The sequence below is a fragment of the Lynx rufus genome, unplaced genomic scaffold (genome assembly GCF_022079265.1).
Source record: "Lynx rufus isolate CCGP_SWC_20201006 ecotype Redwood Valley unplaced genomic scaffold, mLynRuf1.p SCAF_2, whole genome shotgun sequence".
Taxonomy (NCBI): Eukaryota; Metazoa; Chordata; class Mammalia; order Carnivora; family Felidae; genus Lynx; species Lynx rufus.
In genome coordinates this window covers 15,279,990-15,511,264 of record NW_025814834.1, presented here as the reverse complement: position 1 = coordinate 15,511,264, position 231,275 = coordinate 15,279,990, and the positions used below count along the sequence as shown (strand labels likewise).

The 231,275-nt window shown below is 43.2% G+C and overlaps 2 protein-coding genes and 1 pseudogene across 20 annotated transcripts; 2 read left to right on the top strand and 1 right to left on the bottom strand.

Moving 5' to 3' along the window:
* Nucleotides 1-6,668: 6,668 nt before the first annotated feature.
* FARSB (phenylalanyl-tRNA synthetase subunit beta) lies at nucleotides 6,669-89,545 on the bottom strand. 7 transcript variants are annotated; one of them, XM_047082321.1, is made up of 20 exons: nucleotides 88,552-88,784; nucleotides 87,560-87,701; nucleotides 79,515-79,592; nucleotides 78,468-78,733; nucleotides 72,186-72,241; nucleotides 69,126-69,280; nucleotides 67,050-67,119; nucleotides 66,324-66,439; nucleotides 61,600-61,750; nucleotides 60,713-60,821; nucleotides 58,846-58,916; nucleotides 57,089-57,150; nucleotides 56,118-56,169; nucleotides 52,638-52,699; nucleotides 51,959-52,166; nucleotides 51,391-51,471; nucleotides 47,930-48,022; nucleotides 44,156-44,273; nucleotides 32,020-32,175; nucleotides 6,669-7,434 (listed from the first exon to the last, which is right to left on the bottom strand). In XM_047082321.1, exons 4-20 carry the CDS (start codon nucleotides 78,523-78,525, stop codon nucleotides 7,283-7,285), a joined length of 1,770 nt encoding a protein of 589 aa, XP_046938277.1. In that variant the 5' UTR covers nucleotides 78,526-78,733; nucleotides 79,515-79,592; nucleotides 87,560-87,701; nucleotides 88,552-88,784; the 3' UTR covers nucleotides 6,669-7,282. The 7 variants fall into 7 exon arrangements, 5 of the variants coding, with proteins under 5 accessions (XP_046938277.1, XP_046938279.1, XP_046938278.1 ...); XM_047082323.1 differs by lacking the exons at nucleotides 87,560-87,701; nucleotides 88,552-88,784 and adding an exon at nucleotides 89,497-89,545; XM_047082322.1 differs by lacking the exon at nucleotides 87,560-87,701.
* LOC124514717 (V-type proton ATPase 21 kDa proteolipid subunit c''-like) lies at nucleotides 12,503-13,567 on the top strand (annotated as a pseudogene).
* On the top strand, nucleotides 88,905-159,896 carry MOGAT1 (monoacylglycerol O-acyltransferase 1). 13 transcript variants are annotated; one of them, XR_006962607.1, is made up of 8 exons: nucleotides 88,909-89,155; nucleotides 99,912-100,048; nucleotides 102,457-102,630; nucleotides 102,970-103,174; nucleotides 108,366-108,540; nucleotides 109,345-109,544; nucleotides 124,281-124,365; nucleotides 125,347-125,434. XR_006962607.1 is itself a non-coding variant. In XM_047082326.1 (7 exons), exons 1-7 carry the CDS (start codon nucleotides 89,062-89,064, stop codon nucleotides 120,935-120,937), a joined length of 1,080 nt encoding a protein of 359 aa, XP_046938282.1. In that variant the 5' UTR covers nucleotides 88,905-89,061; the 3' UTR covers nucleotides 120,938-121,397. The 13 variants fall into 13 exon arrangements, 10 of the variants coding, with proteins under 10 accessions (XP_046938282.1, XP_046938288.1, XP_046938286.1 ...); XR_006962606.1 differs by lacking the exon at nucleotides 124,281-124,365 and adding an exon at nucleotides 129,806-130,450 and having other exon boundaries at nucleotides 88,935-89,155; nucleotides 125,347-125,636; XR_006962605.1 differs by lacking the exon at nucleotides 124,281-124,365 and adding an exon at nucleotides 126,266-126,676 and having other exon boundaries at nucleotides 88,935-89,155; nucleotides 125,347-125,636.
* Nucleotides 159,897-231,275: the final 71,379 nt, after the last annotated feature.

Genomic DNA, 231,275 nt, shown 5'->3' with positions numbered 1-231,275 from the left:
CGGATTCTGGGTCTCCCTCTCTCTCTCTGCCCCTCCCCCGCTCATGCTGTCTCTGTCTCTCAAAAATAAATAAACATTAAAAAAAATTTTTTTTTGGAAAAGAATCTTACCATATTTGGAGACCAATGCCACTGTGAGTTGAAAGGTAAATGCTATCGGTGCTGCTAGTTAAGGTAACTACATACGGTTTTCACGAATAAGTACCCTGCAGAGCCAAATGAATATGACCCTGTTTCATATCCACATCGTTACGATGATAGGCTGTGTCTTCACGCATCCCAAATACGCTATTTGAAATGGTGCAGAAAACTGCCACTCCTATTGGCAAGCCCAAGGCTAGGCCCCCGTTTGTACTTTCAGTACCTAATACGCCGGGCACCACTGGCCTACGGAGCCGGATGGACGTAATCCTGCCCTGTGGAGCTCTGGCAGGAGACAGGAGCCTCTGGCTCAGGGAATTGGAGGGTAGGGGCGTAGGAGCCCGAGAGGAGGGGGAGACGAGTTCCTGCTTGGGGGCTGCAGCAAGTCGAGGGGGGCTCCCGGGAGACGCAGCACACGAGCCAGGCTTACAGAACAGATGACGTGATGGGAAGCAGATACGAGATGATACTCCATGGCGAGCGCGGAGCTTGCCAGAGACGCGTCCCCCAAACGCCTGCGGCTCTCCCGAGGCGAAGCCACACCAAAGCCGGGGTTGACGACCGTGTGCAGGAAGAGAGCGGTGGTGGCCGTGGCGGAGCAAAGGACGAGCAGAACCAAATCACGAGAACGGGAAGGAAGGGTGAGGGAGCCCCTTAGTCCATCTCCTTACACCCATGTGGGGCCATTCCAGAGAAGATGACATCCGAGGTGGCTTCCCAGTCTCCCCCATCGTTCCTCCTTTGAACATTTGACAGGCCGCAGTGGGCACCTTCCCCTTCCGCCGTCTTGGACCTGACCTCGCCTGCACAGTTTCATGCCCATTCTCGTTCAGCTTTCAGCAGAGGTGACAGTTGCGAGGGCCTCCGTCCGTTTCCCTCTTTTCTCTGTTCCGTTCCCTGAACTAGGCCCGTGGAACTTGATGTAAAAGTATTTTACCTTGATCTGGCTCTTTGAGAGACCTGTAAATGTGCTCGCTCACCCTCCCTCCCTCCCTCCCTGAATCCCTGGTTGTCTAGTAAGAGGCTAACAAGAACCAAGTGGTGTAGATGTATCCAGTTTTAGAGAATAGATGTTTTCCTGAAGGCTGTCTTGATTTTTTTTAACTTGAATTTTAAGTGCACCAAGGGGTTCGCTGTTTATAAATGGCATTTTTAATCATATGGCAGTTCTTCATTTCTGTAAACATAAGGCTCTTTAATGGATTACTTTGGATACACCATGTGTCCACTGTTTTCTTAAAGTGGGGCACACCTGTAGTACAGACTTGCCAATTTACAGGACGCATATGAAAAAGAAGAGTTGAATGTGGACCATGAATAGAATGTTAAATTCCTAAAACTATAGCCACATGAGACAACGGAGCTATATGAAGCCAAAAATCCTTTTTCCTTTTCCACGCCTGTCTATATGGCATGCAAAAACAAACAAGAAAAGCCAGGGCGCAGCTAGTTCCGGCTGTGACGCTTCTTTAATGCACACCCTCCACACATCTGCTGGCCTTGCTCTTTCCTGCTACGACAGCAGGGTCCCCTTGCTGGGAGCACAAGCCAGATTCTTCCCCAGTGGAGGTGTTCGGAGAATGTCAATGCCTCTGGACAAAGCTAGCCTCGAACTGCTGAGGACAGGACAGGGTGCCGGCTGGTGCCGCCTCCACGCCCTGTACCTGCGTCTGTGAGCCTAGAGACCGTGAGGCCTCCCGGGCTTCCAGGCTGCAGCGTGGGTCATGTGGGAGCCAGGTGGGCGGTGCTGTGGGAGGGGCAAAGTATGCACAGGCCACGTTAGCCATCTTAATTAGGTGCTGGTAAGAATACTTGGCTGGGAGGCTATTTTTGTGAAACTTTCATGAAGTCCGTCAGTTCTGCTGTTATTCCACAGGTATTGGTATTATTATCAGCTTATTCCTTTATCTCATAGTTTTCTTCTCTAGAAATTGAAAATCTGTACCTTCTGTGTTTCCACTTGTTCAGTCTTTCCTCTAGCATCTTAAACATATGGAGGACAGTTACAATAATATCCTATTAATTTTATCACCTATGGCACATTTGTCAGTTTCTGATTTTTTTTTCCCCTTCCTCATTATTGGTTAGGTTTCCCAGCTTCTTGGCTTGCCTGGTAATTTTTGATTGGATGCCAGACACTGTGAGTTTTACATTGTTGGGTGCTGGATATTTTGTATTACTATAAATATCCTTAAGCTCTGTTCTAGGATGCAGTTCATTTCTTGCAAATAGTTTCTTTTGGCCTTGTTTTTAAGCTTTATTAGGCACAACTGGAGTGGCGTTTAGAGTTGGTTTTCCCCAACTACTGAGGCAAAATCCATCTAGCCCTTCTCCGCATAACCTTTTGATTCCTGGGGTTTTCTAGCTCTGACCTGCCCTCTGTGAGCTCCAGGAATGAATGGTTCAGTTCTCCGTGGATGGTTAGAGGTAGTCTCTGTAATGGGTGCTGCCCCCATGTGCACGGGCTGATCGATACTCAGCTAGAGACTCAGGGGCCTTTGCAGACAGGTTTATGTCTGGTGTCTTCCCGAAGGCATCTCACCTACAGGGTCCCTCTCTTCCCTACAGTGCAGTTTGCTCACAGGGTGCCCTTCCCTCTGGCTTACCTTGTGTCGTCCCCCCAAACGCTGTTTGGATGTTCTACCTAACACAGCTGAGAAAGGTCTACTCCCAGCCATCTCTGATTGGTCTTTTACTCTGTACGATTCCAGCGCCAGTGGGGGGGGGGGGGGGTTACCAGGTTTGTATCCTTTACAACTGGTTTCTTGCTGGCCCTAAGCAGGTGTTTCTTTTAGAGAAATATTTTCATTCCTCAGGACAAAAAGTTGTGACTTGTGGAGTGCAGGAACTTTATTTCGCTACCAGGTTTCCTCAACATCCTCACTTTTCTGTCTTAAAGGTCAGATCTGCTTTGCATGGCTGATAAGATCTGCAACTTGGAACACCTAGCAGTTATCTCTTACAAGTGCCTCCTAAAACAGGGAGAGGGGGGCTTTTCAAAATGTTTTCTATGCAGAATCACGTCATGCTCCTTAAATAGAGACAGTCAAAGCCAAACCTTAGGGATGACTCAAAGACTTGAATGGAGGCCTTGAGCGTATTCTTACCACACTGCATCGGTCCCATGAGGGAGAAGAAACATACTGGGCTTTAGCCATAGACATAAGTCAATCAAACCCTTTGCTGGAGATATTTCTTCAACGCACAGCTGAGTTACAATGTCTGTCGTCATCCTGTTTACTAGGAAGTCAGAGGAGGGTGGGAGACTGGACAAGAAAGCAGGCAGTAGTAGAAACTAAAATCGCTCTGGGTCGGCTTGGCCTTGCTTGTGGCCCAGCTGACTTCTCAAGGATTGGCTACTTGGTTCCTGTGCCTTTACCCAAGGAGGCGGATCTCCTCGCGCTGAGCTGGGTCAGGGAGCTGCTCGTAGATTGTCCCAGGGCTGTACTGGTGCCTTGAGTTCCGTTATGTATGCCAGCCTCTACCTTTTTAAAAATAATATATCCAAGCTCCTTATAATAAGCCACAGCCTGGAAGATATCAGACGTGTCAAATGCTTCTGCTGTTTAAAGGGCATATTTTACTGAAGGCAGTTGTGTCCCTTTAAGGCCACCTGTCTGCTTTTGGATAAAATGGACCAAAAAAGCCAACTCAATACCCAAGCATTGGGGTTAGTGGTATTTACAGAAAGCTTCAAGCACAAATAGCAGCTAAGACTGAGACACAGGATTGTAAGCAGTGCTCTTTTCCCAACGTGACGAGCCCCTTGTTGCTGAGGGCAAGAGTGCCAGCTGGGCCCTAGTTGGGCTACTCCTGTTTAAAAGGTAAGAATTTGGGGCGCCTGGGTGGCTCAGTCGGTTAAGCGTCCGACTTCGGCTCAGGTCACGATCTCACGGTCTGTGAGTTAGAGCCCCGCGTCGGGCTCTGTGCTGACCGCTCAGAGCCTGGAGCCTGTTTCAGATTCTGTGTCTCCCTCTCTCTCTGACCCTCCCCCGTTCATGCTCTGTCTCTGTCTCAAAAATAAACATTAAAATAAAATAAAAGGTAATAATTTAACATTCTTTACACCTGGGAATGTAACCTACTGGGATAAGATACTGTTTGGGTGTAAAAGGCACACGTAAGAACTAAGTAGCCCCTCGCCTCTCCGAATGCGTCTATCAAATAGCAAATGTGGATGTTTGTACAGCCATTAGGCCTGGGTTTTCATGGCCTCTAAGCTAATACTGTTTTGGGGGCTGGCATATGGAGGTCCACTGATCACTGTACTTGCAGATTGGGAAACAAAGGTGAGCAGAGGAATAGAATGATGTGGGTCTACAGGTCCTGACCTAGAAAAATAAGACATGGTGAGTGAAGTGTCATGATGTAAAATACTATGTAAAATAGAAATCGAAGGTTGTTGCGAATCAGTGAGTAGAATCTGGCCCCAAAACTGTGAGCCTACGTGTGGCTGACTGTCCAAACTAAGGAAAATGTCAGGAACAGCACAAGCCAAATTATTAACAGTGGTTAGTTACTTCAGCAGGAGACTGGGGCAGAAAGGGTAGATTAGCCTGGGAAGGTCTAGCTTTGTACGATTTTCTATAGTTGAGATTTTTGTTTTTCCGTGTTTTTTATAAAACTCAAAAACTCCAACATTTTGGATAAGTAGGTAAGTGACACAAAACACCAAGTGATCTAGGGAATCCAAGTCGCTCATTGTCCCAAACCCATTTGTTAAGCATGCGACTTTTGGGCATATCATTCATCTCTCTGAAGGTTGAATGTTCCCATAAGGCAGGGAGAATGCCTACTTTATCTCCTATGATTATCATAAAAACGTAAACGTTGCAACAAGATCACGGGTGAAAATACAAAACTCGAGAGTAATACAGGAGTGTCGGGCTCTAGCATTCTTCTGCAAGCTAGAACAAGAAATCGATTATATCTAACTTCCCTCTTCGTACTAGGGCTCCCAGTTTTCACTAAGAAGGTGTGTTTTCTCCAACATAGGTTTTGGTAGTACCCACGACTGGCCCGGCCCCAGTTCAAATGCCTCAGCTGGGACAAGTGTAAGATGATCTGGCCGTGGAGCCTCAGTTCCTAAACTGGTGGTTCATTTCTCCTAACGTAGCTGATATCGGTTTTCTTCCTACAGTTTCCCCGCTTCAGAGGGCAGAAACATCCCCGTGATGGATGGAGTTGATCTTTCCCCTTTCATGCCGGGATATACAATCAGATGTCAGTGGGTTTTTCATTACAAGTAGTTTCTGACCAAAAAACATCCAGGTGGCTGCCTAACAGGGTATCTCAGGATATCCACTCACTTCAACCATGGCTATCACATGGCCCACGAACCTGGACTTTATAGACAACCTGGGGGGACAGTATCTCCTGAAGAGCGGACCAGTAAACCACTTTAAACAGACACACCAATTCCACAGTTCATGCTTTTACCCTAGGCATAGATGTGGGGTGCAAGATTAACTACGTTAACGTGTTTCTCCCATCTTTGCTGAGGTAATAAGCTACATCCTAACCACCATGCCAGTTAGGATAGATCCATCCCATCGTCCCCAACAGCTTAGCCCTCTACCCTTTGCAGTCCTTTCCCCTGTGCAAGCTCTAGCCAGCCAGTGTACCACTGACTCTTTTAGAATTTCATTTATGTGCAATCACATGTAGTCTTGGGTCTGTTTTTTCTTTTTTTTCCCTGAGCATGCTTAGGGATTCATTCATGTTCTTCTTCAGTAGCTCATCCCCTTTTATTGCCGAGAACTACTCCATGATATGGATGTACTTATAAGTTAGCTATTCAGCTGCTGATGAACATTTGGGCTGAAGCTACTATAAATAACACTGTTCCCTCTGTTTCCACCAGCAGGACACAGAGGTCCCACGGCACGGGTCTCACCAATGCTCGGTATGAGCCAGTCTTTCAAATTTCGGCCATTTCAATTCGTACTGTGGTTTTTATTTGCATCTCCCTGATGACTAATGAGAATTTTTCCCGATGCTGATTTCATTTATCTGCAGGAAATATCTGTTCAAATCTTTTGTCCATTTAAAAAACACTGGGTTGTCTTAACTTGTAAGAAATCTTTAGGTATGCATGCTGGACACAAAACCTGTTGATGTACATTCTTTTTTGTGAGCTTTCTCTTCATTTAAATGCCCCAAACAGAACGGGGGAGGAGTGGTGAAAGTCTGTATGTTCACAAATCTTACTAGGCTGCACACCGCTGCCCTGATTCAGAGCAGTAAGAGGGTTGGGTTCCTCTGTAGTAGGCTCAGCACAAGCTCCAAGAACCTAATTCTTACTTTGTTATTTCTACTGGACTTAAAGTTTTGCATTTTATTGTTTCATCATCTTAACGGGAATTGAGAACTTATCTCAAACATTCGACCTTTTTTCAGTACCTATTGGAGGAGTCTAGATCAAAGAAATAAAAGTAAATTAGGAGGTGAGACAAGGCAGACGGACACAGCGTCAGAGGAGAGACCTAATACTTCCCTGCAAAATAAGACAGAACCTAGTTGCTCAACTAAGTATTTAAAGCCATGATTTTATAGTATTGATTACAGCAGAACGTATAGCCTGGGGCAAAAATATTCTTTCATGGTTTCCGAATGTTCATACCGCACTGCTATCAACACGTTTGTTTTAACTCGTCTAGCAGAACAGATGTGTGTTGTGTGAACTCCGTCTCAGGATATCAGAGTGGAAACACCCACACACCTTCAAGCCCTTCAAATACTCGAGTCTTCTTTCACTTTCAAAGGACTTCGAAGGCTGTAACTGCCAGACGGCCGCTGCTCCCTAATCGTTTCCCAAAGCTACTGCTGGCTGCACGTCAGATGGAGAAGGAACAAATTCTTCCATTCTCCCGCATCAGCGCTGGTTTCATCAGCAAGGCTCCGGCCTGCGGTCCTCTGGGCTTCTCCTCGTAACGCGGCTTCACAGACAGCGTGTTCGCACAAGCTGGCCTAATGCAGGGAGCGGGCGGCCTCTACACACGGAGCCAGACACGACTTTCTACTTTATTAAACATTAAAGCGCAAGCGAATGGTCCCGGCGGGGGGAAGGGCGGAGACGACTCAAGGACACCAGGGAAGGAGTAGAATGCTCCCAGAGAGAGTCACACGGCAGAGACCCATCTTCACAGAAAGGGTTCGATGTTGATTTCCAGGGAGGAGCAGGGCATGGTCAGCTCAAATTTAGTGATGACATCAGGATGAAGGACCCCGAACTTCCCGATGCTTTGACCCCTGGCCAAGATCTCGGCGCATCTCCCGGGGAAGAAAGCAGCACCTGAAAGAGAGAAATCAATGTTTCTCCCGGCCAGAGAGTCAACAGACATTTAACACTGCAGGCTCACTAGTCTGCTTGAAAAATAACTTCTTTAAGCCACTGGCTAGTAAATGAAAGTGCTTCCTCACACTTTCTAGTCTTGAAATTATTTTTGGTATTATAGCTAGCAACTCTTACAAGGAAAAGGTTAAGCAGTAAATATCAAAGTCAGGGTCCTGTATGGTTTGTCTTTTTTCTTTTCTTCCTTCCTTCCTTTTTTTTTTTTTTTTTAATCCCAGAGCTCCAGGCAGGAAGGATCAAGAAAAGGAGGCTGACAAGCACAGCTGGAGAAGTCCTAGGGGAACCTGGCAGGGAGGAAGGACAAAGGGGAAAAGTGAACCGTAACACTGATGACCTTACATGGGAAGAACCTGTTTTGAAACAGGTTTTTCCATAGTCATCCTTGCTGGATAAAAATTCATTTACTATTCCACCCTCACTCTTTTCTACCTTCTTGCACAGAGAAGCACAAGCTTGCGCTGTCATCGGCAGGCTTAGGCCTTGTTAGCAGAATGCAACCCCCATTCCTGCCGGAGAAAGCACTTTCTCAGCAGTTCTGGAGCCTCTCCCGTAAAACCACAGCAAAGGCCAGCACCAAACAAGTCTGGGTTGACCCCCGATTTACTTCAAGATAGGCAGGAAGTGCTCTCTTCATCTGGTGTCAGTGCAGAGACATGGCTCACCAAACCAGGAACTGGTACTGAGGCTCAAACAACCAAACACAAGCAAACCTACAAGCCCCTCCAGATTCGCCAGCTGGCCAGGGCCACAGAGTTCAGCAGTGCTCATTCCCTCCTCAAGGTTGTGGTGGGGGGTGGGGGGCGGGAGCTGACTCACTTCTCTAGCCACCAACTTGAAAAGAGATCAGGCCCACAGCTCCTGACCGATTCAACCGAAACATTTACTGGCATGAACTATAAATACCCAGCAGGTCTGGGCCACATGCCTGCAGCCTGCCGTTTCGGAGCGAGTGCATTATTTATGAAAGGATAAACTGCTGAGTCTGTACTAATGGCTCCAAGGTCAGCATGATGAAGAGGGGTGGAGGGGGACCACGAACACGTCAGTACCAGCTGCACCACGAAGACACAGGACGATTTCACACCGTTCCCAGTCAGCCCAGAAGGATGTATGTTTATGTTCCTGAAAAACAGTGTTTTGTTTATTTTTGAGAAAGAACGAGCGTGCAAGAACACGCGAGCTAGGGAGGGGCAGAGAGAGGGAGACAGGATGGAAAGCAGGCTCCACATGGTGAGTGCAGGGCCCGACGCGGGGCTCGACCTCACAAACTGAGATCATGCCCTGGGCCAAAGTCGGACGCTTAACTGACTTAGCCATCCAGGTGCCCCCACCTAAGAAACATTTTTAATTGTCACTCTTAACTCTCAGAGCACCCTGGGCTGAAATACAAAATGGTCTGCTCCTCACCTCCCCCTAAACAATTTTGTTCCAATGTCTTATTAGAAAATTTCACTGGACTGCATCTGGAGTTTGTATTTGGCTGTGCACATGAATCCACGCTTGGACAGAGGGGGGACGCAACACAGAAAGCAAACTGAACGGATGAAGTGAGAGAGATATCACTAAATCTGATAAAGACGGCACACTTGAACCCCATTTACAAAACTAACCCCACCCCCACCCTAATAAAAGAAATCTTCAGACGACAAAGCGTGGAGCTTGTCTAAGTGTTGACGGTAAGCGGTGTAACCAAGAGTCGGACACTGGAAGGGCCTCTGAGGAGGCCACTCGCTCCACCGTCCGTCACCCCTTTACACACACACACAACTACGGCTGAATGCCCTACACTAACTGAAACCACCAGCGGCCTTTTTCCAAAGGCCATCCAGAAAGAAAGGAGGCTTAAGACCTTCCCTGCTAACCCTGCTCTGTTTAAGAATCCTCCCTGTGTATCAAAATTCTTTTTATCTATCTTCAAATTCCAATTTGATTGGATTCATTTTAACTGAAGCATAAAACCAGACTATTTTAGAATCTAAGCCAGATGTACTAGTTCTAACAATGTTAGCAAAATAAAGCTGAAGAGATAAGAACTCAGAATTTTTACTTCATAAAAGAACCTTTGGAATCAGCACTTTTTAGCAAAATTCAGTTACATTCTTCTTCAGTGAGCAAGCGTGCTCATGCCATCTGCCCCTTTCTCCAGAAGTTCCGACCACATTTGGCTTTAGCTTGTTAACCAGTCAGGTACTCGGTCAAACAAAAATGTTCCTATCACGAAATACAATTTCCCTCTTTCCAAATGAAACTGAAATTCGCTATGATGCATTATTTAAGATCTATTCGAGTAGGAGAGCGCTCTAAATAACGTAAATGCCAAAAGCTCTCAGGCCAGCACACGGGTCCGTCCGAGTCATCACCACACGCTAACCTGGCCGGGGTCAGAGGACCCCGCTGTAGAGCAGCCGCCGCACCAAGGGGGCCTCGGACGCCTGGACCAGGGGGAGCCCTCCTCTACCCACCGCACGGAAGAGGGAAGTTCGGTAACGGAGTTCTTCAGAAACTTCACTTTGCTGAAAACTGCACCCTTTAACCCGTGACACCACGATTGTTTTTTTGCAATTTCTCTTTCCTGACAAGGTCAGATGATGATAAGTACTTCTTTTTTTTTTTTTTTTTTAAATGTTTACTTATTTCTGAGAGAGAGAGAGAGAGAGAGAGAGAGAGAGAGAGAGAATCCAAAGCAGGCTCCAGGCTCTGAGCTGGCTGCACAGAGCCCGACGCAGGGCTTGAACTCATGAGCTATGACATCATGACCTGAGCCAAAGTCGGACGCTTAACTGACTGAGCCACCCAGGGGCCCCAGTACTTCTGATTTTATTGACTCTTCTGTTCAGTTAGAGCAAGGAGGAAGTTTTGGTCTTCCCACACACAGGTTGAGAGGCACACAAAGGGACTTCAAAGGGTATGGAGAGGACCTAAAAAATGGACCTCCTGACTGATGATGGGTGTAGACTAGAAATACTGAAAGAAAATTTAAAATTATTGGAACACAAGCATTTCTTAGTGCTTTTTAAAACGTTATGGCTCAAACCAAACTTTGCAGGCAGAAATAAATCACTCCAAGGAAGAGAGACAAGAAATAAGAGAATTACTTCACTATGGAAACAAAGGGAACAGACTGGAGTAAAGGAGCCATTAGGCCTGAGTTCAAAGATGACAACGTCTCCCATCGATAGCAGGATGGTTGAGCTCAGGAACACAGGCAGATCGATGCATTGTAACGCACCGCCTGGGACTGGATGCAACTTAAATCAGTCCTTCTGGGAGAAGTCACATCTGAATGCAGCCTCACCACGGGTCTGGGCTTGTGAACAACCAGGCCTGGATGACAGAGGCTACTCTAACCTCTTCAACACAAAACAAACACATGTTTCTGGAGAAAGAGCGGCCTGCTGGGTCTAGAGACATAAAGCTGCCAATCCAAGGAAAGTCACGGTGCCCTGTGAATGGGAATTCTAAAATTCAAATTCTACAAAATACATCTGCTTATTACCCTTCTTCACGTGTCTAAGCCCAAAGAGAGGTCCTGGTTTCCGGGGGGTACTAAGGTGTGTCTAAACACGACAATTTTCAACCTGTGCCCAAAACGTTCCCTGGCAGAAAGCTCCTCGGCTCACTTTTCCACCCGGTTCCCTGCAAGGATTAAACTCTCGGCTTTGCCATCACAGTGAAGCGGCTTCCAACGGAAAGGAGACCCAGGGGAAAACAGTGCTCTCTGCTGAAATCCACGTGGAAGCCCAGACAAAAGAAACATCAGTTAAGCACAAGCAAGAATTTAATTTCCAAAACCTAGTGGGGTGTAAGTAAGTCCCTTAATTAAAGCTTTTGTAGCATCTCCTCCAGGTCTGTAATTGTCTCTCTGGCTCGGGCGGCAGGACCACTTTGAGGACCTTGGGGGTAATTCTCGGCCAGTAACGCGGCACCGCACCCAGTCTTTAGCACATTTTCTGGCTAATTGACCTTCAAAGCGTTGGTGAGCTCCCACTCTTGCTCGCTGCCAAACACCTTTCACAGTTTCTTTTTGCCCCTGTCTTTCTTTTAGGGTTATATTATAGGCCCAAAGTTTGGATAAGCTTCACACACAGAGCCATTCCTATAATTTTATGAAGCATCGGAAGTAAAGGTTTAAGGCGGTAACTGAGCAGACCTCTAATCCGAACGTGGCGCAGCGTTATCAAGCACGAGGCTCTTAATTCCTTAACCTTAAACCCCTGCCAGTGGCTATATTCATCTGGCACTCTATTTTGACCATCGCTAACAATCTCTACTCACAATTTTACTTTTCCCTTCACATCACTGAGACATGCCTCAGGATTCAAATCCCCATAGTTAACCGCCTGCAATCTGGTACTTACTTCATCACCCAGATATTTCTCTAATAAAAAGGCAAGAACAAAATAAAAAGGGGGCAAGGAGCTCTGGAAAAGGACTGAGTGTATCTCACATGTGTCACAGCAAATAACAGAAAACACCACTATCGGCTTAAATACAAATAACCACACAGAGCTCTCCATAAATTCAGGGACAAAATACAAAATGCAGAATCATACAGATACCGTAAGCCACTGAGCTGACTGTATTTTAAATCTGTTCTAAATGGCTGATGATGTGATATGGGGTGGGGATAGGAATCATCATTTAACAGGCTGATTCTAGGGCTGGCACCTACCAAGCCTACCCCTTCCTCTCCGAAGTCCTAATTCTAAATACCATTCCACGGTGCGACAGTCCATCCTAGGAAAACACGAAGGACAAGGACATTCCCAGCCTTCCATCCTGGTGTGACGTGGGCAGAGTGGAACGGGGCTGAAACCACAACCCAGTATGCAGGGCTCCCCTCCTGGTTTCCCACCAGCTTCCTGAGAGTGTAGTGACCAGAACCGTCTAACTCTGCCGCGGGCACGTCAACCTCACTTTCCCTTTCTAAGCAGTGTTAGCTTAAAGGAAGAGAAAGAACAAAATATAGGGCCTCTTTTAAAAAACTGAACACACACTTAAACCGAACATGGGTGCACAGCAGTTGGTTCTTGAAGTGTCAGAGGCAGTTCTTGGTGTAGCAGCGTAGTGAGGAGACCCCATCGGGCAGGGAGGAAGCACGACAGAGACAGCATGTTAACTTATAAACACAAAGAAAAAGGTTTTAGAAGGAAAAAAAAAAATCGGTATAATTACTGAGCTATAAACCTGCACATTTTTCCCCCCAATCTCAGTCCACTACAGGTTGGGAGAAAAGTATCTCTACAAAGCTCATTCAATTTGTAAGTGGAGACTGAATAATTTCCAACTGGTAATATAAAACACCCGTTTCCCCCTAGATGTATATAATTCTTTGCCTTACATCTGAAGTGAAATATTTATGGTACCTAAAGTCTTTAAAGAGAGGGGACCTAATCCCTTGAGTTTAATGGCTATCTTTCATCCCTTTCAGAAGATCAAAAGAAAGAAAAAGCCCTGACACAACTTTACAGTGCTAATCCCAACACACCTGCAGACATCATTAACTCTTAAAGCAAAGGCCACCGGACGTGAGCGGAGAGGGTGCCTACTTAACCCCACAGCACGGGACCGAGGAGGAAACCTGCACTCACGGCAACAGCCTACGGAGACTGGGCAGGGCAAAACCCCTACTGCAGGTAAGGACTGGATCCTGTAGACTTTATCCTTAAAAAGGAATCAGCCGAGCCCAGACTATCTAGTCTTCCAACAAAAGGAAAACGTCTTCAATAAAAAATCTTTTAAAACAGTGAGGCTGTGGCCATCTATGGCGTCATCGTGGCAACTGTGATTAGCAACCTGGCTGAGCCTTTCAGTGCCACTGACCCCCAGGCCACTGCACATCGAAACTCCCATGCAGGCTACTGCACGTGTGGGGCTGGCCTCACGGTGGGCCTGTCTAACCTCTTCTGTGGAGTCTGCGTGGGCATCGTGGGCAGTGGAGCTGCCCTGGCTGATGCACAGAACCCCAGCCTCTTTGTAAAGATTCTCATCGTGGAGATCTGGCAGCGCCAGTGGCCTCTTTGGGGTCACTGTTGCAATCCTGCAGACCTCCAGAGTGAAGACGGGTGGCTAGATGATCTGTATGGTGGGGCCATGTCCCACTCTTATTTGTGGTTTTCCTGGGACAGCTGGCCTTGCAGGGGGCTTGGTGTTCAGGGGCCCTCCCTGCACTCACTCGTTTGTCAACTTGGAGGCGCGGCCTGGCTGGAGCCTCAGTGGGGGAAGCGGGTCACTGATGACCGTGCGCAGCTGTGCACCTGTGTCCCAACTCCACCCCAACCCATTTTCCCGGTGTTTGTGAAATAAACGTGGTATTTGTCTGGGTCAAAAAAAAAAAAAACCAAACCTTTTAAAATGAATCACCACAGGGCACCTGGGTGGCTGTCATTAAGCATCTGACTTTGGCTCAGGTCATGATCACACTGTGAGTTCAAACCCCATTTCTCTCTCTCTCCTTCCCCACCCCACCTCTCATGGGATTCTCTCTCTCTGCCCCTCACTCACTTGTGCCCTCTCTCAAAGTAAATAAATAAATCAATCAATCACCATAATCACTTTATGACAAAACTCCAAAATTTCCCAGTTTACTTTGTATCAACAAATTTGTAACTTCGTGGCTATCACTTTTTAAGATCTACTTTAAAGTCTAGTCTGTGTCTATGTCTCTCTCATACCCACCTACTCATATTTAAAAAGCTGAAGAAGGTCAGCAATGTTAGAATTTAAATGTGATCCATCCAGGGGTGCGTGGGTGGCTCAGTAGGTTAAGTGTCTGCCTCCGGCTCAGGTCATGATCTCATGGTTCCTGAGTTTGAGCCCTGCATCAGCCCTGCTGATAGCACAGAGCCTGCTTGGGATTCTCTCTCTGTCTGCCCCTCCCCAGCTCATGCATGTGCACTCTCAAACATGAACTTTAAAAAAAAAAAAAAAAGTGACCCATCCAGCTGCGATTTTAAATCAGTCTCAAATTTACTTGTATAAAACCAAAGGATTTTTAACTCCTGGTTAACAAGTGTCCTCGTGGACTACTGATTTTGACAACTCCTATTCTAAATAATGCCATTGTCCTACATTTGTCTGATGCTTCCATCATTTCCCCTAACCTGTGACATTTCTTAAACACATTAAGACAGTTTTAGAATATCAACTTCAGAAATAAAAGGTAGGACCATCCTGCTTTCCTAGACTAATAAAATGGTTCTTTTCTAGTTTTTCACCTAATAAAACCCTTTAAGGAGGCAGTTTCTCAAGGCAAGTATGAACAACTTTACACTTTCTCCACAATTATAGTGAAATAATAATAATCATAAGGAGACCATCGTAGGGTTAACTGGGGAAAGAATGGGAATGTTAAGTATATAAGACTGTATCTATAATTTCACAATTAGTTAACTTATTTCAGACCTTTGACAAACATGGAGTAAAGGGAACTTCAAGCGTGCAGTTATGGCAGATGGGCCGTAGTTTCAGAACGAGATTTCTGCTGACACGTAGGGAGTGTGTGCAAAAAAGGAAAGAACCCGAGACTGTTAAACTCTGCCTTCTATCCCTCTCCTTCCGTGCGTAGGAAGGGCCGGGCCGCAGCCCCACTCAGCCCTGGCCCGGCCCCCTAGGACGGGCAAGTTACAGATGGGAGAAAGCAAAGCACAAGGAGATTAGGGGACTCGCCCAAGGCAAGCCACAGGATCGGACGGTGCCGACGGCCACTGAAACGGGGCGCCTGTGTGTGTGTGGCCCAGAGCACAGATGGCCCACGGGATGATGTTTTCAACCTTTTGGTCAAGCTGTCCGTTCCATGTTTGCAAACTTCTTCTGGTTTAAAATAAAATAAACAGAACTTAAGAGGGGGAAAGAAACCTGACAACCTCTAACCTCAGGACAGACCCAAGCAGGCTCTGCAGAATTATCAATACAACATAATACTGACAAAACCTAGAGCATTCCAGGGAAAACAACTATGTTTTTTCAGAAATCTCACACATCATAGGCACACTAAGAATAAATTCCAGATTCTTCAGACAAGGCTAGAGTAACACAAGCAGATAAAGCAGCACCACAGTGACACCACGTAAAAGGCGAGGAGAACGGCGCATCCGTTAGAACCTGTGGCAGGGCCTGCTTTTGAAGCTCTGAAACTCCTGCATGATCTGAACCCCGGAAACGACTTCGGAGATCTTCTCTGTGCCTTTACTTCAGAGACGAGAAAATGGCCACCAGAGAGGATAAGGAAACCATACGGCTAGGTAACAGCAGAGCTGAGATCACAAGCCCAGTCTGTGCTGCTTTTACCCACTGCCACTTTCCTCAAGGGCAGAGCTGAAATCTACCCGGAGTTTACTCTGCAGAGTATCCATCCCAAATGCTTTCCCAAACTCACCTGCCTCTCCACAACTGTGTGGTGCAGACGGACAGATAACAGCATCCCCCTTAGAGACGAAGAAGCCCGCACGAGGGGATGAAGTCCTAGGTCACACGGGCTCCAGCGACACAAGGACTGGAAGCAACATCCGGTGTTTTTACTGCACCGCAGCTGACGCGTGTCCCCGGGTCCGACGAAACATACCCTTTCCTATCGTTTTCGCTGCTGTCTATACCATCTTGGGATCTGCATTTCAACTTAGTTTATATCCACACGTCTAAAGACATTTTTAACATTTCCATTACATTTATGTCCTAGTTTGCCAGACTGTTCTTAAAGTATCTTATGTTGGAGTTGTTCCCAATTATTCATTGTTATATACAGGGCTTCTAGAGTATATACTGCTTTTTGCTTTCTTGGTTTCTTCCCCTTTGCCAAGAGTAATAGCACACAGTAAAAAAAAAAAAAAATAGGAATCCTTGTCTAGCTCATTATATACCAAAGTGTTAACACAACAGATTTCTAGATTTCTAGCAATGGTAAACCACAAACTTACATTCATGGGGGTCACGCTGATCCCATCTCGTACAACACCAATTAAACGATGCTTTCCCTTGCGTGGTACCAAGTCCTACCTTTCTTAGTTCTACTGAGGGGGAAAATGCATCAAAGCCACCTAGGAAAGTAATTCCAAGAGGAAATCTCTGTTCAGAGAATGTAATTCAAACAAGCTAGCAGCCCTTAGGAATTAAGAGAACTGATCGGAAACTTTCCCCTCCTGGAAGGGGAGTGCCACAGTATAGCGGCTGAGACGACAGCAGTGACAGAATGCCTACCAGCTACTGATGGTATTATACACCGAAATAGGAAGTTCTGGAGGCATTTAGAGCAAGGCATTTTGTTGTTTTTTTTTTTTAATGTTTACTTATTATCGAGAGACAGAGGAAGACAGAGCATGAGCAGGGGAGGGGCAGAGAGAGGGGGAGACACAGACTCAGAAGCAGGCTCCAGGTTCTCAGCTGTCAGCACAGAGCCCGAACGGGGGCTGGAACTCACAAACTGCAAGATCATGACCTGAGCCAAAGTTGGATGCTTAACCGACTGAGCCACCCAGGTGCCCCCTTATCTGGTATTTTTGCTCCAGGGTTTACTCTTTATGGCCTTCAACATCACTCAGAAGAAATAAAAATACTGTAACTACAGTCACATGGTTTATGTTTACAATAAGGCAAGTAAATAAAGAGCTGCCTGTATTTGCTATTATACTGGGCGGTGCTGCTGTTCCCCCACATTTCTGCTTCTATGTCTCCCTAGATATGCTCTTTTCACATAGGAGTGTGGCTGTCACCACGGCGTGCTTTCAGGGGGCAGGTAGATTTTCTATTCCACTGAATTAGCCCCCATTCTTTTTGAAATTTTTATAATGGGGCCAAACTGTCCTCCCTTCACAATCAGAAAGGTGACTAAAAATCAAAGCATCTCTTTAAGTTCACACTGATATGTATCAATGGAACGGAAGTCAGATCCCTTCCTGAAAATAAAGTATTTTTAAAGGATTAGAAGGGGACAAATAAGAACCCGGGTCCTAGGGGCAGAGGGTGGGTAGGAAGAACACTAGAGACACAGAAGGATGGCGAGGGCCAGGGGTTCTCAATGCAAGCTGTCGATTTCACATTTGGCCCGTCTTGCCCAGAATAACCATCAGCAGGAAGAGTGTGTTCCTGACCCCCAACCCGCCTGAATCTACAGGTTCTCAGGGGTAGTTCCAAGTGCCCAAGTCGCCATATGACTATCTGCATGGATTTCTCAAACAGGTCAAGATTAGACCAGAGCTATTCAACACCAACATAAAGCAAAATAACTCACCAGGATCTAAGCTCCCAACTGAATGAAGTTAAACTGTCCTATCGTGTATATAAAAACATTGGGAGCACTTTATTTTTTTTTTTCAAATTTTTAATGTTTATTTTTGAGAGAGAAAGAGAACATGAGCACAAGTAGGGGGATGGGCAGAGAGAGAGGGAGACACAGAATCCGAAGCAGGCTCCAGGCTCTGAGCTGTCAGCACAGGGCCTGACATGGGGCTCAAACTCACAAACTATGAGACCATGATCTGAGCCATTAACTGACTGAGCCACCCAGAGGCCCCAAATGTTTATCTATTTCTGAGAGAGAGGGAGAAAATTAGAGACAGAGAGACAAAGTACAGAAAGCATGCGTGGAGTTGGGGACAGGCAGAGAGAGAGGGAGACACAGGATCGGAAGCAGACTCCAGGCTCTGAGCTGTCAGCACAGAGCCAGATGTGGGGCTTCAACTTGGGAACGGTGAGATCATGACCTTAGCCGAGGTCAGACAACCGACTGAGCCACCCAGGTGCCCCGGGAGCACTTTAAATGAATGTCAATCTATGGGATTCCTGCAATGATGTAGAGAGAAGACTAAGCTAAAAGGCAGAAAGGAGTCTAAGTAAAGGATAATATGGGAAGCAGAGAGAAAAGGTGCCGGCAGATGAAAGAACCTCTGGAGAAGACAGACATCTAATGAACGTCTGGCTAACTTTCCACTTCCCCAATGCCCCATAGTCCACAGTAAAATACGTGGTTTTCATTTTTTAACAAAGCAGATTATGGCTTAACATATTTTTATTAACCTTCAGTTATTTTTGAGGGATTGAGAGAGAGAGAGACAGAGACAGAGAATGAGTGGGGGAGGGGCAGAGAGGGAGACACAGGATCCGAAGCAGGCTCCAGGCTCTGAGCTGTCAGCACAGAGCCTGATGTGGGGTTTGAACCCACTAACCATGAGATCATGACCTGAGCTGAAGTCAGGTGCCCCTGGGTGTAAATATTTTTTTTAAATCAGGGGCGCCTGGGTGGCTCAGTCAGTTAAGCACCCGACTTCAGCTCAGGTCATGATCTCGTCATTAAGGAGTTCAAGCCCCGCGCCGCGCTCTGTGCTGACAGCTCAGAGCCTGGAGCTTGTTTTGTTTCCAGGTCTCCCTCTCTCCGCCCCTCCTCTGCTCATTCTCTCTCCCTCCCTCCCTCCCTCAAAAATAAATTTAAAAAGATATATTTTTTTAAATCTGCAAGCATTAGTTATTAAGGCTCTCGGAGTATTGCTTGTTAAAAAAAGGGGGGGGAGGGGAGATGTTGGTCAGTGATTTTTTTAACGACATTTTAATTTCCTAAACCATAATAATAGATGGTAAGCTATTAGCTACTAAGCAGTGAGAGTTACTATATCAAACTATACCTCTGGCTCAACTATACACAAGGAGGGAGCAAAACAGAGACTGAAAAAGGTGTTGGAATACAGAGGAATGACTTCATTATTAGTCTAAGAGGATAATACAAGTAAAAAACTCCAAAAAAAACCCACCAAAAAACAAAAAGCCCACAACCCCACAAATACATCACTGTAAACAAAGTCCTTGGATGGGAAACCTGGTTATTAAGTTGCAAAGCGCTCTGGAAGGATGATGGGTATCAACATTTGCTCCAGCTCCTGTGTAAACAGGATCATACACAGAGTCCTCTGCTCTGATACATAATGCATTCTTGAAACAATTACAAAATAAACCCAACATATAAATACACCATCAGCTAAAAGGTTTTTTTATCAATTCCCTAGTTATGGCATAAATATTTACTTTTGGAATCTGAATCTTTTCGATACTACCTGATTAAGGTCTCAGTCACCTCAATTTCTAATTACCCACCTCTACATATAAATACGACATTTATTTTAATGTTGGGAAAGACTGCTAATAGACTACAAGGGCTGGGCTGATTAAGGACACTATCATGCCAAACTTTGCTTGCAAATTTCTTGAAACTGTTCTCCAGAGTTGAACAACACAGGTTTACTTTTCTTGAAAGGGTCCCACCCATTCATATACCTGCGTGTTTTCTCCTGTACCTGGTTCAATGTAACTAATGGACTTCCAAAAGTCATTTCATCTTTTAAAGATATCAGAGATAAAAGTTTGGATCTTTTGTATTCCTTCATGGATTCCAAAAAGCATTTACCATAAATTTAGGAAATTAAATAGTACCATTTAAAAAAAGAGCAATAATTGGAAAACAGCATGTATCAAAATCTACAAAGCAAATGGAAAAAGAAAAAGACTGGATCTATTCCTCAAATGTACTCAGGATAAATTACAGAGAGGTTTAAATGTAAAATGATGAAACACTTAAGCACTAAAGGAAGCATGGAGAATTCCTCCCTCATCACAGAATGGAAGAAACTTTATGACTCAAAATCCAGAAGCAGTAAGGGAAAAGACTGGGAAGTTTTATTACATAAAAATCTACATGGCAAAAAAAAAAAAAAAAAAAAAAAAGATAATTTAAAAACTTATAAAAAATAGTTGGATGTACATCACAAAGGGTTAGTATCCCTAAATGCGTAAGTTTCTAAAAAGAGGGAAGAGCAACATACCTAAAGAAAAAATAAGCAAGACCTGTGAACAGAAGTTCACAAAAGTAGGCAAAAATGTCCTGAATCATGAAAATATGTTTACTCGCTCACAAGAATAAGCCAGCTACAACTACGGTAGACACCCTTTTCCTCCTGAAAGACTGCCCCTCAATGGAGAAGTCTGACAAGCCTGTGAACAAGGTTCAGGAAAAAAGGTCTTCTCATCTGCTGCTGGGTTTGTATGATGTTAGAGGACACAAGTCCTCCAGAGGGGTGTTTGCCACCATCTAATAAAAGTATGAATTTATCCTTTGTCCCAGTAATCCCAAACTTCTAGGAATCTTTCCCAAAGAAACACTAGCAAAAACACCAAATAACATATGCAGAGACATTCTGCAGAAGCAAAAGACTGGAAACAGCCTAACTATGTCCACTGACAGGGAATTAGTTGAGTAAACTGTGGCACTCCAGTACAGCACTCTGCAAACGTCATAAAGAGAGAGAGAGAGAGAGAGAGAGAGAGAGATCTCCCCATATATGGCTGCAGGGTGATCTCCAATGTAGATTAAGTTAAAAAAAAAAAAAAAAGTACAGAACAGTATGTAAAGAAAGTATCAACTCCCCAGTTGAGAACATGGAGAACACAGACACACATTTAAAAAAAACTACAGAAAGATAACTGAAACTAATCATAACCTATACAGGCAGTGAGGGAACAGTGTGATCGGAACAGAAACGAAAGCTGGAATTCTTGAAACATACTTCATTTTGTAAGTTATATCCTAAGTACAAAGAAAACTGCAGATAACATTTAAATTGTTTTAATAATCATACTGATGTCATTTTGAAAAAACAGAGCGAGCAAATAACTTCATCAGGAACCAATATTTTCAATGTAAAGGAAAGAGCTATAAATATAAAGTCAAGTATAATAAGTAAAAATCCTCTAAGTTGGAAATATCCATATGACTCAATGTTTTCTTGTTTAAAAGAAAAAAAAACAAAAACAAATGAACGGTTTCCCCAGCCCTGCACACCAAAGTCCCAGAAGCAACAACTTCTTCGGTAGCAGTAAGCAACCTCGGCACCCAGACTGCAATCTAAATTTGATTTCTCACTAAAAGGAACCAGGGCCACTTGGCTATATACCTGCTTCCAGGTCTGACACAGAACATATATATGAGCCCAGAAATGTTTTCTACATTATTACCAGCTTTAGAAAAAGCTCCATTGTATACAACCATTTTCCCTCCCCGCCCACCTTCATTTTAATAAGAACCTCCTGACAAAGGTTTCTTAAGACTTAAAAGTCTTTCCGCCTACTTTTCCAGGACAATTCAGCCCTAAAGAGGCTAAAGAAGGCAGAAATCCCCACCCTAGGGACTGTGTGTCCCCCAGATCAAGAAAGAGAGAGTCAGCATGGAGTGTCAGAGCCTAAGGGGGTGGAGAGGACATCCACAGCTGAGCAGAGGACAGCCCTGAGGAGGCACAGCAAACATGCAGGGGAAAAGACGGAGTCTGGTTACAAACAAGGGCACTGATCCAGTAAGTAAATAAGTTAGGAATAATGCGAGCCAGGTTGAAGAGACACACAAACACGAACAACAGAAAACTGGAATGAACCCTGAATGTCTGGGCTGGAATGGGAGCACTGCTATGGGCTTATGGTCTTAGAAAATACACACACGTATACACACACACAAAGAAAATGTATGTGTGTGCACACACATACACATGCAAATAACTCTCACCTCCAACAGCAATAAACACACCCTAAATCTTGGCTTTTACACGCCATTCCCTAATAAATAGAACCAGGATGGAGAAATGGGGCAATGGAAAGTTCCAGATAAGACTGGGAATATTTTTTTGTGCCCAAAGCAAGCGAATGCTAATAAAGAATAGGAACATGTTAAAGGGACACAGAAGCCAGCTTGAAGGAACCCTCACTGGCCAAATTGGGGACAATGTAAGCAACTCAATTATTATAATGGATTAAAATACTGAATAAGAAATAGTCCATACTGATAGAAATAGGAAGATACATTAGGAGCAGGACATTTAAATAATTTCAAAGTTCTTCCCACAAAATGTTTATTATAATAGAGAAAGGAATAACTTTATATTAGTAAAACCTAGTACATACACATCCTGTAATGGTTAAAGTGAACACGATCAATCATGAAATAAATGGAAACTGGGCCACTTGAGAAGACAGCATTATTTCTGTTACATTCCGCCAAATCCGAATGTAACGGTAAGGAAACCTCAGACAACCCAAAATTGAGGGATGCACTACAGAATAACTGGCCTGTAATCTTCAAAAGTGAGACAGTCATAAACGTCAAGTAAAGACTATTCTAGAACTCTCCAGAAAGAGACTAGAGAATCATGGCAGCTAAAGACAACACATGAGTCTCGCATGTAAAAGATAATAAAACTTGCATAGGGTCTCAGGATTAGATGGTGGTTAGCATTAAGATGAATGGGATTTTCCTGATTTTGATGATTACATTGTCGTCATACAGGACAATGTCCTTGTTTGAAGGAAATACACACTGAAGTACTCTGGAGTATTGGGTCATTAGGTTAGTAACTTATGCTCCAACAGTTCAGGAAAGGTTCTTTGTACTGTACTTGCATTTTTTTCTTTTTTGAGAGAGAGAGAGGAGAGATAAAGAGAGAGAAAGAGAGAAAGAGAAAGGGCACGCGCGAGCAGCAAGGGAGGAGCAGAGACAGAGGGAGAAAGAGAATCCCAAGGAGGCTCTTTGCTGTCAGGAGCCTCCTCCTTGGGAAGGCTCCTCCTGGGGGAGGCTCCTCCTGGGGGAGGCTCCTCCTGGGGGTGGCTCCTCCTTGGGGAGCCGATATGGGGCTTGATTGTGGGATCATGACCTGAGCGGTAATCAAGAGTCAGATGCTTAACCGACTGAGCCACCCAGGCATCCCTGTACTTACATTTTTAAAATAGCTTGTGACTACTTCAAAATTTTAAAAACAAAATGGGGTTTAAGTTATAGGAGTGTCCTGAAGGGAGCTTTCATCAAATTCTCAGAAACAAAACAAACAAACAACAACAAAAATTACCACCCCAGTTCTATACTTTGAAACAAAAGGAAATACTAAATATAAATACATCAAAAGGAAATGAACATTTTGAAGACAGGTAAATTCAATACACTTATATGCTTAAACACATCTACTTCAAAAGAAGTAAGAGCTGTTAGTGGTTTTAAATAACTCAATTATTCCCTTAACTAACGCCTTTCAAAGCTGCTCCAACGGACAGGTGGTTTCCTTAAGATCTGTCCATCTATTTATCTAAATACATGCATCCATGTTTTGTTCTCTATCACAGTATTTCCTACTGTTTTGGGAAATGCAAAACCTTATTTCATTTTGTTCCCTTACCCTGACAAAATATTAGAGCTCATCCATTATTTTAAGTGACTAATGGTGTTGAAGGATTTATCAGACTAAAACAAAAGTCACTGCCAATCTATATTAACTCCTATCATTAACTTTTCAACTTACCGAAGAAACCTTAAGAAATACGAGCTGAATCGATGTTTTGGCGGATTTGCCTTTCAAGTCAGTGTTGGTGAAAAAGACTTAACGTAGCGGTCCCCACAAGCGTAAGACACCATTAGGTACCTGGTCTTCCTGAGCAAGTAGAACTGGATGACACCCAAAGCCTGACATCTAATCGCTGATTTAGGAGAAGCTGGATCCACAGCTACTCATTTCTTACACCCACAAAGTAGCTCTCCATGTGACAGGAAGACTTCTGTTACTAAAACCTTAACTTTAGCTATTCCTGGGGCGCCTGGGTGGCTCAGTTGGTTAAGCGTCTGACTCTTGGTTTCGGCTCAGGTCATGATCTCACAGTTTTGTGAGTTTGAGCCCTTCACTGGGCTCTACACTGACAGCACAGAGCCTGCTTGGGGTTCTCTCTCTCCCCCTGTCTCTCTGTCTCTTCCCCACTCACTCTGTCTGTGTATCTCTCAAAATAAATAAACTTTAAGATGAAATAAAATCTTAGCTACTCCTAACACCATGGCACCAGAAAGAACAGCATGTGAAACAACACTGTACAGAGTGAGAGTATCTACTCATAGTCACTACAGAATTCATGAACTTCCTGCTTCTCTAGAAAAATGGGTTTCAAACTTATTTTTTCAACAGGGACCCTTTGTTCAAATTTTACTTGGAAGTATACAACTACAATGGGTTTGTTGTTTTATGGGAACCCAGAAGACATTTAAAAAAAATTTTTTTAATGTTATTTTTGAGAGAGAGAGGGAGACAGCACACAAGGGGGGGAAGGGGCAGAGAGAGAAGGAGACACAGAATCCCAAGCAGGCTTCAGGCTCTGAGTTGTCAGTACAGGGCCCGAGCCCAACGTGGGGCTCGAACTTATGAGCTGTGAGATCATGACCTGAGCTGAAGTCAGACGCTTAACCGACTAAACCACCTAGGCGCCCCCCAGAAGACATTTTTAAAAGCCACTCCTCTACAACATATTCCCTGGGAAGGGGCGGGCAATTTCTTCACTAGCTATAAAAATGCCAACTGAAGATAAGTGCCGGTGGTTAGCAACAACACCTTCAAGGCAACAAGACACAAGTACATCCATGAAACGAGTATCTGTGAAGGTGGCCGGAATGAGACCACAGCCTATGCTGATAGGAGAAGGGGTCATCAAAATTGAATTCAAAAGCCAAAAGTAAAGGGATACAACAACAGAGAAAGAAAAAATGAGAAGGGTTTTACTAAGAGTTAATTTTAAAATGACTCAAGAGGTTAGCATGAAACTTGATTCTGTGATCTTACAGCTGGATAGCACTCAATTCTGCCAAGGAGTTCAGGCAAGTAGAAATTAAAATGTAACTTGTAAGTTAGAATTGATTTTATCTTTGAGAAAAGAAAATCCCAAATATCAATGGTTTAAAGAACACAGAAGTTTGTTTTATATCAAACACAGAATTATATGCTCCAGGGAAGGAGGCCTTTATTCTGAATGGCCATGTGGACAGCTGATGGCTGCACAGCAGCCCTACGTAGGGATTTATTCAATATGTTTACCTTTTTATTAGCCACCCAGCCACCCACTCTTTTGATCTTCTGGATTGGCCACTCGGAGGGTTGCAATGTAGTTTGCCAGAACACATCATTCCCTAGGAACTCACAGGACGTTGTTCTCAACCAATATGCTGCAGCACGCCCATGTGCCAAAACCAGGGTGCCACCAAAATGTAAAACTGTCTTACATGTACTGAGCAGTAAAAGTCACCGTAAAAATCCTCTAAACTTTCAGGATCTGGGCCCTTCACGCAAGCTAAAACTGAACTTCTTTCGCATCTCTTTGTATTTGGGCCACAGCGTTTTCTACAGAACAGTGGAGGCCAGGATCTAGTTAGGAAGCAGGAAAAAAAGGAGTGCAAGGTGGCAAATAAAGACAAATGGCTGAAGTGAACTCCAAAGAATGCATTCAGTTACAGTCTGCATGCTCAATAGGGGTGAAAACGAGCTCTTGGGGGCAGAAAGAGAGAGATGAAAAAAATCCTGTAAATTACAGGGGCGCCTGGGTGGCTCGGCGGGTTGAGTGTCCGACCTCGGCACAGGTGGTGATCTCCCAGTTCATGGGTTCGAGCCCATCAGGCTCACTGCTGTCAGCATGGAGCCCACTTCAGATCCTCTGTCCCCCTCTCTCTGCCCCTCCTCTGCTCGCACTCTATCAAAAATAAAACAAACATGAAAAAAAAAAAACAAAACTACAATGGTCTGTGGCCCTGCAATGCTGAACCCAAACTGACCATCTTACGCCTCAGTATTCTGTCCCTCCCACTGGGTTGTCCTGGGCGTCACGGGGCAGCACCGACATGGAAGACAAAGCAGCCGTGAGCAAAGTCAGACGGTGCTACAAAACCATGGCCACAGACGGCCGGGACTCTGCCGGCCAGACTCCCTGTCCCTCGTGGAGCCGCGCGGACGGGCGGCCTGCACGCACACGGGCTGCCATCAGCTGCCTGGAGGACGTGATTGTTCACATCCGTCGCCAGGAGCTTCCGTGCGGCTCAGGCTTCGACGATTAAATAAAAAGTGTCCATTTAGAAAGTCATTCAACACATCACTAATTACATCACATTACACACATTACACACATTACATATGTGCCAAAAAGAAAAAACAATAACGAGCCAGTTATTTTCTCCCAAGGAAAAGCTAAATTCACTGACAGTTAAGAAATTAATTGCAGTTGTTTTACTTTTGCTGGAAAAAAAATGCTTTAAATGACAAAATGTGATTGGCACATATAATTTGACACAATTTATACAAGTAAATAAACATTAAAAGTTATTCAGTAGATACAGATTTTTTAATTTAACTTTTTAGTTATTTTTAACCCTGGGTTTTAAAGAGGTTTACACTTCTTTTTATGCACGAAGCATAGCTATGCAGAGAGTACATAGTATGTGGTGTATCTGTGGTGTCCATTTTCAGAGAGGGGCAATTAGAAAAAGTCTAAAACAGGTTTCGTAGGGGAAACAGAAACACTGTTAGGACATCTGTCAGGTGGGAAATGGAATTGAGTCATTCAAGTGAGATGTGGTGGGAGCACTCCAATTTGCCGAGTCAGGTAAGAACCAACCAACACACACACACACACACACACACACGCACGCACGCACGCAAAGTGAAAGGAACGTGAGTGGAGAGAACTTGGCCTGGTACATATGAGAGAGGGAGACAGAAACACTCACTCAAAACCACAGGGCCAAGTGAACCCCCCGGTAACTGTGAAAGCTTCATACACACCGCGGCCCACGGTACGCTGCGGCTTCCGCGTGGGGATCACGGCTGCCGCAACATTGGTTTCAGTTTTTCAATCCCTTCCAAGAAGGTAACAAAAATTGTATTTGAAGGCTTTCCTCAAACACGAAAAAGCAGACGAGCAAAGGAACAAGGGCTGTTTTTACCCAGAGTGCTAAGGTCAGGAAGCTTAAAAACTTCTAAACCCTTTTCCAAAAGAGAAAACTTGATGCGTTAACAGAGTGATGCCTTTGTTGGTGGTAACTAAATGTGGACACATCATATGGATCCCCTTCTACTCTGGTCTAGGACACTTGTGTAAGTCAAACCATAAACGTACACCGCTCCTTCAAAGGTTGTCCAACAGATACGCTTCCCACGTATTTGCAAGCTCGTGTTACACTGAAAGCCAGTGTGAAGATCAAGGGAACCTCACAGCTTCACCCGTGTATTTCAGCATCTGAAATCCTTCACAGGTGTCCTGAAAGAGGAAAAGGTCACGACCTACAGGTCAAGTCAATGATCATTAGGTGTCACTGTAACAGAAGGGATCTACATAACCTCTGTAGCTACATATGGCGCAGGATTAAATGCACATATTACTTACAGTGATTTTTCATCTCACAAAATGAATTCTGAGCAGCCATGAAAACTAGAATTGTTCAAAACTATATGTTGTAAAACCTGTCTCTCAGGGATCTTGTCTCAAGTTTAAACTGAGGTCTCCTGAAGCACTGTGAATAAAACCAAACTGAACCAGGTAACAAATAAAAGGGGAAAAATACACACTAAAGTCAATGCAGCCAAATGCACACAAAGCCTGCCACCTCCTACAAGAAATAATTTTTGCCACTGATTTGCCCACTAACCACATAACTGTCCTAAACACAAAAACACTTGAGATTTTTTTTTTCTTGCCCAGAAGTGGTTTCTGAAAAAGGATAAATGCAGTTTGACATACATAATTTAGTTTGCAACCAACCACGAAGAGGAGAAGCTTGGCAGGGTGGGGGTGGGGGTGGGAGGAGGGGTAGGCATGTGTATATATATATATATATATATATATATATATATATATCCATGCTGTAACAATCTGATCAAATGCCATTAAAACAGCTGAATCCTTCTGAAACCCTCAAAAGGCTCTACAGTCTGCTGCAAAGTTAAAGGTTCTTTTTCTCCTCCTCCCACTTAGCTGACCTTACCCCATCATCACCTCACGTTCCTAAGCGCAAAGATGCTCGGCAAATGAAAACTCGGTAACACCCTGACTTCTAACTCTGGCTGCAGTCCTTCTGCAGAGACTCCTCAGGCTGCAGAGGGCTGTCGCCTTCATAATAAACAAGGTTACGCTGCAATGTCAACAGAACACTTTGGGGTCAGTGCAGCGATCCGTCAGTCAAGCTTCCAGATTTCTCTCACAGTGGACAGGGCTGCATTTCTCAGAGGGGAATCAAGTTTTGTTCCACTCATCACTACCACCAAACAGCACAGCACAGGAGGAACTCGGTGGTGCTCATTACCAAAGACAGAAGAAACCGGGTGTAACTGCCAATGGGCTGACATTAGCAGGAACCTCTGGTGAAGAGACTTAGCTCAAATATAAACACAAAGTCACTAGGGATTTTTAATTATTAAAGAGTAAACCATATGCTAGAGTAACAGAAGACAAGTCCATAATCAAGAATGGCAGGAAATGGTAGTTCTTAATCTGTTTCTATTCTTTGACACTCTGAAGACCTCTTCCTTCCAGAAAAAGTTATATGCAAACTAACAATAAATTGATAACAATGATGTAGCTAAACACACTCCAACTACCAAATTCCAGTGTTTACATAGCTACTTAGGAGATATATATGTATATCTATATGATATATATACAATATACATGTGAAGTTTTAGATGAATACCAGCTTTGCTCCGGACTTGTTTTGAAAAACCACTTACTTTAAGTGTCGATTTCTTTAACCATAAAAAAAATGTCATTAATCAAAATAGACTTAGAAATGCCTATGAGAAATGAGGAACTATTATTTATAATGACAGTAATTCTCTTTGGTTTGATGGCTCTTACAGAAAGCACTCAGAAAAAAAGATGTGGCCAATGCTGGTGATAGGGGCAGTAGAAGTAAATACCCTGCTTTGTTTTTCTTTACCCCCCAAATAGCCAGTTTAGATATAATGAAACATGTACTGGTCCAGGCCACCCATATGTATAAAGAAGTTGTACCAAAGCTTTTCAAATTTATAAATCTAGGACATTTCATAGACGTCAAAACTTTAAGACATTACAATATTCTACTATGAAAGCCTAAATAAATTTAAAAGGAAACAGAATATTGACTCTGTCCTCATCCTAAATCAAAACCATAGTAACAACTTGGTCTAAAAAAGTGAATGTCAAGACCTACAACCACATCAGAAGGTACAGCTTATGAAGGCATTTTCTAATTAAAAACAAAACACAACACAACAGACATCTTTGCATTACGGAGATTAAGTACTAAGTATTACATATTTTAGCACCAAAAATAATAAAAGGATTTAAATACTATCCTAGGTTTAGAATTATAAAAATCTGACTTTTAAAAAGATCAACACAGATTCGCTTTTTCTATAAATGGTTCCAAGCAACACATACCATGATATTTTCCAAATGCTAAATGCTGTAGCTCCTCCCTTTCAGAAGTGTCTTAAATCAGTCTTCTTGGAATGGCTATGGCCAACACTGAAGTTCAAGTTTTAAAGTCAACACCCTCACTACTGTCGTATAGTGTATACTGTGATATGGAATCCACACTATACGACCTTCCAACCATTCTCTACCCCTTACTCTATGCCACCCAATCTCCATGCTGCTGCCAGATTAATCCCTCTCAAGTACAGGTCTAAATCATATCACTTACTTGAAAAAGAGAGAGAGAGAGAGAGAGAGAGAGAGAAGAAGCTTCAGTATTTTTTCTCCTGATTAGCTAAAATCCCTAGCATTATTCTAGCATTCAGGACTCTCAAATATAGCTTCTTCCTCACCCTATAGTCAAACCAAACTGCACTAGGCCATGTTTCCCATCGTATTTTGTCTTGGCTCATGTGGCTCGTCTTGCTTCCCTATTCCTTCCTTCACAGGCCCATCCAACTTCCCAGAAGCTGAGTAATGCTTTGCTGGATGCCCTCAGGTGCACAGTTTCCCCCTGTGGAAACCTCAAGGCTCCCGTCGGACGCAGTGGCCTGGTGTGAGAGCTGGAATGTAATGCTCTTCCCCCTACAGGTTCCAGGATAGTGGGGCCTGTCCTACTTACCCTTGTCATCTTGAAACCTGCCTCATGACTGGGAACTCAGATTCCTTCGAAAAATAAATGTCTAAGGAGATTACTGAGGCCAGAGAGGCATCATATTAAAATGTCGGTTTATGGTTTATAGAAATACCATTAATATAAAAGTGTCCCATCCATAACAGATTATGTTCCAATTCACCATTTCAGTTCTTTGCAATCTTACAAGAAAAGAACATTAGGCCTCATATACATAGCATAATCTGTTTCAGAGAACTGATTTTTATCCATCCAGTTAATTTATTTTTGAAAGGAAGTTTCTGAGTCTTTAGAAGGTAAAGAAGATACCAGCTTTCAGGTTGCTATTAACTTGGTTGACCCTATCTTAAAGAACTCTAGAAGAGCAAACTGGTGAATGCATGAGTAAAGGCACTGAGAAGGTGGGAACTTGGGCCTGTGGAAGGAACACTGGGCGGCAGGAGCCCTGGGTTCTGCACGTGACGTGCAGCCCAGCTCATTCAACTTGCCTATGTCTGGTTCCTTCGCTTGTGAAACAAGGGAATTGGATTTGCTTAACTCCAAGATCCAGTTCTAACACTCCGCACTTCTAGGGACAACACATGACTTCCTGGGTAATTTCTAATGAGAAATGTGGCAGAAAACAGTAACTCCCTGCCATATTTAATCTCTCAATTTTGTGGGAAAAAAAAAAAAAAAAAGAAAACCAAAGAAGAAAAAAAACTTCACAGATCAACTTAAAAAGGCCCACGTTTCAGGGTTATTGCATTTTGAAAGAAATCTTCAAGTTAAAAAAAAAAAAATTTAAGACAAACCACCCACAAAAAAACAATCTATGAGAAGTACGAAAAATAAATCTAAGAAAAACAAAAATGTGCCCTCCAAAAGACCTCATATCACTAGTAACTGCTAAGTAACACTTTAAAAAAAAATGAATGTTCTGTTAGACATTTAAGATGCCTAACAGTTAAAAAAAACTGTCAGGCAGGCAGTAGGAAGGAGTGGTATAAAATATTTCCTTTCAAGTTGTTTCTGGGTCTCTAGTCTAACAAAATAAACTCAGGTTCCAACTACAGGGAAACGAAATGCAAAAACTTCAGCATCCCCGGCACAGTGAGAAGCCAGCACACTGGGATACGTGCTCCGTCCTGTTAGCCTAACTTAAACCCTCCAACAGATGCCCGGGCTTTCATACAGGAGGATTCGTGTTCTTCCTCAGTCAACCTCACGACTTGATTAACGTGAAGCCTCTCAGGATAACTTTCCAGGTTTTTCTTTTGCCTTAAAGGCTTCAGACAGGCGGATTTGAATGTGAATCCTCAGTTTAGGTCCTCTCAGCTTCCAGTTTGGACTTCTGAGTTCAGAAGTGCCACCACGGTGCTGGTGGCTTGACCGTGTCAGTAACTAGGGGCTATCACACTCACCTGGAACAAAAGCACTTTACTAAAAGAGCTCTGCAGGTGTTTTCCTAAGATGCTGGAGGGAAGAGGAAATGTTTTCTAGAAAATACTAACAATTAATTGAAATTGAACCTCTATTTCCCACCTCCCCACCCCAATCAAATTGAAAAAAACTATCAAAACACAGGACCTGGACTCTTCATTACATTATCGCTAACTCTGGATTCAGCTGATGAGTCTTACCTTCTGATGCCTTGATCACATATCCCCCCTTCTTCTCACCGGGAGGCACATTCAGGAGCTGCATAATTCTGTCAAGTAGCCCATGGATGATCTCAAATCCAGGATTCTTGTTGTAATAAACAGCACAGAGGTGCCTGTAGTTTCTTGCACCTACATCTGAAAAAATAAAAGAATTAGACACAAGGCCATGGTGACCATAACTTAAGAAACTCCTATGGGGCTAAAAAGCATCTTTATGAAACTTAGAGCTAAAGCAAATACTTAGAGTAAATTGGGGGGTGGGGTGGGGAGACCGTAAGTTCAAAGAGTCAAAATTATATTGTTTAAAGCATATACAGGGACACCTGGGTGGCTCAGTCAGTTGAGCATCCGACTCTTGATTTCACTCAGGTCATGATCTCATGGTTTGTGAGTTCAAGCTCCATATCAGGCTCTACACTTTCAGTGCAGAGCCTGCTTGGGGTTCTCACTCTCTCCCTCTCTCTCTCTCTGCCCCTCCTCCACTTATGCTCTCGCTCTCTCTCAAAATAAATAAATAAACTTAAAAAAGTGTTTAAAAAAGCATATACATTGGTTGGAAAACTATGAAGCGATTGCTTCTCGGCCTTTTGGCTAAGATCCAGTGGAAAACTGAAGCGAAGAAGGGAGTAACTATCACAAAAGTTAGGACAGTGGTTGTTTTAAGTAAAGAGAAATGATAAGATGGGGAAGAGCCTTACAGGACGCTTGAGATACTGGCAATAAATATTCTATTTCTTAGTTTGGATGGTTTATAATCTTTTCAAATCATATGTTACATATATTCTTCACAATTAAAACATGAAAAAAAGCAATATAGGAAGACAAGAACAACACTGATGTAAATGTAAGCCAAAAAACTCTCCACACAGGAAACAGAATGAAGAGAAATATACCTAAATGCCAACAGAGATTCTATATGGGCAGAGATCATGTTTTCCAAATTTCAGCTATTTTCCAACTGTTCCTTGATTATACATATTATTCTACTTTGAAAATCAGCATTTCCAAAATATTTTAAGGAAGAGGTGCAGCAACCCAAATAAACCCTGACGGTGAGTGGATAAACAAAGTATGGTTCATCCACATAGTGGAATACTACTCAGCAATGAAAAGGAACAAACCATTAATAGATGTGACCACCTACATGAATCTCAAGGGCATTCTACTGAATGAAAGAAGCCAGTCTCAAAGGTCTACATACAAGGCCATTTATAGAACATTCTGGAAAAGGCAAAACTATAGCAACTGAGAACAGACAGTGGTTGCCTGGGCTTAGATGTGGGGGAAAATGTAACTCCAATGGCACAACGTGGGGGGTTCTAGTGGCAACAGAGCTGTTTTGTGTCTTGTAGTCATGGTTACAAAGATATGAAACTTTATTAAAACTCCTTTTTAAAAAAGTGCATGGCATATAGAGGTAAACTCAAATTCAACAGTGAGCATTTAACTTGAACAGATACATATTCACTTGTGGCCCTTTAATTCTGAAGGAGACTGCTGCTCTAACACAAACATCGAATGCTGACTTCATTTTGCTATTCAATTTAGGGACAGAGAAAAAATAAAACAGTATCTACCTGGGGGAAACCGAAAAATAATCTACTTTATATTCTCATGGAGTGAGCCAAAGTTCTTCCACAGATTTATTCCCATAGCCACGACTGACAAAATACAAAATGTCTTCTACCTTCCAGATATCCAAATAAAACCTGGGTATTTTAAGACACTATACGACTGAAGTAATATAAAAGTGAGCACATAAATGGGGTGAAAAGGAAAACTCACGACTGATTACTATGTGCCAGGTACTTAGTACCTATCATTCTTCTATAATCTTAATTTTCAAGACAATCATGTACAGGGGGTTTTATTACCACTATAAAAGGGGACAGGAAAAGTTAGAGGGAAAAACAAAGGCTCAGACAGATTTTACCCAAAATGTCAAGCAAACTGGCTGGAGCTAACTGTAATTACATAGCTAATAAGCTATAAGCCCAGGATATGACTGGGATGGTCTGGCTCTAAAACACAGGCTCTTTCAGGATGCGTGGGTGGCTCAGTCGGTTAAGCATCCGACTTCAGCTCAGGTCATGATCTCGCAGTTTTTGAGTTCGAGCCCCACACAAGGCTCTGTGCTGACAGCTCAGAGATTGGAGCCTGCTCCGGATTCTGTGTCTCCTCCTCTCTCTGCCCCTCCCCTGCTCATGCTCTGTCTCTCAATAGTAAATGTTAAATTTTTTTTTTTTTTTTAAAACACAGGCTCTTTCTAGTAAACACTGCAAATGTTGAAGTCTCTAAAGGATTTAGAGATTTCTTAATCTCTGAAGCACTTAGATGAAAACAACATACAAGCTTAATACCGTCAAAGATGTACGTTCTTAAAATGGTTTTAAGAGGACACGTTTTAGTATTCTCATGTGTTATTTGTCAGAAGTCCTTCAACTGAAGTTTCAAGCCATCAACAATATTGTAACTCATGGAAAGAAAGCGTATTCGAAGTGACACTTCTGACTAAATACAGTGAAGAAATAACCATTCTTGCCATGTAACATTTCTTAGTGCCCACTAGGTTCAAGGCACTCTAGTCTATGTATCCCTGGAGGGAGAAGGTCAAAGCCAGCACAGGGCCTGCACAGACTAAACCCTCAACAAGTAATTTCTGAATAAATGAATAAAGCCCAGAAAGGGGACACACACACACACACACAGAACAGTTAAACGGGGCCAGGCCCAGACAGCGGGCCACATTCTAAGTCCGCAAAGGAGCCAGCTGCTGGAGGAAAGGAGTTCTTCACTGTTGTCATTCTCTATCATTTCCATTTGCGAGAATAAAGGAATTTGGTATCTAAAAGCTATAACTGAAGGTGTAAGAATAAAAACTAATATTAAGACCAGGCAGGCATAAAACCTCACTAAACCAACCACATGCATAAACTAAAATGAGGGGCTTGATTTCTCCGTCGGAACACACACACACACGCACACATACACCCGCATACTCCCTGAAGGGAAAACAATGCAATGAAACAGAACTAAATTATCCCTTTCATATTACCGACTTGCTCCTGGGTATCTCTGCCATGTGGTACCCATTTCTTAGTGTCACGTGCTTCCACTTTAACCCACAGACATGTATTCCAACTACTTTGTTGTTCCACTTTTGCTGGGAGAGAAGAGCCCGACAGTAATGCTAGCGTTCAGAGAGCTTAGCAACATAACCTGAAGCTTTGTTTTGGTAACCTCGGTGCCTTGGAATACCTCTTTCCTGATCTCCAAACCACGTAAAACTTAACTTTTCTGATAAGAGGAGCAACATCTGCTTTAAAGACTTCGAATTAAGAAAAAGCAGGTCGTGTGATTTTGATGATCAGAATGATGAGCTTACAATAAAAATTACATGCCTTAAAATTATATTCTATTCAAGAAAGGTTTCAAGATGTTTGCATAACACACGTACACATACACACACAAATAAGCTATGTATTTTTAGATTCAATTTTGCAATATTTTTAAGAAAAGCCATGGATTTTTAGGGCCTTATACTAAACCCACTGTAAGAATTAAACTGTTTAGATGGTCCCTCCAACTCCCGCCACTGACTGGCCTTTTCCTCCACATCTCCCCAGTGCTACCACTCCCTCTGGACTTGCTTCCTCACATCTTGCTAAGATATTCCCTCTACTGTAGCCAAATTGAATTAAAGGAGGAAATGACCACATATTCGGTTCCACCCATTCCTCCCTGGAGAAACCGCCAGGTAGAGTAAAATTCCGTCTCCTAGTATTTTGCACCGAGGGACCCTCTTACATCACAGGAAGTTCCCTGACTACATGCCGCAAAATAAGAACTATTTAAATTTCATGCCAAAACAAGCGTTTGTTGGAAGTGCCTCAGTTCTTCATAACTCCATTAACAGACCTCTTGTGTTAGGCCATCAAACAATTCTGCTTCTTCACTGGGCCTGCCAAGTATGTCAGCCTAAATTACCAATGCATTTTGCAGACTTCAAAGTACTGCCTGGAGAGGCTGATCTAAACCACCCGAAAGAGGGGATGGCTGGCTACAATTCTAGAAGCTGAAAGAACATGCCAAATGATTTTTTAAAAGAGGAGGAAAAAAAGTGGTACATGATGTCCCCCAGTAAAGAACTATTAGCTACAACTCAAATTATTCAAACAGGCTCCTGCTCAGTGTAGACCGTCTCCCACCACGGTACGAAAAATAAGAAGCAAATTACGGGTGTTAGGTTATTATATACGGACAGACTGTAAAAGGGCAGAGTCTTCAAGGGAACAATTCCGTCTCTATTCTCAGACTCACGTAAAGGCCCAAATACAGATGCTAGGAGAAAGCCTACTGAAAAACCAGAGGTCGACACTGAGCACTGAGATTAACAGTCTGGTCAAGGCAGAAAACAAAATGAAGCACCTTTGTTTTTTAATCCATTCCACCCAATACATTTCTTTAATACTGGTACCCAAGAGACTGTAGTTAATGTGGCAAATTTTGCATATCTCCTGAAGCATGTCGATGTAATATTAAATGATTCACAAGAGCTACAAGAATTATGTGAAGACCTACACCTTAATACCTACCTAAGAAAACAGGAACATTTACACACTGGTGTTAGGGCTGCAAGTTTATAAAAAAAAATCTTTTTTTTTTTTTTTAAACGTTTATTTATTTTTGAGACAGAGAGAGACAGAGCATGAACAGGGGAGGGGCAGAGAGAGAGGGAGACACAGAATCTGAAACAGGATCCAGGCTCTGAGCGGTCAGCACAGAGCCCGACGTGGGGCTCGAAATCACGGACCGTGAGATCATGACCTGAGCTGAAGTCGGACGTTTAACCAACCGAGCCACCCAGGCACCCCAAAAAAATCCTTTTTGGAAGACAATTTAAGACAGCAAAAATTTAAGGTGCATACCTATGGACTAATTCTATTTGTACAAATACATACTTGTATAAGGGTACAAGGATACTCATTACAACAGACATGTTAGCAAAAACCTGGTAGCAATCTAAATATTCATCTTAAGTCGGAACAAACTATAATAGAGCCACACAATGGAATATCATATAGACATTAAAAATAATGCAATGGACAGAATGTGTTCATAGGCAAAAGTACATGATAGGAAAAACATAATTCAATTTTTTAAACACTAGAAAGTATTTATATGTATCTGGCTCTACAGAGAAATGTAAAACACATGGTTGCATATGCACAGGAAATATACAATAAGAGTGTGTGTGTGTGTGTGTATATACATTGTAACACCATATACACACACACACACAAAACCGTAAGAGTAGGATTAGGAAGAAGTTGGATATGTGTTTTGTTTTTTATTAAATATGAAAAATAAAATTGCTCTTAATATGTATTTGTGAAAGTTCTTAAAGATACTACAAATTTTAAAAACAGAAACCTTAAGGGGCGCCTGGGAGGCTCAGTTGGTTGAGCATATGACTTCGGCTCAGGTCATGATTTTGTGGTTCACTAGTTCTAGCCCCTTGTCGGGCTCTGGGCTGACAGCTTGGAGCCTGGAGCCTTCTGTGGATTCTGTGTCTCCCTCTCTCTCTGCTTGTACTCTGCCTCTCTCTCTCTCTCTCTCTCTCTCAAAAATAAAAAAAAGTAAAAAAAAATAAAAACAAACAGAAACCTCAACAGCAATTTTCCTTAAAACTTCTATATTAACACACCAAAGTACGGTTTTTTTTTTCTTTTTTTAGATAATGCTGAAAGCCAAAACATAAATGTGAGGAGGAAAAAAAAATCTATGACCTTCTCAATGCATGCAGGAAAAAGTTATAACTGTGGGTTGCCTTTTAGTTAACATAAACCTGGAATAGATTTTTATCTATTAAAAAAATACAATATGCAATGCATGACAGAGCACATTATACTCACATTTGCAGATTTTAACTATGTGGAACCAAACACACTAAAATAACTTTCCATATTAAAAATGATGTTATTTACAGTTAAGATGCCATCATATAGGAGAATGATGCTACTTCAAATACTGTCAATGTCAATGTTCCTTACACCCATATTTTTTGAATTATTAATTGGAAATTCTACATGCCAAAAACATGAAGTAGTAAAATTAAATTAATCCAGACTGATGACATCAGCTTTCTTCAGAAAACCACATTCCACATGTGGATGCTAGATAATCTTCCATTATTTGATGGCTGCAGAATTAATGAACAATTTCTCAGAGCTCAAGTATTTCACAAGCTCATAATGAAAACGCCTTTATTGAGCTCTTTATCAAGCAAAGAGTTATAGAAAAAACTATAAATATCTGGCCGCCATATTCAGTAGGTTACAATATAGACACATCCACGAACGGTACAGAGGAAGCTGGAAAGAACAAACCAAATCATGGAACAGTGAATTAGTTATGTTCTACACAGCCTTGGTGGCCCAAGGAGGAAAAAAGAACAAGAATCTCATACACTGTGATTAACGCTAAAAGAGATTCTGGATTTCCACATCTAAACAAGTCAGGGTCAGAAGATCATTCTGATTTAGAAAAACTACCGGAAGAGTGCAAAATTTTAGACACCACTTGAACATTCGGGGGAGGGGGTGGGCGGGGGCAGAGAAAACACAGCTCGTACCAGGACCGTAACGACGCTCTGGAGAAAGTAGGAATGGTCTGAGCAAGAAGTGAATGAAGGCTCTGAGCGAGCATGCTTGCTCGGGCAAGCGAGGTCACCGGAGCCCTCCCAGTGTTCAAGGGCCTGTAACCTGCTCCATCTACCGTAATATTAAAACCCCAAAGTCTTCAAGTGCAGTAGCTCCAACTCAAGTGCGTGGCGACGTGATCATCAGGATTCTCCACAGATATGACTGCATCATGCTAAACCTAAGGCACCTTATACCCTTTACGAAGCCAAGCCAAGCCACCTTGCCGAGGCATGGTTTCTTTTAAACTCAGACTCAACCCAGCGATGTGTTCTCTACTGCCACTTCAGTGAGCTTCTAGGCATTTTGGCAGCTTCAGTGACCATCATGAAATAAACTGTGATGGCAGAACTCAATCTGCTTTTAATAAAAAGCCAGAATGTTGGGCTTTGCAAAATCCAATTGCTTTTCTGGGCATAAAGATTAGCCCAAGTTAATTCATAAGTAGGTCCTGGGCTCCTCTTTATAAAGTAATTTACTCTTGGGACGGCTGGGTGGCTGTCAGTTGAGCATCCAACTTTCGATTTCAGCTCCGGTCATGATGCCAGGGTTGTGGGATCGAGCTCCACGTCAGGCTCTGTGCTCAGAGTGGGGCCTGCTAGAGATTCTTGCTCTCTCACTGCTCCTCTCCCGTGCCTGCTCTCTCTCTCGCTCTAAAAAAATAAAAAATCTAAAAAAATAAATAAATTTACTACTTTGTTAATAGTTTAGTTTATATAGAGGGAACTATGAACAACTGAAATCCATAACTCACAGCAGCCTGATTTGATAGCTTCAGGGTTGCTTCTACCGACTTCTGTAATACAGCTGAAAATTCACCCCACACCAGAGTCTGCATTTAACTTCATTCCAAAGACACATGCCATTCTGCCCAAAAGGGATAAATCTGCTTAGCTGCTTGAGTCATGACTAATTTTTAACAATGGTGCAGCAACTTTGGATCCTACAGCTCAGTAAATGCAGTGGCTGGCCCAGCCTTAAAGAACCAGGATATGTTGGACTCCACACCGAAGTCTTAATATTTAAGAAGTGTGTCTGACTTAGTTGCTCAACAGGAAGCTAGCCTGATAGTCTCACAACATGGACGGTCAGTCAGTGAGTCCACACGAGCAGAAGAAAGTGTCCAATGAGGTCAAGAATGAAAATAGGCGCTGGTAGCCTTTCATTTGCTCTTACAGAAACGTAAGAGTACAATGTGTACGAGAGTACAGGCGGGCGAATAAAATTGGTGGGAGGCATATAATAATCCAGCACAGATTTCTTCTTCATTTCCATTGAGGAAGATACACCTGCCTATACAAAACTGACATGAGGCTGGGAATCGGGGTTTTACTTAATGTTACAAAACAAGTCAGTGGTGACTGTCAATCCTTCTCTGTGCTATCAGGGTCCCTTGTACATTCCTTTGGAGCACTATGTATAAAAACCTATTTACGGGGGGCACCTGGGTGGCTCAGTCAGTGAAATGTCTGACTTCAGCTCAGATCATGATCTCGCAGTTTGTGGGTTCAAGCCCAGCATGGGGCTCTGTACTGACAGCTCGGAGCCTAGAGCCTGCTTCGGATTCTGTGTCTCCCTCGCTCTCTGCCCCTCCCCTGCTCACACGCACACTCTCTCTCTTTCTCTCAAAAACAAATAAACGTTAAAAAAATAAAAACCAGTTCATCTCCCTCAAGACTGGCAACTCTTTCTCTTATATTCCAAACAGACCCTGCAAAGAAAAGGAACTCAAAGACTCTTCGGGGGCGCCTGGGTGGCTCAGTCGGTTAAGTGTCCGACTTTGGCTCAGGTCATGATCTCACAGTTCGTGGGTTCGAGCCCCACGTCGACAGCTCACAGCCTGGAGCCTGCTTCGATTCTGTGTCTCCCTCTCTCTCTGCCCCTCGCCTGCTCACACTCTGTCTCTCTCTCAAAAATAAATAAACATTAAAAAAAAAAAAAGACTCTTCTACCAGTGCAATGAATGAGATGGTCTTGTTTACTCTTGCCATACATCCCTACCTTCTGAACTTTGGGTACAGCCCCCCCCCCCACTAACGAAAATCTGGGATGTTTTTATATTACTGGAAAACTTCTCTATCATTTCACTTTTGATACTCTAGATTTTTCTTCTTCAAAACCGTGTGACTATGTAGGAGGAAACGGTTAACTCCGACAGAAAAAAAATGCTTACTGGCTTGAAAGGCAGTAAAAATGTATGTGCTCAATTCACTGAGAAGTGGCTGATGAATTACTGAAAAGAAAACAACATTCCTGTTTTTAATACCCCCCCCCCACCAGTACATTTTGGTTTTTCATGCCCTAAAATAAGAAGATAGAATACAACAGAGGAAAACCCAATTAAATCAAAGGTTAGGACAAAAACAGAGCCCCAAGTGGGGCAGCAAGGTGACATTAACCCTTTAATGGCCGGAGGCTTACAAGTCATTCTCACGGACAATCACCACAGACCAGGACGCTAGGTACCTGGCCTCAGGGACTGCTAATACCCCGCCAGTATGAGCAGACACCAAACGGTGCCTGTTACACGGCCAGAACTTTTCGAAACGCAAATTCATGTAATCCTTACAAAAATCCTGTAAGTGCAACCATCATCCCCACTGCTACAGATGAGAAAACAGGCACAGGGAGACTGAAAAAATTGTCCGAGGTTAAGCAGCTCTTAAGTGGCAGAACCAGGACTCAAACCCCCAAACGCTGGCTGTACAGTCTTGAATCCATGGAGCTGAGCTGCCGCTGCTACAGAGTCCTCTGCGTACCCCCAAATGACAAGCAGGGGGTCCACCTGCACATATGCAGAATAATCCATCAGAAAAATGACTTGCTAGGATAAAAACTCCGGGTCTCCCTCAAGAAGAAACCTACTCCAGAGGGTGAACTTACTGAGCACGCCTCCCTCCTCTCATTCCTCAAACCCCACTGGCGGAAAAGGTTAAAGACAATAAACCAGAATGGTGCGAGACAACAGGCAAATGTCTTATCAGATGAAAATGGCTCCACGGGGAGAAGAGCAGAATAATCACAAGTAAAAACCGGAATAAAAGGTCTGCTACAGAGATGAAAACTACTCTTTCTGATGACACAAAGTGTAGCAGAAATGCAAATCAGAGGTGACAAGTATACAGACTGAGTTTCTGGGGTTATCGCCAGGGTGATGTGTTACATGACGGCCCACAGCGCTAGCACTGAACAACAGCTCGCTCGCTCTCAACAGGCGGCCTTCTCTCCAAGCGTGGTCCTCGCTTGCGGAGTGGAGTCTGTGCCTGGGCCTTCCCAAAAACACATGAAAGAAAAAAACAGCAGAGACATCCCTACCAAGGGCTGCACCACAGCCAAGCGCTCTGTGCTCACAGCGAAAATGTCCTCGCGGCAATCGTGGGGACCTCAGCTTGCTCCTCACCCTCCAGACTCCGAGCCGCCTGCTTACAAGTGTGCCCAGCCCTGAAGCGCCCTGAGGGAGCCCCTGCCATTAGGGAAGAGGCCTACCGCTGAAACAGTGTTACAGAACTTTTGAGGAAACTTAGTATAACTGACCTAATCCTATACACATCTGTAAATAGGTTGGATCACCAAGGATCAAAACATACAATTCAAAGAGCTAAGACGAAAGGAAAGGAGTCAAAATTAACAGAAAAACCTGACAGTGAAATCATAACAAATTCTCAGTTATCTGTACCGATGGAGGATTTGAGGCACAAGAACCCTCAGAACTACTTACAGCCAGCACGGAAAATGTTTTGATTTCTACCACCAAAGAAAACTGATACACCACCCAAAGAAAATGCTACACAGACTGATATTAAAATACACTTTTATTCTCTAAGGATATATGCACAGAAACCAAATTCTGGCCTTAGCTCAGAGTCCAAAATTTATCCAGCCTTGGGCAAATTAACACTTTCCTGTCTTAATTTTCCTATATATTAAGCATGGACAGTGTTTTTGGTCCCATCTGCCTCAAAGAGATGGATTAACAATCAAAAGAGAAGAAGTATGTTTAAAGAGATTTTGAAAAGTATAAAGTACCATCCAAATGCAAGGTGATGCCGTTAGCCGAAGACAAGGCCGCACACTGGGAAGTGGATGGAATCCAGCTTCGGCGGAAGAGTTTGCTACAAAAGGTTCACATACCGTCAGCATGGACGTGCCTCTCTAGTGTCCATTTCCTAAGATCAGCTGATTTACAGCCAACGGTTCTCAACTACTTTGGGCGGTCAGAACAATGGCCATATGATCCGCTTCAAGAGAAACTGAGGAAAAGGCCTTTGCTGGTGTCAACAGATTCAAAAGAAAACATGGAGTTCTGCAGTCTGGGGTGAGGCTCCTGAATAGAACACAGGATTTGAACAGTTAAATCCAGGGAACCAGAGAAATACTGCCAGCAGTTCAGTCATTTGATGGCACCGCTCCCCAAGAAATGATCTCCTATGCAGCTCCAAACAGACCTCAGTCTGAAGACAAAAGTTTGAATAAGACGGACATCCTTGGCAATCAGGTTTAAGTACTAACTAAATACAGGTTTCTTCAGGAATCTCTGAGTTCCAAATGGTGGACCCAAGCAACTGGCTGTACTAAGAAGTCCAGACGACACTCGAGACAAAACCTGGTAAAACGTGTATAATAACTAGTACAAGAGTGACAGCGAACAGCCACTGCTAACTAGAATGGCAAGATATCAAGTACCTTAAAATGACATGCACATAAATCACAGGATATAAGGAAATGTTCCGTAGTACTTTCTTTAATGTTTCTTTCTTTTTGAGAGAGAAAGAGACAGAGCATGAAGAGGGGAGGGGCAGAGAGACAGGGAGACACAGAATCAGAAGCAGGCTCCAGGCTCCGAGCTGTCAGCAGAGCCTCACGCGGAGCTGGAAGCCATGAGCCGAAGTCAGATGCTTAATGGACTGAGCGACCCAGGCACCCCTCAAGTTGAGGTTTTAATAGGGTTCTTCATAAATGTTAAGTTCTTTACGATTTGCTTTCCATTTAAAGAAATAAAAGAGCAACCAAATATTTGAATAGCTTCCTTGGATGGATTCATATCAATCATGAAAACTAAATTTATGAAACAAATGGGAAAATTTAAACACGAGCTGGGTCTTCGATGATAAAAGAGTGTGGCTTATTTTTTAAAAATCAAGAGTGGCCTCTGTTATCTTTTAGAGATACATTATCTTCTAGAAATACATACTAAAGTGTTTGCTGATGACATGACAGGATGTCTGGGAACTACATCAAAAGAACATGGGGAAGCAGGCTAGAGTACAAACAGATGAAAGACTGGCCATGTGCTGATAACTGCTGAGCCGGGCGCTGGATTCACAGGGGTCATCATACTGCTTACCTTTTAATATGCAGGTGAAATTTTCATAATAAAATGCTTTCAGCGGGACTAAAAGGGAACTTGTTCTTACCTCTGCTAGAATCTTTTACTACAATGTCAGAGATTTCAAACAGTTTCAGAGGAAGGGGCATCTTCCGATTCGCAGCTATGGTCTTTAGGAGGCCAGGAAGAAGGGTAGTGCGTGCCACCTACAGGAGAACACGTGAAATTGCATTGACCAAAGGAGAACCAAACCGACCTGGTGACAAGGCCAGAACTCAATAGCTTCACAGCAAGACTCTTCTGGAAAATGCAATGCCTAAATATCCAAATCATTTTTAATTTTCAATTCCAAGACAAAAACTTAAAATATTCTGGCTTCCAAACTTAAAAAATGAAAAGTCACAAAACTTGATCCCAAAATGAGAAACAAGTATTATAAATACAATGCTTGTATCTAGGATTGGTTATTTAAGACTTCAAATATATAAATTTTCATATCCTGCTTTATTTTATAAAGAAATTGAAGGAGATTTCAAGAAACCCAAGTATTTATATAAGTTAAATCAGAATCAAATTCTTCAAAACCAAGACCAGGGAAAATGTAAATGCAATTAAAATACCATGACAACGAGAAAAAAGAACACAAATACGTAAGCACTAAAAAAAATTATGCAGTTGCTATGGGCAAGCTGTGACTATAGTTTTCAGCTTCGTAGCCAAAGAAATACAACCATACATCCTAGTTCTTAAAAACAAAACAGCTTCCCTACTTCTGTCTCAAATAAATTTCTCATTCTGAGCTCAAGGAGACAGGTGGGCTTTTGACGCATCACGTTACCAGACCAGTTTTATGAGCAGTAGTAGGAAACCATCATCAAGAACGTGGGCTCTGGAGTCAGACACGAGCACTGCCATCGTCTGCCCAGACTACTGCGTGAGCTCACGCTGGTTTCTCAGCTTCCACTCCTGCTACCTTATGGTCTGTTCTCCACAATGATCCTTTAAAGCTCAAATCAGATCAGGAACCTCCCCTGCTCAAAAATCTAATAGGTTTCCACCCAACTGTGAATAAAACCATGCCCTACATGGGGTCCTTGTATCTAAATCTGGCCCTGGCATCCTCTCCAACTTCAACACATGCTGCCCCCACTGGGCGTAATGGGCTTCAGCCACACTCCGTGAGCAGACTTCCACCTCAGGCCTCCATGCCTCCTCCCTACCTCCACTTCATACGTTCTTCCTCTGGATTCGGCGGTCTTACTTTCTTTAGGTCTCTTCTCAACAGGTCCTCTCCCACAAAGGCCTGTCTGTCCTGACCACCCTGACTAAAACAGCAGCCCCTCTGAGATCCTACAGGCGTAACAGTAATAAGCCCCTAAGACTTGCTAGTAGAATGTGTGTTGAGGAAAGAGAACAGCTTTCCTATCAATCTCACTCTACCAACTGCTGCGAGCAGCCTCAATCTCGGTGCTTTTCTAAATACTGCTCACGTTCGCGAATGGAGAGAAAGCGCCCAAACCAATCAGAAACAAAACTGCAGGGTTAAAAGAAAGCTTAACTTACTGTAATACAGACAAGCTTCCTGTGTAAATAATTTTTCTTAGGTCCCCCCCCCCCCATTTTACAGATAAGCCTTATCTGCTGGTTTAGAAACTCACGGCAATACAAAAAGTGAAAACTGAATCCAATCAAACTTCTACATCTACCTAACGACATACTAGAAATATAGGGGACCAGTGGAACGTATTGAACAAAATCTTAACTGTGGGAACTCTACAGGACAAATGACCCCGTTTCTTCAACAAATAAAGTGAAAGGGAGAGAGGAAAAGACAGAGATGGCTAGAGGAGCAATCTGTAAATTAAAAAGACTTAAGAAACACATCAACTTTGTACGAACATTTGAATGCCAAATCAAACTATTAAAAAACTTGAGACAACTAGAAAAATGTGAACAATGATTGGCTACTTAAGGATACTAAAGAATACTATTGCTGACTTGGGGGAATGTGGTAACGTTCTGTAATTTTGTTTATAATTATAATAAAAATTTACATGTTTTAACTAAATGACATTTCTTCTTACATCCATTCTCTAACATCTCTGTGCGAAAATACCCCCAAATTAAGAATTATGCAAGAGAAAGAACGGGCTTAGACAATAAACGGAGTTACAAGTCCACAAACAACTTTACATTTAACCATAAGCAAACAGAAACCTGTCAGCCCCATGAGTAGCAGTAGGATATATCTGCTAGTAAACCATGAATAAACTGCAGAATCTGTCGAATCCAAAAGATAGCCTCTCATCTAATGTATTTTATGCAGAATTATTGATTCTGAAAGTGTGCTAAACCACTACTATTTATAGTGATATTTAATGTGCTTCTGATTTGTTTTCCTTCCACTTACATAGAAAACAGAATGTAAACCTAAAGAACATTACCTCATCTTACATCTATCAAGCTTGATAAACAAAACTGGGAGAAAACGGAAAACCTGGAATAAACGCAAATAAAAACCCAGTTAAGATTTACTGAAAAATCCCTCTACCCAAATGATTTTGAGTGTCTCCTATTAAAAAGAACACCATAAGAGAGGGCGGTAGAAAAGCTAGTGGGCCTCAAAGCAAACTTATGATCACAATCCTTCCAAATTGGCGTAATTCTTCAAAGTTCTGACACCGAATACCAAGAAACCACTCATGTACTTGGTCCATGTTATTATCAATTAGTTCTTTAAACAGCCTCGCCCTAATCTACCGCATTAGTGGGTAGCCCTATAGATTAAATCTAACTTAAAAAAAAATCTAAATTTTAACATTTTTAGAACTTTAAAAATTTTTAGAATTGAGCCTTCTTTTACAGATGTGAAAACCACAGAACTATCTTAAGAGTTCACATGTTATCAACAGCATTAATTTATTTGAAAGCATTTCTTCCCAATTCTAAGATTCCCCTTGATTCCAAACCCGGGTTAAAGAAAAATCATCAAGAGGGGCACCTGGGTGGCTCAGTCGGTTATGTATCCGACTTCAGCCCAGATCACGATCTCACAGTTCGTGAGTTCGAGCTCCGCATCGGGCTCTGTGCTGACAGCTCAGAGCCTGGAACCTGCTTTGGACTGTTTCTCCCTCTCTCTCTGCCCCTCACCTGCGTGTACTCTCTCTCTCTCAAAAATAAATAAAACGTTAAAAAAATTTAAAAGAAAAAAAGAAAAATCATCAAGAATTGCACCTGTAAGCAAAACAGAATGAGAGTGAGCCAGTATGAAAGAGGGGAGATGGTTTAAAGTCATTAATAAGCAAAGGTATCATAATCTATAAAAAGAGCGCTTCAAGGTAATATCGTAGTCTATAATGTAAATCATTTAACACTTACTAAGGTAGTATCGTTCGCACTGACATATTCCTACACCCTATGTGAAACTGCCATTGAACTAAAGGATTACCATGAAAAAAAATGGAGACGGCTTAGTCAAAAACTGATGTAGCAACTAATTTCAAAGTGAAATGACTTCACAGAGGTACTGTGAACAGTTACTGACTCATTTACTACAAATGGGTAGAAAAGATGAAAACTTCAAATAGTACTTAAAAAGTCAACTGATTTGAAAGGAATGAAATGGAAAGTTCAGATAAGACTGGGCTACACAGCACAGAGCAAGCAAAGACCCACTGTAAATCAATCAAGAAAAGATTACAAAAAGGTGTTAAGAATTTGTCAACAAAGTATGCAGGAACCAACTATCCTCTATCCAAGGAGAGACTTTTAAAAAGCTCTAAGACTTTGTTATCTGAAGTAGAATAACTTATGTACCACCTCTCAGTATTTACTCAAACTCTTAACTACTTAGAATTCTCACCTGGAATTCAGCTGTCTTAGGATTACTTATGTGGACTGCCTTTGTTGCAGAGATGTCCAAACCAAGTTTATCAGCAATATCTTCTTGGGAGCACTAAGAAGTACATACAAAATAAATAAGGAAAAACAATGACTAAATTGAATATACAAAGTATTTAAGGCTATAAGTCAACTTACGGTCTTGTAGCAATGTAGATTCTCTGTATAAAGAAGTTAAAAAAAAAAGAAAAGAATACATGTATCAACTACTTCAGGGCCACAGCAGATATAATTTCACATTAACAGTTCTTTTACAAGGAGTTCTATCTATGATACAGAGGCAAAGTAAGTTTTCCACATGTTGATGGTGCTATAACTGTATTTGGGCCCTTCCTAAGCTAGCCTCTCACTTACCAGTCTAGTCTCTTACAACTAGCTACCCATTCCCTGAATCTTACACTCTTCCTTCCTTCCTTTTACCATTAGTGCCTTCCCCCAACCTACCTACTACCATCCCCCAACAGAGTTCTACCTCTTCCATAGATATATTCCTAGTGGCTCCAACTTCTCTCTCTTTCCTTGGTGTTCCTATGGCTTTGTTTTGATTACCATTATAATGTCTGCTAAATACATACTGACTTACGGTAGAACGACAGGAGTAAAAGCAGAATTCAAGTGGCCTGAATTCTGCCCAACATTCTTTCTACTTGATCATTTAACTTCTGTGCATCTGTGCTTGATAAAGCTCTGAGGAATAAACTCTTAAGCACTCACCCACCGAACAGAGAAAGAGGCTGGTCACAAAACCAGGATGATAGGCAGAAGGTATGAAAATAAAACTCACTATTAGATGCATTACATCTAACAAATGAGTTAACAAAATAATGCAAATAAAGTACCTGGCACAAACTAAGCGCTCAAAGAAATATTAACAGTGATGCTTAATAAATTACTAAGAACAAGTATCACATATTAATGCTAACTGCTGCAAAGGAGTTTAAAACTTAACATGAAAACTGATGATGTACCATCAGGGTACTGAACTATCTTCAACATTAGGTGATGTTGCCTAATTGCACTATTTTACCAAATGGTCTTCAAGGGCTAGTTAGTCTGCATTTCTCTTGGGGGGAAAAAAAAACACGGATGGGCTCAGATTTTATGTCAATGCCAGTTCTAATGATTCTTGCCATCCTCTCTTGGAAGGGATACTGAAGCCACATCCAGGCAGAGCAGAAAAAAGCTCCCTGATCTGCCATGGCTGCAGAGGTAGAGAATCATGGCAGGCATACTGGGAATAATCAAATTTTCTCTACAACACGGAGATGGTTTTATAACAAGATATAATGTGATGAATTAGGAAATGCAATTTAAATAATGCAATCTACTCTCAAAAAGAACTCGTCTGTATTAAAAAAAAAAAATCGTTCTGCACAGCAACATAGGTAGGTATGTGAGTGACCTTGTACTTTATCACAACAATGGAGGATAATGGACTGAGATTAGAAGCAGTTTAAATTTTTTCTTTTTATTTATTTATTTTTTAACCTTTTTTTTTATTTTTGAGACAGAGAGAGACACAGCATGAACGGGGGAGGGTCAGAGAGAGGGAGACACAGAATCTGAAACAGGCTCCAGGCTCTGAGCTGTCAGCACAGAGCCCGACGCGGGGCTCAAACTCATGGACCGCGAGATCATGACCTGAGCCGAAGTCGGCCACTTAACCGACTGAGCCACCCAGGCGCCCCAAATTTTTTCTTTTTAAACACTACTTCTGCAAAAAGGCAGGGCAACACACATGCCAAAGTCTAAACAGCAGTTAGTTCTGGGGAGGAAAATAGGGTTAGAATCCAGAGGGCCAACAGAAGGGAACAGTCATGGTTTACTCTACATGGTTCTGTACAGGTTTTGAATCCTTTCAAATCAATCCTATGTCACTTCATTTAAAATTTTTTTTTTAACATTTATTTATTTTTGAGAAAGAGCATGAGCAGGGGAGGGGCAGAGAGCGGGGAGGGATGCAGAATCCAAAGCAGGCTCCAGGCTCCGAGCTGTCAGCACAGAGCCCAACGTAGGGCTCTAACCCAAGAACCGTGAGATCGTGACCTGAGCCAAACTCGAATGCTTAACTGAATGAGCCACCCACCTGGGTGTTAAGTGTCCGACTTCAGCTCAGGTCATGATCTCACCGTTCGTGGGTTCGAGGCCCGTGTTGGGCTCTGTGCTGACAGCTCGGAGCCTGGAACCTGCTTTGGATTCTGCATCCCTCCCCCATCTCTGCCCCTTCTCTGCTTGCGTTGTGTCTTGCTTTCTCAAAAATAAATAAATGTTAAAAAATAATTTTTAAATAAAATAAAATGCAACACATTTCTTGGGGCACCTGGGTGGTTCACTTGGTTTAGCGTCTGACTTTGGCTCAGCTCATGATCTCAAGGTTCATGAATTCAAGCCCCATGTCAGGCCCTGCGTTGACAGCTCAGAACCCGGAGCCTGCTTTGGATTCTGTGTCTCCCTCTCTCTAGCCCCTCCCCAGTTCATGCTCTGTTTCTCTCTCAGAAAGAAATAAAACATTAAAAACAATTAAAAAAAACAAATTTAAAATCTAAATAAAGGACTAGTGAATCAGCAAAATGAAAACGTTGACCGAGAAGATCCGTGAGATCCCTTCCCATGTTAGCATCCTACAAATACAAATGCTCACTAAAAGGACCCGGAGAGGTTGCATCTCCCTCTCCCCACATACGTAGTAGCGTAGCCCCCACTCCTGCCTTCTGTAAATACAACACTGAGAAGTCTATGTCTGGAGTCGAGCTGAGGGGAGAAAACGAATTAGTTTTGTTTTCCTTTGGTTTGGGTTTTGCCCTACGTCATTAAGCAGAAGCTTGCTTGAATACTCAAGAACCACACTGTAGGCACCACATAAATGCTCAGCAAGAGAAGAAGGAACTATAAACGGCATACATATTTTATTCTTTTCAAATGGTCAATCTGCAGGGGGAAGGGGATTTCCTTCTATTTTGTAATAAAATTCATTTCCTGATTCAAGCCTTTTATGTCAGCTTTTCAACTCAAAGCAAATGTTGTGAACATGTTCAAAGACCAGTTTAATGTGTAACAGTCCACAAACCCTTAACCAGGGCGGCATCTAGTGGGCACAGACACAACCAAATTAAGACTAAATATTCTAACTTCAACAGTCTGGTTATGAAATTCATTGCGAATTCAACCCTTAACATTTCCATGCTAATAAAAAATACACAGTTATCTGTCATTTAAGACTGTTTTGTCCTTCATGATTTTCAGTGACTAAAAAGAAAACATTTCTTCACTAGAAATTGTACGTTCTCAAGTGAAAACATTTTTCTAGAACCTGGAAATGTTAGCAGTCCTGCTTTTGTAAGTTCGTGTCAGGAATCAGAGAATACAGTAATTCAGGGATTCACTGTCAACAATCAGCTGCACAGAAAAGCACACAGGACATACCAGAGCAAAGGTAAGCGCTTCGGTGAATCCGGCGGCTGCCATGTCATACCGTAGGAGCTCTGTGAGCTTATTAAGAGGAAACTGAAAAAAAGATATTTCACTTTATTTCACCTCAATAAAATTTCCTACTGACAAAAGGTTTAAACAAAACATGTCATTAAAAGGAAAACCCCCTTCCATCCTAATACCGCTAGCACCCCCGTTTTAGCCCTCCCCACCGCCCCACTACCCCACTATTCCTACACAGATGTACAAACCCCCACTTGACCTCTCCCACACCAAACTTCTGCCTTCAGGCCAGGTTGAGGAAATGAATATCCCAGTTAAAGATTCAAAAGGGCTCCAAACTCAAAACCTGTCTTTCTTCAAGTACTAGCCATCACAAGTTTTCAACTTACTCTAATCCACTGGGCATCTGTTTTGTATCCTCTCCATAGCAAATGCCTCTCATGGCACAGCATGTCCAAATGCTACTTAATTCCTATGTTCTGTTTTTCCCAAAACCTTCCTGCCATTCAATAATCAGTCTCTCACAATAAGGAATATTTATTTAAGGGTGCAATCTTACTTGATTAGCTATGGTGTATGTTTTCGGGAGAGCCATCTGAATGTTGTTATATCCGTAAGCAATAGCTGCGTCTTCCACAATATCACATGCGTGGATAACGTCAGCTCTGGTTGGAGGGATCTCAATCTCAATCTGATTCCCGTCGCCTATTACTTCGGACTTTAAATGCATCCTGGTTAGAAGCTTGGCAATATTTTCTGGAGTTTCTCTGAAACAGGAATGTACAATCCATAAACTTCACTGGATTACTTAAAACATGCTTATATTTTGGGGCGCCTGGGTGGCTCAGTGGGCTCAGTCATGATCTCACGGTTTGAGTTTGAGCCCCGCGTCGGGTCGGGCTCTGTGCTGACAGCTCGGAGCCTGGAGCCTGCTTCTGTTTCTGTGTCTCCCTCTCTCTCTGCCCCTCCCCTGCTCACACTCTGTCTCAGTCTCTCTCAAATATAAATAAACATTAAAAAATTTAAAAAAAAATGCTTATATTTTGTTTTAAAATACTCTAAGTATCACCTTTCTTTCGGAGTTCCGTTCGATACTAGATATCACAACAGAGGATTTATTATCACTTACTCTGAAAAGATATGAAAACCCTAAGCATTCTTCCAAGAAAAATTAAAGTCCTGTGGGTACTTCATTCTTTAATTCTCTCCAACAGTAAATAAATGTTTTCAAAGCGTACCTGATTCCAACTTTTTTGTTAATTAGATCAGCTCTCACTATCTCTTTTCGGTAAGCCAGTTCCTTCAAAGAGAAAAAGTTTGAGAAGCTTCAGTCATTCCCTGTCAGCTACAGTGTTAGACTCTAATTTTACGTCATCTTACTGTGCAGTTTGCCCTCCCAAAAAAACGTTGTTAGAGCGAGACACTGAAAATAAACATAATGTTTCGAAAACATTATGGGGAAATAAATCTGCTACATTACGTTCATAACTGAACATTCTACTTGCTAGACAACAGGAACTTCTCAGAAATATAAAATGTCAAACACTTTTCTCTTAGATGATCAATCACCACTCTCTACAATAAAACCCTGGTACATCATTTCTAAGATGCTTATAAATCCTAAGGATTTTGAATCTCCTCTCACGCAAGCTGGTGTATACAACCAAGAAAGAGTTCAAATACCACCTTGTACGAACTATCAAATATCAACATTAAGCTAAATCTAAGTGTTACAAAGAAACTCCTTTCTTATCATTTATTCTGGTGGGGAATGCGACCAGGTGCCCCCAGGCAGTGCTAGCGATCACCAATCTGCTCTAGAAGGTAGGGCTGGAAGCATCTCATAAATTGGTACTCACTCTCCTTCAAACAGCACATAACTGTGCCACGTTAGGTAGGAACAAGTATGTATAAAACTCAGGCTTTTCGGCACCTTTGCACACATATCTATGAATGTTTCTTATCACTAAATTACTCTCAAAAGTGTAACTACCACTAGCAAAAAAGGCTATATCTAAAAATGTTTGGATTCAAGTAAGGACAATGGGCCAGAGGCCTGCCATTCAAAATGCAGTGCTCAGGCAGAAACATCATCAGCACCCAGTGCCTCTTAGAAATGCAGACTCTTTGGCCTTGTTGCTGGGAGCAGTGACAATGGATCTACTGAATCCAGATCTGATATCAAGATCCTGAGCTGATGTGACTGCACGTTAGGGTTTAAAAAGTACAAAACCAGATGCTACTGACTGCCACAGAAACAACCTTCACTGAGTCGTTAATATGAACTAAACAGTACGAGACACTTTGATGATACTTCAAAGAGGGTTAAGAACCTTAACCCTCACAACAGATACTATTAGATTTCTTATTTGTGAAATGAGAATAGTAAATTTTAGATGAGTAACTATTCCCCGATCACAACAATGGTAAGCTGCTGAGGTTGTGATGCTATATTCCCAGTGCTTACAAACATGCTCACAAGAGAATAAGCACTTGGTATACAATTAATGAGTAAGTGTGTCCAAGCAGCAAATGAACAAACACGTGAACTGACATGTTCAGGCAGCCTAATTCCAAGGCTCCCACCATCAACCACCAGCCTCTCTCACTGCCTTCCACTTATCTTTTCAGGTCCTCTTAGTCTTTTATATGAAATAACAGAAGACTAGGAAGAACTTCCAAAGTGTTTTAAAAAACATGCTATTTCACATGAGGAACAATCAGTTCCTCAGAAGGTCATTCTCTTCTGGGAGGACAATCCGAGAAGAGCTGTTTTAATCCACATTTATAAGGAAATAAATTAACAAATGACAACACTGATACAGTACTCCTGTTCAGAAATCCCATCATTTCAAATTTATGAAACCTCTTTATAATGCAAACAAATTCAAGGAATTAGCTACATGAGAAAAGTCAACCAAATTTTAACGTATCTTTTTCTTCCTCAAAGTACATATTTCACTTTTGTTAATACTTGACGATTCTTGGGGCGCCTGGGTGGCTCAGTCGGTTGGGTGGCCGACTCCAGCTCAGGTCACGATCTCACAGTCCAGGAGTTCGAGCCCCGCGTCGGGCTCTGTGCTGACAGCTCAGAGCCCAGAGCCTGCTTTGGATTCTGTGTCTCCCTCTCTCTCTGCCCCTCCCCTGCTCATACTCTGCCTCTGTCTCTCAAAAATAAACATTAAAAAAAAAAAGTTAAACAAAAAATACTTGACAGTTCTTCACATTAAAGAGAAAAAAACTTTCTCAACTCGAGACATCACTGTAAAACAAACTAAAAAGCTATCTCTGGCTGATTCCAAGTACTACTGTGGCAAATCACATAAACGGCCAATTCTTCCCAACTCTGCTGCATCCATCGACTCACGATGTAACACTTACGGCCCCACACTGAGAAATGAGAGTCTATTTCACCCTCCTTGAATCTAGCAAAATGACTGGCTTAGGCCAACAGGACACCATGCTTAAAAATACTGAAGCACTGGACTTGCTCTCTCTCGCTGCTGGGAACCCTGCAACTGCCACCACGTAATAAAGACCAAACTACCTTGCTGGACGTGACAGACACTTGACCTGGGTACTCCAAGGCTAAGCAGACTTGAGCGAGGCCATCAAAGGTCATCTAGCTGCTAGCCTACCAACCAGCTGATGACCCGGAACAAGGCTGGCAGAGGTTAGCCAAGCCAGCTCAGACCAGAACTACCCAGCTGACCAACAGAATCATGATTCTATTGTTCATGGTCATGAACAAATCTTTGTTGTTTTAAGTCACTAAGTCTTAAGATATCAGTTAATTATATAATAAAAGCTAACAGCCACTAAAAATTTTTAACTGAAACTGCCCATAATTTCAACGTTTTCTATAGTTATACATTTATTTTGAATTATCATCAATATTCTAGAATAAAATAGGATGCTAAATTACTCATGTTTTCAGGACGGGGTGTTCTGACCTCAGCAGGTTTCATCTACTTTAAAAGCTATTTAAATAGTAGAAACTATTCCAGGCTGTGATCCACTTTTTAAGTGACGGAGGAATAGTGAAAATTCCAAAGAAAAAGAGCTTAAAGAATGGCCTCGCTGAATCATAACCACAACTAAATGACTAATACAGTCATGTGTTGGAATGGTCATCTTTATTTATAAAACCATCTTAGGGGAAGAAAAAAACCCAGTCAGTTAAGAATAATGTTGGTTTAGATTTCTTTTTCTTTTACTAAGATCCTACGTCTGGACAATAATTGTGCTTATTCCTTAGTCCTGCTAATACATTCGGAATTTTTAGTTACAGTGATGGCCTTTAGCAACTGTTAACTCAAACGTGAACAGATTAATTAGGCTTGGAGGGCTGAGTTATCTTAAAAGGGGTCAGACTATAAATTACCCAGTTAACTAGCTACTAGAAGAAATCAGAGGAATTCTGGCCACGTACTGTGGTCATATAACGGAGCTGGTGGCTGAAGCCCAACTGTCACACAGCTCTACCACTTAACAGCAAGAGGCAAGCTATTTAACATCTGAAGGTCTCTAACTCCATCTGGGAAAGGGCATAATAACAGCACCCACCTTCACAGGGTCGATGTGATTATGTCCATGTAATGCACATGGTACAGGGCCTGGCATGTGGGTGGACGGACAGACGGACATACAACGAGCACTCTAGCACCACTATTGTTACCACCTGTGTTATCTATCAAGTCCACTTCTTAAATACTTACTGGAAAGGTGTATGATTTTCCATTAGGAAAAACTACCTCAGCGGCTTCAACCCTTAGGAAAAAAAAAAAAAGAGAAAGCCAGAAATAAAACACTTAAAAAAAAGGCAGGGAGTTCTAGAAATGAACGTATGGCTCACAAGTCTCTCACTTGGCCTGTAACAGTAGCCTCAACACATTCAATCCATTCACGTTCCAACACTGCCGCCTGGATTAATCCCCCTGCACTCGCCGCCCCCCTGCTGTTGCACTCCCCGTGGCTCCCATCTCTCCTGGGGCAGCGCACGCCTGATGTTCTCTTCTCGGGGCTGCAAAGCACGCTTCCCCTGTGGGCTCCCCGCCAACACGGACGCACACACCCAGCCTTCACCAGGGTGCTGTGTTACACCACGAGAGCTGGCTACGCAACCGCTCAGGGGCGCATCAAGCAACAAAACTGGCACTGCCACGCGATTTCAGGCGTGGGCTCTGCAGTGATGCAGCTATTCTGAATTATGATGAACACTTGAATGAACAATGATGCTGATACGCAGCAAGGGCCATTTAAATGTTGTCTAAGCCAACAATAGGCTCTGGAAAAAAATACAGAGATCTTAGTGATACATAGAGGATAAATGCTTCGCTCTCCTACGTGCTTCCCTACTTGTTTAGCTGTTCCTCAGCTGCCCCTCCATGTTTACATCCTCAAATCCAACGATCCTTAAACACAGCTTAAATTTCGTTGCCTCCACGAGGTCTGCCCAGGTGCCTCAGCTGGCAACAACCTGCCCTTACAGCCAGAACGTCACTGAAATTTATTTTAAAGTACTTATCACTTTTTATTGTATACATTTATGTTCGGATCTTAGTCCCCGCAAAGAGAGGATATATTCTAATCACCAGAGCCACGTTTTTCATCTTTACGTCTAACACAAGGCCTCACTGCTTTGCCTTCAGAACAACAGGCTGTCAATAAAGATGTCAAATGAACTTACGTAAACGGATTCTCACAATATTCACTGAACATGGTGACAATAACATCGAGAACTATTTTTGCCTGCAAAAAAAAAAAAAAAGGAAAAGACAAATATTGTAATCTACAGATATATTCTCTCTTCACTCAGATGGAAGTGAAAATTTAATTTAGTCCTCAAACATCTAAAAATGAGACTTTATATATACATTCTAAAAAAGGGAGTGGAATAAGAGCTTGTGAGCTAAAGTAGGCCTAGCCGTACCTTCAGGTGGTCTGTATTTATTCAGTTCTCTGAGAGTTAACAATCCATGACTGAAACAAATCATCCACTTCCCCCGGCCCTCCCCCTTGGGTTCACCAAGTTCCAAGGGAGACAAACGGCTAAGTCTGGGGGTAAACCTCATCAGTGTCCTAGATCTCTGCAGCCAGGCGCCCGACTCCTGGCTCGACCACTCACTAGTAACTGGACTTTGGGCCAGTTCTTTACCATCTCTGTAGTTCACCATCTTCATCTGTTACATGGAGACAATAAAATTCCTACAGTCTCATCTGGTATTATGAAGATTAAATGTTTTAATGTGAGAGCAATGCCTGGCATACTGCAAGGGCCATACAGATTTCTTAAAGTTTTTAACTGGAAAAATATTCTCAGAAAAAAATACAGTAAACTTATTGGGATATAGGCTTTGCTTTTACATACCCTTCACTGTTTAAATGTAAGATTTAGGAAAGCTACCTAAAGGTCTGTTAACGTATGAATTCTTTTTAATTGGTAAATAGTGTAAGCCATCATCACTCTAGGATTTCTGACGGCAAATGTGGCCCATAAAAGTTATAAATGAAATACCTTACAGTGGTGTCCAATCCTGTTAAGATGTATTAGATGCCATTTATCTGCCCTATTTCTACAGGCCAGGCTTCTCCTGCCGTTCAAGCTTATCTTTCCCAATTTGCTTACCTGCCACCTCACCTTACGCCTTACTTAACCCGTGTAAAGAAATCGGGGGTGGGGGGTGTTTCATAGCAATCTAATATACGTATTTACTAAAAGTGACTGAACTAGTATTCTACATACTCTAGATATCATCACATGCACATGCCCTTTGTCAACTTGCTAAATAATGCTTCTTTATAGCCAGTTCATTTTTAAAAACTTATTACCAGGTACACAAGGCACCAAATTACTCAGCATTTAAATTAAGCCAACTAAAACAAACAAGTTATACAACACTTTATTCCATTTCTCAATTTTACAGTTAGGTATATGGCTAATTCTCCCACCAGAATGAGTTCCTTAAAGTCAAGAAACTTGTACCTCATTAAATTCACAGCACTGGAAAGACAGAAGTACTCATTAAAGGTTTGTTGATTAAATGAACACACCATTACCAAGTACAGAACATCTACAGTTTTCTTTTAAAAAAAATTTTTTTTTTTCCAACGTTTTTATTTATTTTTGGGACAGAGAGAGACAGAGCATGAACGGGGGAGGGGCAGAGAGAGAGGGAGACACAGAATCGGAAACAGGCTCCAGGCTCCGAGCCATCAGCCCAGAGCCTGACGCGGGGCTCGAACTCACGGACCGCGAGATCGTGACCTGGCTGAAGTCGGACGCTTAACCGACTGTGCCACCCAGGCGCCCCTACAGTTTTCTAATTTCTAAATTTCTGAAGTATGTTCCCATCTACGAAATCAACACTTTGTAGTTCAGCCATATAGTCTTGGCCAGAAATAAAATCTGTCCTACAGTATAAAAGTGGAATCTGTTTCACTTACCTTAGTAAAGTCCGTTCCTGTGCATTCAATAAATACATTTCGAGTATTTACAGTTATTTTGGAATGATTTCCTGCAACAAACACAAGGTAACAAAAACAATCAGTTTCAGAAATACAGGTGCGCTAAAAAAGCTCTCCAACACAGGAATGACATTTTCAATTAGGACACGATATAAACTGATATCTCAGAGGTAAGGTGAAAACGCAACTTTTATTTTAAGCCCCCACTGCAAGCAGGTGCATCAAGAGAAAACAGTAACCAACTGTTACTAAGTGCATTCAGCCCACCAGCTGCTCTGCCGGCACCGGAAGAAGCCGTCTCCTCACACCTTCACCACAACCCTGTGCCGGAGCTGCAGGTAGAACGAACATTCAGAGCTTGAGCTCCTTGACCCTGATCCCAATCCATGAAGCAGCAAGGCTATGATATGGTCTCAGTCCGGCTACTCTGAAGCTCAGGTTCTGAACCACTGTAACAGCTCAAGTCCAAGACCTCAAGGACAAGAAACTCTTCTCATCATGAATCAACTAAACCTTCTCCTCTCCAAAAGGGTAACATCTACGGCTCTGAGGTCATTAAATTTTGTGAATACATTCAAGTTGCCTCATCAAACAAGCCCTCAGGACTGAGAAAAAGAGGGCCGAAATTCAGCTTAAAAGTTTTAACTATAAAATAGCAGGTTACTGATGAATGGATAAAGAAATTGTGGTTTATATACACAATGGAGTACTACGTGGCAATGAGAAAGAATGAAATTTGGCCCTTTATAGCAACGTGGATGGAACTGGAGAGTGTTATGCTAAGTGAAATAAACCATACAGAGAAAGACAGGTACCATATGTTTTCACTCCTATATGGATCCTGAGAAACTTAACAGAAACCCATGGGGGAGGGGAAGGAAAAAAAAAAAAAAAAAGAGGTTAGAGTGGGAGAGAGCCAAAGCATAAGAGACTCTTAAAAACTGAGAACAAACTGAGGGTTGATGGGGGGTGGGAGGGAGGGTGATGGGTATTGAGGAGGGCACCTTTTGGGATGAGCACTGGGTGTTGTATGGAAACCAATTTGACAATAAATTTCATATATTGGGGGAAAAAAAAAGAAAAAAAACAGCAGGTTAGACAGAATTTGAGCTTAACCAAGCAAATCACAGGCTAAAACCAAAATATCAACACGCTCTGGAAGAACAGGACAGAATCCAGAGACTGGCACCAGTAAGTACCTATGTACCGATATTTACACATTTAAACATTATATACTGGGGGACCCTGGGGGGGCTCAGTCAGTTGAGTGTCTGACTTCAGCTCATGTCATGACCTCGCAGTTCCTGGGTTTGAGCCCTGAGTGGGGCTCCACACTGACAGCCTGCTGGCGATTCTCTCTCTCTCTCCCTCTCTCTCTCTGCCCCTCCCCCACTCATGCTCCATCTGTCTCTCTCTCTCTCAAAAATAAATTAACACTAAAAAAAATAAAATTAAAGGGGCGCCTGGGTGGCTCAGTCGATTGAGCATCCGACTTCTGCTCAGGTCATGGTCTCACGGTACATGAGTTTGAACCCGGCACTGGGCTCACTGCTGTCAGTGCATAGCCCACTTCAGATCCTCTGTCTGCCTGTCTCTCTGCCCTTCTCATGCTATAAAAAAATAAACGTTAAAAATTTTTTTTTGTTATATAAAAACACCAGTAAAACGTTTATTAAATAAAAACCATTACAATAAAATCTACAAATTCTGAGATTCCAGATGAAGATTTGATTTGATTCAGCCAAGTCTAAAGTTCAATTCTACAGAAATATTGAAGGATAAAACAGAAAAAAACCCAAAAAACAGAAAACAAACAAAAAACCCTGAGGCTCAAGAAACAACTCACCATTGATGATCGGAGGCATTGAAAGGACGACACCGTTGCTATCATAGATAACTGGGAACAGGGGTTTATTTTCAATGATATGTAAGTAATGTTTAAGTTGGTTGTCAGTCTGAAAAAAAGGAAGCCAAACTGTGAATTAGTTTACACACCTATCTAGCACAGAAAAATAATAAAATGGTCCCAAATGAGAGAAAGTTCTAGATTTGATTTGCTAATATAAATATCTCAATAGCCTTGTATACCTCCTCTCCAACAGAAGAAGAGACGAGAGCACAGCCTAGTCATTTTTCAAGACTGAAAACAGATTTGCAAGCCTGAATGGTCTCAAGCAAAACACAAACCATCACAAAACTACCTCAACAGGAAAGAAATCACTGGCCAATCAGGCCAAGGATAAGAGCTGCTTTTTCTGAATGATACCTACTACTTTTATTTTTCAAATGCCATTTAAAGTGACTACTAAAGGATTTTAACTGCTGGAACCTAAAATGCTAAACAGTAGGAGGTAGATACATTGTAATATTTTTTCTCACAAAAAACTAGCTTAATCTTATTCTTCGTATTCTCATGAGGTTTAATTATACCTGGACAGGAATATCACAATGTGACATATTCCGCTGCATTGGTTCTCAATTCTAGCTGTAGATTAAAATCACCAAGAGGTTAAAAAAGTAACAAAAATATGCCCAGGCCACACTCTAGATCAAAGGAATCAGTAGCTCGTGGATGGAGCTAAGACACAGTTTTTTAAAAGGACTCATTTAAAATAATTTTTTAAAATAAAAATTAAAAGTAGTCATTTACATCTCCCTATTCCAAGACCAGACATTAAAGGAATTTTCTTGATTTATGGAGCGCTATTGCATAAGATAAAAAAAACAATCTACCTTGTATATGTTCATCAATTCACAGGCTGTATACTCCTTGGTCTTATTTAGAGGCTTGAATTTGATATCTGAAGGTCGCTTTGCAGTGTAAGTAAAAGGGCCTGACAAAGTGTCCAAATCATGGGTACCAATAGCAACCAAGGCTCTTTTCCTAAATGTTGAGAGAAAAGAGGGAGAGGACAGACAAAACAAGTTCTAATAGTCCAAAGCAGATATTCAGGAGCTAACAGACGTTTTAACAAAACGATTTTTGACACTTCCCTAAAATAGCCTGTTATTACAAGGCAAGTTTAGAAGAGTATAATGAACAAATTCTCACAGCCATCCAAAGTAATGAGAAATTCTAGCTACTTAAAACACATTATTTCAGGAGCCAGAATAGATTCCTTGCTGCAGTGCTCTCCTAAGTACTGTGTTAACTAGGACATTAGTGAACACACCCTTTTTCTTTTAACTCCTCTTTGGGTCTTCAAGTGAACAAATGTTTTATTAGAATAAACTACCAACTGCTGTGTTTTTTGGTTTTTCTATATTTTCCTTAATTTTCTGTCACAAAGCTGTATGACCTCAATAAGGGAAAAAATTAAATAACTGTGAATTACATTTAAAATTTAATGTGCAAGGGAAGTTCAGAAGGTATTAATTTCATTTGTTCTACAGTTTATGTGCAAAGGATTTAAGGAAATTTTAGGAATTTATAGCAAGATTAGGAGAGAAAGAAATAGAAACAGGAATATAAAACAGAGGCAGGAACAATATTAATACTAATTTAGAATCTAAAGGCCTACAGTCTTAGCACACAGTGTCACAAATTTAGCTCTAAGCTTTCTGAAAGACAATTCAAAAAGAAACTTGGTCAAAATGTATGCCATTCTTAAGACTTCTTAAAATTAGTTTTAGAGGGAAATACAAATATATTTTAGTATTTATGTATAAGTGCATATACACACCAGATAAAATGCATTGGCAATCAAGGATTTTATGAAGGTCCACATTACATGACCTGTGAAATAGTTTTCAAAAGTTGTAAGAAATAAATCTTGGTCATCCTTCAAGACAGGTAACAAGAAATTTAAGAAATAAAACTGTTAACAAGCACAAAGAAGTGTTACTTTACTCTGAGTTATGTGCTTCCAGAAGATAGTAACTCCAGAAATATCATAGGTTGTAATACACAGTTCCATAAGTTTAGATACATTAACTCAAATCCATGTGTAAGAAGGTCCATGTGTGTGTTTTGTTTTTTTTTAATTTTTTTTTAATGTTTATTTATTTTTGAGACAGAGAGAGACAGAGCATGAACGGGGGAGGGTCAGAGAGAGGGAGACACAGAATCTGAAACAGGCTCCAGGCTCTGAGCTGTCAGCACAGAGCCCGACGTGGGGCTCGAACTCACGGACCGCGAGATCGTGACCTGAGCCGAAGTCGGCCGCCCAACGACTGAGCCACCCAGGCGCCCCGTGTGTGTTTTTTTAAGATAGTAATGATTCCTTAATCCTAAGAGTATCCCCACAAAAGGTCACTAAATTTCGATTTCAAACCCATCACAAAAAAATAAATTCCATATGAATCAAAGAGCTATGCATTTGGAAAAACGAGATAAACACACATACACTCACAGAAGGAACTACAAAAATTATTCAAAAGAAAATACAGGACAATGTGTAAAACTGGAGTAGGACACCCCTTAAGACACAAAATATATCCCAGATATATGAAAATATGCAACCTAAAAAGAAGTTAGAAATCAAGATTTCCCTATCATACTGGCAAAAATTGTAAAGTCTTGCCCTGAAAAAGCAGGGGAGAGCTGAAAGAACAGAGTGGGAAATTCAGTGGTTGCCAACTGCAGAGGTCTCGCCTAGCTAAGTGTTTTGAATCTGAGTCTAAGTATTCAAAAGTCTCTGCTGGCAAGACAAAATCACTCCTCAGAGAAAATCAAGAACCTTACCCATAACATAACATTCTATGTGCAATCAAAAGACAGGGAAATGGGACTCCTACTCTAGACAAAAAACCAGCCTGTAAAAACCAATGCTAAGATGACCCAGACTGTCAAATCACCATGCAAATTTTAAAGCTGCTACCATAAAAAATGTTCAAGAATTATGGGGAAAATATACACATAAGGAGCAGAAAAGGAAATAACAGAAAAAAATAAAAAAATAAAAAAAAAGAAAGAAACACTTAAGAAGAAGCCAAGAGGGGGCACCTGGGTGGCTCAGTGGGTTGAGCATCTGACTTCGGCTCGGATCATGATCCCATGGTCAGTGAGTCAGAGCCCCACTTAGGGTGCTGCTGTTAGCTCGGAGCCTAGGGCCTGCTTTGGATTCTGTCTCCCTCTCTCTCCGCACCTCCCCTGCGTGTATACTGTTTCTCTCTCAAAAATTAAAAAAAAATAAAAAAAAGTTTGGTTTGTTTAAGAAACCAAATGGATTCTAGAGATGAAAAAGGTAAAAATTCAGTGGACACTTCCGGCCAAGATGGAGTAACACACTAGATTTACAGTCTTGCCTGAAACCACAAAAGGGGAAAACACAGGAAACTGTTTCATGGGTGGCCCTGGACATGAGGCAGTGAAGGCAATCCCTGACAGACAGCAAATCAATGAAGGGAGCCCCACGACTGCCCGGCTTACTGCCTCGAGGGGTTTCCACGCTGTAAGGCAGGGAAGGGGGACAGGGTTGGAGATCAGCAGACTCCTGAGTATGTAACGGGGAGTCTGGGGAGACCAAGACTGCTGGAGTTCACCGGAAACAGTACTGAAGTGGACAGGGCCATCAGAATCCTGGACATCTGCAGAGGAACCCCCTCAAGGGTTCTGCTGAGTACTGACCAGCGCACACACGTGAGGAAGTTACTCGAGGACAGAGAAAGAACTATTGGAAGAACAGTGTCCGTGCAGACGGAAAACCTGTTTCCTGTGGGAAGGGATCAAGTAGACAGAAAGGTCTTGCCTCCGGATTAGCAGTTTGCCCTACACAGAACCTAATCAAAGAGGGGAAAAGGCAATAAAACCAAAAGCTGGGTTTTTTAGATCAATACGATCGGTCCTCCAGCCACAGTGATCAAGGGAACAGACAGGAATGAAAAGGTGGTATCACTACAGACATTAAGAGGGGCACCTGGGAGGTTCAGTCGGTTAAGCTACTCTGGATTTCCCCTCAGGTCATGATCTCCTTATTCGTGAGATCAGCCCCATCTCGGCTTGGTATGTTCTCTCTCCCCCATCTGCCCCTCCTCCACACACACTCTCTCTCTCTCTCTCTCTAAGAAAACATCGTGAACCACTTTATGCCAATACATTTGATAATGTAAATGAGATGAGTGTATTTCTTGAAAAAAAGTTTCCAAAGCCCATGCAGGTTAATTAAGATTTACTGACAGGTAAGGACACTGGCACACCAGAGTATCAGGATGTAGTTTATTTCTCCCGGTAGAAAAAGCTCAGGATTCCCAGAAATACCACATAAACAGAGGTTAAAGCTGAATTAAGTGAGGAAATGCCTTCCAATTTAGTTAAAAATAGATTCTTCAAATAAAGTATGTCCAGAACATATAATCGGGCTCAACCACTTACTAGCTATACCTATGCTGGTCAGAAATCTTTTGTTCATTTGAGATATTTAAATTCTTATTGTTTTGCTTAATAATGACATTAACAAGCTAACACACAGACTATTTTTACAGCAGAACTGGGAATATTGAGAAACTGAAAAAGTTTCTTTTACCACATAAACAAAGATGTTTCTGGAAATAGAGACCTACTGCTGTTTTATTTTTAAAACACTTCATCCCAGAAGAAAACATCCAGGGTCCCCTCCACCCCTTCCCCATCACTTACACAAAAGCCTCTTCTAGTCTCCAGTTTACCAAACTGCGATTACCGCAATTAATAAATTTTTCTATTTTTATTCAAGACATCTCTAACTGTTAATCATACCTTTTGATCAGCATGAGATATGCTGATATATTTCAGGACCAATACAAAAAAACCTTGCTATGTTAGCTAAAGCTTGATTTTATCCGTAAATACATCATTTACTTCCATTAGGATTTTTTAAATGCTGAAGTTAGTTCAAAGACTCCCACTGTTACCCTCCTTGACCTTTAGGAGTTCAGGAATTATACAGGTTTGAAGATCACTGCGCTAAAGGAGCATATGGGAAATGATCAGCAGTAATGTCCAATAAGTAAGAAAATTCAGTTACTTAGAAGTCTCAAGTTTCATCTGTCAAATTTATAATTATACTCAAGAAGAGACATCAAGCCAAAATTTTTTCCATTTTAAAATGACAGGTCATACTTCAAATTACCACCATTTAACATTTAGTAGTATAATGCACTACTAAGAATTTGAACCAAACGACAATAACACAAACATAAAAACCAAGGAAATCTCTAGGACTAGATATTTCTTCTCCATACAGTTTTCCCAATAGAGCTCTTGTTTCTCCATCTATGCACTGTTTATAAGCAGTAACAAATAGCTGTCTGGTAAAATCTAAACTGATTGCAATTTAGCTAAGCAGATTTAAACTTGTTACTCTCACAGATTAATTTAGAAACGCTTTGAAAAAATCTGCAGAAGAAGAAAGGAAGGAGGGAGGGAAGGGGGGGTAGAGAGAGAGAGAGAGAGAGAGAGAGAGAGAAAGGGGTAAAAAGGAAAAAGAGGAGGGAAGGGACAGAGGAAGGTAAGGAGGACAGAAGAGGCAACGACAAACCTGCAAATGTTCTGATGTAGTTTCTCCTGAAGTTCAATGAAGCTGTCGTATCGATCTTTAGTGAACTTGATATTCCGGAGAACCGCAGCCACAGCATAAGGGCGTATTCTTGCCGTCTGCAGTGCATCAGGCCGTTAGATAGAGTCCAGACTAGGGCCTTTCTTTGTAATAACGTCTTGTAAAACAAAGTTAGCTGCACTCTCGATACTATCACAAATTCGCAAACATGTATAACATGTATATTCATATATTCATTCAATCCAAGATAGAGTGGTGACAAGAGACAAAGTCGTCATTCTCATGGAATTTACATGTCAGCAAAATTTCTGAAAATTTACTAAATAACTGAGAAAAAATTAGTGTTTTTAAGTAGTTTTCTCATAGTTGATGTTTTTACCAAGGTGATGTCCCCTCAAAGTTTCTGTAAATTTTATTAATGTATCACAACTTAAACAATTATATCTCAAAGTACTTTAAATAAACACATGGGTGTTATTTTCCAAAATTATTCAGGAAAACTGATGCTTTGCTGTTACTGAGAAATGAAAGGGAACAAACTGACAGTTTTTAAGAGCTAGAGGCTAAATATACGTCCATTTTTAGCAAATGATCAAAGAAAATTATATTTGGCAGAGGGTCAGCTTTGTTTCATTTTCCTCCCCACCTTATAAATATATACACCAAGGAAATTTTTTAAGAAGGAAAATAAGAATTTATCTTTATTACCTCCTCTGTGATGATCAATTTCTGGATTTCTCCATTAGGTGTTACCCGTTTATACACTGGAGCCTTTATCCTAAAAGGCAATTAAAACAAACTTGCCCATTTTTCACCAAACCATTTCATCAGCTGTAGTCTGTGTAAAAGTATATAAAATGAATAGATCTAGGACAACTGGCTGAAGTTAAAGAAAATCAAATTTAGGCTGAATATCAAAACAAAAAGCAAACTTTCTAACATTTAAAGTGGTCCAAAAATGGTATAGGATGCCCTAGATATAGGGGAGCCCTACTAATGCAGGATCAGCAGAGGCTAGAAAACACTAAGCAACCATGGGGGGGTAGGGGGGAAGGGGGGCATTTACATCAGCTGAAGGACTAGATTCAATAACCTTTAAGCTTTATTCCAACCATGAGATTCTGAACCTCTAGGAAAAATAGGGTTTATTAAAAATACAGATTGCTGGGGCCCCTGGGTGGCTCAGTCAGTTAACCGTCTGACCTGGGCTCAGGTCATGATCTCACAGTCCGTGAGTCTGAGCCCTGTATCAGGCTGTCTGCTGTCAGGACCTCTCCCACTTTGGATCCTCTGTTTTCCTCTCTGACCCTCCTCCACACATTCTCTCTCTCAAAAATAAACAAACGTTGAAAAAAAAAATGTTAAAAAAAAAAATTGCCTGGGGAGCCTAGGTGGCTCTGTCGGTTGAGCATCCAACTCTGGGTTTCAGCTCAGGTCATGATCTCATGGTTCATGAGTTCAAGCCCCACATCAGGCTCCACACTGACAGCCGGGAGCCTGCTTGGAGTTCTCTGTCTCTCTCTCTCTCTCTCTCTGCCCCTTCCCCACTTCTGCTCACTTGCACACACTATAGCTCTGCCAAAATAAACAAACTTTAAAAAAAATACAGATTGCCTGGTTCCATCTGGATGTACTGAATCAGGATATTCAAGGAAAGGCCTGGTAAATGGTATATTTTGAAGGCACAGTCCAGGTAATTCTTATAAGAGATTGGGAACTACTGTTTTAATCAGTACTTCTCAAACCTTAACTCGCTTATAGTCAAGTGGGGAATTTGTTAAACCACAGAGTGATTCAACAGGTCTTGAGGACAAGCTGAGATTCTGCAGTTCTAACAACTCTCAGGTGAGAGAGAGTACGCTGGTCCACAGACCACACTCTGAGCAGCAAGTCACTCTCCTAATTTTGTCTGATCGTTAAGTATCACATGAGGTGCCTGCTAAGAGTAGAAAATTCTAATCAAGCAGATTTGGAAAATGCACTCTAAGGGATCATCCCTGATCCTAAAATAAGAGGATCTGTCATGCAGAGAGAATGAATGGAGTCACCCTCCAAATTTTAACCATCTAAACCAAATGCCTCATCATCACCCTTTCACCCACACCCATCAGTCATCTGAAACCTCACAGTTGTAGAATCTAGCCCACCGGCCAGAGGCTCTTATTCTTTTGCAGCTAACCAAATAATACATACGTAATCAAAACCAAAAATAATTATTTTTGATAGCTGTTACTGTTTCACCTCTTTTTCACTTTGTATATTCATTACTTTCTGTATTCATTACATGAGTAGTTGGAAGGGGACTTAAAAATATCCATCCTAAACTAGGAGACTAAAATCAGAGAGGCCAATTAACTTGCCCACGGTCAGACAGCCATCACAAGACTTTCAGTTTTCCAGTTAGGAAGCTCCACTCCTGAGTCTTCTTAGAGTTCTTAAGCAAACAGCGTATCAAGGTTTGACACCTCTACTTTCCTCCCAACGTCTCCTTCAACTGAATTACTGAGGAAATGCACATGAACCCACTAAAAATTTTAAGAAACCATAAAATCATTAGCCACTCCAGTTTTAAATATGTTCCCAAAATAAAAGGCTAGGACTCAATATGCAAATTTTCAGATGGCTATAATCTGCATGAATCTTCCTCTCCAAGCCTCTCTCTATGCAGCCCCAATGCTGTGTACCTGTCCCACAACTCTTTTTCTGAAGACTTAAACAGGGTTGCTGATAATGACAGGCAAACGAAACCTAACTTAGCAAAGTATTTACTAAACATTTTCTTACCTTTCTTTGAAGACTTGAAGTCCTCGAACCAATCCTTCCAAACAAAGAAGATCATATCTATTGGCAGGGACATCAATTTTGTAAAGAACAACATCAGAGGCTCCCTCCGCCTTTTCATTACCTTGTTCCTTACTTATGATTTCTTTCTCAGAAGTCTAAAACAAGCCCCAAAAAATAAAGTGAAATAAATGTTAACTCTTCTGAAAAAGTAGTAATCAGTGCTATAAAGTAGTAACGACATTATACATGTTCTTTTCGGCAGTAAAATGTGTTTATTATATTTGCAACAAAAATAAAAGTATTAAGTGTTACAATCACAGCACCAGAAAATACTCCAATTTTTGCTGAGTTCTGACATCTAGCATCCTCAGTCATTCCAGAACAGCACTAATTCATCTGAAGCAAGGGTCAGCAAACTATGGCCCACTGGCCATTATCATGCCTGCCACCTGTTTTTGTAAATAAAGTTTTAATGGAACATCACCAGGACCATCTGTTTATATCTCACCTATTGTGACTTACATACTGCAACAGCTGAGTTGTGACAGAGACTACACCACCTACAAGGCTACTATCTGGCCCTTTACAAAAAAAGTTTGCCCACCCTGGATTTAAAAGAAAATAACACCATCACCAAGTACGGAGGGCAACAACAACGAAAAGTGCCAAAGAGGCAAAGTCAAGATGATTCACCAAGTAAAAGAAATAGGGCTTATAATGACTCTCAAAGCTAAATCCAGTAGGCACCCATGTGAATGAGAGTAATATTAAAAAAAAAAACAAAAAAAACAAACAGGGGCACCTGGGTGGCGCAGTCGGTTGAGCGTCCGACTTCAGCCAGGTCACGATCTCGCGGTCCGTGAGTTCGAGCCCCGCGTCGGGCTCTGTGCTAATGGCTCAGAGCCTGGAGCCTCCTTCAGAATCTGTGTCTCCCTCTCTCTCTGCCCCTCCCCTGCTCACGCTCTGTCTCTCTCTGTCTCAAAAATAAATATTTTCAAAAAAATAAAATAAAAAATAAAACAAAAACAAAAAAGTATGAAGCGATGAGAAGCTGTGGTACAAATGAGAAGAGATTACAGACACAACGGGAAGCAATCTAATGACAGAAAAGGTACGGAGCAGCAAGAATAAAGCAACCAAGAGAGAGAAGAGAGAAGAAATACCACTAAAATAATTTTAATACAGTGGCCAAAAGCTTAGAATATCTCAAATGCCACATTACAGCAGATAATAACAGATTTAAATTTTTTTTAAGTTTATTTATTTTGAGAGAGCAAGTGGGAGAGGGGCAGAGAGAGAGAGATGGAGAAAGAGAGAGATGGAGAGAGAGAGAGAGAGAGAGAGAGAGAGAGAGAGAGAGAGAGAATCCTAAGCAGGCTCCTCACGGATAGCATGGAGCCTGATGTGGGGCTTGAACTCACGAACCGTGAGATCATGACCTGAGCTGAAATCAAGTCAGACGATTAACCGACTGAGCCACCCAGGTGCCCCAGTAACAGATATTCTTAAAGATAAACCACTGTCAAGAAAGATAAGAATTACTATGGTGTACACCTGAAATAAGATACTGCATGTTAATTATACTTCAATTTAAAAAATAAACAGCAATTTCATTGACCCCCTTTGATCGAGCTCTATTTAAATTCTAATTCTTCCTCCTCCCTCTGCCTCCTTTCATGTTGCGTTCTTATCTCCCCCATCATAGGAGATGTGGCATTTCAGAAAGGACCCTTATGAAAAAGGGGAGAAAATGTGGGAAGCAGAGAAATGAAGACCTCTGAATTACAGAAAAAAGGCCTACCCCCTTTGCAAAAAAGACACCAGCTTAAATCTTTCATTTCAGGATCTCAGATCATGCTACGACTGTATGTGAAGACTGGGTCTGTGAGGGCTAATAAAAATCTTACTGAAATCAAAGACCACAGAAATTTCAGAGCTGGAAGGGGTCTACATCAATCGTATAGTCCAGCCCTTATTTCACACATGAGAAGAAGGCCCAGAGAAGCGATGTAATTTAATTGTCAGTGGTTACCCAGCTAGTGAATGTGGGAGCTTAACCTATTACTCAGATTCTCTGATATCCAGTCCAATGCTTAGATATAACACAGCCTCAAACATAAGCCAAGTGTAATTATCACAGCAATTTAACAGAAAAATCTCAGTCAACTTCAAGCAAAGAGATGCTCATTAACAAAACAAAGGTTTCCTGTAACATCAGTTAAAGCAGCAGAAAAAACAAGGCAAATCAATTTACATTATGTCAGCCTAAAGATTTAGCCTCACAGTGTTGTAACACTGCAGAGATCAAGAAGATAAAAGGTGTAAGAAAAAAATAACACTAATTACAAGAGAAATATTAAATCATTTTAGTTATAAATACAATGTCTGTTACATGATCATGAGTAATATATTTTGCAAATATGTTATCTAATTTTCAATGTTTAAATATTATAGTAATATTTGATGTTTTTATTAATATTTTATTATACTAATTTAATAATTATTTAATAATTGAAAGACTAGGGATATGCTTCATAATGATTTTTACAGGCAGCCCTTCAAAAAACAGAAGATCATTTTACAAGGCCAATGTATACAGTAACGAGTGAGGAATGAATTAATATTGGTTACACAGGAAGAGAGGAAGGTACGGTAGGGCAGAGGAAGAGAAGTAGGGGGAACCACAGGCCAGTGAGACATAAACTCTGGCTAAAGTAACGTTTCCATCGCTCCCCAGGCCTCTTTCCATAATTTATAAAAAGGCACCACACTGCAAAGGAGCACAGCCTCATTCTGGGGTTACTCGAGATGGTCTATCCGTCTCCCCAGCATTAGCCCAATAACTTTAGGTGACAATGTAACATGGAAACCCTCTCTGAGATTTTAAAGAAAGCAACAGACTCTCTTAGAACTGAAGCTTAGCCCCTTAACACCAAGAACACAGCAATCACCATAGCCCACAAATATTCCATGTCAGTCTAACCGTAAGGTAACAAAATACAGTAGGCCTCTGCAAAATGCGCTTATACACAAACTATTGAAAAAATATTCAATACATACAATTTCATCAAGTTCCAGACCAAATTCAAAACACAGTTCATCAAATTCTTCGTCAGCTGGAAAAAAAAGGAGATTGCTAATTTTAATTTGTTCAGCTTAAATGGGAGTAGTATATAAACTGCATTTTCTTTTAAAACTGCCTTACACCAAGCATATGAAATATCAGGCATCAGCACCATTTTAAAACCAAAAGTGAGGGGCGCCTGGGTGGCGCAGTCGGTTAAGCGTCCGACTTCAGCCAGGTCACGATCTCGCGGTCCGTGAGTTCGAGCCCCGTGTCGGGCTCTGGGCTGATGGCTCAGAGCCTGGAGCCTGTTTCCGATTCTGTGTCTCCCTCCCTGCCCCTCCCCTGTTCATGCTCTGTCTCTCTCTGTCCCCAAAAAAATAAATAAACGTTGAAAAAAAAATAATAAAAAAACAAAAGTGACAAAAAATATTAAAAACAAATGACTATTTAAGGGCTGATTCATTTAATATCAACTAGAGAATTAGGTTACCTGCACTGGGAAGTTTGGGTAGGGATCAAATGTAAAGTGGGCTCCGAAACACAGATCCAACACAATGGGATAATGTCACGTAAGTCCTATCCTTTAAAATCCTGAGGCCTTGCGCCCGGCTAGCCGGGCCAGAGTTTGACGACTCCACTTCCTGGTTCTAAGAGCTGGCACCTTATGTAAACTTCCTGACTCCTAGACCTCATCCATAAAGTAGCATTTTACAGCCATTTATTTATAGCAGGAACTCTGGGAAAGTTTTCAACATTATTATGCAGGTAACAGACCTGCCACAGCACCCTAAAACGTACTAGGTCTGCAACAATTAACGGTTCTCTTCCTTAGTTACATTCTACATCACTCTACTACCTCATACAGCATTTTGAGGGACTTTCTTGTTATCAAAAATTGAACACAAACCGTCACTACCAGTATATTCTAGTGAAAAGCTGGTCTGAAGATTCTGATCTTGACAATGAACTTCAGTTCAACATTTACAAGAACCTACTACGTGGCAGGTGGCTATACCAGGTGCCAAGGCTACAAAAATAAAACAATTCCTACTACTTACTCCTCTATAAAGAAATCAGATGCATAAATATAGTTAAGTGCAAGGTACGGAGGTGGCACGAAGAAGGTCCTTATCCACTTAAAGTCAGCTAAGGCTTCACAGAAAGGATGAGTTCATTAGGCAGAGACCGTGAGGAGTGGGACAAGAGCATGGCAAATTTGGAAAAGTTCAATATGGATGAAGCCTAAGGTTCCGGTCAGGAAGAAATTCGACGCAACAAGTAAAAGAACTCACAACATGCCAAGGGACTTGCTCTGTCCTGCCTGTAGGCGGTGGGGGTTACACGGAAGGATTTTGCGCTGGGCAAAAGCAGGATCAGATCTGCACTTTAAAGGACGGCAGCAAGGTGGTGGGTGGATTGGAGCAGGGAGGTTTCCCTAACAGTACAAGTGAGGCACAGTGAGGGCCTGACTAAAGGAGTGGCGGTGGGTATGAGGAAGGAAGAATGTGGGAAAGGTCAAAGAAGCAGGATCTGCACGGCTCAGTGACTGGATGGGAGGCGGGAGGTGAGAGCAGGAAGAGTCTAGGACCCCCAGGTCTCCCGTGTGGGTACCGTTAACTGGGGCGAAGAACAACAGATGTCCCCAGTGATCTGTACCTCCTGGTATTCATGCCCTTGTGTAGACTGAGGTCTGAAGCAATCACATGAGTGATCCCGGGAGCATACTCTTCAGGCAGCCAAGCCTGGACGGAGACGACTGCAGGCCCAGCTGACATCTTGCCGGCAACCTGGTCAGAGACCCAGAGCTAGAACCCCCCAGCTAAGCCACTCCTCCATCCCTCTCTCAAAAAACTGTGAAATAGGGAGATGGGCTAGACCGGTGATGGGTACCAAGGAAGACACTTGTGATGAGCACTGGGTGTTGTATGTTAAGTGATGAATCACTACTGCACTGTATGTTAACTAAAATTAAACACACACACACACACACACACACACACACAACTGGGAAATAACCACCACTTGTTTTACAGTACTGCATACTGAGGTAATTCATTATGCAGGGATAGAGAATACAGACTTCAGTCCCTGGAAGTGGAGTGATGCCAGAACAAAACGGGGAAAATGTGGGAATATGGCTTTGGAACCAGGAGGTAGGCTTTGAGGCAAGTGTAAATCAAAACCTCAAGTGCCTGTAACAAGAAGCCTCATAGTCTTTAATAGGATACAGGTGAGCATATGGAGGAACCTGAGGCAGTGTTACTAGAAACTGGCAAAGGGGAATCCTTTTTACGTAAAGGCAAAAGTTTAGCAATGCTATTACCCGGTTATGCAGACTGTAGAAAATGTACCTACTCAACTAGGTGATGTAACTAAGATTCCCAACCAGTGCTGTAGGTGTCGCTTGTTTTTTTTCTTGCTGTTTATGAGAGAAGAGACAAAGTAAAGGCCATTAAAAAGGAGCCAGGACTTGACAGTTTTAAAAATTCAGTCTCCTAAGGTGTAAAATGGTACTAAACTAAAGAAATGACTTCTGAGCAAACAGTAAATCCAGAGCATTGCCAGGAAAGCGTGGTCCAAAGATGAAATCAAGGATATGACTGTAAACTCTTAAGACTCAGAAAGATCAAAGGTACTATTCATTCAGAAAAAAGGCACTATCAATTAAGGTGTGCCTCACAAGTTCAGTCACACAACTGAGCTTAATCAAGGGCCCTGTATCAGTACAAATCCAAGGTACAAAACACCTTATTTCAGAAATTTGTGAGTGCGATGGCTTCTCACTAATGAAATGGAAACTAGCAAAACTCACTGAAGACCCACAAAGTTTTTAAAAGAAATATATAGGCAGAAACATCACAAGCTTGAGCTGAAAGGGACAGAGAGAGGACAAAATGAAGTCTCTGAACCGTCAAAAGGCTACTGGCAAGTAGTAGAGAGAACTAATCGGATGTAAGACACGTGCTTTCTTTCCCCCGTAAAAATAGGATCACTCAGAGAGCGCAGCCAAGAGCCCAGAGGGTAGGGCTGAGAGCCATGGAGAAGGATCCCAGGCCTTGAAACCTCATCAAGAGAGCCGAACACGTGCCAGTTCAATTTCAGAATGTGTCTCCCATGTTCCCCTTTGACGAGGAACGTGCAGAGCGGTCCTCCTATGCCTGGATGTTAGCTGTCGGCTGGGCAGATCATCTCTTTAGTCTCTGAGACCAAGAGAAACTATATTCAAGCAGCTGTACTTAAGAAACTACACCTGAAGACCTTGTCCACACCGGGCCGTGATTTAGAGGAGATTCTGGATTTTGAGATGCTGCTGTAATGGGATAACACTTCCAGAATCCTTGGGAAGGGGTGAGTAGGTTTTGTATGGGGGAGGAGCATGAATCACCATGGGGGGAGGGGGCAGAGGGCAGACTGGCAGTCAGCCTCCAAAACTACCCGCCTCCTGGTATTCATACTCTTGTGTAGTCACCTTCCACACTGTGAAATGGTCTGTGTGACCTAAAGAATATGAGAAGGGATGGCATGTCACTTCTGACATGTGCTTCTATCACTCTGAACACTCAACTACCTGCTCTCTTGGGACCTCTCGCTCTGGGACAAACAAGCCACCATATTGCAAGCAGTCCTAGCGAGAGGCACTGAAGTCTCTGGCCAAACGTGTGCGAAGAACAGAGGCCTGCCAACAACCACTTGAGTGAACTTGGAATTAGATTCTCCAACCCCAGTTAGGCCTGGAGAGAGGACTACAGACCTGGCACCCTTAGGACAACATATGAGACATCCAGAGCCAGAACCACCCAACTGAGCCACTCCTCACTCCTGGACCCTCAGAAACCATAAAACACACGACCATCTTAAGCTGCTAATGTGGGGGGTAATTTATTATGCAGCAATAGAAAACAATTTGATCAGTAACCATTTAGTTTAGAACCGTTAAAACACTGCATCTTTCAATGCCTCATTATACAATTTGTTTTATTCCTATCCGCTGTATTTCACGTGCTTCGAAACAACAAAATTGTGATTCATAATTCTAACAAAACGACACATCTAAGTGACTACCCCTTAGAGGTTTGTAGGACATATACAGGTGGCTCTGACAGTCCCGTCAGCAGTCACACCAAGGCAGAGCAGGAGCAGAACCGAACGGTGATAATAAATCAGTTAACAAGAAAATGTTAACTGTGGCAAAAGGAACACACCTGAGCAGAAAAGTGATAAAAAGGTAGACTAAGGAGATAAAACGGCCCCAGAGAAGGAAAAGGACCAGAACAAAAGCAGCTTGAGAAATCTCCTTGGTAAGCAAAGAGATGGTGAAGGCAGTGACAGGGAGAAACAATGGAATTTAGGACAAAAAGCAAAACTTGGAAGGACTGAAAAAAAATAGAATGTGCATACAAAAGACTGAATATCTGAGAATAAAAAGTGAGGAAGACTAATAAAAAAAAAAGAGGGTAAGAAACAAGATGGACCCATTCTAACTTGCAAACTAGATGCTTTGCTAAACATGCTTTTCCAACTTTGACCTCAGCCCAATTAAGTTTCAAGAAAAAATACAGGAAATATAAACTGACTGGTATTTCTAACCTGCCTTAAGTACACCTCAGTAACATCAACCTTCATGACTGAAATTTTAAGTTCATTTATTTTTAACTTATTTTCAGAGAGAGAGAGTGTGCGAGAGCACATGCATGCACAGGGGAGGGACAGGAGATGGGGGTAGAGAGAGAATCCCAAGCAGGCTCTCCGCTGTCAGCATGGAGCCCTGATGCAAGGCTCGAACTCATGGCCTGCGAGATCATAAACTGAGCCAAAATCAAGAGTCGGACACTCAACCGAGCCACCCGGGCACCCCTCTGACTGAAATTTGAGTCATTAGCTGATGGATACTTATCAGGGGGAGTTGAAATGAAGCTTGCTTGATCACTTTCAATAAGAAAAACATGGGAGGGGTCGCTAGCGAATCTATGAAATCAGATAGACGTAAATAGATGACAAATCTCACCATTTTAAAAACCTAGAGTACTTTTTACTTTCTCAGAAAATGGATACTTGGGTGGTAACTGATCACAGATGTCTTAAACAAATATTTGCCCCATACCATCGTGTATAATTCAGGCATATACCATTAGTAAGAACATGGTTTAGAAGAATGGGTTAAGAAATATAAGCACATTGTAAAATAAAACAGTGTAGGGAATTAGAGCTGAATTCAGAAGTCAAAAAGTATTACCTCTATTTTCAGGGACTTACGGCAGAACCCGACAAAGAATAATACTTGAAGAATATGTGGTATCTAAATGTGCGACTTTAGAAACGTTTTAAAAGCTATCTTCATGGTAACATTCTAGGCAGCAGTACCTGTTACACCGACTAGGTCTCTCTTATACTGAACCTTAAAATCCGAAAATAGTTCTCACAAATCAGTTGCCACAGCCCTTATATAAGCTGATAACTATGGGGAGAGACAGCTATCATTTCAACCGCTACAACCATATGGCCGCTGATAATTTGCACTGTTTCCTCCCTTTTCTAAATGGGGATGTTTTCAGAACTAAAAAAGACACCAAGTGTAGCATGAAGACCGCCCGGTAAAGACTCCTCGTCGTCATTCAGGTCTCAGGTGTTACTATCCTATCTAACGTTGTTCTTAGCGCAGTATTTTTGTTTCCCCGATAGCCTTTAACATAATCCAGAATCAGTTCATTAGTGTGCTGGTTAATTATTGTCTGCCTCCGTCATCAGAACGTGAACGGGGGCCTTACGTGTCATGCGCACCGCTGTATTCCCAAAGCGCCAGGAACAGCGCCTGGCACCTAACAGGTGCTCAGAAAACATTAATAAAGTAAGATAGAATGCCACCACTTCCTGTTCAAGCTTCTACCCCCTAATCCCTCATAAATGGAGTTCCTACAGAGCTCTTCTTGTCGCGCTCAACTAGCTGCACTCGGGATGCAACCCAGAGCTTCATTCCTATTCTATCCCCTGACACGAAGCACGCAACAGATGCTCCATGTGAGACTACTGAACGAATGACATGGCCAGCTTGGCACGTGCGAATGATGCAACACTAGCCCTGGCAAGGCAGGCTGGGAGAGGCTATTTCAGCCCAGCCCGGCCGCTTCGACCGCCAGACATCCCCGTCTCTACCCGGACCACCCGAGGCCAAAACCTGCCGGACAGCGTGAAAGTTCCCACGAAGCCCTTTTGAAGGTGGGGGGGGGTCCCAGCCTCGGAGCAGAGGCACAAAGCCAGGCCACGACGCCAGCACTTACTGTAGGTCCGACCCAGGGCTCGGAAGAGCAAATCCCGCTTCACGCTGACAGTCGGCATGGCGAGTCGGGATCTACTGCGCCTGCGCGGTGAACCGGCCGGGACTCAGCGCGCGAGGCACGTAGGACCCGGCTCCCACTTGTGCGGGCTCCCTTCAATATTGCCAGTCGGCTCCCAACAGCTTCTGCCTCGTTTTTCATCTGGAGGCACGTAAATTGCGACAGTTAAACTCCTTAAATCCATATGCGTGGTATGAATAACGTGCAGGCTGAGAAAGGAGACAACATTGGTGACAACGTGCTACGATTTGATAGGCAGTAGAATAGGCAGATTGCAAAGGCCCTCACGCCTCCAACCCACTATGGGCGGAGGACGCCAAACTAGTGGGAGGGGCACAAGGAGAGGCACGTCGGGGGCGGGGCCTGGAGGTGGAGCATCCTCTCCCGGGGGAGGTGAGAAGATGAGCGGGAGGGGTCTCTGACAGCCTACGGAGAAAAATGTGCAAATCTTGAGCTGTGGGATCTGGAGAAACCGTCCGGCCGCAGTTTGGGCTTCAGTCTTCGCGCTTACGTACAGTCTCCCTTGTACTCTAGGTTTGAGCCTTGCAGCAGCCCTTTAAGACACAGGGTCTTAGAGACATTTTTAGAAAAGGAGACAAACTGATGGTTAGGCAGTGCTGTCTGCTGGCAGATACTGTGCTCAGTCCTCTGCCATCAGTAGCGGATTTCCTCTTTATGACAACCCTAAATGTAATAGGCTGAATAGAGGCCCCCAAAGATATCAGGTCCTAACTCTTGGCCCCTGTAAATGTCACCTCATCTGGAAAGTATTTGCAGATTAAGGATTTGGGGATGGAGAGATTATCCTGGATTATCAGAATGGGACCTAAATGCAATCACATGCATCATTTGAAGACAGAGGCACAAGGACATTTGACAGAAACAGCAGAGGGGCCGGCAGTATAACCGTGAGGGCAGAGATTGTGATGATGCAGCCACGAGTCAAGGAATGCCAGCAGCCACCAGAAACAATGATGGACTCTCCCTTACCTCTGGAGCAGGCCTGGAGGGTCTACAGACACTTTGATTTTGGCCAAGTGAAACTGATTTTGGACTTCTGGCTTCCAACTGTGAAAGAATAAATTTGTTGTTTTAACCCACCAAGTTCATGGTTACTTGTTACAGGAAACTAATATACAAACATAGGCACCGATTATTCCCATTTTACAGATGGTGAGACTGAGGCACAAATGGAGTCACTCACCTCTCAAGGCAGAGCTGAGGCGTTTTCATGAGGGAGACCTGCCTTTATCCTTTCTAGTATTTAGTGAGTGAGGCCTCCAAAGCCATTCAGGTGGGGGGCAGTAGGGAGTGGAACTTAGGCCTCTCTGACCACCATCAAGCAAGTTTTCACTATATTAGTTTCCCTCCGTGACTGCGGGCAATCCCTTCCCAGTGCCCAACATAACCGATTGGCAGAGGTCAATAGCAAACATCATGCCCAACAAAATCTTCTGCCAAATTGGTACTCAGCTCTCAATTAACAAATAAAGGACTTCATAAATTATTGCATGCTGACCTGCTCTCCTCTGGGAACCCCAAAGTGTTCTGTTGCCTCTGAGCCTCACTTTCCTTATCTACGAAACAGGGATAATATACACCTTAGAGAATTATCCTAAGGATCAGAAATGCTCACAAATGATTAACATGCTTAAGTCCTAGGCCCTAGAAGTGAGGCAGCTGTCATTATCATCTATCCTAGTCAGTTTCCTGTCTGTCTCAAACCACCAGGGAAATTCTGTTCTCATCTCCCTGTATCCCCCAATGCGTCCACCCTGCTTTTTCATCCTCTGTACCTTTGCTAGGACTGAATGTTTAGAGGATTCTAACGGAAAAGAGAAAACTAGAACACCAGTGTTCATGACAGGTGCTCAGCTGACTGATAGGAAAGACACTTGGAAAACGAGAGTGTATATCACAAATTGTAGGGAGGTGCCTCTTTTGTCTAATTTAAAATTTTTTTTCAACGTTTTTTATTTATTTTTGGGACAGAGAGAGACAGAGCATGAACGGGGGAGGGGCAGAGAGAGAGGGAGACACAGAATCGGAAACAGGCTCCAGGCTCCGAGCCATCAGCCCAGAGCCCGACGCGGGGCTCGAACTCACGGACCGTGAGATCGTGACCTGGCTGAAGTCGGACGCTTAACCGACTGCGCCACCCAGGCGCCCCTCTTTTGTCTAATTTTAAAGCCAGCTGGAGAGCAAGAATGAGATCGCAGCATTTCCTAGAAACAAAAGATGGGCTGGCCAACACACACACAAAAAGTCCTCCTTCCGTTGGAAATTAGGTAAATACAAGTTCAAATTATAATGAAATATTTTTTAATGTTTTATTTATTTTCAGAAAGTGAGCACGTGGGGGAGGGGCAGAGAGAGAGGGACACAGAATCCCAAGCAGGCTCCACAGCTGTCAGCCCAGAGCCCAACGCAAGGCGTGAACTCATATACTGTGAGATCATGACTGGGGCCGAAATCAAGAGTTGGACACTCAACCAACGGAGCCACCCAGGTGCCCCATAAGGAAATACATTTTCACCCCTACCGGACTGATAAAAATGTGAAAGTCTGACCAAACTAAATGTTGGCAAGAATTGGAAGTATAAGCTTTGGAAAATAGGGCCTTACTTAGAAGAGCAGAACCGGTGCATACCCTACTGCCATTAAACTCCCAGGAATATTTCTCTGAGAAACTCTCACCCAGGTGCCCCAGGTGAACAAATAAAAATGTACAGTGTTACATTGTTCGTTGTAAAAAAAAAAAAAGAACCCAAAAACCAAAAAACCCAAACTGGAAACAAGACATTTGATCATTATTATTTTTTCCACTTTAGTCTCAAATATAATTCTTTTTTTTTTTTAAGTTTACTTATTTTGAGAAAGAGAGAGCGCACACACAGGCACAAGTGGGGAAGAGGCAGAGAGAAATAATCCCTAGCAGGCTCCACACTCCATGCTGACCCTGATGCGGGGCTTGATCTCACAACTATGAGATCATGACCCGCGCAGAAATTCAACCAACTGAGCTACCCCCTTAATTTTTTTCTTAACAGTAGTTGTCTTTAGATGGTGAGATTATTTCCTTCGCTGTACCCTTTGTATTTAACAGAACTGTAATTAGCAAGTATATTTTTGTTATGAGGGAAAAAACTACAAGGTTCCTATAGAACACAGTCACGTGCAGTTCCTCTGCCTCCTCAGACGTGTAGACAATCCAGTTCTTCCGTTGCTACATGACAGGAGAGCCTGCGTAGATCTGGGCGAGCATGATTGTTTTTGCCTGTAAAATGTGTAACACCCAGTGAAAGTTTCTGAAATGACTGTGCCACTTTCCTGTTAGGCTTATGGGTTGAGCAGCAACTGAGAAAGAGAAGCTATGAGGTCTGCAATCCTTCCCGCACTTAAAAATGCAGTATTATGCCTATGACATTTCACACTTCAACAGCAGATAGTTTCAAGTGGTATGCCCAAAACAAACATTTGTCCACTCCCAGCCTCAGTTTCCTCACCCATAAATTGGAGACAGAACCTCAGCGGATGGCTGTGAGGACAACGTATTTGGAAACAATTTGAAACCTGCCAAGCACCCTGTGAATATTAGATGTTTATACTCAAGGTAACAGCCCAGTGATCTGAGACTATAAATTTGCCCTGGCATTAAGCTTACTAAAACTCAAGCTGATGCCTCCAGTAGGATGAGACAGCACTGTAAGCTCAGGTTGTGGATGATACAATTTACCATAAGGGGCCTTGTTTTAATTGTGGTGCATCCCAAACTGGTTCTGTTCTGGCTAAAACCTTGTATGTCTTTCCTGTAAATTTCCAGGACACTAACCCCTTTGTAGGTTACCCTGAAACTTTTAGGACAAGATCAAAGCCCATCTTTCTTCTTGGGTTTCTACCGAGGGATCTATCTAGAACCAAGAAGGCCTGCTAGACCTGCCCAGTCTAGCAGTTGATTGGCACTGACTTCCCAGTTGTCAAACCAGTGGTCATCTTAAATTGTATTCTAGAAATAAACTTGATAGACACTTTATATTATTGACCATCCCCTCATTCTAGAAATTCTCCTTTCTTAGTTTTCCTGACTCCAGATGCCTCTGTTTAGCTCCCTGGATTTTTCTACTAGCTCTCTGTGAGAGACAATACACTGTACTGGTGAGAGTTCTACAATAACAGATGCAAACCTTGCATTTACTGCTCACTGAGACCTTGAACCAAGTACTGATTATTGATGAGCCTCCGTTCCTTATAAAATGAAGGTGACAATAATATGTCCATCATTGGCATACCATAGGATGGTTATGCAAATTTTAAGAGCAGTAGTTCATGGTAGGGTTTAGCATGTGATAAATATTAACTCTCATGGCCTCCTGTACCTCACACACTCCCCTTTCCCTTTCTTCGGTATAGGATTCCCTCCAGAGTTATGTCTGGTGATCTTCTCCCCAAACAGTCTCATTTCCACTACTACCTAAACACAGATGGCCCCCATTCTAACCTCCAGCCCATCTCTCTCTTCTGTGCACGTTTCTTACCAACTTCTGAACATCTGCACCTGGGTGGCCAACAGGCTGGCATGTCAGACTCAAAAACGGAACTTTCTCCTTACCCCTAAACTCTTCCTTCGTGTGTTTCCTATCCTTTTCAAAGTCACCACCATCCACCAAGTTACCCAGACCCAAAATACTTAAATTGACCTAAACTCCTTCATTTCTCTCTTCTAACTCATTATGATTGAGGAAACTTGGGTGAAATGCCTAGGATGCCTTATTTCTCACAGAACAAGGTTAAACCTTTGTGTCACCATGTTAAAGCAACGGAACCCTGTATCTCATGCCAGTCTACCAGGGATAAGCACCTGATCCTACCTGGATCTTGGACTTGGGACCACAGGGAACCTGAGGAGGTCCATTTTATTTAATGGTGGAAGCAGCTAAGGTACGAGTCTGGAGCCATTGGTGGCCATGTTTCCCACCATTCAGAGAAAATAATCTGCAATGAGATAAAATGATACTGACACCAAGAGAACAGATAGTGGAGAGAAACCTAGAAGCATTTAAATGGTTGTTCTCAAGCCCCAGGTGTCTCCCTCCTCTTCCTGAAATTTGGTTGTTTAACTGCATGAAGTTCAGATGGCTTAAAGCATGAACGGTAGAGGGTTACACCTGAGACTCAAGAGGTCAGTAGATGCCCTATAATGCAGGGCCCAAAACTACATCAAAGAGTTTGGACTTTATCTTCAGAACAATGAGAGGAAACTCCAAGACTTTAAGCAGAGAAATAACACGATCAATGAAGTCTTCTGGAAAGACCACTTTGAGAACATTGTGTACACGGAATTAGGAGTGTTAGATCAGAGGGCAAAACTCAAGGCGGGGAGGTCAGGTAAGAGGCTGCAGTAATCCAGGGGACCAATGATAGCAGCTAAGACTGGGGCAATTGCATGTGTTTGAAGAAAAAAAGTAATAACAATAGGCCAGCATAATCAACAGGTCATATACGAGTAGCCATAAACAACTAGAAAGATACAAACGTGAGTGCAAGACCATCCATTGGATTGGCCCTTCTTGGAACTGGAAGTCGTGGGCTGTGCTGTGCCACAACTCCAAATACATTGCTTTTGGACCCTTCTGACTGCTTCTTTCAGGAGCTGACCCTGGCCCCAGGTGGGTGGCAGATCATTCCAGTCTCTTTCTCCTCATTCCTCCCTCACTTGGGTTGCTGGAACCTCATAGGTTTCCAGGCCAAGTGCAAACAGAAAGTGTGGGTGAGGGTCATGAGAAGAGAAATCATGATGGCTATAGAGCCTCACTATCTCGGGCAAGACTCCTGCATCTCTGCCCAGAGCACTGGGCAGATTGCTCAGATCAGTTGAGAGGACGATAAGAATAACAAATTTCTTTAACTTAGTTCAAAAGAGTGTTAAAAAACAGAACTTCCTGAAGAACATTCGACTGAAACTACCATAATGATGGCCTTCTATCAACTTTAACCAGATCTGGTCACTCCCAATGAATTATGGTAACCAGGATGTTTGAGTTTCATGGGTGTGTAGAGAGAGAGAGCGAGAGAGAGTGAGAGAGAGAATATTTACCTTTATGATGAATGCACCTTATGAAAACTGGAAAAGTGACCTTTCTCCTAAACTATCCCCTCTGAGAACTCTCAATCCAGGAAGAATACTATTTCCTTTTCAACTTAAAAACAGGAACATATTAACTTAGGTTACGGTAGAATGTCGTGTTATGGAAAAACATCATTCTCTTCCTGTTAGTAGAGATTAGCTGTCATGAAATGCACAGGAAAAAAAAAATAGAAGAAGGAAGTGATGTTTAAGTTATTCATTTCCACGAGTAGGCTTTTGTAACCTATGAGGCAATCGGAACTGTCATCTTCTTAACTAGAGTTGAGGACTAGAAAGGGGAACCATCCTTGGTTGGTGGAATCAGATCTCCAAGCAGGACAGTGTTGATTTCTATCCACATGATCTCATCAAGACTTGCCACAGCAGAGGGGTCTGATATATTTTTGTTGAATTTTTAAAATTTTATGTATGTTTTATTCACTCGCATATACCCAATGCCAGGCCTACAGAATGTGGTTGATAAATATTTGTTGATCGAATAACTAATCCCAACCTAAACTATGACACACTTTGTCCTCTGATTCGTCTGCTCCTTGTTCCATGACTTCTCTATTTCAATGACATTCCCTTCCTTCCTTGCAATATCATTTAAGGAACAGCTCAGGGGAGCCTGGGTCGCTCAGTTGGTTAGCGTCAGACTCTTGATGTAGGCTCAGATCATGATCCCAGGGTCAGGGGACTGAGCCCTACTTCGGGCTCCATGCTGAATGTGGAGCCTGCTTGGGATCTTCTCTCTCTCTCTATCCCTCTCCCATGTACTCTCTCTCTCTCTCTCTCTAAAATGAATAAAATTAGAAAAGAAAAAGCTCAGTATGGCAGTTATGCGCTCAGGCTCTGGAATCAGACAAACCTATTTTCTTTCTTTTCAGTGTTGTATTTATTCTTGAGAGAGAGACAGAGGGAGGGAGACACGGAATCCAAAGCAGACTCCAGGCTCTGAGCTGTCAGCACAGAGCTCGACGACGGGCTCGAACTCACGAGCTGTGAGATCATGACCTGAACCGAAGTTGGACGCTCAACGGACTGAGCCACCCAGGCGCCCCCAAACCTATTTTCAAAACACAGCAACTTGGTTCTACTACTTATTAGATGACCAATTAGTTTCAGCTGTAGTCTCAGTTGGCACAGTGGTAAAAGATAATCGTACCTAAACCGGAGCGCTATTATTATAAGGTTTAAATCACACAACACCAAAAAGTATGAACACAGTAGTTGCTAGGTGCTAACCACTCAGTAATGTTGACATTATATGGTTTTTTTAACTGCAACCCCATTCAAACTCTGTATTTTTCCAGATATTAAGATGCCCACCCCCCCCCCCACACACACACACAAATAGCCAAACGATCAGTAGTTTCCAACCTCGGTTTTGCAAACCCTCAGAGCTTCTGTAACTGTTTAATGTCAATTTCATTTTGCTAAAAATACAGCCACTTTGGGAAGGAGGGAGATGCTGAGAAGGTCACTTCTTTTCCACTTAGAGCAGATTCACTTGGATCTCTTCTAGAAGTCAGAGTTCTTTGAAGATTGAAAAAAACTCCCTTGCTAAAATACAAGTTTGAAACCATTATCTCATATCACCTTGCTTCTCCTCCTCTGTTTTAGTATGGCTATGAAGAGAGCTGGGTCTATCCCTTGTCAGTAACTGGCTGGGTTATCCTGGGCAAATCCCTTAATTTCTCTGCTCTCAGCTCCCCATTCCATGAAACATGGGGTTAAGAAAGATAATGTTTACGGTTGGTGTTTTCATGTCAACTTCAGTTCCAGAAATCAACAAAACTCATAGAGAAGCATTGTTCTGAATAGCTCGATAAATGAAAACTTTCTCACCATTTAATTCCAGTAATGATTTGGCTACAATAACCTGGGACATAATACATACACAAAGGAATGTGCTGAATACTGAATGAGTGATCTAATAGTTGCTTAAAATGGTGAGAGGCTGTTACACCAACTGAGCCCTGGTGGGGCCATGCTTTCCTGCAGTGTGTCGTGCTAGGCTATGACGGCTGTTTTCTACTAGCTGAGGGCCTGGGAAGGTGACAAAAACTCAACTCAGTACAGCTGATTAGGAGGACTTGTAGTAATCCTACTACTTGATTAGTAGGAGTCTGGAGGCCTTGCACTTCTCATTTACCAGGAAACTGTGAATTCAACTAATCAACCAATCCTACCATTTATTTTATTTTATTTAAATTTTTAATGTTTACTTATTTTTGAGAGAGAGAGAGAGCACTCGCGAGCGAGCACAAGCGGGGGAGGGGCAGAGAGACAGGGAGTCAACAGAATCCAAAGCAGGCTCCAGGCTCCGCCCTGTCAGCACAGAGCCAAACGTGGGGCTCGAACCCACAGACCGCAAGATCTAGCCGGTACTTATTTTCAACCTTGTGCCTGGCAGAAGCCTTTTCATAAATAGCCAATGACAGAATGCTCTAATGCTCAGAGACCATGTCTTCGTTTACTTTGGTCATCAACACCAGGGCAAAGCAAGCACTCAGCAATCCTTTGTTCTATGTGACATTCATTTACTGAAGGGATGGCTCTTCTCTCTAGGTTCGAGACAAAACTGTATTTGAAGCTGCTCCACTCTGCCAGCTGGGTGACATTGGGCCTGGATTTCCTTGAAATTCTTGAAAATGCTTCCCTTGAAAAGCTAATGCTTATTTCACAGGATTGCTCTAGGATGCGTGAAGGGCTCCCCACAACGTCGGAGAGTGTTCTCATAGTATACCCACTAGCACCGGGGGGAAGGCTCAGGGAAGAAGTCTAAATGAGAAGAAAGTGATTCCTCAACTAGGAAAAAAACAAAAACAAAAAACCCAAACCAGCAAGTTTTGTATTCATAAAGTCACAAACAACTCTGCACTACTTTGTAGTATTTGTTTCTTACCCAACTTTCCAGTAAAACGTTGATGGAGAAAGGGGCATGGTGGTGATGGCGAGTCAACTTTGTTGATTTGTCCTGTTGCAGATCTGTTCTAGCAATGACTGGACAGCCACTTGCCACTTGGAGTTGTCCCACTACACATTAACTAATATTTATAAAGAAAAGGGAGGGAGGGAGAGGGGGGTGGGTGATGGGCATTGAGGAGGGCACCTGTTGAGATGAGCACTGGGTGTTGTATGGAAACCAATTTGGCAATACATTTCATATTAAAAAAAAAAGGTAGCAGGTCCCCACAAGGATTAGGCAATTATTGAGAACCTATCCATTAATGCATCGAACTGAAACCCTTCAGCGGCAAGTTTTAGCGTCAAGACTTGAACCCTAAACACAGCCTTGCAAGGATCTGGCCTTTGGCTGCCATTTTTGCCTCATTCCACCCTAATCTCCCTGTTACCTGAGCTTCCACTATACTAGTTTTGAGTTTCAGCTCCAGGACCTTTGCACATGTGCTTCTTCGCCTGGACGACCCCCTCAGTTAACTAGATCTACCTTTACAGCTCCAGTCAAGGTCACTTGTTCAGTGACTTCCCTGACCTCCAGTCTAAGTCCTAGAACCTTCCTTCAGTCATTCGCAGTAGGGTTTCACTTTGCAGTGGTACACTCAATTGTGTGGTTATTTTGCTTAATGTTTGTCTCTGCCCATAATCCATGCTCTCTGAGAGCAGAATGAATGCGCGACTGGGTTACCAGGTGTATACGCAGGGACACAATGGTTCCTGGCATGTGGTAGATATTCAGTCAATATCTGTTGAATAAATGATTAAGCGAAAGGTTTCCAGGACTAGTGTAGAGATCTGAGTACCCAAGTGAGGAGACCAAATCCCTGTTCCCTTCTCCCCGTCCCCCCCTTTCCTCGGGGCTTATGGGGGTGTTGGAGGGGATACAGACCAGTAAACACAAGAGTACCCTGCGACCAGAGAAGCTACGTCCCGCACCTTCTTCCACCTGGTGGGCGATCCTTTGAACCAACACTTCCCCAGCCTCAGAGAGTTCGGAGGAAGGGGTGGGTTTAAGGGCGGATGCTGAAGGTGATCGATCAGCCGAACAATAGATCCCGGTGGAGATCCCAGGTCCTCCGCAAGGCTGCCGGAGCCCACGCTGCCGAGCTCCGACGGGCGACCAGCTGACCCCTCTGGCCACCCCTAGTGCCCAAAGCGGCGCGCTCTCCCCAGCGCCGCGGCGCGCCAGCCAATGCGCCCCGGGCGCGCCAGCTGCACTGGGGCCCGGGCGCGCGCGATTGGCAGCCCCCAGCCTCAGCCCTCGCGCCCCACCCCCGGACGAAGTTCTGCCCACGCCTGCTCCGCGGCCGCCGCCCGTCCCCCTCTTTCCGCCCCCGGGGGTGTCCGGCGCGGGGCCCGGATCCGGCCGCACGCTCCTCCCACGCGCCGCGGAGCCACCAGGTTCGAAGCGCCCGCGGTCGGCGCAGTCCCCTCCCGCGCGGGACCATGAAGGTCGAGTTTGCGCCGCTGAACATCCCGCTGGCGCGGCGGCTGCAGACGGCCGCGGTGCTGCAGTGGGTCCTGTCCTTCCTCCTGCTCGGTAAGGACCCCGCGCGCCCCCGGCCGCGCGAGACCCAGGCCAGACGCCGCAGTGCGGGGGGCTCCGTTTCCTCCCTCGCGGCCAGTCCTTGGCCAAGGACGAGCTGAGATTCCAGCCCTTCTTCCGCCTGAGCCAGAGCAAACAGGTCAAGGAGGGAGTTCGAGCTAACTTGGGACTCTCCTTTTTGGTTTCTCTCCCCGTGTGAACCTCGTAGCGAACGAACGACTATTTGCCAACTGTTTTAACCTGTGCTTTTTTGTCTTTTTGATTGAGGCGTAGCTTACCTACCATAAAAGGCAGAGATGATAGGCATACAGATGAATTTTGGCAAATGGACATACCCAAATATAACCAGGACCCAATCCAGCCATGGAACATTGCACTGTAGCCCCTCAGAAGTTGCTAAACTCTTTTCTTGAACTGTCGATTTGTAAAAGGAAAACCAGTGCCCGATTATTTACAGCCTGATTCCTTCCTCTTCCCACCCTCGTGACCAACTGCCTTGTTGACTTTTCTGTGTTTAAGGTCATCCGGCTGCAGAAAGGCACCTTTCTACTAGGTAGACTGGGTTGAGTTGGGTTGGGTGGCTTCTGTATGTAAATAACTCGACCCAAGGGGTTCTAGTGGGTTCCCAAGTTGATCCCATCTGGAAAGGGCACGTGAGGCAGTCGCTAGATAGAGCAGGGTGGCTTACCTGAGCCCCTTTTTCTCCCCTGGATATTTGTGCAGCGATTGGAGTAGATGGGGGATGGTATGAGAGGAGGGAGGAATTATGGAGAAGGTGCACTCTTCTGAAGGCTAACGTCACTTGTGTGCTGTAAGGAGCTGACAGGTTGTACGTTGAGGCCGCAGTACGATCAGTAATGATAAGCCCACTGCACTGTAGACGTCTACACTTTTGAAATGGTTTCACAGTTTTGAATGCCTAGATCAGTGGTTCTCGACCCTGGTTGCACATGAGAAACACTGGAAGAGCTTGTAAAAAAACACAGACGCCCAGGCTCTATCCCCAGAACGTCTTTTTTTTTTTTTTTTAATTTTTTTTTTCAACGTTTATTTATTTTTTGGGACAGAGAGAGACAGAGCATGAACGGGGGAGGGGCAGAGAGAGAGGGAGACACAGAATCGGAAACAGGCTCCAGGCTCCGAGCCATCAGCCCAGAGCCTGACGCGGGGCTCGAACTCCCGGACCGCGAGATCGTGACCTGGCTGAAGTCGGACGCTTAACCGACTGCGCCACCCAGGCGCCCCCCCAGAACGTCTTAATTCATTTGTTACAGAACGGAGCCCACGCGTCCGTATGTGTGTGTCTCTGTAAATATGTAACTGTGTGTGCGCATATACGCACACAGATGCTCCACGTGACTCTGCTGTACAGCTAGGGTTTCCTGAAAAAGGAACTTCAAAACATCAGCTCATGAAGTCCTCGCGGGCCAAACGGAGACAGGGGTGGTAGCATGATACTCCATTTTGCGCTGAACCATCGAGGTAACAACAAACACGTTAGGGCATAGTACGTTCCAGATCCCATTCTAAGCACCCTACACTATTAACCGTTCAGCCTTCACCACGACCCTGTGAGGTAAAGGACTGTTCATTTCTGCCCTCGTTGGACAGATGAGGAAACGAAGAGGTGAAGTAAATTGTTCAAGGTCACACACAGTGGGAGGTGGAGAAGCTGGATGGAAACCTAAGTATTCTACCCAGAGCCCCTGCCTTAACCACTCTGCTGCCCACATGTATGGCTTGAACTTGGAGACGATCTTCCCTGCTGGTCAGTCAGCTCCTCTCTGGTAGCCCGTTGTCCTTTTCTCGTGTTTGTCATTGCTCGTGTTTGTGTATGTCTGCGGTTACTCGAGAAAGGTCCGCATTGCCATCCTTGTCCACCAGCTCAGTGTGGGAGCAGTCAGCACGTGCCGAGCCCACGGAAGGTATGAAACAAATACTTGTTGAATGACCGTCTCACTCTGTCACCCAGAGGGGAAGCTATCCGCCCCATGGGTCGCTAGTTGTATTAACCCATGTCACCCTCGCAGCAGCCCTGCGAGGTAGGAGCTACCCCTGCACTCATCTTACAGAGGAGGGAGCTCAGAGGTGAAGTTGCTCAAGGTCACATGGCTCTACATAGCGGGCGGAGCCACAGGTGTTAAATGTGCGTGGACTAGTGACTCAGGCATGACCAATGATTCCTAATTTGAGTCCGACTAGACTGACTTGCAGACCATTTAAATGTCTGCATAGTGGGGCGCCTGGGTGGCGCAGTCGGTTAAGCGTCCGACTTCAGCTCAGGTCACGATCTCGCGGTCCGTGAGTTCGAGCCCCGCGTCGGGCTCTGGGCTGATGGCTCGGAGCCTGGAGCCTGTTTCCGATTCTGTGTCTCCCTCTCTCTCTGCCCCTCCCCCGTTCATGCTCTGTCTCTCTCTGTCCCAAAAATAAATAAACGTCGAAAAATAAATAAATAAATGTCTGCATAGACAGACCATAAAAAGTCATTGCATGCATTTGACTTTTGTGTTACTAGGAGCATATGACTTTGTGTTATGTATTTTGATAATTTTATTTGGAAAAATTTCAAACATACAAAAAATAGAAGTGTGTGAACTCTCATTTACCCATTACCTGGATTTATAATTATTTTGACAATTTGCTGTATTCGTTTCGTCAATTGTTTTGCAAAAACGTTTTAAGACAGAGCACGTTGTTATATTTTAATCCTAATTATTTTAGTACGGAGATATAGAATTAAGTATCTTTTTTACATAATCAGAGTACATATGTGGCATAATTGTTTAAAATCATTTAAAAATTTTTTCAGTTTATTTATTTATTTTGAGAGAGACAGAAACAGTATGAGTAGGGGAGGGGCAGAGAGAGAGGGAGAGAGAGAGAACCCTGAGCAGACTCCACACTGCCAGTGCAGAGCCCGATGAGGGGCTTGAACTCATGAACCGTGAGATCATGACCTGAGGCGAAACTGAGAGTCAGACGCTTAACCGACTGAGTCACCCAGGCAATCCTGCTTAAAATCATTTAAACTAAGTTCATATTTTCTGAACTGTGTCAAAAATACACTTTGGTGATATATCTGAACAAGAATCTCAACAAGACCTTTGTATTGCATTTGGTTTTGTTTTTTGTTTTTTTGTTTATTTTTTTTTTCTTTAATGTTTATTTATTTTTGAGAGAGAGAGAGAGTGTGAGTAGGGGAGGGTCAGACAGAGGGAGACACAGACCGCAAAGAGGGCTCCAGGCTCCCATCTATCAGCACAGAGCCTGATGCAGGGCCTGAACCCATGAACTGCAAGACCGTGACCTGAGCTGAAGTTGGATGCTTAACTGGCTGAGCCACCCAGATGCTCCTGCATTTGGTTTTTACATGTCTTTTAATTTAGAACAGTGTTCCCTATTTGTTTTCTTGTCGTGAAGCACTAAGGAAACCAGGTTATCTGTCCTGCAAGATGTAGCCCTGACTGCTTCTTTGTGGTGGTAACTTGTTCCTCAGTCTCCTATATTTCTTCGACAGTGAGAGTTAGAGCTAAAGCTTGATTAGATGTAGATGAAACCTTTGTGTCAAGGCCTCTTCCCAGGTACTGCTCTGTGTTTCACATTCTGTCAGGATGCACAGAATGTCTAGTTGTCCCATTAGTTGTGTCTAAGAGTGGTCAGTGGGTCCAAATAGGAAGTCATCTGAGGGCTGGCCGGTCATTGACGTGTGCAAATGAAAGTTCTCTGTTGATCATTGCCCTGCCACCTAGTGACATAAGTCTCCATTAATGATGCTCGCTTGAATGAACTGTTCTATGGGGGACTGCAAAATGGCGGTGTTTTTATTCTGTCATTTATTCATCATAGCTAGAATTCATGCAACGAATAATTTCCCCCCATCAGCTAGGGCTGTTTGACTACCCTACAATTCAATTCTTACTGGAAAAGGTAGGATAAGAGCTTACTTATTTCCTTCCATTTAATTGTCAATTTTGAAGTAAGAAGTTGATGTTGTAGCTACTTTCAGTGTTGGCAAGCGTTTTTTTTTTTTTAACGTTTTATTTAGTTTTGAGAGACAGAGCGTGAGTGGGGGAGGAACAGAGAGAGAGGGAGACACAGAATCTGAAGCAGACTCCAGGCTCTGAGCTGTTAGCACAAAGCCCGACGTGGGGCTTGAACCTATGGACCAGATCATGACCTGAGCCGAAGATGGATGCTTAATCGACTGAATCACCCAGGCACCCCAACAAGAGGGTTTTTATTAGGTATATCTTTTAAGATCTCTAAATCAAAGTCTTGGAAGGCATTTTTCTTTCCAGGAAATGAGTTTAAGCTATTAGCCCTTGAAATATGAAATCATGAAATCAAACATCTTTCCTTGAGATAAATGTTAAACACCTGTCATCCAATCTTACAACATTGTATTAGGTTTTGGTGTATGACATAATGATTTGATACATGTATACATTGCAAAATGATTACCATAATAAGTTTAGTTAACATCTATCACCACCCATAGTTACAAATAATTTTCCTTGTGATGAGAACCTTTAAGACTTACCCTCTTAGCAACTTTCAGATACAACACAATATTGTTGATTCTAGTCACCAGGCTGTGCATTACATCCCCCGGATTTATTTATCTTCTAACTGGAAGTTTGTATCTTTTGACCCCCTTTGCTCATTTTACCCACCCCTCCACCCTCCTGCCTCTGGCAACCGCCAATCTGTTCTCTGTACCTATGAATTAGGTGCTTTTGGTTTGTTTTCTTTTTAAGATACACACACAAGTGAGATCATATAGTATTGATCTTTCTGTCACTTAGTCCACATAGCATAATACCCTCAAGGTCCATCACAATGGCAGTATTTCCTTCTTCTTTTTTTAATTTTTAAAGTTTACTTATTTATTTTGAGAGACAGAGGGAGAGAGTGAGCAGAAGAGGGGCAGAGGAGGGACCGAGGGGGACAGTGGATCTGAAGTGGGCTCCATGACAACAGCAGAGAGAACCTGATGTGGGGCTTGAACTCATGAACTGTGAGATCATGACCTGAGCCGAAGTCGGACACTTAACTGACTGAGCTACCTAGGCGCCCCTCATTTGTCTATCTTCATGCCAGTACAATGCTGTTGTGATTACTGTGGCTTTATAATACTTTGTGGAGTCTGATCTCGTTAGCCCTGAAACCTTGGTCCTTTTTTTAAAGAGTTGTTTTGATTATCATAGATTCTTTGTGTTTCCATATGCACCTGAGAATCAGCTTGTCAGTTTCCACACACACACACACACACACACACACACACACACACACACCTTCTGGGATTTTCATTGGGATTGATTTTTGATTGAGATTAGTCTATAGGTTAATTTGGAGAGAATTGATATCTCAAAAGTATTGAGTCCTCCCCTGTGTGATTTTATTTATATCAGAAGTTTTTAAACTTTAGAGCGTATTTTTTGAATATTTATTTATTTTGAGAGGAAGAGAGAGAGAGAGTGAGAGAGCATGAGCGGAAGAGGGACAGAGAGAGAGAGAGAGAGAGAGAGAGGGAATCCCAGGCAGGCTCCTTGCTGTCAGCATGAAGCCTGACGTGGGGCTCAATCCCACAAACTGAAAGATCCTGACCTGAGCAGAAATCAAGAGTCAGACACTCAACCAACTGAGCCACCCAGGTGCTCCTAAACTTTAGAGCATATTTAAGATTCCCTTGGGCATTTTTGTTAAAATGCAGATTACTCAGAGACTTTGATTCTGTAGGTCTCAGGAAGGGCCATTAACTTTTTAAAACTTTGTATTTTGAGGTAATTCCAGAAATAATAATTCTAGAAAATAAAAATTCTAGAAAGTTACAAAAATTCCAATATTCCTTTATCCCATTCCCCAAAGTAACATTTTACCATGTTTTTTTTCTTTCTCTGTCCCTATCTCTCTTTCTCCACACACACACACAAACACACAGACACAGTTATTATTTTTTTTAACTATTTAAGGGTAAGCTACAGATATGCTTTCTCTTTATCCTTGAGTCCTTTAGTGTACATTTTCTAAAACCAAAGACATTCTTTTACATAACCGCAGTACAATTATCCAAATGAGAAGAATTAACAGTGATGCAGTTCAATGATCTAATCCATACATAGACCCTATTCACATTCCAGTAGCTGCCCCACAAATGTCCTTTATAGCAAAGGAACCCACATGTTGTATTTAGTTATGTCTCTCTTTTCTTACAGTTTTCAGTTTGTGGCTATACAAAGTAGTTCTGTTTATTTTGTCCTTTAGCTTGTAAACATTTCAGAAATATTAAGAACATGGGACTAATTGTACCTGGATCCTTGTAATTTATTTGCCTTTATTAAATGAAGAAGTAGGTCCAATAATGAATTTACTTAAATTTTTTTTTTTTAACGTTTATTCAGTTTTGAGAGGCAGAAACAGAGTGTGAGCTGGGGAGGGGCAGAGAGAGAGGGAGACACAGAATCCGAAGCAGGTTCCAGGCTCCGAGCTGTCAGCACGGGGCCCAACGCGGGGCTTGAACTCACGGACTGCGAGATCGTGACCTGAGCCAAAGTCGGCCGCTTAACCGACTGAGCCACCCAGGCGCCCCTGAATTTGCTTTTAAATAAGAAAAATGCAGTTTCCTCTCCATAAAACTTTTTAAAAGCATTGGGGAGCAGACCCACATTCGAGGAATACTGAGCTGCAAAATTCTGCAGAGGGGTCTGAGATTTGTCTTTTAGTATCACCCTAAGAAACTCTGGGGGGTAAGTGCTCTTAAAATAGGAATTTTAAAAATCAGAAGAATGTTGTGCTTTTCCATTCTTATAATCAACAGATGACTCCGATTGTGTTTTGAAATACAATGCCTCGGGAACAGGAAAAGAAAAGAATGTGCCCGCTGGACTCTGAATTCCATTTTCGTTCCCCATCCTCTGTTACATGGTTAAAATAAGTATAGAAACAATTTCCATAGGGGAAAAATGAAAACTTCTTGGATACAAATAGGAAGGCTACATATACAAATTAAATATTTTCAATTATTTCTTAATATTGGTCACTATTAAAATCCAAGTAAACAAACCTCAATAGTTTTTGTAATATTTTTCTGATGCTGTTTGCTCATGAAAATTTAATAGAATCATGTTCAAGATGGGACTATTGTTACTTAAGTAGATTTGTTCTTCAGTTTTGTGTAGTTTTTTTTTCTTTTCTTTCTAGTGGAGCCGTTTTATTTCTTTTTTTTTTTTTTAACTTTTGTTAATGTTTATTCATTTTTGAAAGAGACAGAGCACAAGCAGGGGTGGGGGGGAGAGAGAGGGCGGGACACAGAATCTGAAGCAGGCCCCAGGCTCTGAGCTGTCAGCACAGAGCCTGACGTAGGGCTCGAACTCACGGACCGCGAGATCATGACCTGAGCTGAAGTGGGATGCTCAACCGACTGAGCCACCCAGGCGCCCCTATATTTCTTTTTTTTTTTAAAAAAATAATCTTTTGGGGCGCCTGGGTGGCTCAGTTGGTTGAGGGTCCGACTCTTGATTTCAGCTCAGGTCATAATCCCAGGGTTGTGGGATCGAGTCCCATGTCGGGTTCCGTGCCGAGCACGGAGCCTGTTTGAGATTCTCTGTTAATATTTTGGCATATTTTCTCTTGCTGTTTACCTTTTTTAGATTTATTTTTACTGAAGTAATATATGCGCTGGAGAACAAATCAACTAGCATTTTGGATTGAGCCCTGTGACATTGGTGTTTCCGAAGGTCCCAAGCGGTCAGTGGTGGCTAATAGCATTTGTTGAGTGTTTCCTATACACCATCACTATTCTTTACGCTTTTCGTGGTATCTGTATGTGTCATTAACCAGTTATTTTTCCATGTTACAAATATTACTTTCTTAAATGTTGAAAAACTGATAAAGTTAAACCTAGAATGTAAAGGAATTTATGTACGTCAGGTCTTTGAAGAAGTGCCTATAGACAAAGCACGTTTTTAGGATTCACTGATTTATCAAATTCGGCTACCACTGTTGGAGCATTGGCCCTGGATGAGACATTGTACAGTGCCCTTGTTCAGCACCATTTCACTGATGGAGGCACAGGTGAGCCCACTGGAGTCAGAAATGTGGGGGGCAGGGGTAGCAGAGGAAGATCATTGCTAAATGCTGCAGAGAAGGCAGCCTTTTGTAACATTGATATTTTCTAAACAGCCCCCGGTAATTATCTTCTAGAATGTCCCAAAGTCTGGAATTGCCTAATTATGTTCTTACGATTGGAGTCAGGTTCAGCATTTTTGGCAAAAAGCCGGCAAAGGTGATGGGGTGTATTTCCCATCAAATCCCATCAAGAGGCATCATGTCATTTTGTCCCTTTATCGGTGATGCTGAATTTAATGACCACGCCACACATTTTGACTGAGTCTTATTTGTTTCTGATGTTTAGTCCTCTTGAAGCGGGTAGGACATTGCAGCCCTCTTCACAGGAGCCAAAAGGTGGAAACAACCCAGATGTTGAATGATGAATGTTTTCTTTTTCTTTTTTTTTTTCTTCTACTACAAATGAGATTTTGTTTTCATTTAGACTGCAATGTGCCATTGTATCCGGTATACCTATCTTGATTTCGTTTCTTTTCTTTCCTTTTTTTTAGGAAGTGAAATAATTTATTTACTTATTTTTTAAAAATTTACATCCAAGTTAGTTAGTGTACCGTGCAGTAATGATTTCAGGAGTAGAATCCAGTGATGTAGCCCCTACATATAACACCCAGTGTTCATCCCAACAAGTGTCTTCCTTAATGCCCCTTGCCCATTTAGCCCATCCCCCGACCCACAGCCCCTTCAGCAACCCTTAGTTTGTTCTCTAAGAGTCTCTTATGTTTTGTCCCCCTCCCTGTTTTTATATTATTTTTGCTTTCCTTCCCTTATGTTCATCTGTTTTGTCTCTTAAAGTCCTCATATGAGCGAAGCCATATGATATTTGTCTTTCTCTGACTAATTTGGCTTAGCATAATACCCTCCAGTTCCATTCATGTACTTGCACATGGCAAGATTTCATTCTTTTTGATTGCAGAGTAATATTCCATTGTATATATATATATATATATATATATATATATATATATATATACCACATGTTCTTTATCCATTCATCCATTGATGGCCATTGGGCTCTTTCCATACTTTGGTTATTGTCGATAGTGCTGCTATAATAAACGTTGGACTGCATGTGCTCCTTTGAAACAGCACACCTGTATTCCTTGGATAAATGCCTAGTAGTACAATTGCTGGGTCGTAGGGTAGTTCTATTTTTAACTTTTTGAGGAACCTCCATACTGTTTTCCATAGTGGCTGCACCAGTTTGCATTCCCACCAACAGTGCCAAAGGGTTCCTCTTTCTCTGTATCCTCGCCAACATCTGTTGTCTGAGTTGTTAATTTTAGCCCTTGAATGATGAATGTTGAACAGATGAATGGATAAACGAATTATGATATATCCCTATATATGGGAATATTATTCAGTCCTAAAAAGGAATGAAGTCCTGATACATGTTTCAGGATGGACGAGCCTCAAAAACTTGATGTTAAGTGAAAGTCTACAGAAGGTTACATATTGGATCATTCCATTTTTATGAAATATCCTGAGTAGGTAAATCCACAGAAATAGAATGTACATTGGTGGTTGCCAGGGGCAGAGGAGAAGGAAATGGGGAGTAACTGCCTAATGGGTTCAGGGTTTTATTTTCGGGTGATCTAAGTATTTTGCAACTCGGTGGAATTGGTAGTTGCACAACATCGTGAATGTGCTAAGTGTCCCTGGATTAATTTCCTTAAAGCGGTTGATTTATATTAATGTGAATTTCACCTCAGGAAAAAAAGTGAAGGGGGGGAAGCTTCTTTATGATGTAGAGGAAGTAGAATCTATGGGAATGAAATCATAAAAGAGTACGAACGACGGAGGCTGGCTTGTACAGCCTGCACCCCAGTCAAAGCAACTGAAGTTCAGGCCTCCCGTGCAACTTGGAATGTGGATCAAGGCAGTTTTAAGAGATGTCAACCTCAGTTTTGAGAAGTGCACCATGGGTTGGAGTAGACTTTTGTATCTTTTCTCTTTGACCTCCAATTCGGAAGAGTCATGTTACGTTGGATCGCTTAATGAGATAAAAATAGAAAATAGAGGTGATCCAGTCACCTAGTTTTCTTAGTGTTTTCTTCTTTCAGTCTAATTTAGGATCACGGGATTTAAAAAGCTATTTTGGTGCTGTTTGTGATACAAAATATTAAAGAATGTGTGCCATGTGTGGAGTGGGGGGTTTAAATTAGGACAGCTCCTTTGGATCGTAAACTCTCAAAGTATATCAAGTGACAAAGGCGTTTCTGCTCCGTGGTGTAGTGTTTTACTAATTGTCCTATGGAAGTAAATTAAAATGTGGGGAAATGTGATGCCGGATTATGTGTATAGAGAAAATTTGTTAGAAGCCCACATTTTCAAAAAGAGAAGAATGGTTGACGTAGTATTGACATTCAATGGAATGTTCATCAGTTCGCAAAAATACCATTTATGAAGGTTTTAAGGCCACATCGGTGTTATAAAACAGCTAACGTGAGATAATCATAAGCGATAAAATACAGAAATAAAAAAAATGTGATCAACCATGTTTGGGAAACATAACCTGTTCATAGGAACAGAAAAGGCCACAAGGAAAAATTTGAACAGTACTTGTTGTGGAGTGACAGGAACATGAGCAATATTTTATCTGCTTTTATTTTTTACGTTCTCCAAGCGTGTAATAGTGAACACAGTTACCATAACGATGGCTCCCATTGTCAAGTGCTTGCTCGGTGCCAGGCACGGTGGCCTCTCTGCGTCTCCTTCCCCACGGTCCGTGGAGGCAGGTGCTGGTATCAGCCCATCTCACAGGTAAAGGAATTGAGGCTCAAGGAGCGAAAGAACTTTGCCCCCTGTTCGGCAGCTAGTCGGTGGCAGATTCCAACATAAGCAGTCAGATTCCAGATCCGTGTCTTAACCATCGTACGTGCAGAACATCTAGTGGCTGTTAAAGACATATGCAATATGTATTCAATTAGTGCGTATGTGGTTGGGTTAGTGAAACACTGAATTCATGGCCGGGGGATTTTATTTCTGGACCTGCTCGACTCCCTCTGTGGTTCAAATTGAGTCAGTAAGCTTTTGGTCTCAGTCTCTCCGTCATTATAGTAAGGAAAACAGAACCTCCCATTTACCTGATTTTTTATGCCTATGAGCCTGCTTATCCGCTTGTAATAAGTACTTGTAAGTTTATGGTGCCATTGCCATAAGCTAAGAATAGTTTGGTTTTGTTAAAAGAGAAAAAAGTGGGTGGGTTTAAAAATTTAGGCAGATCCAGGTTCAAATTCTTTGGACCCTCAAAATCCCTGAGCCTCAGTTTCCACAACTGCAAACTGGGTACAGTAATGTGTACCTTGAGGGTTGTGAGGAGGAGAAAATGACACTGCTTGTGGGAGATGGTCACCCCTCATGAACTGTTCTGTCCCTTCCCTGTCTGTCTTAGCTCACCTGATCTACCATAGAGTACAGAGTAATGAGATCTACCTAAGTTTTCTTGTACACTTTTTTTTTTTACACATTTTAGTAAAATAAAGAGAAGATTAACCAACAGTGGTAAATTGTCAGCACTCAGACCTGGGTAGAGGCAAGCAGGTGAAGCAAGATGAAATGATCCTGGTAGGAGTGAGCAAAGGACACCCTTTTGGCTGTGCCCCCGGAGTCATGGAAACTTCACTGGCTGTTCCAAAATGCGACAAAACACCCCACGGAGGGTTAGAGGGCACATACTTCCTTAACTTTTCATGCACCTTTTCGTAAACAAACCTTACCCTGGAGAAAGCAGGTCAGTTCTCTTACTGGGGTCCATTTAGCGTAAATCTATGCTGGGATATGTATGGATTTATATATCTCCAGAAATATAAATACTTGTTCTGTTTTTAGCCAAAACAGACAAACAAACAAACAAATTGTATCTAGCAAACTGTCATAGTTCAAGGTGCTGTTAATCCGATCATGATCGTTTGGGAACAAAACTGTAGCAAAGCTGATAGAGTAGACAGGAGTTTGGGGGACTGAAGTCAGCTCTAGAACAGAGAGTATAGCACATAACAGAAAGAAAGAGGCAAGGACACTTCCTAAAGTAGTGGTAGTTGCTGGCATTTATTGTGTCGAGCTTTATGACTTTGTGCTCCTCTCTCCCTTTCTCATTAATGTATTTCTCTTTCTATAAATATTTTTTTAGTATGATAGCACGCACATAAAATGTCTGTCTTAGCTTAATGTATTACTTGAAGGCAAACGGTCTTGTCACTACTACTTAGGTCGAGTTTTGTCTGTCCTTGCTTCACATATTTTGAAGCTGTGTCATGAGGTGTGTAAACCATTTGGGTTTTGCTTTGTCGTTGTGAAATGTCACAAGTAGTGATAGGTAAAGGAAGATGTCAGGAGTTCCTCCTATACTACCTCTGACTCTCGCAACAGAGTTCCTGAAAACAGAGTTTGTCGCTGGAATGTTCTCTCTTTGTGGGCACATAAATAATGGCTGCTTAAGCAAGGTAGACATCTGTAGTAAGGAACTCTTCTGCATCCTTTCAGCCCTGATTCCTCCGTATATCGTGCCAGGGAGGTGGTGTAGACCATGGACTTTGAGAGTGGACTGTGAATTAATTAATTAATTAATTAATTAAATGTGTATTTTTTGAGCGCAAGAGAGACTGTGAGTGGGGAAGGGGCAGAGAGAGAGGGAGACACAGAATCTAAAGCAGGCTCCAGGCTCTGAGCTGTCAGCACAGAGCCTGATGTGGGGCTTGAACTCACGGACCATGAGATCATGACCAGAGCTGAATCCAGGTGCTCAATCCACTGAGCCACTCAGGTGCCCCGAGAGTGGGCTATGAATTTAGATCAACCGCTTCCATTCTGTGGGACTTGGGCAATTCATTTAACCTCATCTGCTGTCTTGTTATATTACCTCACTTGAACTGAGGCTCAGGTTTTTTTTGTTTTTTGTTTTTGTCTTTTTAGAGAGAGTGCGTGTGAGCAGGGGAAAGGGGCAGAGCCCGATGTAGGGCTCGATCCCATGATTCTGGGATCAGGACCTGAGCCGAAATCAAGGGTTGGATGCTCAACTGACTGAGCCATGTAGGCGCCCCGAAATGAGGCTCAGTTTAACACACTTTGTGTGTATTAATCCCCCTGCCATGGGCCGATGGTGATATAGTACAGTGAGCAGATGCTAACTGACCCTGACTCCTGAGGTCTTTCCCTTTCTTACAGCACAGGTGTGCATTGGGATCATTGTGATACTGATCATACACAACTATTGGTTCCTCTATGTCCCTTATATGACATGGCTTTACTTTGACTGGCGTACCCCAGAGCAGGGGGGCAGGAGATCCAACTGGGTCAGAAGCTGGACCGTGTGGAGGTATTTTAAGGACTATTTTCCAATTCATGTGAGTAGAATTGTTTTGTGTAGTACTATTTTGAGTTGGGAGAAGAATGGAAATTTGTTTTTATCACACACAGTTTAAGCTTTTCCCTTTTCAGAGGGAGAAAGCCAGCAGATCAGCCCAGACTAAACGGGATCTAGAAGGCTGTGTGTGAGGGGCCCTGGGCTTAGGAAATAGTTTAAAAATTGGGAAACATCACTAACCCAGAGAACTACATGAGTCATGTTCTCTATTTCCTTTTGACAGAGGAACTAATCATGAGGGGGTTTCTTTGTTTCTTATTGGAAACTGATCAGGGAACTTTTTTTTTTTTTTTTTTTTTAACCTCAATACATACTGTAGCTCATCAAAACTTGGGATTTGGATCCAAGTCACAACTACATATTTGGGTTTCATCCCCATGGAGTGCTCGTTGCTGGAGCCTTTGGAAATTTTTGTACGAATTATTCGGACTTCGAACAGCTGTTTCCTGGATTCACTGCATATCTCCACGTGCTCCCATTTTGGTTCCGGTGTCCTCTCTTTCGAGAATATCTGATGAGTAGTGGTAAGTGAAGGCAGATCACTATTTCTACCATGTTCTAGGGTGGCAGGACCACACAGAATGTTCCCTCCCAAACACAGGTTTACAGTTTTGTGGTAAAACCCTTTGCTTTTTTCCCTTTCTGACATTTCACATGCTGCTTGGATGATTCTTGCCACTGGACTGAAAGTCCCAGGAAGACACAGACTGTGTCTTTTTTAACACACCTAGTGTCTAGCCTCATGCCTGGGATATAGGAAAGTTCAATAGATGTTAATTCAATGAATAAATCGATGAGTGCATTTTGTGTATTGAGATGTGGAGGAAAGAATCTCGGGTCAAACAAGTGATAGACGGTGCCTTTGGAGAGGCACTTTGCATGATTTTATAAACATTAGAGATGGAAAATGTGCTCCAATATGTCTTGAAACAATGGCGGTATGTAAACTAAGCATACTTAATCTGCCTTTTTCTTCCCGGATTAAATATAATTTGGCTCAGAAATGAGTTCATTCTACTCTGCTACTCTGAACTAGCGGAAAACTCTTTGATTAATGAAACCATAATTCTACCAATTCCAAGAATAAAATTTAACTGGAATGCTGGAGACACTATATTAATGTGCACAGAGGCTAAGCTTGTGTTTACAGCTCTCACTGTAATTTGAGGGGTTCAGTTTGTTTGGTTTTCTGACTGGACCGGCTTATTGACTCCACATGAACTGCAGTAACTCACAAAGCGCTTTATATTTATGGTCGCTGTGTAGGCTAACTTTATTGTCTTGCATTTCTTAGATATAAAGAAAAGCGGATAGGGGCGCCTGGGTGGCGCAGTCGGTTAAGCGCCCGACTTCAGCCAGGTCACGATCTCGCGGTCCGTGAGTTCGAGCCCCGCGTCAGGCTCTGGACTGATGGCTCGGAGCCTGGAGCCTGTTTCCGATTCTGTGTCTCCCTCTCTCTCTGCCCCTCCCCCGTTCATGCTCTGTCTCTCTCTGTCCCAAAAATAAATAAAAAACGTTGAAAAAAAATTAAAAAAAAAAAAAAGAAAGAAAAGCGGATAGTCTCTTTGTGAACACTTATAATTTCAGGATCAATAAGTGGCATATTCAGAGACAGAATTTTCCAGGGTCTTCCAGGTTTTCATTACTTCCTATTAATTTCTCAAATCTCTGTTGTCATTATATACCTGATAGGAAATCACTAAGCACCGGAGGACAGGATCCCTGGCTGGGTTTTTGGGTTCTGTCTACGGACCTTCACCCGCAAAGCCCTGGGCTCTCTGTTCAGTCTGGGCTGCCACTGTATCTGGCCTCTAGAGGGCGCACCAAACCTCCAAACTACCATAGAGGCAAAAAAAAAAAAAAAAAAAATCCTATCTCTTCCCTGTTTTGGAGACACTGATTGGGTTCATTTTATAAAAGGAAAAAAAAATTAAAGGGAAATTTTTTGAATTGCAAAAAAAAAAAAAAGCACAGAAATGTATTTACGGTACCCAGTTGTGGTTCCAAGCCACAAGTGCGTTTGAGTGGCATAACTGAGAGCAGGTGTGGCAATTCATGGCCCGAGAGATGTAGATACACCCCTCTCCGTGGCCATGACAGATACATATAATCAACCTGAGAGTCTTTCAACAAGTAGTGCCCTCACACTCGCTGCCATTTACTCGAGCCAGCATTTGAGATTAAACTTGTCTGTTCACTCAGGCTTATGACATTATGAGATCTTTTCCTTTTTCCTATGACCTGAGATCTCCTAAAGGCTAAATAAAAATATCCACACTTGAAGCTCTAGGGTGTCCTTGTCTTAAAGTTTAGAGAGTTCTTGATTTTTCCTGGAACCGGCTTCCTAGGACAGCCCCTTCTACTCTGTGCCTGCCTTGGCAGCCGTCCGTCTGGGCATGAGAGACAGACGGACATGTGTACTGAACCCCCGGTAATAAAGAACCAGTAGGGTTTCAGAGGTCCTTTGCTGACCAGTGCCTGTTTTGCTCTTACCCAATAGATTTCTGTCGCTGTAAGTCCCTGTAGGTCCCACCTCCAAACCATTCCTCTTGGTCCATTTTCATGAGTCTGTACTCACCAGGTGTCAGGCGGGACACATTTCATGTTTCAAGACTCCTGTTCCTTCCTGTGTACCGAGTAAGGTGGGCAGGTAGCAGAGATCGGCTCACAACAGCCTTATATACTACGCAGAGGAGGTCAGTAGGAAAAGCAGCCGATAGATTCACCGAGACTTATTGATTGCTGCGGGCTCGTGAAGGTAGCAAGCAATGTATATGTCATCATATCATCAGCCTCTAGCGCAGTGTCTGCCTTGTAGCAGGTGCTCAGTACGTGTTCTGAATGAAGGAATGACTGATGTGTCGACATGATTGCTAAGAAGGGGGAATATATATGGGAGGAGCCTATACTTTTGACTTGGGTGACAGAGTAGATGATGGCCCCATTCCCCCTGAGAAGAAATGTTGCCAGAAGGACAACCTTGAGGAAGAATACAGCGCACTGGGTTTGGCAACATGGAACCCGAGGTGTCTTTGAGTTGTCAAGGTAGAAATGTCCACTGGGCCATTGGAAGTGTGGGTGAAGGGCCTCAGGAGGAAGATGTCCCAGGAGATAACGTTTGGGAGAACTCAGCAATTGTAAGTGGTAGTTGAATCCATGTATGTAGATAACGTTAAAAGGTGTTAGAAACGAGGAAGGAGCCTGTCATAGATCAACCTGCTGTAACGAAATACCATAGACTGGGTGGCTGAAATAATAGACGTTTATTGTTCACTGTTCTGGAGGCTGGATGTCCAAGATCAAGGCACTGGCAGATCCAGTGTTTGGTGAGAGCCCCATTGCTGGCCTGCACACAGCAAGCCATCTTGTTATGTCTTCACATAACATAACCCTTGTCTCTTCCTCTTTTGATAAGAACACTGATCTCATCTTGGGGCTGCATTCTCATGACCTCATTCATTTATTCTTTCCAGAGGTCCTACTTCTTAATACCATTCTATTGGGGATTAGGGTTTATAGAAATTTTAGAGGGATACAAATATTCAGGTCTTAGAGCCTTAAGACATAGCAGCATTTACAGAGATCCTGTAAAGGGAGCCTAGAAAGGGACACTGAGAAGTGCCCGGAGGAGAGTCGGTATCTGGAAATCTAAAAGGCCCGGAAGCTATGCCTCCAGTTTCCACTCAGGGCACATGGGGCACAATGGTCGTGCCTTGAACTCAGAGGAAGTTCAAACCCATTGAGGCTCGGGGTTCTTTGCCCTCTAACCCACCACTCTCTGCTTCTTCTCTCTTTGTCTCTTTTTTTAATCTTTATTGATTCATTTATTTTGAGAGAGAGAGTAAGCAAGCACAGGTGGGGGAGGGGCATAGAGGGAGAGAGAGAGTCCCAAGCAGGCTCTATGCTCAGCACAGAGCCCGGTACGGGACTCCATCTGACAACCGTGAGATCACGATCTGAGCCGAAATCAAGAGTCAGACGCTTGCTTAACTGACTGAGCCACCCAGGCTCCTGCCTCTTCTCTTGAGAAAGTGGTTGGTCACTCAGAATCCTGCATTATTCTATATTCCCCCAGTAATAGGAGCTCACAGAAAAATAAGCATATAATTTTCCTTTGAGAGATGAGGTGTGTTGTGTCTTAATAAAACATGTCCGACATATTCTTTTATGACCAAAAACAATGGATGAAGCCAAGAATGGGAGGAAACAATAAGACATTAAAAAGGAATTATCTCTGAAATACAGGTCATGAATGGCTTGTGTTTTCCTCTTTTTTCTTTTCCTGTAAGAGTTCATGATGTTTTCCTCCAAGAGGACATAGTACGTTCAAAATCTGAAAAGGAATCTTTAAAGTTATTTTTATGTGGGAAAGCCTGGTACAAAGACCGAACAATTATATCACGGTCTTAAGTAAACAGTTTACCAAAGTCAGACTAGGCATTTTGGAACCATGTAAAGATCTGGTTATTTGTTAAACGTCTGAACTTTTAAAACCATTTACAATACAAACGTAGGTTTGGGAAACAAGAATCCATGTAGAATATCTGACAACAGGCCCTTGTGTGTTCAGAAGATCTGTTGCAGCCTCTTTTTTTTTTTTTTTTAATTTTTTTTTCAACGTTTATTTATTTTTGGGACAGAGAGAGACAGAGCATGAACGGGGGAGGGGCAGAGAGAGAGGGAGACACAGAATCGGAAACAGGCTCCAGGCTCCGAGCCATCAGCCCAGAGCCTGACGCGGGGCTCAAACTCACGGACCGTGAGATCGTGACCTGGCTGAAGTCGGACACTTAACCGACTGCGCCACCCAGGCGCCCCTGTTGCAGCCTCTTGAAAAGGATATGCTTTTTGGTTCTGAGCCAGGATTCAGCAGGCTACTGATCAAGGCCACCAAATACAGCCATGCAGGTTGTGACTGAACAATTGCAGGGGGCCCTTTTACTTATAATGCAGTATGAATAGAGTCCATAGATAGAATTGAGCAGTGCACAACCTATCCAAATAAGCGGTAGATTTAACAAGTGACATCTTAAAAAAATTTTTTGGATAAAATTTTAATGTTTATTTGTTTTTGAGAGACAGTGTGAGTGGGCAAGGGGCAGAGAGAGAGGGAGACACAGAATCTGAAGCAGGCTCTGGGCTCCGAGCTGTCAGCACAGAGTCTGACACGGGGCTCGAACCCACAAATGGTGAGATCATGACCTGAGCCGAATCGGACACCTAACTGACTGAGCCACCCAGGCGTCCCAATAACAAGTGACATTTAAAATTTTTTTTTTCAACGTTTATTTATTTTTGGGACAGAGAGAGACAGAGCATGAACGGGGGAGGGGCAGAGAGAGAGGGAGACACAGAATCGGAAACAGGCTCCAGGCTCTGAGCCATCAGCCCAGAGCCCGACGCGGGGCTCGAACTCCCGGACCGCGAGATCGTGACCTGGCTGAAGTCGGACGCTTAACCGACTGCGCCACCCAGGCGCCCCACAAGTGACATTTTAAAGATGCAGCCCATCACCTGCCAAAACGTTAGATCTAATTAATGGAATACGTTACCACAGATCTGGCTGTGTCAAAATTATAAACTACAAGTTGTTCCATATGTAAGCAGTGTAGGGAATTTTGTTAAGTGTTCGCAGACGCCACAGAATATTATGATAAAAATGCTGTAATTTTTAAAACACAATAAGTACTTACCCTTTTTGTTTTATTCACTAAGGGCCAGTCTCAGTTTCTAAGAAGAGTGTGTCCCATGTGCTGAGCAAGGAGGGAGGTGGAAACATTTCAGTCATAGTTCTTGGGGGCGCAGAAGAATCGCTGGATGCCCATCCTGGAAAATTCACTCTGTTCATCCGCCAGCGGAAAGGATTTGTTAAAATTGCTTTGACCCATGGGTAAGTGGTTTCTCATTTCAGGTACCTGGGTCAGAGAAGTTAAGACATTATTTAAAAAAAAAATTTTTTTTTAACGTTTATTAATTTTGGAGAAACAGACATGGTGTGAGTGGGGGAGGGGCAGAGAGAGAGAGAGAGAGGGTGACACAGAATCCGAAGCAGGCTCCAGCTCTGATCTGTCAGCACAAAGCCCAACGTGGGGCTAGAACTCACGAACTGTGAGATCATGACCTGAGCCGAAGTCGGAAGCTCAACCGACTGAGCCACCCAGGCGCCCCTGGAAATTAAGACGTTATTAAATGAACACAGAGAAATAAAGTATTGTTTCTTGTCCTTAAAGGCAGACCTCCTCTTAGTTGACCTGACACTAAAAGTAAATGTTGGTGTTCATGGGGACTGGAATACGACCTTCCCAGTAAGGTAGTTCAGTGTCACGGCATCCAGCACCTACACTCACCTTGCAAAGCAAAGCAAACAAAAAAGGTACAAAATTTTATATTCACAGTACAGATTTCCAGTCAAATGAACAAATGAACCATGGCCCAAACTATAGGTGGAAAAGAAGTTTCCTGGAGCCTTGATTGGCTCTCGAATAAACTTCCATAAATTGCTAGGCTGCTGAAGTCCCTTCTCAAACGATTTCAAGTATAAGTTTCATGGTGTGGAACATGAAATTAGCAGGATAGGGAGGCAGAGGAACATTGAAAAATTGTCAGGAATAGGTTGCACAAGCCAGCTGGACAGAATAAAATACTTAAATCCCTTCCATTGAAAATCTGTACTCTTCCCCTTTGTTATTTGTAGCGCCTCCTTGGTCCCAGTGTTTTCTTTTGGAGAAAATGAGCTGTTTAAACAAGTTAACAACCCTGAAGGCTCATGGCTTCGAACCGTGCAAGAGAGGCTACAGAAGATCATGGGGTTTGCTTTGCCTCTTTTCCATGCCAGAGGGATTTTTCAATACAATTTTGGCCTGATGCCATACAGGAAACCGATCCACACTGTTGGTATGTACCTCAAGGACCAAACGCTTGTTAGAATAAGTAAAAGTATTACCTAACTTTGAGCCATGTTACTGTTATTGATTGTGGTGTTAGTGTGAGAGAAGTGGCTTCAAGTAAGAACTTCCTAAAATAAGAATCCTATAGATGTTATTTGAGCTTTATTTATGATACATCTTTAGCTAAGAAATGACTGTTTTTCACTTGGGAATTGAATACTTTCAAGAATACTGCTATTGAACTACAGGGAGAATCCAATTTAGACATAGAGTTTCTTCCTTTTTTCCTTTTTTTTTTTTAATTTTTATTTATTTATTTTTAAGAGGGAGAGAGTGAGCAGGCTAGGGGCAGAGAGAGGGAGAGAGAGAATCCCAAGCAGGCTTTGTATTGTCAGTGCACAGCCCGATGCGGGGCTCAAACCTATGAACTGCAAGATTGTGACCTGAGCCGAAATCAAGAGCCAGACGCTTAACTGCCTGAGCCACCCAGGCTCCCCTAGACATAAAATTTCTAGTACTGTATATGAATCCATTTCTCTGTTCGAGCAGATCGTAACGTAGCAGTCCTTTGATGAATGCGTTACAGCACAGTCTATTAATGTATGCAGATTTCTGTTTAATGAATATCTTCATCATATTCAGTTCACATAGGCATCAGTCTGTAGCAAAAACAATTTTGGGAGGCCACTCACTGTAGTTGTATGTATTCTAATATAGACTGATCTTATTTTTAAAAAGTTGTATATTGGGCAGACTTGAGATGGGGGAGGAGGGTGACAGACCATGTTGACAGAAGGACTGAGGAGCAGAGTAATTAGCTCTTCACATCGAAAGTGACCTGGACCGCCCAGCAGGAGAAAGGGCAGAGCCAGACCCTAGTAGCACAATTAACCAAACTGTATATACTTCATCTGAAACTGGAAGTAATAGTTTCACCAGAGACAGTCCATTAAATGCCATTCAAAATGTTTTTAGGTCTGTTTCCTTAGAACGGGATTTTACTGCTTTCAGTTTCTGAGAGCATTGCATTTCACGTGCAGTCACATGACACTATTTTTAACTGTGTATTTAACTCACATGGAATGTTAGCAGACTGTTGATTAGTTACTGTAATGGTAACACAGAGATAAGTTTGCCGTTGTGTTTTTCCAAGAGAAGCTGGTTACATTTCTTTGGCTATATATATAAATATATATAAATAGGTTGCAAAATATATATATATAAATATATATATATATAGGTTGCAAAATATATATATATATAAATATATATATATATAGGTTGCAATATATATATATATATTTTGCAACCTATATATATAAATATATATTTTGCAACCTATATATATATATATTTTGCAACCTATATATATATATTTAAGCAGGTAATCAACATGTTTCAGAGCATGATTTTTCTTTTTTTTTTTTTTTTTTATGAAGTTTATTGACAAATTGGTTTCCATACAACACCCAGTGCTCATCCCAAAAGGTGCCCTCCTCAATACCCATCACCCACCCGCCCCTCCCTCCCACCCCCCATCAACCCTCAGTTTGTTCTCAGTTTTTAACAGTCTCTTATGCTTTGGCTCTCTCCCACTCTAACGTCTTTTTTTTTTTCTCCTTTCCCCTCCCCCATGGGTTCCTGTTGAGTTTCTCAGGATCCACATAAGAGTGAAACCATATGGTATCTGTCTTTCTCTGTATGGCTTATTTCACTTAGCATCACACTCTCCAGTTCCATCCACGTTGCTACAAAAGGCCATATTTCATTTTTTCTCATTGCCACGTAGTATTCCATTGTGTATATAAACCACAATTTCTTTATCCATTCATCAGTTGATGGACATTTAGGCTCTTTCCATAATTTGGCTATTGTTGAGAGTGCTGCTATGAACATTGGGGTACAAGTGCCCCTATGCATCAGTACTCCTGTATCCCTTGGGTAGATTCCTAGCAGTGCTATTGCTGGGTCATAGGGTAGGTCTATTTTTAATTTTCTGAGGAACCTCCACACTGTTTTCCAGAGCGGCTGCACCAATTTGCATTCCCACCAACAGTGCAAGAGGGTTCCCGTTTCTCCACATCCTCTCCAGCATCTATAGTCTCCTGATTTGTTCATTTTGGCCACTCTGACTGGCGTGAGGTGATACCTGAGTGTGGTTTTGATTTGTATTTCCCTGATAAGGAGCGACGCTGAACATCTTTTCATGTGCCTGTTGGCCATCTGGATGTCTTCTTTAGAGAAGTGTCTATTCATGTTTTCTGCCCATTTCTTCACTGGGTTATTTGTTTTTCGGGTGTGGAGTTTGGTGAGCTCTTTATAGATTTTAGATACTAGCCCTTTGTCCGATATGTCATTTGCAAATATCTTTTCCCATTCCGTTGGTTGTCTTTTAGTTTTGTTGGTTGTTTCCTTTGCTGTGCAGAAGCTTTTTATCTTCATAAGGTCCCAGTAATTCACTTTTGCTTTTAATTCCCTTGCCTTTGGGGATGTGTCGAGTAAGAGATTGCTACGGCTGAGGTCAGAGAGGTCTTTTCCTGCTTTCTCCTCTAAGGTTCTGATGGTTTCCTGTCTCACATTTAGGTCCTTTATCCATTTTGAGTTTATTTTTGTAAATGGTGTGAGAAAGTGGTCTAGTTTCAACCTTCTGCATGTTGCTGTCCAGTTCTCCCAGCACCATTTGTTAAAGAGGCTGTCTTTTTTCCATTGGATGTTCTTTCCTGCTTTGTCAAAGATGAGTTGGCCATATGTTTGTGGGTCTAGTTCTGGGGTTTCTATTCTATTCCATTGGTCTGTGTGTCTGTTTTTGTGCCAATACCATGCTGTCTTGATGATGACAGCTTTGTAGTAGAGGCTGAAGTCTGGGATTGTGATGCCTCCTGCTTTGGTCTTCTTCTTCAAAATTCCTTTGGCTATTCGGGGCCTTTTGTGGTTCCATATGAATTTTAGGATTGCTTGTTCTAGTTTCGAGAAGAATGCTGGTGCAATTTTGATTGGGATTGCATTGAATGTGTAGATAGCTTTGGGTAGTATTGACATTTTGACAATATTTATTTTTCCAATCCATGAGCAGGGAATGTCTTTCCATTTCTTTAAATCTTCTTCAATTACCTTCATAAGCTTTCTATAATTTTCAGCATACAGATCCTTTACATCTTTGGTTAGATTTATTCCTAGGTATTTTATGCTTTTTGGTGCAATTGTGAATGGGATCAGTTTCTTTATTTGTCTTTCTGTTGCTTCATTGTTAGTGTATAAGAATGCAACTGATTTCTGTACATTGATTTTGTAAGAGCATGATTTTTCTATGTCCTGATACTGGTTTTGGTCCCTTATGTGCAAAGTACTATAGTTGGCATTTGGGGGGATATAAGGAAAATTGAAAGACATTATTTTTAGGAACTGACGTTTAAGTGTAACTCATACACGCGTGAAATAGGTTGCCAATGTTGAAAGCCAAGTGTATTTTGTTGGATTAAATGATTACAGTTATCACCCAGTGGGGTTAAACTTTAGTTTTAAGTGGTTATCACTTGACACAGCCTAGTTTTAACTCTGCTGACAAATAACTATTTGGGTCAGGGGTCAGATAGAAATGACCAGATCTGAATTCGTTGTTGAGACTAGCAAACAGAGCTCTGGTTTTTCGCTCATGCCTGTCTAATGTGCTTCTCTTTAACATTTAGAATAAGGGAAACTTGCTTCAGTCCATCCTTTCTGCTTACCTCCCAAACAATTACATCGGAAATACCACGTCTTATCTCTGGCATCTTCAGTGTCCTGCCAGTATTTGAAACCTTTTAAAAAAGCAAGCTGAGAATATGAACATTTACATAACACCTCAGCCACCACGAGATTGATTTTATCACCAGCCAGATGACTGAGGCCAGCCTGATTTGAGTGAACCAGACCCGCACAGACCATGTGCATTTAAGGACTTTTATTTGAAATAACCCAAGTAAGGATAGAATATGGACAATTCCTTAGACAAAAGCAGAGCTATGTATCAACCCAATGCAATGTGATATTGCAACAGAGACCTAAGTTGCTGTGTTCATTTCCGTTTTAAATTAATGCACTTCAAACCCAGAGTTGTTTCTTTGCTGACTCCCTGACACAGCCCAGGCAGGTCAGGTAGCATCCAGACCAGCAACTTATTTTGTGATCTCTCTGCTCCCCTTCTACTTAATTAAGGGTTTATATTTTAAAAAATAAAATTGGGGCGCCTGGGTGGCGCAGTCGGTTAAGCGTCCGACTTCAGCCAGGTCACGATCTCGCGGTCTGTGAGTTCGAGCCCCGCGTCGGGCTCTGTGCTGACGGCTCGGAGCCTGGAGCCTGTTTCCGGTTCTGTGTCTCCCTCTCTCTCTGCCCCTCCCCCGTTCATGCTCTGTCTCTCTCTGTCCCAAAATAAATAAAAAACGTTGAAAAAAAATTAAAAAAAAAATAAATAAAATAAAATAAATGGGGCACCTGGATGGCTCAGTCGGTGAAGCATTTGACTTTGGCTCAGGTCGTGATCTCACCATTCGTGGGTTCAAGCCCCGCATCAGGCTCTGTGCTGGCAGATCAGAGCCTGGAGCCTGCTTCAGATTCTGTGTCTCTGATGCTCGGATTCCGTGTCTCCCCCTCTCTCTCTGCCCCTGTCCCGCTCATGTGCGCTCTCTCCCTCTCAAAAATAAACAAACGTTTAAAAAAAAAGGATTAAAATAAAAGAGTTTGTGAACTTAACTCTACCTTGCATCATAAAGACTCAGTAAATATTAGTTCAGTTCATCCTCAATCATCACTTCATCTTTTTTTTTTTAATTTTTTTTCAACGTTTTTTATTTATTTTTGGGACAGAGAGAGACAGAGCATGAACGGGGGAGGGGCAGAGAGAGAGGGAGACACAGAATCGGAAGCAGGCTCCAGGCTCCGAGCCATCAGCCCAGAGCCCGACGCGGGGCTCGAACTCACGGACCGCGAGATCGTGACCTGGCTGAAGTCGGACGCTCAACCGACTGCGCCACCCAGGCGCCCCTCATCATTTCATCTTTAATTCTCTCACTGACAGCTGTCTGGAGATGCTCAGATTATCCATCCTACACATGTTCACGCATCTGTGGGCCTTCACTTCCCCATCGACGTTAGAGCATTCATTTCAGCGTCAACGATTCTCTAATACTAGCGAGAATTACTAACACTGCAAGGCTGTGTCTGTTAATATCCTACTAATTAAATCCTTTTAGAAGAAATATGTTCTCATTCAACCCAAAGTGCCATCATCAGGTCACAGTTACCCTCCGTGTATTTCTTACACCAAACCTTGCTAAACCACCAGGTTTCTCTGTGTCCTCCATCAAAACCCTCTTTCCTCTTTGCTGAGGGTCATTCAATGCTTACGAAAGGGAAGTTGGTGGTGGAATGAGTGAAATAGGTGATGAGGATTAAGGAGTTTACTTGCTGCGATGAGCACCGGGTGATATATTGAAGTGTTGAATCACTATATTGTACACCCGAAACTAATATTACACTGTAGGTTAACTAATATTACAGTGTAGGTTACACAGGACTAGAATTAAAATGAAAAAAGTAATATAAGAAGCTACCATAGGGGCGCCTGGGTGGCTCAGTCGGTTGAGCGTCTGACTTCGGCTCAGGTCATGATCTCACGGTCCGTGAGTTTGAGCCCCGCGTCGGGCTCTGTGCTGACAGCTCAGAGCCTGGAGCCTGTTTTGAATTCTGTGTCTCCCTCTCTCTCTGCCCCTCCTCTGTTCATGCTCTGTCTCTCTCTCTTTCAAAAATAAATAAACGTTAAAAAAAAATTAAAAAAAAAGAAGCTACCGTATATTTCCTTTATACATTTCAAAAATAGTATATAATTTACGTATTTTATGTTATTGTTGGTTTATCAAAATACAATAAAGCGTTCACAAAATCGTGATTCGTTACATAAATAATGGAGAGAAACTGATTTAACTATCACGTGCATCATAATAATCAGGAGGGATAATTGAAAGAAGTTTAGACTCTAAGAACAATGTGTAAAGGAGTGCAGTTCCTGGGAATTGTTTCTTTCCACAGTATAGAGCTCCAGGAGGCCCGCCGGGATTTTGTCTCACTGTTCCCTGCTGTATTCCCAGGGCACACAGAGTAGGAGCTCAAGACCCATTTGTAAACAAATCATTCTTCAGTTATGCCTGTCTGATGATACTTCTTAAGTTTTTAAATACCTAACACGTAGACGTTAAAAATTTTAAGGCAGGCTACTTTTAAATTCACGTTGTAGAGCCCGTGCGCGTAGTATGATGGGAAGTTGCATGTTTGGGCAAGAAAGCAAGAGACAAGGGAGGCTTGCCATTTAAAGGGGGAAATTTCATGTACCGTTGTATGTGTTGATTTTAATTTCTGTAAGTTTATGTTGAAAAATTTCAAAGGTTCAGAAAAGTTTCATGAATAGTAAAATGAACTCCTGTGTGCCTTTCTCCCACACTTGTAACATTTTGCTACAGTGTTTCTCTCTCTAGTGGTCTAATACAGCACTGAACTTTCTGATAGGAGCTGAAATCATGACATCTGCTTCTGTGTGTCTCTTAAGAGCAAGATGATTCTCTTCTCTGATGTCAGTGCAATTTAGGAAATTGAATGTTGATCAAGGACCGTTAACCAGTGTACAGCCTATATTTCAAACTTCACCAATGGCCACAATCGTTGCCTTGTTAGCTGTGCTTTTTGGGGAAGGGGGTGGGTCACGTGTCTTTTCCCCCAAACAGAATCATACGTCGCGTTGAATTTTCGCATCTCTTTAGCCTGCTTTAGGCTGGGATCATTTTTCAACTTGCCTTTGTCTTTATGACAGGAGCGATTTGGAGGAGTATAGGCCAGTGGTTTCTAGAATGTTCCTCACTGTGGGTTGGTATGGTCCGTCGTGGTTATATTCCAGTTACGCGTCTGTGGCAAGAATTCCACAGGAATGCTGGTGCGTCTTCCTCAGGACCTCGTGTATCAGGAAGCTGTTGATGTCAGTTTGTCCCACTGTTGGTGATACTCACTTTGATCACTTGAGTGGGGTGTTTGCCAGGTTTCTCTACCATAAAGATAAATTACAGAGATTTGTCTACAGAAACCTTTATATGTTTACATACGTAAATATATCATGTATCTTAGATTTATATTTACAAATATAAAGACTTTTTCCTTTTCATTAACAAGTAACCTGGGGATAGTGTTACTTAGACACTGTAATTGTTCTGTTCATCAGATTTTACTTGGTGGCTTTCCTATCCATTGATAATTCTTGCCTGAATCGATTATTGCAGTCATGATTGCAAACTGGTGGTTTTCCAGCTCTAGCATTCCTTCTATATTAATTAGTTGGCATTTACCATAAGGAAAAGTCCTCCTTCCTCCCAGTGTTAGATTATTTGAATTCTGGATACCCAGAGAGGCTTATCAGCTGTGTTTGCATGGGTCATGGGAAAGGCTCCCTTCCCATCTTGTGCAGCCCCATAACTTCCCCTGACTTTCTAGTTCTATTAATTCCTCAGCCTAAATTTTATTATGGATGTGATAGAAGTGTTTGTTTCACTTTTTTAAAATTAATTAATTTTTAAATTTGCATCCAAGTTAGTTAGTATATAGTGCAACAATGATTTCAGGAGTACATTCCTTAATGCCCCTTACCCATTTAGCCCATCCCTCCTCCCACAACCCTTTCAGCAACCCTCTGTTTGTTCTCTATATTTAAGAGTCTCTTATGTTTTGTCCCCCTCCCTGGTTTTAAATTATTTTTGCTTCCCTTCCCTTATGTTCATCTGCTTAGTATCTTCAAGTCCTCATATGAGGACTTTGAAGTCATATGATATTTGTCTCTCTCTTACTCATTTCGCTTAGCATAATACCCTCCAGTTCCATCCACATAGTTGCAAAAGGCAAGATTTCGTTCTTTTTGATTGCCGAGTAATACTCCATTGTGTGTGTGTGTGTGTGTGTGTGTGTGTGTGTGTGTGTGTGTGTATACACCACATCTTCTTTATCCATTCATCTGTCGATGGACATTTGGGCTCTTTTCATACTTTGGCTATTGTCGTTTGCACTGCTATAAACATTGGGGTGCATGTGCCCCTTTGAAACAGCACACCTGTATCCCTTGGATAAATACCTAGCAGAGTGCAATTGCTGGGTCATAGGGTAGTTCTATTTTTAATTTTTTGAGGAGCCTCCATAATGTTTTCCAGAGTGGCTGCACCAGTTTGCATTCCCACTAGCAGTGCAAGAGGGTTCCTCTTTCTCCACATCCTCGCCAACGTCTGTCGTTGCCTGAGTTGTTAATGTTAGCCGTTCTGACAGGTGTGAGGTGGTATCTCATTGTGGTTTTGATTTCTATTTCCCTGGTGATGAGTGATGTTGAGCATGTTTTCGTGTGTCTGTTCACATCTGGATGTCTTCTTTGGAGAAGTGCCTATTCGTGTCTTTTGCCCATTTCTTCACTGGATTATTTGTTTTATGGGTGTTGTGTTTGATAAGTTCTTTATAGATTTTGAATACTAACCCTTTATCTGATACGTCATTTGCAAATATCTTCTCCCATTCTGTCGGTTGCCTTTTAGTTTTGCCGATTGTTTCCTTAGCTGTGCAGAAGCTTTTTATTTTGATGAGGTCCCAGTACTTCATTTTTGCTGGCTTCCCTTGCCTCCAGAGACGTGTCGAGTGAGAAGTTGCTGTGGCTGAGGTCAAAGGGGTTTTTACCTGCTTTCTCCTCTAGGATTTTGATGGCTTCTTGTTTTACGTTTGGGTCTTTCATCCATTTTGAGTTTATTTTTGTGTATGATGTAAGAAAGTGGTCGGGTTCATTTTTCTGCATGTCACTGTCCAGTTTTCCCAGCACCACTTGCTGAAGAGAGTGTCTTTATTCCATTGGATATTCTTTCCTGCTTTGTCAAAGATTAGTTGGCCATACGTTCGTGGGTCCATTTCTGGGTTTTCTATTCTGTTCCATTGACCTGAGTGTCTGTTTTGGTACCAGTACCATACTGTCTTGATGATTATAGCTTTGTAATACAGCTTGAAGTCTGAGATTGTGATGCCTCCAGCTTCAGTTTTCTTTTTCAAAATTGCTTTGGCTATTCGGGGTCTTTCCTGGTTCCATACAAATTTTAGGATTGTTTGTTCTAGCTCTTTGGAGAATGCTGGTGCTATTTTGATAGGGATTGCTGTTTCACTTTTATATTTACGGCAAAATGAAAAAAATATGATCACTGCCATTAAGAAATTGCTTCTTTCCATTGTGGGCCCAACGTGATGGCAGGCCCCAGCCACACAAAGAAATCAAAATGGACATTAAGAAGCCATTTGTCGTGCCTCAGCCACATGTACAGAAGCAAGTGATACGGTCTTGGGGTCTGATTCAGAGGGACTTAGGTGGTTTCATTTGTCTTCCCTGAGCCTCAGATTTTACAACTCTAAAGAGGAAACTGTTACAATTGTCCTGTCTTCTCCAAGGGTTATTCTGTGGATCAGATGACATTGTACGTGAGAAAGCACTTTGCGCACCCCCAGAATAGGAGAGTACGGGCTGATGTACAGCCCGGAGGGCTTCCTGACCAGACTGTTGAGTGCTATTAAACATGTTTCCATCTCTCTTTGTAAGTGTCCTTGCTGAAGTGTTCGTCGAAATCAAATCATGAGGAAATTGACAAATTCAGATTGTGGGACATTCAGATTGTGTTAAACAACTGGCCTAGACTCTTCAAAAATATTAATTTCCTGAAAGACCAAAAAGAGAGAGTGCTCAAAGACACAGCAGCTGTCATGGATGGTTGTGGGGGATAGGGGGTGGCAATCAGCTGTAAGGATATCATGGAGACAGTTCATCAAGTTTGAATGTGAACTAAGTACAAAATAATTGTGTAGAGGTTAGATGCCTTGGGTATGAGAATGGTGTATTTAAAAAGGACAGCGTTCTTGCGGCGCCTGGGTGGCCCAGTCAGTTAAGCGTCCAACTTTGGCCCAGGTCATCGTCTCACGGTTCGTGAGTTCGAGCTCCGCGTCAGGCTCTGTGCTGACAGCTCGGAGACTGGAGTCTGCTTCGGATTCTGTGTCTCTTCTCTCTCTCTGCCCCTCCCTAGCTCACGCTTGCTCTCTGTGTCAAAAATAAATAAACTTAAAAAAAATAAGTAAATAAAATAAAATAAAATAAAATAAAATAAAATAAAATAAAAAGGACAGTGTTCTTGAGGCGCCTGGGTGGTTCAGTCTGTGAAGCGTCTGGCTCTTGATTTCAGCTCAGGTTATGATCTCATGGTTTGTGGCATCGAGCCCTGCATCAGGCTGTGTGCTGACAGCACAGAGCCTTTTTGGGATTCTCTGTCTCCCTCTTTCTTTCTGCCCCTCCCACTCACTCTCTCTCTCTCTCTCTCTCAAAAATAAATAATAAACATTAAAAAAGAAGACCAGTGTTGTTGTACTTAAGAACCACATGCCAAAATGTTTAGGGATGATAATACAATCGAACCATTGATGTCTACAACTTACTTTCAAATGGGTCTACAAAAATAAAAATAATACACACGTATATCTGCGCGCGCACACGTGGGTAGCCGCGCTTGTGCACAAAATGTTCAAAGCTGATGAGTCTAGAAGAGTACTCAGGTGCTTATTGTATCATTCTTGCTATAGATGGGGAAAGGAGTGTACTTTAATAAAATAAAACTGGTTTGAACCCATTTGACAAAAGTAGTGCATTATGTTTCATGTCATGATTATATCCTGATGAGGAAAAAAAAAAAGCAGGATAAGGGATTCTCTGAAATACAAAGAAAGGAAGGGGAGCCTAATTTAAATTTAAATGTCAAGTAGGGGTTTAAAGAGATAATGTTAAGGGGATTAGTGTGGTGCCCAGTGTAACACAGTAAGTGTTTAATGAATGTTCTTGAGTATGTGTGTGTGTGTGTGTGTGTGTGTGTGTGTGTATGGAAGCACACACACACACACACACACATACACACACACACACACGCATGCTCTTTCCTCATGTCAGGCATATTATTTGAGCCTCCACCATAAGCCAGAGTTTCAATAAACCCAGGTTTCGTGGGCACCCACATGTTGACCCTTTGCAACCCCCTCTGCCAACAGCCTAGCCTTTCTCTAGGGTCCAGCTGTGTAGCAGCCCAAGAAAGAGCAATTCCTGTGTGAGATCAGTCGAGAGATCAACTCTGTGGAATTTTCAGAATTAAAGAAAAACAGCAAAGATTTCTTGTTGCCAAAGACCTACTCTTGGTCTCAGTGAGAAGAAAATAATGCCCATTTCCAAACTCCTCTCTAGCTGCCTATGCAACGGCTCATGAAGCTGCTCATTCCCCATCTGAGGTCAATACGACACGACACCATAGAAACGAGGCAAGGCTGCTTGCTGTGTGAGGCCGTGAGCGCGTAGCTCAGCTCGAATTGCTGGATGGGACTGGGAAATGGAACACACGAGCGGCCAGCTCTAAAAAGCACCGGAACGTGAACAGGAGCTATGATTCCCGACTCTACCACCAGGAGAGATGTTGGCTGATTTTTTCCAGGGCAAGGAGTTTCATGTCTGAGAGCAGCCATTTTTTTTCCCCTTTGTGTTGTCAAAAGAGAGTAACAGGGCAGTTTGCAGCTAACATAGGCTTAGCTTTGTTTTCTTCCTCTGAGTGATAAAAATCTTTTTTGTGGAGACCAAGGATTCTGGTCTTCCGGGGCTCTGGGGACTCTTCTCAGATTTGCATGGTTTTGTTTTGTCACCTCTGTCTTTACCCCTCAAGAAGTAATTGAGAGGGGGCGCCTGGTGGCTCAATCAGTTGAGCGTCCGACTTCAGTTCAGGTCATGATCTCGCAGTCCGCAAGTTCGAGCCCCACGTTGGGCTCTGTGCTGACAGCTCAGAGCCTGGAGCCTGTTTCGGATTCTGTGTGTGTGTCTCTCTCTCTGACCCTCCCCCATTCATGCTCTGTCTCTCTCTGTCTCAAAAATAAATAAACGTTAAAAAAATTTTAAAAAGTAATTGAGAAAGATTTCTTGCTCCCCGGTCCAATTTTGGTAATGAGGGACAGGGGCACCAGCTTTATATTTTTAATTCCTGTTTTGTTGGTTTTTTTTAAATATAGTTTTGAAATTTCCAGTACCTCAGTTTCCCTACACATAAACAAGAGAAAGGCAAGGAGGAAGCTGTCCATCTCACACTTTAAAATTTTTTTTTTCAACGTTTATTTATTTTTGGGACAGAGAGAGACAGAGCATGAATGGGGGAGGGGCAGAGAGAGAGGGAGACACAGAATCGGAAACAGGCTCCAGGCTCCGAGCCATCAGCCCAGAGCCTGACGCGGGGCTCGAACTCACGGACCGCGAGATCGTGACCTGGCTGAAATTGGACGCTTAACCGACTGCGCCACCCAGGCGCCCTGCCATCTCACACTTTAAAAGGGGAAAGTCTTATGATGAAGTTAATATCTATGGGCATGTTTGAGCTTTCTGGAAGAGCCACCTGAAATATACAAACAACCATGAATAAGAAAAGAACAGGATTGAAATTATCTGTAGGAAAACTCGTAGAAAATAAGACTTGATTAATAATTCAGAATCCATGAGTCTTTTTTTTAATGTTTGTTTATTTTTGAGAGAGAGTGGGGGAGGGGCAAAAAGAGAAGGAGAGAGAGTCCCAAGCAGGCTCCATGCTGTCAGTGCGGACCCTGACACGGGGCTCGATCTTACAACCATGAGATCATGACCTGAGCCAAAATCTAGAGTCAGATGCTCAATCGACTGAGCCACCCAGGTGCCCAGAATTCATGAATTAAAAAAAAAATATTTTTAGGGGCGACTGGGTGGCGCAGTCGGTTAAGCATCCGACTTCGGCCAGGTCACGATCTCGCAGTCCGGGAGTTCGAGCCCCGCGTCAGGCTCTGGGCTGATGGCTCAGAGCCTGGAGCCTGTTTCCGATTCTGTGTCTCCCTCTCTCTCTGCCCCTCCCCCGTTCATGCTCTGTCTCTCTCTGTCCCAAAAATAAATAAACGTTGAAAAAAAAATTTTTTTTTTTAAAAAAATTTTTTTTATAAACTTTTTTTTAACATTTTTATCCATTTTTGAGAGACAGAGACAGGCTGTGAGCAGGGGAGGGGCAGAGAGAGAGGGAGGGAGACACAGAATCTGAAGCAGGCTCTGGACTCCGAGCTGTCAGCACAGAGCCTGATGCGGGGCCCGAACTCATAAACTGTGAGATCATGACTTGAGCTGAAGTCGGATGCTCAACCGACTGAGCCACCCAGGTGCCCCTAAATTTTTTTTTAATGTTTATTTATTTTTGAGAGAGAGAGAGAGAGACAGAGTGCAAGCAGGGGTGGGGCAGAGAGGGAGGGAGACACAGAATCCAAAGAAGGCTCCAGGCTCTGAGCTGTCAGCGCAGAGCCTGATGTGGGGCCTGAACTCATGAACCGTGAGATCATGACCTGAGCCGACATTGGACGCTTCACTGACTGAGCCACCTGGGTGCCCCAGAATTCATGAATTTTATTTAAAGTAATCTGGGAACAACATCTTCTTAGATCACTGTGCCTCTTTCTAAGTCCCCGGCCCCCCGACTTCCACCTCGAATAATCGTACGTACTTGACCTCTCTTGGGATTAATTTCACTTAACAGAAGCTATTTCTATAAAACTGTACATTTGCTAGTAGATTGGCAACAGCTAGTAGATTCTCAAGTCACCTGCAGATTTCTCAATTTTTTCCTGAAACAAAAAGGTCAGAGTTAGAAGGAAGTTTCAAGATCATTGAGTTCTACTTTTTTATCCTATACATGTGAAAATTACGGCCAGGGAGGAAGTTACTCGGTAGCTCGGTGCGCTTGGTATTCTAGTGTTTTCTGTGCAGCCCCAGCTCCTCTTCCACCCCACTACCACGTTAGCCTTCTCCTCAGTCGTATTTCCAACCACAACTGACAGTAAGAGAGTTCCAGTTTGTCATGTGGAATGACAAAGGACTGATGTCTACTCTATGTAAATTTGACATCCAGGCTCTCAGAACTGTATGTGAGATTCCTGAGGCTATATCTGCTTAAAAACTTAGCAATGTAAGAATATTAATACTGCAGTAAGGTGATATGATATGTATCTACTATATATGTCTCCTTATTGCACCATTAGATAGATAGATGATAGATAGATTGGTAGGTAGCTAGATAGCTAGATAGCTAGAGAGATAGATAAAGTGATAGAGGTATCTTCTTAATAATACATTTCGTCCTATGTGTGTGTGTATCACTACCTTCTCTGCACCTCCTTACCTCCCGTACTGATTTTATTACTTCCTTCTTTCTCTGTGACTTAACATTTGCTTGGTTTTCTCTTAACTCACCCACCACCTGTTACTGACGTGGGTTTGAACCTTGGATGTACCACGGAATGACTTAGGGTAGACCAAAGGAAACCTCCTGTGTCCCCTCTGAGTTCCATTCTATTACCCATGGCCCCACTTGACCTCATGCCCAAGTTGCTCCTGGGTCATAAGAACCTCTTTGCCGCGGGTCACGGAACATCCTGTAGGTTTTCAACTCTTGGCATCAGTAAGCTGCATTAGGCCAGCAGGGGGAGCAGTGAGCAGCAGGGAAAGACCCAGGAAAGCAGGTGCCAAAGGCATGTGTATCTTGTAGTTTCTAAAAATCTGAGACAACTCTAGACACCTTTTGAAATATGTAGAGAAGTTGACAGGTTAAAAAAATAATTAGTTCATTTTTAATTACAGGTAAAACAACTGCATTCTCATTGTAGAAAATTCCTACAATACAGTTAAAGTGAACACTACCCCATCTCTACCTTCTTCCCTAGAGGTAATGGTTATCAGTCTCTCTTTCTAGACTCTATTAAAGTTTATTTTTATTTATTGTGAGAGAGAGAGAGAGAATACTAGAGAGGCAGAGAGAGAGGGGGAGAGAGAGAATCCCAAGCGGTGCTTGAACCCACAAACTGAATTCATGACCTGAGCCAAAAATCAAGAGTCAGACACTTAACCAACTGAGCCACCAGGCACCCCTCAATTTTTTAATACACTAAAGCTTATAATACACCTAGAAATATAAATGTTTTTTCATAAATGGGATCATACTGTATTATTTTACAATTCTTTTCCCACTTCATACATTTTAGACCTCAGTGTGTGTGTGCACGCGTGTGTGTGTGTGTGCATACACATATAATTTCATTTTGTTTAAAGATTGCTGCCTAGGATTCTGTTGAGGGACTGTTCTGTGGCTTATTTAATAATTTTTCTACTGAGACTTCGGGTTGGTTTTGTTTTCGACTCTTAACAAACAGTGAGAGTCTTGTGATGATGTGTGTTTTCTAGTACAGATTCTTGGCTCTGAAAATATACATTCTTCAGATTTTTTAGGATGACATTAAAAAGAGAGTAAAGAGCGGATGCCTCATGACTCAAGACTTCACCATCGGTCACAATAGGGTCCTGTGGCCTGGCTGTCAGCTGTACCAGAGGGAGAATGCTAGTGACATACACACACAGCTATGTCCTCTTACTTCACAGCTGTGGTCAGCACAGTGGCTCATTTGACTCAGAGTCAAAGCCACCAGGGTACCTAACACTCCAGCAATCGCTGAGAAGGAAAGTTCTTTATTTGTCATCGAATAGGATGGTGTGACCACTGTAGGCAGCCAGTAAAATGAACAAGGGATTGGAGTGAGCACGCCTGACAGATTCTGATTGGCAGATCTTTCCAGAGCCATCCTTTAGAGGCAGCGGTTTGTGACGGAGTGGTTTTGGTTTCTCCTGTCTGATACATTCTCTGTTTTTGTAGTTGGCCGTCCAATCCCCGTTCATCAGACTCTGCACCCAACCACGGAACAGATTGAGGAGTTACATCACACCTATATGGAGGAGCTAAAGAAATTATTTGAGGCGCACAAGAGGAAGTATGGTATTCCAGAGCACGAAACTCTCATTTTTAAATAACTGTACGCTTAGAAGGCACACCAGAGGATGCGAGAACATCCCATTGGAGAATACATATTTTAAATAAGGATGTTCTTCTTTGACTATGGAGTCCAATGTGCAACTGGAAAATATTATTTATGGTGACAGATGTTGGTGAGTGTCCATGGGCAATAAAAATACAGCAGGTGACTACAGGAGAAGGGTGGAGAAGACTATAACCCTTCTAATCATCCTCCTCGTTTAGGAAGGGCCAGTCATTTTGCAGGTGAAGAAAAGGTTTAGAATTATTCATGTGCTCAAGAAAAAAAATATGACAGCTTCAAAAAATAATTAGACCCTTTTACTAAACATCACAATAATTTAAGGTAGTGTTTTCACTAAGTATGACAGCTGTTGTTTACCGCAGCTGGAGCAGTTAGGAGACCATGTGTGAAATAATTTTCCATACAGAGCTAGAGGAGATCTTTTTTTTTTTTTTTTTCTGCTTGAACAGACCATTTTTGGGTGAATAATGTTACTTTTCAGGCTTAGATAATTTGATCCCTTTAGGTCACGTCAACCAACACATTCTTATACAATAGTGCAGAATTTTTATGCGGTGGGTGAGAGCGTGTCTCTTCATTTCTATTCATGCTTGGAAACATTCATGCTTGTCATTTGCTTCGAAGCATGTGCATTTGCTATGGACAAGGAGGTCTTTTGGGACACATGCTTTACAGAACATTGAAATTCCGAAAGGTTTTCGTGGTCGTAGAAATGATTTGAATTTTCTTCCCAAATAGCCTCTTTGAGGAAGACCAGCTATGAAAGAAAGCGCCCTCTCTGGTTGTCGTGTGTCCAGTTACAACCGTCTGGTCCGGAAGAGAGGCAACCCCGTGCCTCCTGTTCACTGATACCTCCCTAGTGCCTGGGCCGGGCACAAAATAAGTACTTGTTTAGTGAATATATTTACGGATGAGCCCACAAAGGTGAAGAGTTTTTAAAGCTGCACCGTAGGATGAACCTATTTTAAGAAAAGACCCAGTTTCAGAAGGAGAGAATGTGCGGGGTCTGATTGTCTCATGCCAGTAACGGACGAGACCGCAGGCTAGTTTATAAGATGCAAGTGAAAAGGAGGTTTCTGATCATTAGGCACTAAAAGTTAAGTAAAGTATTCGGTAAATAAATGAGAAGAATGTCTAGTTTCCAAATGATCTCTGTTGCTATATGTTACTTCTTTACCCCTTGTGCTCTGGGTATTTGGGGGCAACTTCTTGGAGTTGTTCTAACTTACTAGTAATATATCTTCAGGCCTCTAATTTTTCAAACATGAAGCCTGGGCTGGAGCCTGGACTGAGTTCAGCATCAGCCAAACAAAATCATGCTGGGTAATGTCTTGACTAGGAAAGCATTTCACACAGGAAAAAATGAACATGCCTCTGGCTTCATACTGGTTGAACAATCCAGGAGTCCACTGACCCATGGCCTTGAAATTAGATCAATTTTTTGTCAAAGCAGGGAATAGGGCACAACCTATTTTTAACAGATGCACCAAACTCGACTATAAATCCTTTTTGGTATTACTCGACACCAACAAAGTATAAAAGGAGCACCATTTACAGAAAATGACACCCCAGCTGGTCATGGGTCGGTCTTTCAGAATGCCATGACGACTAGAGACCTTTATTATAAAGTCTGTGAATTTCATCCCTTTAGAGAAGTTCATTAAAGTCTCTGTGATTTCACAAAACTATGACTTTTAATCTCATACTTGGTCCTGGGAGGCCAAGCTGACCCTGACATCAGCTGGATCATCCAATAAAGCAAAGTTAAAGCCCATAGGTAGTAAAGCAAAGGCACTGAAAAATGAGCAAAGTTCCCCTCTGACGAATTTGCTAGAATTTTGCCATTTCAAAACCCTAGGCACCAGCAAACTTCCATTCTGGCGTCCATAAAATCTTATTTTTAGATACATTTTAGGGGTTTTATCTCTTTCTTCCTTCCTTCCTTCCTTCCTTCCTTCCTTCCTTCCTTCCTTCTTTCTCTAGAGGTCATAATCTAGCCAGAAGTCCGTTCATAAACCCAAAGCATAGTTGTAAGCCCCATATAGTCCTACAGATTGCAAGTGAAGGTTTGGACACGAACTTTTGCTACAGCACAATTGTGGGCTATATCTTGTACTCACTAATATGGTTTGACACAGAGTGCCTCTATTTTAAAGATTCTCGTCTACTCTGCAACTGTACCTAATGTTTAAACAGCAAAGCAAAAAATAACAACAACAAAGATAACCCCAGGACCCAGTAAGAGAAACTGACCTAATTGCCTTGAGAAAATGTACATTTGTGCTATTTGACTTAGACATTTCTTTGTCCTGTTTCTCTTGCACACTGGGCACCGGCTGAGTCATTTGCTTTGTCTCACAGTTAGAACTGTTGAAATTATCTAGATCTGGTTAAGTCTGTTGTGCTCACATTGAAGATTACAGCTCCAGTGCTTAGAAAGGCCAGCCAGTTTTGCTGTGTCCCAAGGGGAACCAGGACAAGGGAGGCTACATGATTTATGAAAACCCTTCACTAGAACCCTGGAAACAATCAAAGTATATATACTTCAGGGATGAAGGGTGAGCCTTTATTGTATGCATAGCATTTTTAAAAAATACTTTTTAACGTTTATTCATTTTTGAGAGACAGAGTGCAATCAGGGGAGGGGCAGAGAGAGAGGGAGACACAGAATCCGAAGCAGGCTCCAGGCTCCGAGCTGTCAGCACAGAGCCCCACGTGGGGCTTGAACTCAGGAACTGTGAGATCATGACCTGAGCTGAAGTCAGACGCTTACCCGACTGAGTTGCCCAGGTGCTCCATATGCATAGCATTAAAAGCAGAATCCCTGTTTTCAGTAGAAGGTACGCTTTGGTCATGGGAAATACAGAAAGATGTAACCTCACATCTCTTCCAAACTACCTCACCCGCGATGCAAATGGCCAAAGTACATGATACATCTGAAAACAAGTTTGGGGTCTATTTACTCTGTCTCCTTTTCCTTTGACAGGAAACAGTATTGATGGGATTTGTTGATTGTTTTTGTTTTTGTTTTCCCCCCAGTAGCCCAAGGATAAGCCAGTTCTTAAACTGTATTTGTATATATATTTTTTTAAGCTAAGCGATAAGATGTCTATTTCTGGGGCTGGGAGAGTTACCTCAAATAGAATTTGTGTATCTTATGAAAGGAAAAAAAACAAGGCAACTTCTACATAGCCAATCACTCGGTTCAGTCTCTCTGGGCTGGCAAATACAGAAGCAGTTTTTTATATTTAAAAAAAACCAAGGGATTTGTCTAACACCTTATATTTCAGTAATGTTCATTAATCCCTCCCAGACACCCATTGCTTAGTGCCTTAATACCGCATATGAAGGAGAAGGTCTGTCCCAAACCCTAATTTACTCATGGAATGTTGGGTTCCTCAGTAGCAGAGTCTGTGTCCTGTGAGTGTCGTGATCCTGGCGCCCACAGAGCAGGCTGGCCGCACTTTCTCGAATGCTTGTGGTGCCACCTATGTCATAGGAGCCAGGCTTTGGAGCCAGAAGGGGCTTTGCAGTCTGCGGGTTATTCCTTCTACAGATGAAGCAGCTGAACCCCAGTGGCTTCGTGCGTGTTGGAACCATGTTCGTGTTACTCTTCTCTGGTGGAGCAGGAGGTAGCACTCGTCCGTCATCGTTGATGAATAAACCCGTGCACCCTCTTGTAGAACAGAGGTGTCAAAACATAGAGTTGGGATGAAAAATACTCGTAAAGCAAGGGATTTAGCCACTCCGAAGCGAGCTCTGTCTTATTGAGACCTAGAGCATGTTTCTTTTGTGAGACCGGCACACCGCATTGGTGATTTTTCCCTTTTTGCAAGAGCTATTTTGGTGATGTGCTCTGGGTGACATCCAAGTTTTCAATGACAAGCCGAGCCACAAGAGCCTTCGGTAGTGAGCAGCAGGCTAAGGCAAGGGGCTTTATGCCCAGGATGAGTGACAGACCCCACAAAGGATCCTGTCTCTTGGTCATGTTGTGACCGTTAAGACAGGTCGGAGCAGAAGTGGAAGAGGACTGTGGTCACCTCAGTGACAGCCTCAGAGCCCCAAGCCCCTTCTGGCTGTGGCTTCATCCAGCTGGGTTGTTAGAGCTGCTTTCTTTCTTTCTTTCTTTCTTTCCTTCTTTCCTTCTTTCCTTCTTTCTTTCTTTTAAGGCTCTTAGATTCTGATTAAGAATTTTCTTAGGCCCTCTTGAGAATAAAGATAAATCTGACCGTCTTGTATTCCCAAGGGCTGTACAATTCTCCCCCTGTCTATTTCCAGACCAACGTGGAGCTTCCTGGTCGGATTCCATCTGTCCAGTCTGGGGAATGGTCACGTGGAAACAACCAGCAAACACAACTGTGCTATTCTTTTTTACCTTCCAGACTTCGATTTCAAATAACCCTTTAGCCTCTGGGTCTCCACTAACTGGCGGGGTGACCTGGGCCCCTTCCTTCCTGTTAGGAGTGAATGATCTCCAAGGCTCCCTCTGGCTCTGTCTCTATGGTGGGTGTCTGCCTGTTCTGTCATGGTAATGACATCTGGTGGGAGGTGCAGACTTATGTGTAGACTTCTTTTTCCTCTGCCATCCTCACTCTGGACATGCAGAGAGTTCAAATGACGGTCTCCTTTCGTAGTATACGTAAAACATAAATTGCTACGGAAGTTTCTCCAGCATCACAGTGACCTTCAGTCATGGTGTTTCCACAAAACAGTTGAATTCTCTAAATAAAAACCGGAGACATTTTTCTAAGAGATTTCCTCCTTTACACACTTGAAAACTGTGAAATAACAGTTTATTCCTTGTTAAAATCTTTATAGGAGATGGTGGGCTTTTAGATTTTCTACACCGTACGTGTTTGCTGTGTGCTTTTTAAAAGCTCTTGGTTGATAAAGTTATGACCAATAAATGTGTTTTATGCCCAAGCTGTAAATGTGTGGGTGTGGTGTTTTATCTGGGTAGAATGGATTCTCTTTCCACGCCTTGCCAACGCTGAATTCACTTGGACTTGAGGATGGATACAGGCAAGGGAACTGCAGCAGAATCGTGAGCATTGCAGATTCTCATACTGAAGAGCCTCGCCTTTTAGATGCCCTGCATGAGAGACAAGACAAAACAGAAGGCAGGGGCAGAGCTGAACGAAAAGCACAGATGTGCCGGATGAAATAAAAGCAGAGAACAGGAAGAGGAAACAAGACAGGAAGCTGCCGTGGTCCAAATAAGAGTGAAACTTGTTAGTTACAGAAATGTTCAAAAACTGGTAGAAAAATTGATAGATTCCAAATCAAAGGAATCATTGCTATGGGTACGGGGTTTCTTTTTGGGTGGTGAAATGTTTTAAAATTCGACTATGGTGATGGCGGCACAACTCTACAGATACACTAAAAACGCCTACACGCCTCTCTTCAAGTGGGTGGATTTTACGATATGTGAGTTATACCTCAATAAAGCTGTTTTATACACACGAGTCGGTCATCCGCTTGGCAAAATAAGGGAAGAAGCAAAAAACTAAATTCTTTTTTTGTGTGTGTCAGCAGTAAAGTCGCCTCCCTTTGATGTCAGCATTTTGGATGACAGAGCTTTCGCCTTGATTTTTGAGACCTGGTGGTGTGTCCGGTGTTATCAAAACAGGTGTTTTCAATACTCTTAAAATATTTTCTCGGATAAAGAACATGCTGGTTTATTATTGTGTAAAAACACTGCTTGACTTTAACTTTTCCCAGTATTTTATTAATACTGTGGCTAATAATGAATACTGTCGTATAAAACCCATCAACATTTATTGACCACCTACAATGTACCAGATACAGAGCTAGGAGAGTTTATGTACATTAGGACATTTAACTCTTAAAATAGCCGTGTGAGATCAGTACTATTTTTGTCCCATAAAAAAATTGGGGTTAAGAGGGGCTAAGAACTTTGCTTGAGGCAACCCTCATGTTGGGGGTGGAGCTCAGATAGGATGCCGGGTCCTCTGGCCAGAGCCCATGCTTTGGATGTAGGGCTCAGGACCCCTGGGGCGTCCACCATCCCCATCACTAACTTGTGTGACTTTGGGTAAGTGACCTTATACTCTTCACCTATGGAAGGAAAAGGTGGGACATGATTACTAAGCTTCTTGGTGGGTCCCTCTACTGGTGATTCTTTTCGCAAGCCGTCTACATTTCTGAATGCCGCACCCCCACACCCCCACCACAATCCACCCACACATAGACCCAATAGACACAGGGGCCATTCTCAGCACTGAATCAATCGTGAGCACCAATTGTGAGATGGCAAAATGTTGTGGCCGCCCTTAGCAGGACAGAGTAAGAAAGTTTCATTAAGTGGACCAATATTTGTGGTCCAAGTTAAACATTTAAAATGTTATATTAAGAACACCTATTTAGCTGAAAGGCTTGATTTTTTTCCTTTTTTTGGTAGCTGTTACTGCATGGGGCACTAGTTGGGGGAAAGGTCGTTTCTCCCAACCATGTATTTTTTTTTTAATGTTTTATTTATTTTTGACAGAGAGAGAGAGACAGAGCATGAGCAGGGGAGGGGCAGAGAGAGAGGGAGACACAGAATCCGAAGCAGGCTCCGGGCTCTGAGCTGTCAGCACAGAGCCCGACGCGGGGCTCGAACTCACAGACTGCAAGATCATGACCTGAGCCGAAGTCGGACGCTCAACTGACTGAGCCACCCAGGCGCCCCAACCATGTATTTTTTTAAGTTCATTTTATTTCTCACATGTGTATATGTATATGTGTGTTTGCAAGCACCTTTTAAAATTTTTCGTCATGAAATTGCCACATGTTCCAAATTTAAGAAGAAATGTCTCCGGTTTGATGTCTCCTTCCCTGCCTTCTCCAGCCCATCAGCAACATCTTTAAAAACTCCAGAGAGAAAGGCAATTTGATCTTTAGTTTGGCCTGGCATTGACATTTTATGTGTGATGCTAAAATAATGGGAGGCTGTCATCTATCTTATATTGGTTGACTCTATAAGAGTGGGATCATATAATTTGTCATCTGAAATTCACTTAATTTTAAAATAACATTGAATTCCTAAACATAGAATGTTAAGTCATATTAAATAATTTCAGTGGGATTTGCAGAAGGGTTTATATATTACGTACATAAATAGAGACATTGATGGGGAGATACATAGTCATTACTGTTATTGAAATAATACCCAAATCAAGGGAGATTTAAATCACTGGGAATAAAAGCAAATGTGATTCATTTGGGAACTGGCTATACTTTTACGGACGAGTTTGGTTTATATTTTGAATAGTAGGTAGGTGATTGAACTCAGTGCCATCATTATGACAAATAAACGCAGGAGACGGGACATACGTTTCTGTAGCAAGCCGCCTACCGTGTCAAACTGAGACACAAGCATAGCCAGGCCTTCAAAGCAGTTCCAAAGGAAGCAGAGGGCAAAGTTAAATTGCAAGAAGCAACTAAGGACCTCTTGCTGTCTGTCAGAGGTAAGGTCAAGGACAACAGAAGTAGGGAAACGTTGAAAAGGAAGGGAGGACGCTGGGAGGAGGAACAGCCCCAGGGAAGAGACAGACGTCTTACCATCATACCCTTCCCGTTAAAGGAACGTTCACACTCTACTCCACGGTGTGTCCCTGTCCCAGAGGGTCTTCTTCTCAGTAACAGATGACAGGAACTCATCTGGTGTAACAGATGACAGGAACGCATCTGGTGCTGCCTAAGAGAGGTGTTATCTCGGAAATGGTATTCCTTGGGAGGAAGGTCACGTCCTCTTGTTGGCCCCTGGCTGGTGATGGGAAGGAGTGATTCCTGCGTGAACAGCCCACGCGTTCTTAGCCCTACCAGGCCACTATGATTAGGACCTTTGCCATTGCCTGATTACTGTCATGACTCCACTCTGACCTAGTCAGCTAGACAGTTGCAGATCTTAGCTGAAAATCATGGGAGACCCTGAAAGCCCTCTCTACCCCCATCGCTATGCCAAGTTGACAGATGATACGATAGCAATGACTCCAAAGATCAAATAGGCAAATGAAAACAGAATGGTAAAGTCGCGTTTGTTCAAATCTCCATAGGCATTGGGATCTTTACAACTATCTGTTTCCACTATTACTGTTGAGAGTTCCGTGAACCAAACCATCAGGATGATTTGGCCACAGAGCGGAGTTTAGATGTTTAGATGACAGAGTTTATGCAAAGCAGCGTGCCCTACTGGTCAATTGTGGCCAGAGAAAATGCTTTTCATAAGGAACTGTTGACATTGAACTTTTGAATCGCTCTGAAGCTGTTACCACATCCTTTTGGCCTGGCTCTATTGCAGGGTTTATTTCCTTTTCCACATCTTGATAGGCTTAGAAACCGCCCCGGGGCCATTATTTCAAAGGAGAAATTTCTCTTCCATCCTGCCCGTGATTTCTCTTTGCTCTGGGCTCTAGTTTTTGTGAAACAGGGATGCAGTGGCTTCAGTCTGATCCTCTATCTGGGGTATGTAATGTGTTTTCTGCTAATTCGCAGAGTTCCATCACGGATAGTCTCTGCCAGGATTATTTGGCAAGAGTCCACTGAAGAATTACTTTCAGCTTTGTTTGTGGTTACTAGATTCCATTGGAATTTCCTGCATTTCCCAGTGATTCAAAGATTCTCATGGAGGGGTGGAGGCTGGGGCCGCAAGGTGTGTTTCTGCCAGTAAATGCAAGAAGCCCGGGTGCTGCGTGGAGGTAGAGGTTCAGGGCCCGGTTCTTCTGAACATCTTCCCAGTTAATTGGACGATCTTGACCAAGCACTGACTTGGTGAAAAGCACCAAGGCGCGGGACCCGTGTGCTCCCCTCTCTGGGCCCATAATTAGAGAACTATCTCATTGGAGAGAGAGGGAAGCAAGTGTCTCCAGAGCAGCACCAGTCCGGAGCTTTGGCCCTGGACTTGCCTGGCTTTAGCAGTGAAAGCTCCCGTCCTGGGAAGCCCCCCTCAGTCACAGGCAAAGTGGGACACCGTGGGCGGGAAGGCAGAATACTTCACGGCCCTGGTGTTGAGGGCACAGCTAGCCGTTGTGTCCACCTTTGGGAGGGACAACAGGGAGGCATTTTGTTTAAAAAATGCTCCAGGGCCACCTGGGGCTCAGTCAGTTAAGCGTCTGACTTCGACTCGGGTCGTGATCTCATGGTTCGTGAGTTCGAGCCTCACATCGGGCTCTCTGCTGTCAGTACAGAGCCTGCTTCGGATCCTCTGTCCCCGCTCTCTCTCTCTCTGCCCTTCCCCCACTCTCTCTTTCTCTCTCTCTCAAAAATAAACATTAAAAAAATTGTTTTAAATGCTTCAGAGATTAGCTTTTAAACTAATTTTTGGAAAATGAATCTCCAACTTAGCTGTGTATCCTATGATACTCTGAAATTTCTCAGTCTCTGTATGTTCAATGTGAACGATGGTCTTAAAGGTTCTGGAAGGTCTCTGTACCTTTGAGTGGGATTTTGTTGTGAGTTCTTCTTAATGCACTGTCTTGTTTGAGTGGCCTCAAAATTAACGACAGTGAATATTCCCGAAGAGCCTGGGTCCTGTGGAGAGTGTTGTGTGTATATGTGACTGTGACTGTCTTTTCTGGGCTTCAGTTTCTCTTTCTTCAAGGAGAAATTATTTTCTTCTATAATTGATTTCTAAAATACTTTTAATGAAGGGGTGCTTAGAGACTGGAACTTTTGGAACTGAAGTTATACTTAGAAATCTGAAATGTTATAAGGGAAGGGAAGCAAAAATAATATAAAAACAGGGAGGGGGACAAAACAGAAGAGACTCTTCAATTTAGAGAACAAACAGAGGGTTGCTGGAGGGGTTGTGAGAGGGGGGATGGGCTAAATGGGGAAGGGGCGTTAAGGAATCTACTCCTGAAATCATTGTTGCACTATATGCTAACTAACTTTGATGTAAATTAGTAAATAAATAAATTATTCAAAAAAAAGAAATCTGAAATGTCAGGAAGTGCCCTAAACTTTACATAAACTTTACTGTAGGTTTTTTTTTTTTTTTACTTTTCATCATTCTTTATTTTTTTTTTCAATATATGAAGTTTATTGTCAAATTGGTTTCCATTTTACTGTAGGTTTTTACTTTGTTTTTTCTGCCCTTTACTTGTTAAATATATATTTTATATATGAACAATAACATAATAATTAACATAATACTTATATTAGTATAAATATATAAACATAGCTATATAAATAATATAATTATTAATAACTATATATATATTCAAATCTTATTTTTTATGCCTTATTCCCAAAAGAACCATATGTGGAATAGCTCTCTGAGAGATTTGAGAGTCTTAATTGTCACATGAAACTTAATAAAAATGAGAACTGAATATAAGAATATAAAATTTTGAGCATTCACTTACAATAATAAAATTATCTCTCCCACACAGAAGTTCCACCGAGTGGTGGAAACTAGCAATCGTTGATACTTTTACATCTTTGCCACCATTAAATAAGCACATTGAATCTTAAGACACAGATTTTAAACTTGTTTTTTTACCCTCCCCACCCCAAGACCCTTGGCAGGTTTAACTTAGACTGAAGTTGAACTCCCCTCAATTGGAGTCTGGGGTTACATGACCACGATCAAATTGCTAAAGAAAACAGAAAGTTTCCCATGACAAGCATCTAACTTATTCTTTCCACAGTGGCCATTCTTGAGACTAGGTTTAGAAAACCTCAAGACTGCTTGAAATCAATTCCTACTCCAGAGACTCGAGAAAGCCTTAGCTCGTCCACCAATATAGCCAATAATATAGCAAATAGAAATGTCAACCTCATGCTTGTTTTATTGTGGAGGCAAAAAACATCACACCTCCAGATACCACAGGCATGTTTAGGGCAGGAAGAAGAAGAAAGGTGTCCATTTTCTTCCTTTACTTTGCTAGAAATCTTGCTGTCTTTCCCAGGATCCCTCTTGCAAACCTTACTTGACATCTCATTGGTCGAAACTGGGTCCCATGGGTCACCCCCGGGTACAGATATAGCTGGGAAAATGCCTACTGACTTCGCATTCTCTCCAGCATTGTCTCTCAGTGGACTTTTTCGGGAAAGACTAGGATAGTAAATAGCTTAGTCAATAAGTACTCAACTCCGTCACGGTTGTGCAAAAGTAGCCGTAGATAATTATAAATGAGTGAATGTGGCTGTGCTCCGATGAAACTTTATTATGGACGTGGAGTTTCAAATTTCATGTACTTTTCATGAAACCTTCTTTTGATCTTTCTTGAACCATTGGAAGGTGTGAAAATCGTTTTTAGTTCGCAGGCTATATAAAAACAGGAGGCCGAACTGACTTGATTTGCGGACCCCAGGGGAGGGTGAGAACAGTTTGTGGGGGACACCGTATAGCTGCTGCAAATAGGCTCCGTACCTTGAATATAGAATATAGGAAAGTGATGACAAGCTCAACCTATCAAGCCTACCTTAATTTTCCTGATGTCAGCAAGCAAATTCTGCTTCCGAATCATGGTCTTTGTCATGAACACATTAAAGTCTACCAGATGCCTTTAACTCAGAAAGTCTGTATCGCTGATATTCTAGGTCAGGAGATCTTTATATATGTTTACATATTTTGTTTTAAATTGCCCCATAGTGACTGCAAAACTGGATCAGACCTACAGAGAAAACTCTAGAATGCAGTGTAGAACTGGAACCAGATAATTATTAACACTGTAGCCCAGACATTTGCATAATTGCTCAAAGGTCTGTTTGTATGAGCTTCATGAAAATTCAGAAATAATGCTACCCTAGATAGTGGTTAAAACAGAAGAATGGTACATTAGATATGTTGATCTAATGATTATTCTTTTTGAAACTATTTATAACATGTTACCTGTTCGTTCCCTTAGAAACTCTCTGTCCTCTTTTGAACTTTACAGCTAATTTTATAATCGTGTTGTGTGTATGTATTTGTATGTAAGTATAAAAGTATTATATATGTACATATGTAGACGTATATACATATGATATAACCTAGGCGTGATATGTTATATATATACTACATGTAATATATGCATATAATTATACATATATAATATGTACATACATATACATAATAAGCAGCACTCTCTCCCTCCTCATAAAAGAAATTTGAGTCACATAGCTGAAGGGTCTAGGGATTCAGGCGTGGATCTAGATGCTCACATGATATCATCAGAACTCAGTCTGTCTCCATCTATCTTCTCTCCACTGTGTTGACTTCTCTGTCAGACTCCCTTCATGGTCATAAGACAGGCGCCAACAACAGCAGGCACACATCCTACAAGATCGGCACTCCCAAAGGAGAAAGAACTCTTTTTCCTAGAACTGGGTCTCAGTTGAACTGATTTGGCTCATGTGTCCATCCCTGAACGCAGCATTGTGGTCAAGGGTGGGGGGATATACTGATTTGCCTGGGCTCTGTGGTTGAGTGTCCCTTCCCTAGAGATGGGGACATTGTGGGGCTGGCTGGATTTCTAAACCACGTGGACAGGGGATAAAGGAAAGTGGGTCCGCAAAGGAAATCAGGGTGAATAGATTCTGGAAAGGCAAAAATAAGGGTCCACTATGGTGACATTAACATTTGATATTTAGGGGTGCCTTGGTGGTTCAGTCGGTTGAGCATCCGACTTAGGCTCAGGTCATGATCTCATGGTTCATGGATCCTCTGTCCCCCTCTCTCTCTTTCTGCCCCACCCCCCTCATGCTCTCTCTCTCTCTCTCTCTCAGAAATAAATAAACATTAAACAATTTTTTGACTTTTAACGAAGGAATTGGGAAGAGAATATGGAGACTTCCAGAAAATGAATGAGGAATGGGAAAAAACCATAGGAATGTGAGGAAAATGTTTTATAGGAAACTGGGCACGGTCAGTGGTTCATCATCTTGGCAATGTATCAGAGAAATCTAGGTAGTTAAAAAACAAACAAAACAGATTTCTGTAACTTACCCCAGACTGACTGAAGCAGAATCTGGGAAGGTGGGGTCCGGGACTCTGTATCTTTTTAAATCTCCACAGGCGATAGATGTGCAGCTTATTCATAGACTTGTTTCGGGCACTACTGAATAGGGTCGTCGAGTATGGGCTAAGCTGCTGTAACAGAAAGACCGCAAACTACAGACGCCTGAAGACATTAATCTCTTTCTCATGTAATAGCTTGAAGGTGAACAGTCCAGGATGGTGGGTGGGTTTATTCAAAAACAAAGTTCTGGGGTGCCTGGGTGGCTCAGTCAGTTAAGCGACCAACTCTTGGTTTCAGCTCAGGTCATGATCTCATGGTTTCATGAGTTTGAGCCCCGCATTGGGCTCCGAGCTGGCAGCACGGAGCCTGCTTGGGATTCTCTCTCTCCCTCTCTCCCTGCCCCTCCCCTACTCATGCTGTTTCTGTCTCTCTCAAAATAAATAAATAAACTTAATTTAAAAAAATTTTTAAAAAAACCAACAAAGTGCCTTCCATTTGTTTCTCCACCGTCCCCTCGGGTGTTGTCCTTGTCTGTACAGTTGACACTGGCTGCCACCCCATTCACATTCTAGCCCACGGGGAAAACAGAGAGAGGGCGGAGAAGTGCCAAGTTGTCAAGACCAAGGTTCAGAAGTGCACACATCACTGCCACTTTCATGATATTGGTCTGAACTTAGTCCACATCGCACAAGAACAAGGGAAGCTGGAAAGTATAGTTTTTCTCTTGCCTGAGATATAAATATGTATTTTTTTTCTTGTTTCCAAAAACAGACCCTCACATATATACATAAGTAGACAGGTGGATGTCTGTCCAGCTAAAATTGGACCCCTAAAAATTAAACATTTATTACTTTCAGTTAAACGTGACAAATTGAACGGCACGAGTCTTTATTGTTTTTCATGAAACTCCTCAAGTGAAAATAAAAATGATTAAAAAAAAAATGTCAAAGAGAGCAGGGGAGGGGTAAGAGGAGAAAGTGATGTCAAAACTATTTCGCAAGATGGAAAACAGATGGGCAAGTGGTAAGTGACTCGCCAGAACAGAAAAGGCAGAAACTTAATGCCAGAGAGAGTCGGGGGGGAAGAGTGCTGTAAAAAGCAGGTGATTCCCATTGCAGGATCTCTGGAAGGCCAACCCATTGAGGGCACCAACTATTTGAAGTTGGGTGTGGAAGGGATCAAAACCAAAGAGGATCGTCACAAATCTCCTTAAGGAGAAGACTCACAGATTCCCTACCCTAAAGCCAGCAGCTCTTGCCCCTACCCGAGCAGAGCACAAGAGTTTTGCTCTTGGAAATTCTAGAGAAATTCTACACTTTGGGAATACCAGGCTCAGTAGAGAGAGATGGGGTGGTGAGGTGCCTTTAAAGCTGATTGAGAGACAGTCTCCATTTTGAATGGTAATTCCCATCCCCCTCTTCCCACACTAGGTTCCCACTATCCTCAGCACCAACTTCCTATCACCCCAATAGGAGAATAGATAATTCCTCTGTGGGGAAACCCACTAACCCAAGAGAGAAGACCCACAGATCCCAATTTATGTGGGTCTCCATCTGCCACAATCTACTGAAGTCCACCAACGAATAAACTATTTACACAGGGCTGCTGGTCAGCATTTTGGTGTCTGTAAGGAAGATTCAAGAATCATCAGACATTTCAAGAATACCTTCAACGGGAAATAGAACAAATAAGGAACATGAGAGAGAGGGAAACTTCAGAAAATTTACCTTCAGAGAGACAAGAGAAGAGTTTACAACAATAAAACAAGAACAGAACACTATGTAAAGAAGAGCATTTAGAATGGAGAAAGTGACATAACTATGGAGAATGACGGGGGGAGGGGAAGACAAAAATAGGTGTGGGAATGTAAGAGGGAGCCAAATCCTCATACTGCTTAGAAGAGAGCCAGCAGATGAAGTCTCATTTTAAAAAAGCCAAGAAATAGCAATTTAAGCATGTAATTTAGAATGTAGGTATAAACAGGGGCCCCTGGGTGGCTCCGTTGGTTAAGTGTCTGACTTCTGTTCAGGTCACGATCTCATGGTTCATGGGTTCGAGCCCTGGATCAGGTTCTCTGCTGTCAGCTCAGACCCCACTTTGGAACCCCTGTCTCCCTCTCTCTCTGCCCCTTGCATGCTCTCTATCTCTCTCTCAAAAATAAACATTAAAAAAAGAAAGAATGTAGATATACATACATAAAGGAGGGGCACTTGGGTGTCTCAGTTGGTTAAGCATCCGACTTTTGATCTCAGCTTAGGTCTTGATCTCAGGGTCATGAGTTCAAGCCCCGTGTTGGGCTCCATGCTGGGCATGAAGCCTACTTAAAAAAAAAATACATAAAGTAAAGGGCAAGTGAGTTGAAAATTATCAACTCTGGAAGTGGGAATGGAGGGTGGGGGAGGGGAGGCAGGGGCTGCTGCTTTTCATTATAAGCCAATACTTGGCTTGCTGATTTGATTTGCTAATCCATGCATAGAGCAGAAAAATACATTCTCAGACTTTTATTAGTTTTCATATCATTCTAAAATATTTCGCATATGCCTTAATTAAGAATGTTATTACTTCATATTGTCGAGACTACTTCTTCGCAAGAGGTGCACGAGATGTGTAAGAAGACTCTATGTGAAGTAATTAGTGAGAAGAGATATAGACGGACCAGGGGGAAGAGGCAGTTTATGAGGGAACTCACAGACTTAAGACATGAAGGCATTTGGAAGAGTCCAGAAACTTTCAGGAGGGAAAGTGAGAACTTCTATTTTAAGAAATCTGAGCAAACCATTATAGACCAAGCTGCCAAATATCTACAGAGAGTTGGCAGATGTTGTAGAACGCACAGATGCTCTGTTTTTAAAAATAATTTTGTTCGTATGTTTTAATAATCGGAAGTCATTTTGTTTGGATGATATTGGGAAATGAAGGCTTGTATTTCCCTTTAAGTTCTCACCAGAAGTGCTTTGCAGAGCAGTAAGTCAGACACTACAAATTGGCTTCTCAAAACCCCGCCTCCCTGACTGGCATCCCACTAAACAGGTCAGATACTTGCTTTCTCAATCTTACTCTAAGCTAAGAGTGCCCACGTGTTCCAGTTGTGGCCAATGAAATATGAGGGAGTCTGGTTAGGGGCTTCTGGGGAGTTCTTTTCTTCCTGGTAAGGAGTTGGTGCACTGAGGGAGATTCCGCATGATACCTTTGGACGATGTGACGATGTCATTTTGGAGCTCTCTGTGGCCATCTTGAAACCACAAGGGCAAGGCCAAAGGAATCTCCCAAGACACCAATCCGAAGCTCTGGCATCAACAAATGTTAAACCGATAGCAGTAACTGTCTAACTCAAGTCTCCCTGTTATGCAAGCACAAAAAAGCCAAGGTGAATTTGTTATGCAAGAACGAAAAAGCCAAGTTTTCTGTTTTGTGCAACCAAAAGCATTCCTATTTTCATCATGGGTCCAAAATATGTCATTGTATTGTTTTTATAAATAATGTAATGTCCGTGATTAGGCAGTGTCCCCTGTAGTCATTGAGTGAAAGAAGGTAAAATGATTTACTCACATCAATATGATCATTCCATTCCATTTGTACACTTGTATGAAAGTTTAAACAGCTTCTCAAGACATGTGCCTTGACATACAGATATTGTAGGTGTGACGACATATTGACCCCCTCATCCCTGGGGGTTGCTTGGAGAGGCCTGGGGTGGTAGGAGTGGCTAGTACTATGAGGGTCCCTGGGGCAGCGAGAACTCCTTCTAGGCTGCCTTATCCATTTACCCTCAATGCACTCGTCAAATATAATCCTTAACCCTGAGTGCCATCGAGTGTAATGGGTCAGGAGACCATACTCTACAACTTGTGCGTACCACTTATGTGTCCTGTCTCTCTTGGTCTTTGCAGGAGTGTTGTGCAGTTATTCTTAATCTCGTCCTCCAAAGGTAGAAGTTGAGTCCTTCGATAAGTTCGACATTTTAGGATTTAAAAAAGTCAGACATTGTACCACTACGCAAAGAACTGTACCCTACAAAATTTGATTTTTAAATTTTAATCACCCGTGCTGGGTTGAGCCATTTTCACCTTTATCTGTTGGTTCCCGTGACAGGTGATTAGGAAGCTGAGTACCTCCCATGTACATAAAGGCCTCAAAGAAGACCACGTTGACTGAAATTCCCTGAAAAACAAGCCAACAATAGGCAAAAATGAGAAAAGGGTTAAGCCTATTAGGTTTGCCTCTCAATTCTTACCACATTGGACCTGTCCACAGGGCCTGATATTCTGTTGGTTTCCGTGGATAAAAGTTGCTTTAAACAGTGAAAGAGAGTAAAGTACAGAGGTGATGTATGGCCAGAAAGATGTAATACTCCCCGCCAGGTCTTTTACCATTGGCACCCCCAAAGGAATATCATTATACGGGAAATAAAGTTTACTTGTTGACTTCAGTCCCAATTAAAAAAAAAAAAAAAGATAGTAGAGTGTTCCAATTCACACAGCCATTTGGTAGCTGAATCCGAATTTGGAACTAGGTCTCCACTCTATGCTGCAGAGAGAAGAGGCATACTTATCCCCAGGTCTCCAATCTTATTTTATTTTTTTTTCAACGTTTATTTATTTTTGGGACAGAGAGAGACAGAGCATGAACAGGGGAGGGGCAGAGAGAGAGGGAGACACAGAATCGGAAACAGGCTCCAGGCTCTGAGCCATCAGCCCAGAGCCTGACGCGGGGCTCGAACTCACGGACCGCGAGATCGTGACCTGGCTGAAGTCGGACGCTTAACCGACTGCGCCACCCAGGCGCCCCTCCAATCTTATTTTATACTTCCCTCCAGGACTACCAGACAATAATGAACTTTGACTGCTGAGACGGGGTGGTGGGAGGAGGGAGCATTTAAAGCGGGGTGATGTGTTGGAAGGATGGTTTGGCAACCACAGAACTGAAAGCCCAGAAAATGAGGGTGGTGCAGCCGACTCAAATCTCTTTATCTGTGGTCTGTGGAGATGTGACGAGATTGAAGAAGCCAGAACAGAAGACAGGGGCCACACTGTTCTGCTGGACTGCGGCCTCATGTCCTTCCTCGCCATTTGTTTCTTTGGCCTCCTGAACTCCAGGAGATGGCATTGTCCTTGTTCCCTGTGCCAGCCGCTTATGTGGAGAAAGAGGGGAAGAGTCTGTGTGGGAGCAGGCTGGGCTCCGTCCAAGCCTGTGTGGCATTTCCATTTGTGTCTTTAACCGCTGGGGCTGTTTAAGTATTTCAGCCCTGGGGGGCCACTGCTGGTCAGACGTTTTATTTCCACTTGTGAACCAAGATGGTGGGGCTCTGATAGGGAATTAGAGGTGTGCCGGGGGATTAGAAGGCCAGTCCAAGCTTCTCTTTATACACGTGAGAAAAATGAAGCCCTAAGGGGCCAAATGAATTTCCCCAAATCGCTGAACTACTTAATGACAGAGGCCAGAAATTCTCCCTGCTTGGGAGACTGCTACCTCCTGGGTCTGTGCCCCTGGCCAGCCTGACTTCTCCAAGCTGCAGTTTTCGCATCTCTAGAGATTATAAAAGAATATTTTCTATAGGGACAGGAGATGTAGGTAAGATCATGCATATAAAGAGCATACTGGAGGGGGACCTGGGTGTCTGTCGGTTAAATGTTTGCCTCTTGATTTCGGCTCAGGTCATGATCTCATGGTTTGTGAGGTGGAGCCCCCGTTGCTTACGATTCTCTCTCTCCCTCTCTCTCTATGCCCCTCCCCCGCTAGCGCATGCTGGTTTTTTTTCTCTCTTAGAAATAAATAAACTTAAGGGGCACCTGAGTGGCTCAGTCGGTTAAGCATCAGACTTCAGCTCAGATCATGATCTCCCAGTTTACGAGTTCAAACCCTGCATTGGGCTCTGTGCTGACGGCTCAGAGCCTGGAGCCTGCTTTGGGTTCTGTCTCCCTCTCTCTGCCCCTCCCCTGCTCACACTCTGTCTCTCTGTCTCTCAAAAATAAAATAAACATTAGAGCAAACAAACAAAGGAGCGTGCTGGAAATGTTAGCTGTACATAAGTACTGCTTCCTAGCCTGTCTATCTCCAGTCAGTTCTGCACATCTTTACTGTGCTAATCTAACTGTGGGAATCACAATAAGAAGTATCCCATTTGTGGGGCACCTGGGTGGCTTTGTCGGTTAGCGTCCGACTTTGGCTCAGGTCATGATCTCACCGTCCGTGCGTTCGAGTCCCGCGTCGGGCTGAAGAACCTGGAGCCTGCTTCGGATTCTGCGTCTCCCTCTCTCTCTGCCCCTCCTCCACTCATGCTCTGTCTCTCAAAAATAAGTAACATTAAAAAAATTGTTTTTAAAAATCATCCCATTTGCCAAAACTCATGGAACTTTACACCTAAAAAGTGTGATGTTTACTACATCTAAATTATAACTTAATAAACTGAAGGGTTTTTTTTAAGGCATTTATTCCATTTCAAGCTATCAAGTCTCATTAAACTCATATAACACTGCCATTTGAAAAACCCCTACACAATTACAGCGGCCGACTTAAACTATGAAGGCTAACGGTATCAATTTAGAGGGAATGGAATTTAAGTACTTTAATCTTACTCTAAGTATAGACACAACAGAGGTCAACGTGGGTGCAGTTAGATATATTTGCCCTGAGGATTGGTGAAGTATCCTAAAAGTCTCAGCAGCCAGTTAAGAAAATGTGTCCCGTGGTTAGAGATCGTTTGTTTGGGTGATTTTAAGGAAACTGCTGATTTTCCTTTGCAGTTCATGTTTGTTAATAAATAGAAAACTTGTATTTGAAGACTTGAACAATTTCCATGCACTCCAGAAGTTCTTCCTCTGAAGCTCTGTGAGGTCAGAATATATTTTCTTGCTTTCCTTTCTCCCAAGCAGACGTGACTTCACTCCTCTGGGACCTCATGGCATACGGTAGCCTCTAACGGTGTCACCAAGATCTACTCTACATCGTACTTACTTGTGGTTCTGTCTTATTTCCTCGTTTGGATTTTTAGCTTTTTGAGGTCAGGGCTATGTCTGAATAATATTGCATTCCTCATGGTGCCTGGGATAGTGCTGAATGAATGAAAAAAAATCAATCACTGTTGACTGCTAAGACAGAATTAAGAAGCAATACATTGTTTGAGAGATAACTGAATAAATGGGGAAAAATCAACAAACAAAATGGTGTTTCATTATTGTTAACTGGTAGAGGCAGAATTAAGAAGCAATATATTGTTTCAGAGGGAACTATAGGTCCTTGATTTAGTAAATAGACAATCTTCCATTAACATATCCATTATTTTTAAGTGAATGCTCTGACTGAACCTAGTATTAGGACATCGGGGCTGTAATCCCAGATCTGTGATTACCCAACTGTGGGAACTTGGCCAAGTTACTTGAGCCTCTGAATATCAGTTTCCTCCTCCGTACAATGAAGGGATTGAAGTCATTATTAGATCATTACCAAAGTGCCTTCCAGTTTTAGCGTCCACCAAGTGTGGGTCTCTCTGTGTCCATCTCAATGTCTTGGGCACAGTGGACCCTCAGGAAATCCTGCAACAGAATTGAAGCAGTTCGTTAAGACGTTTGACGTTAGCATTGTTTATTTTGCAAACTCTTCATCAATAGGATAACCTGGATCTCAACAGTATACTTAATTTGGAGGCCTTATCACTTTTACATCTCTCAAACCTGTTCCATGAATTACAGTTTTGTTTTGTTTTTAGATAAAAGGGACATTTAGAGATTATTTTGGCCAAGGATTCTGAATCTGGGTCATCTTCAACCCAAGGGCGTTAAGGGCTTTATGTATCCCTAAATTGTAGCCCTTGGAATTTTTATTTTTTTCATCAAGTCTGTGTGAGAGCTGTACTCATGTGCATGCTAGCACGCACACACACACACACACACACACACACACACACACACCTACACTATAAAGCTCTAGAAGGAGAGCACCTCATTGTGTCTTGCTCACCAATGCATCCCAGTGTCCACAGAATGGGGCCTGGCATTCAGTAGTTGCTCAATAAACATTTGTTGACTGAATAAATGGGCAAGCCAAAAACAAGTGGATTATTTTGGAACCAATCGCAATTCAATATCCCAAAACTCACACTCAAAATTCTTTTTTTTTAATATTTTTTTTTGATTTACTTATTTTTTTTTTTTAGAGAGAAAGAGAGCATGAGTGGGGAAGAGGGGCAGATTGAGAGAATCTTAAGCAGACTTCATGCTCAGCTTGGAGCCCAGTGCGGGGTTCAATCCCACGACCCTGGGATCGTGACCTGAGCTGAAATCTGGAGATGGACACTCAACCAATGGCGCCACTCAGGGCCCCCCCCATTCCAAAATTCTTGAAAAATATGTAATTTCTGAAGAATCTAACAAAAGAGAGTGGGATATATCCCAGATACATATTAAACTTCCTAAAAACCCTCTTTACCTCTCCATCTCTCTCACATTTCATACAAGGCCAGGGGTCTTGAACTTCCTTTTCTCTTTCTTCCCCAAAGTCTGACCGGCTCCCTCATCTTCCTTATTTATTCTCTCCCCCTTCTACCTCCTGACCTTTCCTTTAAAAAAAAAATCTGAATATAATTCTCACACAATAAAATTCACTATTTTATTTAATTTTTTTTAGTGTGTATTTATTTTGGAGAGACAGAGACAGAGTGCAAGCAGGGAAGGGTCCAAGAGAGGGGGAGACACAGAATCTGAAGCAGGCTCCAGGCTCTGAGCTGTCAGCACAGAGCCTGACGCGGGGCTCAAACCCACGAACCACGAGATCATGACCTGACCCAAAGTCAGATGGTTAACCGACTGAGCCACCGAGGTGCCCCAAAATTCGCTATTTTAAAGGGAACAATTCCAGGGGGAGGGTTGTGTATTAACAAGGTTATACAATCATCGCCACTAATTCCAGAATATTTTCATCACTCCATAAAGAAACTAGAACCCACTAGCCACCATTCCCCATTATCCCTTCCCTCACCCCCTGGCAACCACTAATCTATTGACTCTCTCTGAATTTGTACCTTTTGGACATTCTACACAAATAGGTTCATACGATATGTGGCCTTTTGTGTCTGGCTTCTTTCACTCAGCATAATGTCTTCAAGGTTCATACATATTGTAGTATAATGTATTGACCTCATTCGTTTTTTATAGCTGAATAATATTCCATTGTATAGATTTACCACATTTTGTTTATCTATTCATGCGATGATGGCCGTTTGGGTTTTCCTCTTCTTGGATATTACAAATGATGTTGCTGTGAATATTCATGCACAAGCTTTTCTGTGAATAACTTTTTCTGCGTTTTCAATTTTCTTAGGTATATACCTAAGAGTGGAGTTGTTGGTTATAAGATAACTCCATGTTTAACTTCTTGAGGAATTTCCAAAGTGTTCTCCACAGCCACTGAAACGCGTTTACATTTTCACCACCAATGTATAAGCCTTCCCATTTCTCTACAAGTCAAAACCACGATGAGATACCACCTCACACCTGTCAGAATGGCTACAATGAGCAACACGAGAAATAACAGGTGTTGGGGGGGATGCAGAGAAGGGGGAACCCTCTCGCACTGTTGGTGGGAATGCAGACTGGCGCAGCCGCTCTGGAAAACAGTATGGACGGTCCTCAGAAAGTTAAAAATAGAACTACTCTACAATCCAACAATTGTACTACTAGGTATTTACCCAAAGGAGACAAAAATACATATTTGAAGGGGTGCATGCACCCCGATGTTCATAGCAGCATTGGCAGCAATAACCAAATTATAGAAAGAGCCTAAGGGACCATCGACTGATGATGGATAAAGAAGATGTGATATTCATATACAATGGAGTATTCCACAGCCATCAAAAAGAATGAGATTTTGCCATTTGCAACAATGTGGGTGGAGCTAGAATATATTATGCTAAGTGAAATGAGTCAGTCAGAGAAAGACAGATACCATATAAACCATATGTGGTGGAATTTAAGAAACAAAACAGATGAACATATGGGGGAGGAAAAGAAAGAGAGAGGGAAACAAACCATAAGAGTCTCTTAGCAACAGAGAACAAACTGAGGGTTGATAGAGGGATGGGGGTGGGGGATGGGATAGACGGTGATGGGTGCTAATAAGGACACTTGTTATGATAGGCACTAGGTGTTGTATGAAAATGATGAATCACTCAATTCTACTCCTGAAGCCAACATTGAACTGTACGTTAACTAACTATAATTTAAATACAAATTTGAGAAGAATACATACATACATACTTTTTTTTTTAAGAAGTCTTCAATTTCTCCACATCTGTGCCAACAATTGCTATTGTCCATCTTTTTTTTTTTAATCGAGGCCATTCTAGTGGGTGAGAATGTGATTTGCATTCCTTGTTGCATTCACAACAACACTGTGACGTTGATTTGCATTTCCTTAACTGCCTAATGATATGAAGCATCTTTTCATGAGCGAATTGGCAATTTGTATACCTTTGTTAGGGATATTTCTAGTCTGGTCTTTTGCCCATTTTCAAATAGGGTTATTTGCCTTTTTATTGTTAAATTGTGAGTTCTTCATATATTCTAGATACAAGTCCCTTGTCAGATATATGATTTGTAAATATTTTCTTTCATTCTGTAGGGGTTTGTTTCATTGCCTTTATCTTTTTCTTTTTCTTTTCTTTTCTTTTTTCTCTCTCTCTTTTTTTTTTTTTTTTTTTTTTTTGGTTATATTAGAGAGAGAGAGTGCAAGCAGGGGGGAGGGCAGAGGGACAAAGGGAGAGAGAGAGAATCCCAAGCAGGCTCCATGATCAGCATGGAGGCCCACGTGGGGCTCAATCCCATGACCCTGGGATCATGACCTGAGCCAAAAGCAAGAGTTGGATACTCAATCGACTGAGCCACCCAGATGCCCTTTTCTTGCGCTTTCTTGATAATGTCCTCAGAAGCAAAAAAAAAGAAGTTTGTAATTTTGGTGAAGTACATTTTTTTTAGCCAGACCTATTCTTGCTTACCTTCTACATTAGCACTCTATCCTTAGGTGAATCAACCTAGCCTCTCTTGTTTCTTCCAGTCCTCCCTCCTACACATTACACTGATCTGTATAATAAAGGCCCCATGGGGAGTAAAACAAATTCAGTGTCATCTTTAGAGTGTGAAATGCAGAGGAATGTCTGTGACCTCCTATTTTGTGATAGTATCATCCCTTTTGTATATTCAAAAATACATAAGCACAGGGGCATTGGTGTGGCTCAGTCGGTTAAGTGTCCAACATCAACTCAGGTCATGGTCTTACAGTCTGTGAGTTTGAGCCCCGAGTCAGGCTCTTTGCTGACAGCTCAGAGCCTGGAGCCTGCTTCAGATTCTGGGTCTCCCTCTCTCTCTGCCCCTCCCCCGCTGCACCGTGCGCGCGCGCACGTGTGTGTGTGTGTGTGTGTGTGTGTGTGTGAAAAATAAATAAACATTTAAAAAATTTAAAAAAAAAATGTAAGCACAATGTGTACTTTCCTGAGGGTATGGCCTATAGATTTATTTTATCAGATTTTCAAAGCTATCTTTAATGCCAATAATATTTTTTAAAATATTCATCTAGTTTCATTCTCCTGTTTTACAGTAAAATGAGACTTAGAGCCATTGAGTGATGTGGCCGAAGCCACACAGCTTATTAGTGAGAGTTTTACAGCCATTCAGGTTTCCCTATCTCCCTTCCCTTCCCCCATCAATGCGGTCCGAGGGTATCATGCTGCTTCTAGAATTTCCATATCCCAGGGAGATTCCCCTAGGAGCAGCATATTAATTCAGCACCAACATTTTATCAAATATTTATTCTTCAGAGACTGAGGCCAGGCAAGATTGACTTGGAAGGGTGTGTGGGAGCCGGGGAACAGGACAGGTCTAGGTGGTGTGCAAAAGCGTCCATCCTGAGGCCTCCCTAAGAAGGTGATGTGCCTAGGGGCTCCTGGGTGGCTCAGTGGGTTAAGTGTCGAACTTCCGCTCAAGTCATGATCTCGCGGTTTGTGAGTTTGCACCCCACGTCGGGCTCTGTGCTGACGTCTCAGAGCCTGGAGCCTGCTTCGGATTCTGTGTCTCCCTCTCTCTCGGCCCTTCTCCTGATCATGCTCTGTCTCTGTCTCTCAAAAATAATTAAACATTAAAAAAAAAATCGAAAAAAAAAAAAAAAAAGAAGGTTGTGTGCCTAGATGGAGCTCAAACCAGAAAGTCACAGAATGAAAAAGGTGGGGAGAGAAGGCGAAAGTAGGATCCATCACCACTTGGCCTGGGCTCTGCTGAAAACAAATTGAAGACTGAAGTCTCGAAAGTGCTGAGAAATTGGCACTACTTAGCCAGGTGGGAGGATAAGAAAGATTGTATAATTGATAACCCTGATGGCCCCTTCTCCCACCTAGACAATTACAAAACTTTCTTTGAATGCTACATTGGGGGTAAAAAAAAAAGAGGTAACTTTAGAAACTGGTTGATTTCTCACTTTTGGACTTTTTTTTTTTTTTGGGCCATCTGGAAAGAAGTTTCTAAATGCTTAGTATGGCATCAATATTAGTACTTTGGCTAAAAGTTTAGCTTAGAGTAGTGTAGTTCGTGATATTGTTATCAACACGAATTTTCTGGCATTAGTAACAGGACTGTGTTCATATAAAATGTCAATATAAGTGGAACCTGGGTAAAAGGGATGCCGGAATTCTCTACTTTTTTGGTAACTTTCCTGTAAGTCTGAAATTATGTCAAAACAAAAAGTTAAAAGAGAAAAAAATCGGCTTGATTTTTTTTAGTGTTTTGTTGTTTGTTTTTTTTGTTTTTTTTTTTTTGTTTTTTTGCCTTTCCAGAGATTTCTATTTTAGCAAAACATTCTTTATGGGATCATAATGCAAAATATTAACTAATAACCACACATAGCAAATCTCATTAAACTTTGGTATTTATTTTATTTTATATTTTGAGCAGGTGGTACATTTGTAGCTTTCAAAAATTGTAAATGGTTGAGAACATACCGTGGAAACTCTGTCTCCACTCTCAGCCACCCACCTGGTTCCTCTCCTCACGAGCAGTGTTGTGTGCCCTTCCGAGAGATTTTATATATATATATATATCAGGGTTTTCCAGAGAAACAGAGCCCATAGGATATGGAGTAGACCCCCCCTCCCCGATCCTCAGGGTATATTCTCCAAGACCTGCAGTAGATATCAGGAAGCACATATATAGTACCCAACCCTATACACACGGCATGTTCTTTCCTATACATACATACAGATGATAAAGTTCAATTTATAACTCGGGCATAGTGAGAGATTAGCAACACAACTAATAATAAAATAGAGCAATTATAACAATATAGTGTAATTAAAGTTACGCGATTATGGTCCGTCTCTCTCTCCTAATGTCTTATTGTACTGTACTCACCCTTCTTGCAATGATATGAGATGATATCATGCCTCTGGGTAATGCCTACTGGGTAAGATAAAGTGAGGCGAATGATATAGACACTTTGATGTACTTAGCATTAGGCGACTATTGGCTTTCTGCCAATGTATTTTTCTGGAGCACTTCCTCAAGGACTTAATATCCACCTGACCTTTCTGTCCCTTCCAGATCACTTCCTCGATTGACTTCTGGGAACTTGCCGAAAGTAGAAGTGACAACCCAAACACCCATCACTTCACTGAGAGAGTGTTTTACTTTGATTAATATATATGTATATTTGTGTTATAAGCGCAGGTATCTCCCCCAACCAGGCCCTCAAAATACATATTCTAGGACTTTCCTTACCTACTATAGCTTCTCCTGTGCCAGAGATCCTCTTGTTCTTCTAAAAATCATTTTGTAGGGGCGCCTGGGTGGCTCAGTCAGTTGAGCGTCTGACTTCAGCTCAGGTCATGATCTCATGGTTTGTGGGTTCGAGCCCCGCGTCCAGCCCTGTGCTGACGGCTCAGAGCCTGAAACCTGCTTAGGATTCTGTGTCTCCCTCTCTCTCTCTGCTCCTCCCCTCCCCTCTCAAAAATAAATAAACATTAAAAAAATTTTTTATATCATTTTGTAGGGAGAGAGGGGAGCAGGGCAAGTAAGTGAATGAATGAATGAATGAATGAGTAAATAAATATCATTTTGTCAGTGATCCACTTTTTCCCACACATGTTATCCCTCTCTCAGTTTGCTGACTTCTGAACCCCCTTGAGTGGTTCATTTCCAGAATTATCTGTTACTTTCTTGTGTGGCATTTTTTAGTTTCTATTTATTTCTTAACGTAATACTCTTCCTCCAGACCATGACCAGGAAAGCTTTTTTTTTTTTTTTCTCAATCAGTAGGGCGTGGATGATAGATCCTCTAGTGGAAAGCTCTACCCACCACTTTTTTTACGGAACTGTCCCCCATTGCAATGCAGAAGTGGCTTGAATCATTTCCTTTTAACTTTTTTTTTTTTCAATGAGGAACAGTTCCTTCTTGTTCTTTGCACATCATGTTCTTTAATACAGGAAGGCTGCCTCCACAAGTGGGCTGGTGTGCCCACTGGTCAGTCACACCATCTGTCGCTGCTCTGTCGTGTCAATTGCCAGTGACGAAGCGTTGGGAGGAGTCTGCTATTGGCTGAACGTGAGATGACCGGACCAGTCTGGAATTCATGCCTTTGTTTAAAAAAAAAATTTTTTTTAACGTTTATTTATTATTGAGAGACAGAGAGAGACAGAGCATGAGTGGGGAAGGGGCAGAGAGAGGGGGAGACACAGAATCCGAAGCAGACTGCAGGCTCTGAGCCATCAACACAGAGCCTGATGAGGGGCTCGAACTCATGAACCGTGAGATCATGACCTGAGCCGAAGTCTGACGCTCAACTGACTGAGCCAGCCAGGCGCCCCTGGAAATTATGGCTTTGTGACTTGAGTTGCAGGGACAAGCTGGCATGGGGAGGGGGCAGAAATGGGTCAGAGTGTTATCACGGAACAGTGTTGAGGGGAAAGTCTATTTCTCTTTATTGGTTGAGGTTATTCGGCATTCACCATCTCTTTGAACGAGCAAATGCCACTTTGCGCATGCTAGAAAATATGAAACAAAGCTGTAAACAGGAAGAAAGTTGTGGCTTCCAGTTTTGCATCTTCTTGTCATAGCTGTTTACCTAGTGTGTTTAATTCACCGTGACAGAGTCCAAGATTTTTCTGTCTAGTTGTAGCAACACTCGTAGACCGTCTCTCCAGATCGCTGATGTTCTCTTCAATCCTCACTCACAGCACCCTCGCTTAGTAGGCAACTAAAGAATGCGCGACTTTGGCCCAGATGGAAATCTTTGGGTTCAGAGAAGCCATGGGATTCACTGAAGATTGGTGTTAGTTTCCCAGAGCTACCGTAAGAAAGTACCATAAATTGGGCGGCTTCAAACAACAGATTTTATGGTGTCACAGTTCTGGAGCTTAGAAGTCCAAAATCGAGGTGTTGTCTCATGCTTTCTCGGAAACCTGTAGGGGAGAATCCTTCTTGCCTTTTCCCGCTTCTGTTGGTGGCCAGCAATCCTCAGTGTTCCTTGACATGCGGTGACACCAGTCTGCTCTCTGCCTCTATCATCACGTGGTCTTCTCCCTCTATGTCTCTGTCTAAATTTTCTTCTTACAAGGACACCAGTCCTATTTATTGGATTAGGGACCACCTAATGACCTTGTCTTAACGTGGGTACATCTGCAAAGACCGTATTTCCAAGATCATCACCCTCACAGTTACTGGAGTTAGGGTTTCACAATATTTTGGTGGGGGATGAGGAGAAGACGTAAATTAACCCCTAACGGCTGGGTAGGAAATCTGGTGCAACATTGGGAAAATAAGGGCTGCCAAACCACTGTTTCTTTTCTTTCTTTTTTTTTTTTTTAATTATTTTCAATGTTTATTTTTGAGAGAGAGAGAGACAGACAGACAGACAGAACGTGAGCAGAGGAGGAGCAGAGAGAGCGAGACACAGAACCCACAGCAGGCTCCAGGCTCTGAGCTATCAGCACAGAGCCAGACGAGGGGCTCGAACCCACCAACCACGAGATCGTGACCTGAGCTGAAGTCGGACATTTAACCAACTGAGCCTCCCAGGTGCCCCACCAAACTACTGTTTCTTAAATTAGTCCATACACATGTGCCCTGGGCTACTGGTTAAAATGAACTTTCTCATTCAGAAGGTCTGAGGTGGGGTCCTGAGAACAAGCATTTCTGATATTCTACGACAATGCCAATGCTGGTCCAAGAGCACATCTGGGAATAGTGAGAATCTAGTCCCATCCTGCCCACCACGCAGCCACTCTCCACACGTAGTATTTAAATTCAAAATTGAACGAATATTGGGGCGCCTGGGTGGCTCAATCCGTTAAGCGACCAGCTCAGGTCGTGATCTCATGGTTTGTGAGTTCGAGCTCCACGTTGGGACCTGTGCTAACAGCTCAGAGCCTAGAACCCGTTTCGGATTCTATGTCTCCCTCTCTCTCTGCCCGCCCCCCACCCCCGCCCCTGTTCATGCACTGGATGGTGCAGATAGAGAACATTTCCACCATCACAGAAAGTTCAAGTGCATAGTGCTACATTAGACCGGTGGTTCTCCAAATTACCACCTGGGAACTTGTTACAAATGCAAATTCCCAGGTCCCATCCCAGAGCTACTGAATTGGAAAATCAGGAATTGGAGCCCAGCAAGGATGTGTGAACAAGCCCTCAAAGTGACTCTACACTTACATCTTTTTTTTTTTTTTTTGGTGATTTCTTTGTTTATATGGACATAATAAGGATCTAAAACACCTGACCATGACTGTAAAAAGGTCAGTTAATCAGGTTATCAAGGGACATAATTACCCTCTCTTATTTTTTTTTTTTAATGTTTACTTGTTTTGAGAAGGGGGGGAGAGAGAGAGAGAGAGAGGGAGAAAAGAACCCAAGCAGACTCCACACTCTCAGTACAGAGCCCCACTCGGGGGCAATTACCCTCTTCTAATATCAGCTGTGAAGAAATAGAATCATTGGCCCTGTTTTGGCCCAACCTGTCCCCATCAGAGCTTGAGACAAGGACTTACATGTAGATAGTTTATTTGGGGATGTGACCCCAGGGAACAGGAGCGTAAAGGAGACGAAAGTTAATGCAAGCCTGCATCATTGGGCTGTCTACACCCTTTGCACAGTTTAGACTGTGCACCCTTTGCAGTTTAGACTGTGTACTTTTTTAAATGTTTTAATGTTTATTTATTTTTGAGAGAGAGAAAGAGAGAGACAGAGCAGGAGCAGGGGAGGGGCCGAGAGAGAGGGAGACGCAGAATCCGAAGCAGGCTCCAGGCTCCGAGCTGTCAGCACAGAGCCCAACGCGGGGCCGGAACTCACAGACCTGGAGATCGTGACATGAGCCGAAGTGGGATGCTTAACGGACCAAGCCGCCCAGGCGCCCCTGGACTGTGTATTTTAACCTTGAGTCTCTGACACAATGGTTTGCTGTATGATCCAATCAATGGCATCAACACGTACACAATCAGGAGAGCTGAGCTGATGACACAATCAGGAGAACTGAGCTGATGGTGCAGTATTTATAGGGGCTAATCATTACGATACAGGGTGTTAGTCAATGGCCCCTTGCAGTGTAGACTCTGAAAGCGGTGGTTGGTGGCTGGCTCCCAGCTTCCAACCAAACATGCTACTTCCTTTTCTGTCTTTCCAGCCTCAGATTTTCTTGCTTCTCTTGCTTATATGTGTGTGTGTGTGTGTGTGTGTGTGTGTGTATTTATTTATTTTCAGAGAGAGAGACAGAGAGAGGGAGAGAGAGAATCCCAAGCAGGCTCCGCACTGCCCGTGTGAAGCCCGATGCGGGGCTGGGACTCACGAACTGAGAGATCATGACCTGAGCCGAAACCAAGAGTCAGACGTTCAACTGACTGAGCCCCCACGTGCCCCTCTGCCTTGCTCTTACACCCATACCGTGGGGCATGCACCTGGTGTCCCTTTTGCTCACCCGCTAAGTACTGGATCATAGAGGAAACTTCCAGGAACTTCTCTTTCTCCATTTGCAAACTGAAGACCAGAATATCTTCTTCCCAGGCCTCTGTCACAATCGAGACCATACACGGGAAAGGTCTTTATCCAGGAGCTACCGACCACACACTAAAGTTTCATGAATATTCACTCTCGACTCTGGATTCTTCTATTTCTTTCCCTTTTTGTCTTTTCTCACCCCTCCTTTTTTTTCTGTCTCTCTCCTTTTTTCCCTCCACCCCTTTCCCCATGTCCCCCATTTCAGTTTTCCTTCTGACTGGCCTCTCCCATGGGCTACATGGCAGACTTCCCTTCACATCACTTGTGAAACACAGGGGTAGATTCCCGATCAGAAAGGATGGTGGGACGGAACAGGACCCCGCTTGACCATTTTATCAACAAAGCCTAAGAGGAAGTAAGAATGAGAGCTATTCAAAAATATATAAGCGACCGGGGCACCTGAGTGGCTCAGTCGGTTGAGCATCTGACTTCAACTCAGGTCATGATCTCACGGTTCGAGAGTTTGCGCCTCACTTCGGGCTTGCTGCTGTCCGCCTGGCAACGCAGAGCCCGCTTCTGAGCCTCTGTCCCCCTCTCTCTGCCCCTCACCTGCCTGCACTCTCCCCAAAATAAATAAATAGAAATAGAACCGTGTGGTAACTTCGATACATCCAGTTCAGAAAAATCTGCTTTCCTGGCTCAGATGATCCTCTAATGTGGGCACCTGCTGCACGTTCAAGGGCAGGTCAGCGGGCAGAAGACCAGGGGTAGCAAACGGGTGGTCTCCATCTAACACTGTCCCACCCACCAGTTCTGCAGGCACAAGGGTTTCAAATGGAAGCTTTCTCATATAAATCCCAATTGTTAGTGTCTCTTTTAAAATGAGAAAATGTGCATTGAGGAGGGCACTGGTGGGGAGGAGCACTGGGCATTGTAGGAAAGCCAATTTGACAATACGTGATATTCATTAAAAAGAAGAAGAAGAAGAAGAAGAAGAAGAAGAAGAAGAAGAAATCTGGCAATACCAGGCCCACATTCCTGCATGACAATGGTCGTCGAGAGGTGGGTACCTGCTAGAAAGGGCACCATGGTCTCTGCTTTACCCCAAGCCCTGCTACTCCTGGCGTAAACACTTGGCTGGTGTCACTCATTTCTGTCACCTGTCTGGTCCTTTGAAAGCATTTGGGTTCAGAAGATCCGTGTTCTGCTCTCCCTAAAGGCTGTCCTGTAGGACGATGAAGGTGGGGGGTCCAGAGGAGAGATAGGGCAAGAAAGAAGACAGTCTAGACTCCTTTGTAATCGTGGTAAAATACACACGATATAAACATTGTTATTTCACCACTTTTAAGCATACGATCCAGTGGCATCGATGACATTCACAGTGTTATGCAACCATCACCACTACTGACTTTTAAACCATTTTACTGCCCCAAACAGACATTCTGTGCCCATTAAGAGGAGGTGCCCATTTCTCCCCTTCCCTCAGCTTCTGATAACGTCTGGTCTATGAATCTGCCTATCCTAGGTACCTCATGTTAGTGTAATTGCACAATATCTGTCCTTTTCGGTCTGGCTTATTTCACTTGGCGTAATGTTTTCAACGTTTCTCCACGTGTAGCGTGGGTCCATATTTCATTCCTTTTTACGGCTAACTAAAACGCCATCCTACGATGTAGCACATTTGTTTTTCCATTCATCTGTTAGTTGCCACCGGTCGTTTCCACCTTTTGGCTATTTGTCACTAGTGCGGCTGCGAATACGAGTGTACAGATATCTGTTCAAGGCTCTTTCGACTCCTTGGGATATACATCTGTTTATAGACTTGTGGGTTACATGGTAATTCTAAGTTTAGTGCCTTTAAAAGAAATTTTTTTTTAACGTTTACTTAGTTTTGAAAGACAGAGAGAGACAGAGCGTGAGCCGGGGAGGGGTAGAGGGGCGACACAGGATCGGAAGCAGGTTCCAGGCTCTGAGCTGTCAGCACAGAGCCCTATGTGGGGCTCGAACTCACGAACCGCGAGATCATGACCTGAACTGAAGTGGGATGCTTAACCAACTGAACCACCCAGGTGGCCCTTTAATGTTTTTTGGTTGTTTGTTTGTTTGGGTTTTTTGTTTTGTTTTGTTTTTTTCAGAGAGAGAGCATGAGCAGGAGCAGGGGAGGGGGGAGACAGAGAGAGATGGGGGCAGAGGTCTAAAGCAGGCTCTGTGCTGACAGTAGGGAGCCTGATGTGGGGTTCAAACTCATGAACCTTGAGATCATGACCTGAGCTGAAGTCAGATGCTTAACCATCTGAACCACCCAGGCTACCCCTAAGTTTAGCTTTTTAAGGAACCAGACACTGTTTTCATTGGTGGCCACATTATTTTACGTGCCCACCCCTAAACTTTAAACAACAAATCACTTCCAACTGGAGGAGAGTCAAGTTTATTTCATTGTTCTTTCCCATTTTTCTTAAGAAGTACACAGGGTGCCCGAGTGGCTCAATCAGTTGAGTGTCCGACTTCGGCTCAGGTCAGGATCTTGCGGTTCGTGGGTTTGAGCCCCGCGGCGGGCTCTGTGCTGACAACTCAGAGCCTGGAGCCTGCTTCGGATTCTGTGTCTCCCTCTCTCTCTGCCCCTCCCCCACCCACACTCTGTCAAAAATGAATAAACGTTAAAAACTTTTTTGAAAAGAAAAAAAGAAGTACATGTCAACTGTTGGCTTTTCGAAAGACCACCAGAGAGACCTGTTGACCAAGGAAAGCAATTTTATTAAGGCTATTTGGGAAAGACCTATTACTGTATCTTTAAAAGTTTTAGCAGATGGGCGCCTCGGTGGCTCAGTCAGTTAAGCATCCAACTTGGGCTCAGGTCACGATCTTGCCATTCACGAGTTCAAGCCCCACGTCAGGCTCTGTGCTAATAGCTCAGAGCTTGGAGCCTGCTTCAGCTTCTGTCTCTGTCTCTGTCTCTGTCTCTCTCTCTCTGCCCCTCCCCTACTCATGCTCTGTCTCTCTCTCTCAAAAATTAATAAACATAAAAAATTTCACATGAGGGTCTTGAAGCCAGTCTTCCTAAATAAGCTGTTGGTTTTTCTAAGTCAGCTCTTCTACTTAGCTTATAGTCTGATCTTCTAGAAACAAGTATTTATTTACTGGATCAAGTAGATAAAAGAGTTTTGCTTCTTTTTCAGAATAAGCCCCATCCCAGAAGTGTCTACCAGCTACAGGAAATTCTGTTGGTCTCCATCCTCACAGGTAAGGAGGGAAGAATCTCTCCTTTAATATCACAGATTCATGGAGTGAAAGCCACAATAGGAAAAGGAGCGATGGGAAAGGCCACCGGTGACACGGCGGGGTTGGGCCGTCAGATGGGAATCGTGGCCCTTCCGGCCAATTCTCTAAACTGGGATCAACGTGAATTTCTAGACTCTTTACTTGAATCCTAATTTGTGAATAATTTGTCTTAATATTATATAAAGTATTTGCCCAGCAAGTGTCTCCCAATGTTCTCAGTCTCGTCGGCCACGGAGGTAACAGGTCTCACTTCCCTCCCTCAGTCAGCCAACTCACACACACACACACACACACACACACACACACACACGGTGTCCCTCTCCTGCCCACATCCTCCTAACCTCCACTTAGTCAAAAACTAACAAAGAGCAATGAGAAAAACTAGGGCAGCTTCACAAGACTCTGCATTGTTTTGAGAAACAGGGGGAAAAAAAGCACATTTGTTCACTTTAATCCAATGTGGAGTTGCAGAACTTGGTTGTCTCAATCCTTACAGTACGTTTTATGCACTAAAATCCCTACATCTTAAAATTACAAAATCCGAATTCCAGAACAGCCTGTTGACAAAGGGCCACAATGATGTGCGGGCTTCTGTGTTACACGTGACTTCAAAGTTCTCAACAACCGGTTGAAACAACCAGTGAAAAGTCAAAGAAAATGGACTATTCATCAAGAATTCCTCTTGGGAGAGCGCTTTGTTTCTTGGAAAGAAATATTTTGATAGGCACCCTGGGCTGGGAGGGTGGGATCCCAAGAACACTGTTAAATAGCAATAATGACATTAGTCAACTGCTCTTCGCGGAGACTGAATTCTGTTAACAGGAGGCCAGTTGTGCAGCCGAGCCGTGAATTGGTCTTGTGTGTGTCTGTTTGGGAGTAGAAGCAGGGGAGAAAGCAGAACGTCTCTGCAGAATCGGAAGAAGACCAGGCAAGGCTGGGCCTTGCTGGGGGAAGGAGAGGGAGAAAAACAATTCTCAGCCATGGTTCGTCAAAGAGCAGGTAGAAATGAACCGGCTAATATTTGATGTCAGGTACAGGATTGTAAATTCTAGGCCAAGGCTTCTCACCCCTCCGCACTATCGACATTTCAGGCCAACGTGCTTCTTCATGGAGGGGGCTGTCCTCTGCACTGTAGTAGGCCTTAGCAGCGTCCCTGGCCACCAAAGGCTAGGTTCCAGTAGCATCCTCCCCCTTCTATCAGCTGCGATAACCAAAAATGTCCCTGGTCATCGCCAAATGTCCCCCTGGAAAGCAAAATCATGACTGGTCGGGAAGCACTGTGTTACATCTTTAGCAAAGTCTACTTTGCTCCTGGGGGACGAAAGGCCAACGAGATGAATGCTCTTCTAAGAGGAAACGGGAAGGTTTGATGGGCTTACTTCACCAGGATGCCTTATTCCTGTACTCACACTGAGCCGCAGCCTGCACACCCTCTAGTTTCTAATCAACAGCCTGACACATGATGCGAAGCCAGATGAAACAGAATTAGATCTTGTGAGGGTTCCTAATTCCTCCGTGCCTCGTGTTAACTTTGAGCATTTCTTTATTATGACATTTTACCTTATTCTTTAACACCTGCGTGTATCTGTTTCCTTTGTAGCCTGCAGGCTCTTTTGTTATCACCACTGCCCAACACGGTGTCTAAAATACCCTAGGGGCACCTGGGTGGCTCAGTTGGTTAAGCCTCCGACTTCGGCTCAGGTCGTGATCTCACAGTTTGTGAGTTCGAGTCCCGTGTCGTTCTCTGTGCTGACGGCTCGGAGCCTGGAGCCTGCTTCCGATTCTGTGTCTCCCTCTCTCTCTGCTCCTTCCACGCTCATGCTCTGTCTCTCTGTCTCTCAAAAACAAATAAACATTAAAAATTTCTTTAAAAATTAAATATCCTAGAGGGTAAAGCCACCAACTGGCCAAGTAAGGCCTGTGGCTATGTCTTAGCTCTTTTAAACATTGAGGATGTTCACATTAAAATAGAGATGTACGATTTTTCTGGCAGAATCGTAAGGTGGTTCAGCAGTAGACTAGCATGGCTACATTACCAGGAATCCGTAATTCCTGGAACTGAAAATCAGCTTCCTCTTTCGAAGTACACACTTAGCAGTTTCCATCCTTATGGGATTGCTCCCGCCCCTTCTCTTGTCTCTGATACAGGCCTGGCCCCTGAAGGTATGAGAATTTTCAACCACTACTATAAGTGCCCCCAAAAGGCTGACAATAACTGGTCTTCGATTTTTACATCAGGTGTCCTAATATTGCACGGCGAGGAAGGGAAGAAACAAAGACCGCCATATAGCGGTTTGAAACAAAGCTGAATTCATTGGCTTGCCTGACCCAGGAGAACTGCATCACCCAAGTGCAAAATCAGCAGGTCTTTCTGAACAAAATGGAAAGGGCTAGCTATGTGGCGAAAAGAAAGTACATCAAATGTGTACTGAGTATAAGTCTGACGGCTCCTGAGACAGGCCGTAAATTCCTCTTTGCAATTGGTCATTGCCCAAAAGCAAGACGAAAGTTCTGGAAGAGACCATAATGGACTGTGTGGGGTGCAGCTTAGCGTAGGGCCACGTAAATCTCCATGTGCGTGCTGAAGGCCGGTAGAAAATTGTTCAACAACGGTGAATAACAATAACTGTCATCTGGTTATTTGAATGACCGAGACAGGTCTCCCAGGGTCTCATTTGATCTTCAACTCTGGTGCTTTCTTTCTGAATCACTAAGAACACCTTAGTGCTGTTAGGTAGGCCATTCAGTGCCCTGGAGTGGGGCTCCTTGAGGCCTGGCGCACATTCTTTCTGCACCTCTAGTGAATTTCCCTGGCCCTTGAATTTCCCCAGCACAACACGAGTGCATTGTGCACAATGCACAGCTCCCAGCTCCACGGGGAAATTAGGCCAGACTGGATATTTCCTGAAACAGGACTTTCATTTTCTCCAGCCAATGTGATAAATCAGTCAATCTCATGCCCAGGGATTTTGGACATTAAAATAACTTATTGTTCTATCAGTGGACCTACTTTTAGGCACAGACATCAAAACAAGCTTCGTTCTCCTTGATCAGTAGTTGACAGGCTGATTACTAACCATTCGACATTTTAAAAGTGAATTCTCAAGGCATGGTAGATAGATGGAAATACTAACCAGTCAGCATGTTTACAAAACACTTGCCTCACATGAATCTAGTAATGTGACAGTCTTTCTGATTTGGTTTAATAGATTATTAGAGCAGCTTTTCCTGGAGAAAAATAAAAAAGGAACCTCTCTAAGATGTTATACTTACGATAGCAGTAGAGGAAATGAAATTTGATATGTTTGGATAGTTTATAGCTTCTAGCGGCTTAAGGTCACTTTAACACTAAATGTTTTAAAATTTCTGTTCTTAATATCACTCTCCTTTAAGTTTTCTTTATTGTGGTAAAATATACATAACATAAAAATTTTCCATTTTTACTATTAAAAAATTTGTTTTATTTTGAGAAAGAGAGAGAGAGAGAGAGAGAGGGAGCACGAGTGGGGGAGGAGCAGAGAGAGAGGGAGAGAGAATCCCAAGCGACTCTGCTGTCAGCACAGAGCCCGACACAGGGCTCGAACCCGCGAACCGTGAAATCACGACCTGAGGCAAAACAAGAGCCAGATGCTTAACCAACTGAGCCACCCAGGTGCCCTATTTTTACTATTTTTAAGTGTGCAGTTCAGTGGCCTGATTTATTTCCTTTTAAAGCTGCTATTTTGCTAATAAAAATTTTTGGAGGACAAATTCATCTGGGTCTAGTTTCACATGTATACACGGGGACCCAATCTACACCGACAAAAACCCTCTGTCCAATTCTTTCCCCCCCTCAAAGCCTCTGCTATTAAAGAGGTAAGGCCATGGCTAAGTACAGATTCCACCATTTGTAAGCGACAGAACCTCAGTTATGCTTCTTTTTCAAATCCAAAATGGGGTGGTTAGATTCTGTAGAAAGAATAAGATATTATACTGAGATTTGATGCGATGAAAATGCTAAGCTCAAGTGAAGAAAGCCAACAGGTTTTCAACTTGGTTGATTCATTTCAATATATTTATCTTATTTGTATGCTCTCCAACAATCATAAAAAATGAAAAGTAGGGGCACCTGGGAGGCTCAATCAGTTAAGTGTTCAACTTCAGCGCAGGTCATGGTCTTGCGGTTCGGGAGTTCAAGCCCCACATTGGGTTCCATGCTGACAGTGCAATGCTTGCTTGGGATTCTCTCTCTCCCTCTCTCTCTGGCCCTCCCCTGCTTGTGCTTGATCTCTCTCTTTCTCTCAGATAGATAAATAAACTTTAAAAAAAAAACACAGGAAAAAAATGAAAAATAAAACATGCAAAGCAACAGTAAAATTTGAGTGAAGTATTTTTATTTACCTTAAAAACGATTACTCTTTGAAAAATATAAGCAGAAATAGGAGCACTTGGCTGGCTCGGTAGAGCGTGGAACTCTTGATGTCAGGGTCATGAGTTTGAGCCCCACGTTGGGGAAAGTGTACTTTATACACACACACACACACACACACACACACACACATATGAATAAGCACAGAAATAAGATTGAATGCATATTTTGAACTTTTTTGTCTTCACATAAAGCAAAGAAAATATTTGCTCCAAATGTATTGTAGGCATTACATAGGCCGGATATTCCCGAATAGTATGTTACTATAAAGAACACTGGGGTAAGGGGTTGTTGACTGACCCCACTGTCAATCGTCACAAATCTCCAAACGAAACCCCTTCCCTGGAAATTCCCAGTATATGTCCAAGAAGTCCTGTAATAAAAGAGAAACGGGGCTCCTGGGTGGCTCAGTCGGTTAAGCGTCCGACTTCAGCTCAGGTCATGATCTCGCGATTTGTGAGTTTGAGCCCCATGTCCGGCTCTGTGCTGACAGCTCGGAGCCTGGAGCCGGCTTCAGATTCTGGGTCTCCCTCTCTCTCTGCCCCTCCCCTGCTCATGCTCTGACTCTCTCTGTCTTTCAATAATAAATAAACGTTAAAAAAAAAAAAGAAAGAAAAGAAGGTGTCTTTTTATTTATTATTTTTTTTAAATTTTTTTTTCAACGTTTATTTATTTTTGGGACAGAGAGAGACAGAGCATGAACGGGGGAGGAGCAGAGAGAGAGGGAGACACAGAATCGGAAACAGGCTCCAGGCTCTGAGCCGTCAGCCCAGAGCCCGACGCGGGGCTCGAACTCACGGACCGCGAGATCGTGACCTGGCTGAAGTCGGACGCTTAACCGACTGCGCCACCCAGGCGCCCCGAAGGTGTCTTTTTAGAGGACACAAATAATAACAAATAAATAAAAGGCATCAAACATGTAAAAAAATAAAATAAAAAAAAATAAAAGAGACACCTTTCCAATTATCTCAGTGGGAGGGCTGCTATGGCATTCGCTCTGGGTCTATAAAATATTTCACTTCACTTCAGTGCCGTCTCTTCATGGTCCTCGAAATTCATCTTCATCAATATAGGATTATTTTTTATGATGCTGCAATCATTCAGCTCATTCGCCTTCCTGGGCGGTACCATTTTACAAATTAGGGAACTGGAGCCATTAAAAGGATAGAAGAATTCCTGTCACTACACGAAGTATCATTCCCTAACAAAAGCCTTTATTTGCGTCTCATATTTCGGTGACCTTTTTCTTCAAGGAAAGACATCAGGTTTAAATTGATTGTACGCAGGGTATTATTGATCAGAGCCCTTTGCCTGCAATCCCAGGAGCTGCCACCAGGTGGTGGTGAGCCAATTTGGATGCAGCGGCTCTTCCCCGGGAAGTTTGAGGGGCTGACAAAAGCTCAGAAGAGTTTTTTACTTCAAAGGAAAAAAAAAATAGGAGAGGAGCAGAGAGGGGAGGAGAGGAGAGGAGAGGAGAGGAAGAGGAAGAGGAGAAGAGAAAGAAGAGAAGAGAAGAGAAGAGAAGAGAAGAGAAGAGAAGAGAAGAGATCAACCCACAACAAAAAATGTCAGGACATCATCATAAATTCACAAAATGCATCTATTGAGAAGTGTTTAATAAACAGAGGTGCTAGGGGCCAACTTCCTCCTCCCTTCCCTCCCTCCCCTCCCCACCCCGTCTGGCAGCTTCAGTGGACAGCTTCCAGCACACTGACAGTCCCCTACCTCTGGGACAGGGACACCCTCTGCTTTGCGGTCGGGAGTTTGTGTCTAGGGCAAAAGGGTTTTGCTGTCAGTTCTGTTTCTGGGCTCAGAGAGGCCTGGAAGACTCACGAGCTTAACCGCGGGGGCAGCCCTTAACCAAGGAGGGGAAGGAGCCAGTGGATAAACTGCACCCAGCCTCCCCTGTCCGTGTGGCCCTTTCTGAGGAGCTTCCGTGTGCCTCCTCAGAGGGTCCCCTTGGAAACCGAGCCCCAGACATCCCCAGGGGAAAACTGTTCCTTCACATGCCATGTATTGATTGGCCTTTCTCTCTTTCCTGCTCCCTCGCTGGTACTTACTGAGATCACCTCCCCAAGGAAGTACTTGCCCTAAGTTGTCCCAGGGTCTGCTTCGAGGCAACCTACACTAGGAACTAGTACAACTTAACCCTGGTAGCTTTTCAGTCTCATTAGATACTGTGTTAATATTAGAACCCAAGCCCTGGAAGTCAGACCCTGATTGGTTTGCACAGACACACCCAAACTTGTCTTGTTTTTGACCCTGCTAGCTCGAAGTCTGGCGAACCCACAAGTACACAAGCTAACATCCAAACCTTATTGACTTGCTAATTGAGCTTCGCCTCTGTGTCCGTTTAGTTTGAGCTGTTGGATTTCTTGGAAACCCCTCTCTTACTAGGTCTCATTATGGCTAAAAACAAGAAAAAAGAAAGTAAATTGCACACATCACACAGTGGCCATTGTACTATCCTATGTTAAGAATATAGCTTTTTACCTATAATTTTACCTTTTAACCTACCAGGCTTTGTTTGTTTGTTTGTTTTTCCTTTTAAATAAACTTCATTTTTTATTACTCCACACTGTTGGCGTGGAGCCTGATTCAGGCGGGGCTTAAACTCATGAGCCATGAGATCATGACCTGAGCCCAAACCAAGAGTCAGATGCTCAACCGACTGAGCCGTCCAGCCCCCTAAATAAACTTTATTTTTAGAGCATGTCCAGGTTGACAGCAAAATTGAGCAGTTCCCACATACTGCCTTTCCCGCCGCCTTAGGCACGGCCTCCCCCACTATCAATGCCCCCACTCGCAGTACTGTTTTTATTTTATTTTATTTTTTATGTTTATTTATTTATTTTGAGAGAGACGGATGGAGACTGAGCAGGGGAGGGGCAGAGAGAGAGGGAGGGAGAGAATCCCAAGCAGGTTCTGCACTGTCAGCATGGAGCCTGACTCGGGGCTTGAACTCAAGAACTGCAAGATCATGACCTGAGCCGAAACCAAGAGTTGGATGCTGAACCAACTGAGCCACCCATCTGGGTCTATCGGTACCATTTTTAAATTAGATATTTTGGGTCTCTTTGAAACTTAAAAAAAATTTAACATTGTACGGATTTAAAAAGTCATAACATGGAGATTCACTAACACTGCCAACTCTTTGATCTTTTTCTTCATGTTTCTTCCATGCTGGGCCCACACTCTTCTCACAAAGGCCGACAGAAAGACCCACAAGGCTCTATGCACCGGGGCTCAGAAGTACCAGGGGTCTTTTCCCAAGCAGAGAGCGGGGGAGGGTTGATCTTCATCAAGTCTAAGACGTATGAAAGGGACACGTTTCTGGGTTGGTAAAGACAAATCATCCAAAAGCAAAATTAAAGGAAAAATTAAGGAAAAATTAAAGTTTTAACCGCTTCTCAGAGAAGCCATGTTAACAACCGATGTGGCAACTTGCTCCAAATAGTAGTTTCTATGTGAAAGTCAGAGAAGTTACAGGAAACACAGAGAGATGAACAGCATTTGAATTTACTTATTAAGTGGTTTAAGGGCTCCTGAGCTTCTGGTCCTAAGAATCAGGCCTGCAGCTGCTGCTTTTGTTAATGCCACCATTTTATAGCGCCCTGAACATTTGCTGGTTACCTCCTGGATGCAAGGCCCCGCCCCACACACACTTCAGACAGGGGGTGTCCATATTTCTTCAGCGACCCATTTGTGCAAGGCGCCTCCTGGATGTTATCACGGTTTCTCATTTTGTTCTCAAGAATCAGAGAAGGAGGACTTCCCCCGTTTTACGACTGAGGAAAGCGAGGTTCCGGAAACTTGCCTAAAATCATGACTTTAACTTACACAGGCAGAATTTGAACCTAGATCCATTTGATCCCAAATGGGATCTTTTTTTTTTTAATTCTTATTATTATTCCAGTTCACCACACCACCTCTGTAGCAAAGAAATAGCTTCGCCACCGTGCGTTTCTGGATAGGATCATATGTCTCATATTTACTTAAGGAAATGTTTATGGGGGCGGGGGAGGGGCGCCTGGCTGTCTCAGTCGGTAGAGCAAGCGACTCTGGATGTTTGGGTCGTGAGTTCAAGCCCCAGGTTGGGTGTGGAGCCTACGTAAAGGAGTGTTTGTTGGGCTCTCCCCTCCCACCTGTCCTACCCCCCTGCTACGGGCACTGCAAGGACAGTATCACGGGCCACACGCCCGCCTATTGACACCTGAAGTGTCTCTAGTTTGAATTGAATGGGCTGTAAAATACGCACAGGCTTTTGAAAAGGCGCTAAGAAACAGATAACGGTTCATTAGTACAGTTTTTATGTCGATCACGTGTTGAAATAACATTATGGCTATACCAGGTAAAATAAAAATATTAATGAGAACTAATTCCATCTCTTTCTTCTTGCTTGTTGAATGTGGCCGCTAGAGACTTTGAATTACCCGTGTGGTTCACATTCTGTTTCTAAAGGACGGCTCCGCGGCCCAGGCTGTACTGCGATCTCTTCCTTTGTTGCTTTCTTCAGAGATTAAGTTGCTATTACTGGGAGTTTAAGAGGGATTTGTGGAAGGAGGGCTGACAGCTTCTCTGCGGGCCTGGGTGGGACCCTAATGCCCCAGACTTAACTTGGCTAATCTGCTTTAGCTGGAATTTAGTGTCCTCGGTCATTAACAGAGTTAAGCCCTTTAGTGAACTCTGGCCTTCAAAAACAGTGCCTGCCTTTTTGGATTATATCTCATAGAATTTTAAAAAGGACGGGGGTGAAATAGTCAAGGAACAAAACAGACCTATTCTCCCTCTGTTTTGTCGCACGATGGCCCAAGTTTGAGGTTTCCAAATTTGTCCTGAGTTTACCTGAGCAGCGAGCTGAGAGCCCTCTCAATGTTTGCTTCCGTGTGTAACGAAAATGCCTATAATGACTGTCTGCAGGCCTCTTTTCATGCTACAGCTGAAGGGGATGGAAAAATACATTTGGCTTGGAGAGGCGAAGAGACGAAAAGAAACCCTACAGGGAATATCACATTACCCCCTCCAGCTGGGAAAAAGTCGCTGGCCCAAGATGGGATTTCAGCCCCGTGGTTAAGTAAGCAAACAATCTAACCATGTCATAGAAGAATAATAATACGAAAGGGAAGAGATAAATCCAGGTCAACTGCCCACATTCAGCAGCTGGAGACACAGAGGCCCAGGGAGGCTGGGCTGGTTGAGATCACTTAACATCACCACAGGGTCCGTCCTACAACTGCACGTGGGAGGGGTGGGACGGAACGTCACTGGTCATCCAGTTCAGGGCCCTCCAACTACTGGGTACATTAGAATCACCTGAAGACTGCTGACAGTCCCGATGCACAAGACCCCCGCCCCCAACCGATTCAGTCAATCGTTGGGAGTTTCCCAGGTGATTTCAATACGCAGCCAAGTTTGAGAACCATTGATCAGTTTACCCCGATGTCGCAGATACTCAGACCTAGAAAGGACCAGGGAACTTAGCTCAAGTCCCAAGAGTTCACAAGTGGCTGAGCTGGACGAGCCCCTTCTCTTCTGCCTCTTGACTTAGCACTTTGCTTTGCTCTTCCTGAATTCCCAGGCCACTGTTCTGACATCCCCTCTTTGCCTTCCTCTGAAATGTCCTTTTTCTGGATCTCTGCAGGGCTGTCTCCTTGTTTGAACGTCCCCTTCCATGCAGCACTTCCTGAGAGATACCTGCCTGACCGCCTGCGCCCCCTCCCCCCATGTCACCATCACATCAAATCACATCACATCACATCAGTTTTTCTTCCGGGAATCTTCTGGAAGATTCCAGCTCCTGTAATTGTCCCTGGCCCACTGCAGGGGATCAGTGTGTAGGTATTTGTAGACTGAGGGAATGGTGAGCAGATTCTTAACAGTGACACTCTCCTGGAGATTGTCTTCTAAGGGTATAATACCAGGGGAAATATACTTCCTATTATGTACATTGGAGAAAATATTACCTAATTTTGAGAAACATATTTTCCAGTTCAACTCTTCCAAATCACATCTGTTCCATCATGTGAGGCTCATCTGGGTGGACAATTTGAAAATACATCAGCTCTAAGATAGACTCCTAGGCTATTTAAAGGGACATTTTACCCACGATCCAAAAATGGACTTTGATTAGATAATGGCGCGTGATTGGAATAAGAGTATCACATGACTGAGTGGAAACATTTGCTCCCAATGAAGATCAGATTGTAATTGCACTACTTGCAACTGAGAGGATTAACAATATGGCTTTCCAGGTGGATAATACTCCACACATAAAATAATGCACGTGGCAGGCTACGAGATCATGGCGTTCAACACATTTGTGAGTCCCCATATTCTTGGATTCTATAAAATGGTAGAAAGTGACCCTGTACATACTCAGAGGTCAAAGTTGATTCTCAAATGCATTAATGGAAAGCTGCCATTTCCCACTGAAATCAGCACTCACTTTGGCGCTTACACTTGAAGCATTTAAAGCCTGGTTTCTCAAAAGCTCCCAGAGAGGCAGCAAGGCTTGAAAACTAGTTACACATGCAAAAGGTCAGGCTCCGGACCCCAGCCCCACAGAAGCTGAACCTGCATTTTAACGGGGTTCCCTGGAGATTCATATGCACGCATATAAACACACCCACAGAGGTTGAGAAAAATCAGTGTAGAATCAGACCCTAGACCAGTGGTTCTCACCTGGGAGTGAGGAGTGGGGTGCAGCTTTCCTCCCCGAGGGACATTTGGTGAAGACTAGAGACATTTTTGGTGGTCACATCTGGGGACGGTGAGGAGGCAGAGGGATGTTACTGGCATCCAGCGGGGAGAGGCTGGGAAGGCTGCTCAACACCCTTAAAATTCACAGGACAGCCCTCCACACCGAGAAAGAACGATCCAGCACAAAAAGTCAATAGTGCTGAGGTGGAGAAAATGCTCCAGACCAACAGACGCTAGAGTTCAAAATGGATTGGGGCGCCTGGGTGGCGCAGTCGGTTGAGCGTCCGACTTCAGCCAGGTCACGATCTCGCGCTCCGTGAGTTCGAGCCCCGCGTCGGGCTCTGGGCTGATGGCTCAGAGCCTGGAGCCTGTTTCCGATTCTGTGTCTCCCTCTCTCTCTGCCCCTCCCCCGTTCATGCTCTGTCTCTCTCTGTCCCAAAAATAATTTAAAAAAAAAAAAAAGTTGAAAAAAAAATCAATAACTCGATGCTTATGCACATAACAGATTAGTGGCCAAAACGAATGAACAAAATCACAATCTATTGCATCAGAAGCCAAGGGTTTAATGGGAAAGAAATTTTAAAGTGAGCTAAACCCATTGTCATCAACCTTACCATTTTCGTCTCCTTTCTGCTCCTTGTTCTAATCACAAGTTTGTTTCCTGCTTCCTCCAAATACTCCGTGCTCTCAGGTATTGGTTCTTCTGCCGGGAAGCCTCTCTCCCCTCTCATTCGTCCACCATATTACTCCCCCTCCTAACCCTAGGGTGTCATTGGGCCCTGCCTTCCTCAGGGCTCCCCCTCTCACTCCAGATCTCACAGCCCATCTCCCTCCCGTCAGCCTCCAGGTTCTCCATCCCCCCCGGTGCACACTCGTTCTAGAGTGTCTGTGTCTGGCTGCATCTACCCCACTTTACTGGTGTCTGAGTCCCACCCCCAGAGATTTTTCTGTTCGATGCTCTGGGTGTGGCCTGGGCATTGGTAATTTCCAAGCTCCTCAGCCAGCGTTGAGAACCGCTGCTGTCAGATACGGGTCAATCTCCTTAACTCAGGGGGGATCTGAGGCCATCCTGCCCAGCTTCGTTTTCAGGCTTATCACCCCTCCTCAGCATCTTGACCTCTATCCAACTTTCTATCCATATTCCCCGATATGCCATGCACTTTTTTTAAGACAAAACGTAGCAGTCTATTCGCACAAAGTTTGGAAAAGATGGCAAACGATGAAGATGAAATTGACTTACCTCTAATTTCAGAACTAAGAAGTAATCAGTGTCATATTTTTGTATTTCTCACCAGTATTGCCACGGGCATAGTCACACATAAGGCCAACCCTGTCCTGCACCTGGGCCTCGATTTGTACAGATCCCTTTGCCTGGAAGGCCCTCCCTCCCCGCTCATACCTTAGCCTCCCAGCAAACTACTAAAAATCCCACAGTGCCCATCACATACAAGTGCTTCTCTTTCACAAAGTCTTTCCTGACCAGTCTCAGGCAGACGGAACGTCTTGTCTCCTATCTGCGTTCCCACAGCACACTGTACCTATTCTTCCAGTCTGGCACTGATCACCTGCGGGGTGAGGACTGGGTCATTGTCTGCTGCTCACTTTCCCCATCGACACTGGAGAACTTGAATGTAGGACATCAGGGCTTTCTCTTGGGTATCACTTTTGCTTGCTTGTAATTTCATCTCTGACGCATAGCACAGAGGAAGAGGGGCTTCCTAAATGTTTATTGAGTTGATGAATCTGCTTCCATAATTGAATCAGAATATATATATGTGTATATATCCCTTGGTGGAACCATTCTGGACGGAAGCCTTTTACAGACTGCTGAGGACCTGATTCTGTTTTCGTTTAAAGATGTGGCTTCATTCCTTTATACGCTTAACACTATTCACTGTTCTTTGCCGCTGGGTGACTAAACAACTGTACCATTTTCACTGAAGTCAGAAGGGTGGAGAACAACCATATGAGTTTTTCTCTTTTATTCCTGTTTTGTAGAATTGGGCTATGTGGGCGAGGGGTGGATGGAGGCAAGTTGGCACAAAAGTAGCTGCTTTGACCTTTAACAACAAGGAGAACACGTGGCCGAGGTCTTCCCAAGCCCCAAAGGCGACATTTGAACGGATAATGTTGTAACACATGTACACGGTTTTACCTGAGAGTGATACTGGACTGTGCTTTAATTTTAAAGATGCTCCAAAATTCACAGCAGGAACACTGAGAAGGAGAGCTAGGAAGACACAGGAGCTTTAATATTAATGGTTACTTTGGTCAAGAAAACTACAGCTGCATTCATTTTCCCATGTCTTTTTTTTTAAACTTTTTAAATGTTTTTTATTTTATTTTTGAGAGACAGAGAGAGACAGAGTGCGAGCAGAGAAGGGGCAGAGAGAGAGGTAGACACAATCCGAAGCGGGCTCCAGGCTCTGAGCTGTTGGCACAGAGCCTGACGCGGGACTCGAACTCACAAACCGAGAGCTCAGGACCTGAGCCGAAGTCGGATGCTCAACTACTTTCCCATTTCTTATCTGGAGCATGAGGATGCTGAATAGTGATAGCAAAAATCAGCAGTTCTACATTTAAGATATTTAATATTTTAAGATATTTAATCTACCAAAATTATATTCTTTTTTTTTTATGTTTATTTATTTTTGAGAGAGAGAGCACAAGCAGAGGCAGAGAGAGAGGGAGACATAGAATCTGAAGCAGGCTCCAGGCTCTGAGCTGTCAGCACAAAGCCTGACGCGGGGCTTGAACTCACGAACCGTGAGATCGTGACCTGAGCTGAAGTCAGTGCTTAACCGACTAAGCCACCCAGGCGCCCCTCCTTTTTTTTTTTTTTTTTTTTTTTAAAGGAAATGGTAAAATGCCAGGGAAGTAAAACAGGTAACTCAGAGCTTCAGAAGAGAAAAACAAACGCTGAATTCTGAGCAAGGCAATGTCCTTATATGAACTCATTATCGTTATTGACAATTAAGATTGCAAGACTGCCCTCTAAATCCTTCCTACCAGCTACGGTTCCATCTTATCCTACAAACCCTTCACTCATCACACTGGTACTGCTCTCCATTGTGCACTAACAATTTATTGGCTCCTGGGGGACTCAGATTTAAAAAAAAAACAATGAGCCATTTCAATTACATTTCAACAGAAATGGGACATTGCTGTTTGTTTCTCCTTCCCAGCCAAACTCCAAGGGGCAGCTTGAGGATGGGATTGAATTCGGGCTAAAGCTGATTTCGTCGTCCTAGTTGGCCAGGCCTTTTGATTCTGTGCTAGGTGAGGGCTTTCCCTGGGCCAACGTTGCTTCTGGAACTTTTTAGGAACGCAGTTTGGAGGCAGACTCCTTCAGCATGACCCTGAGTGAGCAATTTCACTTATCTGAGCCGCTTAGCTGTTTTGGTTTTTTGTTTTTTCCCAATAAAACAAGATATAATAATACAAGTACAAGCCCATTCCCAAGGATATTTTGAGATTAAATGAGGTATTACATAAAACATTTAACACACTGTTTACACACAGTATGGTCTCAATAAATGATAGCCATTATGATAGTTCAGCATCACATGCATCATAATATGTTTGTAAAAGTCCTGGCTATCCTGAGTCAGGTCCGAATCTTTCCAGAGTTCGTCGGATCCCCAGAAGCTTGCCCACAGTAGACCTGGTTGACCTTCCTCATGTCAGAACTTGGGGCTCTAGAGAAACTTCCCAACAGGAAACAAACGAATAAAGAGATCTTTTCGTCCGATCTCTGGAACCTGCCTGGTGCCGACACAGCTTGCCCGCCCTGTGAAAAAATGAAACACATTTTGGCATTTGCACGCACACCAGCATCATGATGGACGTGAGGCCCCACACCAGCTCGAGGAAAACCTTGACTCCTATTTATAATCCCATTACGTCTGCGAGTCCCAAACTGGCCTCTGAATGTGTGCCCACGAGCCGGTGGCCGTTGCCGTAGGGTACCTGCTCTGTGCCTCTTCTCCAGCCTCTCGGTGCCGGCTGCCCAAGGAAGGGCAGAAAAGAGCCTTGGCCTTCTGCTCTGACTCCTACAGAGGTGCTTGTCCTGCCCAGGGTCGTGCAGACGTGGGAATAGTGGCCCTCTCCCCAGCACCGGGTCACTCCCTGCCACCTGTGATCCAAAGCAGTCCAGCCTGTGCTCAGAATCTCAAAAAAAGTGTCTCGTGAAAGTTATTTCACTTGTCTGAGTGACATAGTTCATCTGTCCCTGGCTGTCCCTTCTCTGACGGGGAGGCCTTAGCCCCAGGCCAGGAGGCTGGGAGGGAAGCGGGGTCACATCCGGTGCCTTTTGCCATTATTCTTGCCATCCCCTCTTTCCAGTGCCCCGATTCCTCATCCCCCAGACACAGTCCTGAAACGGGTGCGTGCAAGGTGGACAAGGGACTCGGCCCCTTCACTCCACAGCGGGCGCCCAACCCTTCTGGACAGCCAGGACCCCTTGGCAGCCTGGAGAAGCCTCTGGACAACTTGTCGGAAAGATATATTTTGATGCATAGAATAAAATATAGAAGATCACCAAAGAAAGCCTCTCTAGGGACATAGTTACGAATATATTTTAAAAAGAAATACACATAACCTTTGAAAAAAAAATTTTTTTAATGTCTATGTATTTTTGAGAGAGAGGGAGGCACAGAATCCCAAGTAGGCTCCACGCTGTCAGTGCAGAGCCGGACTCGGGGCTCGAAGTCAGGAACCGTGAGCCAAAATCGAGCAGGAGGCTTTACTGACTAAGCCAGCCAGGTGCCCTCGAAGCCGACAATTCTGGAGGTTCTCGGGGGAGTGTGAGCAAAAGATGTGAATTATTCTCGATGTCCTTTCTTTCCTTCCTTTCTGCTAAATATCCCAGACTGATGTGTGGAAGGGGCCTGGGGAAGGGTCGGAGTGACTGTTTGCAGCAAAGTCACGTAATAGAGAAGGGCACTGTCCCCTGATACCAGACTGGTGGGGGCACAGCAGCTGGGGAGGCTGCCGCGGGTGGGGGTGGGGGTGCTGGGCCGGCTGAGAAGCGATCTTACAAAAGTCATCGACCATCTTCAGATGGCATGAGGAGGGAAAGAGAGAAATTTCTTTCTTTCTTTTTTTTTTAATTTTATTTTTTATTTTTTTTAAATTTACATCCAAATTAGTTAGCATCTAGTGCAACACTGATTTCAGGAGTAGATTCCTTAGTGCCTCTTGCCTATTTAACCCATCCCCCCTCCCACACCCCCTCCTGTAACCCTCAGTTTGTTCTCCATATTTATGAGTCTCTTCTGTTTTGTCCCTCTCCCTGTTTTTATATTATTTTTGTTTCCCTTCCTTTATGTTCATCTGTTTTGTCTCTTAAAGTCCTCACAGGCGTGAAGTCATACGATTTTTGTCTTTCTCTGACTAATTTCACTTAGCATAATACCCTCCAGTTCCATCCATGTAGTTGCAAATGGCAAGATTTCATTCTTTTTGATTGCCGAGTAATACTCCATTGTATATACATCCCACATCTTTTTTATCCATTCATCCATCGATGGACATGTGGGCTCTTTCCATCCTTTGGCTATTGTTGATAGTGCTGCTATAAACATGGGGGTGCATGTGTCCCTTCGAAACAGCACACTTGTCTTCCATGGATAAATGCCTAGTAGTGCAATTGCTGGGTCGTAGGGTAGTTCTATTTTTAGTTTTTTGAGGAACCTCCATCCTGTTTTCCAGGGTGGCTGCACCAGCTTGCATTCCCAGAGAGAAATTTATTTCTGTTCTAGAGTCTAGAAGTCCAAGATCAAAGAGCATGAGAGATTTGCTTCTGGGCACAGGGGATGTAAATACTTAGGAAAACCTGGAAATGCCGGGAGAGCAGCCATCGGGGGACGATTTGTCCCCAATTTGTTATCTGTCCACAGATAAGCAAGAGTTCCCATCAGCATAGAAGGGGAGCCCCAATACATGAACAGAGCCTGTAGCCATAGGTGATGGGATTATAGATGGTTTATATTTTCTTCTCTTAAGTTATCCTACTGACAGTTAAATTTTCTACATGGAGACTTATCCATTTGTAAAAATACAGAGAAAGTAATAAAGGTTACTTTTTAAATGTTATGCAAAATGTCTATGTTTCTTTTTTACCAATGAAAGGCAGAATGGAGTAATAGAATGAGGCCAAGTAACAAAATTTAGTGTTTATTTATTTTTGAGAGAGAGAGAGAGAGAGAGCAGGGGAGGGGCAGAGAGAGACACACACACACACACACACAGAAGCCGAAGCAGGCTCCAGGCTCTGAGCGGTCAGCACAGAGCCCGACGCGGGGCTCGAACTTATGAACCATGAGCTCGTGACCTGAGTTGAAACCAAGACTCAGACGTTTAAGCGACTGAGCCACCTAGGCGCCCCCAAATAACAAAATTTAAAATCTAAGTTTCTTGGTCCAAGTATAATTTGCTCTGGCACCTTGGGCAAATCACTTACAGTAAAATGAAGTTTGTTAGGGCTCCCGTGACAAAATACCACAGACTGTGTGACTTAAACAACAAAAACTTATTTCTGTTCTGGGGTCTAGAAGTCCAAGATCAAAGCGTTGGCAGATTTGGTTTCTCCCGAGGCCTCTCTCACTGGCTTGCAGATGGCACCTTCTCCTCGTGTCCTCACACGGCCTTTTCCCTGTGTACGCATCCCCGGTGTCTCTTCCCCTCCTGTGTGTTGTGTGCGTCCCCATTTCCTCTTCTTACAAGGACACTAGTCAGGTTGGATTAAGGTCCACCCCAATGACCTCATTTTACCTTAGTTACCTCTTTAAAGGCCCTATCTTTTTAAAATTTTTTTTAAATGTTGATTTATTTTTGAGAGAGAGATAGAGAGAGAGAGAATGCGAGTAGGGGAGGGGCAGACAGAGAGGGAGACACAGAATCGAAGAAGGCTCCAGGCCCTGAGCTGTCAACACAGAGCCCGATGACTCGTGAACCGTGAGATCATGACCTGAGCCGATGTCTGACGCTTAACCAACTGAGCTACCCAGGGGCCCCAGTTTATTCATTTATTTTGAGAGAGAGAGAGATCAAGAGCAGGGGAGGGGCAGACAGCAAGGGAGGGAGGGAGAATCCCAAGCAGGCTCTGCACAGCCAGCACAGAGTCTGACGTGGGGCTCGAACTCATGAACCAGGAAATCGTGACCTGAGCAGAAACCAAGAGTCAGATGCTTAACCGACTGAGCCATGCAGGCGCCCTAGGAGATCTTCTTAAAGCGGTAAGCAATCTGGTTAAGATTCCCTCAGGAGGACTTTGGCATTCTTTGGTCTTTATGCTGAGCATCAGTGGCAAGAAAATATTATACCAAAATACACTCCAAGCCTAGAAATTTTCCAGTGGGATATAATATCTCAAAACGAGAACCAGGAATGATGCTTATGTCATCACACCAGTGATTGCTATTGCGGAAGATACGACAGCGTGATTTGAAGAAATGCTGACCTGCTACCGGGAAGAAAGTTGCAATTTCAGCATCGTCGGTTTATTTAGGGACACGTTCCCCAAGCTGGCAGCTTCACACCTGTCTATTAGCCCTGCTTCCCACATAGTTCCACTTTGATGTCCAGTCCTGATAATGGAAATTTCTTTCAATGCTATCGTATTAATATTTCCTAGCTCAGTTGACTTACACGGTCTACAGTAAACCTTGACAGCAGATGAGAAATGTATTGGGTTTTTGGCCAATATGCTGAGCTTTTAAGTAATGCTTCTTGGAAAGTTATGTGCTTTGAGCTCTGTTTATAGTTATGGAGACAGATTTTCCCCATTCAGTTATTCCTTTGTCTCTTTACATTTGTTCTCTTTCTCTCTCTCTCTCTCTTTTTCTTATGTTTATTTTTGATACAGAGAGAGAGAGACACACACAGAGCATGAGCAGGGGAGGGGCAGAGAGAGAGGGAGACACAGAATCCGAAGCAGGCTCCAGGCTCTGAGCTGTCAGCACAAAGCCCGATGCGGGGCTCGAACCCACGAACCGTGAGATCACGACCTGAGCCGAAGTCTGACGCTTAACCTAACTGACTGAGCCACCCAGGCACCCCTTAAGTTTGTTTATTTATTTCGAGAGAGTGTATGCATGCAAGCAGGGGGAGGGGCCGAGGGGAGGAGAGAGAGAGAGAGAGAGAGAGAGAGACTCCCAAGCAAGCTCCACTCTCAGCACAGAGCCCGACACAGGGCTCCATCCCACAAATCCTGAGATCATGACCTGAGCTGAAATCAAGAGGTGGGTGCTTAACCAACCGACTGAGCCACCCAGGCACCCTGTCTGTGGTCTTTCTATCACAAAAAGAGGCAGATTCTTTTCCCTACTGAAACTAGTTCTCTAAAGAATACTAATCAGGGCGCCTGGGTGGCTCAGTCGGTTAGGCGTCTACTTCAGCTCAGGTCATGGTCTCACGATTCAGGTTCTAGCCCCACATCGGGCTCTGGACTGACAGTGTGGAGCCTGCTTGGGATTCTCTCTCTCCTTCTCTCTCTGTCCCTCCCCCACTTGTGCTCTCTCTCTCTCTCTCTGTCTTTCTCAAAAAATAAACATTTAAAAAAAATAAAAGAAAAAAGAAAAACCATCCCTCTACCATTTGAGCCCCACCCTATAAATAGCCCTCCTTGATAGCCTCCTTCTGAGACACTAGGTATTCTGTTAAGGTGGTGTTTTTCTTTTCTATGGTAAATCGAATAAAATTAGCTTTGGAGGAGTTGACAGGCAACAGGATGGAAAAACGATATTCATTGAATATTGGGGTCGGCGCTCATCATGTGTCAAACTGTTATGTGTTACAATCTACTTCCTCTGCTAATTTGTGTAGAACACACATAAGTCAGTGTTTGGTTATGCTGTGTCTTGGGCTAGGAGAGATGTAACAAGTCTTATTTCTTGTTATTTATTTTCAACACCAAGATTCATGATAAATAGCAGTGCATACTTGAATCCTTCTTTACTATGCAAGGGGTAAAACATGGCCGGACCTCAAGGCCTTTAGCAAGCTTCTCCACGCGCATCTCATGTCCCCTCCAAATGTTGTGTGAGCAGATGAAAGATGGAAACGATTTATGGCCTTTATTGGCTGAATTACCAGTGGGAAGCACATAGAAGAGAATGAAGACTTGAGCTGCCTTAGTGATAACCCAGAACCACGGAGATAATGGACTCCTTTACCGGTGATGTCATCTGGGGTGACAAAGTCTAAGAGCAATACTGGTAAACTGAAACAGATCCAGAGAAGAGCAAATTGAAAAGTGAGAACACTTGAAATCGTGTCACATGATGGAGACGATTCATGTGGATGAGAAGAGACTCTGAGGAGATAGGACAGCTGTCTTTCAATACTTGTAGGGCTGTCGCCAAGAAGAAGGACTCAAATTTGTGTGCAAAGTTCCACAGCGAAGAGCCAGGGGCCATGGGGACAAGTTACAGGGAAGCAAATTCTGATTCAAAACAAAAGAGCATTCTGGAGTCACCAGAAAGATGTCCAAGCAAGGATGAATGGCCCCTGGTTGAAGAAATCGGGCCGTTATTCCCAATCACTTACTTAATATCTGTCCCTGACTTTCCTCCTTTCTAACCATGCCTCACTTTTATTTGGAAGTGAACAGGTGACCCAGTTCTAACATAACAGACCTCGGAGAAAGTCCTGCTGGGGCATTTGGGTGAGATTTGATAAGAAGGAAGAGGTATGGCTGTGGTTACCTCCCCCCTTTATTCTGCCCTGAATGCAGATGTGATGCTAAGAACTGCAGACGCCATCTTGAAACCACAAGGAAAAGGCCAAGAGAGTCAGGGAGAATCGGTCAGACGTCACTGAGCTGCTAAACCAAAGCCAGCAACTGCTTACTTTCAGATACTTGCTGTATAAGAAAAATGTGCCCTTATTTGTTTAAGCCACAGCAGTAGGTTTTCTGTTATTTGTAGCCAAATGCGTTCCTAACTAACCTAGGAACAAGGGAGGCAAATAGCAGTGGAAGCAGATGAGCTCTAGAATTTCTCCAACCTTAAGATTTTTTTAGTCCATAAGCTAATGCAATATTCTCAAATTATTCTATATTTAACCAGTAAGTACCCTGCTGAGTACTCACTATATACATGGAGGTAGGTTAAGAGCGCTAAAACACTCCCTTACATACGTATATTACCAAAACCTCTAACTTTGTGCCAAGAGTTCAAGAGTCCATTGGAACCTCTCAACAACGCCGTTGTCAGAAAAGATGCTTTTATTTGTGAATGAGTTTTATGCAGCAATTCGAATACAATTTTGTAACTAACATCCTTTTATACCCAGATCCATATTTGTTCCAAAGGCTCACTGCTCATGGCATACCAGGGCTTATGTTCCCTGGTCCGGGATCTGTGAAGAGCATTTGGGGGATTTCCAATAGACCCCCACACAGTTAGGTCAGCCCATCTCTCTCTCTCACTGGGAGGGAAAGAGAATGCCACACGGAAGCTACTGGGAAGGATGTTCTGGGAAAACAGGGGGCCCTAAGCCAGGGGACACCTGTGGTCATTGCCCTGCTTTGGTGCATGAGGAAGACGTCCAAGTAGGCAAGTCTCAACCCCGGCACTTTAGATGGAAACAGCCCCCCTGCCCTCAAATGAGTGGCTGCCTCTGAGGATAGTGTCTCCATTTCTGTTCAGTTAGACTCGTACAATCCTGGTCAGCTGGAGATCAAGAACCAACCCTCAGGTTAAGAGGGCTGCAGTGTAACCTCGGTGGACACAGGCCCAGGAGCCCCGGTTTGCCGTAGCACCTCCACGAGACGGTAAAAGCACCTGAGCAGGGACGCCAGGGTGAGCAGTGGAACCAGAAAGGGAGCAAGTCTGATAGAATGGAACCGGGGCAAAGGTCATTGTTGACCACAAGGGCAGGTGGGTACCAGCCTGGTGTTTTGGTAGTGTCCAAGGGCAACAACACCAAAGGAAGATGGGTGACGAGAAGGGACAGTTAGCCTGAGGAGGCTGACTTGCTTTGCCAAGAGCAGTGGCTTCCCCGGCAATTTGGAGGAGGGACAGGAACAACATCCCTCTAAGCGATGGGAGAAATCCACTGGAAGCATAGCTGGGTCTGGTTCACATTCCAGGGACTCTTGCTGTGGGCTTGAGCTGGAGAAAGCTGCCTTTGCAGGGCAGATCTGAGATTCTCAGCAACAGCATCAACACCAGTGCGTCCTCAGGAATTAGGACATTGCCGATCGGGCCATTCAATAAATACTTTTCAGACTCTGAACTGCCATCCACGACTGAGTCATGAAATAAACCTAGTGGGTCTCTGACAGCGTTTTACAAATGAGAAATGGGATAAAATAAAACAGAGTAGAAAGCAAATATCAGAGTGCTTTGTTTGCCTATAGTAGAGGTAACGTGAAACTTTTCGTGTGTGTGTGTGAGACAGCCTTTGATGTAAAATACGTTTTCTCGCCATGGGTGAGGGTCAAAAATGTTGGAAAGCCACCGATTAAGAGACTCACTGCCTAAATACTTAATTTGAATACTATAGTCTTCAGGACATTTTGTATCCTGTTTCATTTTTATGATTAAACTAACAGGAAGCAAAGTGACTCAGGGCATCGACCAATATTAATTAAACAAATGTGTCCTGATTTTGGAATGACATGTTCTGGTTTCCTATTGCTCTTTGGCTCACACAAGTGTTCATACTTTATTCAGTGAGAGAATTGTTTGTTCTTTTGCTGCTCTTCTTTCCTACTTTCTCACTGATAGTCATTTATTTTCTGGAACATTCTTTAGCTCCATTTCCATAGTTTTGATCATTGGTTCCAACATTCCTCCTTTTAACCTGATACAAATGCCCTGTTTTTGTTTGTTTTGTTTTGTTTTGACTTTGTTCGGTTTTTAATTTTTTAAAGTTTATTTACTTTGGGAGAGAGAAGCGCGAGCAGCGGACGCTTTGTTTTGTTTTTAATTAGACCATCTCTTTTCTTGAAATGTTCAAGAGCCATGGTAGTGTCCCTCTTCTCTTTTTCACCTGAGCAGGGTAAGGACCTTGCCTTATTCCCCTTGGTTTTACTAAGTGCTTGTTGAAGATATCAAGCGAGAACGGTTTCCAAAACCCATTGACAGATCCCGGTTCTAGAAGGGAAAGATTCTGAAGAAAAGGAGAAGGAAGTGTTCTGATTGAATACATGTTGCTTCTAGAGAATTATCGCATGCATTGAAATAATTAGAGTGCCCTTACAATATAGAGTCATGCTACAAAACAAAGAGATCTCAAGGATCTTCCTGGCTGACCCGTCTCTGATTTGGAAGCAGCACTGGGCACCCCTGGCTGGGTAATGCCACCAATGCCAACATAGTCTGAGGTCTTTTAAAACTTACTGTGACCTATAGATGGGGCTGATAAGAACTGAAGTTATTTCTGATATATATATCAGATAATATATATATTTAAAAAAATGAGCATTGAACTGCAAGCTTTTATTGGACCACAAGTCTGACTGGGCTCCAACCTTCTGGTCGTGTCAGACTCCCAACCCCAGTAAGACTTTCGTCTGCTGCTTTGGCTTCTGCTATGGACAGAAGGTTTCTTTCCCCCCCAAAATTCATATGTTGAAACCTAATCCCCAGTGTGATGGCATTTGGAGATGGGACTTCAGGAGGTGATTAGGACATAAGGCTAGAGCCCTCATGAAAGGGATTACCATTAAAGGAGACCCTGGAGAGCTCCTTCACTCCTTGAGCCATATGAGGACACGATGAGGAGACAGCCATCTGTGAATCAGGAAGTGAGTCCCCACCTGACAGCAAATCTACCAGCACGTTGATCTTGGACTTCCAGCCTCCGGAACTGTGAGAAATAAATTTCTGTTGTTTATAAGCCACCCAGTCTGTGGCATTCTGTTACACCAGCCTGAACGGAATAAGACAGCCCTCATCCCTGAGTTTGAGCTTATTTTGCTCTAACCCTGCTCTGACCCTCTGTCGTTCTCATGCCTTTAGCTTTGTCTTCTTCCACGGATTGTGCGAGGTCCCCATCTCTGTCACCTTTTACGTAAGTCTTGTCTATACCATGCTCCCCGCCCCTGGAGCCCCCCGGATTTTGTCTTTTGCTTTATTTCCCTTTATTCTGGCCCATCATTGAGATGATCTTGTCAGTAACTTGCCTTCTTTGCTCCCCATTGTTATCATCACTAGCAAATGAATATTTAGTATTATGATGCAAGGACACCCCGGTAATAGCAATTGCAATGTTGGTTATGAATGTTCTGTCAGTCACCCTTTTTACTTTAAGCTGGTTTGGGATTTTTTTGAAAAAAAATTTTTTAATGTTTTATTTATTTATTTTTGAGAGAGAGTGTATGTGTGCAAGCAGGGAGGAGCAGAGAGAGGGGGAGACAGAGAATCTGAAGCAGGCTCCCCGGTTTCCAGGCCGTCAGCACAGAGCTCGATGTGGGGCTCGAACTCACAAACCGTGAGATCACGACCTGAGCCGAAGTCGGATGCTTAACCGATGCGCCACCCAGGCACCCCAGTTTGGGATTTTTTTTTCTGACATTTGTAACCATAAGAATCTTGACTGATAACATATTAATTTCTAGTGTGCCAACAACTAGCTGTGGAACACGTGATTTAATCTTTCTGGTCCTCGGTTTCTTAATCTGAAGAGGGAGGGGGTTGGGTATTAGATTGTGTTAAAAATTTTCCTCTTTATCCAAAATTCTTTAAGCATACTTTTTCCCAGAGTTGAAAAGAGGGAAAGCAGTCAGAAGACTAAAAGTCCAGAACCAGAGGGGCGTTTGGGTGGCTCTGTCGGTTGAGCGTCCAACTTTGGCTCGGGTCAGAATCTCACAGTTTGTGAGTTCGAGCCCCACATTGGGCTCACTACTGTCAGCTTGGAGCCTGAAGCCTGCTTTGGATTCTGTGTCTCCCTCTCTCTGCCCCTTTCCTGCTCATGCTCTGTCTCTCTCTCTCTCTCTCCCAAAAATAAGTAAATATTAAAAAAAAAAAAGGCCAGAAACAGAGACCATCAAAAAGATACAAATACACAGAATGGGAAACATTTTTTGCAGATTACATGGCCAATAAAGGACCTTTATCTAGAACATATAAAGAGCTCTTACAACTTAAGAATTAAAAGGTAAACAACCCAATTAAAAAATTGGCAAAGGATCTGAATAGACATTTCTCCAAACAAGACATACAAATGGTCAAGAAGCACATGAAAAGATTCTCGACATTATCAGCCATCGAGGAAGTTCAAATCAAAACCATGATAAGACACCAGTTCACAGCAATTAGGATGGCTAGAATCAAAAAGACAGATAATAACAAGGGTTGGCAAGAATGTGGAGGCAATTGGTGGCCTCGGGTACCACCGCTGGGGATGTAAAATAGTGCAGCTTTTATGAAAAGTAATCTGTCGCTTCCTCAAAATCTTAAACATAGATTTATTATATGATCCATCAGTTCCACTCCTAAGTATATATACTCAAGAGAAGTGAACACATATGTCCACAGAAGAATATGTACACAAATGTTAACAGCGGGGCACCTGGGTGGCTCAGTCGATTGGGCATCTAACTTCAGCTCAGGTCATGATCTCGCGGTTCAGGAGTTCGAGCCCCACGTCGGACTCTGTGCTGACAGCTCAGAGCCTGGAGCCTGCTTCGGGTTCTGTGTATGTGTCTCTCTCTCTGCCCCTCCCCCACTCACGCTTGCTCTCTCTCTCTCTCTCTCTCAAAAATAAACATTAAAAAAATTTTTTTTAAAAGTTCTTAACAGCATTATTCATAGTAACTCAAAGGTGGAAATAATCCAAATGCTATCTACCTATCTAGGGAAACTGTAGTGTATTCATATAACGGAATATTATTCAGCTATAAAAAAGAAATGAAGACAGATACATGCAACAACATGGACGAATCTTGAAAACATTATGCTAAGTGATGGGGCGCCTGGGTGGCGCAGTCGGTTAAGCGTCCGACTTCAGCCAGGTCACGATCTCGCGGTCCGTGAGTTCAAGCCCCGCGTCAGACTCTGGGCTGATGGCTCGGAGCCTGGAGCCTGTTTCCGATTCTGTGTCTCCCTCTCTCTCTGCCCCTCGCCCGTTCATGCTCTGTCTCTCTCTGTCCCAAAAATAAATAAACGTTGAAAAAAAATTAAAAAAAAAAAAAGAAAATATTATGCTAAGTGAAATAAGGCAAAAACAAAAGGACAAATAGGGTCTGATTCCATTCATAGGAAATATCCAGAAGAGGCAAATCCTTATATTAGTAGGGGCCGGGGACTTGGCATGAGTCAATCAGGTACCTCACTCCCTGATGTCACATCCTTGTGACACCCCCAGAATACATTTTCATGTTCTGTCCCCATGGGTTTGCATCTTGGTTGTCTATGATTGGCTGTCACGGAGCCGCACCCCCTTTTGTTCCTTGCTTAGATTATTTTTTCTCAGTTTGTTCATGTAGTGTCCTCACCAACCAGAGTTTTCTGTGTGTAACCAAGAATGCCAACCCGTAAGCCTCAGAGAGAACAGCTAGACATACTCAGGGCTTATGCTTCAAGAAGGCACCACTCAAGGCTACATTTCCTTAACTTTTCTAGGAAGCGTGAGCTCTGAGTAGCTATTTTTAGGAATTACAATTCATACCCCATAGGTATCTGAGGCTTACAAGCATTATTTCATGGAATCTTTACAATAATTTAAAAAAATTTTTTTTAACATTTATTTATTTTTGAGAGAGAGACAGAGTGTGAGCTGGGGCAGATAGAGAGAGGGAGACACAGAATCTGAAGCAGACTCCAGGCTCTGAGCTGTCAGCACAGCTGACAGCTGTCGTGGTTGAACCCACGGACCAAGATCCTGACTAGAGCGGAAATCGGACGCTTAACCAACGAAGCCACCCAGGCGCTCCTAGAATAATCTTATTGGTATTATTTTTCTTGTTCTATAGATCAGAATTAAGGCTCAGAGAGTTAAAGTCCCTGCCCAAGATGACCTCACCAGGGTATTTTAGAGCAGTGGACTGGCCGTGGCCAGGACACTGAATCCTGTTCCAACCAGGGATATGCATGTGAGCTTTGTAAATATGTGTAAGGTGGATAGCAGTTCAAAAAAATGTTTATCTATCATTTCATATCCTATAAACTGTATTTCCTCATTGGCTTAAAAATTAAATTAGTTAGGGGCACTTGGGTGGCTCAGCCAGTTACGCATCAGACTTCAGCTCAGGTCGGGATCTCGCGGTTCATGAGTTCCAGCCCTGTGTCAGGCTCTGTGCTGACAGCTCGGAGCCTGGAGCCTGCTTCGGATTCTGTGTCTCCCTCTCTCTCTGCCCCTCCCCGACTCATGCTTTGTCTGTCTCTCAAAAATAAATAAACCCTAAAAAAAATTTCTGAAAAACTAAACTAGTTAACACAATTTATTCCAAATTAATGAGGTCTACCATATTTTGCTTTCAAAGTCAGTCTTACAGAATTCTGCTTTTATTCTATCTCCCGTTCAGTAAAAAAGAAAGCTCCTATTTTCCCACTAAAAAAAAAGGCACCACGGGGCGCCTGGGTGGCGCAGTCGGTTAAACGTCCGGCTTCAGCCAGGTCACGATCTCGCGGTCCGTGAGTTCGAGCCCCGCGTCGGGCTCTGGGCTGATGGCTCAGAGCCTGGAGCCTGTTTCCGATTCTTTGTCTCCCTCTCTCTCTGCCCCTCCCCCGTTCATGCTCTGTCTCTCTCTGTTCCAAAAATAAATAAACGTTTAAAAAAAAAAAAAAGGCACCTGAAATTAGCTTTAGAAATATTTCCGTACAACTGATATTTGAGCGTATGTTGTCCTTTTGTTCTCTGAGGTCCATGGTTCCATTTGATGTGTTACATTTTCAAATAGAGACAAGGGAGTTTCCTCGTGAATATTTCCTAACAGGGACATGATTCGGACGGAAATGGGACAAAAAGTGGCCAGTCCTCAGTTAGGACCGCCCTTTCTCTTTGTTCAGGCCCTGGGCCATTCCCCTCATCATTGTAAGTAGGACAGTGGGTGCCTTAGCCTGTCTCCTCATTCAAGCAGAATTGTGAGAACAGAACTTCTGCCTTTGACTGGGAACGCGGTGCCTGGACACCGTGTGCTCAGTGCTCAGACTGTGCACATTTCCATTTGTTGTCCGTGGAAGTTTCTGCCAAGTCTTTAACACTTGCAGCCAATTAAAAACAATTTCCTAATGTTCGTAACTTCTATCTGCAATAACTTAATTTATCATAGGTCTCCTCTGACAAGTAATAGAATCAAGGCCAAAGGCTGTCTTCACATCTGAAAAGGAGAGTTTCTAAGCCCCTCACTGTGGACCACTGTGTCCGCCTCTCACGGCTCAGCAAATAGCCAGAAAGCTGGGTCTGGGCCTCGATCAGAGGATTTTTCCGGTTAGTTACAGTCCCTCCTCCTTTTCTGAGTATAGCTTGTCTGTCTTAGAGCGGAGAATGTGTGGATTCAGCACAAGGTTCCCCTGGAGATATGTAAATGCAAAAAAAGAATGACTATTTGGATGGAACATGTCAAGCCAATGGAGATGGCGTGAGGAGGCTTGAAGGATTAGCACCGATGGAGACGTGTAGAGTCTGAGGAGGGGCAGGAAAGCAGATTCCCCGGGGTAGCTGCGTTTCTCTTCTCTTAAAATCTGTGGCTCTTCCAAAAAAGATTTCTCAATAACGGGTAAGAATCCCAAAATGTGAAAAATGTGAATCCATGGCAAAAAGTGCTGTGTCACATTCCGGAAACTCTCCTTTTTCTTTTTCTTTCCAGAGTAAAGTGTCCTCCTTCTCCTCCCCTGACCCCTCCCCTCTCCTTCCACTTCCCCCTCCCCTTCCTCCTCCTCCTCCTTCTTTTTAAATAAAATGTTATTTCAAGGGGCGCCTGGGTGGCTCAGTCGGTGAAGCGTCCGACTTTGGCTCAGGTCATCGTCTCACCGTCTGTGGGTTCGAGCCCCGCGTCGGGCTCTGTGCTGACGGCTCAGAGCCCGGAGCCTGCTTCCGATTCTGTGTCTCCCTCTCTCTCTGCCCCTCCCCCCCACTCATACTCTGTCTCTCTCTCTCAAAAATAGGTAAACATTAAAAATAATAAATAAATAAATAAAATGTTATTTCTGGATATGATCAACGTTCATGAGGTATCGAAAGGACCACTATGAAATAGGATGTTAATAGGATGTTAACTAGATTTATTGTGATGATCACTTAGGATATCAAATCATTATGTTGTACACCTGAAACTAATACAAACTTGTAGGTCAATTAAACTTTGACGAAATAAAATCTTACTGAGAGTAAGATGCTACAATAGGTTTCTTAAAGCGTATATTACCAAAATATTATTTTTAAAAATCTGCCTTTGGCTTCAATTCCACCTCTGACGTAAGTTATTATCACTAGCTCCCTCCTACATTTTCCGATCCACGTAGGATTCTGCACAGAAGGATTGTGTTTATGATCCATAGATCAAAAGACACACTCCATCCCTGCTTGGGTTAGACACGGTAAGATGCAATCTCATTCAGGGTATTTCCTGTTCTAAATTGTGGGGCACAAGCCAGTCAGCGATTCGGCCATCAGCATCTGGATGGAGTTCATCTCTGGTCCACAACTGTAAATCTATGGTTAGTGTATTAGTCAGCTTGGGTTGTCATAACAAAATAGCACAGGCTGGGTGGCTTAAACAGCATTTCTTTCTTCTTCTTTTTTTTTTAAGGTGCTGGCAGAGTTGGTTTCTAATGAGGCCTCTGATCCTGGCTTGTAGATTTCTGCCTTCTCATTGTGGCCTTTTCCCTATGTGAGGGCAGAGAGAGAGAGAGAGCTCTCAGATGTCTCTTCCTTTTCCTATAAGGGTGCCATTCTCATCAGATTAGGGCCCTACCCTGATGACCTCATTTAACCTTCATTGCTTCCTTAAAGGCTCCATCTCCAAATACAGTCACATTGGAGGTCAGGGCTTCAACATATGGAATTTTGGGGGAACCCAGTTCAGTCCACAACAGTTAGCAATGGTGATAACCATTTTAGTAAAATAATAACAGCTACTGTTTATTTAAGTACCTGTGTTGGGTGATGTTCAGCTTGCTCTGTGCGTATCATTTATAGTTCTCAAAATAACTCCACGAGGTAGTCATTATTACTCGCAGGGTGAAACTCAAAATGCTTAACAATCAATACGGTTTGAGTGACGACCCATCAGAATGAAGACCGACTATAAACAACCATCTCAGTGCATGAAGGCTGAGGAGGAGCCCCACCAAATTCCACCACTCAGGTGAAAAGGGGGAGATTTGGAGCGGTTAGGTGAATTCTAGACAGGCTTACACAGCTGGCGAATGGTGGATCAGGGAACGGAACCACCTCTGTCTGACCCGACATCATTTTGTGTCTCCGCCATTTTGGTCAGAGCCGTCTGCATGGGGGTGCCCACATTTCTCCACCTCAGTGAGCCTTTGAGTGTGTTCCATCCTATCCACAACTGACTTACAGAGTCTGCTTGGGGAAGAGGCTGGCTTGGTATCGAGGTCCACTGGCCTTGCCGGTGCCTTTGAGAGCCAACACAGACCTTGGTGCCGGGGTCTTCCTCACTGTCCGCTCTGGCTCACGTCTGACAGTATTGCAGGGTTCTGAATCTGGTCTTGGCATTGGGTCCAAGCTACCTTTCCCAAAAGATATACCTGGGTCTTAGAGACCCTTTGCTTCCTTCAGTGAACTTGACCTCCACTGGTTTTCTAGATCAGGTGTGTGCTACTCCTGCTCACTCGTGGTACAGCTCACACGTTTATCTGATGCTATCTTGAGTCTTGGACTTCAGCCTGCTGACCCATCATGAGGTACCAAACACCAAATACAGTGCTTTCTGAGCGCTCCACATCCAGACTACATCTGGTCTTGGAGTTACTTCCCAATCACCTCTTCTTCCTACTCTACGTGCTCCTCGTGTCCTCTCCTTCCTTTGTTTTCTTCTTGCTTTCACGTTCCCATTTTCCCTTTCTTCTTTTTCCTGTTCTCTCTCTGATTTAGGGCTGTGTTAGCATGTCCTCGAAGAGAGCAGCCTTCACTGTTGACATTTATGGCCTAAGAACGTTTCTGTCTCCTGGGCCATCAGGGGCTCAACGTATCTGTGGGACAGCGTATGAAACTCTCCATCCATCAGTCAGCGATATCTGCAAGCAACCTGGAACTGGTCCCGGCTCAAGGCACTTTCGTTAAAGATTAAAAAGCAGCCTTACTTATCCCAGCCTCTTCCACCCTTCCCCCAGGGTCACCTTGTCCAGAGGAGAAAGGAAATGTTTTGTTATCGGTGAATTTGCTATCACATTTAGACTTCACCTGGATGCACCCTCCATTTCTTCAACACAGTCTCACCGTGCATTGTATCTTTGGTCCTATATCCTGCTGTGCTCATTGTTACTAGAATCAATATTTGTAGTACAAGCAGAACTTTGCTTGGAGGATAAATCCAAAGGATAATTAGTGCTCTGACCAATGGAAAAACCTTTTTTTTTTTATGTGCCCTTTGTTTGACATGGACTAAATGTTGTGTTTTCTTTTCTGGGCTTTGTATAACGCACAAATTTCAGGCACCCCTTGACAAGATCTTGTAACGATAAACTACCTCTTGACGACAATACCGAAGAGACTTCCCCTCCCTAAATATCCCTCCATGACTCCGGTGTTTTCTGCCTAAGGGTGAGGTCCCAGCCACTTGCCTTTTTGTACCAGGAATGAAATGACCATGAAAACATCAGCTTTGCCATGTGGGAAAATTGCCTAGGGACAGGAAGGTGTGACCTTCACCTGCCAAAACACCCACAGTGAGGTATGGTGCTGCGTGATCGGGACTGAGAGTCGCCCTGGGCAAGGGTGACTTTCCCACACTGGCACTGCCGTCCTCGACACCTAGGCATTAAGAGATGTCTAGAAAAGGCAGTGTAGGTACGGAATCAGATACCTCAGAAGGGGCTCCAGGCTGCCCAAGAGCTGATGTTCATTCCTTGGTCACTCAACAAATATTTACTGAGTATCGCCTCCGTGCTGGAGCCTCTCCTGGGTGTGAGAGTCCAGCAGTAGGGGAAAGAGGCCTGGGCATAGGCTACAGGGACCTGAGCCCTCCCCCACTCCCCTGTGCCCAGGAGATGGCCTTTGGCTCCTTGCTGTGCTTGTCATCCAGGGCACTGACAGGCAGTGGCCATGAGCTGCTGAGCTGTGAGACGTAGACCTGTTCCTTCAATGCCCACTAATCAGGCCCCGGGGAACTTCTGAAATACTGCAGGTGAACTGCTTTTGAAAGCTACTCTAATGTGTCAAAGGCCTTGTTATTTTCTGGTTGGAAACATTTTCTCAAAGATTTATTTATTTATTTAGAAAAAAAATGTTCATGTTTGTTTATTTTTGAGAGAGAGCAGGGGAGGGGAATAGAGAGAGGGAGAAACAGAATCCGAAGCAGGCTCCACGCTCCGAGCTGTCAGCACAGAGCCTGATGTGGGGCCCGAACCCATGAGCCTTGAGATCCTGACCTGAGCCGAAGTCACTTAACCAACTAAGCCACCCAGGCGACCCTCAAAGATTTATTAAAACAGGAACATGACAAGCAGTTCCATACTTAACATTAAGCCTGGGGTCCATACTTCAGTCATTTTCAAGAAGCCTCAATCTTGTTAGGATAGATTCCTGTGACAGCGGCTAAAGGCTCTGAACGCTCAGCAAGTAAATGCGGATGACGTTTGCTCAAGTTAATGCTACCTTGAAAGTCTAAGATGCTCCCCGTCTTTCCCCTAAACTCCCTCCTCCCCCAAAATAATCTTTCTAGAAGCTTATCTTCTTTGGCTCCAGGAGGCAAAGTTTCCAGGTGAAGTCTCTCTTTCTTTTGAACTTAGTGCCATCTACCTTCTGCAAAGAATCGTCCGAATATTGCTTTTGAAAGGAATTATTTGAAAGTTCTAAAAGCTAGCAGTTTTTGGCCTTTAAGAAAACACACACACACACACACACACACACACACACGTTTCTAGTCATTCAAGGACCGACTGTCTGCCTATTTATCACTGCCATTTATTTGCTTTAAAATACTTTTAATGCTGGGGCACCCGGGTGGCTCAGTAGGTGAAGCGTCTGACTCTTGATTTCTGCTCAGGTCATGATCTCACGGTTCTTGAGTTCAAGCCCCACCTCCGGTTCCGTGCTGTCAGTGCAGAGCCTGCTTGGGATTCTCTCTTTCCCTTACTCTCTCTGCCCCTCCCCCACTCGTGCTGTTTCTGTCTCTTTCAAAATAAATAAACTTAAAAAAAAAAGTTTAAAAATGAATAAACAAAATAATTGTGATTCCTAAAGACAAGAAGACTTAGGCCGAGAAACAGGATGTTTAATGACTTACTTTAATTCTGGTGACTAAAACACCGCACTTCCCGTTTCTGAGTAGCACTTAGAAATGTGATTCCTCCAGGGGCGCCTGGAGGGGCTCAGTCAGTTAAGGGTCCGACTTCAGCTCAGGTCATGGTCTCACTGTCCGTGAGTTTGAGCCCCACGTTGGGCTCTCTGCTGACGGCTCAGAGCCTGGAGCCTGCTTCGGATTCTGTGTCTCCCTCTCTCTGTGCCCTTCCCCTGATTGTACTCTGTCTCTCTCTCTCAAAAATAAGAAAAGAAAAGAAAAGAAAAGAAAAGAAAAGAAAAGAAAAGAAAAGAAAAGAAAAGAAAAGAAAAAAAGAAAAGAAAAGAAAAAGAAACGTAATTCCTCTTTTTCTTTTATATTATTCCAATTTTCTAGACAATATTCAAAGACTGGGGGTGGATCGATATTCTGTTGGGTCCCATGAAAATCCCAGCCCATCTACTGCCCAGCAAATCCTTTAGAGTTGATGCATTGGGAGGTGATTCAACATGTTGACAGGGGATTTAGTGTTCCATCTGTCTCCATTTGCAACTGGCTCACCGGGAACTTTGGGATTCACAGCAAGCCTAGAGGTTGGTCCAGGTTGTAGCTCACTGGAGTCCCTCATTACTTGATGTGTTTGCTCTTTCCAGAACTGATCTACCACTTGGTTGAAGAATACATCAGCAGGAAGGCACTGATTCTACAGTGGGAATCTCTCAGAGGTGTACAAATGCGTTCAGTCCGAACCCCAATCCCCAGAGCTACCCAGGTGTGAGGTGGGATTTGGATGTTAGGGAGCATGGGCCCATGGCCTAATGAAGCATGCTGGCATTCATTCTAGATTCAAGGGCTCACCAAAGCTTTTCATCTTCAATCGTGGTAAGCACCTTAGAGGAAGCCCTGATACCATGTTCTGGAAATGAAAGCTATGCACACTGCCAGTATATCTCTGAGTAATTCCTTTTTGAAGTTATTGGCAAATTGCTGTCCATAGAAAAATTCTTTTCTACCACACGATTCAGGGTTTCCCATTCTTTTTTTTTTTTTTAATGTTTATTTATTTTTGAAAGAGGGAGAGACAGAACGTGAGCAGGGGAATGGCAGAGAGAGAGGGAGACACAGAATCTGAAGCAGGCTCCAGGCCCCATGCTGTCCGCACAGAGCCCGATGAGGGGATCAAACTCACGAACCACAAAATCATGACCTGAGCCAAAGTTGGACGCTTGACCGACTGAGCCACCCAGGTGCCCCTGCGGTTTCCCATTTCTAAAGTCAGATAATCATACGGTACCTTCAAGTGATTTAAGGATTAATTTATTAAAATGTTACTTCATTTTTTGCCTGACAATGCAAATGCAATTTTGGAAACCATATCACTATATCAGATGATTGCATTCTTAATCGGAAGGACATTTCTTACAGGTCTTACAGGTGATTATTACCTATATGGAATTTTGTGATTCCTTTCTTGGGGTTTTTGTTATATTCACAAAGAGAAACTAGTAATTGTCATCGCTCAAGAAAGGCTTAAGAAGTTTATTTAAGTTGCGATAATAAATATTTTCTTAAATGTTGTCTCTTTAAGGGTACAATTAGCTGATTACAAGGGACCTGACTTGTCAATTTGTCCTTCTACTGTTTTCTTAGTCCGGGTGAGAGGTGTGTGTGTGTGTGTGTGTGTGTGTGTGTGTGTGTGTGTTGGTGGGGGTGGGGGGGTCAGGGGGAAGTTATAAGAGAGGTACAAGCGAGCAGGTCAAGTACAAGTCAGTGTGCAGGCAGTCAACTCCAGTTGTTTAGACTTAGCTGCATGACCCTGACCCTTAACTCACGCAGTGGGCTGATCTTGCTTGACATGTGGCTTTTATCTTTCTGAAAGAAGGCATATCACATAGACAAACATTCATTGTACCCTTTGCTGTATGAAAGTCCTGTACTAAAGAAGCTCTTTAGGGGAGTACAAAGGAATATAAGGCACAGGCTTTGCTCTCTTCAAGCTTTTGACTCAACTGGAGTGAAGTTAAACACCAATAAAGACAGCAGTGAAAATATCGCCCAAAGTAGTCGCGGGGGATAAAAGTGAGGCTGGTACGTGCCCCCCCAGAACCCCTCCTAAGGCTCCCTACATGCCCTCCAATGAATGGGAATAAAATAGCTAAGTTAGTTCCAATGCACAAAGGGCCTCTTCTCCCCAGTGCAAGGCTTGTCCCATCGTCAGTGCTTGGGTTCCCAAACCTAAGTGAGGGTTGCCTCACCCGCCTCCTTACCCCAGACCGGAAGGCTGGACACATGAAGCCACTTCAGGGTCCATGTCCCAGCCTGTTGCAGGAAAAGGAGTTGGACCAGAGTCCACAGGGATGGCCTGCTTCAAAGACAAGGGACAGGAAGAGTTTTGTTCACCACTCTATCTCCCCGGCCAGGCTTAGAACAGGGGCTCCCCAGACTACTGGGTGAGTGAATAATCAAACGGTACATTATGAACTGATAGATTCTTATTCTTCATCAAGGGAAACGTGGCATTGTTGTTTCTTAGGCCGAACATAAATGATTACACATACATTCCTGCCGCATTTAAATCATAGTCACTCAAAAATTAACTTTAATTTTAGTAAACATTTTCCCCTTAAGCCATAACAAATTCTTCCTTTTAAAAATAGATTTTTCTAGGGGTGCCTGGGTGGCTTAGTCAGTTAAGCGTACAACTTCAGCTCGGGTCACGATCTCTCAGCTCGTGAGTTCAAGCTCCGTGACGGGCTCTGTGCTGACAGCTCGCAGCCTGGAGCCTGCTTCGGATTCTGTGTCTCCCTCTCTCTCTGCCCCTAACCCACTCGCATTCTGTCTCCATCTCTCTCAAAAATAAACAAACATTAAAAAAAATTTTTTTTTAAATAGATTTTCTAGAACCCTAGGAGGTTAATGTACTTATTGCACATTAACCGAGGAGCCAAAAAAAAAAAAAAAAAGAAAAAGAAGATTATCTTTGGATAAACTATTTTCTTTTACCTGAGAAAACAATTAAGTATTTCTAATGGAATGTTTAAAATCTGGAGTACAAAGTACTATGACTTTAACAGGCAACTAGGAAATTTAAACCAGTAAGAAACTCGGTAGCATTATGCATGTGCTAAGAGAAATGCTTTCTGATATTTTCATTTAATTGTTTTTATTCTGAGAATTGCCCAACTGTCAGTGATCTTTACCGTATATCATGAAAGTAAATTGATTTCCTGAAACTGCTCTTTAGAAATGATGATAACAAAGCAGTCATTAGCATGTTGTACCTAGCTGTTTACTTCACTCTAGGCATGACTGCCCGTTTTGACGGAAAGGCTTAGAAAGAGAAACAGAGAAATTCAATTTTTTATTAAGACCATTTGTGTTAGAAATGATGACTTCTTCTCAAGGCTGTTTTCTGATTCACTGGATGTGTATATCCATCAGCCCACTTTTTTTATGTATATTATTTCTAATCTGTTTTCTAAAATAGAATATAATCGGGGTGTCTGGGTGGCTCGGTCAGTTGGGCCTCTGACTCTGGCTCAGGTCATGATCTCGTGGTCTGTGAGTTCGAGCCCCACGTTGGGCTCTGTGCTGACAGCTCAGAGCCTGGAGTCTGCTTCGGATTCTGTGTCTCCTCTCTCTGCCCCTCCGTCTCTCATGCTCGTGTGCTCTCTCTCTCTCTCTCTCTCTCTCTCAAAAATAAACATTAAAAAAAATAGAATAGAATGTCTTAAGACTATAGGGGCACCTGGGTGGCAGTCGGTTAAGCATCCGACATCACCTCAGGTCATGATCTTACTGTTCGTGAGTTCAAGCCCAAATTTGGCTTTGCACTAAAGGTGCGAAGCCTGCTTGGGATTCTCTCTCCTTCTCTCTCTTTCTGCCCCTCCCCAACTTGTGCTCTCTCGTTCAAAGTGAATAAATAAACTTAAAAAAAAAAAGACTATGGAAAGAATTATACTAACTACAAAAATGCAGGTAAGGGAACTAAAAGTTAAATTATCCTATCCCCAAAGGTAATCATTAAGACCTTGATATACGTATTCCTTCTAGTCTTTTTCCCAAGCATAACAAAAATCATGCTCTTTAAAAACAACATAATTCCTCTTTCATTTAACATTTTTCCATGTTGATTTTGTCTAGAATAAACGTATCACTGTAAATTATTCTACAACACTCAGGTTATGGGCTATAGTTTAACCTTTGAGGTGAACACAGGCAGGAAAATGTTTTGGACACAGTAACATAAAAGACATAAGGGCAGAAGTAATACTCATTTTTCCTAACCTAAGAATGGTGCATTTTTTTCAGACCCTGTGGTATAGTTTGGATAAAACCGAATGAATGAATTAAAAATAACAATGCTCCTTGTTTGAGGGCTTCCTTTCTCTCCCCAATGGAGTTAGGGTACAAGTGGCTTTTCATAGGAGGATTGATTTTATATACTTAGTTTTCTGGCACTCACAATGCCTTATTTTTTTTTCAATGTTTATTTATTTTTGAGAGATAGAGACAGAGCATGAGCAAGGGAGGGGCAGAGAGAGAGGGAGACACAGAATCCGAAGCAGGCTCCAGGGTCTGAGGCGTCAGCATAGAGCCTGACATGGGTCTTGAACTCATGAATGATGAGATCATGACCTGAGCTGAAGTCGGACACCCAACCGACTGAGCCACCCAGGCGCCCCAACACAATGCCTTATTTTTAAATATAAAGGATGATATTACTCTTAATGATTCTTCTTAGGAAAGAAAGCACTTCTTCTCAGTCCTTCACCTCCAGTTGAACAGGAAATGTCTCCATTCTTGTTAGGTCATTTCTTTTGAATTTGCTTTTGCCTGATCCTAACATAGTGGAGTAAATGGACAATTTACTGAGTGTGGCCAGAAAGGAATAACGTGCTTTGACATTCAAAGTTAGTGTTTTTGGGGGTGCTTGGGGGGGCTCAGTAGGTTAAGTGTCCAACTTCGGCTCAGGTCATGATCTCACAGTTCATGAGTTCGAGCCCTGGGTCGAGCTCTGTGCGGACAGCTCAGAGCCTGAAGCCTGCTTCGGATTCTGTGTCTCCCTCTCTCTCTGCACCGCAACCCCCCCCCCCACCCCCCGCCCCGGCTCATGCTCTGTCTCTCAAAAATGAATAAAAATTAAAAAATAAATTAAAAAAAGATTCTGTCTCTCTGTCTCTTTCCCTCTCCCCCTCTGTTCCTCTCCCCCACTCCTGTTCTCTCTCTCAAAAATAAAAATAAATAAATAAATAAAGTTTGTGTTTTTGAAGACAGAGAATCCAATGGAACGCCTTGAGAGACACACACCAAACAATAACTCCTGGGATATCGTTCTAGAATAACTCTGCCACGTTAACTACGGGAGTGCCCTCCCTGGCTGGTGCGTCTGAGGCAATGTCATGCCTCTTGTCAGCTGGTAGCTGTAACAATGCTCAGTGCCAGATGGATTAGAAGCGGTTGAAAGAGCTGAGGTTAGGGGCGCCTGGGTGGCTCAGTCGGTTAAGCGGCCCACTTCGGCTCAGGTCACGATCTCGCGGTCCGTGAGTTCGAGCCCCGCGTCGGGCTCTGGGCTGATGGCTCAGAGCCTGGAGCCTGTTTCCGATTCTGTGTCTCCCTCTCTCTCTGCCCCTCCCCCGTTCATGCTCTGTCTCTCTCTGTCCCAAAAATAAATAAACGCTGAAAAAAAAAAAAAATTTAAAAAAAAAAAGAAGCGTGGGTTCTTCCCAGTCTTTGCTTCTTCAAGCAATGCCACCACGAGTGACCTTGAACACATGTCATTCCCTGTGTGTGCTGGCACGTATGTATAATACCTTCTCAGAAGTGGGATTTCTGGAGCAGGTAGCATATGCAACCGTTATTTTGTTAGATATGGCTAACTTACTCTATTACACTGCCACCAGCAATGTATGAGAAGCCTAATTCTTCATAGCCTTACGAGCAGAGCATACTGTCAAGTTCTTGAATTTTTGCCAGTTTGTGGGCTTTAAAAAAAAAAAAAATCTCTCTATAGTTTTCATTTGCATCTTTCTTACTATGGTGAAGATGGATATCCATATATATTGACAACCCTCATGATGTCCTTGTTTGAACGACCTTCTCTTGGCTTCACCAGAGTGATGGGTTGAGGGGCTTCCCGCAAATGTTTGATTTTCACAGTTTTGCATTTGGCAACAGGGTCTCCCGGTCATTTTAGTACTGATGGTTATAATAAAGGTGTATGTATTGTTTATTTTTACTTATTTTGAGAAAGAGATAGAGAGCAAACAGGGAAGAGGCAGAGAGAGAGAGAGAGAGAGAGACCGACAGAATCCCAAGCAGGCTCCTCTCTGCCAGCACAGAGCCTGATGCGGGGCTTGATCTCACGAACCAGGAGATCATGACCTGAGCCGGGATCAAGAGTTGGACACTTAACCAACTGAGCCACCCAAGTGCCCCACAAAGGTACATATTTTTAAGGGTAAGTAGTTATCTTTATAACACGAGTATCAAGAGGACTGTAATTTGCTTACTTCCAAATGAGTTTGCTCTTTTTTTTTTTAGATTAATTGAGTAAGAAATGATCTTTCAGTGGTGAATCATTTTGGTTGGCAACACGACTGTCCTTTTCAGGAAACTGCAACTCACATGAAATAAAAACAAAACATCTATTTATAACCAATCGAATTACTTCATTATAGGTTAAATGCTCCTCACCAGTCCCATTTGGAATTTCTCTGAAACAAACAAACAAACAAACAACAACAAAAAAGGCTCTAATATATCCTGGCAGGGGGAGGGGAGGCTGTTTCTCTGAATATTCTCCCCTTTTTGTTGGCCATTTTACCGCGCAAGTTTTTCCATTTGAAACTAAGGTTTCTCTAAAGGACATGCAAAGACATATACGCTTTGACTAATTTCCAATTAATGTCCTGAGGTTCTGAGACTGGTGCCCAAGATTTATATGTTTTTTTTTTAGCAGTGAGCCATCCGTCTCTCAAAGAACACTGTTGATTTGAGGTCTGATCTGCGTATCCGCCCAGGGGACTCTTGTGTGGGTGACCCTGTATCTCCTGAAAGGAGCAGTGACGGAAGTAGGACTGATGGCCAGGCCCTCAGGGCTCTGACATTGATGCTCTTGCAGAAAAGGCAGAAGCAAGCCTGCCTTAACTTGTAAGGGGGCCATCCTGGTGCTTCAAGAAGACCAGGCACGAGACAGGAGGGCTTCAGTTCCGGAGTCTGGAACCATGATTAATTGCCAGCAGGGGGCCAGAAATCCTTTTGAGGCTACAAAGGATGGGATGACAGCTCCTCAGCATTCGTGGCAGGAAGACGTATACATTAAAGGTCAGACTCTGTTGACTAAGCCTAAAGCGTAAGCTGGAATTCTGAGAGGCCACGTCATTTTTCGTTGGGAAACAACACCGACAGCCACGATAAGAATACAGCTGTTTCCGCTTACCCATGGTAGCTCTGTCCCTCAAAGCCACAGTAAACTTTGAATTAGCCAATCTTGAAGCATTGCTCCTGGGCCTGACACACCGTTACACTCCTACAAGCTTCCAGTAACAACATTTTTATCAACCTATCAGAGCATAACTTGTTTGCCGTGTGAACTCAGAGTCAACAGCTCTGTAACTCGAGGCTGAAGGAACCGGATTTAACACACAAGTCTTCTCCGCGCTTGAGAGCACTCAGTAGCTCTTTGGTACTGCACCTGGGGGCCATTTTAAAATGGCAAAATCAGGGGCGCCTGGGTGGCCCGGTCGGTTGAACATCCGACTTCGGCTCAGGTCATGATCTCACGGTTCGTGAGTTCGAGCCCCGCGTCGGGCTCTGTGCTGATGGCTCAGAGCCTGCAGCTTGCTTCGGATTCTGTGTCTCCCTCTCTCTCTGCCCCTCCCCCACCCTTGCTCTGTCTCTCAAAAAAAAATAAACGTTTGAAAAAATACATAAAATATAAATGGCAAAATCAATGACAAGAGCACAAAACCGCAGGTGATGTGCACTAAAGAGACTGCTGAGAGGACACTGGTTTCCAGTCTGAGAGCTGAAGCCAGAAAGTAGAGTGTCCCCTTGTTTGAGCTCAGCTGAGAACGGGTGCAAAGAGGGGCTCCAATTTGTGGCTGCCTGTCCACGAGTTGGTCCAACGCGGGAGGAATTGATCTGGGGGTTAGAATAAATATTAGCAAGTAGGCGAATTTGCAAGTCGGAAACCTGCGAATAATGAGGAGGGAGTGTAATCATAATTAATGAAAAAAAAAGTCCTCTCTCCATTTGAGGAACATCACACCGGCTGCAGAAGCAATGGAACAGGTAAGCGGACCTATACAGAAGGGCAGCCTGGGGGGCCACCTTGTGCAGCCACCAAGGGGCCAGCCAGGGTCTCCAGCTGGTATTCGGTGGCCCACTGGCCACGTCATGGAATTTCACCGGGCCTCCGTTTCCTCATCAGCGAAACTGACATAATTCCTGACCTACCTTCATTCAAGGGGATGTTTTGAGGTTTAACTGTAGGGAACTTTTAAATAAGTTAGAATAAATTAGAAAGAAAAAAAAAACCCAAGGGCCTACCACGGTGATTTCTCTTTCTTTTTAAATTTTTTTTGTAATGTTCATTTATTTTTGTTTTTTTTTTAATTTTTTTTTTCAACGTTTATCTATTTTTGAGACAGAGAGAGACAGAGCATGAACGGGGGAGGGGCAGAGAGAGAGGGAGACACAGAGTCGGAAACAGGCTCCAGGCTCTGAGCCATCAGCCCAGAGCCCGATGCGGGGCTCGAACTCCCGGACCGCGAGATCGTGACCTGGCTGAAGTCGGACGCTTAACCGACTGCGCCACCCAGGCGCCCCAATGTTCATTTATTTTTGAGAGAAAGAGAGAGAAAGACAGACTGGGAGCAGGGGAAGGGCAGAGAGGGAGAGACACAGAATCTGAAGCAGGCTCCAGGCTCTGAGCTGTTAGCACAGAGCCCCATGTGGGGCTTGAACTCACGGATTGTGAGATCATGACCAGGGTTGAAGTCAGAAGCTTAATTGACTGAGCCACCCAGGCGCCCCTACCGTGGTGATTTCTGTGTAAGAATAGTAAAGGCAATTTTTATTTTCTTCTCAGTATATCTCTGAATTATTTCACCCTGATTTGTATTTAGTGTGTGTGTGTTTTCTTTTTTAATGCTTATTTATTTTTGAGAGAGAGGGAGAAACAGTGTGAGCAGAGGAGAAGCAGAGAGGGAGGCACAGAATCTGAAGCGGGCTCCATGCTCTGAACTGTCAGCACAGAGCCCGACGCGGGGCTCGAACTCACAAACCGCGAGATCACGACCTGAGCCCGAAGTCGGAGGCTTAACCAACTGAGCCACCCAGGCGCCCCTAGGGTGTATGTTTCCAATCCAAGAAAAGTTGAAAAGGAAAGAGCACCCATGAGCATAAGATTAATTCATAGGAAACTGCTTTGAAAAAGCGCAGCTAAAGATAAGAAGGTGTTGTGTTTCCATGAAATAAATCAATATATACAACGGGTTCGTAAACTGAAGTGGAATGCCAACCTGCCCTGTCATGCATGGAAAAACAAGTCCCACCTGGTCTGGGTAGTTAATCTTGTTGTCAGAGCCATTTGAGTCAGACTGGCTTTTATAACATTTCAGGAGCGCTCCTGCACCGGCGGCCTGCCTCCTGAGGCTGTCAGAACCGCCCTTGACTTCATTTGTACTGAAAGGAAAACAAAGGGGGAGGTGGGTTATTTTCCCCCGTCCTAACGGCAGCATGGGCTATAAACCGGGGAGAAAGGGAATGGTGTAGAGTGGGGTCTGCACCAGGTTTCCCCTTGATTTAGTAATGCAGTTTGTAAAATGCAACGCTCCTGTGTTCTTTTGGTTCCGGGAACCGACTCGAGTCACCGTTGTCGAAGCACAGATTCCTCTCTGCGCTTTTGAACAAAGAACAGGTTTGTCTCCCTCAGAAGTTCACTGCCTTCCATAAACAGTCGTTTACACACTCCTCCCGGTCTTTTCCATTGGACACGGGATTCTTTTTCATTTTCTAATCTAAACTGTCCCCTGGCGTCGTTGAGGGCATTTCAATGGCTGTGATGTTCTGTGATAGAGATGTTTGGCTCTCCATGCTAGGTAATGTGATCCTAAAATAGATTAAAGAGAGAAGCCTAAGCCCTTCAGCGCTGGCCTCTGCCTTACATAAAACACAAACCTAGTTGATATATGGGATCTATTCCTAGACAATTAGGTCTCCTGCAAAATTCTGCAGAACAGAAGCATCACTGTTGAAAGATTTAAAGGCATTTTAGATGTGTCAGAATGGAAATAAAACCCACAAGCCTCGCAGAAATAATAAAAAAAATGATTGCATGGTTATTATTTAATAAGAAATATGAAGTAATTAGTGTTCACCAAAGCGAACATTGTTTTAACATTCTGTTTACATAACTGATGTACTGTGTTAGGCAGATTTAGAACGTTAAGCGTGTTCCATGCAGAAATCCGTTCAGACTTCACAGAGAAGTCGGTGGTTTCACAATAACCCTTCAAAAGGTCACTTGAAAGGAGCCCAGAAATGCTTGCTCACTGGGTGAGAGATTAGAGAGCAGAGGGAGCCTGGGGTAATTAACAGGCTGGATGGAATCTTTTTTGCACCCAGCAAATTACTTAGAGCAGTCTAGGCAAGATCTGCTCCTGGAACGACAATCAAATGCGAGAGATTTCAATTAAGCCATTCCTCATTTTTTATGATGGATTAATTAGGAAGATGTTGCTTCCTATAATTCTCTTTTAGAAAGAAAAAAAAAAAAAAAAACCAAGCCCATGGTGACACTGCTGTTTGAGAATCACTAGCAAGTGCTTTCCTGTGGGAGGCAGTTGATCCCAATCCGAAAGAAGGAAATTTGGTTGTGGTGTGTGTAAGAATACCCGTGGAAGGAAACTCAGTCTGGAACGTGACAAAATTGATGATGATAGCCCTGGAGGAAACCAGTCTGTTTTGACCTCTCTACTATTTCACATTAAAAGCCCTATTTGAATATATTTAGCATCATCTAGGGGCAATGCAGGCATCCTCTTGATTGTTGGGTTCTCAGACTGTTAGAATTTTCCAGGAGCAAGGGGGAAGAAGGAAAGAGAGAGAAACAAGTGAAAATAAAATAAATCATGGGCCATCAGACCAAGCTTTGGTTTCAAGGAACATTCAGAGAAATCTACAGGCGAAGATCCGTTGCTGACATAAAATACGCCTTTCTTTTTAAGCAGGGGACATAAGTGGATGCCAAGAAGTGATGAAAGGAGGTAGAATCTTGGGTTGGCCGAACTCCGAGGGACCCCTGACGTTATCCCACCAGCTCTGTCATCCGAAAGCTGGAGACACTGAAGCCTCAAGAACTTACGTGACTTGCCCCACTGAGGCATTTTTTTTTCCCTCCACGCCCCACTTCTCTTGAAATAAAACACACTGAGGAAGCTAGCAGTTCACAGACCGTCTCTTGACTAGAAGGAAGAAGAGAAGAAAGGCAAGAAGCAAGAGGGAGAGATCCTAGTTCAAGGAGGAAGCTATCCCTTCTTGTGGCTTGGCCCAAAGCCCCCTAAGTATGTGTTTCTTAAACTTTGGGCTGCCTCTCCATCTGCCCTCTTACTTCTTGCTATCTACGCTGATACATTAGCTCTTGAGGCTCTGCCCCCTATTAAAAATGAAATGAACTTGAGGATAGAATGTAAGAAAAGGTTACAAACAGCACGTGATATATGTGTATCAAAGAAGAATAGATTGGCTGTTTAAATTTTAATATTAATGAGCCCACTGTCTTCCCCCCGCCAAAAAAAAAAAATGTTTATGCATAACGCCAACCTGATAAAATGTGCTCCGTGGCCTGAATGTCCCTAATTTTAATTAGCAGGAGGATGCATGCCTGCAAGCGTGAAAGAATGACTGACGAGTCTTGGATTTTGTCTCTAATCTGTTGTGTGACCTTGGGCATGTGACTACACTTTTGTTGTAGCTTCTGAGTCCATAAAAAGGGTAGTAAAATTACCCACTGAGGTAACCTCAAAGAAATGTTGATGCTGATGAGGATGATGGCTTACGCACCTGAGATGAAAGGCAGTGTACAAACATGTCACGTCAGTGTTGTTGTAATCACCCTTACTGTTCGTGCACAACAGCGTTAGCCAGTTCAATGCCACTCAACCCCAACTCCTTGCAAAGTGCCCCCCCCCCCCCCCCCCCCCCCCGCCGCCAAGTACGCAGGATGGCTTTCACCTGTGCTCACAGCCACGGTTTATTCTCAGACTTTTCATCCACGAGTTCATTCATCTAGACACTTGTTTATTTATGTAACAAGCCCTTTCTGAGTCCCTGGGATGCCATGCACGGTGCTAAATACCAAGATACGGTTTTGAATAAGACAATCCAATCCCCCTTAGGGACCTTATATTCTAACGACATCGAACCTTCTTCTAATACCTCGTCTCTTCTGGACCTATTTGCTTGTCTCTTAATGCAGAGCGGGACCTTCAAGGTGACAAAGCCCCCCGACACCCGCATTCATTTGGAAAGTGGAGAAGGTACCTCTCGGTGTTGGCACTGGCTTGAGATCTGACACTTCTTCGTCATGACAGATGCCGTCTGTGGGATGGTTTTCTGTGTCTGGCACTATGCTACACGCTTGTTTTTAATTACCTCATTTGATCGTACTCAGCAAGGTAGGTAGGATTACTAATGCTTTTTGACAGAGGAGGAAACTGAGGCATAGGAAGTTTAAAGCAGCTTGACCAAGTTGGAAGACCAGTATGTGATCGAACTGGTTTTCCGGGGGTTAAAACGAGAATCGTGTGGCTCTGTGCTGCTGCTTTGTCTCGAGGAGGTTTACTGAACCACCTGTTTTGTGTTCTACTTACAGCCCCTCTCTCCCTGACTACTTCCCAGCCCCGCCCCCCACCGCCTCCATAAGATTGATGGTCACTACGGAGAATGTGCCAGACCTAGATGTGAACAAGAGGCTTGCACTCCTCTCCTCCTCTCCAGGGTTGGCGACTTTGCTCCTGGGTCAAAGTCTCTTGGGCATGGCTCCCTCTTCCCTTAGAAGAGGCTGTTTCTCAGCAGGAGGTTCCCAGCCTTTCATGTATATAAACCCCTGGCAGGCAATTCTAGTCGTGGATATCACTGCCCTGTCCTGCAGAATTAGACAACACATAGAAGTTTGAGGGATCTAGGTTTTCATTAATTCTTTTTTTATTTTTTTTAATGCTTAGTTTTGAGAGAGAGAGAGAGAGAGAGAGAGAGAACGAGCAAGGAGAGGCAGAGAGAGAGGGAGACACAGAATCCGAAGCAGGCTCTAGGCTCTGGGTTGTTGGCACAGAGCGCAAAGCGGGGCTCGAACTCATGAACCGTGAGATCATGACCTGAGCCGAAGTCAGATGCTTAACCAACAGAGCCACCCAAGCGCCCTTAGGTTTTCATTAATTCTAGTAAGGATATCAGCAAAACACCTTCATGATTGTGGAGGTGGAAAAAACCTCATTAGATCACACCCCATTCTATCCACACATATATATATTTTAAATTTTATCTTCTCTGGGCATGACCAATGTATGCACGTATGCGGTTATTGGGACAGAGAAACAATTCCATTCACCTTGCCATACCTAGGAGCCAAAGTAGCAGTTAGCTTGCGTTAGGGCTGTGCTGCTTTACAGGACCTCCTCTTTCTAGCAACAAAGGTACAGAGCGGGTGAAGACGGGCATGCATTGAGTGGGAAAAGAAAACCTTCCCTATGTTAAGGGAAGTCTTACTGTTCAGGCTAGCTCACTGTCCGGACGCAGAGGAGTGAGATCCGGAGACAAGCTTCCTTGTATCCTAAATAAATTTGTTATGGTATATGGTCCTTGAAGATTTATAAAAAGCCATGCATAACTCAAAATCGAAGAGGCATAAAGAGTGAAACCAGAGTATCCGTCTTCCAAGATGAGAGGGATATGAAGAGATCACGGTAGAATATACCAGAGGTGTTTGCATAGGTGTTCCAGGGACCTGAGAGAAACCGGGGAACCAGAACTCACTCTGTGTGCCATGAAAAATTGGGTACTTTGGAAGGTGTGGGCAAATACCTTTCTAATGAGGTTTCTTAGTGCTGCACTTCCCAAACTGGGAGCTATATGCATTGGGGGCAGGGAGGGCATTCAAATTAAAAACAGGTTTGGGGGCACTTGGGTAGCTCAGTGGATTACGCATCTGACTTTGGCTCAGGTCATGATTTCTTGGTTCGTGAGTTCAAGCCCTGCATCTGGCTCTCTGCTGTCAGAGTGGAGCCCACTTCGGGTCCTCTGTTCCTCACTCTCTCTGCGCCTCCCCAGCTCGCGTGCTCTCTCTCTCTCTCTCTCTCAAACAATATTAAAAAAAAAAAAATTACAAACAGGTTTTTAGAAAATACCAGAAAATAAGTGTTGTTCTATGAAATGTTTGTACATATGTCTGCGTATATACACACTGGGTTGCACACGTTTCTCTGTGGGGGTGATAGTTTAAATGTTTGAAAGTCACCTCTAATATCTTCAGTAAAGACCTAGAATATGAGAGAGGTTTATATTATAAAATTATTCTCTTGTTCCAAAAATGACCATGGGCACAGTTTAACTGCTACTGATGCCATTTTTTTCCTTCTCTTCCTTCTTTCTTCCCCCTTTATTTATTTATTCATTCATTCATTCATTCATTCATTTTTGAGCAAGAGACAGAGAGAGCGAGCTGGGGAGGGGCAGAGAGAGAGAGGGAGAGAGAGAATCCTAAGCAGGCTCTGCACTGTCAGCACAGAGCCCCACGTGGGGCCTGAACCCACAAACCGTGAGACCATGACCTGAGCCGGAACCAAGAGTCAGACGCTTAGCCAACTGAGCCACCCAGGCGCCCCTCCCCCTTCACTTTTAACAAGTATAATTTGCTGGTGTTCAATAGTGAGTTAAAGGACTTACACCTTCTTTTATGAGACAGTGGTTTTCTTTGGAAATCTCCTGTTTATTTTATTTTTTATTTTTTAAAAGAAAACTACAAGTTTAAATTGAAAGATGTGAAAGATGTAGATAAAAAGAGAGAAATGTGCCATATCCTTGAAGGCAAAGACTAAATTGCGTTGCAAGTTTATTGCGAATTGGGTTTTTATTCCTTCATAGGTATGCTTCACTTTTTGGTTTTATTTTTTCAATCCTTGCACTAATATTTATCTATTACACTTAAAAATTTCCAAGACAGGGGTACCTGGGTGGCTCAGTTGGTTAAGGATCCTACTCTCAGTTTTGCTCAGGTCATGATCCCACAGTTCCATGAGTTCGAGCCCTGCAGTGGCCTCCCTACTGACAGTGCAGAGCCTGCTTGGGATTGTTTTTCTGCCTCTCTCTCTCTGTTTCTCTCAAAATAAATGAAAAAACTTTAAAAAAAAAAAAAAAGAAAAGAAACAAAAATTTCCAAAACATGTAGTTATTTTTTTCTATGATATCCTCTCAAATCTTTCTAAGGATGTCACCTGTTGGAACATTCTTGCCAGCCTAATTAACTGTATTTCTTCAGGTATTTACTCTTTTTAAAAAAAATTTTTTTAAAAGAAATGTTTTTTTTTTTCAACGTTTATTTATTTTTGGGACAGAGAGAGACAGAGCATGAATGGGGGAGGGGCAGAGAGAGAGGGAGACACAGAATGGGAAACAGGCTCCAGGCTCTGAGCCATCAGCCCAGAGCCCGACGCGGGGCTGGAACTCACAGACCGCGAGATCGTGACCTGGCTGAAGTCGGACGCTTAACCGACTGCGCCACCCAGGCGCCCCTCTTTTTTAAAAATTATTATTGAATTTGATGTCTTTTTATGGTAGTGTTTCCCCCCCCTAAAATCTTGATGCTACTTGCTTTCCACTTATCTTTGTGTTGAAATTTTCTGGCCGTGTGCCCATCATATCTTGTGTTCTGGGGAGATGTGAGAGTGGATTGGAGAAGCCATGTTGGTAAGGGAATCTACCTTTAGCTTCTCCTCCGAGTACGGAAGCCTTTAGTGCCCATGGGGATGTGTGATTCCCCAGGTCTTGCTTTTCCAGCACCAGTGTCTACACACAAGCTTTTTCCATGGGCAAACCCCCCAGTTCAACAAATAGCCCACTTCCCCCCTCTCCAAAGTCATCTTCCCATTCATCACCTTCTGTGTATGCTGCTCTTTAGCTCCATGGCGTCTGAGCTGAATGCTTTTCTGGGTGCTCTTAATGTGCTCCCCACATTAAGCTTTGTTTCCCTTTCTTGATTCATCAATAGTGCTGACCCTTAGGGCTTTCTGTTAGTAATTCTTCAACTGTTCTGGTCCGTTGGGGACACTCTTGTTTTCCAAGATAGTGTTAATTTATTGCCGATATTGATCAGGCTTAAAGTTTGCCTCAGCTCCAAACACAAAGTCTGACATAAAGTATGTCTCCTGATCCAGTCTTTTAACCGTCCCTTTGATGTTTGATGTTAACTTTTCATATCTTGAATCATCAGCTCTCCTAAAGTGGGTAAATAGTATCTCCATTACAGGTATTCTTATTTTAGCAGAGCAATATAGATTTTTTGCTTAGAAAAAGTAAGAAGTCCCAAGCTTATACAGTTATGTTTTTCTTGTGGAATTATTTGTGTTTTTAATGTAGGGTGGGTCATAGTTAATGCTTAATATATATAGTTAATGCTTAATATATGTGGTGTGTATTTCCTTCTGGTCTTATCTAGGTAATTTCTATATCACCAGGTGAAGTAGTAAATTTCAAGTCCAGCACATTGGTTCTTATCTACATGATAGGTTTCTGCGTCCTTTTATTTTCTACAGGATTATCAGGGCAGACACTCCACTCTCGTCTTTACGAGAATTGGCTTCTATCCCTTAGTAGATAGAAACAAGCAAAGACTGTTGAATAAACAGGGTCAAAAGCCAAAAGACCCATCTTCTGAACGTCCCTCCGTGAAGTGAGGCTTGTTGCTTTCGCCTTTGTGTTTCTGCATTCTCTTTGCAGCTTTGCCTAATTGCCCAGATTACAATCTATATCTCCTTCAAGTACCAGTGCAGAAGAGCCTTCTGGGGAGGTTATCCGAGGAAAGACTGAATCTCTGATAAAATGAACGCTGACCTAGAACCAGACAAAAACCGTGTGTTGGTGGGAATTCTTTCCCCAGGGGATCAAAATCAACAGTGGCACACTTCCCACAACTAAACAGAAAACCCCCTCAAAAGCAAAGCCCATCAGAAACGAGTTTCAATAGGAATGATTTCACGAAATCAGAGAAGACCAGGAGAGCAGAGAAAAACCATCGAGAAATCTCTGCAGTGACTACATAGGAGTCATTACAGGAAAGACTGGGGACATTTGCCTTCATTTGTGCTGGCATGAGAGATAAATCGGGGCCTGCTTTTCTCTGCAGCCTTACGTAACAGTCTTACTTTTTCAGGTTGAATGGAGCTCACAGTGGTTCCTAACCTCATTCTCTTCTAACTAAAATCGTGACTCATTTTAGATATGTAATTGCCTTACTCTTTCATTTTTCAGTGGAGCTAAAGGGAGGGAGGAGGAGGGAGGGGTAGAAGGAGATGGGAGGGGCAGGTCCTTAAGGGGAAGCCCAAAAGACGGGATGAAAGGTACTGATGCTGGCAAAGAAGCCCAGGCTTCTGCCTGCTTGGGTTTCTGGGACTCAATCCTCCTCTGCTTGGAATGTTGCCTCCTTTCTATCTGGGCTTGAACGTCATCTCCTCTGGGCAGGCTGCCCTGCCCCCACCCCCACCCAGGCTAAACCTGTCCCTAACTTTCTGTCCTTATCCTGCTTTAGATACTCATGTGATTACGTCCCCTACTGGACCTGAAGGTCACAAGGACAGTGTCTTGATTTTGCTAATAAGCCACACGGCCAAGTGACTAGAGCATCAGCAGCGTACTTTGCTGAAGGGGAGGATGACTTTTCTCCCCGTCATCTAAACTGACATTCTGGGGCGCCTGGGTGACTCAGTCAGTTAAGACTCTGGCTCCTCATTTGGGCTCAGGTCATGATCTCCTGGTGGTGGGATCGAGCCCCACCGTCGGGCTCCACACCGGGTGTTAGGGATTCTCTCTCTCCTCTCTCTCTCTGCCTCTCCCCTGCTCTTGCACCTGCGTGCTCTCTCTCTCTCTCTCTCTCTCTCAAAAAAAATTAATACATAAGAAATAAACCGACAATCTGGTTAGGTGTGCATCTGAGTCATTGGGGAAAGTGAAGTGTGCCTGGAGCTCAGCAGAATGTTTTCCGTTTTCGCCTTGTCTCCCTTGAGTTTCCATTTTCATGCACCTGCTCCTCTCTCAAGCTTGGCCTCAAAGTGCAAAACATGACTTTGCTATTCTGCTGAAGGGCTTCTGCCTTTTTGTTATCTGTTTAAATATCTCCCTAACACAACATTGGTTTTCTTTGTAGAATACAATAAGAACGCAGTTATAAAGTCCCTGGGGTAAATTGGTTATACGTTTTCTGAACTGGAAATGAAATATTAATGACATAAGAGTTCAGACACTTATATTGCTATTCCTGCAGGAAGTAGTCTCTTTGGATATCGAATTTGTGACATACTCTTTTCGAGACAAGGAATATTTTGACTGCAAAAAGTAAGCGGAGGGGGGAATTTTTTAAAATGATAACAAAAAAGCCCAATTATCATTCAAAATAGAATTTGTCACCCTGATAATTTAACGTTATCAAGTGAAGCACCATCTTCACAAAAGTTTAAAATTGAGGGGAAATAAAAACTCTGTGAAGCAATTTTGCCTAAAAAATTAACTAAATGTAATAATTTAATAAGAAAGAGCTTTCAGGGGCACCTGGCTGGCTCAGTTGGTAGAGTGTATGACTCTTGATCTTGGAGTTGTGATTAAGAGTCTCTTTCTGGGGTGCCTGGGTGGCTCAGTCAGTTAAACATCTGACTCTTGATTTTGGCTCAGTCATGATTTCATGGTTCATGGGATCAAGCTCTGTGCTGACAGCATGGAGCCTACTTGGGATTCTCTCTCTCTCTCTCTCTCTCTCTCTCTCTCTCTCTCTCTCTCTTTCTCTCTGTCTGCCTTCCACCCGCCTCAAAATAAGTAAAAATTTAAAAAAAAAAAAAAAGATTCTCTCTCCCCCTCTCCCCCATCTGTGTGCTCTCTCTCTCTAAAATTAAAAAAGAGAAAAGAAGTATACTAACTTGGACAAGTCTGTATATGAAGGTTAACTGTCTTCCATTGTAGTCTGGCCATGAATACAGAGGAAACGATTGTGTTGAAGCAAACACACCCATTGGGTCATTTATGGATATGGCACATTAATAGCTGGAGAATATCCAACACCTGCTGAGATCATAGCATTGTATTATTTAAATTAAGCCTAACCTGCTCTATCATGTTCAAGGTTCAAATAAGGTCACATCTCCCTTTAATCAATGGGGCCCTACTTGCCAGTTTGTGCAACGAATCTGCTTTCTCGCCTGGGGGGCTTTCTCGAGAACATCAACGGGTTACACAGCCGAGCCTGGCCAGGCCTGTTTCCAAACATCTCGCCAACAGAATCTGAAGAATACGATTAGTCCGCTGCTGGAGCTCACATTTGCTGAGGTTGCTGCTTCCACAGATGCCCTCGGTTTATGCTTATATGTTCTGCCTCAGTTCCCAAAGCACGGCTTTCTTGCTAGGATAAGCCATGGATTCTGCTGGAACCAGCTGTCAGTAATCTAGACCCTGATATCAGGCCTTGGAGTCCAAGCAAGTTTGTCTTTTCCTTCTTGGCAAGATTCCCCTTGCATACCGTTTCAACCCCTTAAGGAGAATCAGAACCCCAAAGGGTAGGACTTGTAAGCCTCTCCACGTTCCCCAAAGCTCCCAGTTCTTCCAGCAGATTATGCCACCCTCTCCTCAAAAATGGACCACTCCTGTTGGGGCTCCTGGGTGTCTCAGTCAGTTAAGCATCCGACTTCAGCTCAGGTCATGATCTCACGGTTCATGGGTTCAAGCCCCGCGTCGGCCTCTGTGCTGACAGCTCAGAGCCTGGAGGCCGCTTCAGATTCTGTGTCTCCCTCTCTCTGCCCCTCCCCTGCTCATGCTCTGTCTCTCAAAAATAAATAAATGTTAAAAAAAAATTTTTTTTTAAATGTACCACTCCTGCATACCATAGAGTATTGGAGAAGCATACTTTGGTAAACCAAAAACATACCAACTTCAACCAAAAATAAAAATGAAGAAGCAATGCTTCCTTAAACCAAGAAAGTATGCTTTGATTTATTTACTACTACCATCTAGGATGAGAGGTGACCTACATTAGTTAAATAGCAATCTCTCTAGGTAAATTAAATTCAGCACTAAGCAGTAAAACAATATACAAAGTACACCAGAGTTCAAAACCAGTTTATTACTCGACCCTTTCTTGCACCAACATCACTTTCTTCCAAGCTTGTGCATATATTATCTGTATCTCTGGATGAAGGACCTTTTTAATCTGACTCATTAACTCATTAACGAAGAATGGGACTACCTTTACAGCTTTCAAATGTATATTTCATGGTACAGACAGCCAAGAAATAGCTCTTAACTCAAACTATAACTTCCTGTAGCTTTGAAATCCTTATTTAACTTCAAAGGCTCTCTTCTTGGAAGAGAATTATGAATCAAATCTAAGTAATCTGACTAAAATTCAGTAGGAAATAGTAGGAATTTGTTGCAGATGGGTTACAATTTGATTATTTCCCTCATGCTCTGTAAATCATGACAGTCTGACCATAATCAGATGTAGACTTAATATCTGAATCAAATAAAATCAAATAAACCAAAAAACCTCTTTAGTTATCTTTCCACCTAGTTTTTAATATGATGTCTTTAGATTCTGAATCTTCATGGTAGGGGCTTTTAAATATACTTTCTTAAAAAAAAAAAACATGTCTGGTTTTTATTTTCCTCTTAATATTTATGTATGCGCTCTGTAATCATCAGGGCTGGAAGGTATTTTCCCCTGTAACTTTTAACTTAAAATCTTATTTAGGGGAACAAAGACTTTCTGTTTCTAGTCACTTATGGAGTCTCTTTGTGGATTTCAAGAATTAAACAGTTGTTTGAAATGTACGTATTGCTTTTACGTACATGTCTCTAGATTTCAGTATAGTATAAAAGACTGGGAAATACTACACGTGTAGTTTCAAATATTTTACATACTGTATGTATTATATTTGTATTTTATATATTTGTATTTGAACTGATTTGTTAAGTAGTATTTAAGTAAGTATTTAGTTTTTAAGTAATAAGTATTAAGTATTTAAGTAAGGAGCCAGTCAAAACTAAAACCTTTCTGTAGGATTTTGCAGGAAACCCACTCAGGGTAGAACCTGTGCCTTCGGTAACTAAGTCCACCTTAACCAAGGTCTTTCAAAATGTATTAGAAGTTCATTTTCAAGGTCAGAACCCTATGTATATGGTGCTCTCAGACACTGACCTCAGTTGGATTTTTTGTCAGAGTCCGCACATCAGCAACATGTCACCTAGCATGGAGGAAAGAAGACTCTTTTTGTAAGTGACAGAACGTTTTGTAAGTGACAGAAAAACACCTGTAGCTAATTTCGACAGTGAAAGGCATTTATCGACTCACATAATTAAAAGTCTCAAGACAGATAGCCTTCAGACAAGGTTTGAGCTGACAATTCAGACAACATCACCAGGAGGAGACCATCTTCTGGTTGGTTCCCCAGGGCATCCCACCACCCTCTACCCACCGCGGAGCTTCAGGTGGCCATATGGAGGCAGCATTCTAAGAACTCACCTCTCCATGCCTTCCAGGGTAACTAGCTCCTTCATAAGTTGTGGGATGCACAGTCTTTGACCAAAATCACGCACATGTCCATCCCTGGACCTATCTCTGTGGCCAAAGGTATGAAACATGTCTGTAGTCTCAAATTACCCCTCTCCTTCCCAGAGATGAAATCGATCCTTTGTGCAGGGGTGAAGTCCCTGACGGCAGCAGATGGGATAATGGATATAGAAAAGGCAGTCATCCGAAACCCATGAGGCCCTTCCTCTCCATGCTCTTTCCTTTCCTATCACCTTTTAGTTGGAGACACATAGATGTAAAACAAAACGAAACAAAGTGAAACAAAACTATACAAAACAAAACAGCCCCCCAGATCTTGACAGCCTATTTGACTGCTTTCCAGTGGGGGTCCTCCAAGGTAACCTGTTGTCTCTGACCATTTCCATATGGCACAAAGGATGTTTGTACTCTTTCTTGCTGATGTAATTCATTTATTTTACTTACTCATTTGCTCATTCAATATATGCTTCTTTGCCAGGTAGTGTGGTTTTTTTCCCTCATCTTTTGTCTTAGGACCAAGTGAAGGAGCTGGGCCTGGTGGGAAGAGTTGAACCCATGTAAAGCCGGTGTGCTTAGAAATGTTTGAGAAATTTTCCCTGCTAATATGCAAGCCTGCGGAGGCCTGCTTTACGGACTTATAACTCCACCCACTCTTACCTACAAATGCCTGGGGATTTTTAAGATTGTTAATTAACGACTCAAAGATAATCCTTCGGAAGCCCCACTTGTCAAACCAAGTATGTTTCCATGGTATTTTACAATTCTCTCCTAGAGAACAAGGTAATCACTGCCACTTATTGGAGCACCTAGCAGACAAAATGTTATTTATTTTATTTACATTATTTTATTAAGTCTTTACAACAAAACGCCAAGGTAGGAATTGATTTTACCCATGACAAAATGAAGGCATGGGGAGGTCAAGTAAACTTCTCAAGGTAGAAAGTGACAAGGGGGCGCCTAGGTGGCTCAGCCAGTTAAGCATCCGACTCTTGATATCAGCTCAGGTCATGATCTCATGGCTCTTGGGATCGAGCCCTGTGTCAGGGTCTGTGCTGATGGAGCGGAGCCTACTTGGGATTATCTCTCTCCTCTCTCTCTGCCCCTCCACCTGCTCACGCTATCTCTCTCTCAAAATAAACAAATAAACGAAAGAAAGAAAGAAAGAAAAGAAAGTGACAGAACCAGGATGTAAACTCAGATCTGTCCAAAGCCGAAGCCGATGCTTATTCCTTGGGCTTATCGCTTCCATAGGTATGCTGTACTCTGTTAGTAAATGTCAAGTCTTATTTTCATCATTAGGTCGCACTTAACCCCATTCACCACATCGGAGTCTATTCAGTTCAATTAGTAAGTGTGACAGAGACCCTTCCTGAGTTCACATTATAGTTGGGGAGTGAGACTCGCAGAGACATCTCTACTCTTGGTTGTCAGAGCAAATTGTAAAATACAGCTGAATGTCAAATGGAGTGCTGTCAACACTTAGAACCACAGCATTAAAATACCAATGCTATCGATAGTAAGTACCCGACCATACACTGTTCCTACGATTTCTTTTTCTTTTCACAATTGTTGGAAGAAATCTTTTTCTTTTTTTTGCCCTGCCTCACTGTTCCGCACGGGGGAACTCCCATCAGAGCAATGTGCCTGCCCTAGAAATGAGTTCTCTGGGGCGCCTGGGTGGCTCAGTCAGTTAGGCGACCGACCTCGGCCCAGGTCATGATCTTGCAGATCGTGAGTTCAAGCCCCGCATCGGGCTCTGTGCTGACAGCTCCAAGCCTGGGGCCTGCTTCGGATTCTAGGTCTCCCTCTCTCTCTCTCTGCCCCTCCCCTGCTTGCACTCTGTCTCTCAAAAATGAATAAACGTTAAAAAAAAAAATTAGAAATGAGTTAGAAAATTAGAAATGAGCTCTCGGATTGGTGAATGACAAGGATCCCACGGCAAATGGTGCACACGTATACTCACACAGACACACAGAGATACCTACACACACAAACACGCATGTGCAGATATAGACGCACATACATCAGGCTTCCAGTCATCGCCTCTGGCCAGATTTCGTTGTTACCACCTAAGGGCGTAAAGAAACACCACCTCGCCATCGAAACCATGTCCCTGAATGCTGGCCTGGGCTTTTCCGGCTATACTCTCAATTTGTCCTGTTTACTACAATCAAGCAACTGGTTCAAGGGGAAGACGACATCTTATAACACTGCGGGAAGATGTCAAGGTCTTTGTTGTGCTGAATTACAGATACAGTTCCAAGTTCCCCTGTTGGCTTATCCCAACTTTGAACAGTGAAGCGATACTTTCTGACATTTACTGCCATCCTTTTCCCAGTTTAGCCAACAGCTTTATTTTTGCATCCCGACCCATAAGTTTTTCCTGGTCACCTTCCTCGTCATTCTTTGGTTTGGGATATTGCTATTGAGTTCCCCTTGTGTTTTTGGAGGAATATTTTTTTGATTCCCATTTAGGTTCCAGGACTATTGCTTGAGGTGCTTGCTGAGACCATTCCTTTGGAAGCAGCTTCCCACACAACCTGTCCTGTGGTCTCACCTAAGCCACAGCCTAGAATCTTGCTCCCGTTTTATTCCCACGGTAGACTCTTTTCCTCAGAGTGTTGATATTTGGCTCCCTGTCATAGGTTGGGTTCACCAGAGGCATACACTGAGATTATCACACAATAAGTTTTTCAGGGACTGTCCTAGAGATCAACAACTAGGTGAGGAACAAAAGTGGGCAAAGACAGGTGTGCGGCCACACAAATGCAACAGGGCCTCAGCCCACAGAGTCCTGAAGCTGAGAAGGCTCTTCAGAGTCGTCCTGACTTGAGTTGGCCCTGATTATCTCCTTGTAGGCCAGTCATTGGATGCGGGCTGCTCTGGGAAGAGATAGTGGCTGGGCTTTGACTCAGTCCAGCCAGTTCCTAAAGAGGGCTGACAGCTGAGGGCTATGGGCTGCCAACATTCTCAGCAGCTGAAGAAACAAATCCTTCAGCCCTGAGGGAGTGGGGGAGGGATCTGGGGAGCAGAGCGCACCCCCCCATAATCCCTAATTCTTCCACCAGCCATTCTCCAAGTCCTGGGCCCTGGGCTCTGTCTACAGATCTTCCAGGTGAAAACCAAAGACTCAGCAACATCTTAAAAAACAAGCAGAAACCCCTTCAAAAATTGTGGTACAACGTAGTCTTACTTTTTTACAAAACAGAAATTGAAATGTTAAATCTTTTTTGTTTGGGATAAACGAAACGAAAGTCTACGTTCCAAAATATATTTCTGAAACCCAAGGCATTCTTTTCCAGCGACACTAAACTTTGTGAATTCCGTAGGAAATGGAAACTTTTCCCCCCAAATAAACCTTGAAGCAGTTTGGAAGTAAAGAGGACCTTCCTTTTGAACCGATGCTAAAAGTCAAGCAGGCCCACAGGCCCTGTGAACCAAACTTTTTAAGAGTTCAAAATTTGAAAAGATTGTAACAGCAGATGTACGAAAGTCTGTGGCAGGGTTTTTAAGTAACTAAGGGAGTAAACTCCCAGTTAGAAAATTATGCATTTTTTTTCTGAACTTAAAAATACATTCATACATTTTCTTTTGTAAATTTTTTAATTTTTTTGTGTTTGAGAGAGAGAGAGAGCACACACACACACACACACACACACACGGGGGAGGGGCAGAGAGGGAGGGAGAGAGAGAATCCTAAGCAGGTTTTGTGCTGTCAGCACAGAGCCTAACTCAAAGCTCAAACCCACGAATGATGAGATCATGACCTGAGCTGAAATAGTTGGACAGTCAACCGACTGAGCCACCCAGGTGCCCCACGTTCCTACATTTTCTAACTTAAAATGCATTAACGTGTCTTTCAGACATTATAAACTTATGTGAAGACAGGAGTACAAACTCATTTGGAGGTATGAACAACTCAATATTAAGTCATTGTTGTGGGTTGAGTTGTGGAATCCCCCCAAGTCCCGAAAAAGGATATACTGAAGTCCTAACCCCTGGTACCTCAGAGTGTGACTTTTTTTCAGAGATAGAATCTTTCCAGAGGTAATCAAGTGAAAAAATGGGGTCATTAGGGTGGGCCTTAATCTAATACAACTGGCGTTTCCATAAAAAGGGCCGTTGGGGTCAGAGAGGAAAACAGACACAGAGGGAAAGCCATCTGAAGATACTAGGGGAATGCCATCTACAAGCCAAGGAATGCCCAAGGCCACCAGAGGCTGGGAGAGAAGACACAGAACAGATTCTCCCTCATAGCCCTTGAAGGAACCAACCATGCAGACACCTTGATTTTGGACTTCTGGCCTCCAGAACTGTGAGACGATGAATGTCTGTTGTTTTAGCCACATATTTGGTAGTACCTTGTGACTGTGGCCCCAGGAAACCAACACAGCTACTCTGACAACACCTTCTCCATTCAGCTCACATTTCCTTCTTGCACGAAGGCGGCTCAGAAGTCAAATGGACTTGATCTTGGTTCAATCACTTGGGCGAGTTTCTTAATATCGCCAAGACTATTTCCTCATATAAACTAAGAACATTAATGATACCTACGAGAGAGTTCTTTGGATTATTAAAAGAGCTAAAATAAATAAGATCCTCCTTTTCTAGGTGTTATAAATTCAAGGGCTGAGGCTCTTGATAGCCCAGTTGACTATCTTTCAAAAAAAGTTTATAAATCTATTGGCGGTCAGGCTGGTCCCTGTAATTTGTACGCCGCCTAGAGATTCAAGTTCAGCATCACTTCCTCTGTCCGCTAGTGACCATTAATAATATTGCTGTTATTTCTTAAAATATATATACCATTTAAAATATAAATATATTATGTGTGTGTGTGTGTGCTGCTATTATTTCTCTTTAACTCTCGGTGATCAAAACTGTTAAACTTCTGAAACAAAACAATTATTTATGTTTTGAGGAAGTCATAAATCAGAAAGACAACCTTAGAGCAAGCATCCAGCCTTTCGTGACATGTCATAGTGGGTCAGTCATGGGTCACTGTAGATTAATTAGCAGTGTGGGTCACAGTCAGGGAGTCACCCAGCCGGGGACCAACTTCCAGCCTCTTTAGAGCCAGATATGTACACGGAGCTTTACTATCTTAAATGTATTTTTAAAACCAGATAATCATCGTTGCTTTGTGTGGCACAGACTCTTTCACATAATGCCCAGATATTACAAAACTTCATACAGATGATCTTTGGACTGTTGGTTATATTTGATTATTTGAACTATTTTTCATTCATTGACAGAGATAGTAAAATACTGATTAAGCCACAGTGAGATGCCACTTCACACCTACTAGGATGGATATAATTTAAGAAAAAAGAAAGGGAAAATAGCAAGTGTTGGTGAGGATATGGAGAAATTGGAATCCGTGTACCTTGCCGATGGAAGTGTAAAGGTGCGATGCTGTGAAAAAGTTTGGTGGTTTCCCCAAAAAGTTTAACACAGAATTACGATATGACCCAGCAATGCTGGGTCAATAGACCCCCAAAAATTAGAAGCAGGGACTCAAAGAGATACTTGTGCACCAGTGTTTATAGTTGCATCATTCACAATAGCCACAAGATGAAAACAACCCCTGTGTCGATCAACAGATGAAAGGGGGAAACAAAATGCTGTACGTGCCCACGCTGGACTATTATTCAGCCATAAAAAAGGAATGAAGTTCTGATACATGTCACAACACGGATCAACTCTGAAAACGTTATACTAGCTGAAATAAGCCAGACACAAAAGAACAAACATGTACGATTCCACTTACATGAGATATCTAGAATAGGCAAATTTACAGGCTCAACAAAGTAAACTCGAGGTTGCCAGGGGTTGGGGGTGTGGGAGGATGGGAGTTAATTGCTTGATGGGTACAGAGTTGCTATTTGGGGTGACGGAAAATTTTAGAAAGGGATGGTGATAATGGCTGTACAACATCGTGCATGTGATTAATGCCGCTGAACTGCACACTTACCGATGGCAAATCTCATGCTGTCTGTCCTTTATTACAGTAAGATAAAAAGGAAAGTTGATTATATAATTCTTCTATTCTTTTCACACGGAACCTGGGACATGAACCGAGGAGCTCTATACACATTGGATGATCTCATGTCACCTTTGTCTTCACATAGTGTCATGAGGTAAAAATTATTGTCTCCATTTGACAACTAAGGAAACTAAGGCTCGGAGAGGTGCTCATGGCCAATAGTTACTAACTGACAGAGCTGGGATTAGGCTCAAGTCCAGTCCTTCCCCAGGGCTAAATACATAGGTTCCTCTACCTACGATCTATCAAGGCAACCCAAACATAGATATCCATTCCTTCTTTACAGCAACAGATTGTTGTTAGTAGGGGAGAAGGGCCCTGTGGGTCCCGTGAAGGAGAATTTTCTGGTTCTGAAGGGAAACTTGAGAGAGTTTTCTTCAGTCCAGTTGATTGTTTATAAAGATAAGTTTTGCCTTGAAAGTGTTACTGGAATGCTTCTTGTATTTGTGACCTCAGTTATCTAGAACATAGCCCAAAACCCAGAAGCGATAACCCAAAATCCCATTACCTGTTACCACATAGGAGAACGGAAACGAGTAACATGATGTTAAAGTACCAAGCTGTTTATAGTTTAGAGGATGCAGCTTTTCTGCATATTCTTCAAATCCTTTTTTTTTTTTTTTTAGATTTTATTTTTAAGTAATCTCTGCACCCATTGTGGGGCTTGAACTCACGACCCCGAGATCAAGAGTTACGTGCTCCAGCAACTGAGCCAGCCGAGCATCCCCAAAGCGTTGGTTATCTTCACTCCCAATCTGCAGTGTTAGCAGCTAGGAGGTGGAGTGGGGAGGGGAGGGAGCAGTTTTCCTAAAGAGAACTGCAAATGGCTATGAGGAAGAGAATCTGCCCCTCCTGGTGTGTGGCATCCTTACTGCACCCTTCTGTGTCTCGTCCCTTCCCCTTTGTCTTCTTTTTGACTCCTCATTATTTACTGGACTTTTAAATGTTGGCCATACCCAGGGTTCTGTCCTTCTCACTTCCCTTTTCATATTATACATCCCTGTGACTGACCCATCCACGCACATGGCTTCAGCTACCCCTGGTCCCCAATGACATATTCCAGTCCTGACAGCTCTTAGAGCCATTATACTGTCTCCAGTTGGATGTCCCCAACTGTATCCATCATCTTGTTCCGAAACCTTAGTTTCTGCTGGAATGGCCGCATTAACCAAGCAGTCACCCAAGCCAGAAACCTTGGAACCCTCTTGGACTCTCCCCTTTTCTCCTCTGTCTGTCTCCGTCTCCATCTCCGTCTCCTCCTTCTCCCTCTCCCTCTCCTCCTTCTCCCTCTCCTTCTTCTTTTCACCCTCCCTAGTTTTTCTGTCCTGTCAATTCTATCTCTGGTGCGCGGCTAATCATTTTCTTTTCTTTCTCCCACTGTGCTTTGTTCAATTCCTCTCTATCAAAACCTACCAGGATGAAGTGGACTGTATTTGTCTCCTTGCCTCCAGGCGTATTTATCTGCAATTGTTCTCCAGAAAATGACTGGATGAATGAAACCACACCTGGTCATATTTTTCTCCTGCCTTAAAGCTTTCAGGGGCTAATGCTTGCTTGCAAGATAACTTTCAAACATCCAGGCTTGATATGGCCAACAAGTTCATTCGTGTTCTCGGGGCCACTTTCCTATACATACCCTGAGCTGTAGTTATCCCCGTCAGCTTAAAATTCCAAAAATGCACCTTGGCCCCTCTTGCCTTTGTGCTTTGATATGTATTGTTCTCTCCGCCTGGAATGTCCATCTAACCCCTTATCCCCCACCTCTCCCTAAACCTTACATGTCCTTAGGGATATAGCTTAAATATATTCTTTTAGAACTAGGCATGTCCTGACGGCCCTGGGCTAATTTTGAAGTTTCTCCTTCATAACTTTCCTCTATTAGCCCTATCAGTAGGGTGCAGAACTCTACTCTACTCTTTATCATGATGTCTTAATACTGATTTTCTTGGATTGCACTATCACAAGGCTACTGAGTACAGGTAGGAACTGGGTCAAGCCATTTGATACAGAGAAGGAATGAAACACACGTTGAATAAATGCTCCTTGCCTGGAAAATTTTTCTTCCTCAGTCCAAATCATAGGGGGTTATCAGGCAATCCTTCCCAGTGCTAATAGCAATGCCCCGAGAGCTTCTTGAGACTCCGAGGTTGAAAAGAGAAATTGGTTGAGAACCAAAAGTCAGAGCATGGCAGACAGACATTAGAGACATAAAAAAGAGAGTAACGATAATGAAACTTGATGATTCAGTGTGACTATTTGTCGGGGAAACTGGTAGACATTTCTTGTTTTTGCTTTCCAGAAATGCTTTCCCTTTGTACCTTGGTATGTATGTCTTTGGAACACCAACCCTTCTCCATCGACCCAGCCCTTGGGTTCAGGTGGGACTGATCCCCGGTTTCCACACCACTGGTAGACACATGCCCCAGGCCTGTCCAGTCAGTGTTCCATTTCCCTTTCCCAGCAGTTGGCTCGGGGATAGGCTCATGACCCAACCCGGACACTGAATGACGCTAAACGCCAGGACTTTCTCTGGAGCGAAATGGAAATTTTCTGTTTTCGCTGAGGTTGGTTGCTGGAACTCTAAGACAGAATTACAAACCTGCAGTGGCTGTTTGCCAGCTTGGTCTTCTTCTTGTGGGAAAAGATTTGAGAATGAAGCCCGTGGCAAAAGGAGGAAGAGCCGCGGGGCAGAAAAACAAATTGCTGATGATAACGTTTGAGCGCCAAATCCAACTTTGCATGAAGTGAAAGCCTGTTTTGTTTTGTTGCTTGTCATAAAATAAATTCTCCTTTTTGAATAAGGTAATCCAGTCTGGGTATCTGTCACTGGCAACCCAAGGAGGCTTTATTAGTTCTGAAATCAGGGTAGTCAGGAAATCTAGAAAAAAAAAAAAAAATGAATGCACAGACCCCTGGTTCTGTGGTCCTGTGACAAGGGTATGTTTCCTTCCATCTAAATCATTTCACCCGGTAACCCTCTGGGCTTGAGGTCATTGACCCTCTGGACATGTAGCAGAGGAAAGAGTACCCTAGAGGGAGTTCTGGGTCTCAAACTATGGCCCACTTAGATGGGGCACATCTATGAGGCGCCTGGGTGGCGCAGTTGTTAATCATCTGATTCTTGGTTTCCCCTCAGGTCATGACCTCACCGTTCCTGAGGTTGGGCTCTCAGCCGACAGGGCAGAGGCTGCTTAGGATTCCCTCTCTTTCTCTCTCTGTACCTCCCCTGGCTCTCTCTCTCTCAAAATAAATTTAAAAAATTAAAAACAAAAAACAAAAAAGCCCACAGATGGGGCACATTTGGTCCCCATCCCATTCTCACTCACCAAAAACATGTTTCAAAATTGATTTTGTTTCATATTAATTTTAATTACTATGCACACTTGAATACATTCTTCTGGTAGACATTGAAATATAGAGAATGCAAAAAGTCCCCTGTCTTTTCCTTGATCATCCCCCTCCAGAGGCCACCCCATATTCAGTTTGCATTTTTAAACACTTATAACCCAGTATGGATGCAAAAAAGAACGTCAAGGTTTGTTTTACATGGTGGCTATGGAGTGAATGGAATCTGCCTGCATCCACACGAAGGGTAAAGGCCCAGCTACAGAATCACCTCCCCTCTCTCTCTGTCCCCCAACCCCAAGGATATCTCAACTTGCTCCTTCCTTCAAATCCCTTCTAGTAATTTAGCAGTCCTCTCCAAAAGGTTGCTACTGAACAGTGTCCGTGTAAAAGAAGAATAAACTATACTATGGATTTTTCTCATTTTTTTCCCATTCATTTTTTAAAATTACATAACTAATATATAAATAGGTGCTTAATGTAAAAGATCCAGAAAATACAGAAATATAAGGAACAAAAGGGTAAACTCCAGCCTCACTTTACCATCTCCCCTCCACATTCTCCGCCCCTCCTCCCACCCCAACCCCCCCCCCCCCCCCCAATCATGTTGTGTACTTTCCCGGTCCTTTTTTCTTTCCACTTTCATTATGTGTCTTGCAAAGCAACAGTATATTTTAGAAACTTTTCCGCGTCACTGTCCTACGACTAAAGGATTAGAAAAAACCAGAAAATGCCTTTAGGTAATGAGATACAGGATAGGCAAGTTTCAAAGGGTGAGGAGGGGCAGGAAATCTTTGTACACAAGCCTGAATAAGGAGGGCTGGGCTGCCAGGGTGTTGAGTGTGTTTGGGGCTAAGGACTCAGCAGGGCCAGGTCAAAAGCAAGCCTTCCTGCCTTCCCAGGTTTTCCATCCCTGCTTTTCAAATCCTGTTAGTGTCACTGGGGTATTTATTTTAATAATTAAAATAATATGCACGTAAAACACTGATTCAATACACGAGTGCTATTTTCTCATCTTAACATTTTGACTTAGAGAATCGTCAATGGACACTTCACGCAGTTAATCAGGACAGAGGAGGAAAGAGTGACTCAGACAGAAGATGTGTCTAAAAGGAAACACTGCATTAACTTCTTTTTTACCGTGTTTACTCAGAAACCTGAGCTTGCCTGACCTAGTGCAGGAAGAAAAGGAAGCCCTGGAAATACGATTCCTGCTCTACAGAGATGGGGAGATAGCGTGTAGGCAGACTCCTGGTAAAAGGCTGAATGAGTCTGTTTACGAAAGATATAACTCTCGATTTCCCAGGAGTGAGAAGCTACCTTCCAAGGCTTCAGTGAATTTCATTTTGAAAATCTCCTTTCATTTTCCTGTGTGTGTATTAGGACGTTTGAGTTGTGAATGACCCAACACCGGCTTCGGCAAGCACACACATGTCCTGATTCATTTTACCCGTCAAGATAGTGGTCGATGCTGACCTCAAGAACCACCACCTTTGGGGGTTTCTCACCTTCGTTTCTTCCCTGGGCTGTGCTGGCCCGATGGTTTCTGAGAGAGAGTTGATTTGGACTCGGTAAACTTCAGGCTTAAACCATCCCAACTCAGCCTCTGTATAAAGAAGCCAAATGCTAGAGTTGGAATGACTGGGCCTGCTTAGATCATGTGACTGCCCTTAAACCAAACCGTAGGTATGGAGGTATTGAGGGATAGGACGTTCTGATGGCAGGCTGGGGTTTTTACTCACCTCCGTGGCCAGTGTGGGGAAGGCTTGGTCACCAGAAACACAACGCACAGGATGGCGAGGAGCCCGTTCTCAAAGGGAAGTGGTGGCTTTTTTTTTTAAACAATGTTTTTATTTATTTTTGAGAGAGAGAGAGAGGGAGAGAGCGAGGTCTTTGTTATAGCCTAAAGTATTGAGGGAAACTACTATTTTTCAGAGCTGCTTTGATAGCGGCAATAAGAAGCGTTACATTGGATGGGGCACCTGGCTGCCTCAGTCGGTAGGGCATGTGACCGCTGATCTTGCGGTCATGAGTTCAAGCCCCACGTTTGGCATACCGATTACTTAAGTGCCCAGGCACTAGAAATTGGAGACGCTTTATTGGGTCTCTGGGCCTGTGGTTTTTTTCTCCTTTCGATGCCTGGCTCGTCTCAGTGGCCAGCATATCTCCAGCTGGTGGTAGAAAAGCTGACACCAATGGTGAATCAGTGCTTCTCAGACTCACAGGAATCACCTAGGGATCTTGTTATGTTACAATGCAGATTCTGATTCAGTAGATCTGGGGAAGGGCTGGAGAGGCTGCATTTCGACTAAATTCCTGGGTGAAATTGATGTTGCCTGACCATGGGAACACATTTTGAGCAACAAGGTATTAAAGTCATGGGAAGGCTTTCCTAAATAAATTAGGTGCCCTCACTGTGCTTTTAACCTTTGATATTTTCAGCAATGTGTATTCGTTTAAGAAATACCCTCTTGAGCAAGGTGTGAGGTAATCAATACCAGGGTGTGGTGGTTTAGAAATTACATAGAAAGTATATAAAACAGATAAAATATAAAACATATAAAATGTTTTCGTATTTGTTCACGGAGTCCAGGAATGTTTTCAAAGTCATTAGAGATTTAGTGTAACCAGGAATAAACTAGCAAGATGTAAATGAACAATTTTCACGTGTAGATTTTTTTTTTTGAAGTCAGGTACATGGTCTTCATGACAAATTTCTAGACTAAAACTGTGTTTATAATAGTAAGACAAATAGAAATAATAAAGGTTTTCAAGTCAATATCTGAAGGAGAAAAAAGAAACCCTGAAATGACTTCTCTGTTTTGATTTTGCCCATAGCTCTCGATTCTGTCTGCCTGATGTTTCCACCTTTAAGAGAATGGAAAGGGAAGAAGGAAGGAAAGAAAAATGGAGGAGAGAGAAAGATGAGAGAGGAGAAAAGGGATATTTCAGATTGACTTGTACCTTTTTGAAGGTAGGGTAATTTAATTAAAAAAACACAGGTTCTTGGGGCACCTGGGTGGCCCAGTCGGTTGAACGGCTGGCTTCAGCTCGGGACATGATCTCATGGTTCATAAGTTCGAGCCCCAAGTTGGGCTGCATGCTGCCAGCTCAGAGCCCGGAGCCCACTTCAGATTCTGTGTCTTCCTCTCTCTTTGCTCCTCCCCCGCTCTCTCTCTCTCAAAAATAAATAAACATTAAACAACAACAACAACAACAACAGCAACACAGGTTCAGGAGTGGGCTTTGCTGTGTTTTGCACACCAGCATTCTCTACCCAGTGTAAGGTAAGTTTACTCCAACTTCTTCCTCACCTCAAGCCTACGTGCCGCCTACCCCCTGGTGGCCCCACTCTCAGCTCTGGGGACAGGCCCTGACTACCTTGAGCAAGAATATTTTATCTCCCTGCACACATAGCTGTTTTTGAGGTAAGGATAGCAGATTAGTCTTATCACAGTCAACACAATGCAAGAAGATGTTTCCCAGGATTTCTGAAAAAGATAGCTATTTTTTTCCTCGGGCTTAATTTGGCGATTTGAGGAAGGGTAGTTCAGAGCTAGGGGTTACCCGTCTGGTGAAGTCAACCCATGAAGAAAGACAAGCCCAGAGGGGCAGAAATACAGAGGAGCCTGATGACAAGGGAGTCTAGATGAAGTTGCACCAGAAGGAAACTCTACCTCCAGGGCTCCAATTACATGACTGAATACATGCCTTTTTTATTTAAATCAGCTGGAGTTGAGGTTTCTGGTCCACTGAAAAAGAAAATGATCTTAGTCGGCTGGGGTGTCCTCGGATGCACGGGAATATCATTCCTCTTTGTTTCTTCTCCTGCTGTCCCCCCCTCCCCCCCCCAGGGTGATTCTGCACACAGTAGGTGCTCGCTAATGAATGAATTTAGTGGAAGGCTTTCTGGGTTGGAAGTTGAGACCTGAATGTCTAATCCTAGCTTTGTGCATAAAGAACGGGTGACTATGCACAAATCACTTACCTGTCTGGACTCTGTGTCCTCATTTGAGATACGAAGGGATTGGACCCGGGCACGTACTCTTGGCTGGTGCTATGTCTGCCCTCACCGATGTCGCAGCCCTGTGGTTGTCGACGCCCTGTGTCAATTGTGACTGGTACGGGGGACCTATACTCTTTGGTCAGTGCTTTTGCTGTGCTGGTTAAATATTTTAAATATCTCTCCTGTCAATTTATGAATTCAACAAGCATTTAGTGAGTGCTTCCTACCTGTCAGGCACTGGGCTAGGCGCTGGGATACAGTGGAGAGTGAAACACACGCCATCTGTTGTTTTCATGCATCTTACAGTCTAGAGCTGTGGTGATCAATATGATAGCCACTAACCATATGTGGCTATCGAGCACTCGGAGGGGGTTAGTCCAAACTGAGGTATACTGTATGTATAAAATATAAATATAAATATGTATACATACCCAGGTTAAAAGAGCACCCTCTAATAGTTTTTCATTAATATTTTTTATATTGATTATACGTTGAAATGATGATATTCGGGATATGTTGAGTCACATGAAATATATTACTAAAATGAATTTGGCTCTTTTCTTCGAACTTTTTTTTTTTAATTTTTTTTTAACATTTATTTATTTTTGAGACAGAGAGAGACAGAGCATGAACGGGGGAGGGGCAGAGAGAGAGGGAGACACAGAATCGGAAACAGGCTCCAGGCCCTGAGCCATCAGCCCAGAGCCCGACGCGGGGCTCAACTCACCGTCCGTGAGATCGTGACCTGAGCTGAAGTCGGACGCTCAACAGACAGAGCCACCCAGGCGCCCCTTCTTCGAACTTTTTAAGTGTGGTGACTAGAAAATATGAAATCACATATGTGGCTTCCATTAGATTTCCAGTGGATGGCGCTAGTTAGACCCGGAGACCAGTGATTCTCAATTTTTAATGTGTCTATGAATCACCTGAACAATCTTGTTAAAATGAACATCCGGTGCTAGTAGGTCTGGGCTTGAGATTCCGCATGTCTTACGAGCTCCCAGGTTGAGCAGACTGGAAGGGCTTAGAAGGCCTGCGAAGTGGTCAATTAAATGTGGATTAAAACGTATAAGTATGAATTCAATAGCATTCATAGAAAGAATGAACATTAAGATAAACGAAAGCCGGGGCGCCTGGGTGGCGCAGTCGGTTACGCGTCCGACTTCAGCCAGGTCACGATCTCGCGGTCCGTGAGTTCGAGCCCCGCGTCAGGCTCTGGGCTGATGGCTCAGAGCCTGGAGCCTGTTTCTGATTCTGTGTCTCCCTCTCTCTCTGCCCCTCCCCCGTTCATGCTCTGTCTCTCTCTGTCCCAAAAATAAATAAAAAACGTTGGAAAAAAAAAAATTAAAAAAAAAAAAAAAGATAAACGAAAGCCGTCACAGGCGAAATAACGTTTCTCTCGAACAGCTCAGCACGGAATCAGAGGAAGAGAAAGACACAACTGGCCTCGAGACAGCACAAGAGCTCATGGTGGTGCCATCTGATGTCCTTGTTTCCTTTCACCTTGACTAGTGACGCGCTCTGATTTCCCTGGGGAAGAGCTACGTCTGCCTTTCCACCACACTGCCTCAGTGCCTTTGGGGTGTGGATTCCTGAACCCCACTCTCACGTCCCAGGGGGGAGCAAGTCAATCAGGTCGGGACAGAGTGGGGTGTTCCGGGCACGCAGATTGGGCAGGGAGGGACGCACAGAAGCTCAAGCGGAAAAGAGATTTCTGGGAAGAGACCCTGAGATTCCTGTGGGCTCCGAGTAGGCAAGGGCCTCCAGCCGTCTTACTGCTCTGGGGGGTTTTCAAACACCCGCACCAAAGGAAGCCGACCTGCGGAACGGAGAGAGAGTCCAAATTGCTCTTTCTGATTTCTTTCGAGCTCCTTATCAAGCTGTCCCTACGGGTAGATAAACTCCCTTCAATTTTGTAAGCCAATAAATGCCATTTGCTTAAGCAAGTTTAATTTCCGTTTCCTATTCTTTGGAACCTAAAGAGGCCTAACCAATAACCCAATGGCACAAACAAAGCACAGAAAATGGGACGCGTCATTTTGCTTGGGAGCTTCACAGAGCACTTGACATTTAAATTAAATGCCTTAAATGACAAAGCAAGATCTAATGAAACTTTAGATGATAGGACTGTGGTCCTCGTTACATTTATTGATTCTGCAAACTGGGCAGGATTCCTAAAAAGGCCAGGTCAAGTTCACGTGATACAAGTATATGTCCCTAGGCTCTGGGAAAAGCTCTCTAGAGCGGGAAGATGATTTTCCTGCCAAAACTCTCAGCCAGTTCCTCATCAGGGCTGCAGTGTCACCTCTCTGAGTTGTCATCGCTGACTTCTCTATCCAAAAGTGTCTCTGTTCTTCCTTTCTTCCAGTTATCCTAAAGTCTAACGAGCGTCTTTGACTCTGTAATTATCTTGTTTCACTATTTTTATTTATTTATTATAGTGATCCTATCTTAGAATATAAACTCCTTAAGGGTCAGGACCTTTTCTGTCTTGATAAGTGCTATATTTGCAGCATCTGGCACAGTACCTGTCACCTAGTGGCACAGAAATATCTTGAACTAATGTGCAATTAATTAGAGCATTGAATCCCAGCTTGGCTTCCAAACATTTTATAATGATATAAAGAAACTATAGCAGGTCCAGAAAAAAGAAGCAAAAAGGATGAAAGCATGAAGTTCAGTAAGGAACTATGAAGAAAATTAAGACCGATGGTTCCCAAGAAGAGAAAGGACATATAATCTCACAATTATATGAAAGCTCTTTGTCAGAAAAATGTAGAACAGTTGCCCTCTATTGTCACAAACTTCTAAATCAAAGGGAGAAATGAACAGAAGCATTTTCGTTGGCCCTAGGAAAACTTGAAAAATATCAGGTTA

Coding starts and splice junctions, on each gene's coding strand:
- FARSB (XM_047082323.1), bottom strand. CDS start 78,525: ATGCCGACTGTCAGCGTGAAGCGGGATTTGCTCTTCCGAGCCCTGGGT. Junction 69,281..72,185: donor GTCTGGAACTTGATGAAATT/GTATGTATTGAA, acceptor GGCTTGTTTTAG/ACTTCTGAGAAAGAAATCAT. Junction 67,120..69,125: donor CTTCAAGTCTTCAAAGAAAG/GTAAGAAAATGT, acceptor ATTGCCTTTTAG/GATAAAGGCTCCAGTGTATA.
- MOGAT1 (XM_047082325.1), top strand. CDS start 89,062: ATGAAGGTCGAGTTTGCGCCGCTGAACATCCCGCTGGCGCGGCGGCTG. Junction 89,156..99,911: donor CCTGTCCTTCCTCCTGCTCG/GTAAGGACCCCG, acceptor ACGTTCTCCAAG/CGTGTAATAGTGAACACAGT. Junction 100,049..102,456: donor GGTATCAGCCCATCTCACAG/GTAAAGGAATTG, acceptor CTTACAGCACAG/GTGTGCATTGGGATCATTGT.